The sequence below is a fragment of the Chionomys nivalis genome, chromosome 2, assembly GCF_950005125.1.
Source record: "Chionomys nivalis chromosome 2, mChiNiv1.1, whole genome shotgun sequence".
In the NCBI taxonomy this organism is placed as follows: domain Eukaryota; kingdom Metazoa; phylum Chordata; class Mammalia; order Rodentia; family Cricetidae; genus Chionomys; species Chionomys nivalis.
In genome coordinates this window covers 7,310,481-7,598,838 of record NC_080087.1, presented here as the reverse complement: position 1 = coordinate 7,598,838, position 288,358 = coordinate 7,310,481, and the positions used below count along the sequence as shown (strand labels likewise).

The following is a 288,358-nucleotide window of genomic DNA, read 5'->3' as shown; positions in this document are numbered from 1 at the left end:
GTGCTAAGCAGAGTGTCCTGCCAAGGAATGCGAATCTTGTTCTTGGTTTTGTGAAATCTCCCAGCGTATCCTGGCAGCTTTGCTTCCGAGGCTCCACTACACCTGAGCAGGCATCTCCAAGGGAACCTGACATAGAGTTCTGGTCAGATATTATCATAGTGTTCTTCACCACAGAGTTCTATGAGAAAAATATTTAGTTTCTTTTTTCCTTGGAACGGGAAAATGTAAACTGCTGCCTCACACCTTAGCGTCGTGGTCCGTCCATTCTAGAGTGCCACTTCCAAGTAATGCAGCATCTTATGTCAGTCGGAAAATGGATTCTGACATCCTATTTTCCACACTGGAAATGCTATGACAGAAGAGAAAATTAACTGTGAGGATATAGAGCAGGGGCAAGGGGGAATGGAGGGGGTTCCTCTAGAGCGGGAATGTCGGACTAAGACTTCAGATCATTTCTCTTTGACCTTGATCCAGCATCTCTTGGCTACACCCTCTGTGGAGTGTAGACTTCAGATCTCTATTTCACATGTCCTTTCTCATTCCTTCCCTCTCCCCCCCCCACCCACCTAGGATCTCAAGCAGCCCAGGCTGACCTTAGCCTAATATGAAACTTCCGATCTTCCCATCTGCCTGTCTTGTAAGTTCTGGGATGACTAGCTTCACTCTTGGGCAAACCCTTTACCAGTTGAGTGATATCAGCTCTGACTGTTAGGGACCTGTAGTACAGCAGCAATATAAGAGACCCCAGTTTTCTGAGGTATCCCAAGAAGACTGTGAGCTAGATGAGACTTGAAATATTCAGTTGTGAGGTCAGAGGACAACACATGGTCACTGTCGTGTAACATTAGCACACCCGATGACTAAAGGGTTTGTTTTCCTCTGGTGCACCCTTTGGATAGGCTAGCTGGGAGCATGGGAATGAGCTCCAACATTGTCTGCACTAATTCACTTTTCATGATGAATACAACTTGGAACAGGTTCCTGTGGACAAGAAAGGTGACAGGGGTGGGTAACTCTGCTTCCCAGGGACAGATGTCAGGCCACAGCAATTCTTGGGAGAGGGATGTAGAAAGGTCTAACTCAGTTGCACTCTTCCTCTGTGTCCTATTTTGAAATATATTAAATTATGCATCTAGAGGATGCTCATCTGAGGGCTGATAGTCTAAGGATAATACATGGGAAAGAGAGGGAGAGCCCACAGTCTGCCTGTTACACATTCATTTATAAATAAAGCTTTGCGAATTCCTCCAAAACTTCCCAAACCACTGAAAACCCAACTTTTACATCCTCAAACTGAAAGGATGAGAGTGTAGATGATGCCCACTGGAAACAGAGACGGCAAATGACTGAGACTTACCTCTTCAACAACGCTACAAAAAGCAACCCTTATTGGCTCCGGAAACGTAATGGTAGTTTTCAAGTTAATAATGCAATTTCGGGTGTAAGAATTTTTAGAATATTCTTTGTGACATTAGAAGTAGAAAATCACTCTACCTGCTGAATCGCTAATGGTCCTTGGTCGCCAAACTTCAAATGCAAATGTCATGCCTGTATTCCAATTGTGAAGCTAATTAGAAGCTGTAGGGTTCTGGTGTTCAGAATCTGAAGGTTCAGAGAACTAACTCTCTTCTACAGAAGCTGGTTCAATGTAGCCCTTCAAAGAAAAAGAGAGACTGCTATAAATATTAAATAAAATGCATTTCAAGGCAATGTAAACTAGCTAACACATAAGTAAAAACTAAGAGAATGACTGTGCAGTTATTTAGCAGAAAATAAATCTATTACATTTGTTTATTGTGGAGGGGAGTTTGTGTGCTCCATGATATATCTGTGAGGTCAGAGGTCACCTTGTAAGCAATCTGTTCTCTCTACCTGTGAATCCAGGGATCATCTAGCTTGCTGACATACGCCTTTACTCGTCAAACCATCTTCTAGTCCCCAAACCTATTTATTAGATAATTAGTTTTAAAAGATGTATCTAGGGTCTGGAGAGAAGGCTCAGCCATTAAGAACATTGAGACATCTTCCAGCAGATCCTGGTTCTATTCCTGGCACCCACAACATGGATCATAACCTCCGGTTGCACCAGTCAAAGGTGATCTAACACCCTCTTCTGGCCTCCGAGGCCACTACATGAACATGGTGCAGAAATATATGCATGTAAAACACCCATACATATCTATAAATAGTTTTAAAAATTAAAAAAAATATGGTTGTACTTCTTTTATATATGCGTACATATAATATTACATGTGTTTTCTTCTTTGGTTTGGCACATAGAAAAATCCCACCGTTTTCATTCTCTTACACTTTTAGACAATGATGAAGCATTAAATAACTACTGACATTCCTGACTATGATTTGTATAGTAATAAAATATTACAAAATAAAAACCTCACGTTCCTGTAGTAAACAATGGTTCTCTACTACTCTATTTTTGTTATTGTGGGCAGATATACAACTTAAAACAGCTAGTGGTGGCATGCAAGGGCAGCTTAATTATAACAGAATATAAAAGAGGAAAACTGTACTGTCTGTGTTGATGAATAATCATGATATTAATTCCTTAAGTGGCTACCTAATAAGTAATTATTTTTGATCAGCTATTTTCTTTTAATTTTTTAAAAAGACTATCAGCAAGACAAAGTCACACAGCAAATTAGCTGTTAGTTCAGTTTTCCAGAATAACTGCTGAAACCTAGAGCATTTTATACATAGAAAACACAAAGGAGACAGGATGTGTGAATATACAGTGTTTAAATATTTGCATTCATATTTTACAATGAGTTACAGATGTGAAAGAAGTTCTACTCAATCATGCCCTGGGCAACCCTTGAAGGAGCATCTGCCTGTGTGCATGCAGAGCCACGTATGAAGACGCCTGGTGTAAACAGGACGTTGCGTTGGTGGACTAAATAATGAGAGATTCATTTTCTTTTTCTCCCTCTATTTTACAAACACCCCCACACACTGTAGCATTCATCTTTGTTAGACATACCATTTTCCAGGTGAGTGGGACTGTGGCACAGAACACTTGGCCACTGATGCTATTATTGCTGGGGTACAAGCAATTATTTCTGCAAAGCAATTTTGTGACATACTGTGAGATTGATAAAAATATTGAATGTTTGACCAGTACTTTTCCTACTGTAGAACTAATTGTACCATGGGGATTATTACATGCCTGCAACTTAATGTAACATTTAAAGAAATTCCAATTAGCAGATATGTTCCTGGAAATAATTCACAAATTTTAATCAGAATTTTTAATATGTGCCTAGTTACTTCCCTGCTTGCTGATTTGCAGACATTTATCCAGAGCAAAAATAGTACACATGCATCAAGATGCTAGATATAAAGATGCTTACAGTAGAGAAACATAAATAACAAATTATATTTCTGTAATATTTTCAAAGTAGGTTTATATTAATTTTTAAAAATCAACCTCTTCTAGCTGATTGAAAAAAATATTTTTGCTGACATCAAGTGGTTATAACCTACTATAGAAGTTTGTGAATATTAAGAGTTGAAGAATATTCTATTTAGTTGAAATGTTCTATAATATATTTTGGTTTTAAAAGTAGTTTATGGTACCTTTCTCCATTGTTTCTCTTGTTAAATGGGTATAAAATGAATAAGAATAGGAACTTGGTATGGGAGAATGGTCTGTATTCTGTCAATTATATTTTAAATAAACACCGATTGGCCAGTAGCCAGGCAGGAAGTATAGGCAGGACAGCCAGACAGGAATTAGAGGCAGGTCAATGAGGACAGGAGAATTCTGGGAAGGAGGAAGCCCATTCCTCCATAGCCCTGTCCAGCCACAAAAGAAGCAAGATGTTTTTGTCCCACTGAAAAAGGTACTGAGCCATGTGGCTAACATAGACAAAAATAATGGGCTAATATAAGTTATAAGAGTTATTAAGAAGCCTGAGATAATAGGCCAAACAGTTTACAGTCAATATAGACCTCTGTGTGATATCTTTGGGACTTAACTATCGCAGTAACCAGGCAGGACAGAAACCCCGACAACAGGAACTAAATCTAAACATAAAATGATTGGTTACATCCTAGTATTTGCTCCATTTGAGGAAGTAGATGTGTGGTTTTGCAAATGTGGCCGGGAACCCATGGTTGGGGGCCTCACAGGTTCCCAGAGGGGAACCTACTGCTGTTTGTCTGCTAAATGGATAACTATATCTTTATACCATTTATATCCAACTGCCCTCTGTTTTTTATCTCTCCACACTCATTAATTAGTGCAGCTCTCAGACCTCACCTGTGAAGCATCTCTGAGCAGTGAACAGTGGTTGACACAGAAACTCAAAACCCGTGGAGTGCTCAGCCCAACCAGGCTCACAGACCATCATGGCTTGAAAAGATTGCAGGAACCAGAGGTCAGAGGTCATGAGAACAAAACCCTATCTTCTGCAAGTGTCAGGACCACTCTAGAGTACATAACCAATGCCCAGAAGTGAATAGATCACACAAATTAGAATTGGTGAATTCTTAAATTTAAGAAATAAAAAGAGCACAAAATTTAGGTGATTGGATAGAGGGTGGAGGTGGATCTTGGAGGAGTAAGAGCTGTAGTTGGGGTTCAGTGTGATCAAATATATATTGTGTGAAATTATGAAAGAGTTAATGAAAATAGTTCTATTAAAAATCACAAAAATGAGTATAGGTACTAATATTCTCCATTACAATCACCTTGTTTCTTTTCCTAAATACCAATGTACCTTTCATAGCTGGCTCTCTCCACAAGTGAGTTTATAATGCAACAAACCATGCAGGTTTTCCTACCCCAGAGTTTTGACTTTCTCTGCAATGCAATACTAGTATTGCATTGTTTCTAATCAGTGGGAAATGCTAAAGGCATTTCTATTTTTAATTTTCTGCATGGCAAACAGAAGCATATAACAATTTAAATTGAGATCTCAGCATCTAAACCAGGGGTTTTCACCCCTCCTAATGCTACAACCCTTTAAATAGTTCCTATTGTTGTAGTGACCCCAACCACAAAATTATTTTTGTTTCTACTTCATAACTGTAATTTTGTTATTGTCGTGAACTGTAACATAAATATCTGTGCTTTCTAATGGTCTTAGGAAACCCCTGTAGAATGGTCATTTGATACCCAAAGGGGTTGAAACCAACCGGGTAAGAACACTTGAATTTTAATCTAACAAGCTGTGGCAGACCCTTGCCTCGTATGAAAGGGGGAATTAGAGTGTGTGCAGCATTTAACACAGCAGATCGTGTAAACCTGTGCCTTTGCTGACCACAGTGCATTATCCCTGAAGGGTCACAACTCAGCATGACCCCTCCCCTTGCATGAACATGGCAGTCCCAATGAAGTAGAGATATAGTAAAGAAGACTGACACCCTCAGGGGATCCTGCATAGATGATAAATTGATACTAAACTGTCTTCCAACAGCAAAATGCAGCCTGGAAAACTGATGGAAGTATTTATTTATCACAAGATCTTGAATTTGTGTGTACATGCACATACATTATATACATACATGTAGATGTATATATGCAGGAAAGATGACACAAATTATGGTTTCTATGGAAAGGAACAGCTATGACTGGAGGGTGCTTTCTCTGGAGCACAGGACTGTATTCCACTTGGACTAGGGCTAGAAGCCATACTGGCACTGCTCTCTGGCAAAAACTCATCATACAATAGTTAGAAATCAAAGCTGTTTAGTTAAGACATTTAAGACGTTTATTTACATCTTCCTTCAGTTTAGACAAACATCATGGTGGAATGTTTAAACATACTCTCTGCCAATACTATGTTACTGTTTATTCAAATATGAATGGGCCTTCAAGAGGCTCCTGATGACATCTCCTTCACAGATGGCCCATTCCTCTCTCCACCCATGTAATATGGTCAACCCCAAAGCACCATGTGGCATCTGGAGTGAAGTCAGACTCATGCCATGGCCCAGTCCAGTCTTGTTCATGCAGTCATTGCTGCTGTGTCGAACATCTCCTATGTCAACTGTGTCTCTGACACAGTCCATGACTTTGGGTTCTTGCTCCAGCTGCTCAGTGACAGTCACAACTAAGAAGCCACTACCTTGGTAGCTACCTGGACCTACAGAACTCTAAGTCCACGGACTCTGGTGCTAGAGGTGCTACTGTATTCCATGTGTGCCTCCAGGGTAGTATGTTGCCATGGTTTGGTTTTGTCCCTGGAAGTCAGCCCATGTCTGACATAGCTAGTAGTGCTAATGATAGTTTTCACAAACCCATGATATATCTGCCCCAGGAGGACATATTTCTATTGCCCACAAAAATAAACAGTGTACCGGAAGTCTGTTGAATCATGATATGACATACTATTTTTGCTTCATGGCATTTAACATAGCTCAACATTCCCAGAAACTTGCCCCTGTCTTCTTAATCTCATACACATTATTCTAGTCACTTAAATGTAAGCTGTCATTTCCAAAACTTTCTGGCTTGAGATTTCTTTATTCTTTTATACCAGTATTGATGGTTTCAAAGAGCATTTGTGTTCTTGTGTTCTGAGTTGTTGCTATAACGATTGCCATATGGAGAACATGCAATGTGCAAACATATACTCCATTAATCTTTGAAGTGATGTCATACTATCTGCTCACACAGCTTATGAAGAAGCTCCTGTAACTAGGGTAGGTCCTTCTCTGGACCCTTAACTGTGGGCTTTAGATGTCTGATTATAGCCACATACGATAATGCATCAGTTGTGTTTGAGCTGGATAGTTCATTATCACGGCAAACCAATGCTCTTCTAACTATCCTTCCACACTTCAGTTGTTCCTAGACTCCATCTTCATGATGCAACTAGGGAGTGACTAACATCTTCTGTCACTGTGCCCTTCCCAGTTTGAGCTTTCCAGTGTTCCTATTGTCCTTGAAAACAAGCCTAGTCCTGCCCTCGCTAGTTACTGTCTGTGTTATTGCTTGTGTGGACATGGCCAGCCTTCCCACAGTTCTTTCCTGCCACTTCCCAGTCATACAGGATTCTCATCTCTCCAATGGCTCCTTTACCCTTTCTGTGTTCTCTTACCACACTTTGTCTTTTTAGCCCAATTTGTCCTTCCTGTCTCACTCCTCATCCTCTGAGTGATCTCCGTTGTCTTGAGTCACCCACTTCAACTCAGTCCCTACTCTTCCCACCTTCAACTCTTTAAAGATATCACAGGGCTACAATTCACCTGTAGACTTAATTCTTGCTTTTTACTTTCCGTTACTGGTTTCTGGCAGTTGCTACTGCATGCAAGCGCAAGAGGAGCAAGCCTTGCTTTGGCTCTGCTCAGCATTACAGTCACAGGATCTAGAACAATTGAGTTTCAGAAGAGATGCTCAATAAAGCTCTTCAGACATAAATAAGGGCAGCATGCATTCTGCTAACTCTCCTGGAAGAGTGAAACAAAACAAAACTATCAGCATCCTCCTCCAGCCAGTCATCTCCATGCTTACTGATTTAGGCTGTGTGTTCAAGCTACATGAAGCAAGATCAAGCAGACCCATGTCGTCTGTTTCCAGCCATTCCCCTTTGTCTCCTAGCTATGACAGGGATGTTGACTTCCCATGTCTTCAGGACACACCATGGTATTGTACATTCTGCAAGCATGGACCCCTCCCGCTGCAGTCTTGCACAGCAGGATTTTGGGGCACAACCTCCCAGCTTGCTGTGCACCACAGCAGAATATTTTATTTTCCAATCTTATTCTCTTTAAATGATTCCCAGATGAGAATGAGATTTTCTGAAGAGAGCTCATTGGTGAGTTCACCAGATCACATGGTCTGAGTACCTTTAACCCATTCCATACCAGGAGTAAAATTCTGGTAACTCCATTGCTGCTGATATGCCATATTATTCTTTGAGACCAGACAACTTAAACATCCTGAGAGTCACACACATACGCTTGCTCCATTTCCCACCTGCCTCCCTTGGTCTGCACTCATCACAGTCAGAAGTGGTTCAGATAAACTTCCACCAATTCAGAAAATACAGTCCCAATAAAACTCTCCTGCCACCCACCCCACAGCAAAGGGCATTCTTCATTCCCAGGCAGAGCATTTTGTAAGTTGGAATCATATCAGTGACAATTATCAAGGAATGGTTTCTAAAATGCTTTCCCTCCTGCACAGCTTGGCAATCCTTCTTTTAAGAAGACATTAACCAAAAGCAATGCTCTGGAAATGTCACTTGGAGCAAGCAATTGAATTAATTTATTTGTTTTATGATATTTTACAGTTAGTCAAGTCAGAGACTTTCATTTTAATTTTTTGTCTGCTCATTTAGATAACGTTCTAACTGCTATAAATTCCAGGGAGACTGAATACAATATCTTCTAAATATACCCTGCTAATAGCAGCTGGGCTAACTACTCATTGCGTGTTTCATCCAGGCACTTGGCTTCCACTCCAAGGGTAATGTTTTTGCCAGGTAGAGCTAGCAATGTGCAATTAATATGAAAGTGAGAAACAGAAGAAGCTAGTGTGAATTAGAACGAGGAAGGTGAGAGGTGAATTGCTCCTTGGTAGGGCATTGGTAGGATGGAGAGATTGTAAATGAAATGGCCTGTATCTTTTTTTTGGGGGGGGGCTCTTCTAACTTCTTGATTTATTTATTTTTGACAAAATAAAATAAGATAAAACAAAAACAATCGCATCAAAGCTGGACAAGGCAAAACAAGAGAAGGAAAAGAGCCTCAAGAGAAGGCACGAGAGTTGGCATCCCACTCATTCACAACTCAGGAGTCCCACAAAATATTAAACTCCAAGCTATAACACATACACAGAGGACCTGGTGTGCACCCATACTGGCCCTGTGCTTGCTACTTCAGTCTCTAGTAGTTCATATGAGCTTTGCTCAGTTGAGGTTCTCATTCTCCTGGTGTCCTCCATCCACTCCGACTCTTCCACTTTACCTCCACTTCCGCTGAGTTCCCTGAGCTCTGAAGGGATTTGATAGAGACATCTCATTTAGAACCGCTTGCTCCAAGGTCTCTCTCTCTCTCTCTCTCTCTCTCTCTCTCTCTCTCTCTCTCTCTGAATAAAGCCTAGTTCTGAATCTCTTTATTTATTCCCATCTGATGCAGGAGGAAGCTTCTTAGATGTCTGAACAAAGCATTGCTCTATGATTACAACAGAGTATCATTAGGAGTCATTTCCTTGTTCCTTTTTTTAAACTAAAAGGATTTGGTTTTACCTTAGGTCTCTGGGTTATCTAGTCTCTGGTTCTCTGTCACCCAAGCAGTGTCTAGTACTGGTTTCATCTCATGGGTGAGTCTTAAGTCAAATCAGACACTGGTTGTTTACTTTCACAAAGCCTAGCACATTTTTCAGGCAGGACTGATTGTATGACGAAGGTTTTGTGGTTGGGTGGGTGTTTATGTTTCTCTTTTGGTAGTCTGATGAATACCTTCCTATACCAAAGACATTAGAACATAGGGGTGAAGATTCTATACAGGCACCAGTTCAACTTCTCCATATTCAGTGAGTCGTGTGGGTGTTGTCTTCAGCAATGAGGCCCTGATGGCCATTTGTGGAGATCAACCCATTTTTCTTGGCAACATTCTGGGTTGCTTGGGGATTTCCATGGAACCCCTTTGACCAACAGCTCAACTGGACATAACCTAGTCTTGGTACTGGAAGCTTTGTTTGGTGACAAGAAATGGACAGTTGGGACTCCATCTCCAGTCTCTCTTTTTGTTTAGAGTCTTCACTAGGATTGCCCTCATGTACTTTAGGAAGTTTCCACTGCACTAGGTTTTCATACCACCCCTCAAATGCCCATCAGTTCTAACTTGTTGGGAACAGTGAGACCCCAGATCCTGAATTTCTCTTAATCCCCTGATCTGAGTGCCTACAGCTGCTCTGAGCACAAGACCTTCAGGAGTTCCTGATGGCAGGAGAGTGGTTTCTGGTGGGTTTGGCTGGGTCGTGGCTATCTCTATATAATCTGTCCCTGAACACAATAAAGGGGGCATTCTTGGGGAATTCAAGGATTACCTGTGTCGCTGTCTCTCTGTCTGTGTGTGTCTGTGTATTTTAACCTCCAGCCCTCTTGCCCGAAGCTTGCGAACTGGGTGCCAGCGCACAGTGTGCAGCAATTGGAGATCTCCACTGAGATAGTGGCAATTGGAGGTCCCAGCCGAGATATCAGGAACTAAGGAACATTGAGAAGTCGCCTTCAGAAGGTGAGGGTGCTCTGGGGTATATGTGTTAATCCTGACGTCCTTCGCTCGGTTTGGCAGCAAGTGGAAGTCAACAGAGAAAGAGGGGTAAACGAACAGGGTTGTCCCCAGCTGGGGAGGACGTATGTATTGGGAAAAGATAGAATGTATACAGCTTAAAAAGATAAATGTGTACAGATGTATGATATGTTGATTGTGTTGTCTTTTGTCTAACTGCCTTTCCCCACATTCCCTCCCTCAACTTTATCTCCCCTCCTCCTGACCTGATCCTTCCATTCCCATACCCCTGCCCCCATTCCACCAATAAAGTCTATTCTATTTCCTGCTCCTGGGGATATCCATGTGTTCCCATTGGCCTCTTTCTCTATAACTAACCTCTCTAGGTCTTTGCATTGTAGCTTGGTTATCATTTATTTAAAAGCTAACATTCACATTTAAGTGATTACATACTATATCTTTCTGGGTCTAGGTTAACTCACTTAGGATGTTTAAGGTCTTTTTCCTGTCCTCCAGCTGTGTCGGAATGTTGAGGGTCTGCAGTGGTAGGGTTGCTATGCCCTTTCGGAGACATACTGCTCCAACTATTAGTAATTGCATTTTCACACTAGTGTCTAAACATCTGGAATCGGAATGAAGATGGGCCTAGATACTGATTTCTGTTTTTTTGTTTTGTTTTGTTTTGTTTTCTCTCTGTTGTTGGGTGTTTAGTTCCTCAGTTTCTGTTTCCTCTCTGGATTTTAGGAGAGCAGGATGGCTGTGTTGTCTGGTTGGACATTTTCTGTGGATCTGACACTTATGATCACTGGGGATTCCAGGTAAAATGTGTTTTGGGTATTGAGAGATGACATTTAGGAATAGGGATAGGCTAGGGTTCTGTGGTAGTTCACAGGAGGGAGGAGTGCAGAATGTTCAACCAAAATCTACTTAGTCTTTTTGGAATAGTGGTAGACTGTGAAGAAGGTCCCCCCAGAAGATCTACTGTAGTACTGGGGATGAGACTGGAGGATTATATCTGTTCCTCTGGTCTGCTCAACTTGTGTGTTCTCAGAGGATGCTTATTGGTTTTAGAGGCTGGGAGAATGGATGAGTTGGGGGAAGGAAGTTTGGAGGAGAAGGTCTTTGGAGATGAGGTCAGAGAAGAAAGGGAGACCTCAGCAGATAATATCTAGTCAATGTCTTAAATACTGCTGGCTACTGGGGATGAGTGGGTGAAGTCACCGTGAGTCTTGTTCACAATGCCTTTATTCTTGGGTCAGGGAGACTCTAAATACATGTTTAACCATACTTTGCTCTGCAATAAGAATGTTCTATGTCCAAGATGCTCAACTCCATCCCATGCTTTTGTTAGAAATAATAGTTTTAAGATTATTCTATGGCAGTGTTTGAAGCTGTTTTAGTAAATGTTTACATGTTTAACAAAACAAATTTAGTGGACATTGGCAACTCCCACACTGGATCTTGTAACCTAGAACACTCAGATACCTATGGATACCCATGAAATGAACATTCATAAACCATTAATGTAAACATTTTTCTACTTGATGGAGGCTGTCATGTACTCATCCATAAAGCAGTGGTCAGGGCTCCATCAGGCTTGTCCTGTGATGTGGAAGGGTCTTCTGTTTGTGTTGATTTCATTGGTTAATAAAGAAACTGCCTTGGCCCATTTGATAGGCCAGCCCTTAGGTGGGTGGGGTGGACAGAACAGAATTCTGGGAAGAAGGGAAGTGAGGTCAGATGCCATGGAGCCAGACAAGATGAAGCTCCAGCCCAAGATGGATGTACACTAGAATCTTCCTGGTAAGCCACCACCTCATGGTGCTACACAGATTATTAGATATGGGTTAAAGCAAGATATGAGAGTTAGCCAGTAGGAGACTAGAGCTAATGGTTAAGCAGTGTTTAAATGAATACAATTTGTGTGTTGTTATTTCGGATTTCGGGGCATAAGCTAGCCAGGCGGCCGGGAGCTGGGTGGCAGGAACGCAGCCCGCAGCTCCTTCTACAGTCCTGTGCTGAACAGTGAAGAAAGACTTATTAAAAATTCACCATACACTGCTAAGAAGATCAGTCCCACAGGTTCCACCATAGTCAGGGCCTTCTTTTTTTGTCACACTGTGTGACACTTAAGATCACGAACTTGGGCCACTTTTACATTCCTTTATGAGTTGACCAGAGACCAGTCAGCTGACTGCTGCATTTTAACACCTGCACTGCTACATACCAACAACACCCACTTCTGCATCCTCCCTGCACTGCTGCATCCCAACACCAGTCAGTCACTTCCGCAATCTCCCTGAACATATCTGCTCCTTCTCTCCATGGCCTGTGTTCACACATTGACTTCAATCCACAGATACTGGCCGAGTGGCTCTTTTTCCAAGTCTCTCCATCTTTATCCTTCCCCAGAAGCTCCCATGTAGGATTCCCTGGTTCCTTAAAAAGTGGTCCTGAAATGCTGGTGGAAGCAGCATCATCGGGTGTGAAATTAATTTGGAGGAAGGTGACATTTTAAAATCCACCATCTCATTTTTAGTTTAAATCTTTTATGACCCTCTATAAAGGGTCTTTTGTGTATTTGTTGGTTATTATACATTTTACTGTATATTCCACAAATGACATTTAATTTTCTAGTGTTTAAGAATAAATGCACCTTTATCTTATAAAACAAATGAAATTTAATATGTGTTTTAGAACTTTGTGCACTTGACTTTTAGGAGTAAGGTTCCTCTTCTTCTCCACAATGAAATCAATAGATAAAGTCAAATACATTTAATTTCTTTATGAAACCTAGAACTCCAGAAACCATCCCAGAGCCATCAGTTTTCAGTATTATTTTCAGTTTGACCAGTGTTCATATTACTGTGAATCAGATTAAGCACCCATTCATCTCTGACATGTTTGCCTAGGTTTTCTGTTTATATCAGTTGTCTCTGAGTATGTTTTTATGTCTTCACATTAGATAAAGTAACCCATATCTCCTACCTATTTAGGCCCTGAATTATACTCATAGTGTTCCAGGAAGATTGAAAATTATCATATTCTTTTTCAGTTCATTAACCTTCAAATTTTATAAAGTCAAACCTTCTAATTTTTCTGCTTTGCATTTGTTTATAATTTTGTATTTTGAAATAGTGTGGAAAAACATAAGTCTTGGTGTTTCTTAAACAGTTCAGGCTTTACCAACTTTTGAATAAACTATAGTTTTACTTTATTAAGGACAAGCTTGGTCTTACATTTTTCAAGCATCAAGCCAGTGCTCTCATATAAGCTAGTTTATCAGACATAACTCTTCCACTCACATAGGTAGTCTGCATCTCCTTGTGTCTGAGCCATGCTGAACCATAGGATGAGTGAATGCACAGGATGAGTGTTTGTGCAACTGTATAATGAGTTGTCTGGACTGTGGAATTGTCCTGCCAATGAGGCTCTGTGGTCTCAGTAGGTTCAGTTGAGCCAGAAAGCTCCCCTTCTGTGTTCTAAAGGCTTTACATTATGCACTTGAACACTGCCCCGCTCCTAAGCATGTTGATGTGTACGTCATATGAAGTGTCACCATGAGAACTAGGGGCAGTTTGGGTTAGCTCTTATGGGTCTTTTTTTTTTTTTGTAGTAACTCAAAATTGTCTACTCCTTTAGCCCCACTACTCATACTCAGATAAGTCACCTCATCTGAGGTAGTGTCTTAAATGTGTTGGGGAAGCCACAGCATGCTGGGTAAACATCTCAGACAGTGATACTGTCTGTGGCATCATTTGAAAAAGTACTTTCCCATTGCCCTTTCTGATCTTTGTGTCCCATGAACAGAAAGGGGTTAACAGTGTCTTCCTGCTGCTCATGTTCAAGGCTCTGAAAGTCCTGATGCCTCATTAATATCCAAAATGCCCCTCATCTTCACAAAACTTATGTCAGTATTCCCCAAACTATCTTTCCACATGAACCCACACACTCCTTTTCTTAGCACTTTAGGACATTCCTTGATGCCAGCTCCTATCCCCTCCTTCTCCAAGTTTCCTTCCCCTCCAAATATGCACCCCATGCACACACACTCCCATGCACACATACTCCTCATGTACACATATTCCCCATGTGTACACACTCCTCATATACACATATTCCCCATACACACACGCATTCCCCATGCACACACACTCTGCATGTACACACACTCCCCATGCACACACACTCCCATGTATACACACTCCTCAGGTACACATATTCCCCATGCACACACACTCCCATGCACACATACTCCCATGCATACACACTCCCATGCACACACACACATGCACACACTCCCATGCACACACACACATGCACACACACTTCCATGCACACACACATGCACACACACTCCCATGCACACACACACACATTCCCCATGCACCACACACTCCCCATGTTACCACTCCCTTTGGCATCACATTTGTGAAAATTTTCTGAACACCCTGCCTCATCTCTTTTTACCCATTGGTTCATGACATATTGCTTGGCAATAGTAAGCTCCAGTGAAAAGGTTCCCTTAATGTCACAACCTGGTGACAGCAAGGCCACACTGCCCAAAACAAAATACAAACAACAAAGAAAAAAAAAACATCTCTCGTAGCATCTACTAAAAGGAAATGGCATTGTTCATTTTCCTTGAGGATTACATGGGTAATTCATGTAAAGTGATTAGAACGAGCCAACATGTGACTCTGCCACATGCTTGAATAATTCTGTTTCTACTCCATTGTCCAGGCACTGTGTTACTAACACCACAGCCACTTTTCCAAAGTCCAGCCCACATCTTGTTGAATAGTGCAGGCTTACTGAATGAAGTGGGAGCTTCGGGCTGTGTTCATGCCGCCCCAGCTCCCAGTCGCATGGCTAGCTTATGCCCCAAAATAACAACACATAAATTCTATTCATTTAAACACTGCTTGGCCCATTTCTGTTCATGTGTGTAGCACCCCAAGGTGCGCTTACCGGGAAGATTCTAGCCTACGTCCATCCTGGGTCGGAGCTTCATCACGCCTGCTCTGGAGAGGAGAGCATGGCGTCTGTCTTTCAGAGGAGCTGCCCTGCATCTGCCCGGGAGAGGGGAGCATGGCGTCTGCTCCAGAGAGCAGAGCTGTCGAGTCTGAGCTCACTTCCTCTTCCTCCCAGCATTCTGTTCTGTTTACTCCACCCACCTATGTTTTAACCTATGAGGGCCAAGCAGTTTCTTTATTACTTAACCAATGAAATCAACAGATTGATATGACACTCCCACATCAACTGAATCTTTACAACCAAAGAATCACACTAAGGGGTATGATTCCTATTGATGGTATTTTTCATGAGCAGGAGAATATGAGGAATTCTTAGAATGTAACTGAGGAATCGAGTAAATCTCTGGTTGCTACAAATTAAACCCATCCACTATGTCACTTGCTCAAACTAGTTGACTTGGAATGTTTAGCTGTAGTACATGAGTACATGTCTCACTAAGAATTAGTGAGGCCATTAAAAATATTAAAATTATCTGTGTTTACACCAACATCACAATTCAAAACCCTAGCTCTTTGCTTCAACTACAGCTAATTTCTATAGTATATTCTGTTTGTTAGTAAACATATCTCTCAATATTTTAGGGCTAGAATGATTTAGTAAATAAAAATTTACCCTACTGTGCTCAAACTTCCCATTAACCTAGTAAAACAGAATTTGTGAATATATTGATAATTTCGTTAATTGTTTTGATGGATAATAATTATGTAGGTTTAAATTTGGTTGTTTATCTGAACTTTCTGCATTATTTTTTAAAATCATGTCAACTTGTATAAGTAGAGATATTTACAAGCATTGTTCTTAATTACATCTACTATACAAACAAACTTCCAAATAATTACAAATAGTTTGGCATATTGATAAACACATTTTCTGATGATCTAAATAAAGGCATTACTACACAGCCAAAGAAAAGTTTGACTTGAGTTTCTTGTTAATGGTGAGAGAGTAATCTTTGAGATTAGAAAGGCAAGATGCCTGCTTTGGATTTCCAACATTTCAAAAGCTTTTCTGGATATAATCACACTATGAAACAAGTGACATGTTTCTAATGATGTACTTATTGTCTTGATATATTCCTATGTAAAATAACCCAGTTCTCAAAGCAAGAAAGAAATACAAGTTGGCAATGTTTTAAATTGGGTTTACTTTTATGTCAAAGTATCAAAAAGTGCTAGTAAATGGACTGCTCCAATGATCATTCCCTAAAGTTTGATAAAACTAAACCCACCTGCTTGTCATTTTAGGAGTAAAAAAAGAAAAAAAAAAGAAAAGAAAAAAGAAATTTCCAAAGTCCAAGTTTTAGAATATAGTTAAATCATTCTATTTAAGATGGGTGTTTGTTCCTCTTCTAGGAAGTAATAACTTTTGTCCTTGTTGGGTTTTGCTGCTGTGGTAAAACACTGGAAGGGAGGATAAAGGATAAAGCAAGGTAAGGTAGTAAGGACTGTGTCTGGCTTACATGTACTGATCATAGTCGATCATTGAGAGGAGACAGGGCAGGAATTCAACCAGGAGCAGAGCAGAGGTTGTAACCACGGAGGAATGTTGCCTACTGGTTCACTCTCATGGCTTGCTTAGTTTGTTTCCTTACACAACCAAGAACCTCTGTGCAGGTTCACCTGCCTACTCTGATGGAGGTGATTCCCTCAGCTGACAGTCTCTCTTCCCAGGTGACTCTAGCTCGTGTCAACTTGACATATACTAACCAGCCTCACTTTCAACCTTTGAAAAATGTCAAAGCATGTGACTGCTCCCCCCACATCCTGTGACTGTTCCCTGCAGAACTGAGCGCTAGGATGTTTCCATCACTTTTTGATGACTTAATAGGTTTCAAAAGAGCTAATTTTTGCACTCTTCAGAATGGCATTAATTGTAGAAAGCAGAGCTGCTTTGATGAATGTCAAGTCTTAAAAATCACCTAAAAATGTCCCAGGTGCTTAGTGACAATCAAAACAGCAAAACTAACAAAGCACAAATGCAATTTACCTTACAGCCAGAGACGCCAACTTTACACTCAGACCTAGGTGGATACTTGCATATCTAATGTACACATTTGGTTTGGTTTGGTTTGGTTTTGACATGGGGTCTCATGTTGCCCAGGCTGGTCTTGAACTCTGGATCTTTTTATTTCCACTTTCCCAAAACTGGATGACAGCTGCATCACACACCTGGTACTCACACATACCGTTGGTCCATCTTACCTAGGCAGTGTGGAACTAAATGCCCAACAACGCTCAATCATGGAACAAACATTGTTGCAATTTTTCTGTTCCTGCCTCTTAAATAGTCGTGTTTTATGATCTTCTGCATCCTGGGCACTGTATGGTTCCTTACCGTGGGTAGGTAAAGCACTTTAAAATTACTTCCCAGGCTCTATGCTGTTAGGCAGTCTTCTGAAAGCAACTTTACTTTTTTTCAATTCTGTGAACAAATTTCTGCAGGTTTCCAGAACTGATGGAAACTATTGCAATTCCTGATTTTAGTGGTTGCTATAAGTTAAATTTAATAATGCACACGCAATCACAAAAGTGCCCTACGAGTAAAGGGTCTCACACACCTGAACTCAGTGCCAAGAAGGAGCAAGCCTCTGCATGTGTAATCCAAAACACTTGGTTAAACGAAGCTCCTAAACCCACAAGACTCAAGACTCTCTCTTCTGCAGATCTGTCCTTCCTTCAAGGCAGCTGTCAGCATTCACTGCCCATGGCCAACCTTGTGGGGCTCACTTAGTAAGAGAAGAATCATCCCAGCAGCCAGTTGCCCACTTTTCTAGGAGGCAAAGGAAAAGCCAGAGAAGCAATTTGCTGATGATGGAAGTCAGGGTAATGGTTGGCTTGACTAATCTTACCAGCAGGCAATTCATTTCCAAAAGAGAACAAAAGTCCTTGGAGACTTGTCAGGTTTAGGGGTAGTGCCTTTGCACCTCCATCTCCTCTCCTTTTCTCATGTATATGTAGGGTATATGTACCGGGAAGATTGTCTATCCATGTACATACGTGTACACGTGTATGTGAGTGTATATGGGCATGTGGGAGACAGAGACTTACAACAGGAATCTGCTCTCCAACAGGGTTGACCTTTATGTCTACACAAGCAACTTCCTCTAGAGATGGCCTCCCTTGCCTTCTGAAGCTGGAACGACAGGCATGCCAGCACACCCACTTGAGGCTCAAAGGATCATAACTCTGGTCCTCTTGCTCACCTGGCAAGCACCAAGCCATCTCTCCTGCTCTCTTGGGTACCATTAGTGGCAATGTGGTGAAGTCTCAACATCTTGGCTCACTCGCTTGAGGGAAAGAGAGAGTCACACAATAGTAAGCAGTCAGGTCAAAGTGACACATGGTACATATAAAAACAAAGAACTAAGAAACTATGTGGGTTTGTGTTGTGCACATTATTTCAGCTGCTTTCAAAACCACACTGCTGTGGGACAAAGGTCTGTACCCTGTCAATTGCATTTTAATAAAATGCTGATTGGCCAGTAGCCAGGCAGGAAGTAGAGGCGGGGCAATGAGAATAGGATAATTCTGGGAAGACAATTATCCTATCCTCAGTCTGCAATCATCACCCACACATAGAGGAAGCCAGACAAAGAGCAAGCAAGATGAGACTGCTTTGCCAAAAATCATATCAAGCCACATGGCTAACACAGACAAGTATTATGCTCACCTTCCTAGACCTGGATGGAGGGGCGAGGACCTTGGACTGCTCACAGGGCAGGGAACCCTGACTGCTCTTTGGACTGGAGAGGGATGGGGAGGAGAGTAGGGCATGGGGAGTGGGGGGAGGGGGAGGAAAAAGGGAGGCGGGGAGGAGGCGGAAATTTTTAATAAAAAAAATTTAATAAAAAAACAATTAATAAGAAGCCTGACCTAATACGCCAACCACTTTATAATTAATGTAGGCCTCTGTGTGTTTATTTGGGACTGAATGACTGCAGGAACTGGGAAGTGTTGTAATATGAGCGGCGGGTCTGTGTCCCCGGCACCCGGCTGCCTGCATGGCTTTACCCAAAATAATTTCACGGAAACTGTATTCTTTTAATCACTGCCTGGCCCATTAGTTCCAGCCTCTTATTGGCTAGCTCTTACATATTGATCTAACCCATTTTTAATATTCTGTGTAGTACCATGAGCTGGCTTACCAGGAAAGATTTTAACCTGCGTCTGTGTCCGGTGGGTGAATCATGGTGGCTCACTGACTCGGCTTCTTTCTCCCAACATTCTGTTCTGTTTACTCCACCCACCTAAGGGTTGGCCTATCAAATGGGCCTAGGCAGTTTCTTTATTAATTAACCAATGAAAGCAACATATTAATACAAGACCCACCTCCATCAGGGAAGAAGAGAAGCCTCAGTCAACACTATACCATTCCATGATACATGTCATTGCCCTGTTTGGATGATAAGAAAAACGACCTTGCTTTCCAGAGGAAGTAACTTCCTTTCCTTGGCATGAAAACTGAAAGCCCCTCCGTGACCTCTGCATTACCTCCTTCCTCCAAGTCCCTGCCCTGGTTGAGTTCTGTCCTGTCTTCCTTTGATCAGGAACTACAGTGCAGAAATGTAAGGCAAATGAGCCCTTTACTCACCAGCTTGTTCTTTGGTCATGATGTTTTATTCTATTGCAGCAATGGTAACCCTAGTTAAGGCACCCGGCATCCTAACTTTTCATGTGTGCTTAGTGAAATAAAACCAACAAGAAGGGCTGCACTGTCCCTGTGGAGCTTCTGCCATCTCCGTCCCCGCAGATTCCCCGGCTTCACGCAGTAGTCTCTACCATCCTGTTTGGAGGGAAGCTAACTGCCTCTCTGCTGAAAAGAGTCGTTTGTCTTGGGGTCTGCATCAGTTTGGGGTGGGAATGCTACTCTCTTCACTGATCGCATTTGTCTTGATGACCCCTTCCTCCTTCCCATTAATGGCCTGGAGGAACTCAGTCTAGGAGAGCAACTGAAAACATTTGGTGTTCTAGCTCTGGGAAATCTCCATGAACATTTTCATCCTTAGGCTCAACCTACTGAAAGTAAAGCCTCCTGGGAAAGTAGTTTTAGAAAGATGGATCCTCAAATTTTAGCTTTTCTGTAGCCTTTGTTCATTTGCTGTGGCTGCTGCTTCAAACTCCTTTTTTTTTTTTTTTGACATCGATTGTTTGAAATCTAGTCATGTTGGTGTCAGTTTTAGCATGGTTAAATGTCCCGTATGTAGTGGTTTAGCATGGTTAAATTCCCGTATGTAGTGGTTTAGCATGGTTAAATGTCCCGTATGTAGTTTGAGCCTGCTTGCTCCTTATCCCACTTACACCAAACCCAGCCTAACACCATACCAGCACCCTGTACCTACTTTTGCTAGTGCCCACACAGGCCAGAGATACTGGATTCCCCCACAGCTGGAATTACAGGTAGTTGTTAGATACCCCTCTGTTGGCACTGGGAACCAAACTTAAGTTCTTTGCAAGAGCATTGCACTAAACTGCTGAGTCATCTCTCTGGCCCCACTCACGTTTTCTTGCAACGCTACAGGGAAACCTACGGGCATTGCCGGTGAACCTCAGCAGAGCCATAGTTCCACATGTCTCTCTTGTCCTCCACACACTGAGCCACTGAGGAAGCTACTTGCCTCCCCAGAAGGTTCTGCTGTCTCTCTGACATCTGGACCTCTCCAGCAAGTGAGTAATAAACAGAGCCACACTCTATGCTGAGGTTCCTGGCCCTATTCATGCTTTCAGCTAAGAGGCAATCATGACGTGTGTGTGTGTGTGTGTGTGTGTGTGAGAGAGAGAGAGAGAGAGAGAGACAGAGACAGAGAGAGAGAGAGAGGAGAGGGGGGGGTAACAGACAGACAGGGGACAGACAGACAGAGATTAGAAGAGCATCCTGCTAGAGATAAGAATAACAATCCCCCATCCCCCAAATGATGAATGAAGCCCCCGAGCCTAAGTGTTCAGTTCCCTCCTGTTTCTAGTCTCCGAGCTGGAGCCTGAGTCTCGAGTCTGCAATGAAATGTGTCACAGGATGGCGAGTGTGCCAGGGGCATGATGTAAACGTTTTCTTCCTGGAATGACCGATCCATTCCCAGCAGACTTTAAATCATGCTCACCGTCCCTTCTCCCCGCTCCCTTGATAATGTATCCTCTCTTTCTTCTGTCCATTAATATTTTTCTGTCCTATTATTTATCATTGTAGTCTAGGGCTGTTGTTTAACTTTCTGGGGCTATTTATGCCATCCACGTGAGTAATGCCGTATAAAGCAAAGAAGCAAGCTCTACACCATAGATTAAGGAAGCCTTCTTTATAATCTATGATTAATTGTAAGTGAGGACTCCTTCGATAATAAATTAATACAGAATGTGCTTCGTCCTGTGTTGTGGAGACGTGTAACTCATCAATAGTTCCCTATACTTCGCCCTAATCAGCATTTTCTAAGTTGCTTTACTGTCTGTGACACGCTTTCAAATTTTTCCTTGGCAAGATCATAAAAGTCTTTCTTCATGGAAAACAATTTAGTATTTTAATCTTAAATATCACATCTAAGTGGCAGTAAATAAGAGTTAATAGAAATTTTCTAATTATTTTGGTCATCTCTAGGCCAGCCATTTTGTTTTGTAAATCAAATTGTATTTTTAATTAGGAAAAAGTTGATGTGAACTATTACACAAAAAGACAGATTTACAAAGTTTAAAGCCTAAACTTGAATTCTAATTTTAATGGAACATGCATCAGAAGTTCCTCACTTGCATGTGTTGGTGTAGTGGCAGTTTGTTTGTATTTTAATAAATAAGGCTTGCCCGAGGTTCAGAAAAGTAAAGCAGCCACACTGGCCAGCCTTACAGACCAGGCAGCAATGACACACACCTTTAATCCCCGTAGCCACACTAGTTTGCCATAGAAATCAGGTGGTGCATACCTTAATCTCAGTGGTGCACACACACCATTCATCCCAGAACTAGAGAGGATTATAAGATGGGAGGAGACAGCTCTCAGTCTCAGTCTCATTCTGAGATTCCTGGAAGCAGGATCGCCATTTTAGACTGAGGTAGAGGTAAGAGCCGGTGACTGACTGTATTGCTTTTCTGACCTTCAGGTTGAACCCCAATTTCTGTCTCTGAGATTTTATTAATTGTGCTTCATGTTGGTGCTTTTGTGGAATGAGAGGAACTGCACAAGCCGTCTGTGTGCCTCAGGGCTGTGTAAGCAGCAGTGTGGTTCAGACCTTGGGAACACACTGCACACTCACGCACACAAGCAGGGTGCAATGGAAATTTACACAGTCTGAGACTGTGTACGTTCATTTGTTGTAAGGAGGGAGGCTTGTTTGTTCCTGGCCCACCTGGCTAGCTTACACCCGAAGTAACCACACAGAAATTGTATTAATTAAATTACTTTTTGGCCCATTAGCTCTAGCCTCTTATTGGCTAACTCTCACATCTTGATTTAACCCATTTCTATTAATCTGTATTTCACTATGAGGTCATGGACTACCAGAAAAGTTTCAGCATGTCTACCTCCGGCCGTAGATCCATGGCATCTCTCTGACTCTGCCTTTCTTTCTCCCAGAATTCCATTTCATTTTCCCTGCCTACCTAAGTTCTGCCCTATCAAGGGCCCAAAGCAACCAATGAGAGCAACACAAAGACAGAAGGACCTCCTACACCATTCATTAGCACCTTTCTCCAAATGTTGTCAGCAAGCTTGAGCTTGGCTATTGCCCTCTTCAATAGCTAAACAACTGGACTGCTGTTGTTGGGGTTTCTGTCCTGCCCAGTTCCCACAATTGTTAGGTCCCAAAGAAATCACACAGGTCTACATTAACTATAAACTGATTGACCCATTAGCTCGGGCTTTTTATTAACTCTTATAATGGTCCGTTATTCTTGTCTATGTTAGCCACATGGCTCGGTAACTTTTTCAGCAAGGCAGTTACATCTTGCTTCTTCTGTGACTGGGCCGGAACTTCAGAAGAATGGGCCATCTTCCCAGAATTCTCCTGTTCTCATTGACCCACCTATATTTTCTGCCTGTCTACTGGCCAATCAGCATTTATTTAAAATATAATTGACAGAATACAGACAATTGTCCCACACCAGACCAAACTTGAGCAGAATCCTCTGCTGACCAGGATCTGTCTAAGTACAGGGCAAGCAGAAGTCTCTTGTGTTTGGGATATTGAAAGAATGCTGTGAGTGCCAATCAAGAGCACCCTGTGCTGTGATCTTTTGAGAGCCCCTCCCTGATATTTTAGAATGCATCCTCAAACTTGGGGCCAGATAGGACTGTGCCCGCACCGGCGTTGTACATGTATAGTTTTCAGTTTTCTTAATGGGGACCTTCTACACTTTGAAACTGTGAGGTTCTGACTCTGAAATGGTGAAACTTAAATAAAAAGATAAGTTTAGCTAAGTTAAAAGCGAGCAGGACTTACCGGAAGACTCGTGGTAATGAATGTTCAGTAGCATTCCCGACAAGGCTCTGGCAGCAGATGGTCATTAGCTGTTCAGATTGCTGCATGGAGATGTCTTTAAGGGCTTTGTTTTCTCCTGAATTTCAAGTATAAAAGCCTAAACCCAGAACTATGGTGATTTTTAATTTTCTTATTATATTGGTAAAGTGGACAGTTTTTTTTCCAATTCTAAATGGTATCCATTTCCACACTTAGCAAAGGTTACTGGCGAGTAGGTAACTGTTCATAGAAACTGAGCCTCCAGCAGAACAGAGAACCACAAAGCAGGGCAGGGGCAGGCATCCGAGACGGGGCAGCCCAGACCAGCAGCCGAGGGGAGGAGCAAGCTGACCAGCAGTGAGGATTTGAGCCTTGAATGGTATTGATTCTCTCCTTTTATTCTTATGCACGCTCAAGCTTTAAAAATTAATGCTTTTAATTTTCTTTTTACATTTAAACTTTTAATGGCCATATAAAATAGTGCAGATTGCAAATACAATATGGAGACAGCTTAATGGGAACATTTTAAAGCATTTTCTTTTTTTTTTTCCAAAATAAAATGCCATGAAACTGGGAGAGACTGAAGTGCTGGTATTGACAGCGAGTTCAGCCTACGAGGTTCTTAATACTGAAAGATCTTTCCAGGCAGGTGGGGGCAGCCTCTTGGAAGCTGCACATTGATCTATGCCAGGACAATCTTCCGGGCTACTAAACAGTATTTTAATTAATATTCAGTTTTAGAATTATCATACAAATAGCTACCTGCTTATCTGACGAAATACCTCCCTTAACAAAAATCTTCTGTGCTTTGTGATTTTCCAAGAGCAATGTGAGCCTCCTAGCCCCTTGTCAAGCACTTGGCAGCCTGGGATCCCACCTCCAACACATCCTCACCCACTGGCTTGTACTTGTTCACTGAAGGATGGAGACATGAAGGACTGAAGGATGTCTGGACGTGTGTGTGTGTGTGTGTGTGTGTGTGGGTGTGTGTATACCTACTCAGTAAAGCCAGGCAGGGAGGCCTAGATGTCCACTACAGGGTACAACTCAGGCACAGCAATATGATGAAAAAGGTCCATGTAGGTCCCTTTAATGATCTCTTTGCTCTGAGAATTTAAAAAATTCAAAACCACATTTGCTTTTCTACAAAGCCTTCACCCGTGGCATCCTCCTGTAATGTAGAAGGTTGACTGTGGCTGGCAGAGCATATTCAGCCGCGAACACTAATGCCTTCTGGTAGTTTCTTTGTGCTCATTTAGGATATCATTTAAGCACTTCAGATACTAAGTAAAGTTTGGAATTAAGGTTCTTTTATATAACTGCCATGTACAAAGTCTGACAGATGTTCTCAGTGCTTCGCATGCAGTAATTTATCTATTTCTTAAAACAGATCCTATAGCGGACATTGTTCCCATTTTATACAGGAGGAAGCTGAAACACAGCGACTGAGGAGGAAAGCTGAGATCGTGTCACTGTGCACATCTGAAGTCAGTGGTAATAACATTATCATTCAGGGTTCTTCAGAGAGACTGGACAATTTGGAGTGAGGGAGAAGGAGGGAAGTAGAGAGAGAGAGGGAATAGGCAGATAGATTTCAGAAGGTAGATGAGAGACATACATACATACATACATACATATATCATACATACATATATACACACATACATACATATATACATATATGCATAGAAATTTAAAGATTTAAATAGTTGGGGAATGGAGTAATACTATCCTGGGAGAAGACCACAGCAGACCAGCTTCAGTCTCGGGGACTCAATAACGCTGGTAGTGTGGATAAGTCCACCACAGAAGCCAATGGGATAATCTGAAAACCTGGGGGAACATTTAGATGTGTTTAAAGATAAAATAATCTTGACTTTTGGTGTCAATAGATGGGAGAGGAGAGTAACAACCGAAGACAAGAGGGAACACAGTACTTGTGTGTCAAGCTTATAGGACAATAGAGTGGAAAGCTAGGAAGAACACAGAGTTAAAGCCCTTCTGGGGATGGTGTTCTCTGAATATTTCTCTGTTGTGTATTTTTCATCTTCTCATAAACTAATAAGCCACTTACCAAATGCCTGACCTCATGGGAACAAGGGCCAAGGCTGCTAAGTAGCCTTGCTTACTGGGTAGCTGGATCCTCAGTTCTTCTAGGGTGAAATCAGGACACCCCCATTGAGTCTCTGGATCTTCCTGCCAGCCAGCTTCCTGTTTCATGGAATTCATTCTTCATTTGAAGCATGGAGATCTCAGTTTCTCGTTGACTATCTGTCTCAGATGGTTTTCATCTTTGCAAAGTGCCTGTCTCCATATCTACTTTATCTTTTATCATAACTAAGGAAAACTATAACTATAAATTCTTCAACTCCATCAAAGACTCCAGAAAAATACGTTATTACTTAAATTAACAGGAAGTGCATTGTAAGTAACTTTCAAAACTCTAGAATTAACAGAGACATCTTGCTGCCTGGACAGTTACACAAAGTTCTTCTGTATCACTGGGGCCTACAAACCCATAGTGTCCAGCAGACTTTTCCATGAAGCAGCAAATTTCAAAGACAATTCCACCTATATTGGCAATTTGTTAGTCACATTCTTCTGTGTCCTACAGAATGTCTAGCAGACTCTTTCAGTCATTTTTCTTTGGGTCCTGCATGTTCAGTTCTTACAGCATACCACAGAGCAGTCCAGGCATGAGCAGTTTCTTGCCCGAATGGCTAGACAACTCCATAAGGAGCCTCTTCGATGCCCATCTTCCTCTTGAAGTAATTGGTCAGGAGTAGATGTGTCCCATGTCATGAAAAGTCCTACGCTCCTAAAAATTTTAAATACCATATTGTGAAGGTCTCTGAAAGATTTGAAGAATATCTATCTAATTAAAATATATCTCTATATATCTAGAAAATCTAACTAATATGTCTATGAGCTTGACTGTTATAGATGATTCTCTATTAACCTATATTACTTAATTATATATTGCATTTTTTAAATGAGCTGCACAAACACTATACCTTAATCAAGAGCAGAAATATACATACAACAAAATTGACCTTAAATTTATATCAATAAATCAATATCCATACCAATGCAGAGTATTCATATCTATATCATATCCCCCTTTGAATGTAATCAAACATTTACAAACAATATTTGGAGAATTTGGGTGTCATTCTCTCCAAACTGCTTCTGGCTTTTTGTTGGGCAAAGTATATTTGGGGGTGTTCATGGTGACCTTTTGGGGAGTCTTGGTCCATCAAACCACATTAGTCTGTAAGCAATCCACAGGTTCTCATCCTCTGTGGAAACAAGAGAAGAACCTCTTTTCCAAAGCAACATATCCTTAGACAAAAATTTTGAAGACAAGATACCTTGTAACATATGTTGGTTTAGCTTAGCAATTCCCAAAATCAAATGTCTCACTGCAGTCAAAAAATTCAAAGAAAACATAATAAAATATATAATCCAGACTCTCTGTGTATTTTCCATCTTTATGTGACTTATTTTTATTACTTTTTCTATAAGTTTACTCTGTCTCTTTAAATACTTTGCTTTATTTTTTAAAAAACAATTTTTTTCTTTTTTATAGCTTTCTATACTCTTTTTCTTCTTTCTCCCAAGCCTACATACATTTATCTAACACTGTGACCCATTTAGAGATCATTTCCATCTGAATTTGTCTTTATCGTGTATCTGTAATCCTTTTCTAACCAGGACTGCCTCTTAAAATGCTAAGTGTGTCTTAAAAACCTAAGCTGCAGCATTGTTAGAGCAAATACAGCCCTGTCTGATTGCTTTGCCCAGTGTAACATGCCGGGCAGGAGCCATCCTCACCACCTCAACTCTGGTGACCAGTTGGCCCATTCTGCCACCAAGTAATTTGCAGCCCGCTGCCCACAAACCCCATTTAAGTGCTCAGCCTCCTGAAAGAGCCAGAGTGTATGTTGGCAGCATGGCACAGAAAGCCACAGTTTCAAAACTGTATGACTTTTTTTTCTGCTACCACTGAATCAGGAAGATTTCTCTTAAAGGAGCTCCCGCCCAAAAAATGTGGCTAAACTTTGTTTTTCTGTGTCTAGAATTCTTTCCAAGCTTTCTCAGGTTGTATGTGGATTTAGTTGGCCATGTGGCATGCCAGTTTGTTGTAGGTGGCTTCTTGTTCATTCCAGCCACCCAGAACGGAAATAACCACACAGAAACTGTATTAATTAAATCACTGCTTAGCCCATTAGTTCTAACTTCTTATCAACTAACTCTTACATCTTGATTTAACCCATTTCTATTAATCCGTGAATCGCCTTACCTGGCTTACCATGTAAAGTTCTAGCATCTGTCTCTGGTGGGGCTATGTGGTTTCTCTCTGACTCTACCCTTTCTCCCCTCCCAAGCTATATTTTTTGGTGTACACATTGAGGTTCAAGGAGATTAAGTAACTCACTTCAGTTTAGATTTGAACTTGACTATGTTGGCTATAGAGTTAGAAATCTTACATTGATTGTCACTCTGCTCATTGATTCAGTTTTCTCATCTAAAAAATAATTGCTAATGATCCTACGTGCACAAGGGTATCCTGGGCATGAATTGGAGGATGTCAGTGTCAGAGACATGCAGTAATTGCAAAACAGCGCTTGTCATATCCAATCTGTCATAGCTTCTCTCTAAAGCACATTTTGCCCAGGAAAAGGGTATGAGATTTCATAAATAGTACAATCTGTGTTAATGAAGATCCCGTGGGAGCAGGAAATCAATATATGACATGCTTTTTTCATTATGGGATGATGCTTCTATTTGTGATATTTCATGGTGGACAGTTCAGTGCTTATCAGAGATATTGGAAAGGCCCTGTGGGACTGTTAATGCTTACGACTCTTCATTAACTGGTAGAGAAAAATCTGCCACTGGGATCTAAACATGCGTCTAAACACTGAGAGGAAGACGTCTATTCCACTCATCAAATAGAAAGACATGCTGTCACATGCCCAACGGTGTCTCAGAAAAATTAAAAAGCTCAATGTATTACCATCTGAGCATCACCACATCCCTCGACAAGCTTTTTAGAGGCCTCCAGTCATCCTCAGGAAAATAATCCTCTCCCTAAACCAGTTTCCTCTGCAGATTCTGTCATAGCTAATATTGTTAACCATGAGCTTACCCAGCCATCTTGTTACTGGGGTTTCTTTCTTTTATTTATTTTTTAACCTCATCTGCAATGCTAGCCACAAAGCCTGCACACTTCATTTTCTAAGCAGCCCTCAAGTCCAGTTAATCTTCTAAGTCCATATCATCACTGTCTTGAGTCAGGGTCTCATTCATCGCCGTAGTGACTGAAAGGATTGCCTTATTGATCAGCTTGCCTTGGGTTTGACCCTTAGATTCAACTTCCATCCACTTCTAGTGAGTGTTATTTAAGGGATTCTTCTGAAATACAGATGGCCACAGTACTTCACTGATAGGCTGCTTCAATGCCTGCAGCAGATCCACTGGCATAAATTTAAAAAAAAATGTTCAATAATGCATTGAAGGCATGAAGATGGGGAACCTTTCTGCTCTGTGGATGCTCAAGGCCAAGTTCACTGCGGGAAACAAAGAAATTCAGAAAACTCAAGGGTGGAGATCTAGGCTTGTTATTACTCATTCGTGGGGAGAATTCACAGTCACCACCATGAAGTTGAAGGCTGAAGAAGGCAAAGTGTCTCCGTTAAGAACAACTACTAAGTGGCAAAGTACTCATTAATTGATTCTGAGATACCATATTATAAACTTGTAAGTTTAGTTTTATATTCATAAGTAAATCACACATGTATCAACTCATTTGACTATTCCCTTATAAACTAGTGCATATTCTGAAACAACTAATGAGTTGTATAGGAGCTCATTATGAGTAAGTGATGGAATCTAGACTTGCTTTCTGATGGGAAGAAGTGATATAGTTTTGTAGACTGATATTGTTTTTGTGAATGCCATAGATGTTGCCTTTTCCACCATCTGGTCATTTAGAAGATCAGCACCATTCCTGTCAATGTTTACGTATATGTATGTATAGTACCAATATGCCTTGACTCTGTTCTCCTGGACTTTGAGTGCAAAATGTGCACAACAAAATATAAAACATTTGTTGCATGTCATAATAAAAGTTTGGATAAGAGACTTCAGAGCCTTGAAAGGAAGCAGTGTTGATAATAGAGGAAACAGCATAGAAGAAAGAACAGCGGACTGTACATTTGAAGAGATCACAGAGTCCTGCTTCTCTTACGTTCATTGTTCATTTAACAGGTGCTTTCTGAGCAACTGTAGTGAAGCTGATTTTCTAGGTCCTGGCAACATGGAATGTAAATGATTATTGATATAAATATACTCTTAAGTCACTTAGAGGTTACCATGTAGAAGAGAATGAAATGTCAGATGAGAATAATTTCTCAATAATTATAAGTACTAAAATAAAAGGTAGTCAAGGGAATAAGGCAAGAGCTGGGGAAAGTACACATTCAGTTATACCAACTTTCCAAAGGTCTCACTGAAAACAGAGCTTTTCCACAAATATCCTATGTATTAGTTTTTCATTGCTGAGCTAATGAGTGATCAGAACTATTTTGCTCTAAAACAGTATAGATTGGTTATCTGACTGCTGTAAGGGGCAAAACTTCCAAATGAGTTTTATTAGGCTAACAATTCAGTATCCTGGATGAAATTCATGCTTTCATCTTGCCAGGGGGGACTTCATGCCTTTGTCACTTTGCCCAGCTTTCATGGGAGACTGCATCCCCTGCTTTGTACCCCTTCCTCCATCTATATGCAGAATTTTACACAGTTGAACTCACAGAAGTAGATAGAAGTAGATAGGCTGATTGGTGGCTACCTGTGGATGAAGAGATGAGGGGCGTAGGAACTGGAGTTTGTCCATCAAAGTATAAGGTTTCTTATAAGCAAGAGGAGTGCTCTGGGCTTATGGTACAGCCAGTGACTACAGTTAATAGCACCATTGTATACTTCAAAACAACCAAGAAAGTACATTTCAAAAGTTTCCCTAAAAATTACAGGTTATCAAGATGATGGATATGTTAATTAGTTTGATTTAATCATTCCGTATTGCACACATATATCAAAACATCATGACATCCTATAATGTATGTAATTTATGATGTGTCAAAAATAATGTAGGCATCTCTGCATCCAGAGGAGATTGGTTCTAGGAGCCCCTCTGGGTACCTACATCTGTAGGTGCCAAGGCCTGGCTATGAAATGGAAGACCATTTGCACATAGTATTACATCTTACCTTTTCAGGTGACCCTATCTCATGCAAGTGCTGTGGAACAGTTGTCAGGCTGAGTACATGGACTCAAAGGACTGTGTATGTTCATCCATCCAGTCACAATATTCTTAAAATACATTTGACTTGTGGGGGGTCACATCTGTGGATGTGGAACTCATAGATGTGGAGGAACAACCATTTTGAAGAGTTTAACGCCAAAGGGGATAAGAAAGAGAACAGTGTTTTTAAAATGGTAATAGGAATCAAGTGAGGCTTAGATTGCATTTCCTTTCGAACTGTAAGAGGATGCACCTTGGAAACATGCTGACCTTGGGCCAATTTATCATGCAAGAAGAGCTGACAAGGGAAGCAGAAATGATGGTAGTGAATAGGCAAGGGGATTAGAACTTAGGGTTCAAGGAGGATTCCTGCCCACACCCAGGAAAACAGTGAGACCTCAGTGAGTAGAAGGTGAACGAGTAGGGAAACTGAGGACATCTTGGTCTTGAGTACTAGAAGACCTTTTCTTATCTCTCTCCCTCTAACCCACACACATAAATTAGGAAAGCAAGAGAATGAGCAAGACAATGGGCTTGTATCTCAGCAGCTATTGGCTGAAGGAGCAAAAGGAGCTCCCGCAACAGGGCTGGAGACACAGACAGAGACAGCAACACGGGTCATCCTTGAATTCCCCAAGAATGCCCCCTTTTTTGTTTTCAGGGGCAGATTATATAGAGATAGCCACGCCCCAGCCAAACCCACCAGAAACTACTCTCCTGCCATCAGGAACTCCTGCAGGTCTCATGATCAGAGCAGCTGAAGACATTCAGATCGGGGATTACAAGAAATTCAGGATCTGGGGTCTCATTGCTCCCAACATGGTGGCTCAGCATACACAGTGCAGCATGATCAACACAGAGCCCCTGCATAAAACAAAGTGGTAGGAAAAATGGACACCCACAGCTGTCTTGTGATTGCCACGTAGCTGCTGTGGCCTTGCTCACCCATGCGCACCTGCAGATTTCTACCTGTTTAATATAAATAAATGATAAAATAAAACTTATAATGCTTCTTTAAAATAAGTAGCATGTTTTTCATCAGAAATATTCACTTCTGGGGCTGGAGAGATGACTTAACATTTAGCAGGCCTTGTTGTTCTCACAGAAGACCTGGGTTTGATTCTAAGCACCCACAGGGTGTCTCTCAGCCATCCATAACTCCAGTTCCAAAGGAACTGAAGCCATCTTCTTACTTCTTTGGACACTGGTCATATACATGATACACATACATACAAGTATGCACAAATAAAAAATATAAAGGAGCATTCACTGTCTTTGAAAGTTGCCTTGAGTTGGTTATTTTTAGGCATATGTCAGTTTGGTAAAATCACTCCAGTCATCCATGAGAGATGTACTCTACCTTATAATGTTAAACTAAAGATGGAGTTATTCCATGTAAAATGTAGGGCAGTTTCTCTATCCAGACCCTGCTCTTCCCACAGAGGAGTGTGTGTCTCAGGTCCCTCCCGTTCAGCGTCTGTGTGCCCTCCTTCAGACAGCTTGGCTCTATGACTTCTCACATGCTTGCTGCAGGAAGTCATCCTTCCCAAGAGTCTAAGGACCTAACTTGGATTTTGAAACTAAACAAAGCTTAAAAGTAGTAGACACTCCTACTTTCTATAAATATTGATCAAACCAAACATAAGCAGGAAGCAGGTAGAGTGAGCTCCCCCAACACAAAAACGTTTGACTCCAATACAACAGAAAGAAACTAGCCCTAAATTTTAACACGCAATTTGATTATATCTTGCTGTATTAAAGTAGATAGATCTATCTGCCCACAGCATCATATATATTTAAATTTAAATTCCAACGAAAGTATTAGGTCTTTAACTAAAACACTCATGTGAAGTTGAGTGGTTCTTCCACAGTGGGTTGTGGCAGAATGGAGATTCAACATGCCCATTGGTTAGCTACACAAGTATCCCTAAAACCTTTTATAGAATGTACACATTACTCTTGCAACTGTTTTCCTAGAGATAAAATGGGTGTCCACATTTGTTCCACTGCCTTATAACCTCATTTGCTTTCAGTCCTCTGAAAAACAATGGGAAGGGAAGCTTCTGGTTAGGACCAGATATGTGCAATACTCTCTGTAATGTTCTACACGTGTACATCTGGGTGGATGAACAACCTGTCAGTGCTTTGGGTATGGAACTAACTCAGAGGAAGGTGGATCATGTGGAGGACAGTGAATGACACAGGAAGAAAAGGGAGCATTTGCCTCTTCTTCTCTGGTCTCCACCAGCAGTCACTGCCTTGTGTTGTGTATTGTATGAGGGTCCTGAAAAGACAGGTTTTCCAGGTATGGCCCAGGTGAGGCTCAGGGTGTGCCCTAGGCAATGAGATCATTACAGAGAGCCCTGCAGAGAGAAGTGACAAGCCAGCAATGGAGGGCCATGCCTCATGCATTCACATCACAGGCAGGGAGGGAGTTCTCTTTTCCTCTCATGTGACTGATTTATCACCAAGAGAAGCAACCTCCTGGGTGAGGGAATTGATACCAGGTTGTTCCACAGCTCCCAGAGATACAAGAATCTTGTCACAGAAGTCAGGAGCAAAGGGGACTGTCTGACAATTGCGGGTGGTAGAACTGGGCTTGCTCTGTGCTTGGGCATGCAGAAAGCATTTGCCTGGGGAGCTCTGGCATAAATTCAAAATACAGCGTGCCTGGTAATTTCAATTTTTAACAACCAACTCCTTAAAGAGAAGCAGGCCTGGACTCAAGAAAGAGAAGGTAAATTTCAGATGCAAATGACATCCAGCTGGGGACACATAGTCTGGGGATAGCATATTAAGATGAAAGCACCCTCCTGCAGAGGAATTTATAGGGGGTCATTTAGGGCTGTTCTGTGGTCAGGGAGAACTCTCCACACAGACCTTGGGAGCGGTGGCATAGTCTGGTTGTCAGTAAAGGGTGTCTAGTATTCTCTTTCCAGAATTCACATCGTTAACCCTCATTTCATTGTTCTCACAAAAAGTGCAGCTGTTGGTTCAGGACACCAGAAGATGCTTAGAGTCGGAGCTAATCAGCCAAATTATGAATCCTGGGATGCTCGATAACAAGGATGCAAGAAGCTGAAACACAGCCCCCGAGGTGGGAGTAGCCATGTCCTCTGCAGGCTGGAGCATGGCCTTGCTCAGAGCCTTGTCTCCCGCAGACCACCCAGCCCGCTGACTTTTCCATCATTATATAGAAGGACTTTCAGATAAGATTCGGGAACCCCAAAGCAAGGCAAAGCAGGAGGGGCCTCAAAAAACTCATTTCCTTTGAGTTGAGGCTACGGTGGAGGAAACCAACCACGGAGTGGGTATTCAGAAACCTTAAATGTAATGTCAGCGTGTGGTCAGCAAAACAACGCCCCTCATAGAGGAAAATGGAGTTCTACCCAAATCACACCAGGAACAATATCAAGCAAGAAAGATGGGAAATGAACCTGGCTTGACGTTGAAGTAGTTGGCAATAAACCATATAACTCAGCAAAATATTCAGTGCATATTATAACTGAGCTCGAAGCTGAAGGAACTGGGAGGTGAGTGCAAAGACTGGAAGAAGTCGTTAGTTATGAAACTGACAGTGTCCTCTGTCCATCAGACTGGAATGTAAATGTTAAGTAAAGGAAACAGCTCTGACCCTTGATAGTCAGATGTCCCGATAGAACCTGAGCCTGTAGCAGCTGCCGGCACTGAGAAGGATGATGGGAAAACTAAGAGATCCCTCCTGGTCCCTAAACCCAGATCAGGACACAGTTCTCAGAGTTACAGGAAAGAACACACCTGGGAAGCATTTCAGAGGTAGAATCATTGAGCCAGATCACAGGGTGATGAGACAGAGAGAGAGAGCCAGAGAGAGAGAGAGAGAGAGAGAGAGAGAGAGAGAGAGAGAGAGAGAGAGAGAGAGAGAAAGTCAAGGTAGCATTGGTGCTTGATGTCTGATGTAGAAGGCAAAGCCCCACGTCTGCTGTGAATGAAGCCTACCAGTGCGGGAAAACAGATTTGAGAGAGACCAATGGTCGGTATTTTGGATTTTTAACAGGCTAGTTTCAAGTGCCTCTGGGACCACTGGATGTGGTGGCAGGCATCTGTTAACCCAGCACTGAGGGTAAACAGGCAGGGGGATCACAGGGCCCGTATGAGACAAGATTGGACTACCCAGGAAGACCCTGACTCAAAACACAAAATAGATGAAATAAAGCAAAGTGTGGCTGAGCCGTGAAATGGATGTGCTTGGTAAGAAGTTGAACTACATGGTACAGAGGGCCATAGAAAGTAAGATGGAAGACAAAGAGCGGAATGAGGACGCAGAAGGCATTTCCTCTACGGATCAGGCACTGTTCTGGGCAGACAGATCTGCCTCAGCTCCCCCACTTATCTGGGGAATTGTATCCTCCATTCCTGGTACTCGAGGGAAGGATAACTCCCTGGTGATGGCTTCCCACACATCCTTCCCACAGACTGAATCGGTGCGCACTACATTTCTCAGGAACACCGATGGTCCTCGAGGCCTGGCGCTGCATCGCTCCCCTCCCCACTGCCCCGTTTCTCCGCTCTGAAACCGGAAGATCAGAGTAATTACTTAGGAGGATTGCTGTGGGCATCTATCGAGACCATTCATCGGGGGCTTCCAATAATGCCTGAAACACGAAGAAGGCTAATAGTGGGCTTTAAAAAACAAAAGAGAACAGCTCTAGCTATACTTACTGTACCACCCAAGGTCATGTGCAGCACAATAGGTCAATACAGACCTCTTGGTTAAATACAATGGGAGAGAAGCCCGGGATTGATATTGCTATTGATGTTACAGCAGTGGGGTCCTCACAATTAATTTATCTTTTTGTAAGAAGAGCGCCTTTTAAATTTATAAATTCCGTGTGAGAGTTGAGAGGATAGTCTTTTATATTGGTGAGCAGATTCAGCACAGAGAACCGGTGGGTGGAACCCTGGCTCTGCGAGAAGCCGCTCAGAATAAACCTGTGTAACTGTGGCCCCGCAGGGTGCATCTCAGATTAAGAGTATTTCACAACCAGGCAGTGCTGGCACACGCCTTTAATCCCAGCATTCAGGAGGCAGAGGCTGGTGGATCCCTGTGAGTTTGAGGCCAGCCTGGTCTACAAGAGCTAACTGCAGGGCAGGCTCCAAAGCTGTGGAGAATCCCTGTCTTGAAAAAAAAAAAAAAAAATTTCCCCGAGAAGGTTTATCTGGAACTTTACGGATCATCTACTACAGAGATTATGTGGGGGATTTTCAAACATTTGTGTCTTCCAGACAGGAATATCTTAGAAAAGTTGGGTAGCACAGCATTAAAGAGGAGGCTATGCATTGATGTTTGTGATGTTATTGGGTTTTGTTTGGAGCTTTGTGGTGCTGAACGTCTGGTACTGGTGCAAATTTGGGATGTAAAGCAAAGCGCTCCCTTCCTGTAAACAAGCAAACCAAACAGCTGCGTATTTCCCTGAAACACCCCTGTGTTTCCCTGAAACACCTGCATACTTCCCTGAAACACCCTCATGCTTCCCTAATGTTTCCTTAGGACACATTACAAAATATACTATGCATTTATTACTCAAGTTTTTGACTCCAGACACTAAAATTTCATCTTTTCCATGTGACTTTCACATGCTTGATAAATGATAAAGATTTTTGCTTTTTAAAAATAATGATATATCTCTAGATATTGTAAATTACATACAATATACAAACATACACACACACACACACACATATATATATTTGTATTCTGTTCTTCTGCCATGGAAAATCATCGCATACCAGTCAACCTTCCTAATGCTGTGACCCATTAATGTAGTTCCTCATGTTGTGGTTGTCCAAAACCATAAGATTATTTCATTGCTACTTCATAACTATAATTTTCCTACTGTTATGTATTATAATATGAATAAACACCTGATATGTAAGATATTTGACAGCTCTGAAAGTGTCCTTCAACTCTCAAAGGGGTCACAACCCACAGATTGAGAACCCCTGACATACACATAAAATGTTCTGTCTTCACAATTCATGTGCTTCTTTAATTCCAATTCTTCATGAATACATTAATACAAGAATGTACCAAGTTTAGTTTTCAAATCCTCTTTTATCTATTTTTTAATTTTTAGGCAGTAAAATGCATTCTCACCCTCTTATCAATTTGCCTTATATATTTAATCTTCTAATTTAGGTTTATCTTATTTTATTTTTGTAGACAAGAGTCTCACTGTATGGCTCTGGCTGCCCAAGAAATCACTACATAGACCAGACTGGTTGTGGATTAACAGCGATTCCCCTGACTCTGCCCCCTGAGTGCTGATATTAAAGGCTTTTAGTTTTTATTTTGTATGTAAAATACTCAGCAGGCTTTGGTTTTGTATCATTCATCACAGAAATGATCAGCTGTCCTCCCAAAAGTTATACCATATGGGCTTCCCCACACATGTGGAAGATTCTCTTCTCTGACAGAAAAGCAAAGGAAAAGAATGAAGAAAAGGGGACAGAGGCAGGAGTAGAGGAGAGAGGGGGAGAAGAAGAGAGAGGGTTAGCAAGCCTAAATGTGCCATGGAAGCTAGCAAATTTTCTTGTTGCTTTTCTATGGGCCATCAAAGGTCATGCAAGTTTCCTCTCTTCCTCACTTGACATGGAATTTCCCTTTGTATGTTCTGAATATGCTTTATTGTCATTGGTAAATAAAGAGGAGGCTTTTGGTCAATGGTGTAACAGAACATAACCAGGCTGGAAGAGATACAGAGAGAGAGTAGGCGGAGTCAGAGAGACATCATGTAGCCATCAGAGGAGAAAGACGTGAGCCTCCCATTGGGAACCTTACCCGTAAACCACGAGCCTTGTGGTAAAATATAAAATAGTAGAAATGGGTTAATAAGTATAAGAGCTGTCTAGCAATACACTTAAGTGATTGGCCAAGCAGTGTTTTAATTAATACAGTTTATGTGTGATTATTTTGGGTCTTGGTGGCCGGGAAGTGAATGAGCAGCCTCTGCCTACACTCACCCTAAATGTCTCTTCCTGCATCAAACACAGCTTGGAGTCTAATAGCAGAGTCTGGGTCCATCTCCTGTGCTCTGGGTCTGTAGCAGCACCCTCCTCACTACCACCTCTCTCTTGGCTGACTTCAGTTATGTGTTAGCCAAGGCCACTGTGGCTGCCAGGCTCCAATCCTGCACTTTTAGCAATTATAGCTTCCACCACCATGTTGTTTAGAGACCCATGCTTCATGGAAACGAGTATTTCCCACATGGCAGAAGCAGATATAAACTGTCGCGAGGAAACTCAGATTCCTAACAAATTTTCAGATGTATTTCTATGAAGTTCCATTTGCCTTAGGTTAGGTTTTACTGCTTTGGACATTGAATGCTCATTAGCAAAGAATAGAACGAGCTTTTCCCTACCAACTACTCTCAGAAGATGCCTCCTCTTTCCCTTTCAAACAATGACCTTGGGAGGACCCCTCCTTTCTGCAGATTCCTCCACAGAGACACAGTTCCTTCCTTCCAGTCCCCACCTCCCATGCATGCCCTGCTATTGGTTCAGGGCACAGCAGCACCATTACAGAAAAATTGCTAAAGAATTAAACCAGACTTTACAATGTCCAATCATGGAACAGACATGAAAAAGAATCCTGTAAAATTTCAAGTAAGACGTATAAAGTGTTCTAAATAAATCACACAGGAAGAAAGTTTAAAATTTATCATTTTACACATTCCCCTACTCTACCGGTCTAACTATGGTTAATAAGGAGTTATAGAACAAAGTTCATTTAGTTTTAGTTGGTAAATGTTTTAAATGTGAATGCTTCTTGACTGATGATAGAGTTATGAGTTAAAGAAGTGTTGAGGATACCCGCCCTACCAAATGTCACAGCTCTGGGGTACAGCCACTCTAGGGCACTGACTTTTGTCCTTCTGATCATGTAATAGACTAGAAGACATACTTCACCACTGCTGCCCAGGAGTGTGAAAGCATCCCTTACCACGTATGGCCTGGGAAAAGAGCAAACTGCATAGGTCAGAGTTTGGTGTCTACTGAATGCACTGCCATTTTTACACCAAGTTAATACAAAAGAAAAAAAAACAAGTAGAACCTGAGACCAGAGTGAAGTCAGAGTCCATTGGTATAGCTTCCTCATTTAAACAAAGCTAAATCTTTGCAAATCAAATCATCGTGTCACCCGTCTAGGGATGTTTTGATGTCATCTTTTCAGTTCCATGTCTACAGAGCAATCATTTGGAAGAATGGCTGTTCATTTCAAGAGGTTTTGTCACTTGTGATTATGACAGCGTGCATCAGGCACCACTCTAACACCGCGAGGGCAGTGACTGCCAGTGAATACACTCCTTTGTTGAGGGGAGAGGCATTGGAGACACACACAGCAAGAACAGGAATGCTTGAGAATATTGGTATGTGCATACCTGGAAGCCACATGCAGATGGCTGGTGGAAAGGAAAGCTTGAAAATCACCTAGTTTAAGGGTCAGGGCCGGATCACAGGTGGGGGAGATTCAGTGATAATTTGAAATGACTGTAGAGTGTGCTTTACTGAATGAATATGGGGACTTGGCAAGGAAATTAAGGATGGTCTCACAAAAGTTGTGTGTCTTCCTACTACAACAGCTTTAGTAGTGAACAACAATCAAGAATACTGCTCTGCTTAGCATGCACTACATCTTGGGTAAGGGTCTTATATGACCTTTATTGAGCTTAACATTAAATTGGAATATGTCCATACAACACCAAATGGTGGTCACTATAACTTCTGTATCAAAACAAAAACCCAGTCAACAGAATCAAACCCCACTATGTCAGAACCTATAGTCTTAACCATATTTAAGTGGTACCAGGGCTTCAAAGAAGTCTTAACCATGGTTAAGGCTCTAAGGCAGAAATCTGGTCAGTTTAATTAAGCCCCCAACTTGCTCAAATCAATTTACAAAAGGGCAAATCTGTGTTTTTCATAGAAATGCAGTCCTCTGGAACCAACACCAGAGAACTGTTAAGATTGTTGTCTTGAGGTAGCAAGCACTCCAGGCACCCAAACAGAGATCTGTGGCTGAGTGGGATGGCACCACTGGCAGCAAGTGTCCTCCATCATCCAAAGCCAGTTGTGAGTGGCAGGGTCAGTAACTTTGCCCTGAAGTCTGCTGATGCATTCTGTGATGAGCTACTCCAGAATGGTGGCATGGGCACAGCAGCAGTCATGTCCACATGGCGGTGGCTGGGAACTGCCTTTGTCCTGGCTTTTCCAGAGTCTTTCCTGACCTTACCACCCACCATCTCAGGCCACATGAAGCTCCGTCAAACAGGCAGAGATAAACTCAGGCTCATGGCGAGATCCTAGCACCCACTCCTTCCCACACCATGAATCAACCTACTCAATTCATCTCTCTATACTTGTAAAATCGTCTGAGTCTTACTCTTAATGCTTTTTTCTGTTTCTGTTGAATGATTTCTTAGGGTTGGTTTTTTGTTGTTGCTATTGTTTTGTGTTGATGTTTCTTCCATATGTATTGATATTTGTTTGTGTGCTGTCTTTACTATGGGCTCCAGCCTCATCTTGGGGTAAATACTAGAACTGATGATGATGAGTAGGCTGGCTCTAGCCATCAGGATCCAGGAATGATGGGAAGATGGTATGGACCTCATCATCTTCCTTCCCAAGTGCCACACCCCATCCTGTGTTGCAGGGTCAGGTCTTGCCCTCTGTTCTATTGCTTCACTCAAATCAGACGTATGAAACCTCTGACCAAAGCCATCAAAAAGCAAGATAAGAGAGGAAATATTTGTTCTGGCTCATGTGTTAGGTTACAGTCCATCCTCATATCTCAGTAGACAGGGAAGGAGGGCTGGAAAGTACAGGCTGGATTTTTCCTCTCTGTATTCAGTCTGGAACTGAGGCCCATGGGACAATGCCAAATACCTTTATTGAGGTTTTCTCTGCTCACTTCACCCCCTCTGAAATCTCTTCACAGACAAACAGCAGGGTATTGCAATCCAATTAATCAACATCGAAATGAATGGTTACACCAGAGAAAGGGTTAGGGTGAGCACCAATGATGAACATTCCACTTCCTTATCTTCCTGGGATGTGATCTTTTGATCTGGGGCCAACCCTCCCTTGTCCATGCTCTAGCTCTTGGTTCTATGTTCAGTCCATACACTTAAGCTCTTGTGTTGTAAGAATGCCTCAAAGTTCCTAATTCTTGGGTATTTTAGCCCATGGTTTTTCCATCCAAGATTCTAGAAGAGGACTGTCCCTTTTCCAATGCCAAATTTCTGATGACCTTTAGCATTTTAGGTGATTCATGGAAGCAACACTTCAATCTCTGCTCCTACTTCAGTATGCCCTTCTCTTTTGTGCTATGCAATAATATTCTTGCACCTTGTAAAGGTCTGTCACTAATAATGGTTTAATAAAATACTGAGTGGCCAGTAGTCAGCCAGGAAGTATAGGCAGGGTGACCAGCTAGGAAAATTCTGGGAAGACAGAAGGCAGAGCAGCAGTCACCACCCAGATACAGAGGAAGCAAGATGAGAATGCAGGACTGAGAAAAGGTACCAAGCCATGTGGCTAAACATAGATAAGAATTATAGGTTAATTTAAGTTGTAAGAGCTAGTTAATAATAAGCCTGAGCTAATAGGACAAACCGTTTATAATTAATATAAACTTCTGTGTGCTTCTTTGGGATTGAACGACTGTGGTACCAGGTGGGACAGAAACTTTCGTCCACAAATAATGCCCAGCATGGAGCCTGAATCCAATATCCTGAGATTAAGAGTTCCATGCTCTATTGGCTGAGGTAAATGTTTGTCTCATCTACTTGAGACTGTATATTATAAGGGACCTCCATATGCATGGTCTCTACCAGCCATGAGTCAAAACGCTGATCATATTTGTATTGAGTATTGCAAACTTCTTTTCTGTAGCTACTTATGCTGTAACAACTATTTCTACTGCACTTACATTGCATCAGGCATTCTATGCAATCTGGGAATGATTCAAAATAGATGAGTGATTTGAGCATGTGCCAGCAACATATGCAAATAGCATCAGCTTTGAATTCCACTTCAACATCCTCCAGTCGAAAGAGGTATCACCCACTGTGTCAAGGAAACCATGCACCAGGAATATGAAGTAGTGATTATATTGTGTCCACAAGTAGGAGGCTAAGAGACGACAGGACATGGGGCTAGGGTATTAAATCCCAAAGCCCAACCCCAGTGATGCGTTTTATCCACCAAACCTCCACCTCCTAAAACATGCAGACTTCCAAAACAATACCCCAAGCTGGGACCAAGTGTTCAAGCTTGCTGACCTGTGCGGGGCATTTCCCATTCACACCACACAGGTACAGTAATCAGTATGGCCCCAAGAAATGGAAAAGACAAATCATGTAAGAAAGTATGCGTCCAAAAATATTTTTTCTATCACCAATAGATTGTTTAAAGAAGCTGGATTAACTTTTACAATGATATTTTATGTGTGATATATTACTAAGAAAAATCAGTATTATATAGCTAATTATATACATGCAATCAATAACCCTCTTAATATTTTTCTGCCCAATAGTTAACATATTCAATAATCTCCAATTATTAGGCTGTTTTTCTTCCCAAACTTAAAACAATTTATACATTTACCTAAATGGAAAACAGAGTATCATCCAATAATAATTACTTGTATTTTTTTATACATATACAAGAAGAGCTTTATTGATTTGTAGGCAATGGTGTGGCAAAAATCACTTCTCTGCGGTATTTTCCGACATCTCATCACAGCCAAAGGGGATGGTGGCACCCTAGCACTCTGAAAGAGTGCCTTGCCTCCTTCTCACTCCTAAACTGCTGTTTGTTCTCAGACTCATCTCAGCTGATCCTGTGGAAACATTTCCCATCAGCATGACTTTTGTTCAGCATAATCTGTGACATTTTCCCAGCATGCAACAACCTTTGAAGAGGGTCATTTCCTACCCACACATGATGAGCCGTGGTTCTTTTACAGCAGGACACTCCCTCCCCAGATTGCATCATCTCTACATGCCAACTGCCAAGTGACAACAATTCTCCTCTGTATTAAAGTAGTGATTTGGAGAATTGTTTGATTTTATACTTTCCCAAAATGGGTCTTGACTGTTGATAATTAAACAGAAATGATCTTTTATTACTGTGCTTCTAGAGAAGTATAAAATGAATTTATTCTCTAATCCAGAATTTTATTCCAGATGTTTTTGCTAAAGAGCTTTTCAGTCTAGTGAACAAAAATAGCACTCAGCATTTGAATCATAAAGAATAATTTAGTCAGATCAACAATGATGCCTAATACACTAAAAACCTTAGAACCTTAAAGGCTGGGACTCTATTTCCTCAAGTGAAGTCCCCATGGGAAAAAGAATGATATCTCTTGGTGAGTATAAGCCTGTATTCAGTAGTCTATTCTCAAAGGGATGGATAGTTTTTACACTACCAACTCAGCCCATCCTCCTCACCCATGGGGCCAGACAATGAAGTTAACCTGAATGTAAAATGTAGGTAAATTGGAAAAATGTCTAGTCAACAATTCTATTGTCTACTATCACTGTGCCTAGAGCTTTCTTGTTATGTTAAAAAGATGACAGCTATCAAAACAGTTATCAACAAAGGTCAGTCAAACGATTTATCTATATCCAGACCTGAAATCCCATATTTACTGTCTAAGATGATTTCAGTCCTAACTCAGACAGAAAATATTCCCACATGTCTCTGGCAGAACAAAGCAGTGTTGGCTGTAGAGCTGTTGGTTCTCATTCAATTATGCTTTTAAGTATAGACACATAATTCATAAAAATAATCATTGAAAGAATGTAGACCTGTGGCTGCTGTCAAGAAAGGAATATCTATTTAGATAAGAATATTACTTTATTATTTTACTAAACATTTTAAAAATATTCTTATTTTCTCTAAAAAAATCAGTATATATTATTATTATAAGCAAATACTCCATTCTAGCCTAGATGGCCATATGTGTTTTTAAAACAATAGTTTTAATTTTTTGAGAAATCCATACACTGGATTTTGATCATATTCAGCCCTTTCTCCCAATTCCTCCCATATCAGTTCTCTACTCTCCACCAAACTTTGAGTTTTCTTCATTCTTTCTCCCCTATCAGGAGTGATTTGTACTGCCCAACTACTCTTGAGAGTTGAACATGCCCTAGTGTGTGGTTAACCTATTAGGAGTCAAGTCATTACAGAAATGTACTCTCCCAGCCGCTATAAAATGCCAGCAGTGGGATTCTCCTCCCACCTTCCCTGCAAAATGTGAAAGACCCACTGATTTTTCTATCCATATTTGCATTATAAATAGCTTGTAATCAGTTATTCTTTAATAGATCTTTCTACTGACATATATAATGTGGTCTTACTATTCAGAATGAATGACGTTGGCCTCAACCATCTTTACGATCATCTCTTACTTCTGCTTGGCAGAACCTGGGCTTGTGGAATATACTAAGCAATAGTTGGTGTGAAAGAAAAATTAATTTGAATAGTCCACTCTTCATGAACAATAATGCCTGCTATAACTGCATAAATATGTAACTCCTCTCACTGCACACAGAGAACAAAAGAAAAAAGACCCTGGAGACAGAAAATTTTAGTTTTCTGGCCTGTGCTTGCCTGAGGACAGTCCTTTAGCTGGTGCCCAGTCACCCTTGGTGTTCCTCAAGGATACATGAACAGATATGGCTCTGACTTCAAAAGGATTCCCAGGAGAGACCCACAGACTGTCTCTGGAGGTCTGAGCGGCACCTGGCAGTACAAAGTTTGAGAGTTTGAGAAATGACAGAGGGTCTGGAGATCAAACAGGTTTTCCTCACATTGGATGAAATTACCAATTAGTGTCATGGAATTCCTCTGGGACTCTACAGAAGTCTGATTTAGGAGCAAGAGCCTCACTCCAGAGTAAGGTCTAGCCAGCAGTCTGAAAGACCACAGGGAGTGTCTGTAGGCACAGAAGAGGCTGAGGAGCAATACATTCTTTCCTAGGTCCTTCTCAATAGTGAGTAGGATGGCTTGCCCAGTTCAAAGTGATCAATAAACAACTTAACTGCATATTAAACATCATGCATATGTATCATACCATATTCATAATTCATGATTAATATATATGCAATTCATGCTTAATAGTATATATGTCTAGTACCCTATGCTTTATTATGTAAAGTATATACTGCCTTTTTTATATAACACATAATAATATATTCTTAATGAAGGGTATCAGAGGAAAAAAATTAAAATTAACCATGACATTACCTCAGTGTTATCCTTATTAGGTAAAAACTATAAAATAACCATTACACACTTCAAATAATTAAAAGGAGATACAATCTTAGAGAATAAATAGAACTATCATTAGGCACATGGAAATTTTCAATAGAATCAAATGGAAAAGTTAGAAGCTCAATGTTCAAAAGCTGTCAGGACAATGGCCTGATAGCTTTAGTCCCAGACTGACTGAAAAATACCATTAATGGAACATCTATCGATTTATAGAGAGTTTTAAAATGGCAGGAGAGAGGATAAAATAGATGGAGGGAAGCTAACAGAGCTACAGACTTTGGACATAATATCAACACCTCATTATATGTACAATTTGGATTCCAGAAGAGTGCAAGCATAAGACTCATCATTAAAAATATAACAGACATTTCCCAAAACTGGTTAGAAAAAAAATCGTTAATCTAAAGTGGCAGAAATTCAGTAACCAGAAGCAGGAGAAGAAGTGAATAAAACTACTTATGTGGCTTATGTAAAATTAAAACCAGATCATTGGTTAAGAGCAAAAACCCCTTTCCCAAATGACTCAGTTTTGGTTCCAAAACCCATGTCAGGTGACTCACAATCACCTATAACTCCAGCTCCATGGAATCTGATGTCCTCTTGTGGCCCTTAAGGGTACCAGCAAACATGTGATAAATACTGCCCTCCCCTACACACCACTGAAACACATCTTTAAAAGTACATACATACCTAGTTATTAAACTCATTAGGTGAGCCATAAGTGCATCCAAAGGGGTGGAGAAATGTATACAGCATCTGTGATGATGAAGGCAGCCATTTTTTCCTGTTTTCACTAAGTTATGAAGCTGCCTTGGTCCTTATGGTTGCTGTTGATTTCAGACAGCTAACCTTTACTGTGGCTTAGAAATATGTTTCGGTCTCCACGTTAGAAAACACATTTTTTTAAATTTCTTTTCTAAATGAAACCAGAAAAGTTAAACCAGCAGACACACAAATCACAACAGAGACATGAAGCAACAAGGCAATGGAGAACTCTTAAGTAATCAGAAACCCTCTATTACTGAATCAAGAAACATCCAAACAGCTGAAATTCTAAACAAAGAATTCTAAAAGTGTAAATGAATAACGACTTCACACAGAAAGCACATGACCAGAAAAGTGAAGTAAAAAATCAATTTAGTACAGGAGATAGAAAGTCCACATTATAGAAAGAAAAAGTAATAAATGGATGGAAAATTCAACATGAAAATTGAGACTTTTTTTTTTTAGATATATGAACATGAATGGTGATGCACTCAGTTTGCTAAAATAGACACTACTGTAAGTGAATCAAACAGCTGTTCTGGAAAGAACAAAAATGCATGATTTTAATAATTCTCATCATATCTTCACAGAAACAATAGAGAAACTTCGGAATTAAACGGCATCAAAGATCAAATGAACTTCACAGACACCTACAGAATATTCCATCTAAAACAAAGTCATACACAATCTTTAAGCAGCCTGTGTGAATCTTTTTCTGAAATAAGTTCCACTTTAGGAAATGAAGCAAATCTTAACAAATACAAAATAATGAAAACATTTTATTGAATGCTACCATGTCATAGTGGAATTAAACTATGTCAACAGCAAAAGAAACTACAGATATTAGATGAATATATGGAGACTTATCAAACACTTGAGAGATCAGTGGGACATTGGAAGAATCAGAGGTAAATCTAAAATTTGATAGAGTCAAATAAAACTAAAAGCACAGCTTATCAGGACCTTTGGTAGACAGCAAGGCATTTCTAAAATAGAAGCTTCTATATGTGTGAATTTATATTAAAACATCATAAAAATGAAAAGACTGGAGCTGCAGAGATAGCTCAGAGGTTAAAAGCATTGGCTACTAGAACCCACATGGTGGCTCCCAACCATCTAACTGGAATTTCAGGGGATCTGATGCCCTCTTCTGACCTCCATGGGCAAAAGGAATACTTACAGTACAATACAACCAAAATAATCATCACATAACATTTTTTAATTCATCAGGAATAAAAAATAACTTAATGATGTACTTCAGTTTCTGAGAAAAGCAATGATAAGTCATACCAAAATCAGCATATAGAAAGAAACAATAAACTAAAGAGCAGAAGTTAATGGGATAGCAATTAAACTGATTAGATAAAGATTCAACAGCACAAAGTTGGCTCTTTGAGAAGACAAATGAGATCATCATAGTTATAACCAAGGTAACAAGTGGGAGAAACTGCAAGACTTATATTAATGAAATTATGTATGAGAAATGAATTTTTACATGTACCAACGAACTCAGAAAAACACTAGGGATTGTTTGGAGACATATATTTCTCTTTTTTAAAAAAATAGTAATAAGCCTCTATGTGTATTTATTTAAGACCCAAACATTCAAAATCCAAAAGAGTAAAAAAGTAAGCCAGAAACCAAACTATTACAATAGATATATAAAACTGACCAATATCACTAGTCTTCAAAGCAATGTAAATCAAAACTACAAAGAAATATCATTCGTGGCAGGAATATTATCACAAAAGACAATGAGTGCTGAAAACATGTGAAGAAAATACAATGCATAGACAACCACTATATGCTCAATTGATGGTAGAATTTTAAAAAGCTTATCTCATAGAAATTGAGAGCAGAGTCCTTGTTACCAGGCAGTAGGGAATTGTAGGAAAGTGCAAGAGATAGGGGTGGACCAGTGAGCACCATTAGTGAGAAGAGGAAGGGATTCTATAGGATAAAGAGTATCATGCATACTGCATCTCAAAAGTAGAACAAAGAAATGAATTTCACTTAACAATAAGAAATGGTGCAAACACAAATCAGTGAGTCAGTATTGCCAGGTTGATCGCTACCTCGGAGCAGAAAGTAGATAGAAATAAAAGTTCCATATGACAAACACTGAATGAATAAAAACTGAAAGTATTTCCCACAAAGTCAACAATGAGACTTGCGCATCCACCATAGCCATCCTTATTTAGTATTTTGGTGAAATCTTGGCTACAGCTATAAGCCAAGAGAAAAAATGAAAAGGTTTACGAGTCATGAAAGAAGAATTCAAATTATTCCCATTTGGACCTGACACAAAAATGACCCTAAGATCTCTTCCAGGAACACTTAGACCTGAAAATAAATTCAGGAAAAAAATCAGGATGCATAAACAACATTCCAAACCTACAGGTTTTCTGTCTAACAATAATGGATGACCGAGAAACAAATTGAGCAAAGTCCCATTCATAATATCCTTCCAAAGTATCTGGGATTAATAGTGCTCTCAGCTTGGGCCAGGAAAGCTCCTGTTAGTGGATGGTGGTTAGCACAGAGGCTCGCAATTGGCCACATTGCTTAGAATAAGTGACTAATGTATGATCAGTTCTGCACAGGACATCCGTGCCATACCTGCTCTAAGATGTAGGGAGCAGTGTAGAAAGGATGGAAGAGCCAGAGGAAGCCATGAAACACTGTCTTCCTACACATGATAAAGTTGCTGTATCCATGAATCTACAACAGCAACAGCAGCCACCTAGGCAGGATCTATACTCACCTGGGCCCATCAGGATTCCACCATGGAGTGGAGGACGGAACTTAATAAGATCCCACCCTTCTTTGATGTGTAAGGGTGGAGGAGTCATATTCCTCAGTGGTGTGGCCACTAGAAAATCTCCCTTGCTCAAGTAAATAATTCCACCCAAGCTCCTGCAAGTGATAAGTTTCTGTGTGCATTCAATGGGCTCATATTATTTTGTTTTACATTTTGGTTGGGGGTGGAGTATCAAATTCAAGACAAAGGAATAGTTGAGCATTGCAAAAATATATAGAAGATATTTTGGTTTAATAATGAAGACAAGCTTTGGTGGTCATGTAGAAAAGTAAAGAAAAAAAGAAAGGGAGCAGGAGCAAAGGCAGAGACGGGTTTTAAAAACATAATGGAGTCCAGGACACATGCCAGAAGAGAACAGATTAAGAATCTTACAGAGAAAAGCGCTTTGTTTGCATTTTAAGTTGATTCAATTGTGATGTAAGCCCTCAGAGCCCTACACCCTAACATTCAGAGGGACATTCCTGCTTCACTCGGACAAGAGTTTTGGCTTGCTGGTATATATTCGTGTGAGGATGGGCAGCAGTGACAGTCTGAAGCTAGCCTAACATGAGAAGAATAAGATAGGCACCCAGAGGACCTGAGAAAATTCACACTCAGCAACCTGAAGAGTAGAGAGCAGGCCCAGGGTGCCCAAGTGGTTGCTGATAAACATGAGTGACAGGATAGGCCACCTTCCTGTGGGGTGGGAAGCTGGGCATGCAGTCCCTGACAGCCTCTGGGGACAGAAGCAAACTTAGATCACAAGTAAACAACAGACACACATACTTTAGAGTACACATACTTTAGAGCACAAAGAATCTGGTCTTGTCTTTCAATTTTATGGAAATACCAAGTTCGTCACATGCTAATTCTATAAAGTACAGATGTCCACACACTCTGTCACTATAAATATTGTGAAGTGTAAAGCGCAGTAAGAATAAGGGCAGTGCGGTTTCATATATTTAAAAATGTATCAAAAACTGTAGCTTGGAACTTGGGGTAATTTCTGTCAGTGCATTTTTCCCTCCACAGTGAAGATAAAAACTCACTTGAATTGTAAATGAACCCCACAGACACCTTTTCCTAATCGTCTGAATGTTAATGATGCTAATGTAACTCTTTCAGAGAACGGAAAATTCAAATCTATGAAAATCAAAAAAGCAAAAGCACATTTTAATTATTCATGAGCTGCGTTTATTTATATTGTGAGATTGCACATGTTTCCTCCCACAGATCTGTTATTTTAAATGGCTTTTTGTTATATCAATATTTTCAGTTAAAAGTTAAGAAACAGTTTTAAAAAAATATGTGAGATGGTCTTTATCCAAAAATATTACCCACATCTGTTTCTCCAAGTCACTCACGTATTTTAATCTCCTATCCTGTGTAATAAAGAGAGACAAAGCCACAGACGATGCCTTTTGCCTGCCATAGAGATACAGCTCACAGGAACGTCTTGTCAGGCTGTCTGGTTTACAAAGTACATGGTAAAGGCTAGCAGGTCTTTCTGGGGCTCTACCACTGTAGCTGGAGGCTGCTTGTTCATTTCCTGGCCACCCAGAGTCCCAAAATAACTACACAGAAGCTGTATTAATTAAATCACTGCTTGGCCAATCACTATAGCATATTCCTAGCAAGCTCTTACATATTAAATGAACCCATTTCCATTATTTTATAATTTACCACAAGGCTCTTGGCCTATGGGCAAGTTTCTGGCTGGTAGCTTGTATCTTTCTCCTCTACCAGCTCCATGGCTTCTCCCTGACTGCCTTCTTTCTCCCAGCATTCACTTTAGTTTTCCCCGCCTAGCTAAGTTCTGCCCTGCTATAGGTCCGAGGCAGTTTTTTTCTTAATCAATAGTAATCAGAGCATACAGAGGGGAATCCCACATCATACCACTTCCTGGCTTTGCTATGAGACAGAGACTGCCAATTACCCATAAAAATCCACTGTTCCTTCTTTGATAGCCAATTGTACTAATGTGCAAGAAGTGGGGGGTTTATTATTGCCCAGATGAAAAGGTTATTAAGAATGGAGCATTCTGAGGAAAGGTTTATAACACTTAGAGGTGATAATAGTGGTGGCATCGAAGAATATACTTGTGAATCTCCATTGTCTACTTTATATAATATCTTCATTTTAAGGAAAATGATTGACTCATGCAGACTCATGCTTAAAGCCAGACAGGAGGATGATGTCATGCAGCTTGAGAGGGCTGGGGGCTGCGGGGCTGCTGGCCTGTGTCTGCATGCACTGTACTGTAGGTCACAGGCACTTGGGGTGCAGCAGTGCTTACACACCTGTTCAAGCACAGGCAATTACAGATGAGAGCCAAGAACTGCATTAGCATGTCAATGAGAAGAGGCATCCAGGAAGGAGGTGATGATGATCTGTGAGGGCCCTGATGACAGGAGCCAGAATGGGTACCACCAACAGAGCTTGTGGAATGAAAGCTGTGAACAGACAAAGGATAAAGCAGCGTGTTGACTCCTGCTGGACCAAGAAAGGAAAGGGCGGAAGGGAACTGGGGAGTTAGTTGGACAACGGAGAGTGTGGGGCCCGTGCCCAGCACGGTGATCAGAGTCTATTTGTAGGGCAGAATTTTAAGTGCGATATTATTAAATCCCCCACTGTTCTCCGGGTGCTCTTCCCACCCTCTCACAGTCCGAAGGGCAAAATGGATTAGCGAATCAATTCCCCATGGTCTGGCAGCATAGAATAAAGCTGTAAAATAAACACGAGCAATTAGACAACAGTCTCCTCCCTGCCAAAGCAAGAAAGACCACCAAGATTCGGCAGAGAGGAGACAGACTTTCTCCTAGAATCCATCTGGGGAAGCCCAGGGCTGAAGGTAATAGATGTATTATCATCCCAAAGCCTGCAGTCATATTAAAGGAATTTAACGGCAACTGCAAACAACTCTCATTGCATGTGCAACTAATCATCCCGTTTTAAACCTCTGGGTACCACTGATTTTTTGGGGAGCATACACTTTGATGGTCCCTCATTGCCCCCCCTCCTAGAGAAGAAGAGCTTTTCGCTAGAATGTTTTGTATTGTGTAAGAAGGCAACTAATCGCCGGGCGGTGGTGGCGCACGCCTTTAATCCCAGCACTTGGGAGGCAGAGGCAGGCGGATCTCTGTGAGTTCGAGACCAGCCTGGTCTACAAGAGCTAGTTCCAGGACAGGCTCCAAAACCACAGAGAAACCCTGTCTCGAAAAACCGAAAAAAAAAAAAAAAAGAAGGCAACTAATCATCCCGTTTTAAACCTCTGGGTACCACTGATTTTTTGGGGAGCATACACTTTGATGGTCCCTCATTGCCCCCCCTCCTAGAGAAGAAGAGCTTTTCGCTAGAATGTTTTGTATTCTGTAAGAAGTTCCTGGAAGCAACCACACAATGTTTTAGGCTGAAATCATCTGGGCTGGCAGAGGAACGCTCTGAAGCCACAGTCACCTGAGTGTGGTAGGAGGGGTCTCCCTGCAGCCACAGCCAAGGTAGAGACTTATAACTCTACATTCACAGAGAAAGTGCTCTTAGCCAGGAGCAGCAGCAACAGAGGCCAAAGCCTGGCAACAGCAATGGAAGAATCACAGCACCTCGGGCCATTTTCGATTTCTGCGCCTCTGAGAATCTTCATTTTCTGTGTCTCTGTAAAGACTCCTGCAGAGGGATTCTGGACTATTCTAATCAAGCAGCTGCTGCCTCACAGGCAGGAGGCTTCAAGAGGCAGCCCTGGCAGAAGGAGGCAACCATCTCTGCTATGTAGGCTATTAACTACGCCTGCAAGTGAGTTAGCTCCCTCGGGCCTTCCACAGAAAAGTCCCATCTCCAAAGCAGGGCTTACCAGAGTGGCTTTTGCATTACTGGGCTCCTCTGTGTGGTTTAACTCTACATATTGCCACTAAACCGCAGGTCACATTTGATAACTCAGAGGATTCTCTTATCTTAGGTCTTTATATGTCTGCATATATCCTAATGTTACTGTCTACAAATATCCTAATGAATTCAGATCAAAATGTCTGAGCCAAGGTTCCTATGTTGGGTACCAAGCACTAGAACTAATCACATTGGTGGTGTGCATCTCTTGGCTATCATGAGGACTCAAGACTACATGAAATATTGCTGCTGATAATCTGTGTATTTTAAAACAATAAGAATCCTACTTAGTCATTTCCATATCTGAAATTTTAGTGTTTGCATAATCTTTTCCAAAATTGAATTAATTATATTTGTTTATCATTTTGGGAAGCTGGAAGACAGAGTATTATTATTTCAGTCTCATCTATACATCCATCATTCACCATTATCCATCGTCCATCTATCCATCATTCAAATCCTTCATCTATCTATCCATCATCAGTCCATCCATCTATCTACCATCCATCATCAGCCATACATCCACCTGTCTATCCTTCCATCCAATCCAAAATATTCCAAGTGCTATCTCTAAACTTGGGAACCACCTCTCTCCTCCCCAGCCTGTCTGTTCCAGGTGATCCTATTTCTCATCAGCAGGTGTTATCAATGCTGCCCTATCAACTGGTCTTAGACGCAGCAGCTGTATATAACTCTCTCCCATGTCCCTGCAACTGAGATTCAGAGGCCATGGGTCAAGACCTCTGCCTGAGACCAACCCTCAAGAGTGCATAGATTTGCAGGCATCAAACTTTTCACACTAAGTTTTCTGATGATAACAGGGCTCATGATTCTTGTGAACTGCAGTTCTGGCATTGGTGTCTCCTGGTTCAGATTTTTCACAGATTTCCACTTGCCTCTGAACATAATATAGTATGTTCCTTTTAATCACTGGAGTTCTTTCTAAGATACCGTCCCAACACACACACACATGCACACACACACACACCAATGAAGACTTGAAACTGCAGATCACCTAGCTTCCAGAACACACTAGTGGGAAAGCCTCTGACACGTTCAACTTTCTAAGTCTGTATGCTAGTCCACTCCTGGCATTTGCCAGCTCTTTAATAAATTTCTCAGCTGTATTCTCCTTACCAACTGGTGTGTTTCTGGCATGGATCCCCTATGCATCCATTGCCATAAGTAAACCTATGTGCCTATCTTCTGCTGCAACCAGCACCTCTGCCTTGCCTTTCATTGTTAAATATGGAAAATGCAACCTCCTGTGTGGTTGAAGCAAGTGTGTGATATCATGGGTTTGAACTTTTGTCTCTTGGGATTGTTAGACAGACATTCTTCCCAATTTACCAATTCTTGAGAATAAGCAGAATTGCCTTCTTTAAGGGTTCCCAAGATAAAGGTTGGAAAACAAGACTTGTACTTGTTTGCTGTTAATTATGTTTAAGTTAGTATATTCCTAGCTGGATAATCTTCTGAAGAACCTTTCGAAGGCCATTGGTACCTTGTCTGTGATTTTCCACTGTACCTGGCAACATGCTCACAGGATTTTAATAAGAATAAATTAGAAATTGCTAGGAACATAATTGTTTGACTGGAACCTCCAACTCATTAGTTCTTGATCCAGAAAGGCCCCATTTTTTCTTTTTTTCTTTCTCCAAACCCTACCCACTCAAAACAAAACAAAACAAACCACTCCAACAAAGAAAAAGTGCCAAGAAGCCCAGGTCTGCATTCTTGGCAGCAGCAATGGTTCTTTCCTTGAAGATGCCAGCAGTCCAGTGTTATAGGAGGCCACTTGTTCATTTCCCCGCGGCCCAGACTCCTGAAATAATCACTCAGAAACTATATTAATTAAAACACTGCTTGGCTAATAATTTAAGCGTATTGCTAGCTAGCTCTTACATCTAGAATTAACCCATTTTTATTATTTTATATTTTACCATGAGGCTTGTGGCCTACTTGCAAGGTTCCAGCTGGCAGCTCCTGTCTTTCCCCTCTGGCTGCTACAAGGCATCTTCTGACTCTGCCTTCTTTCTCTCAGCATTCAGTTTAGTTTTTCTGCCTAGCTCTGTTCTGTCCTGCTATAGGCTCAAAGCAGTTTCTTTATTCATTAACCAATAAAAGCAGCACATAGACAGACGGACTTCCCACACCAGCCCAAGTCCCAGCCTAAAGCTGTACTGCAAGTTTGGCTTGTATTCAATTTATATATTTATTTTGTAGAACTTAGGACCAAACGCAGCGCCTCCTGTGTGCCGGGAGAGTGCTCCACCATTGAGCTACATCCACCTCCAGCAGGCTTTTCAGTCACACTCAGCTTCTCTCCCTGCTTTGCTTCTGTTGGACAAAGAAGCTAAGTTGTATGCATGTGCAGCAAACAATAAAAACTAAACACCCCAACATCACATCTCACACCTTCTCTGGAATCTGTGAGAGTTTCCTGCATTTGGGGTCTTCATTTTCCTCAGGTGAGCATTTTCCCAGGTATGATTTAATTTCTAGCCGTTCCTCCTCCTCTTGGATGGCACTTTGGTTGTTATTTAAATTAGACCGACACAGAAATTATCCTGTTGTCAGCGTTTTCCCTGCTGTGGTGGGGAGGTGCGGAGCGGAAGAGCGGCCCCGCAGCTGGTTAGCAGAGAGTGTTCCATTCACTCGTTGTCGGAATCTAAAACCTTCCACTCGAAACACCCCATTGACACTTACACTCTGGAAATAGACGCAGCGGTGGCAGGCATCAGAGGGATTAATTGTAATTGCTAACTTCTTTTGAGTACATTTAACCAACGACCAGCCGCACACTGCTTCTCCTGTGAGTCCCCGTGCCTGCAAGCACGCACTGTTATAATACTCCTGGGTGGGATGAACTCGTGAGAGTTGCAGGAACAGCTCATGTAGAAAAAATTACCATTTTATATTTATTACTTTGGCTAGCTGAAGTGCCATAGGAATCGACTCTCTAATGCATTAAAGAGCAATTCCCTAACAATTCAATTCTGTTGTTCAGTAAACTATTTCTAGGGACCATCTCAGTGGGCTTTTAAAGACACATGCCACTCCAGTTTCAAAGATTATTTTAGTGCTTTGTGAAAATGATATGAATAACTGACATTCTCTCTTCGGATCTGAGAATTATAGGACATTCTGCAATGAAATTTGTATCCCTGGAAAACAGAAAAGCCAGGTTTTCCTGCTTGGTGTTTTTCACTGCTGAGCTCTCCTGCAATTTCACATCTCTGATACGATGCTAATCTCAGGGTTTAGTTTTGCTCAGTTGCATAATCAGATAATAGGATTTTCTTAAAGCCACAACTTGGAAGATAGCCTGCACTTATCTTTGGCAGAGTTCTAGGTACCAAGCAAATTTTGTCGCACGGATGCACTGCCAGGTCAGCTGCCTTCAGAAGGCCAGAGTCATATTAAATATGAAACGTGGCGAGTGTTTTCATCTCGACCTTCCCTGGGTCGACTGAGTGTGAAATGGCTCCAATTTCATGTCTCACATATCTTGCACGTGACTATATAGAAATTTCATTTGTATAACCGGCCAAAGAAGCAACAAACGACCATTGCAGGATGCTTTACCCAACACATATTCCTGGAGGGAAGAACTCGAATTTCAGAATATTTTGCATACTGAACCCACAGAGGAGGGTTCGGGTAGTACAGGGTCTCTTTGATGGTTAAGAGAGTATGTCATCCTCAAGAAAGCCCGCCACTGTCTTTGTCGTTTGTATCACTTGAAGTCCTTGTCTCTGGTGAACTAATTATGTGAAGTTCACCGTAATGTGAAATCAACTAAGCCAGGAAGTTTCCTTCAATTCTTCTTATGCTTGCAAGATGTATGGCCTTTTAAAAATGTATTCAAATAAATATATTCACTCGAGCACAGAATTAATGTGGTTCTGGAGGCTGCCTTGGTGATTAATTCTACTCTCTTTCTCAGAATAAATGGCCTGGATATTTAATGTTGTTCATTAATCTATAACTATTACATAACATTGCCACGATGTTTACCATGGTCTCTGCATTACTGGATCTCGAATGGTAACTTTTTCTAAACATGTTAGATTGAGAAGTCAGCTGTAAATTCAAATGGCAGCCAAGTTAGACTTGACTGTGGGACTGGCTGGAGTGAGGCTCATCCCTTGGAAAGTACAGAGAGCACAGTTCTTGTCACTTAAGAAATTCAAAGGGATTGAAGGGACCAGAGGCTATAAAGAGCTCTTAGTGCCCTAGCAGAGGACCAGTTCGGGGCCCAGCACTTACGTGGTGGCTCAAAACTACCTATGACTAAAGTTCCACGGGATCCGCTGCCTTTTTCTGACCATCTCAGGCACTGCATGCCCTTGGTGTACATATATACCTGCAGGTCAACACTCATACATATAAAATTATGAAACAAAATAAATATAATATTCAAAAAAACTAAATATACCTTAGCTGTTGACTGCTTATTTTTGAAAGCAGCGCCTTTATTTATCTTTGAAAGAACTTGCTATTGCAATTAACTCATACTCAGTGTTTCGTAAATTAATTAGTAGGTAAGTGGTGAATGATTAGGACAAATGATGTACTTTCATAGTTATAAAAATTACTGTAAACATTAATGCATACACAATACACAGACACTGTAAGGTTTTTTTCTAAACAGGCTTTAAAATATTTCTTAAAGTTTCTTATTTATACTATATATCATCTTTAACTGATAAAATATACATGCATTAAATAAATAATCCCAACTAAACTTTACTATTGTAAGTTCAAAACCAAAAATTATTATCAAGTGTCATAGGTCAGTGAAGTTTGGACCCTCTTTCCTTCCATGCGTGCAATCATAGGAGGCTTCTCTTCTTTCTTTCTCTCTGTCCCCTTCTCCTGTGTGGAGGAGTGTACATGTGTACACACATGTGTGCAGTCCAGAAGTCAACCTATGATGGTATTCCTAGGAGCTCTCTCTCTCAGTCCTTTAGGCAGAGATCTGTTGTTGGAGGCTGCTTATTCATTCCCGGCTGCCCAGACTTGAAATAACCACAGAGAAACTATATTATTTAAATCACAGCTTGATCAATCACTTAAATGTATTGCTAGCTAGCTCTTATATCTTTGGTTAACCCATTTCCATTATTTTACATTTTACCATGAGGTTTGTGGCCTACCGGCAAGGTTGCTCCTTTCTCCTCTGGCAGCTCCATGGCTTCTCCCTGACTCTGCCTACTCTCTCTACTCTCTCTCTCTCTATACACACACACACACACACACACACACACACACACACACACACACATATATTGTTCCAGCCTGGATATATTGTTAAGCCATTGGCTGAAAGTAGCTTCTTTATTAACCAATAAAAGCAACACATATGCAGAAGAACTTCCCACACCAGAGTCTGAGGACATGGGCCTTGCCAGTTAGGCTACTCAGGCTGGCTATCAGATCTTCCTATCCCTGCATCCTCCACTCAGGAATGATGGGTGCATACCACCTTGCCTACCTCACATAAAGATTGAGAAATCAAACTCAGGTGCTTATGCAGCAACCACTTAACTGACTGAACCATCTACCAGCCTGCAGGGATTTCCTTAAATACACAATGTATGCTGAATATTCTTAATTACCAATTTCATTCAAAAAGTCCAAAACTGTAGCAATCCTAATACAACTATCTAACATAGTAGCGTGTACATCACAAAGTGTATTTGAGATTTGGTTGGAAGACAAGCCTTGAAATAAATACTGGTATCAGACAAGGCAAGTTCTGCTCAGGTATTCAAAAATGGCTGGGCATCTGCTTCTCCACTGCTTGGAGCGACCTTGAAGGAGTCCGAAGAAATGATGGTAATATACAACCTTGTCTAGCCAAAACACATGGGATCCAGTTTGGATATTTTTTTCTGAAATACGTGAGAAAGATGTGTCTCCAGAGACATAGAACAGAGCTGAGTTCACCCCAGTCGTAACTGGGTTCAGTTGTAACACCTAACCAAAAGTTTCTTATAAGACTTAATAACCTTCGAAGCCCAACACATGTCACATAGACAGCACTCAGTGAACCGAGCTGAATGCCATGTCAATTTTCAGGTTGCTTGCCTCTTATTATCTTGTCACAGGAATTAGGGAAGTGATAGCTATCTTGCTCTCCTGTGGACTATTTATTAAAAACCCAGGATGAAGATCCTCTGTCATTGTCCCTTGTCTCGTGGTAAATAAAGGCAGTGCCCCGATAGTCTCCCAATGAGCTTTGTACACCAACACATTAATAAATCAATCACCCCAGGCCTCCTCTGCAGTAGAGTACTGTTACTTCTCCTCCACGGGAGACATGCTGAAATAATGGAGAAGCTACCATTGTTTTTGACAAAGTCTAACATTGTTTTAATAGTCTGTGTCCATAAACAGACACAGCAAATGGACAGTACTTGTTCATTTACAATGTACCCAGTGGATTTTTATACTCAAGTGACATTCTAATAAGAAAAATTCCATCTGAATTGACTTGATAATCAATTGAAATCTACAAATGCCCTCACTCTCAAACTGTATAGCTTGTTTCTCTGGGAAACTTTGGTGTTCCTGTCGCCATTTTCTGCTTTGAGTTATAAAAGCTCTTTATTCCGAGTCAGTTCATTGTTCAACTCCCACTCACTTGATCTTCTTACTGTGCGGTATCAATGCTTTCTTCCCCTGCCCAGTGAGCCTGACTTCCCCACTCTCTCGTTGCACATGCTGTTCCCAAATGTGTGAGAACAACTGACAGCAGATGTGAGTGACACAAGGATTGTTTCTGCTTGTTGTCTGCTGCCACACCAGAACACCACAGCTTGGGTCACTGAAAATGATGACTCTCGCAAATTCGCAGTCTGAGATCCAAAAGCAAGGTGGCAGCCCTTGGGTGAGGACCCTTTGCATTGCTTCATCTCTTGGTGTAGGACACCAAATAGCTGGGGACAGCAAAGGCACCAGTTCAGATGCCTTGTCCTCATCTTTTAAAGTCACAGATGCCATCGAGGTGGCCGCAGTTTGATGACCTCACCTAACCTTAACATCTCTACCATGTGATCTTCGGTGCTTTCAATATCTGAATCTGAGGAAAATGGGTTGATTTTAAAAGATATAAAGACACGTCCCGCTGCACTGGCCATGGTGACCCCCAGAGAAGGAGCATTAAGGATTATGTGAGTGAAATCCCGTCTCTCCTCTCGCTACCCTCTCTCCCCCATCTCCACTTCCTGTTCAGTTGATATTTTAATCCATGTCTTTATGCTGTCTTAATCTTCCCCTTGCTTGAGTGATTTAGTCAACGGCCTTATGCATATTTTTATACTTGTCTTCTCACATCGTTATAACAAAAGCCACCCCATGGACATTGAGAGTGACTCGTGAATGACTCTGTAGAATGACTTCCCGGAAACTCTTTTGTGAGCCTAAATTAAAGTTTCCATGCACTATTCGCACTGTGTTCATGGTCATGGTGTCACTCAGTAAACCAAAGCAGGCAGAAATAAAGAGATGCATTTTGTTTCAATCTAGTCTACTAATGCTTCGGTTGAAGTGGCTCCTTAGTCTCAGGATCCCACCATGATTCAACCACACAGAAATGTGGTGTGTGAGACAGGGTCCATTTTCAGATTTCTTTTAAAGATGTCACTGAGGTTCCCCTAAGGAAGGGCACTGTTCCTTCTCTGAGCTGTGAGGTCATCTACGTCTCTACCAGGATGTCTAAGAATTCCCCACAGACGAGCCAGACTTCAACCAAGTGCCTTTCAGACCACAGGCTCCTGACTTCTCTTTTAAAACTGTTTTTATTCTAGAAATTTTGCCACTGTCAATTCTTCTGTCTCTTGGCCTTGTGAATATTTCTGTTTCTCCCCCAGACAAAATGGGGAGAAACTGGGAGAAGTAGAGGAAGGGAACTGTAATCATTTATATATATATTTATTTATATATAGATATATATACACATACACGTATATATACATTTTATATATATACGTATATATAATAAAAACTATTTTCAATAAGAGGAACAGTAAACATTAAAGAAAATGAAAACTCTTAAGCACATGTTTTGTTTGAGCAGGGGAAAATAAAAAGAAAGTGGCTATTGAGAGAAACACTGCCTCCAAGTTCCCGTCCCTGTGGGGGGGTTTGCTTGAAAAGCAGACATAGCAAACACAGATGATCTCAACACACTGGTCCATCTCTCCCTACATTCCCCTACATTCCCCCCCATTCCGCTCTGTCTTCAATGGCGGTAGACTTGAACGCATAACTCCCCCTTCATATTTAACCTCTCTGTGTAGTTTTTGTGTACAATCTTGGTGTTAAAAGATGTTATTACCCATGAGTCTTCATGATTCAGGTCATGGGGAGCCTGGAGGCTATATAGACAGTGCTCAATGGAAAACTCCCATGGAAGTTTTGTGTTTTTTTAAATAAAAAAAGCCAGGGGCTGGAGAGATGGCTCAGAGGTTAAGAGCAGTGGCTGTTCTTTCAGAGGTCCTGAGTTCAATTCCCAGCAACCAGATGGTGGTTTACAACCATCTGTAATGAGATTTGGCACCCACTTCTGGCCTGCAGACATACATGCAGGGAGAACACTGTATACATACTAAGTAAATATGAAAAAAAGAAAAGCTTCAAAAAATAAAAATAAAAGCCCCAAGCATCTCCTGTGATATCAAAACAGATACAAATAGCCAGACTCTGTCATGCTCTTCTGAAGTGATAAGCTCAGAGCATAAGTGGGGACAGAATCTGGACCCAGCATCAGAGATGACAGATGGCAGCACTTTCACACCATCTTAGAGAGCTGGTGTGCAGGAAGCTAGAGTCTGACCTGCTGAATGCCAAGCGTCTCACAGAGTCAGCGCTAAATGCTGATGCAGCCTTTACCACTAGACAGCAAGGAGTCTCTCATCCTTCTTCATGTCCTCCGAGTTATTACACATTGTCTCTGGTGGTAAAACCTTGAGGTCTCAAAGAGAGAGACCAGAGTGTGACTTCCACCCAATGGGCCCAGAGAGAGAGAGAGAGAGAGAGAGAGAGATAGAGTCATAGGGCCTGGTCTATGGCCCCCAAGTAAATCAGAGAATTACAAGAGTGGCTGGGGAAGGAGTGAAGGCGCAAGTCATAAACAATCCCACACCAGTTTGGAATTGTGATTAATAGGGTGGTATTTATTTAAAGGGGAATAAACTTACAGATCACCGTCCCAGACAACAGCCCTCTGCGCACACAATTAGGAAGAAGTCTAGTCGCCCGAACCGGAGCAGGAAGTAAAGAGAGAGAGGAGGGAAGTGGCCGCTTTTTTTAAAGGGAAAGATACCACGCCCCAATGAGCTGGTATCTTGGCGGCTATTGGCTGGAGGAGCAGAAGGACCTCCCGCAACAAAGGAGGGCTTATTAGACAGGGATAATTTTTTATTGTGTCTTCATATAGGGTTCAGATAAAAACAGGGGGCAAAACTGGTCACACAGTGCAGTGATCCCAAAGCTGCATCTCTGAGTTCCTCACCGGAGGCCAGGAATGCTGAAAGAGAGTTCTGGCCCTTGGTCCCTTGCCATGTCTGACCATGCTGTGAGTGGGGCACCTGGACACCCCAAATCAGCCCCCATGCTTCACCCCACTTCCTACCACAGTGCTTTAAAAGGTTGCTGGCCTCATAGTTCAATAGTAGCCCATCCTGCAGATTTACCCTGTTATTATTTTTTTATGCGGGGGTGTTGTTGTTCGGGAGGGGGAGACACGAGACGCGCGGGGTTGGGGAAGGAGAGACAAGACACGCGGGGTCCCACGTGGGTAAACTTTAATGGGGGAGGGTAACATACAAGGAACGGGAGTGAAGAGACGAAAGGAAAAGAGGAGGGGAGAGCGAGAGGGGAGAGAGAGAGAGAGAGAGAGAGGGTTGGAACGCCCATTTTTAAAGGGCTCTGGGCATTTTGGGGTTTGTAGTCCACTTGGAGACTGTATTTTCTGCGCATGTGTGGCCTTGTCTCCAAAGGAACAACATTCCACCCTTTTGGTTTTATTAAAAAAAAATTGAGGGGGGGGGTTGAGGGTCTTAACGGGTAGGGAATAGGGGCGTAGCCCGGTCTCTCATGACTGCTTCCTGCTGACTTTGGGCGTCGAGGGGTCCGGGGAGCGTCCTATTGTCCTGATGATGTCATATCGATGTTTTGTCCGCTGGCATCAAGTGGCTGATTGAAGAAATCGCATCTGTCTGGAGATTGTATCTGTCTGGCTCTTGAGTAGCTGGGTCACCGTTAGGATGCTGGAAAACAAAAGTTGCATTAGTAGAAAGAAAAAAAAGTTAGAGGGGAGATTTGGGGTGGAGGGGGTGGGCTTTAGGAGGCCAGGGGTTAAGAATAAGAATAAAAAAGGTAAATGATACTTATTCCGTTTTGCTTGTGTCTGGTTTGTCCAGGTGGGTCCGGCTGGTGTCTTGGAGCTTAAAGAAAATGTCTCAAAAGAAATAGATTTTAATCATATATTCCTTAACATTTTAGGGGTCACTGCTGCAGTCAGTGACAAACCTGTTATGTCAGGAACTTGGTTAAGCATTTGCTTATCACCTGAACCTCTTGGCTCTGTGTTTGATGATGATTCCTGTAGAGACAACTGGATGGTTATTTAGGAATTTAGCACAGGAGTAAAAAATGAAAAATGAGACCATTGTTTTCCTTAGGCTGGAGTAGAGGGGGTTGGACTTGTTGTCCTTTGGAACTTGAGGGAACATGGTCCCGTCTGAGTTACCGTGTAAGGAGGATTGTTCTGAGCTGTAGGGATGAACGGTTTCAGATGTGACAGGTGAATCCAGTGAGGAATTCCCTCGAGCTTGGCAGCTGTGGGAGTTAGAAGGATTACCCTGAGAGGACCCTGCCATTTAGGGGAAAGGGGTGAGGGACGTTGACCTGGAGGTGAGAATAAAACCTTATCTCCTATTTTAACCGGTGGTGGACATGTGTTAGCACATGGTTGAGGTAGTGAGTGATCCGTGAAGTCCCACAGCAGTGAACGTAGGTGGAAAAGGAGGGGAGTGAGCAGGTGATCAGGAAGGGGAGAGGTTCCCGATGGGAGGCCAGGGGTTAAAACTGGCCGCCCATACATGAGTTCAAAGGGTGAAATGAAAAGAGGGCCCTTTGGGAGAGCCCGAAGCCTGAGAAGGGCTAGAGGCAAAAGCCTTACCCAGTCGAGGTGAAGTTCTTGTGACATCTTAACGAGGGCATCCTTTAAAGAGCGGTTAGTCCGTTCTACCTTACCTGAAGACTGGGGGTGGTATGGTATATGAAAATTCCAGGGGATTCCAAGTGCCCTAGACAGATTCTGAGAAATCTGGGAAGTAAACTCTGGGCCGTTATCTGACTGAAGAGAAGTTGGGAGCCCGAACCGCGGAACAATTTCTCGGAGGAGGATATCAGAAACTGTCTGGGCTCTCTTGTTAGAGGTGGGGAAAGCTTCAACCCACCCAGACATTGTATCCACCAACACCAGGAGATATTTAATTTTTTTTAACTGTGGGCATGTGAGTAAAATCCAGCTGCCAGTCAGTTCCCGGAAGGGAGCCCCTGGCTTGGTGAGTAGGGAAAGGAAAGCTACGATATTTGGTCCTGGGATCTGACTTTTGGCAGATCTCACAGGAGGCAGTGGTAGCCTTTAGGAACCTGATATCCTCAGGGAGTGAGCGAGGCGGCGGGCGGGAGTGGAGCCCAGAGGTGCTTTGGAAGGTCGCGGCCGAGGGACGGGGCGGGAGGGGGATGGGGAAGAATCCGAAGACGTTTTAGACTGTCTGCATGTCCTGCGGTGGGGGCGGGTGGAAGCCTCCACCCCCCCCCCTGCGACCTGCGGTGGGGGTGGGGAGAATTTTCCAGCCGCTCCCCTGATGGGCGGGGGCGGGTGGAAGCCTCCTCGGAGGAACTGGGCGAAATCCCTGTAGATCCAGAACGGGAGCTTGTTGGGGAACTAGACGGAGAACGGTTAGGTGACCTGGAGGAGGATTTTCTGTGCCTAAAAGAAACTTTGGAGGAAAGGGGAATGGAAGAACCATCGTTAGATCTGGCAGAACGGGAAGGAGTAGCCCCGCGAGGCCGGGGAGGTGGAGGTTCGTCCGCGGGGTCCATAGCAGGAGCAGAAGGTTCCGGGTGGGGCGGCATTGCTAAGAACATGTGAGCAGGTGAGCACTGAGAGACAGTAGAAGGATCTGTTTTTAAAGCCATGTAAAAGAATGCCATAATATACATCATTTCTTTCCATTTAGCAGAACGGTGGCAAAAGTTAGCTAGTTCCCGTAGAATATCGGGGTCAAAAGACCCGCAAGATGGCCATTTAAAGTTCCCCTGTAGGCCGTAGGAAGGCCACCTCTTAGAGCAAAGGCGGATGAGTGTAGATAATTTAACAGAAGGAATTAAGGCGTGGGGCTGTAGAGCTTCCAACAGCTGTCCCAGAGGAGAGGAAGGGGGAATTGGTTTTGAAGACTTAGCGCCCATGGCTAGAACCGTGAAAATATCCGCAGAAGGCACCCGAAGATGCTCCGAACACAGTTGCTCTGGACACAGGCGTCAGAGTACCCAGGGGACCGTGCTATGGGCTAGCTGACCCAGTCCTAGTTTTCGACGGGAGACGGGGGTCTCGGCTAGGAGGGGACAGTTAAGCCCGAAGGCTGCCCGTTGCAGCCGAAATGAACACCCAGGCCCTGTGAAAAGGCGTCCGATTTCACAGGGGGGGTGGTAGGACCTTGGCTGAGCCGAATTCAGCCAAGGTCGGGCCGCACCGTAGTGGCGGGCCGCACCGTAGCGGCGGTCACGATGAAGAGAAGAAAGAAAAGGAATGAAACAGATGACAGAGAACCAAAAGTATCGGACTTTTGGGCGCGGATAAAAACAGGTCTAGCCTAGGGCGGAAGGTCGGGGGAAGAGGCGGGGTTAGCAACCACACCCAGGACACGCCAGAGGAAGCCGGGAGCTCGGCCGGCCTCCTCCAGGTGAGAGGGGATGGTTAGCCAGCCCAGGTAAACTCACGAATTAGCCGCTGACGGTTGGAGAGGGAGGGCCGTGTCGAGATGGCTGGAACACGTGGAGTGGTCGCAGGTCGTCCGGTTCTGACCTTGTCCCGGGGGAGGCCCCGAGCTCCAGGAGGCGCCAAAACCCAGAGCCGAGGCCTCAGGTGAGGGCCCCGGGGCGCGAAGGTCCCCGAGCAGACGGCACCAATGTTATTATTTTTTTATGTGGGGGGTGTTGTTGTTCGGGAGGGGGAGACACGAGACGCGCGGGGTTGGGGAAGGAGAGACAAGACACGCGGGGTCCCACGTGGGTAAACTTTAATGGGGGAGGGTAACATACAAGGAACGGGAGTGAAGAGACGAAAGGAAAAGAGGAGGGGAGAGCGAGAGGGGAGAGAGAGAGAGAGAGAGAGGGTTGGAACGCCCATTTTTAAAGGGCTCTGGGCATTTTGGGGTTTGTAGTCCACTTGGAGACTGTATTTTCTGCGCATGTGTGGCCTTGTCTCCAAAGGAACAACATACCCCACATGCAGGACTCTGCTTTCTCTCCTACCTGTGATTCGAGAATAAACCTCTCTCTAAGACACACCCTTTGTGGTCTGTGACCTTCACTTTAGGCTCCTGGGTAGTGAATCTGAAAAGTAAAATTCACAGCCCACATTCCCTAGCAGGTGACAGCTCTATAGGAGCCATCCTTACTCTCAACAAGGTCTGTTAAAATTAGCTGCCATAGTTCAACATCCTTAGTCATTAGAGAAATGCAAATCAAAACAACTGAGATTCCATCTTACACCTGTAAGAATGGCCAAGATCAAAAACACCGATGACAACATATGCTGGAGAGGTTTTGGGGTAAAGGGAACACTTCTGCATTGCTGGTGGGAATGCAAGCTGGTACAGCCCCTTTGGATTTCTCAAAAAATTAGGAAATGATCTTTCTCAAGATCCAGCAATACCACTTTTGGGTATATATCCAAAGGATGCTCAATCATGCCACAAGGACACGTGCTCAATTATGTTTATAGCAGCATTGTTTGTCATATCCAAAACCTGGAAACAACCTAAATGTCCTTTGAACAAAGAATGGATACAGAAAATGTGGTACATTTACACAATGAAGTACTACACAGCAGAAAAAAATAACGACATCTTGAATTTTGCAGAAAAATGGATGGAACTAGAAAACAACATTTTGAGTGAGGTAACCCAGATCCAGAAAGACAAATATCACATGTACTCACGCATAAGTGTTTTTTAAACATAAAGCAAAGAAAACCAACACACAAATCATAATCCCAGAGAACCTAGACAACAATGAGGACCCTAACAGAGACACACATGGATCTAATCTACATGAGAAGTAGAAAAAAACAAGATCTCCTGAGTAAATTGGGAGCATGGGGACCTTGGGAGAGGGAAAAAGGGGAAAAAAGAGACAGGGGTGGGAGCAGAGAAAAATGTGGAGCTCAATAAAAATCTTTTTTTTTTTTTTTTTTTTTTTTTTTTTTGGTTTTTCGAGACAGGGTTTCTCTGTAGCTTTGGTGCCCGTCCCGGAACTAGCTCTTGTAGACCAGGCTGCCCTCAAACTTCCAGAGATCCGCCTGCCTCTGCCTCCTGAGTGCTGGGATTAAAGGCGTGTGCCACCACCACCCGACTAAAAATCACTTAAAAAAGAAGCAAGATTAGTAGAGGGGGCAATGGTGCCTTGCACACCTTCCTCAGGGAAGCGGGTTTCAGGAGCCAGCTGGAACCAGCTCACACTAGCCTTGTCTCCCCAGAGCCCTGTCTTTCTCCTATCTGCTCACCTTGGTCATCTCACACCCAGCTGCAAGCCCTCATATTTACCTTCCCCAGTTTTCCTGACCTCATCATTCTAACCCCAATGTTCCTGTTAATCCTAACTCCTGTGCTTGCAGGTCGTGTGGTGGCCTTTGTAGCACAGACCTCCAGGGGTGTCACCTCCAGCCAAGCACAGTCTGGAACTTGTCCTCCATATGTTTGTCTGTCACATTCAATAGAGCTTTGAATCAGAGCATTCTAGAGTATGTAGATCCCAAAACCCTGTTCTCCAAACCAGAACCTTGTGTCTGGGTGGAGAGTGTTCTAGCAGGGGTCACACTGTATCTTCTGCACTTTGGCACAGCCCATCCTAACTCTGTACTGTACCAGACAGTGTGGGAAGGGCACAGGGGACAGGCCCTGTTTGTGTCTACGGGCATTGACGTAGTCACATGATGCAATCAAAGTCTGAGTCTGGAGGGCCGGCCTGGTGGTCAGCAGTACTTGCTGCTCTTGTGTAGGACCCAGCTACAGTCCTCAGCAGCTGCATGTTCGCATACAACCTGAAACTTTAGCTCCAGGAGATCCAACGCCTTCTGCCTTCAATGGGCACTCCGTGCATATAAAGCACATACATACAAACAGGCAAAACAGTCATATACACAAGATAAAATAAATATCTAAAAATATAAACCAAAGTCCAATTATTCTTAGAGCACTGAATTCTCCTTTGCTTATTTGATTTCAAGACAATTTCATAAAAGATTTTCTGAGAGGGTTCCTCAGGATAGCCCTGGTTGTCCTGCACCTCACTTTATAGAACAGGCTGGTCTTGAACTCACAGGCCTGCCTCTGCCTCCCAAGTGTTGGGATTAAAGACCAGCCCCTCCACACTTGGCTAAAATACATTTTAAAGTCTACAAAATCCTAGGAAACATTCATATATATACATACATAAATATTCTGCCTTTAATTTTCTACGATTTCATAATGTTTTAAATATCAGAGTAAGAACAGTGACGTATGCGAGCAAGGCACCACCACAGACAATCTGGCCTTCTTAGGGAGAAAGCTGGCAATATGGAGCTTTGAGTTTCAGCAGCTTTCTGTTTGAAATGTGCTGTCAACAGCCCACAGCCTACCCAGGATTCATCCCCAGTGTGGGCCCTTTTGAAAATGCGATCTTGACAGAAGCCAGTGACACCACAGAATAAAGACAGGGCCATGGTATCTAATTAACTCCTAGGAATTTTCCTCAGAAAGGACATTGTTTAGGAGCAGCAATTACAAGCCGTTCCTGCCTCCTCATTCACTCCAGTGTTTCTGATGGTCTCACTGGGGTTTAAGAAGGAGACAATTAGACTTGGAAAATAGCAATGGTACGGGCCTTGCACTCCATGGCTAGGCCAAGCGTCCAAGTCCATATCACTGTGGTCCTGGAAACAAAGAGAACTGAGATGGAGATTTCATTGTGTTCTTTCTATTGCAATTGGAGATTTATCTTTGACCCACGTCTGCCTGATTTTAACTCAAAATATCATCTCAAAGGCAAAGTTTTTCTCCATATCACTGCAGGTCATGATAAAAAATAACTCTGGAAAGCCCCCAGAGAAGGTGAAGGCACCGTGGCCCTCACTGTTGAACTCTGAGGGAAAACTCTGCATGAGTCCAGGCAAGTGCTTCTGATGTCACCTCCTGCCCATCAAACTGACGCTCTCTTGCCTAATGTCTGCCTCCTGCAGCTGCTGTCCCTGTGTAAATGGTGCCTTCTGCCTCAGCTACCTCCTTGGGCATGATGTAATCACACCATTTCCAGCTGTTGGCTACATTAGACCTGAATACTCAACAATTTCCAGTGCCATCTGCCTAGGCTACCTCCTTGGGCATGATGTAATCACATCATTTCCAGCTGCTGCTTATCTAAGACCTGAATACTCAACAATTTCTGTCTATTTTGTCATTGCTTGTGTTTCATAAAATCAATTCTCCCCCTGATTTCCACATAAAGATATTCTGGATCATTGCACAAAGCCCCATCAAGTGGCTCTTTAAGAGTTGCCGTGTTGATCCCAATCCAAATCTTCACCCTAAGTAACTAAAAGGGTCAGGATAGTTTTAAATTTTTTTCTAAATATCAATAATCTCAATTATAGATGTAAAATGTAGGCATAAATACTAATCTCCCAAAGTTGATAAGGCTGAGGATGGCTTTTCTTTAAAAAATATACTGCCAAACTCTCAGCAATTTCTGCCACAGAGCAGGTGCAGTCAGTATGGGTAGTGATCATTCTTGCTCCACCAGCCCTTAGAAAGCACAGGCTTTGGACTGCTTCATGTTAGTCACAGAAAATGAAAGAATCTGTAGGTTTAATAGTTGTGAATTCTCAAATATGCACCCCATATAAACAAGAAGAAGGTCTTAGCTACTAGCAAGCAAAATCTACTGCCTTTTCCTTGTGTAAAGAAACTCTCTCATTCTGGACACAATATCTGCTCTCTGCAGCTCTCAGGACCCACAGGAAGCCGAGGATGACTCATGCAGCTCCAGAGGAATGGAGATAGGATTAGGAACAATCACCCATAATTTAACGCAGTAGCCAGGACAAAAGTAGAATAGATGGGTTGTACAAGTCACAGTAGTAGAATTACAGAATACAGCCAAATGCCTAGATTACCCGAGAGAGATGAATACCGCTCTTTTTCAAATTAACTTTTTTATCCTTGTGGGGTTTTTTTTTTGTTGTTGTTGTTGTTGTTTATAAAGTAAAGTGAGTCTCTATCAACAGGAGAAGAGTGTGAAGAAACTGTTCAGGGCTGACTCAGCTTAGAGGACTTGATAAAGGCTGATTAAATGAGAAACAGGTTGGCACAGGCAGTGCATTCTGTGGCCATGTGGCTACTCTGAGATCCTTCGGGTCATTTTAAACAATGGTTGTCTTCCTTTTTTCCTTTCCTTCCTTCAGTCCTCCCTTCCTACCTCCCTCCTTCCCTCCCTTCCTCCCTTCTTTCCTTCCTTTCCTTCTTTGTTTTGTTCTTCCTTCCTTCTCCTTCTTCATCTTCCTTCCTTCCTTCCTTCCTTTCTTTCTTTCTTTCTTTCTTTCTTTCTTTCTTTCTTTCTTTCTTTCTTTCCTTCCTTCCTTCCTTCCTTCCTTCTTTCCTTCCTTCCTCCCCTCCATCCTTCTTTCCTTCCTTTCATTGTTTTGTTCTTCCTTCCTTCTCCTTCCTTTTTCTTTCTTTCTTTCTTTCTTTCTTTCTTTCTTTCTTTCTTTCTTTTCTTCCTTCTTTCTTTCCTTCTTTCCTTCCTTCCCTCCCTCTTTGAGAGACAGTATTGTATCTGTGTCCAGTTATATAGCCTAGGATACCTTATAACTTGAATGTATAGTTTAAATTGGCTTTGAACTTGTGATGCTCAGCTTCCCCCACAAGTGTTGGGATAAATTCACAATGCCTTAACTTTACTGCTCACATTCTTAGAGAAGAAAACAAAAGATGCTTAGAGCAAAATTTGGGTGGTGTGATAAATGCAGCATCTTTGCTTTTGTCCTTCATTGTGAAGTAGTCTTAAACTAATGCTTAAAACTTAAAACTTCAGCTTGCAGGGTGTATAGGCCATAGTTCAGAGAAGTAAAGGACAGGACCAGGGTCCCAAAGCTGTGATATGACAGTGGGAGGGTGGAGCAGCTTCCTGGCTTCCTGTATGTGTTCTTCCTGCTCTGCCTCTGCTTCTAGTGGGGAACACAGAGAAGCAGCCATTCCAGTGTGGCCAGCAGACACCAAGGTGACCTCATGAAAGGCTCAGTAGAACATGACAGATTCAAACACAAATAAGAGATACCTTCCTGCCATTCAGACAGCACTGACTGTTGTACCACATAGCTAAGAAGACCTTTACCATTTCCTTCTAAAGGGTGAAATAGCATCTTTTGGTGTTGAGTTGTCAAATATCAAAGAAGAAAGTGACTGCAAATATCAGACATGTATGTACCCTGAACTTGACTGTGTCCACTCAATAATGCAAATAAAGTGAATAGGGTCAACTGGAGTGTGGAGGGAATAACACAAGGAGAGGTCAGCTACCAAGAGCAAACTCCAGGTGTGACTCTGTGGCAGTGGTACAGAGATCCGAAGCCTCATCCAAAGTTAATCCTTGTGGTTGTGGTGGAAAAGGCTAGCATTTCCACCCGTAGGGCAAGGCCAGCACCCTCACAAACCTCAAGTCATTAGAAGACCTCCTTTCGCATGAGCCAATCAGGATGGAACCTGTCACCCCACACCCTGCTAATGTAACTTTTCTGGGTTTTGACTTTAAATAATTCCCTCTAGAAGGGCAGGGGACCTCCTCTTGCCCCTGCTGTGCCAGTTGCTTTGACAAGGTCCCTGCCAGCTTGTATTGAGCACACAATAAACCTTGCTTTTTGCATTCTGCTGAAAAAAAAAGACCTCCTTTTAAGATTCCTCCAATCTTAGTAAACTCTAGCCAGCACCATCTCCACAGGGAACCTATTGTTCAAAACCAAGCTATGGTAATCTGATGATAAAGGATCCCAACTCAGGAAACCTAGGTTCAACTTCAACAGTCAGTGTTGTGGAGAGGAAATGTCTAAGAAATGAAGGCACAGGGAAGGAGAGAATAGGACACTATGTGCTAAAATGTTCCAGGCTCAGGGGTCATTATGAAGAGACCCAGAAAGAATTTAAGGGTCAGAAGCAGTAAATGACTACATCAAAGTAGCATTTTCCAGATACCACAGTACAATCACATGTGTGAACTCAACAGCACACATGTGACATAACATGCACAAAAACTGCACAGGAACAAGACAGATAAAAATCCAAGTATGAAAGGGAAAGGAGGCCATAGAGTCCCAATCAATGGACTATTGGCAATTGATGGTTGCTGGAAGAGAAAGAATAAATTTTCTATAAAAGCATGGCCTCCATTGGTTGACCATGCTTCAGTGGATCACACCCACACCTGGAAGTATATGGACAGTACAAAGTGGACCCCTTGGGTTTAACAAAATGAAGACATGTAGTTGGGAGGTTATAGTATGTTATGGTACTAAAATGACAATAGATATACACCCATAGACAAATAGAACTGGATCTCAATATATCATCTTATATAATAATCAATTCAAACTGGATCCAAGTCCTTAATGTGTTGGAGATGCTAGTTCACATCTGTAATTCCAGTGTTTAATAGGCTGAGATATGAGGATTAATGTAAGTTCTAGGACAGCCTCAGCAATACTCTAAGACCTTTTGTCAAAAACCCAAGGAACTGGTGTGGGATGCCCTTCTGTATACTGTGAATGTATTTTATTACCATTGGTTAGTAAAGAAACTGATTTGGCCAATAGCCAGGCAGAACAGAGTGAGATGGGAAATCCATCAAAGAAACAGAGAAAAAGAAGGCAGAGTCTTGGAAATGCCTGCAGCCACTGGTGAAGCAAGATGTGAGGTGACAAGCCATGAACCTTGTAATAAAATACAGAATAACAGAAATGGATTACTTTAAGTTCTAAGAGCTAGTTAATAATAAACCTGAGCTAATAGGTCAAAGAGTTTGAAGTTAATATTAAACATCCAAGTGGTTATTCAGGTGAGAGAGAAACTTCCAGTTACAGTAACAGATGACTTTACTTTAAAATCTAAAACTCTGAAATTAATCTCTCTGAGGCAATGATAATGACACACTTGGGAATATCAGCAAAGCCAATACTCTGCAGAGACCAGCAGCTTAGAAAATCATAGTAGAAAGTGACAACTGAACTTACATAAAATTAAAATTCTCATACCAATACAGGGAAAAAATTAGAGATACAGAGACTTTTTAATGGAAAAAGTTCTTGCCATTTCTTTTTCTAATGGGAAGGTTAATAATGTCTGGGAACTATAAATACCTCAAAAACTTAAACACAAATAATTTCCTAAATTAGCAAATTTATTAAAATTAATTGAACAGACAGTTCTTAAAAGAGGAAACACAAATTATCAAGAAATATATGTAAAAAAAATGTTGTCTCAGGTCCTTAGCCAATGGGAAAAATGCAAATAAAACTCCATGGAGATTCCCTCTCATTTTATTCTGAATAATTGCTCAAGAAAACAAATATCAATAAATGCTGGTGAGGGCGTGGCATGGAAGGAACCCTTATACACAGGTGGTTAGACTGTAACCTGGTTGGGCATTAGGAAGATCAGTATGGCACTTCCCCAACCTAGAACTTCTGGTCCAGTTATACACATCTGGGCACTGGTTCGAAGAGAAATAAGTTCTTACACCACAGAGATACATGGACATCCATGTTCACTGTAGCATTAATCACAGCTCTCATGCTATGGAACCAGTATAGATGTCATCAATGGGTAGATGGATAAAGGCAGTGTCCTGAGAACACTCAGCTGAGCTTAGCCAGTTTTGAAGAACTTTGGCATTAGGAGTTGTACAGAAAAAAAAAAATGGATAGAGCTGGAGGTCACTATGTTAAGCGAAACAAACCAGACTCACTTAGACCCACACCACATGCTTTTCTCTTATGCAGAATCCACTTTCGAATGTGTGTGCATGTGTTCATATGAGTGTTCACATATGTGACTAGGACATGCATGCTTAGTGGGAGCTGTGTAGGGAAAGAAGGGATAAAAAAGGAAGAAGACCGGAGTGGTGGGAAAATCAAGATGATTGTCAATTATCAAGTTTTTCTCTGAGCTGAATACAGATCTAAAACCTATTAATCATCTATCAATCTATAATCTATGTCATGAAAGGTGAAACTGATTTTTGTGGTATGAAGGTGTGCATGTGCAGCGTGCACGCAGAAGGGGAAGAAGTGACGACCATGGTGGGGGTAAATAGTCACAAAGTGATGCATACACGAACACGGGATGATATACTAATTTACTTTAGCACTAATTAAAATGTCATTTAGAAACTATAAAAATAAAAGGTAAAGACAGGCTACAGAAGCGGTGGCACAGGCTGGCGGATATTTTTCTAGCCACCTCAGAGGTCCTATCTTGTTGACACATGAATTCCCTATGGCCCTCCAGCCAGTGGCTACCTGCTCTGGTCTCATTTTCTGCCTCTCTTGCAAATGAAACTGTGGCGGAGCAAATGAATGTAGACAGATTCTATAGATATATACAGCTTTAATAAGGAAATAGACTTACAGGACCACAGGTTCCCGCGGCGGAGCAAAAGACAAAAAAAGGGCTGCTGGGCTCACGCCCGGCAGATTTATCCGTAAACATTAGCCCGAGGCGAACACGCCCCCAATGGGTGGGGCTATGTCCCTACATCTCCCCCTTTTGTCTAAATAAGATAGAACCAAACCAAATACAACTATATACAATAATAACAAATAATAAATATAACAAACAATATTGAGAACAAAACTTTTGTTAAACATTTTATCTCAAGGAGTCTAAATAACATAGAGAGTAACTACAATTATATAATCTTCAACTCCGTTAATGTGTGTGCATGTGTTCATATGAGTGTTCACATATGTGACTAGGACATGCATGCTTAGTGGGAGCTGTGTAGGGAAAGAAGGGATAAAAAAGGAAGAAGACCGGAGTGGTGGGAAAATCAAGATGATTGTCAATTATCAAGTTTTTCTCTGAGCTGAATACAGATCTAAAACCTATTAATCATCTATCAATCTATAATCTATGTCATGAAAGGTGAAACTGATTTTTGTGGTATGAAGGTGTGCATGTGCAGCGTGCACGCAGAAGGGGAAGAAGTGACGACCATGGTGGGGGTAAATAGTCACAAAGTGATGCATACACGAACACGGGATGATATACTAATTTACTTTAGCACTAATTAAAATGTCATTTAGAAACTATAAAAATAAAAGGTAAAGACAGGCTACAGAAGCGGTGGCACAGGCTGGCGGATATTTTTCTAGCCACCTCAGAGGTCCTATCTTGTTGACACATGAATTCCCTATGGCCCTCCAGCCAGTGGCTACCTGCTCTGGTCTCATTTTCTGCCTCTCTTGCAAATGAAACTGCTAGGGACAATGTATGGACCTGGATGCAGAAAGTGTTATGAATTCAAGCCCCCGAGAATTGTTGTCCCAGCAGCCCCTGGAAGGACTTTCATTTCGAGAGTATTACTTAAATGACTTCATTTATGCCAAGCAAATGTAAGCCAATGTCAGTATTTTTCTCTCTAAAATCCTCCCTGCTTGTCCAATGCATGAAAATAGTAAACATAAGAACAGGTAAGCTGCCCTATAAAGATATTTTCAACAACACAGCCTCTTCCCTGAGGCCCCAGGCAGTGGTGAACATTTACTCTGCTCCCTCTGAGTTATACTTAGCCCTCCCTTTGGTGTAATAATTTAGATGATGAGCCCTAGTTCTCTTGCTAGTGAGACTACAGAACACCCGGTGTTCTTGCACAGTTTTGAATGTTTATTTATATATTTTATTTGTAGGTTGTGCCTTTAGTCAGTGCCAAAAGGAAAGCAGTGATTAGAGCTGTTTTCTCTCAGAACATTGCTCTGGGGTACACCGCCACTTCTTTACTTTATCATTAGAATAAAGCTGAACAAGACTTAATTCCAATATTCCTCATTAGATGACTTCAAATCCTCTGGATAGTGCAGAGAAACTATGAATGACTGACCTGGACAGTGTCAATCAGAAAGATCTGACAAGATACTCTTCACCGTCTAGTGTGATGGTGGCTTCTCAATGCTGAGGAAACACAACAGAGTGGATAGGGCTTCTGGTCTTATCAGAGAATTCCTGAACAACTTTCTGTATCTAAGTTCATCCAACTTTTTGTTATGCAGACAAGCTGATCAAAAAACAGAGAGATATCTGAGTAGAGAAGTACAATAGTCTTCTCTGTACAGAAAGTATGAAAGAGAGAGAGACAGAGACAGAAAAACAGAGAGAGACATAGAAGGAACATGTATTTCATTGGAGTGTTTTTAAAAATATGCCTATTATATATGACTATTAATCATTATACACACCATATATCATATATATATATATGGTATGCATATCATATGTATATAATTTGTTCACACGCACAGAGGCCAGAGCCCTTCTCTATTATTCTTCATCTTTTCCCCCTTATGCAGTCTCTCTCACTAAACCAAGAAAGGCTGGTAGCCAGCAAGCCCAAGGATTCTCATGTCTCTGCCCCTAACAACTCTAGGGTTTCAGGCATGGACATTGCTACCCCTGGTTTTTATGTGAGTGTTGCTATCCAGATTTTCCCCACTGAGACATCTCTCCAGACCTCTTGCTGGAATGGAACAGAGGTGGCACAGACTACAGACAAACAGCTGCCTTGTAGAGGGGAAATCTCTTCACCCAGCATCAACCATTATGTCTGTAAAAATTAATCCTGAATCAAGTCAGATTCCTCTTGGGAGGGGGCCCCATTTTGTCGTTCACACCAAAATGCTGCAACATTTGCTGTTGGAGATTTCTGGTGGTCTCAAAGCTCATTTCAAGTGCTTGCTAAATTGATACTTTATAGCATTGCCCCAGCAAAAGAAATCAACCTATATCTTGCCCTTCCCAACTCAGCTTCCTGGTGGGAAGAGCCACCTTGAAGCACACATACTTAGAGAAATGTCCTGGAAGTTGGACTCGCTGGCCCTTCATACTAGAGAAGTCCTTTCCTTCTCCCCATATCTCTGAGAGGCACCTAGGCAGTCAACCATGCATAGCTCTTCTACAGAGGATAATGGGGAACATGAATGCTGTATCTACCCTATTGTTGCCAGAAAATCAGCCACATGCCATCTGTGGAAGGTTGGGCTCAAGGAGGCCACACAGAATTAGGCATACTCTCTTTCAGTTCCAAAAAACAGACTTGACAGTCTATTCTCAAGAGTTAATCCTTCCAAGGCCCAGAAGAACATCTGAGTGGTTATGTTTGTCTATCCAGGAGGTGATTAAAAAGCTCATCATCAGTTGGAGCCGCTAACACAGCACATGGACACTGACTTACTGTTCTCACTGATTGAAACTCGACATCTGACTGACAGATACTATGACCTGCTTCCAAGCATCCTGTATCACACCCATCTGAACCCACTACAGTAGTCTATCATTTCACAGTTCCTGGAATCTGCATCTCATCCAAGTTAACCCACCAGGGAAAGTTGCCTCAAATGAGTTATGTGTTGGCAGAGGCTACTTGTTCGTTTCCTGGCCACCCGGACCAGAAATAATCACACAGAAACTGTAGTATTACAACTCTGCTTAGCCTATTAGCTCATGCTTCTTATTAACTAGCTCGTATATCTTAAATTAACCCATTTCTATTAATCTGTGTATCGCCACAAGGTTCCATCCGGCAGCCAGTGTCTGTCTCCTGTTGTAGCTGCATGGCTTCTCTCTCACTTCATCTTTTTTCCTCCTCTATCTGCTTGGAATTCCTGACTTGCCCTATTCTGCCCTGCAATAGGCCCAAAGCAGCTTTATTCATTAACCAACAGTATTCACAGCCTACAGAGGAGACTCCCACATCAGTTATGGAAGATGATTGGAACTCTGCATGCACATGCTGAACAATGTCCTGTATCATAGAAATTCTTCTCTCTTCTAAAAAGCTACATACCAGTATCACAAACCTAGAACCCAGGGTACAGACATATGCAATTTTGAGGGTAGAATTATTGCTGAGGCAGCTACAACAACAATACACTAACGTAATAAAAATACATTATTTTTAATCTTCATTTTAAATAAATAAGCAAATCACCTGAGGGGAAAATTAAAATGATTGTATCAAAATTTAATGTGATACAAGAGAGTCTGAGCAATTTAACAAGATCAGTGGTATAAGTGAAATTCACTGAATATCATGAAAAAGATTTGAGATAGGAGAGCTACAGAACACCATAAAGGACTTTAAGAATGCAATTGAGAGCAGGAGTAAAAAGGAGAGAGCCAAGTGGACATAAGCATTTGCTGTTCTCTGTGTCCTGACTAAGGATGGGATGTGACCAGCTGCCTCCCTCCTGCTGCCATGATGTCCATGATAGACTGAACCCCTGAACTATGAGCCAAGATAATCCCCCCTTTAAGCTGCTTCTTGTTCAGCACAGCAACAAGATGAATAACTAACATAGATGGAGAGAATCCAACAAATCCAAACCCTCAGAGAAATATGTACATTTCCAGATATGTAAAACAAATGAAATTAGACTACACAGGATAGAAAACCTGAACTGACCATTAAAAATAATAATAATAAAAAAAAACAGCAATAATAAAATTCTCTTTACAACAACAGCCAAAGTCCAGGGTCACATAGCAATCGTGATGTTTGTCATCAACTTAAAGAGTTAACAGCATTGTTTGCAAAGACTTTCAAATAACTAAGGAGAACTAAAGTCATTCTCAAATGTCAGCACTGTTTTGATCTTCACACTAGACAGGAGTATAACAAGGAACATCAAACAAGGAGCACACAGCACGTGTGATGACTCACGAAAGCTGAAGCTTGGAGTTCTCTGCTGGTAGCTTGACCATCAGAGTCTCCTTCTCCTCAATAACCTTTCCAGATTCTTATAGGTTTTGTTGCTGTGAAGAGACTCCATGACCTCAGCAACTTTTATAAAGGAAAACATTTAACTGAGGTGGTGTCTTACAGTTCAGAGGTTCAGTCCATTATCATCATGGCAGAGATCATGGTGATGTGCAGGCAGACATGGTGCTGGAGGAGTAGTTGAAAGTCCTGCATCTTGTAGGCAACAGGAGGTCAACTGAGACATTGGGTGGTATCCTGAGCATAAGAAACCTCAAAGCTCTCCCCTACAGTGACACACTTCCTCCAACAAGGCTATGCCCACTCCAACAAAGCCACACCTTCTAATACTGCCATTCCTTATGAGATTATGAAGGACAATTACATTCAAACTATCACACAGTCAATACAAACTTGAAGAGAGAGGATCTTGTGTAACAGAGGTTTCTCTGTCCTGACCTGTCCGATAGCTGCTTTTAAATAATCACTCAGAGGCTTAAAATTAATTAGAAAACTTTTGGCTGAACAGTTCAGGCTTATTACTAACTAGCTTTTACTTCTAAATTAACCCACTTTTATTAATCTGTATTTTGCCCACATTTCATGACTTTTCCTGTGCTCTAATACATCTTGTTCCTCTGGCTGGCCTCTCTCTCCACTCCTCCCTTCTTTCTCCCTGTATTTAGTTTGGCTTTTTCACACATTTATATTCTGCCCTCAGAGTAGTTCTTTTATTATCAACCAGTGAAAGCAACATGTATTCGTAGCATACAAAAGATTTATCAAATAGCAGCCTTGGGATCTTATTAGTTTCAGGAACCTCCTGAGACTTGTGAGTTGTTTACTTTCTAAGTTTTAATTATAGCCACCAGGATGGACATATTTTAAATTAGAAGGTATTACTACACAATTGTGGAAATTCATTTTTATACCAATACTTATCCCACCCTTTACAGTTGTGAGACCCCAACTCAAATAAGACCCCAACTCAAAAAGCCTGCTTGCAGCTGCTTTTAGCACATGCTCTAGAAAGATGGCAATCAGCAATGGAAAAGTATAAAACTTGCAAAACAGCCCTGACTGCCACCCGCACCCTAACCACAGTACCCTGCACCACCAGCCTGCCAGGAAACTTGCACCCTGACCACAGTATCCTACCACCAGCCTGCTAAGAGACACCTAGCACCCATGATAGAGCTTGGGGACTTTCCAGGACAAGGTTTGGGGTTTTTATGGTATTTCTGGGAAATAGAAGGAACAAATAGCTATGGCCTAAAACTGATCCAAAATGCTAAATGTTGTATCTCATTGTTCTGTACTTTATATCCATTATTATGATGTTGTGGTTTTTGCCTATAAAAGTTGCTGGAATTGCTGTTCGGGGTGCTCTACCCTTTGGAGACTAGAGACACCTGGTGGCGCTATCGTAATAAAGCCTCTTGCTTCTTGCATCTGCTGGACTGGTTAATTGAGTCGTGGGGCTTCTCCCTCTTGGGCCTGCACCCAAGTGGGTGAGGGTTTTTCACAGTAATATACAGAGTCAATCCCACCTCCTCAGCTGGCATACAACAAAAGCCTTCCGTGGCTTTCCCCTTTCTTTGATTATTGTCTTTCCCCTCCTTCTCTTCTGTCAAGCTATAAAATACTCAACACTTACTTTTTTCTGAATACATCACCATTTAGAGCCTACTCTTTCTCTTCTTCTAAAATCACTTTTACTCTCTTCACAAGTATTCTGATAATTAATTAGTAATTGTTGTTTCTTCATCCTTTTCCTTTAGTTTATGGCATTTGAAATTAATTTCTACTTATGTTTTTAAAATGCTTATCTTCTCGGTGTTCAGCAACAGTCTCATCTCTGACATTTCTTTTTCGTGCTCTATTTATACATTAACTGTAATGAATGGTTTAGATTCTTTTCTCTGTTGTTTCAGTGGGTTTGTCAAGTATTAACAGGAAAGAATCTCTGATATGTGTGAGATTAAAAGAAGTCTACTTATTGCACATACCTCCTTCAAGTATAGAACCTGAACCCTTCAGGAATTTACTCTGTTGGTCTTCAGGGAACATGATATGCATCAACCATTGAATCAGGAGCCAGTGAGTCAAGACAACTAGAACAGTGAGGATTCCTGCAGGAGGGACCAGTTAGAAGAATCCCCCGAAGAAAGCATTTGTGGCAGGGGGGAGAAATGGCAGTATTATTATGAATCCTAAGATCATTGATAAGATGAATGGAGCATCTCCTGTCTGGGGCTGGAGATAGAATAAACAAAAGGATAAAAAAGGATAAAAAGATCAACATAGTAAATTCAGGTAGTGAAAGAGACTAAAAATCTGAAACATAAAGATAAAGATACGTGATAAATATAACAAGTATGTCTGTGGGAATGTGTTAACTAAAGACAGATATTACCAAGCCTAGAGATTACACTGGGTCAGAACAACAAAAGAATGGATGAGAGAATGTAAGGTAAAGGGCCAGTCATAGAAAGCAACCCTGACCCTGAACCCAGAGTCATTGAAAGAAATATACCCTGGCCCTGAACCCAGATCCAGTGAAAGAAATGCTTTGGTCTTGGAACCACACCCTGATCCTGAAACCAGAGCCAAAGAAATATGCTTTGACCCTGGAACCAGAGCAAAAAAGAAGAAATCTACCCGGTCTGTGAAACTAGAGAAAAAAAGACTAAAAAGGGTTCAGCGAAAGAAACACACTTTGGCCCTGAAATGAGAGCCAACTCTGCTCCAAATCAACTAAATCAACCAATCCCTGAGCAAGAAAAGCAACCAATCCCTGAGCAGGGAAAGCAACCAATTCCTGAGCAGGAAATCTTGCCAGTCCTAGCTTGCCCAAGCTCAAGGGGATCAAAATTCCTTTCCTGAAAATCTTATTCCTGGAAAAAACTCCACCTCTAAGAAGCCCTATATAAGCCCCTCTACCTGTTCAGTTAGCAGCTGTCTTTCTCCACCCTGGCAGAGGCAGCCGCTCTCCTGGACTCCTCCTTCCCAAATAAATCTCCTTATTGAAAGCATTTTGGGTGAAGATTGTCTTTCATCAGCCAGGAGCAGATTCTCTGCTGGGAATCTCCCTTGGGAACAGAGCAGATCAGAAAAAGTAATGGATACTTCTGCTGGGAAGCACCCTTAGGGGGAACACAGCAGATGTAACAACTTTTTGCCAGAGTAGATTGCTACATTTCTGCAGGGGTTTCCCCTTTAGCAGAGCAAAGCAAAAGTAACATCTTGGCCAGAACTGAGAAGAAATGGATATTTCTGCTGGAACCTTCCACTAGGAGTGCAGAGCAGCAGAGGAAATGGATACATCTCCTGGGAAACTCCCTTGGGTGGGCAGAGCAGAGTTCAGATGTAACTGTTCTATCTCCAAGAGATACAGGATTTGTAAATCCTGGAGGGAGACCATCCCCTCTGAATCCCAGCTTCAGGTATAGCCTGACTTCCCTACAAGTCAGGATGCCGTTCTCCTCACATCTGTAGGTATTGAGGATACCTTCCCTTCACAGGTGTAGGTAACCTCCAGAGATGTAGGTATCCAGGATACCTTTCCTTCACAGCGTCAGGAAGAGCCTGACTTTCTAACAAGTCAGTATGCCTTTCCCTCCAGAGCTGTAACACTTGAAGGTATAGCCTGACTTCCTGACAAGTCAGGATACCTTAAGATCTGGAGCTGTAACTCTTGGAAGTATAGTCTAACTTCCCGACAAGTCAGGATACCTTTCTCTCTGGAACTGTAACAGTTGTTTACAATGATAATGCTTCATAAGGAGTTGGAAGAGACTCAAAGAAGGGGAATAGTGTGTTTATGGAAATGCCTTAACTAAAGCCACATATCACCAAGCCTAGAGATTACCCTGTGTCAGAGCAATAAAAGAATGGATTACAGACAATGGAAATATTTCATAAGGAGTAGGAGGAGACTCAATGAAGGGGAACAATAATTCTAAGGCCCTAACATGGGGGTGTGCTCACAAAGAAGATATTGGGCATGGGTACAGTGGGCAGGGACAAGGGCAGGTAACAGGAGGACTTGGGGTTGGGTTTTATGTGCTACTCCAACAGTTGCACATCTTTGGTTGGGATAGATACTTGAGAATATTACTCTCCATCCTGCATGGAAAAGAAATTATCAGAATAACTGTAAACAAAGGAGCTAAGTGGCCGAGGCTTGGGTGGTTTGCACTAGTAGACTATGAGATGGGATTTTACTCTAGAAACATCCACAAAGAGCTGATGAAATTTGACTGAGAGCCTATGGGTGTGACTTCAGAATTTTGGACCTTAATTAACAGAAATGTTGTGAGTGACAGGACGAAGCTTCTGAAATGGGAGCATGGTGGAGAGCAGTGCAAAGATGGATTTGGTTGTGGACATGGTTGTCTGACTGTACCTGGACATCACAAGCAGCAGCAGAGGTTGAGCATGCGCTACGGTAGTGACTGAGAAGGAATTTAATCTCGACAGTCACCAGGCACTGAACCGTTATACAGGATGGATTTAAGACAGGCGACTTAGTCACTGAGAGTCTGGATTGCAAGGAAAAGAAAAACCGTGTCTGGAACACAAGGAGTCATGCGAATGAAATATTTGAAAATGTGATAACCACTACACTACGGAAACCTGCCTTTAATCCCAGCACTCGGGAGGTAGAGGCAGGCGGATCTCTGTGAGTTCGAGACCAGCCTGGTCTACAGAGTTAGTTCCAGGACAGGCTCCAGAGCCACAGAGAAACCCTGTCTCGAAAAACCAAATTGAAAACAGGAAGAGTCACGGAGCAGTGTCACAGAATTCACTGCCGGATGTGGAAGGATGCAGGTTGTTGGTGTCCTTGACACCAGGATATTGATGGGACAGCTGAGCTCACAAGCAGAAGTGGAAGTAAGGGAGATGAGAAAACAAAGGCAAGAAATGAGAGGGAACCCTCCCCCCAGAAGGAACGGCCGGGAGAGGAGGGAAGGCCTGCCCATTGCTATGTTTGTTTCACTCAAAAGGTCATGCGTATTTGCTGAATGTGATCTCATGTAGCGACAAAGTAATGACTCTGGAGGGAGGAGGGATAATTACAAAAACAGAGCCCCAGGGAAGGTGGGGGGGGGGGTTCTGAGCAAAAATAGTGTGATTTGAATGCCCGAGAGTCATTCATCTATTCTCAAAAGGATTGTGGGGCAGCACAGGAGCCACAGGGTGGGGCTGAGACTTTTCATGTAACTTCTATTTATACAGAGGGAAGGAGAAAGGGAGGGAGGGAGAGAGGGAGGGAGAGGGGGAGGGAGGGAGGCAGGGGGAGAGAGAGAGAGAGAGAGAGAGAGAGAGAGAGAGAGAGAGAGAGAGAGAGAGAGAGAGAGAGAGAGAATAGTGAGGTAGAAGCAGGAATATTGGACATTTGAGGGGGAAAAGAAAATGTAGACATGTCAGAGAATAAGATTGTAATTTAACTGCAGAAATTTATAGGGCTGCCAAGCCTGGGAACTATGGCAATAAATATAAAGAGCAGCTGGTTGACATGGTGACAGGGCCACTCTTGGCTGGAGCAGAGACTATGATTACTTTTCCTATGTAACTCCTGAGGTTTCCACAGGAGGTAACCAGTGTCTGGGAGGAGAGGCAACACTGCGGATTAGAAAGCGCTTTGTTTGTAAATATGCCTCCTCATTTATTTAAAAACAACAGGCATAACCCAGTCACCAGATCCTTCTACTTGGCCCTCAGTCGTCTTACTTGGCAAATCCAAAGCAGTTTACGCGGTAAAGTCTTCAGTGTGTTCCCTTGTAAAGAGCTTTGCTCTGTAAGGCCCTGGTGAAAGCGGTGGCTGCGTTTTCAGGCTCTGCATCAGGGAAACAACACGGGTGTGCTTCACATGGGAATCCTGTACGGGGTGCTTATTAGCTGTGCAAACTAAAATATATGACCCAAACTCCATCTCCCTCTGATTCTATCTGTAAAATAAAAATATCAGTGTGTATCTCATATGCCAAGTTTAAAGGGAGTAAGTATTTAGGGCGGGCTCCCTACTTTGCAATAATGTGTGGCTGTCATCAAAGAACAAAGGCTATCACAGGCTAGAAGGCTATGGCAGAGTGATTGACAGCAGAACCACATGACCAGCTGTGGAGCAGGGCACAGACCTAAGAAGATATTGTCTCAGATGTGAGACAGTGCAAATGATGTCATCCCTGTGATGTTTTAAAATCTTGACTCCATGGTTAGGATGAGGGGAGAGACATTTGTCTTTTCCTGTCAACTCAAGTTCAACTTTTCCTGCTCATTTTGGTTTTGCTATCACCACAGAATTCCATTTCCTTCTGCCCCCATCTTTCCACAGTGTTTTGGTCACATAGCACAAGGCTTTAGAGTTAGATTTTAAGTATATCTAAGAATGGCCCCACCTTCCTTGTGCTGCAACCATTTCCATCATTTTGTGATCAGCAAGGATAAATGTCCCCTGGTCTTCACACCTCATGGGTACCATTTCCCATTCCCGTGTGATGCTATGGTGTTGGTTGGAATTGCCCTTAAGTTAGAGAATAAATTTGGAAGCTACACAACATAAAGTGACATTTGTTTCTCGGTGTATTTTTCTCTGATTTTGCTTGGCTTTAAGTAAGCTAATGCCACTTTTATTGTCAGAACTCAGAAAAGCCGCTTGTTTCCTGCTGTGAAAGAAGAATTCATCTGTACCTTTGCAAGCATGCAGAATCTATTCTTATGTATTCGGTGGTCTAAAAATAACACAGAACCCTGCCAGTCTTAGTCATTATTATAAAAGGCAAAAATAAAAATAAACAAGGTTGACTTTGAGTTCGCGATTTTGCATTTGCAGAAAGCAGTAATGTTGGCTCCGAGGATAACAATTTCAGTTCTTAAAGGTGATCAAGTTTACCTTCACACATGTTTGCACACAGGTGTGGGTGCACACACACTCATGGATACACATTCAGACATGGGTAGTAGCATATTATGTAATATACTACGAAAGAAAATAGGTATTAAAAGTTTCCCATAAAATAATAAACAATATAACCGATGCAAGTGATTAGTAAAGCAAGCAGTATGCATTCCATCACTTGGTTTATGAAATTTTTCATGCTGTTATGTGTCATTAACAATTCATCCACCAGATTATATGGCTTCTGGAACGCTGTCCTCATGAGGTGAAGAGATTGTGCAAGGGGGCTGGGAAATGACTCAGTGGGTAAGAGCACTTTCTCTGCAAGCATGAGACCCTGAGATCAGATCCCCATTTCCCAGGTAAAAAGTCAGGCATATCCAGCAAGTGGCTTTAATCTCAGTGACTGACTGGGCAGAGAAAGGAGAAAACTGCAGGGGTTTGCTGACTGCCAGTCTGTTCAGACCATAGTGAGCCCAAGTTCAGTGAGAGCCCTTCTCTCAAGGGAGTAAAGTGGAGCATAGTAGCATGAGATGCCCATTGACTTCCTTCGGACACTGCATATGCACACAGGAACGCAAATCTACTCGTGTATACACATATGCACACAGGAACACAAATCTACAGGTGTACACATATACACACGGGGATGCAAGTCTACACGTGTATACACATATGCACACAGGAATACAAATCTACACGTGTGTACACATATGCACACAGGAATGCAAATCTACACATGTATACACAGGAACACAAATCTACACGTGTACACATATGCACACTGGGATGCAAATCTACACGTGTGTACACATATGCATATAACACAAAATTTAAAAATAGATTATGTAAGAATATTTAACTCTGAACAATATACTGAAGAGCCAAGTTTAATTTGCCTCACACATGGAAGGACAATCCTGAGACTGAACAGACTCTCTGTCACTACCAATAACTCTGAGCCATTAGTAAGAAGAATGCCTCAGGCACCATACAGGCAGTTCACACAATGATTAAGGAAGGAATATGCGATTATCATGGGTTCAAAATGTGAAATTCAGCTTTTTGGAAAATGAAATAGAAGCCTCACCACACAAAACACTGTGTCTAACTCATCAAATTCCTGGAAGGTGAAGAACTAAAGACAGACTTTCTAAGGATCTCAAAACACAAGTTTGATCAAGAGTTTCATGCATTTTTTTTGCTTCAAGTAAGTACTAGAGTTGGAGATGAAGAGTCAGAAACTCAAAACTTTTATGTGTAAAACAAGCCCTGGGAGACTTTTATTCTTTGAATGATAAAAATCAAAAAACAGAAACTCAGAGTCACCTAAGAAAATCAGAAAGTTTAGAAGTCCTGGCTTCTTTACTACAGACAAATGACATCAAGCAACTCATGGCTTCAGCAGTGCCCACAAACGCAGGCCAAGAGAGGAGCTTGGGGCTATGTTCATCCCACAATATAAATGAACGAGGCCAAACATTCGAAAATCTCCTCTAACTCACATCTGCATGAGGTAGATAGTCCCCAAGGCTATTGAGGAGACTTATTACCACTGTTAATCCTTCCCAGAAGGGTTAACTTGTTATCACTGTTAATCCTTCCAGTCCTGGGCAATTCCACAGGAATACACCACCAAATGTCCTAAGCACAGACAGCATAGATCTGCACAGCCTCTTCCAGGCATGAGAGGAGGAGCACTGGCAACTCCACAGCTAACGGTGGCCTGATAAAACTCAAAGATGGCACAAAAGAGAAGATAATGGATGAACAAGTTTCACAAATACAGACAAGGATCACCAGTGAAATATCAACGATAGCATTCTACAAAATCCAAAAGAATAATGAACTGTGAACAAGTAAAGTTTATTCCAGGCCTGCAAGGCTGGTAAGATATTTGAAATTCAACCAGCATACTTCTCAGAGTAGACTAAAGAAGGAAAATTAAATGAACACAATAATGGATGCAGAAAACCATCACACAAACTGCAACAGATTCACAGTGAGAAACTCCAAAACAGGAACAAAGGGAAACTTCAACTTCTATATACACCCACAGAAATCTGTCTTCCCAGATCCTAGCTACAGCCAGTGTTTTCTCTTGATACAGAGAAGCCAAAGGTGCGTTTTCTGGTTGGGCACTGCAACACAGTCAGAAATGATTGACCACGAGTAAAGTGAGGGAAGGAGATGAGAAAGCCCACCGCCTGAGAGACTGCAGATGCTGCGGCTGTTTAGGTTGTTCCTAGACTACTCGATAGTAGAAGTCTTACATCTAGTCTTTTAGGTTTCCATTGCTGTGAAAAGCCACCATGGCCACAGCAACTCCTACAAAGAAAAACATTTAACTGTGGTAGTTTTCTTTGCAGTTCAGAAGTTCAATCCACTATCATTATAGCAGGAAGCATGGTGGCATGCAGGCAGACATGGTGCTGGAGAAGGAGCTGAGAGTTCTACATCTTGACTCACAGGCAACAGGAAGTGGTCTGTCTCATTGTACATGGCTTGAACACATATGAGACCTCAAAGCCCATCTATACAGTGGCACACTTCCTCCAACAAGGCCACACCTACTCCAACAAGGGCACACCTCCTAATATTGTCTTTCCCTTTAGCAACCATGTTGTTTCAAAGCACCACATCTAGTAAGGAAATTTAGCAAGAATTTAAGATGAATACAAGCATTTAAAGTAATCTGTATTTCTCTCTTTTCTTTCAATAAACATTCTCACTGAAATAAAAAATAAAATGCTACTCAGTAAAACCCAAAAGGTTATACGAAAGAGCAAACCTTTGAAAAGCAGATGTATACTCTATGAGGCACGTGCATGATGCTTGTGAACATGGATTCAAACTCATGAGAAGACATCTCATGCTCACAGATTAGAAAACTACAGAGAGATGTCAACTCTACTAAAACTGATATGCAAGCTTAATAAAGTTAATATTGAGCTCTTCAAAAACATTTATAGATGTAGGCACCAATACTCTCAAAACTTACATGGGGGATAAAAGGACCTTGAATATCTAAAGTAAATTTGAAAATGTAGAAAAAGATAAAAGGAAGTTGTCTAATATAATTTTGATGTTTACTACTATAGCTAACTTAACTAAGAGTGCACAGATGTACAGGGTGACACACAGGAAAACACTGGAGCTCACGTGGACCAATGGAGCCATATGGAGAACTTAGAAGTAGACTCTGATCGGTCTCTCTGACCATGACTGAGATGGAAGTGACTGGTGATGGACCAGCGGTGCTTGTGCCATCAAACATCTACACACAACATGAGAAAAGCACAGTGTGGGGAAAAATGAAGTCACATATTATAAAAAATAAAGCCTCAAATGGGTCATATATTAAACACAAAGATAAAATTTTGGAGAAAAATATAATGAGTTAAAATTTCCGGATCTAAGCCTGCAAAGATTGCACAGAATTTTCATTGAAAGTGCCCTATGCGATGAAAGGAGACAGAGACAGAGACCCATATTGGAGCACCGGACTGAAATCTCAAGTTCCAAATGAGGAGCAGAAGGAGAGAGAGCACGAGCAAGGAACTCAGGACCGCCAAGGGTGCACCCACACACTGAGACAATGGGGATGATCTTTCACGAACTCATCAAGGCCAGCTGGCCTGGGTCTGAAAAAGCATGGGATTAAACTGGACTTGCGGAACATAGCAGACAATGAGGACTAGTGAGAACTCAAGAACAATGGCAATGGGTTTTTGATCCTGCTGCATGTACTGGCTTTGTGGGAGCCTAGGCAGTTTGGATGCTCACCTTACTAGACCTGGATGGAGGTGGGTGGTCCTTGGACTTCCCACAGGACAGGGAACCCTGATTGCTCTTTGGGCTGATGAGGGAGGGGGACTTGATCGGGGGAGGGGGAGGGAAATGGGAGGTGGTGGTGGGGAGGAGGCAGAAATCTTTAATAAATAAATAAATAAATTTAATAAAAGAAAAAGAAAGTGCCCTATGATAAGAGGAAAAGAATAAGAAATTTTACAAAATCCTTTCCCCAGGTCTTTTCTTCTAAAGCCAAAAGAAAATGAAGGTAACAGTCTAGTTGCAGGTACAATCTGATACCATCGACCACCACCAGGGAAGTTGAGTGTCAAACACACTTCCCCACTTGTGTCTTGGGGGGTGAGCAACCAGACAGACAGGCGAGAGGATACACAGATTACAAAGTCTGTCAACCAACTCATGCCTGTTCCTTGAGATGGACATGCCCAGTGGTTTAGGAAGAGGCTTCACTTCTGAAAGAGGAATTGCCACAGAGCTGTTAGAAGGGTCGAGTGTAAAAAGAAAAACACTGATACCAGACTGGACAGCCAGCGTTAACAAGCCCTTAGTACACAGAGCCTGAAGTGAGAGAAGACTCCCCTGTGTTCGAATGGGCGTTTCCCACAGATCTGTGTGAACAAATAAGAAGTGTTCAGAGGAACATGACCACAATCTAGTCACCCCACTTAACTGGGTTACACAGCACTAAATACACTGCCAGTCCTTTGTAACAGCGATAGACACGTAATGATGGCTCACCCTCAGGACACGGCAGATGAAGTTCAGCCTTCCATATCACAACTCAAATAGACGATCAAAATTATAACAAAACAGAAAAATAAAAGGAGGAACTGAGAAAAGTGATATCAACCTCTGAGCCTCAGACATTAGACGTGTGGTTCCTCGCACCTCTACGACAGAGAATGAGAAAGTGCACCACCTACAGTCAACCTTTCAAAAGTAGTCCTAACTTAATTAAAAAACAAAGAGCTAATTATATTCATTATAAACATTGCTTTTATAGTAGAGTAAAAATATAATAGAAAGTGTGAAAATGTCTTTTAATAAAAAGGAAAATTGACCAAGTTTTAGATAAAATCTTAATTTGGAGCTGCTATGCAAAGTATTTTTAAAGTCAGTTATGACAAACACTAGATGATTTCATGGTCTTAAGTATGCAAATACTTAAACTAGCCAGCCAAAAATGTTAAAATATTAGATATTGAATTATTCTAAAAGTGAGAAATCCATAAAAACATTCCAAAGAACAGAGAAACAGTAATAGACAGAGGCAGAGGTAATTTATCTGTAAACGTAATGTTCCACCTAATTAAAAAATAAATGTGACTTAGGTATTTCTTGTTAAAGCAAGGTGTCAGTAGAGCAGGGATTAGGATTAGCTGTCATGATCAAATGCAGGAGTGTGTACTTCAAATACTGAACCAAAGTACAGGATGCAGAGATTTATATACAGATACTGAATGCATCAATAAATTATCTTCAAACTTGTTTGGAAAGGTAGGTGAAATAGAATACTTTCTGGAAAAATACAAGCTAACTGTAGTGGCATTTCATTTGTATTTTAATAAATAAAGCTTGCCTCCAGATCAGAGAGTAAAAAAGCCCCACTGGTCAGCCTTACAGACCAGGCAGTGGTAACACACACCTTTAATCCCAGTAGCCACACTAGTTGCCGTAAAAACCAAATGGTGCACACCTTTAATCGCAGCCCTAGAGAGGATTATAAAATGGGAGGAAACAGCTCTCAGACACAGTCTCATTCTGAGATTCCTGGGGGCAGGATCGCCATTTCAGACTGAGGTAGAGGTAAGAGCCAGTGACTGGCTGTTTTGCTTTCAGATCTTCAAGTTGAACCCCAACTTCTCTCTCTTAGTTATATGAATCGTTCAGCACCTAACAAAAGACATTGCCTACTGGGAAGGAAATCTGAATTTACCGGTTACTACAGAGGAATTTTAGAAGATGGTGTGTACCCTGTTTCACAAGTAATCAGGGAACAATAAGCCACTAAGCTTCTTTTGTGGAAAAACAACCCTCCCATCAACCCAGGAAACAGTAACCAAAAAGGGAGTGAAAGCTGGCTACCTAAGACCTGGTGTCCCGCAGAAGTTCATAGACAACCCCATCTGCTCCGAATTGTTTTAATGGCCCAAATATAGTGTCAATCTCACTTACAAATAAACAATAAAAAAACAGTGGAGAACCTTGAAAAGTTCTAGAATGAGTTCAAACCTTTAGACAGTGTTCTTTATTGATAGTCCTCCAGGAAGCATTGATCATGGAGATACCAAAAATTTAAAACACATTATCTACTGGCTCCGAATCCCACTCTTAAGGGTCTGCCAACTGACATGTGTGGATATGGGGAGAAAACATTTCTGAAAATGTTAACTGTATAGCAAATGCTAGAAGTCAGTCAAAAGCCATTTTAAATGCAATGTGGCAAATCTGCAGTGGGGCTCTCTACAGATGCCTGAAGGAAAAGGATAATCTCACAGTTGCCTGCCTCATCCCCAGAGATCCCCTCAAAGCCCTTGACAGACGGCTGGGACCTTAGAAAGCACCGCTTTCTATGTACTGGATTTTTTTGTGTGTGTCTGCATATGAACCTATGACATACAAGTTATGAATTAGTTGTAGTAAGACATTAACAATGAAAACTAATAATAACATAAAATATTATAATGTACCATAAAACAAAACAAAACAAACAAACAAACAAAAAAAACAGTTCTGTAGTTCTGTGCTTGAGTTTTGGTCTCCTTTACTCCTGTGAATCAAAACATTGCTTTGCCCTGTCTGCTTGTGTCACAGTTGACCAGAGCAAACTGAAACAGGAGAAAGATAAAATGTATCTAAGAGTATCTTCTGGATCAACTTGAAGATCTGCAGGATGAATAAGAGAATGCCCCCAAGAGATATAGGAGCAAAACAGCTGCTCAAGAGTGTGCAACCAACACCCGTTCTCTTCTAAAGTATCATCTAGGCCTGGTGTGACACTCCTTTAATGTTAGCACTTGGGAGGCAGAGGCAGGAGGATCTCTGGGACATCAAGGCCAGCCTGGTTCTACATAGCAAGTTCCAGAAACAACCAGGACTACATAGACACTGTATCAAAAAACTAAACCAAGCAAATATAATATCTATATATGAAATCTCAAACACGTGTATGTGTGTGTATATATATATATGAAATATTCATATTTACTATGTCTGAATATATGCAAATGTCTGAATCTTCAAAAAATATACAAGAAACGAAATAGATTTCCTCCAGCACTCGGGAGGCAGAGGCAGGCAGATCTCTGTGAGTTCGAGACCAGCCTGGTCTACAAGAGCTAGTTCCAGGACAGTCTCCAAAACTCCAAAACCACAGAGAAACCCTGTCTCGAAAAACCAAAAAAAAAAAAAAAAAACTAAAAAAAAATTAAAAATGGTTTATGAAAATGTTGACAGGTATACATTATTACATAAAAATTATTATATATGTGCTTGTTTATTTAATTATATATATAATTATAAAATTTATTAGAGAGTGTAAAGAAAAGGTCTGCATGGTACTTGGCAAATGATCCAGGCTATCAGTTGGGTATCAATGAAATACATACCAGAGTGACCCGAAGTACTTCTCATACTGTAGTTAGAAAGACTGTGACCCTTTAGACCTCTCAGAAGGGAGACATCTAATCCATCAGGCCCCAGTGCTTGTGGATATTATGACATTATTAACTAAGGGCTAATGGTTGCAGCATGGACAGGTTCTGCCATTGAGCCTCACAACTCCTAGCTGAGTTGCGTTGGCAAAATGCTCACACCAAGAGGGAACACTACAGGGCGGTTGAATATAGTAATGGGTAAATCCAACCAGACTGTGCAGCGGTGTGTGTATGAGGGCGGGGGCTGTAATGGGTAAATCCAACCAGACTGTGCAGCGGGGTGTGTGTGTGTGGGGGGGGGAGCTGTCAATTTCACCTCCAGTAGATTTCTTACCACACGAGCCATCTGTGTCCTAAGGTGGCCCACAGTCATCCCTGGGAAACAGTGGAGTAAGTGGGTACCTGAATCTGAATTATGTCACATTATCAGCTGGGATGGACAAGTGACAATGAAAAGCTAGAAAATTACAAACACTTTCCTAATCAATTTTTAAACAGGATTTCATGAGGGCCAGGCTGGCTTCAAATTCAGCTAAGGATGCCTGGACTCTGGCTGTCGAATGCTGCCATTCCAGGCATGAATCGCACCTTTCAAAATTCAACTTACTATTAGGAAGTGGATGCTCATTTTGTCATTATTAAGACGCTTCTTGAATATTTTACCTTCTTCTGCTTCAATCATATATTTCATAACAAAACGAAAAGAATAACCAGGAAGAATGTGATTTATCAAAAATCATTCCAAAGTGAAAATAAAACTGGGATGTTTTAATTTTTATTTTAATTTTATTTCAATTTTAATTTTAAAAAGTGTGATGTAAATGAGAAGAACATAATTAATGTAATTCTTTGATCTCTTTTTGATAATAAAAATTAATTTGGGAGATGAGAATGTTAGCCAGCATTAGAAGACTTTTCTAGAATAGTCAAGATCTTGACTGCAAATTGCAGTCATAAAACACATGCTAATAAGATGAATAAAAAGTGATTCAAACATATCATATTTCAACTTTAAAATAACCATAAGCATGCATGTACACATAGTAATATCAAATAATAATGATATTCAACTAATACTAATTGTTGATATCTAACACAAAATTTTTGTAATGGGAATGTAGTATCTTAAGCTTTTAATCGTCATAAACAGTATTTTGGGAATTATGAGTCAGACTTTAAAAATGTTCATTTTCAGAATCGTCATAGCCATTTCTGGGTGAGGAAAGATGATTTTTTTTAGTCTGTCTTATTTGTTATCATTTTGTGTATTTTAAGAGCTCTATTGAGGAGTCTTTTATACAGCTCCACAGTTTCTTTCTGGAACATTAATGTCCTACTAAAACACACCTTCAACATTGCGGTTAGCATCTGCTACATAAACAAGTCAAGCCAACCAGTCACTTTTCCACGTCTATATTGTATATTTTATATGTACTTCACATAGCATTCCCTTTTTCCTGGCTTTTAGCATGTAGCACGTTTGAGGGTGCTCCAGAGCATGCTATAGTCTGCATCAACAATCTTTCCTTTTTGTTGATAAATAGACACCTTCCAGTGGCTATGCCAAATCTTATCTTCCTTCTGTCATGCGTGGCTTCAGGTCCTTCCCACAGGTGATGGGTACATATATGATCTCAATCTTTCCCACAGCTGATGGGCACATGCGTGGCTTCAGGTCCTTCCCACAGGTGATGGTACTATATGATCTCAATCTTTCCCTCAGCTGATGGGCACATGCGTGGCTTCAGGTCCTTCCCACAGGTGATGGGCACATGCGCAGCTCTCTGGTCTGAGTTATTAGAAAGGATACTGCCACCATTCTTTATGTAAACATTTTGTTTTCGTTTTCCTTATGTTCAGAGAAGCAAAATTGTTTCGGTTTTTATGATGATTTACATATAACATGTTATGTGTCTGTGTGTGTTCACACATTAACATGTGTGTCTGTATGTACACTAAAGTGTGGGTTGACTGTGGAGTCCACAGGAGGCAGTGGATTCCCCTGGAGTTACTGGAGGTTGTACCAACCCTGTATGGGTGTTTGAAACTGAACTCTGACCCTCTGTAAGGACAGCGATGCTCTTCGTCCCAAGCCATCTTTCCCGCCCCGTGTTTAAGAAAACACCACACTATTTTCCAAATCAGACCTAACAGTTCTTATTCCATGTAGAATTCAGGGCAGAGTTCACCTCCTCTTTATGCTTGTCAGCACGGTGTCTGCCATTTCCAGCACAGCCATTCCAGTTGATTTGAGGCAATATTTCTGCAGCAGCTGGTGATACTGAAAAGGTTTTTAAGATATTATTGATGAATATTCTTAGGTTCTCAGTGAAGTATTCATTTAAATTGTTTCCTCATCCTGACTATGGTACAGTGTTTATATTACTGATTATATTCTTTGTACGATCTATTATACAAGCTATTAGTCAAGTGCTTAGCAATTATTGCTACCAATCCTCCTCATATTCTTAACAATATTGTTACGAGTGAAATGCTTTAAATTTTCATAAATCCTCAGTTTGCTTTCTTTTCCTTTATGGATCACAGTTTTGGTCTTGTATCTAATTCTCAGTGAACATAGTCATGAAAACTTTCATAAAAGTTTTCCAGCAATGTTTTCTTCGCTAGGAGACACTATTATCATCTCTAATTTTAAAATGGGGCTGAAAGATTTTAAACGCGAGCCCACATCACACAGTACGTGACTGGCAGAGCCAGGACATTGACACTGCCCTTCTGACATCAGCGTCTGCAGTATGAAGGACGCGGGGGAGGGGGGAGGCACTGCATTGTTTCAGTGTTGGTCTGTTAGGTCCACACCGAAGCCTCCTGGAGCTTTACCAAGTGAGAATAATCATCCAGGTGTGTAGATTAAATACCAGTCCAGAAGGCACCCAACAAGATGATCCTGACCCTGAGCTGTAGATTGACTGTGGTTTGTGTAGAATGAACATTCCTCTACTTGAGCGTGGCCTGCTTTCTGTGCCTTCCCGCCCACTGTTCTCAGCCTTTCCCACCATACAGCTCTGAGACAGTTTTATTTTATATGCTTCTATTTTGTTACACAAGTCTGCTGTTCTTTTGTACAGTTCTAGCACCGATATCCTGAAATGTGCACCGTAGATTACCAGGAGAATTGGTTGCAAGTTTAATAGTCAGAAACTAGAGTCGCAGATTACCATCCAGCCATGGCCAAGTCCAAGAACCACACCACACACAGCCAGTCCTGGAAATGTCACAGAAACGGCATCAAGAAACTCCGGTCACAAAGATACGAATCTCTCAAGGGGGTTGACCCCAAGTTCCTGAGGAACATGCGCTTTGCCAAGAAGCACAACAAGAAAGGCCTGAAGAAGATGCAGGCAAATAATGCAAAGGCCATGAGCGCACGTGCGGAGGCCATCAAGGCCCTGGTGAAGCCCCAGGTGGTGAAGCCCAAGGTGCTAAAGGGCCCCAGCTGCAAACTCACCCGTCTGGCTTTAATTGCTCACCCCAAGCTTGGGAAGCGGATTAGAAGCTACATGGCCAGGGGTCTTAGGCTCCAAAAAACAAAGCCCAAGGTCCAAGCCAAGGCAGAGGCCTCAGCTGCAGCTCAGGCTCCCAAAGGTGCCCAGGCCCCTGTGAAGGCCCCATAAAAAAGGTCTCAGTCTGCCAATGTGAAGACAGATGGACTGGTGTGAACACCTACACAGTATTTGCAGATGTTCAGGACCTTATGCTGTTTTTACAAATAAACTTGAGGCAAGTTCTGTTAAAAGAAAAATAGTCAGAAACTATAATCTAGTAGAGAGGGGATGTGGGATTCCCTTCTGTATGCTGTGGTTACCATTAATGAATAAAAATAATAAAAAAAAAAAAAAACCTGGCTTGATCTGATAGGGTAGAGCAGAGCTAGGTAGAGAAAATTAAACTGAAAGCTGGAAGGAAGAAGGCAGAATCAGAGAGAAGCCATGGAGCCTCGCCGGAGACAGACACCAGGGACACGGGGACAGAACTTTACCCTTAGGCCAAAGTCATATGGCGATACATAGATTACCAGAAATGGGTTAAATTAAGATATAAGAGGTTAACAGAAATTACACTTAAGCTATTGGCCAAACAATATTGCAAATAATATAGTTTCTGAGTGATTTTTTTGGGGCTGAGCAGCAGGGAACTAACTAGTGGCCTTCTTACTGCAGAGAGGGGAGATGTTGCTGTAATAAATCTCATGCTTCTAGTCATCATTTTATGCTGTCTTCCCAGATCTAACATGTGATTATAAAACATGACCTATAATAAAAATACAATATGCAGACTGAAGAAATTGAAGTAGAAAGCCCCCAAAGACCTTTTTGAGGAGACATTTGGACTTTGGCAGGCACTTGGAGCCTCCCCAGTTACTGTTCAGGTCCATTTCCAGCTGAAGACCTTGAAAATGTTTAAAGCACATCACTGAGCAGACCCATGATGCTTCCCCGTGGCCTGCCTTCCTTCCCTTCCAGGTAGGTAACTAGATTAATGGCTTGATGGATCACTGCATTTTAGTGATAAATAATAATAAAGTGCAGGAGATGCGCTGGCTTTGACTCATATGGGCATCTTTACTTTAGGCTCCTCTTTTCCTTCCACTCAAGGTAAAGGCCAAGTCAGTGAAAGGTCAGACTGACTGGTGTGGGTTATGATAATATTGCTCTTGGCCTGTCCGGAGATCAATAGCAAGTGTCACCATCCATTTTCCTGAAACATAGATGCTAACTTCATTATCCCTATGCAGGGAAGACGGCAGAGCCCGAAGCTACATCCGGTCATTGCTTCTCAAGCTACCATTTGAACTGAAAAACCTGAACAGCAGGATGCTTGCCAGGGGCTCTTCTTTGGAGCCTTGGGAGGACAGAGGAGCCAAGCCTCCAGGTGCCTCAGGTGGGTATGTGAATTTCACACATTTAGCTGTGAAAGAAAAGGGAAAACCACTGTGCCTCACAAACTCTAGAGAAACAGAAATGCTACAAGAGATTCCATTCCAAGGATCTCGGTTTAACATAAAGATCCCAGCATCAGCATCATCCTACTGTGACTAGGTGTGCCCGCAGACAGATGCTGTCCTGGCTATGGGTCCCAGAGTTCTCCAGCTCATCACAGATAAGCAACATTGGTAGACAGGATAAATGAGAAGATACAAACAGTATGAAGCACCTAACCCGTGGCAATCTGCAGTCACAGTGGACGGCTGCAAGCTTTACTAGTTCTACAGTAAGGCTAATACCTGAACATCTCTAAAACCTTAGCATGTCCTTGTAAGGCTGCATCTGACCCAGCTGTCACTGGAGCCTTTTAAAGAATACCCAGGGTAAACAAACCTGTTTACGTGCCTGGACAGCACATGTTCGTACAGTTTAGGTTTCCTGCTTGAATTACACCTGATCCTGATCATCTTAGCAACTACGGAATGAAAGCAGTGTGCAAATAATGCTGTAGTATTTCATTTACTAAAACAGTCTGTGTTTGAAAGAATAAAATGTTTTTAAAATAAGCCAAAGCTCAATAGGCCGTAACATATGTTCAAGGTGCTTTTCCCTTGAAAGTAGAATTCCAGCTTTCATTATCAAATTACACACACACACACACACACATGCACACACACATTGCTGAGAGTGCAAAACTGTAACACAATACCAACATTAAATCACATGGAAACCTTAACACAACAAAATACAATTAACCTTCACCTAAAAATGAACCTCAGAACTGTGGATGGCCGCAGTGATTAACCTTCAGTGATTAACTGCCTTATAAAATAATGTGTCTGTGTTTATCATGATTGTAACTTCTTGTTACTAGGCTTAGTGACCCTTGTTTCTATAATATAAGCATTGCATACAAATTTGCAAGTTTCAAATGAATGAATTAATTAATTAAGGAGGAAATGAATCTCAGAAACAGTACGCATTAAAGAAGGTGATGTATATAGAAAATTAAATCTTTTCCCCTGTGATTACTAATTTTGAGAGAGAGAGAGATCTAACAATGGAGGTGAAGAATCATAGGCTCATGGAGAGGTTTTAAAAGGAGCTTGCAAAGATTTTCCTGCAAGTGCTGGCATTACACACTTTAACATGAAGATAAAAAAATCAGAACACATTTGGAATACAGCAATGATGAAGCCACTTGAGTTTATGGAAAGCCATTTAAATGTTTCATTTGATAAAAATAGATGACTTTGGGAAATATGAAATATGGTTTATATAATAGTACAATCCTCTACTGACTCCTGCAGGGCCAGCCCCTTATTGATTAGAATTAGAAAGAGTCACCGTCTATTAGAAAGCACAGACTTCAGATACACAGCTTGCTGTGGGGGAGAAGATGTGTTATATCAACTTCTGGTACTAAGGAGAGTGGACATTGTTTTTAAAATATGGGGCTGGGAGACACCTCAGTGGCTAAAGTGCCATCCGTGCCAGCTGAGAGCCTCGTTCAGATACCTGCATTCATACACAACACAGGGTGATGACATCCATCCACCACCTCACCACTAGAAGGCCAGAGTGGGCAGATGCCCAAAACCCACCAGCCAGTCAATCTAACCAGGATGGCAGGGGTTCAGTGAGAGTTCATCTGGAAGAAATATGGGTGAACTTCAAAGAAGGTATGCAATGAGATACCCAAGGTTAACCTCTGGACTTCATATGCACACCTGCACCTGCACACCCATGCCTGCACACCCACACACCTGCACATGCACACCTGATGGAGGAAGGTCATTGGTTAATTAATAAAGAAACTGCTTGCCCTGATAGGTTAGAACATAGGTGGGTGGAGTAAACAGAACAGAATGCTGGGAGGAAGAGAAAGTGAGGTAAGACGCCTCAGAAAGATGCCTTTTCCTCTCTTCTCTGGGGCAGACGAGATGAAGCTAGAATGTTCCTGGTAAGCACACCTTGTGGTGCTACACACATTAATAGAAATGGGCCAAGCAGTGTTTATACAAATACAGTTTGTGTGTTGTTATTTCGGGTAAAGCTAGCCAGGTGGCTGGGAGCTGGGTAGCATGAATGCAGCCCGCAGCTCCTTCAACACACACCCACACCTGCACACCTGCACATGCACACCCATACATGCATAGTCAAATATGCACATCCATACATGAATACCCCCACATACCCACACATGTACATTCATATATGCACACCCATATATGTACACCTACACATACATATACATACATGCACACACACAGGCATGCACACACATACACATACACACACATACACATGTAAAATACAGATAGAACTATAAGCCTTCATGGAGTATAGAATTTTTGCCAATCCATAGCCCTGTTAATCTGTGATTATAAGAATGGAGTATTTTAATTTTCTGGTCCCCAGCAAACACCTTGAAAATGAGTGTTAATAAAGTACATTTACCAAAGGAGAGGTGAGGGAATGAGGCAAGAAGTCACTCTCCACAGCACCCCCTTCAGTTCTCTTCCAAGTGCTCCAAAAGACCTTACCAATTCCAGCATGCCTGTGCTGAACTGAGCTGGGGAGCTGAACTGAGCTGGGGTGCTGTGCTGAGCTGCACTAGGGTGCTGTGCTGAGCTGGGATGCACTAGGGTGCTGTGCTGAGCTGGGGTGCTGAGCTGCACTGGGGTGCTGTGGTGCACTAGGGTGCTGTGCTGAGCTGGAGTGATGAGCTGCACTGAGGTGCTGTGCTGTGCTGGGGTGCACTAGGGTGCTGTGCTGAACTTGGGTGTTGAGCTCCACTGGGGTGCTGTGCTGTGCTGAGGTGCACTAGGGGCTGTGCTGAGCTGGGGTGCTGAGCTGCACTGAGGTGCTGAGTGTCTCCTGCCTGTCTATTTGTAGATGTAGAGCTTCCACAGGAGAGCTTTTTTCACTTTCACAAAGGTGGAAAGAAAATAAAATAAACCTGTAACTGACACATTCTCTTAGTTGGCAAAGGAACTGGAGATTCTGTGATGTAACCAGTAACTTCCAGATTCCACGTTTTAAAAGAGGCAAACTCCCAATGAGGGTGTCCTTGATAATGTCTCAGAGGAAATAGTGCCATTTAAGGGTCACTCACAATCTTTCTCCTTGATTGTCTTTAGAGGTTCCTCGTAACAGGACTGACCAACACCTCACTTCACTGAGAGTTCTGTCAGGTCTGAACTGTGAGGTTTGTTAAGAAGGAGTTCAAACTCTGCGCTAATTAATCCCATTGGCTCAGCTCTGGAGAAAGTGCACAACCTGATGCTTTCTTTCCATTGATCTTGTATTATCATTGTCTGGGCTTTTTCTTAAAAATATTTTTTTTATTGATTCTTTGGAAATTTCATATCATGCGCCACAATTTTCACTAGCCTCCTTGATGTGGGGTCCCCCCTGTATGTTATGAAAATGTTTTATTGCCATTGGCTAATAAAGAATCTGCCTTCGACCAGTGGCTTAACAGAATATAGCCAGGCTAGAAGAAATAAATATATAGAGAGTAAATGAGTCAATGAGATGCCATGTAGCCACTGCAGGAGACAGATGCTTAAACTTTGCCAGTAAATCACGAGCCTCATGGTAAAATATAAAATAATTTTATAAGGTTAATTTAAGATGTAAAAGCTAGCTAGGAATATGCTAGACTCATTGGCCAAGCAGTGTTACAATTAATATAGCTTCTGTGTGGTTATTTCAGGTTTGGGTGGCTGGGAAATGAATGAGCAGTCTCTCTCTGGCAGCATGAATTCTGACTATTTCAGGAGGTGGAGTACTTAAATGGGGTTTGTGAACAGCATGCTACTAGTTGCTTAATGGTGTTATAGACCTTCTGCGACCCTGAAGCTGGTGCAATGTGCATGGCTCTCAGATGCAACAAACATTCCTCCACCATGTTGGACTGGGCAGAGCCAACAGGCAGGACCATGGAGTTGGTTCTAGCCATGCCCACTCAGCATTTTTTAAATAAAAGTGCTCTTTGTCAAAAAAATAATTACAGAGATGCATGCAATAAAGACAAATCCAGAGGAAAAGACCTCTAAATGGTTCATAGTATTGGAAAAATGTGCATAGGCTTGGGAGAGAGAAGAAAAAAAAAGTATAACGAGTTATAAAAAGAAGTAAATGGCCTTAACAAAAATAAAAAAAGTCTTTAAAGAGACAGAGTACAGACAGTCATAGATTAAAGAAGTAAATAAAAATAAGCCAAGCAAAGATGAAAATATACAGAGTCTGGATTATGTATATTATTGTGTTTTCTTTGAATTTTTTGACTGTGAAGGAGCTAAGTACAGAGAGACATTTCATTGTAGCTAAACCAACATATATATTTTAAAGGTATCATGAGTTCAAAATTTTGTCTAAGGCTATATTGCTTTGGAAAAAAGGTCCTGATTTTGTTTTCACAGAAGATGAAAGCCTATGGATTCCTTCCAGGCTAATGTGATTTGATGATCAAGATCACGCTAAAGTTCTCTGTGAACACCCTGAAATTATTTCTTGCAACAAAAAGCAGGAAAGTTTAGAGAGACCTACACTGAAATTCCAAAATATTGTTTATAAATGTTTATTTACTTTTTTTTTTTTTTTTTTTTTTTGGTTTTTCAAGACAGGGTTTCTCTGTGGTTTTGGAGCCCGTCCTGGAACTAGCTCTTGTAGACCAGGCTAGACTCAAACTCACGGAGATCCGCCTGCCTCTGTCTCCCAAGTGCTGGGATTAAAGGGGGATAGGTTATAGAGATGAATGCTTTGCATTGGTATGGATCTTGGTCTATTGATACAAATTTAAGGTCAATTTTGTTATATGTATAATTCTGCCTTTGATTAAGGTATTGTGTTTGTGCAGCTTCATGTCATGCCTTTTAAGTTAAGACATTAGCTAAAGACCAATATTATTGATGGTGGATTTTTAAATTTTTATGGTACTTTTTTTCACTTACTAATGAATAAGACTAATCTTGGGGAATGGACTCTCCTTAGTGCTGTGGGACAATGGTCTCTATTCTGTCAATTGTATTTTAATAAAATGCTGATTGACCAGTAGCCAGGCAGGAAGTATAGGCAGGGCAATGAGACAGGAAGTAGAGGTGGGTCAAGGAGAACAGGAGAATTCTGGTAAGAAGGAAGCCCATTCCTTAGCAGTACTGGCCCAGCCACAGAGTATGCAAGATGTGACTGCCTCACTGAAAAAGGTACTGAGCCATGTGGCTAACACAGATAAGAATAATGGGCTAATATACATTATAAGACTTAATAAGAAGCCTGAGCTAATGGCCCAATCAGTTTATAACTAATGTAGACCTCTGTGTGATTTCTTGGGGTCTTAACGATTGCAGAAACTGGGCATACAGAAAACTCAGTCAACATCTCTCAAGACAATAACCTTAACAGGGTCTTGATCTTGTACTTCTTGGACCTGGCAACTGTAAGAGAGAGACACCTGTTCTTCATAAAGCACTCAACTTCAGGCACTTTGAAACAGCACCTGCAAACTGAACTGTCCCCTCAAAACACTGTGTGTCTAGTGAACCCCTGAGGTTTATTCTTCTATTTACTTAACTCTTATTTTCTATTGTTAAATGTCTTGTTTGCAACATAAAATTTATACAAATATTTTGTGAGATTTATCACTCACTTTTTGATGCTTCTACCAACAGCAGCTTAAATGTTTAATTTATACTTATTGCAATATACAGAAACTGTATTAAGTTAACTTGTGTTAAGTATTAACTTTGCATCGTATGTCTTACTATGTTCACTATTTTTCTCCTAATCAACTTTTAGTGTTGTCTGTAGGATTCTTAGCCTTTACCTGACAACATGAGCCCTCCAGTAAAATGAGCAAAGGCAATTGGAGGGGAAGATGGGGCAACAGTAAGAGCAGAGATTTCTGAAGTGGGAAACTGAAACAATGGAACATAGCAAAGACTGGACTAATATGAAGAATTGATGTTGACAGTAAGTAGCCAAGCTGCTGAAGTGGACACATTCTCTGAAAGAGGAACTGCCACCATGCACTCAGCCGCTACAGACAGCCACAAAGTATCCTTAGCTGTTTGTGTCACCCCCAAACCATGCGAGCAATCCCCAGGCAACAACATTAAGAAGTGGAGGCTTAACTCTGTGGACTAGAGGAACAGAGAGGCTCTGTGCTGTGAATGGGGCTTGAGAGGGACTGTGTCCACCCCTCCTCCCATCCTCTCTGCTAAGGACAAACTCTTCCCTTATTTAGAGGACAGTGACACTGTTATCTGAGAAGTAGAGATGGGATCTTGAGACCTGGAGCCTGTGGCCCTGGCCCTGGACTCTTAGATTCAGGCTGACCATGAAAACATTTTTGTTCTTTACCAGTTACCTAGTATCCAATACTGTGTTGTTTCTACACAAACAGACACAGCCGGATGTGCTTTGATGTTTTCTGTTGATCAAATAATGTTAAATCCAGGCTCAGGATGGATGCATATAAATCCGGGTGATTCAGAATACTGATTAGACAGAATTTACCTAAAGACACCTTCATCTTCTTCCCACATGGTCCCTTCCTTAGCTATTTTATGCAGTGTTCTTCCACAAATATCAGATTCCTTGGTTAATTTGAACCTTGTATTTATTGGGAACTAAACTCTTTTCATATGACCCATGTGTCCTGGACAGCCACTCACATTCTTTGTTACATACGGGTCATATCACAGAGAGTGACCGTGTCATTACCTCAGTTGCTCTGTTCTGATTGAAGTTAATGGAATGCATCTCCCCCAAAACTAGAAACTTTTAATCCCTTAGATTACCTAAGATATGGGAAAACTGATTTATTGTTAATGAAAATTGATTTTTTAATAATAGAAATTATAATATTTTCACGCGTAGCTGTGTTGTGAGTGGGCTGTTCCTTGCTACCTTCAAGGAAATACCACAAAGCTTGATGCTGCAAATCGAGCATTAAAAGCCGGGTTCTGTAGTGCAGCTTCAAAATGATCTGGGTGAACACGCCTCGGTGTGCAGACCTGCACAATTTCCAGGGCTTACACCAAGGATTACTCTTTCTTCCTGGTTGACTTGTAATTTAAATGCTGTCAATGGGCAGAAACAAACATACCTAAATACCACAGACTATATATTTTCCCCTTTGAATTCACATTTTGTTAACTTGGCGAGATGTGCTGACTTGGTGGAATCACCGAACAATGCGTAAATGATGCATGAAAATGAGATGAGGGTCCAGGGCTTAGGACCAGAAGCAATCACATCCACGCTTCCCTGTGCTGTGAGTCTCCGCATCACTGAGAGCAAACATGGCGGCCGAATGCCTTCTTATTCAGAGAAACCCACAGATGAATTATAAAGATGTCCTAGAGACATTCCAGTCATCGACATGACTTCAGATGTCAGTAGGGCAATCAAAGCCACAGCAGGAGCAGAGATGAGGCACACAAAACTATTTCTGTTTCTATCTGGTTTTGTTTTTGTCTTTCTGAGACAGGGTCTCGTGTCACACAAGCTGACTTTGAACTCACCATGAAGCAAAGGTCATCTGTGAATTCGTTTTCCTGCCTTTCCCTTCTGAATGCAGGGATTACAGAAGTGTGGCACCACATCTGGCCTGTATTTCTGTATGTAAAGTACTGCTCTCTATTCTGAAAGGAAGCATTTGTTAAAGACAGCTAAATTTCACCATCTGTAGACTTTTAGAATTTTCCCTCCAAAAACAGAAAAATCTTGAATACAGTTCATGACAAAAGTCATCATTGTTGATGTAGTTCCTTGGGAATTCCTATTAATACAGAGTTCGGAATCAAGTTCAGAAAAGGCATACAGGAAAGTCTCATACAGATGTCCAAAGAGTAGGCTGCAGAGGGCAAATAGGAGGTAATGAGTAGCTGACGTATGGTAGAATTATAGGAAAGACTCACAGGATAGATTTTTATTTATTTATTTATTTTGTTGTTGTTGAAAAAATTTCCGCCTCCTCCCCGTTTCCCATTTCCCTCCCACTCCTCTCCCCCTCCCCCCACTCCATTCCCCCTCCTTCTCGAGACTGATGAGCAGTCCAGATTCCCTGCCCTGCGGGAGGTCCATGGTCCTCCCACTTCTATCCAGGTCCAGGAAGGTGAGCATCCAAACAGGCTAGGCTCCCACAAAGCCAGTTCATGCAGTAGGGTCGAAACCTAGTGCCATTGTCCTTGGCTTCTCATCAGCCTTCATTGTCTGCCATGTTCAGAGAGTCCAGTTTCATCCCATGCTTATTCAGTCCCAGTCCAGCTGGCCTTGGTGAGCTCCCAATAGATCAGCTCCACTGTCACAGTGGGTGGGTGCACCCCTCGCGGTCCTGACTTCCTTGCTCATGTTCTCCCTCCTTCTGCTCCTCATTTGTACCTTGGGAGCTCAGTCCAGTGTTCCAATGTGGGTCTCTGTCTCTATCTCCATCCATCGCCAGATGAAGGTTCTAAGGTGATATGCAAGATATTCATCAGTATGGCTATAGGATAGGGTCATTTCAGGTTCCCTCTCCTCATTTGCCCAAGGTACTAGCTGGGGACATCTCCCTGAACACCTGCAAGCCCCTCTAGAGTCAAGTCTCTTACCAACCCTAAGATGGCTCCCTTAATTAGGATATATACTTCTCTGCTCCCATATCCACCCTTCCTTTATCCCAACCATTCCACATTCCCCCAAGCTCCCCCCATCCTCCCCTTCTCACATTTCTCACCCCATATCCCCTTACCCCATCCCACCTCTCCCCTAAGTTCCCAGTTTTTGCCTGGCAATCTTGTCTACTTCCCATATCCAGGAGGATAATAGATGTCCTTCCAAGGAAGAATGGATGAAGAAAGTGTGGAATATATACATATTAGTGTACTACTCAGCCGTAAAAAACAATGACGTCGTGAATTTTGCATGCAAATGGATGGAAATAGAAAACACTATCCTGAGTGAGGTAAGCCAGACCCAAAAAGAGGAACATGGGATGTACTCACTCATAATTGGTTTCTAGCCATAAATAAAGGACATTGAGCCTATAATTTGTGATCCTAGAGAAGCTAAATAAGAAGGTGAACACAAAGAAAAACACAGGATAGATTTTTGATTAAAAAGTGAAAATATTACTTTTAGAACATAGCAAAACATAGGATTTGGAAATGAAAACAAAATCTCAAAGTTATTGAATAAACCTAAGCCTTCAAATACATAATTTGATTCCTTCAGATCCTATAGTGAAGGTGAAAACCAATCCTTTGTGGGTAGAATTGTTTAAACTTTTTCTAGCATGCTTTTGTCTTTTAGAAGAAAAAAATTGTTGGAATTGATTTTTCTGAAAACTAAGCTTCAGCTGGACAGAGACCGTTTCCTCTCCTTGGGTAACACATTGTTCTTATAATATCTGTAACTTGAGTTTAAATGTATTTCCCTTGCTCGCTTGACTGCCAGGATCTTTCCCTGAGTCAGGAGGATGTGAGCCTGTCACAAGAGCTGACTTACAATGTAGATTTTAACAGTTGATTTTTACTGTGTTATCTTTCTATCCACAAGATCAGTTGTAGAGTAAATAAAATATTTGATGTCCTTATGTCTGTTATAGTGAAGAAGGTCAGTTTGTATAGAAAAAGAATAAAAATATTATGTTTATAGAAACTGACAACAACCTAGATGCCCTTCAATGGAAGAATGGATGAAGAAAGTATGGAATATATACACATTAGAGTACTACTCAGCAGTAAAAAACAATGACTTCTTGAATTTTGCATGCAAATGGATGGAAATAGAAAACACTATCCTGAGTGAGGTAAGCCAGACCCAAAAAGAGGAACATGGGATGTACTCACTAATATTTGGTTTCTAGCCATAAATAAAGGACATTGAGTCTATAATTCGTGATTCTAGAGAAGCTAAATAAGAAGGTGAACCCAAAGAAAAACATATAGCATCCTCCTGAATATTAACCTTCATCAGGTGATGAAAGGAGACAGAGACAGAGACCCACATTGGAGCACTGGACTGAAATCTCAAGGTCCAAATCAGGAGCAAAAGGAGAGAGAGCACGAGCAAGAAACTCAGGACCGCGAGGGGTGCACCCACACACTGAGACAATGGGGATGTTCTATCGGGAACTCACCAAGGCCAGCTGGCCTGGGTCTGAAAGAGCATGGGATAAAACCGGACTTGCTGAACATAGCGGACAATGAGAACTACTGAGAACTCAAGAACAATGGCAATGGGTTTTTGATCCTACTGCACATACTGACTTTGTGGGAGCCTAGGCAGTTTGGATGCTCACCTTACTAGACCTGGATGGAGGTGGGGGGGTCCTTGGACTTCCCACAGGGCAGGGAACCCTGATTGCTCTTAGGGCTGATGAGGGAGGGGGACTTGATTGGGGGAGGGGGAGGGAAATGCGAGGCGATGGCAGGAAGGAGACAGAAATCTTTAATAAATAAATAAATTTAAAAAAAAAAGAAACTGAGGAGAGAACTCAGCAGTCAAGAATGCTATCTTCTCTTGCAGATAACCTGGGTTCTATTCCCAGCAACCACATGGCAGCTCACACCTGAAGGCAACTCCAGTGCCACGGGAACTGATGCCCTCTCCTGGCCTCTAGGGCACCAGGCTTGTGGTACAAATAAATACATACATACATACAAACATAATTAAGTCTTAAAGAAAATAATTGGGGTTCTGTTTCAAGTATCCATGTAGTTCAGCATTGGGCAGATGGTGATGGTTTGTTTACCATCATGGAGAGGAGAGAGGGGGTGGCTTTCATTAGCTATCTTCCTCTTGAGATGCACAGCATGGCTGAATAGGAGTGTTTTAATATATTGAGGTCTTGCTCTATGCCATTTCAAATTTTCATAACTTCCCACCATCACAGAACAATACAAATGCCAAAATGAGAAAAAATATGATGTTGGAAGATTGGATAACCGAACTGAACGTGAACAGGTTAAGCCAACCATATTCTACTCTGGCCATCCTCAAAAATACAGGAGACATTTGGAATGTGTGATTATATTAATTCTTGTTTGTCATAATCATTTAAAGCTTTTGGAACATAAGCAGAAAGGTATTCAAGCTTTTACTTCTTCTGAATCCTTCCTTGAAGCTCTTTCAAGGAACCCATCCTGTAATAAAAGACTGTTTGGCATGCCACCCACCTTACCTCCCACCATGATTACTAATGAGAAACATCCTGGGCACTGGAACTTACACCTGCATATGCGTGTGGTCACATTCTGCCCTGACACTGCTTATGTATTTTTCCCTGATATCAGGACTGTGGTTAGTTCCTAGAAGGTTTTGGTGACAGCTCAGGACAGAGAAGTTTTCCTCAGGCAAGCACACCCACACTTCCCCTAATGTCTGTTTTAGATAGCCCGAGAAAGAAATGCTCTTTAGATACAGACATGGTCATTTACAGCATTTGTGTGACTGGGGTTTCCAGGATCCCTTCCCTTTACCTGCCTTAGTAATGTAGTTTCAGAAAGCAGCGCCATATTCTTCTGGCTGAGGTTTCCCACAAAAGCATTGTCTGGAATTGGGAAGCTTCCCCACTGGGAGATGTTGTCTTCCTCTCTTGATCTTCCCTGTACCCCAGATTTAATGCATTTCCAGGCCAGTTCCCACAGAACTGTGAAACCAAGCCGCTTGCTTAGGAAGCCCTGCCTCTGTCTAGGCGCTTCATCCTCACTTGAAAAGTTTGAAGGCTAGCATGTAAACACGACTTTGTCTATGAAAGTACAAACTGTTCATTTGTTAACTTACCAGAATGCCTCCAGGAAGTCAAACAATGATGTGCTAAATCCTTTGTGCCTCTTTCAGCTTCTTCTTCAAATATATTCTGGTCAGTTTTCCAAGTAAGATAAAAATGGTTATCTTCGATGGCATTTCACAAATGACCTAAAGCCACTATACAGCAAAAACAAGAATACGAGACAAAACGGAGAGAGGAGTGAACTGGAATGGTTTTAGGGAGGATGTTGGGTCTCCTCAGGAATGCACACTCATGGCTGTGAATGCGTTTGTGGGAGAATTCTGTTTCTTATCCCATCATGCCCAGTCTCATCTCATGGTATCTGCTTGCCAATGCTCTTCTCTGATAACTGGATACACTTGAATGATGACTCCAACAAGCCGGGTGGGATGGAGAGTGAACAACCAAGGCTCAGGAGTTACTTCCTCTCTGTTAAATCAGGCAATTGGCCACACTATGTTTTTTCTTGGCATCTGTTAGTAAACATTATGGGGTCCATTATGAGCAGAAACATGGGTGTATAGGAAAGATAAATACCATCCCTTCTCTTACATAGTCCTTTCCCAATTATTTACAATTGTGATTCTTTGAATAATATTGATGAACTTGTCATGGGCACTCAGAAAATATTTTAATTACAGATTAAAATATATTTAGGAAACAATTGATTATAACCAGGAATTGAGGAAAATGGTGAAAAATGCTGTCTTTGGGGTGTTTCTTCCCTCCGTCTCTGCCAAACTGTGGCAGGGTTCTACTCTGCCTGCTGGCTTGGGACTGAGAGAATGTATGGAGCAGGCAGGGTTTTGTGCACACAGCCATCCGATGCCCACATGCCCTGAATCTGACCAAACACTGTCGCCTCTGAACTGGCTAATTAGGCTAGGGACTGGACAGAAGGAAGAAGGACAGAGGATGGTGAGGTATGGAGACTTCTCGGTGGAGCTTTGTATACATTCCTTCAGGGCGGATGGAAATCTACCCCTCCTCTTCATCTGTTACAAGTTGCTATCTCTTAGCTGTCCAGTGAATGCATGAGCACCACTGAATCATCAGAGAAAAATGGAAACCACATAAGACGATGCAGAGGAGGAAAGGATTGAAGCCAAGTGCAGCCTGCAAGACACAGCTGCTGGAAGAAACTCTATTAGCCAGGGCCCACCACCGAAATAGAAACAGTTGGACGTGTAAATATTTGGGGAAGGATTTGTTATTGAGGAATTGGGTCACAGTATAATAGTGACTGGCAAACCCAAGCTGTGGCATGGGCAAGACTAGCAGGCTGGAGACCTGGAGAGAGGCCCTTGCTCAGAGGAGGTGAGGTTCTGGCTCCATTCAGACCTTTAATTGACTGAACGAGACCCACGAATGATACTGAAGGCAATCTGCTTTACTCTGTCTACCAATTCAAACCTTTACCTCATCCAGAATTGCAGGCAGAGAAACATCCAGCTGCCCATTTGGCGACATAGCTGGATACTGACTGTGACCCAAACAACTTGGCATGCAAAACTAACCATTACAGGACCAATCAGTTCAACACATACAGACACAGAGAAAAATGGGATTAAAATGTCTCTAAAAGACACGATGGGATTAAAAGGAAACAAACATGGAGTCACTAAGAGGGTGGAGGCCAAGGATGGTTATTTTGTGATCTGCTGTCATGGCTTAGAAGTTCACATGAAATTAGAAGTTCATAGAAAGAGTAAAAAAGAATAGTGATGAAGAACAATTGATAAAACCTCAGAGACAGATATTGGGGTTCAACCTGAAGATACAAAAAGCAAAACAGCCAGCCACTGGCTCTTACTTGGACCTCAGTCTGAAATGGTGATCCTGCCCCCCAAAACCCCCACAATGAGACTGAAAGCTGCCTCCTCTGTCTTATAATCCTCTCTAGTTCTGGGATTTAGGATGTGTACCACTACTGCCTGGTTTCTATGGCAAGCTAGTGCGGCTTCTGGGATTAAAGGTGTGTGTCATTGCCACCTGATCTGTAAGGCTGGCCAGTAAGTCTGTTTTACTTTTCTGATTTGCAGGAAAGCTTTGTTTATTAAAATACAAATGAAAAGCCACTACACAGTGGTGTTATCCTGAGGTCGTTAATCAGAAGATTATAGACAATAGAATTCTTGGAAGAGAAACGACACATGAAGATAGACCATGCTTATACAGAAAGCACAGAGAAGAACCCGTAAGTCAGGTAAATATTTTCATTTATAAATTTAATGGATTATTCAAACTCAATTGAATTAATGAGATGAAGTATAAATTTTGACTCACATCAATTTAAAAATCCAGGATTCTATGTAGAAAGTGCAAGTTTCCTTCAAAAACAAGAAAAAAATGTTACATTGACATCATACATCATAAAAATGTCAAATATTTCAATAGTACTCATACATCCTTCATGGATCAAGGCTGAAACCAAGATAGCCATCTCAGGGCTAGGAAGAGAATATGAAGCAGTTATTAGCATGCAATATCTATGTCTTTACCCAAATGGAAATATAAAAGATAATAGTTGACAGGGGCTTCTGTTTTGCCCAGTCTTGCAGTGGTTCAGTGTAATGGGAGCTGCTGGCTGTGTTCCTGCCACCCCAGCTCCTGGTCGCCTGGCTAGCTTATGCCCCGAAACAACAACACACAAATTGTATTCTTTTAAACACTGCTTGGACCATTAGCTCTAGCCCTTACTGGCTAATTCTCATATCCCGATCAACCCATCTCTAATAATCTGAGTAGCACCAGTCTTACCGGGAAAGATTCAGCATGTCTGACCTGGCGGCTTGCTTCATCGTGTCTGCCTCTGAGAGGAGCTGCCCTGCATCTGAGCTCACTTCCTCTTCCTCCCAGCATTCTGTTCTGTTTACTCCACCCACCTATGTTCTAACCAATCAGGGCCAAGCAGTTTCTTTATTAATTAACCAATGACCTTCCTCCATCAGTTCAGTCCCAAAGAAACAGACAGAGGTCTACATTAATCATAAACTGATTGGCCTTTTAGCTTAGGCTTCTTATAACTCTTAGAATTTATTTTAGCTCATAATTCTTGTCTGTATTAGCCATGTGCCTTGGCACCTTTTATTAGTGAGGTATTCTCATCTTGCTTCCTCTATGTCTGGGTGACGACTGCAGACTGTGTCTTTTCTCTTCCCAGAATTCTCCTGTTCTAATTGTCCCACCTCTACTTCCTGCCTGGCTACTGGCCCATCTGTGTTTTATTAAAAATAATACAAGTGACAGGATAAAAGACCATTGTCCCACAGCATATCATCCAGAGTAGGAGAGCACTAATGAAGTCTCAAAGCAATAAATTCATATCACAAAACAAAATCAAATAAGTGTTTAAATCTATTACAGGCTTAGAACTAGCTGGGTGGTGGTGGGACACACCTTTAATCCCACCACTCACGAGGGAGAAGTGCCAAATTCTCAGTGGAGAGCTCCAATTGCCACGCACCACGCCCCCGTGTCTGTGCTCTGTGAGCTGACACCCAGTTTGCGAGCTTCGGGCAAGGGGGCTGGAGGTTAAAATATACAGACACACACAGACAGAGAGACAGCGACACGGGTCATCCTTGAATTCTTCAAGAATGCCCCCTTTATTGTGTTCAGGGGCAGATTATATAGAGATAGCCACGCCACAGCCAAACCCACCAAAAACCACTCTCCTGCCATCAGGAACTCCTGAAGGTCTCGTGCTCAGAGCAGCTGTAGGCACTCAGATCAGGGGATTACAAGAAATTCAGGATCTGGGGTCTCACTGCTCCCAACAGAGAAGCAGATAGCTCCTCTGAGTTAAAGTTCAGCCTGGTCTACAAATGAGTTCTGGTCAATCTGAAGTCCATTCTCAGCAGCTTCTCCTCCATGACCAACCCTGAGGTAGCCCCCATGTGGTGGCTTGGATGGCTGAGCTGGCAGTGTCCAGTCCCTCTTCCTGTGAAGCACAGCTTTGTCCAGCTGGTGAGACACTTTTCTTTTCTACTTTACTATGAAATGGAAACTACTCTAAGATTACGTTGGCCTTTGGAAAGGTGGAGAAGTATCAACTACTACCTCCACCACCTTCCTTACAAAATTATTGTATGTATGCTTCGCTCTTTTACAACTGCCTACTACTAATTTTCCGTTCTGGTCCCTTTATCAATTTTCTTTATATTTCTTTGATTTTCCAAGTTGCTATTCACTCCACATTTTATATAAGATTGATCATATTTCTTATGATTTTTTCCTCTTTTTCCTGCTACCCCTCAACAGAGAAACCCTGTCTCAGGCGACCCCCCCACACACCTAAAAGGCCAGAAATGAGTTAAGACAAATAAAAAGGAAGACTGTCAAAGTCAAAGCAAACTACAGAACCATGAGACAAGCCGCTGAGATTTCATGGCAGAAGGGAGAGTGCTCTGATACTAGAGAAGAAGTCTCTCCCAAACTATGCCTGATGGGTAGTGAGGTGGAATTCATACACAAATGAGAAACAACAGAATAAAGGTAGAGTTTAATTAAAAAAAATATTATTATTTGGAAAAATAAACTCATTAAGAGATGTAAAATTACACGAAAAGAAAAATGGCAGAAACTCTAAACTATTTCAGGCTATCTAAGGAAGACACAAAAGGACGATCTGACATGAAAGGACAACATGACCCATAATACTCACCTATAGGATTTCTATAGGAGAGAATAAAAGATCAACATGATTTCTACAGGGAACAATAAATTAGAAGGAGCACAGAGCACATTAACATAAAAGTTATTAACAGCGACAGACACTGAAAAGGAGAGAAAGGCTGAAACACTTGAATGCAATCAAGGGATCAAATTAGATTGAAGAATAAAGAGTACGCAAGGAGCTTCCACCACATTGCCACAGCCTGTGAACTGTGGGAGTCCCCGAGGATGAAGACTCATCAAGGGAAAGGTGGAGAAAGGAGCCAAGGAATCCTCCCTTCAATGTGGTTTTCACATAGCTGAAATGGAGATATGAAAACAGATATTGTACTTAATAATATCAGTAGAGAATGGTCAACACAATGATGTGCTCAATGACATTGCCTCCAGACGCAAAAAAAGAAAAAAGCTGATGAAGATGCTTCATGTTTCTAGGCAAAAGTGCTACATGACACAGAGAAATAAAATTCTAACATCCTTGCGAACACTGTGTTCCAGTAAAGAATTCATGACCAATAGAAAATGGAATGTATAGGGCAAAGTTAAGGTATGGTCATATTCCCTACTGCTCTGGTCATTGTGACTCTCCTGGGCTTCTTCCAAAAGACCAGGTGAAGAACTCACTGAAAAAAAAACAAAAAACAAAAAACAAACAAAAAGAAACAAAGGGAGTAGGGAATCAGCCATATATGTCTACACTCAACATTGAATGTAAAATTACTTACAGATTTAAGATAAAATGGAGAAAAAATTAGGAGATTGGAGTGGGTTGTATGTACGTAATCTAAAATGTAGATTGAACATTAATATCAAAACAAGATCAAATACATAGGAGACAAACTATTCAATTGTCATAACCAGTGATGTCATATTGGTATAGTTTTATTAAGATAGTCCCTGTAGAGGATTTTAGTCTTGTCATCTTCACTGACCCCCAACAAGTAGGATTTGCAGTGTCAAAGGAAGGGGGCAGGGTTATCAATGGTTAAAAAGAAAAGGATCTATGTGGTCAATTAGAAACATAAGCATAAACCAACAAGTCATGAACTATGTATGCATATGAGATGTTTGGTTTTTTTTTTTTCTTACATTTATTGGGAATTATGATGTTTCATGGACAGAGTCCAGGATTCCCCTAGTAGCCACCAGGTCTTCGTATAATCCCCACCACTTGGCTACGGGCTAGACCTCTGCTCTGCTGTTAGCCAACAGAATGTGACAGGTGAGACTGACCTTCACCTATTCTGGTAAAACTGTTATTACATTTAGGCTTGTTAAAACTGCATTATATTTAGGGACCTGAGAGATGGTTCAATGGTTAAGAGAATTTGCTGCTTTTACAGAGAACCTGGGTTTGGTTCCCAAAACCTACACATCTGCTCACAACTGTCTACAGCTCCAGTTTCATGGGACATAAAGCCTCTTTCTGACCTTTGTGGATACCTGGTATGTGCCATAGTTACACCTATGTAGATGGTGACAAATGTCTATGCATATTAAATAAAAAAACAAATCTTTTTGAAACTGCATTACCTGGGTCTCCAGCTAACCAGCAGGTCCATGCTGACAACTTTCCCACGGAATCTTGAAGACATCCATATAAGACTGGCATGTTGGAGGAAGGTCGGAGCTTCATCGTGTCTGCCTCAGAGAGGAGAGCTATAGCGTCTGAGCTCACTTCCTCTTCCTCCCAGCATTCTGTTCTGTCTACTCCACCTACCTAATTTTCTGTCCTATCAGGGCCAAGGCAGTTTCTTTATTTAACCAATGACCTTCCTCCATCACTGGCATGACAAGTGATTCTGGGCCATCTAGTAGTTGATGTGACCCAGCAATAAGAGTTTCAACCCCACAGCTAAGGTACCTAAATTCTGCCAAGTTCTAGCATGAGTGGCAACCAGAGGCTCTGGATCAATATATCTAAGCAGGTTAAAATGACCATGGATCAGATGTGGAAATGTTTATTTGTTGGTGGGAAATGTGAGGAATATTACTATTGGATGTGGCATTTGTCTGTCAAGAAGTAGATGCTGACTAGCGATGTGTGTTGCCTTAAGAGTAGGCATCCTACCAGGGAGCCATCAACCTGTAGGGCTGGCTCTCTAAGGGCTGGCTCTTACTGTGTCACGCAGGTCCAAGGTCTGACCCAACTACCACATGCAAACTTCAGGCTATGATTGTTTCAAAATGCTGGCCAGTGTGCCCAAAACTGAGTGATGTATAAGATGGTACAATCAAAACTATTTACTAACAGAATAAAAGGTTTGTTCAATATTTTAAATTGCAGAAAAACAAATGGCCAAATGAACTTATACAAATACAGAGAAAAATAGAGTGTGGGGACAGACTAGGAAAAATGTGACATCTTAAGTTTATATCCCTCCCTGACTGGATGAAGTATCAGGAAGCAAAAGTTTAAAACATAATAATAGATAGTTTCTTTTAACTTTAAATTTTGTTTTGATGTTTATGGATGTTTTGCCTGCATGCATATCTGTGAACCATGTATGTGCAGTGTTCGTGGAACCCAGATGAGGGTGCTGAATCTCTTGGAACTGGAGTTACAGGTGGGTATAAGACTTTAAGTGAGTGCTGGGAATAGAAGAGCAGACTGTGCCTTTGACTGCTAAATCATCTCTCCACCGCCTCTCAGTATTAGTAAGAATACTAAGAATATTTTACACCATTTACCCTCCTCTGCTTAATCTCTTTTCCTCGTACACCTCGAATAGAACAGAAACAGCCCTGGAGTAATGCTGGCGCGTAATATGGAGATAGAGAAAGAAAAACTGCTCATTAATCTGACCGTGTGTTGGGATAAGAGGCTTCATGGAGATTGACACAGTGACGCGGGCATTTGAAAGCAGTGATGATCAGTAGCAGGAGAAACACTTAACTTTCTCTTCACTCTGGGCCGCGTATCTGTCCATTTTTCTCTCTCCTTTCCTCCCATGCAGGGAGAAGGTCACCGTGACACGATGGAAGAACAGAAATCAATGGCAGTTGGCTCCTCGGTGATAGGAGTCGATCCGTCAGCAGGATTGGTGGCAGTCACTCACCCTGCACAACCCCCCACCCTACACAGTAGCAGATGTCATTTTTGGAGCTCATTTGCATGGTTGGGGAGCACTCCCTGTTGAGCTCTGCTGAGCATGTATGCAGGGAGGGAGCTTGAAACAGAGAAGCAAGCACAGCTCTGTGAGGGCTTGTCTGTACTTTCCTATGCTTGACCTGGGAGTCGCCCTAGGAAGGCCGCATCCTGTAAAGGGGACACAAAACAGTGTAGCTCGAAGCATTGGAGGCATTAGTCCATGCCTCGAATTTCCAAATCAGCATCCCTAGGCTGTAATTTGGGCCTCACCTAGGAATATATGTACCCGCCTTGCTTCATTAACTGGAAAGAACGGTGCCATCAGGTTCATTAGCAGAGGCATCTCCTCCGACTCTCGGGAAAACAAAGTCAGAAGTAACTTTATAGAAGCTTGGCAATATGGCAAGTGTTCCTTTTAAATTCTATCTTGGAAAATATTTGTTTGCGCTTATTTTTGCTTCTTTTTATCTCTCCCCCTTTCTCTTCCTATTTCTCTTTCATCTCTCCATTTGCTTTGTCTCAAGGACTGACTGGAGTCTCCTCTGCTCTATTCAAATGGAAGTCACGGGTTCTCGAGGGGGGGGGGAGCTCACACTGATGGACATGCATTCCAGAGGCCCAGTAGCTGGATTCCAGGTTCAGAGGTGTAGGGCTCTAGATTCCAAGAAGTAGAGACTCATAGCTCCAAGCTTTTGAAAATGAAGGCATGCAGTCAAATGTGGCCAAGGATAAGGACAGCTGATTGGGTTTAGAGTATTCCTATCTGTTGGCTGTAGGATTGCCCCAAGCTTCAGAAGCTGAAACCTTCCACTCTTGGAACCTTCCAACAACCAGATTTGCAATTCTTGCAGCCTGGGCCCCCACCTTCTGCTCTGTCTATCACAGCCTCAACTTCACTGCCATTTCCTGCCTTCTCAATCCTAACGTCATCATTACCTCTGGAGAATTGCCCTGCCCTGCCCTGCCTTAAAAGTCTTCAGTGGGGTCAATTCCACAACTAGGCAGAGTACAAGTCAGGAGAAACTTTTAGAATGACCTCGTTTTGCAGCCTTGGACTTGTGTGGGAAGTGGTGGGGATGATGACTCACCAAAAGGGGAGGCATACACAGGACAGAAGCCACACCTGACTGGACTAAAACGTAGCTGCCCTAAAGCTAGAGATGGGATATGGCCGGATGTGCTGGGATTGTAATCCCATCTCTCTGAATGGTCTCTGGTCCCACCAGTCACAGGCAGTCTCTTAAGGACCAATCACAAGCCTCACACAAGCACAGCCATTTTCCATCATTCGTAAGTGTTTGGCTGAGTCATCAGGGAGGTGTTCTTCCTGATTTCTTGCTGTAACTGGGTCCCTCTGGCTGCTGCAGTACAGTCATCTGGTGACTCTGTAGGGTCCAGCCATGACAGGCTCAACAGAGACTACCCAGGCACCACCCAGGAACAGAGCATCCAAGGGCAAAGTACTTAACCTTCCAACCATTAAAGATAAGATCACCTGACGTCTCTTAGCCCAGCACACACCATCTCCTTTTCACCTGGGCACCCCTAGACAAATGTCAGCCAATCAAGGATTTTGAACCTTAAAAATTCCTCACCCCAGTCTCTGTTATTATAAAAATTTCACCCCAATTATGCTCAGGGCTCTCTGATTTTATCATGCTAATACATTAGACACATGTAGAGTCTGAATAAGAATAAAGACTCTTTGCTTTTACATACAGGACTTGGTCTACTTGTTGGTTTTGAGGATCTGGGCATTACAGTGCCCTGACTTACACCGCTGAAGTGAAGGACTGAGCCTTGTTTGAGGCCAGCTGAAGTCATTGGGACTGGAGCAAGGGCTCCTGACTCAACGCTATTTCAGCTGCAGTCATGCTGGACATGTTTCCAGCTTCTTCCGGGTAGCTGCTCAGTGGAGTGTTCAAGCGACCACAGTGCCAGGAGGGCTGTCCAGACATTGTCAACAGGTGGTCATTTCGTAGGTAGCAGGATTAACAGGCAGTCCGATGTACTCAAAGACTCAAACCCACCCAACCCCCAAAGGTAAATTAACATTAGAGGGGACTCACAGTAAAAGTCCATAATTTGAATTATCGAACTCCTAGCTGAATACTCTTGGAGACAGTCAGGTTCCTCTGATGTGCCCTATACCTGCTCCTACAGCCAGCTATAGCAACATTGGTGACACATCACCATGACTTCTGGCTGATTTCTCCTTAGCTAAATTCTGTCTGTCTGTCTGTCTGTCTGTCTGTCTGTCTGCCTATCTATCTGAGAACAAGTACTAATAAACAGGGCTGGATGCCTAATCAAATGTTTTCTTAGTTTTAAAATTGCCTGTCTGTATAGATTTTTTGTACTTCATGAATTTTTAATTTATTTATTTTTAAATGATTTTATTGAGCTCTACATTTTTCTCTGCTCCCCTTTCTGCATCTCCCCTTCTCGTCAACCCTCTCTCATGGTCCCCATGCTCCCAATTTACTCAGGAGATCTTGTCTTTTTCTACTTCCCATGTAGATTAGATCTATATATCTTAGAGTCCTCATTGTCGTCTAGGTTCTCTGGGATTGTGATTTGTGGGCTGTTTTTCTTTGCTTTATGTTTAAAAATCACTTATGAGTGAATACATGTGATAATTGCCTGCAAATTTCAAGATGTCGTTATGTTTTTCTTCTGTGTAGTATTCCATTGTGTAAATGTACCACATTTTCCTTATCCATTCTTCAGTCGAGGGGCATTTAGGTTGTTTCCAGGTTCTGGCTATGACAAACAATGCTGCTATGAACATAGTTGAGCAACAGGCATGACTGAGCGACCTTTGGTTATTACCCAAAAGTGATATTGCTGGGTCTTGAGAAAGGTTGTTTTCTAATTTTTTGAGAAATTGCCATACTGATATCCAAAAGGGGTGTACCTGCTTGCACTCCCACCAGCAATGCAGTCTGTATAGATCTTAATTCCATCATTTATTGGTTTGTCAGATGTGTATGCAGCCTTTTCTCATGTATCCTGGTAAAATGCAGGTGACCTTCATGGCCCTAGCTACTTCCTTTGTGAGTTCGTTTCCCAGTCACCAATGCTTGTGGCCAGAGTCTCACTATGTTGCTCAAAGTGTCCTTGAATTTCTGGACTCAAGTGCTCCTGGGCTCTCAGCCTTCCATTGCTAGAATTACAAGTGATTGCCATGTACCTCTCTCTCTTGCTTTCTGTTTTCTTTTGAATATGATGAGATCATTTCCATCCTCATCACGTGCCAGGTAGACACCAGAGATCTCTGGCTATTATTTCGGATCTTTCAATTGTTAAGACTTGTTTTACTCTTATCATATGGCCCACCGTGGTGACCACATAGACTTGAGAAGAATGCATTCCTAAGTTGTGCGGGGAGAAATATTTTCTCTGTTGATTGAGAAGTTTGTTCACTAATCCAGTAGCACATATCTTTGCATTGAATGCCATTGTCTGTTTCTATCCATGGCTGGAAATCATTCCAAAAAAGTGAAAACCGATTATATATTCATCTACATATCTCTTTAACTTTCATGATTTTTTTTCTTTAAAAATTTTAATGATTAGGTATACACATGGACAAGAGTGACACATTTCTTTGGCACATCAGTGGCTGGATTTGTTCTTAGGATTACAAACCAGCCTTCTTTAATTTTGTTGGTTTTTGATCGACTTATATTGGGTATTTAGTTTATCTACTCCAATCTTCTTGAACTGAAAACATATCAGACATGTTTATTTTAAACCTAACATAGTATGTTTGAATAATTATTATTAAAAATGATATGTATTGCATGCTTGTACGGCTCTTTGGTTTGATTTTTCCTTTCCTATCCAGGCTATAAAGATTCTGCACTTTGCTTAGACTTAGTCATTAAGAGTTTAGTATAGCTGTTAGCTATATTATCTACCCTATATATGCAGAATCATTTTGTTATCATTCCTATTACTTATTAGCTATATTTTAATAATTGTTAGAGAGATTATATATCTTGTATGTATTGTAACATATATTCCAATTGTTACCTGCATCTAACTCTCTTTTAGCAGAGAATGTGATCTTATTGATGTGTATTAAAATTTCATATACATCTCAAAAGCATGATATATTGCTGTTTTACATAATCAATGGGCATATTTCCACACATAGCTATGTGTGTGTATGTGTGTGTGAGAGAGAGGGTATATGCCTTTACACACATGTACACATGTGTATAAAATCTGCATCTTAATGGGGCCACAGGTAAAGAAGTTCTACATATATTTGGCAAAATTAAAATTAAAACAGCAGACTTAAGGTATGCACTTTGAACACACAGAGCTTCAAACATGAATATCAATCAGTAAGTGAATGTACATCTAATTTACTTCACTAATACTTAGTATTTGTTTAATATAATCTGCTCAAGTAGAAACAAAGTTGTATGGGTGCACATGAGCTCACACACAAGTGCATGTACAGTTTCTAACTTGTCATGACTGGCATCGATCTGCTTCTCTTCTGGCATCTCCTCCTGGCTCTGTGAAGTACATCATCATCTACATCATCATCACATACAACACTATCCATCTTCAGACAGTATTTCTCAGTGTTTTTCTGTCTGCAATTATCTTGCTCTAAACTTTCATTTGTCAAAGTATGTATTTCCAAATTTCCTTGTTTTTATTTTTACGGTTTTACATTTTATATTTCTTGCTGTCATTTTGTCATCTCATGGTGTTAAAGATTTTTCTTTGTGTGTTTTTTATTAGTTTGTGTGTGGTGTCTTTAGTTTTCATAATGCTTTGTGTTTTGCTCACTTGTTTGTACTGCTAAGGGTTCACTATATTTAGAACTGCGGGTTGTGGGTTGTTTGACTTTTGGGGAGTTCTCTTTCCTATATCGATTTCTGCTCTATTCTCCTCTCTAATTACAAGTGTGTCCGATATCTGATTTTACTCTCAAACCTCAAATGCTCTGCCTTTTTGTTTTTACCTCAGTCAATTTTTACCGATGATTCTTCCTACCACCCTTCCACTGCTCTGCTTCCTGCTCAGGATCCCCTCGGACATGGAGACTTAATGGCCATCATATTCACTAGAACGTCTTTTCTATATCCCATCCCTTGAGATAAACTACCTACCTTCCCAGACACATGCCTCCTTTCTTCCCACATTAACCAGTGTGCCATCATTACTTAAGAGGCTATTTCACAGCTCTTTTGCAGTCCTGAAATATGCATAGTTTAATGTCTAATGACAGTGTGGTCCTCTTAGTGAACTGGGCTCTGGTTCCAAGATGCTTAAGGGCCCTACATAAAGTGCTACAATACACGCATGAGCCTGTCGTCTTCCACGGCCTCATGGAGATGTTCAATCATCTCCAGTTACTTAGAATAGCTAATGCAACCTACAGGCAGTGCAAACAGATTTGATTCTGTATGTTTAGGGAATAATGACCAAGAAAATTTGATGCAAATGTTCAGAACAGAGTCATTTGAAAACACATTTTAAGTCCACGCTTGGCTGAACTTGAGATGCAGAGACGTGAAGGGCCAACTGTCAATCACCGTCCAGAAGCTGTCCGTGTTAGTGTTCACTCACATGGCTCCCTTTTCACTTTCTTTCTCTCTTGCATTTATAACAGGGTGTCGTGTAGCCCAGGCTACCAGGGCTATCCTTAAACTCCTGATCCTTCTGTCTACATCTTCCAAATGCTGGGATTGCCGATGTGTACCACCCTGGCCAGCTTAATATTTTTTAATATTGGTGGCAGTTAACTTGGTTGTACTTCTGAGTGCAGATGACATCAAATACCATGTATGCATGCTTATACCTCTAACTGTAAAGAATGTATTCTCAGCACTCAGAACAAACCTGAGGCAGTCTTAAAGATGTCCCACTGACTTGGGCTCCTGTCCTAAAATTGTAAGTCATGGCTATTTGCAACATATAACCTTTCTTTTGCATTCTTCTTTGCATGTTAATCTATTTTACTATTATTTTCCCTATATGTTGGCAGAGGTTTCTGTCTCACCCGGACCCTGCAGTCATTCAGTCCCAAAGAAACACACAAAGGTCTACATTAATCATAAACTGGTTGGTCTATTAGCTCAGGCTTCTTATTAACTTTTTTTTTTTTTTTTTTTTTTTTTGGCTTTTCGAGACAGGGTTTCTCTGTGGTTTTGGAGCCTTCCTGAAACTAGCTCTTGTAGACCAGGCTGGTCTCGAACTCACAGAGATCCACCTGCCTCTGCCTCCCAAGTGCTGGGATTAAAGGCGTGCGCCACCACCGCCCGGCATTATTAACTCTTATAACTTATATTAGCCCATAATTCTTGTCTGTATTAGCCACATGGCTTGGTACCTTTATCAGTGAGGCATTCACATCTTGCTTCCTCTGCATCTGCGTGACAGCTGCAGGCTGACTCCTCTTCTCAGACTTCTCCTACTCACAGTGCCCCACCTCTACTTCCTGCCTGGCTACTGGCCAATCAATGTTTATTAAAAATAATACAAGTGACAGGATAAAAGACTATTGTCCCACAGCACCTATATACAAAGGCTGGTGTCTCTTAAATTATGAAAATTTCTCACTATTGACTTTTGGAACACAACCATTCTTACATTCTCTACCCTCACCTAGACTTGAGTCTTTTCCTTATGTTTTGTTCTAACACTCTGTCTTTCTTTTGAACTTAATTCCCTTTCTACAGTGTCTAATCTCTTGACATATTTGGGCATTTATTTTTCAGAACTTTTTTGTTTTGAGATTAAATGTTAGAAAATCATGGAAACACTCTACTGGCCTCTATGAATGTATTCTTGCCACAATGGCTACATTATTGTGCACACTACACCCTCACAGACAGGATGTGGTTACCAGTATAACCGACTGACTCCATTCAGAGTTCCCAGGTGTAGATCTATCCTTGCGTGTGGAAGAATACTTCTAGGCAGCTCATTGTTAGTTAAGAATTAATGACCGCCTCCACAATCAAACACAATTTCAGCAAAGAACTCTCTTTTCTCCCTCTTTCTCCTTCCTTCCCTCCCCCTCCCACAGGTTCAACTTTCTCACTCTCAGAGATGCAGCAAAAATGTTCTCCTCCTTTCCACAGCCGAATTCGGGTCATCATCCAGGACTATATTTTCGTTTCTAAAATCAATCTAGCTTTTCCATCAGAAAAGGGAGCTAAAAGCACTCATGGCACTGGAGCTTTATTGATTTGAATAAAGTTAGGCATATGGGGTTTGTGTGTGTGTGTGTCCATCTGTCTGACTGTCCGTCTGTCTGTGACACAGGACAGAGAGAGGGAGAAACAGCTGGAGAGGCTATTGCATATACAAATATGCAATTCGCTTATTTCTGCTTTCAAGACTAATCCTGGCTGAAAGCTTCACTCTCCCTGCATTGCCCCAGCTACTAATGCTGAGACTGTTGACTTATTTCCATACGAATACCCTGTTTCCATTTCCAGGTTATTTTAGCTAGGTGTTTTCCTAATTTATAGGTCTTCTCAAACTAGAATCCAATGGATTGTTATAAAACCATTCTTCTTTATCATCTAATTTTTGGGGGTAAATAGCATGTCTTTATTCTAATAATATTTTTACTTACTAATCAAAAAGTTTATCTCTGTGTACTATTTGATTATAGCCACAGCCCACTTTTCCTATTTTCCTCAAGACCAACTCAACATATTTGCTTCCCAATTTTATATCTTTTTAAAATTGATTTTATTCATATTTTTCCTTTTTTATGAAGATTTTTGTTTTGAATACAATTTTTTTTTCATTTTACATAGCTATCTCCTTTCCCCCTCCTTCTTCTCCACCCCTTCCACCCTTCCTCCACCCTATCCCCCATCCACTCCTCAGAAAAGGGTGAGGGTTCCCATGGGGAGTCAACAAAGTCTGACATATCACTTTGAGGCAGGACCAAGGGCCTCCTCCCATATCTAGGCTGAGCAAGGTATCCCTCTAAAGAGAATTTGCTCCTAAATGCCAGTTCAAGCACAAGGAATATACCTTGGTCCCACTGCCCAAGCTTCTCAACCATTCCCCACATTCAGTGGACCTAGTTTGGTTCTCCCGCTATCAGTACACAGTGAGCTCTCACTAGCTGAGGTCAGCTGTTTCTGTGGGTATCCCATCATGGTCTTGACATCTTTGCTCATATTATCACTCCACCCTCTCTTGGACTGATCTCCCATAGCTCAGCCCAGTGCTTCTCTGTAGAACCCTGTATCTGCTTCCATCAGTTGCTGGTTGTCATCAACAAAAGAAGAAGGAGGAGGAGGAGGAGGAGGAGGAGGAGGAGGAGGAGGAGGAGGAGGAGGAGAAGAAGAAGAAGAAGAAGAAGAAGAAGAAGAAGAAGAAGAAGAAGAAGAAGAAGAAGAAGAAGAAGAAGAAGAAGAAGAATTAGTGCCACTCATATGCTCTGTTCTGGGTAAGGTGTCATCTACTTGTTCATTGACAACCTCCTATCACCAATCAAATAAAAGTGACTCTCCATCCTGCAGCCAAAACCTGCCGATAGCTCCTCAGTCAAGGGTGAGACCTCATGAACTCCTGCTCACTCCATGCTAGAATTTTTAATTGGCTCATTCTTATGCAGGTCTTGTGCACATGAGCATAGCTTCTTTGAGCCCATGTGTGCAGCAGCCTTACCATGTCCAAAACACAATATTTCATAGAATTCCTTCTATTCTGGCTCTTACTTTCTCTCCACCCCTTCTTCTGCGATGTTCCACAGGGTTCATCTAAAATTCAAAGTGTGTGATCTGCCACAGTAAATCTGCAGATATGGGGACATTTGAGGCCACAATCTATTTATCTCTTTTTCTTACCTACTTTCATATTATTTTCTGAAATAATTACAAACCCTCCTTTTATTTATCCAGAGGGGTTTCACTATGAGCCAGTCCTTAAATGGTGCATTGTTCATTTTATACATGTGAAATCCTGAAATTAATACTTGTGTCTACTTTGTTCCTAAACTGTAGGATTTTGCATGTTTTCCTACAGTATCCACCAATAGTTAAATGTTATCATTATCTATGACTTATCTGCATTGTAATTTGATCCTACATGTTAAATATTAGTGCCATGGTCTGCAAGTCAATACTAATTTAGATTTATTCATCATTCATATTTCATATAATCACATACAATTTATAGTATATAATAATATATTTATTCTTTCTAATATACATAGTTATATATTTATCATAAATAATATTTATTATTTATGTATAATTGTATACACATATTATATAATATATAACTGTATCATATGTAATTTACATGTATTTATATGTTATGCTTATGACATATAACACATATATGTTATATTATATTTATATGCAACATATAAATATATTTATATGCTGTTTTTATATTTTATATTATATATGATGTCTACATTAATATATTATATATGATAATATAATTATGTTAAATTAAAGTATATTATACACAATACATTCATATTAATATTTTATTTCCTCGTTTCCCACTTCCTCATACATTTATTCTGTGACCGTACCCTGATTTTTCAACTGAAAGCCAGAATGGAGAAAATGATTTTAATTGTGCTTGCCTGCGATTTGTCCTTTTCCCAAAGATATATTTTCTTTACGAAAAAGGTTGAGATTAGTTGCACTCTTCTGGGTCACTGGGGTCACCAGCCTTTGTGTTTACCTTCTGTAGTGGGTGTTGCGACCATAGCAGTTAGCGAGTTATGTACCCCTGCTAGGCGATGTGGCTTTCTTAGCAGCTTATCTGATTTTTATTGTATTTAATGCTCCATGATGTTGCTCAGACAGTCTTGCATGAATATTTAGAACGTTCTGGCTGAAACTCAGTGGGTTCCCTCAGTGTATACATTGGTATTGTTCAATTTACGACACCCTCTGAGTTTTCCTCTGCATCCTGTTCTTCATTCCTCTTGGGAGTTTGATGGGGGTTGTTTCTGTCCTTCCTACAGGGCACTGTGCATCTCCTCAGGCTCCTGTAGAGCGCACTTAGTCACCCAGTCAGTGAGTTTTCTGTGTCTTCTTCACATCATCTATGCCATTTAGACCTATCACAGGTTCACTGGCTGATTATTCTCATTTTGGCATTTAGCCATTTAATTTCTATTATGATCTTCACTTTTAGAGTTTGTGTTGGATCCAATACATGGATTTACTGTAATGTATTCTGACGTCTGTTTATACCAGTTTAATTTTATGGGGTATATCAGATGTAGTTGCTGGTTATACTGTATGTAAACGTTACAATAACTTGTGATTTTTTTTGAATAATTTATCAAAAATTTATTAAAATATTTGTGGAACCATTTCTTATTTTAGAGATTTGGTGTGTCAGGCTTTTTTTTAAAGAAAATATTAAGAACTAAAAACTAGAAACAAAGTGTTTGTTCTGAGTTTCTTCTCTTTCACACACACACATGATTTTGCTGTTCAGATGTTTTGTTTTTTCAGGTTGGTGTACAGCCAAGGTATTTCCTGTTTTATGCTAGATGTATCCCCTGTTAGAGGGTCCTCTTTAAGGACAGTGTCCTCAGTCTGGTTCTTCATGTTCCATAGGAACTTGGATCCACCTTTTGTCTCCTGCACTTGTTTCAGAGATCCATTTGAAACCACGAGAAACCGATAGACACCCGGGTAAACAGCAGCCTCTAAGCTTCCTTAGCCTGCAGATTCGTGACTGAGTAAGCGAGTTCTGTGCATGGAGAAGATGTGACATAAGAGCCTTTGAGCCACGCCTGGTATCTTGACTCCCCAGAGATTAATGTAGTTCATCATTCTTATCATTTAACATTTTAGCCGTTTTTATGGATCAGAAAACAGATGTATAAGAATACATGTAATAAAATCACCTTTATATTTCATATAAATATTTAAAGTTCACTACTCCAGCACAGGGATTTTATATTAACATTGCTAGTTACAAGATATTTCATAAAGACTTTAAGTATTTCAAATATTGAAATGAGGCATGTGTATTGCAAGTTTTATTACCATACTTCTGGGCTTAGTGACACAGGGTAAAACTAATAAACTGTATAAATATGAATATTTATGAGCACACATAGTCATACATATTTAAATGTGGTGCTTCTGATTGTCGTAGTGAATGGCAATGCCATCCCATAATGAGGGTCTTAGCTGTTTATGGAACCCGTGGTAGAATTCTCTACCCTATTTGTGAAAACACTCAGGAGGGCACCTCTGTGTCAAGGGTTTCATACTCACCACTTACACAGCCGCTGTGTTCAACGAACGCTATTTCTTTAGAGCAGCATTGAAAAGGGTGCTCTTGGGAAATACAAAAGCCAGGGGACAAAGTCCAAGGGATATTGCTTGAAGAAGTTATGGAAACAAAGGCTTCATTCTGTCACCGTGTGCTGAGCTGGAAGCTTAGTGTAGTCCTTCGTTGGCAAGCACGGACGGAGCTTGCTTAAGTTTGAGTGACAACTAGAAACGATTTGACTCTAGACAGAGAGAGGAGGCAACAGCAGACTCCAGACACAGAAGCCTCAGGGGTCCATCTGAGCGGTCAGCTGTGTCTGCGCGGATGCCTGCCCCTGCCAGGCCACACAGCCCAGCCCCACAGCTATTCCAACTCTGATTCCCTCAGGAAAGTGTGTGGTCATGCCAAGGAAGGAGCCCAGGAAGCCAGCTGTCCGTGGAGAGGACAGAGGGCAAGGAAATATACCCACTCTTTGGAAGATGAGGATTTCTGATAGAGATACTTTATAGATGTTAAACTCAACACATAATTAAATTCAAACACTATATCATCAACCTTACCTTTTGTTTTCTTTGAAATCTATGGATTGTCTGTTTTACTACATATTACATCATAGAGGGTTATCTGCATTCGTTAGATCTGGTCAGTTTTAGATTTTCCTCTCTGGTGGAGAAGGTCCCAGCATAGAGCACAGGGTTTCTCCTCCCTGGAAACTAAGATCACGAGTAGTCTCCCCTCCCAGGCGAGGCAGGTACTGCAACCTGGATTCTCTACACCTCTTCATGCTGATCCACACTGCGATCTATCAACCTGTGACCTGTGGCCTTGGGGATCGTGTCCGCAAGTGCCTGTCTCTGTAAGTTCCGGAACTGATGATAGGATTGATTCTACCATCTATCATGGGCAGCAGGTGTTTGGACAGCGACATCTGTCCATCCTCAGCTGTGATACCTCAGTGGACTGCCATTTCTATCTGTATGCTTTCGGAAGCTTGTTCTCTGGGTTTCCAGGGTTTTTGTGAGTGAGTTGGTATCCTTCTAATCTATTTTACAGGTTAAATTATTCATCATTCATTTCTGTTGCATTCAAATAAATTTCTAATGTGCAAAGTGATAGGTATCATTGTGTTGTTTAGTATTGGTATTGAGAATATCAGACCACATCTACATTTGTTAACAATGGATAACTTGAGTGTGGAGCATCATTATTTTAGCTAACTCGAGACTAATCACAAGTTATAAGTTTATGCTAAGGGATTTATGAATGGCGCTTTATATGATGTCCAAAGTATCTTGACAAGACAGAGGCCCTGACACTCTTTATTTTCAAGATACAGAAATCTATGTGATGACAGACTTGATAATTTGGCCAAACCTACATTGCTGGACATAGTAGGATTTCCTCATTGTCCATAATCAGCCTCAGACTCACTGGTCAGATAAAGCCAGAACTCACATAGATAAGCCATGGTAAGGCTGTATGGAAGTGTTGCCTCGTCACACTTAGACCAAGGCTTTTTCGCATGTTATATACCAACTGCTCTGATTAACACTAAAAATATTAAATGTAACAAATTAGATTTCTTTATTTTATTCATCCCTAAGGCTAAAATTAATGTTATTTAGTATTCATTGTACGTTATGATCTGAGATAGAAAGCATGATGTGAGATAAAGAAACGATTTCTGTTTTGAGGACCAGAAAAGCAAGACAGCAGAGCAGAGAAAAAGAGAACCAGTCCTGAGGCACATGCCATGCTCACCCTGGGCCAATCCATTAGTGTGGTCTGGAAAGTGAAAGGCTGGGACAAGACCTGGCCATCCTTGTATCCGCACAATCTCCCAGAATCTCCTCTATGGTGCTGCGAATGCACATTTGTCTTCAGTGATGAAAGTCTCAAGGTGAGAAAAAGACAACACTTGGTGTCGACTCTGTGAGACCTTGGTGCGATCTTTAGAAAAGAAACTGTACGAGCTAACACTAGGCATTGTTGAGCTGACTGCCAGAAACTTTAATTACGTGGATAATTAAATATCATCCTCCAGTCTCAGATAAAGCAATTCTGTCAATAGAAGTCACTTCTGCTTATGTAGTGAAATGGCCTTGTGAGCAAACAAGTCAGTGACAAGTCCGTCCCGTCACCCCCAGCGCGCTGGAGATGTGAAACTTCTATTGAGAACAGATCGGGTAGAGCCTGCATCCGTTTTCTGTGGTTAGTAACATCAATTATACAAACTTGGTAGATTAAAAAGATACTGGTTCTTTATCTACCAGTTCTAGATGTCTGAACTCCACAGTGGATTTCACAAGGTCAAGGCAGTGGCAGGTCTGCCTGCTTTTGGAAGGTTCTTAGGGAGAAGTTACCATTGTATTCCAGCTTCTAAGGGCAGACATCAACCTTGGCTCCAAGCCTCTACATTTCAAATCAGTTAATATCATCCTTCTGGCTTTGCAGCTTCTGTACCCTTTTCCCTGATACTGTGACCTTTGGGGGCAGGACTCCTGCCTGCCCACATCACCGGCTGCATTGTGGCTCAGACCCTGGCATTTCTGGCTCCTGACCACTGGGAATTTCATATTTGTCCGCTCCACGTGCTAGGCTTGACTCTGATCAAGACATCTTTTCTCCAAACCCAGCCCCAAATTCATGTCTGGAGAAACACACAAGGGAAACAGAAATGTGCTAAGATATTTGCTGACTTCGCTTCCTTTTCATGAACCCTGATGTTCTGTTTTCTTTTATGGATATGAGAGAGGAGCAGGATTATAATGCCTGGTATAACTTTTGGTGACTGAAGAACAATCAACAATTTATATACAATCTACCATGTGCAACACAGGAGCCAAAATGTTACCTTGATGCACTCATATCTCAAAATATTATCATATCATGCTGCTTTTACCTCGGTCTAGTCTTAGAACAACACCATCTCCTCAAAATATTCCCATTTAACTATTTCCAAAAGTATTTGTGATACCATTCCTGCCCCAGGCCACCTGATGTTCCTCTAACTTACTTAAAAGTCTCAGCTTTTCTGAAGGTCCTTGTATTTAACACAGCATCTCTGGGATTCCGCTCTGTCTTTGGCACGGTGGTAGTCATCTCTCTCTCCTGGTGAATTGTATGCTACTGTGTGGCTATACCAAAATAAGTTTCCCCGTTTACCAACTGATAGGTATTAAATTCCATATTTTGACAAAGCTCCTGCTTACCAAGAGAGCCATCTTTTAAAACTAACTTTTCATTGGGTGTTCACTAAAATTAAAATTATTTTTTACCATTGAAAGACTTGTAAAAATGGAAAGGCTAGAGAGAGGAGGAAAAATATATGAAAAGTTACAAATATGAATATCATTTCCATAAAGTACAGAGAACTTTTTAAAATGTAGATGTAAAACTAAAAAATGAACAGTCAGGGACTGAGGGTACTTCACCCCAGCCAAGAGGCTGTGTCACCCTAGGTACACATCAGGAGATGAAGCTCCATAGTTCATCGTGGAATGAGATCCACAAGGAGATATCAGCACATGCATAAAAGATAAGAAAACATGGAAATTTTGTACTGAAATTTTCAAATTTCCTGGGGGTGGAATATGGTGAAAATGCCAGTATACTGAAGTCAGCTTGACAAATGCCAATGACTCATACAACCTGATGGGCAGCCATAACTCAGAAATTACACTTCTGCTATTCATAACCAGGAGATGGAAGCCTCCTTGCACAACAGCCTAGAGCCCAGTGCTCAGGAAGATGTGGACTCACGTGCTAAACAGATAACCACTGACCAGTTTGCTTGCTGCTGACCACACAGAAACCTGAACACAATTGTTCATACCAGGAGTTTTCCTAACAATGAGATAATAGACACATCCTAATTTATACCAAATGAAGTAAAGGGGCACACCGTGAGATGGAATATCACTCAGCAATCGGAGGAATAGAGTTATGAGATATGTTAACATAGAAGAACCCTAAAAACACTGTGTTAAAGAATTTTGTTCACATGGAGGAAATGTGTAGAACAGAAGGCTCTATAGTGGTGGGAGCTATTGACAACTTTGTGAAGCATGATTAATTAAAAACTCTGAGACAGATATTGGGGTTCCATCTGAGGACCAGAAAAGCAAAGAAGCCGGCCACTGGCTCTTACCTAGACCTCAATCTGAAAATGATGATTCTGCCTGAAAAAACCTTAGAATGAAACTGAGAGCTGTCTTTTCATGTTTTATAATCCTCTCTAGTTCTGGGATTAAGGGTATGCACCACTACTGCCTGGTTTCTATGGCAACTAGTGTGGCTACAGGGATTAAAGGTGTGTGTCATTGAGACTACTGGAATTAATGGTATGTGCCATTGCTACCTGGTCTGTAAGACTGGCCAGTCTGGCTGTTTTACTTTTCCTGATCTTCATGCAAGGTTTATTAAAATACAAATGAAGCCAGGAGGTGGTGGCACATGCCTTTAATTGTAGCCCTTGGGAGGCAGGGGCAGGCGGATCTCTGTGAGTTCAAGGCCAGCCTGGTCTACAAGAGCTAGTTCCAAGACAAGCTCTAAAGCTACAGAAAAACCCTGTTTCGAAAAACAAAATAAGTAAGTAAATAAATAAATAAATAAAATGCAAATGAAATATCACTATAACATCCAGCTTGAAAACTTTTTGAGTGAGGATTGGGAAGTCACTGTGTAAGAGTAAAATATTTCTTTTTGGAGAAAGAAGATTTCTAAAATATATAGATTATCTAAAATTCAATGGTGCTGGCAAGTGCCCAGCTCTATGAATATGTTAATATCTACTATTTCTTTTGAAGTCTGACCATGCTTTTATTTGATGGAGACAATTGATAAAGGTCTTCAGAATCACAAGACAAACAGGAACATGTTCTTCTGTAATCAAAGTCACCTTTTCCAGAGTCTTGTGGGACACCCTACATGAGTCAGACCAGGGGTCCAAAATGACAGCAAGAGATTCATTCAATCATTTAGTGTAAAATGGTCATATAGAGAATAGAAAATAATGAACCTCAAACACAGAGGATAATGAAATCTTGGGAATATAAAATCGCATGGGATTAGTGAGGAAATACAGGAAAAAGAGGAAGAGAAGAAGGCATCTGGGCTGACAGTGAACTGGGAATCAGATTTTAATATTTCACTGTGGCAAGAAAGATTGGAGAGACACCAGGCAGACTGGAGGTGAGGGGACGGAAATGACGACAGTGAGGACAGACACAAAGTTCTGGTTTCTGTAATCACTGAGCAACAGCAAATGGGGTGCACATGTAAAGGGGGTGTCTGAAGATGGGAGATAGAGAGAGAAGCAACCCAGGAGGTGATGGAACAGCTAGCACTCTTTGATCACTCTTGAATGCCTATGACTAAAACCCAAATTCATTTTTCTATGCCAGAGTGGAGGAAAGAAATGGGGAAGGGAGGGGAGAACACACTGGCACAGGAGAGGTGCAGAGAATGATGGAGAACCCTTCTCTCCCATTGCAAAGAAGAGATGGTATTCCTTGGCTGGATGGGACTCTAGGATACCAACACGCCTGTTTCAATCATCAGAGCTATTCTGCCCCAAAGCAAATCCCTCTTCCATTTACTTGGCTCATGGTAAGTAGGCAAGGTAACTTCAGATCACCCGATATTTTTCCATCAAGTTTCATCCCTGAAAGAGGGAGAGGTTTCTCCCATGCTAACTCTGAGCTTGAGTACCTCTCTCTAGCTTAATGTGTGTAGGTCTCACACTGAATCAGCAGTGAGATCCTAGCAACCAGGACAGACCATTTCTTTTCCTTTCGCCACCATTCCCCGGGAAAGGAAAGGCTGTCTGGACCAGGGCAGAGTACATTTAAGAGTGTCTTGATAATGTGCAAGGAAATTCCCTCCAGAACCTTCCCTGAGAGAGCCATCTTCCTCACACCCAGGAGTTGATAATGAATTAGCTGGAAGATTAGAATTAAACACCCCACACTGAAGAAATGAGGTCTTGATGGTTAGGAAGGCTCAAGGGCGCACAGGAAACCGGAAGATCTTGGACAGGAGGAAGTGGAAGAAGGGGTTGCCTAGGTTGAGAACGGTCCAGGCCCATGAGTATTTCCCATCTCCACGGGCGACTTACAGACCATGAGTAGACAATCTGAAATGGCAATTAAGATAATGGCGGGTGGAGAGCCAAACCCCATAGAAGCCAGAGGAAGAGGGCAGGAGCAGGGCAGGGCAAAGAGAGACCAAACTCCCAAAACAGCAACAAGAAACCATTTAAGCTGGGGAAACAGGCGGCAGCTACAGGTACTGTTTATGCTCCATCCGAGTTGATTTTTCTTATTTCCAGATCCCAGCAAACACTGGGCTAGCAGGATGTGCTTCCTCAATGGAAATGGGATGGAAGATAAAGCCAGAGAAGACCATCTGGGAGCAATTTCTAATACAAGCCACGGAATTGCCTAAAGTGGGGCAGAGTTTTACACGCACAACTCAAACAAGAACGCACAAAATCTTCTATCCGTACTTGGTCCATCTAGCTCCCTTCCCCACGGCAGTATTTAAGTAGCACCTGTGTCTCCCCAGCTCCTACCCCCAGCTGCCAACACCATAGCTTGTTCAGAAAGTCTTCTCCAGAGACTTTGGGACTGGATTGGCTGTGGCCACATTCTGGCTCTGGATGCCTGAACAGCAGCAGATCAATGATGGAGCTACATGCAGCTATTTTTAAAACTTTCCTCCTATGTGGATCAAATAGGCCCTGGCATAAAGAGGGGGGTTGACTACACAGGATTTCACACCTCCCCTCCATGGGAGGCTTTTTCTGTGTCAATGGATGAGGAGAAGAGCTTTCCATGTACTCCTGACAAGACTCTCCTCTGGTCTATAAAGAACGGAAAGACTCAGAAGGCATTCTTCTAATTCTGTGGGCTGCAGGCTACCCAGCTGGCATGCCATCTTGCTTGCAACTGTAAGTACAGATGCATGCTTCGCCCTTTCAGTCAGAGCATTAGCTTTTTGGCTTACGGAATTAACCTCTGCCCTCCATGCATCTCCTGCTTCTTTGCTGTTGCTATTTTAAGCACCGAATCTGCTCGGCACTTTTATCATACTCTCCATGTCTCTCTGTGTGTATTTCATGCTCTGCCTCTCTGTCTGTCTCGTTCTCTGTGTCTGTGCCTGCCTATGTCTCTGTGTGTCTTACCCTTTGTGTCTCTCTCTCTGTCCCTGTCTCTTCTTGTCTCTGTCTCTCTTTGTATGTCTCACCTTCTGTGTTTCTGTCTCTCTGTCTTTGTCTCAGGAGACTAAAGGATGTCTGACTGCTCTGAGCCCTCAGTGTTTTCTGGCTGAACATTTCTTTAAAGGTTGAAGTAATGTTCTCTCAAGCTGAACACTCTGAGGCTCCAACAGATCGATGTGTGGACACAGCTGAACCAATGTGCCTTAAGTGCGACAGGCAGAGACCACAGGGGAGCAAGCCAGTGTTTCCTCACCTGGTCTTTTGTCATTCAGAGTCTTAAAAAATGTTTTAATTTGAAGCAGTTAAAAGCCAGAGGCAGTTGCCAAAAGACTGACATTTCACCATACCATCGATCCAGCTTCCCTCTGGGTACATCTTACTCAAACTGCACCCTGGACGTTGGTTTCCTGTCAAGGTATTAATTGATCAACCTGGACACAGCAAGTTGCACACCCCCAGGGAGGGAGACCGCACACAGTGCTCCTGAGCCCAAACCTTGTTGCACGTAGAATGTTCTCCACTATTACAATGTCCACATTTGAAGAATTTCTACAATATTCAATAATTTTTCTAAACTTTTTGAAGGCATTATTGAGGTATGGTTTGCTTGACTCAGCAGATTGCAAGAGAGGTGATGGAAGGAAGAGGAAGGGGGAAGCCAGGGCAGGGTACCTGCATGTGGGTGGGGTGTGTGTAGGGGTCTGCCTTGCTTTCTCTCTTCTATGAACCATCTGTCATGTTGTTTTAAACGGAAGGGGTGAGTTCACTCTGGTACTTTACTCATTAGAAACAGACTGACTTATCGCCAGTCCTTTTCTTTATCTATGATCATGTGAGATTGCAAAAGAGGGAGAGAGTCAAGCGCGTCATCCGCTGGGGCTGCCAATGTAGTGGTATCCTTGACAGTTACCCGACAGAACAAGCGTTGTGTCAGGACAGCCGTGACAGGCCAAGTGAGCGTATTGACAGGACACCATGGCAGCATCTGGCGGGTTGTTCCAGATGAATGCTGTCCTAGCCTTGTCAATGTGATGGTGGGAGACACATTTCACAGACTGGCTTGGCTCCTCGGAGCTCCCCTGAGGGGAAGGTGTGCTGGGCAGAGCCACCCACAGGCTTTTGGCTCGCTGGTCACAAAAACTATAGGTGGCATCGGACACTGACAAGAGGACATTCGAGTTATACCCCAAATTGTTGGTCAAAAGAACTTGTCAGTACTTCATGCTGTGGGCAAGCTGCATGGAACATTTGCTGTGGTGTGGGTCTCTCGGGTGTGTACTATTTGAAAGCTGGGTCTATTTTTGGAGGAGTCTTATGAATAAATTCTATTCCTGCATTAGGGGAATGGATTTTTGACCTTAGTCATGTCTATGTGTTATTCATCGGTCAGTTTATTACTGTCCCAGGACTACCCTTTCGGCCAGATCCCAGGTGGCATCACACACAGCCCTAAACTACTGGACTGTTCATTGTAGGGCAGCCTTAAGATGAGAAACAGGCTGTGGTACGTATTATATTTTTCCTTATTAGTATTGTTCTCTAATAGTCTGCATTGCTAATATCTATCTTACAATGTAGTATAGAGTTATCAGTATGTTTTGGTAGTAGATAATCTGTCAATAGGGGACCAATTACATAGATTGTGGTATAGTCACAGAATTAGATGGCCCTAAAATCAGTTGGATATGCACATACTGATACAGAAAATTGGCAAATGATTGTTTGAGCATACACATCCTTCCAAGTTTTTTAGGAACTTGCCACAAGCAATGCAAACATCAGTTGAGCCTAGGATCCAAATATGTGGCAACTGGAGGGTAGACGCCTTCATTTCCATCCCTCCCTTCTGTGATGGTTTAAAGATGTCAGCTGTACATGGCTGTGCTCTCTGATACCTACTGAGATTTGTTATAACCAAGAAAAAGAATGGGTGCTTGTTTCACCTCATGTATTATCCATCCTAAAGTCCCACGACCAACAGCACTAACATCAGACCCACATGCCTGCGACTACCACAGGTTTGTTTCCTCCTGTGTTGTCAACAGCAGGAGCATTCGGATGATAAACGACCTTCTAGTAAGAGATCGGCAAAAATCAGTTGGTGCATCTGAAGGCAGCATTCAAGCCGAAGGAACAAAACCATCTCCATATCACTAGACATGATGCTTTCCAGAAAACTGGCTTGCTCCAGCATATCTTCTCTGTCTGGTGAGAAGTTGTGACATGTATTTTTTTAAACATTGCCTGTGCTCATGACCAAACTGGAAGTGCAAAACACAAGCCATGTCTCTCCCTGTATAGGAACTCTTTACTAGTTGCTATGCCTAGTTCAATTAAAAACAATGATAGGCATACACATCCAAATCACTAAACTTGAAATTATCACCTGAGTATAATTATAAACAGGAGTTCACAGAGTTGACAAAACTGAACTTAAAGAGATACTTAGAGGGCCCCACTGAGACATTTCCTGCATGAATGATGTGAGACATCACCCCAGCAATGGGTGGCAAGAAGCATCCAGTTCTGGTGAAGGAAACCAGGACACATGAAGAGCTCCCTTGCCTGTGTTCCCTATTACCAAGGGCAACAGGACTGGAACCGGATATGACCTGATTTGGCCATAATTCTCACCATTTCCTTTCTCTTGTGGACAGATGTCTGCTGCTGCCTGATTGAATATCTGAAAATGAGTTTTTATTATATTGTTTGATATCTTGTACCCAACCTTTAAGATTTCAGCATGGCCAGGTTTAAAATACATAGCACTTTCCTCTGAATCTTGATGATACTCTTAAATATTTTATTGAAGCAGAACCCTAGTTTTGCTGTCAAATAGCCTACATTATAACAATTTTTCATGGGATGAAAATGTCCAACTTAACTTGTCTCTTCTAGGGCCCTGAGAAATCACAGTACAGCTGTGCTACAGACTATGTCTTCTCTCTTAAAGGGACCCTGGGGTCTGGGTGACATTCAGAGAAGAACATAGGAACTTTAGGCACAGTGTCTCTCATGTGATGAGACCTTGGGTCCTACGGTTCTCTAACACATGAGGCAATCCACTGGCTTGTCCTGTACATGTCAGTGTTGCCTACACATGGGGAATTCATCCAGGAGAACCTGCCTGTGTCTGTCATTTTATGTCACCATAAAACCACATCTGACTTCTCTGTAAGATCCGACTCGAAGGTTTGGAGAGAAAACATGCCAGAACAAATATCTCTTCTGTCCTGTAGCCCCATGTACTGGAAATAGATGTGTTTTAAGAAACTGAAAGCTGCTGTCAGAGAAGAAAGAAAAAAATATTCAAAATTCAATTTTTAAATAAGAATGTATTATCTATACAGAGAGAGAAATACACAGATTCCAGCAAGAGTTAAAGATTTGTTTTTCTTTAAGACAGAGTTTTGCCATGTAACCCAGGCTGGCATGGATCTGGATGGTCTTGAACTCATTGGAATACATTAGCTCAGTTTTCCAAGTACTGAGATTTCAGGCACGAGTCACCATACCTGGTTCTAATGATAGATTTTGATTTTAAAAATAATTAACAAATATTCTTGTAACTTCACCTATATGCCTGTTATATAGGAGGGATGTAATTATTTATAATATATTATAATTACATGCCCTGGGTTTGGTTTGTTTCATTAAATGTCACAGGACAAAGAGAAATAGGTCACTGAATATTTTAAAACAAGTGTGTATAAAATATATATTACCAGGTTCTATGTGTTGTTGGTGTACCCTGGTAACTTTGTTATTTAGGAGCCCAAGGACATAGGATCCTAGGTTCTAGGTCAGCTCATATGACATAGTGAGAGCTCATGTCAAAGAAACAAAAAATACACAGGTAGAGATAGATAGATAGATAGATAGATAGATAGATAGATAGATAGATAGATGATAGATGCATACATAGATGATATAGATAGATAGATAGATAGATAAATAGACAGGTAGATTATATGCCATAAATATATGATAGTTGGATTTTTGGATAAATAATAGACAAATAGATGAAAGATAGATGATTTATCAATGTATGATTGGCAGTAGATTACAGATATATGTGATGAATAGCTGACAGATTAGTAGCACATTCATGGATACATAGATTATTATAGATTGTATCCAGGTAGATTATTGATAGGTGGATAGATGTATGGATAATATACAATTGATAGAATGAATGAATAGATGATAAGTAAGTAGTAGATAGTTAGGTAGGTAGATAGAAGAGATAGATGGGTAGACAGACAGACAGACAGATATAAGGATGTGGGGCCAGGAAGGCCATTTCTCCTCTGCCCTCTCATAGTCAGCTAAAGCCTAGACTGTAGTATGCAGAGACAGAATGGAAATAAGTGGGTTCTCCAAGACCAACCGCTACTCTGTCAAAAAATACTGTTTGTTCTGAGAGATACACATAGTTGACCTATCATTTATTTTTATTTCCTGAGCACCTATTAATTGGCTCAAAATTGTGATTTTTTCCAGATACATTATTATCTTTATTATTTCCATTATTATTTTGAGTTTGGTAGACATATTATATAGCTTTGGTTGGTCTAGAACTCATTATATAGACAAGGCTGTTCTTGAATTCATAGAGATCTTGGATTAATATTTTGTCAAAATATTCATTTTTTATTTACAGCAACAAAATGGATGTCTAGGAAGGATAAGGGACCTAGCTACAATGGCTTTTCTGGAATCAGAAAAACCTGATTACAGTTTGCTTAGTCCTGTGCTTTCAGATTCAGCCAGTTCAAGTATATCATCTCCTGAGGTTGCTACTGATACAGTGTAGTAGGCGTACAGGAGCTCCATCCATGATGGACATATTTGGACTCTCAAGTGAGTGTCCTTACTTGCCAAAGAATGCAGTAGAATAACTATTTATACCGAATTTTTACTCGATAGTAAGATCTGCAGAACTCAGAAGGACTGCGTGTGTGATGTGCAAATACCCATTTTATTTAAAGAACCTGAGAGGTCAAGTTTTGGGTGTCTGCTGGGGGCCAGTGTCTTAGTACCATCTTCTATTATAGGTTGAGGGATGTCTCTAACTGAATCAGTACCTCAATTCCATATGCTTTTTGTTAGCTCTGTTGAGAACCAGCAGATCTCAGAGGTAAGCACTTTATTATATGTGAAGTTTATGTACACCACGGCTTGTGCTGTTCTTACAGCAATGCTCTGCTGTGAAAGCTAGTTATGCTCACTGCTGCCTCCCCATACATGGATGGTATATTTCTCACATCAGATACTTGTTGTTTTCTATATATTATATGTCAGTGAAGGAAGCAGTGTCTAGAATTTAGCCTGGAGGGCTGCATGAAGACCATGAGTAAGGGTATCCCTTTGACAATGACTGAAAAGGCACTGGTGGCAAAGAGAGCACCCTGAACTACTCGTGGGCCTTTTGAAAGAGCAATTGCTAGCAATGCTGAAGACCATCCTTAGGATGGACCATGCATCAACAATCTAGAGGGCAAACTGTGCTATCAATCCAAACAATTCTAAGTAATCAATTTATCTGCACAAGGCAGGGAGATGGGTGATTGTGGAAAAATAAACAAATATTTTCAAATTACCCTGCAAAAACTTGTATGTGTACTCATCTCTGAGGGCTGTGGACATAGAACACTGGGAGCTTCCAAGGATTCCAAATGCTGGCTGGGAATGGGGCCCGTCAGTAACCCCAACTCTTAAGAAGGTTCAAGAACAAGCCAGCTGGCTAGGTAGATTGGCCAAATAGGTGAGATCTAGGTTTAAATGAGAGGCTCTGTCTAGGTAGATAAGAAGAGAGTGTTGGCAGGTTTCTGTCTCGCCCAGTCCCACAGCCGTTCAGTCCCAAAGAAACACACAGAGGTCTACATTCATCATAAACTGGTTAGCCTAGTAGCTCATGCTTCTTATTTAACTCTTACATCTTAAATTAGCCCATAATTCTTATCTGTGTTAGCCATGTGACTTGGTACCTTTTATCAGTGAGGCATTATCATCTTGCTTCTTCTGTGTCTGGGTGATGACTGCAGACTGAGTCTTTCCTCTTACCAGAATTTTCTTATTCTGGTCACCCTGCCTATACTTCCTGCCTGCTCACCAGGCCTATACTTCTTGCCTGGCTACTGGCCAATCAGCACTTTATTAAACCATACAAGTGACAGGGTACAGACCATTGTCCCACAGCAAGAGAGCAACCAAGGAAAATACCCAGCATCAACTTCAGACTTCCACATACATTGAACACACACACACAGATGATGTACACACTCAGACAGACACATGCACATGCACATGTGAACACATGCACACACACACATGTATGCTGCCTTGCTCCAGAATTTGTTCATTAATCTGTTTTACGATATTCAAAACAATTAACTTTTTATCTGATATAATCAGAATTAAATTCATTTAAGTACATATACATCATGAAGTATTTATATGTATATATACAGACACAGACACACAGACACACAGACACACAGACACACACACACACACATATATATATATATATGTTTGTTCTCTACAGAAAGACAAATTAGTAATGAGTTTCTGATGGAGGAAGGTCATTTGTCAATAAACAAACTGCCTTGGCCCATTTGATAGGCCATCCCTTAGGTGGGTGGAGTAGACAGAATAGAATGCTGGGAGGAAGAGGAAGTGAGCTCAGATGCAGGGAAGCTCCTCTGAGAGACAGACGCCATGCTCTCCTCTCCAGAGCAGGTGCGATGAAGCTCCAACCCAGGATGGACGTAGGCTAGAATCTTCCCGGTAAGCGCACCTTGGGGTGCTACACACATGAACAGAAATGGGCCAAGCAGTGTTTAAAAGAATACAGCTTGTGTGTTGTTATTTCGGGGCATAAGCTAGCCAGGCAGCCATGAGCCGGGCTGTGGGAAGAGGCCCACAGCTCCTACTACAAGTTTCCCTAATAATAATGATGGATTCTATTGTGTCCCCTACATTTCTGTGGCATGTCACTTTTGTAATCTTTAATGTTTACCAAATAGAAAGATTAGAAATACATGTGCCAACTTTCATTAATTTTTTTAACTAAGAAATTAACTGAATTATACAGGGACCAAAACCTCCACTCACCCTTATAATCATTACACAAATGTTGAGACTACCTGACCCAGAGAACAAAGGGAGATACCCTGCAGGAGATACCCATGGAGCGACTGGTTTGTTAAGTGTATTCTTAGGGTTTCTAGTAACAAATTATAGAAATGATCCCTGAAAGTATAGTCTATTGCAATAAAAAAAAACCACCATGACACAAAGCAACTTAGGGAGGAAAGGGTTTGTATCAGCTTCCATGACCCTATCCCAGACTTTCATGAAGGGAAGTCAAAGCAGAAACTGATCAAGACCATGGAGGAATGCTGCCTACTGGTTTTCCCATTAGTGACATTCTTAGTCTGCTTTCTTAGACTACCCTAGACCACCTTCCCAGGAATGGTGCCACCTGCAGTGGTCTGGACCCTCCCACATCAATCATCAATCAAGCAAATGCCCTATAGATTTGCCTAGAGACCAAGCCTACAGAAGAATTTTCTCAATGAATATTCCTTCTTCTCAGATGACACTAAGTTGTGTAATGTTGACATAAATCTAGCCAGCACAAGTAATATTCAGACTACAACATCTTGTGAAAAATCGCACAGCAACAGGCATAGTTGTCTATCCCAATGGTCCCAATTTATAGACAAAGCTAATGTAATAGTTTTCTCTTACCCAGAGGCTGAGCACTGAGAACTACATCATCCACAGACAAAATAAACACCACACATGTAGTAAGAATGCAGTCTCAGACCAAAGCAGGATAGTCTGAATTTCAAGCTCACTTTCTACCCCTGCATTCCATAGTAGAGAAAGAGTAACTAGGCTGGACAGGTCTCCTGCACTGTTATTCAAAAATTAGTTAATACAAATAAATGATTTTAAGTATAAAACTAAGTGCAATAATAGAGATTGTTATACCGACTGTCTTTTCTCTTGCATACTGTTACCAAAGAGTGACATCTTAACTTCAGAAACAGAAAAAAGATCTATATCATGCCAAATATATAGAGTGATGGCTTGGGTTACCAAAAGATAACAAAGAAGCATACATGTAGATACAGCACATGTAGAAACAAGAACAAGAAAGGGCAAACACTGGCTAATGAGGAAGGACTGATGCAGGCAATGAACACAGGAGTCGTGAAAGAGAATATACAGTTAATTGTTTTCATAATTTCAGCACTGTCGTGGGTTTTATAGATGTATGTCTATGTGTAGTAACATATAAGTGTATTAAAATATTTGAGTGAAAATGTAAAATCTAACTGGAAGCGCCATCGCTTCATATATGTGTATTATATATACATGCATGCAAAGATATAGATATATACTTTTGGTCTGGCTAACTTTGCTGTGTGATGATTTTTACTTGCAAGCTATCTACATTGGAGTCATAATTATAAAAATTAAAACATAATTACTTTTTATGTTTAGGACAGCATTGGTTCTTGGCATTTTCTAATTTATAACAATTTTAGACTTTAACTTCCATGAGAAAAAGTGACAACGAATTTAAATCTCTGGATCGTTTGGAGTAGCATAGCCATTTTCACACTGTTAATTCATTCTGTTGGGAGTCTTGCACCATCCAGTCCCTTCTTAAACATTTTCAATATTTGAAACGTTTTTGTGTCATGTTCCCCTGCCTTCTTCAGCAGGTTATTCCCAGACAACTTCAAGCTATTCTGAATGCTAGTTTTTCATCATTTCTTTCCATAAAGTTTATTTGTGTATAAAGAAGTTAATAACTTTTGCATGCTTCATTGTATTCTATTTCCTGAAAGTGCTCCTCAGAGCTAGGAATTTTCTGAGGAAGTATTGACAGTTTTTCAAGAATAGGATCAGATCGTCTCCAAAGGGTAGATGTTGAGTGAGGAATACTGTGCCCTTGTTCCTTCCTGTTGTATCTTTCTTATTTATTTCTCTTTTCTTATTGCTATGGCTAAGAATTGAGGCTTCTTATGGAACAGGTGGGAAGAAAGCAGACTCCGTTCCACATTCCCAACTTTGGAATAAATGCTTTCAGTTTATCTCCAGGGAATGCAATGCCGGCTATAGGTTTGTTAAATGTAGCCTTACTATGTTTCATGACTTCGGGTCTTGTTTGGATTTTTGGCATAGTCATATCTGATGGGAACAGCAAAATTTATAAAGCCAGCACAGCTGCTTGACAAAGATCCACCAAAGCTGAGCCACATGATAGCCACAATGCCACCTTTGTTTTTGATCTCATGTTGCATGCTTGGGGACTTTTAATGTTTGTATAATTTGAGGATATTGGATCGCCAGAAATTTTTTTATGAATCATTTATGCCTTCTCCCCCAGGAGTACTGCTTGTAAGCTTCTCCAGGAAAGTCCTGAGCATACTACCCCACCCACTTTTAGGGAGATAACCTTATTTACATGAAGGTCTTCCTTATGCATTTGAGGTTGTGACACACATAAAGAAGTCACAGGTCTCTTTATGAAGCTATGACACATTCTTCAAATATCTGTCCCTGTACTTACTCAGGAACAAGATAATTGAAACAAAGTAATTTAAAAGGGTCAATGAGATTCAGTGGGCTAGAGGAGTTGGCCACAGATCAGACGACAAGATTCTTCCTACTCTATCCTCAGGCGAGTACATGAAATACACAACAGAACACTCAGGTTAGCTGATCACCTCTGCCTTACACAGGGACTTACACCGATGGGCAAAGAGTGGTGTAGGAAGATGACAGAAGAATGAGGTGCCGACCTCCTTTCTCAGAAAAGGTAGCTCGGGCAGGGCCAGTGTGGAATCTTATGACCAAGGAACAAAAGAACGCCAGCATCAGTGTTTAAGCTTCTAAACACTTATAAATAAATACATTAATATAAAATAAATTCTATAAAGATATAAAATATAAACATTATCTTATGTCAGAATTTGGATAATAATTGCAACAGTTTGGGCCTGAGGACTTTTTGTGCACTCTAGGCACTAAGAATTAAGAATTAATAATACCATTAAGAATTAACAATACACTTCTTGGGAATTTGGCTTGAAAATTTTTTTTCTGTCTAGTGTCCTTGAAACCATAAGAACTACCAGCTTGAGAACAGGCTGTCATATACCTTTAGATTTTTACAATTTGGGTTATAGAGTTGATAAATAAAAAAGACTACAAAAGATAACTCTGTTGACTAAACTTAAAGGAAAATGGTTGCAAAAGAAAACTCTGTTCTGTGACAGATTCAGTGATGACTAATCTTATGACCCCAGCTGTGCAAAAAGTTATACCCATGTCGGAAAACAAAAAAAATGATATGATCTCTGTTTTGGAACAATATGAATCTATCCCTGCGTACTGAATTCTGTATAAAGAAAGAAGCACTCTGGCTGCTAGTCAATCAGGCTGCAAGATTCTCTGGACCTTTATACCCGACTCATCCTTCCCTCACCAACTCCTTCCCTCTTTTCTGGAACCTGGCCACCACCACCATCAGGACAGGCCCCCAGTTGTGTTTCTTTCTCTTATCAAGAAGGGATGTTGAAGCCGGGCGGTGGTGGTGCACGCCTTTAATCCCAGTACTTGGGAGGCAGAGGCAGGTGGATCTCTGGGAGTTCGAGGCCGGCCTGGTCTACAAGAGCTAGTTCCGGGACAGACACCAAAGCTACAGAGAAACCCTGTCTCGAAAAACAAAAAAAAAGAAAAAAAAGGGGGGGGGGGATGTTGAACCTTGTCAAAACCTTTTCTGTTTCTGTTGAAACTATGTAATTTCTGTCCCCTCATTTACTTACATATTGTAATACATTCATTCATTCATTCACATTCATACACTGAACCATCCCTGCCCTCTTGAAGTAACATTAATTTGCCCATGGTGCATGGCTTTTTACAGCGTCTTATTAAGTTCACAGGTATTTAACTGAGGATGCCTGTGTCTGTGTTCATTGAGAAAAAAGGTTTTTATTTTACTTTTGGTATCAGAGTAACATTGGCTTCATGGAAGGAACCTGATAGACTTGATGACTAATATGAACCATCAACCTGACAGCATTGAGAATCACCATGGAAACAAGCCTTTGGGCATGCCTGGGAAGCATTATCTAGATTAATCTTTGACGGAAGACAAGCCCTAACCATGGTGTTATCATTCTGTGTCCTGGAGTCACAGACGGCATAGGAAGAAAGGTGGCTGAGCAAAAGCAATCGTCTCTTGCTGTCTTGAATGTAAATGCAATGTGACCATCTGGTTCAAACTACCACTGCTGTGACGTCCCACCACAAAATTGGAGCCAAAGTAAATCTTCTTTAAGTGGCTTTTGCCAAGTCTCTTCTTCTAGCAATGAGAAAAGCGACTGACATACTATGGTCTTTCCCTTCCTGCTCAGAGGAAGCAAGAAGAGCATACATGTCTGATAGGATTGAGCAGAGGATCTGTCTTACCCCAGGCTTTCCCCCTTGGGAAACTCTATTACCTCTTCAGTCATCTTTGCCTCTCTACACAGGTTTGCACTGTATCTTCTTAATTTAATTCTGGCATCTCTGTCTAGAAGTGTATCCTTTCTCCTGGCTCTCCAGCTTTTTGAAAGGTAGGCTTTCAAAGCATCCCCTAATGATCTGGTTTTCATGAATGTCTGTTGCAGATGTTCCCTGTTTATCTCTTCCTTCACTCATGCCTTATTTTCTTTCTCATTCTTTTGCTTAGTTGGGCTGAGAAATTTTTGCTCATATGTTTTCAAACAATCATATTTTTGTTTCATTGGTTGTTTGCAATTTTCTCTTGGTTTCTTAATGTCTTCCTTGATATTTACTATTTGGTTTTTTCTTTCTTTTTTCTCTTATATTTACTTTATATGCATTTTTTTTCTGGCATGTATATCTGTGTGAGAGTTTCAGGTCTCCTAGAACTAGAGTTACAGAGAGTTGTGAGCTGCCATGTTGGTGCTGGGAATTGAACCAAGGTCCTCTGGAAGAGCACTCAGTGCTCTCAACTGATAAGACATCTCTCCATCTCCTACTATTTGTTTTTATCTACTCATTTTGTATTTAACTTATTCTTCCTCTCCTAAGACCGTGAGGTATATGAATGAGTTATGTGAAAGGTCTCTTATGTTTCTTCCAATGTAAATGCCCAAGCATCATCTCTGCTAGACCCCCAAAGTCCCAAGGGGCTGTGCTTTGATTTTTCACTCAATGTTAGTAGCTTTTAGATTTCATCTTCATTTCTTCAGTGACTTCATGCTCATTAAAGAAGTGTCTCATGAAATTTCCAAATACTGAATATTGTTATAGGTTTGCTTCCTGTGATCTATAAAGACACAGGGAAGTTTTACAACTCTGTTTGTGAAGGATTGTTTTGGCCTACAATTTGACCTACTTTAGAGACAGTTTCACAGACTGCTAAGAGGGAACATGTATTTCCTTCCCATAGCATGGAACACTATACAGATAGTTGTAAAGTACATTTAATCTAGGGTCTACTTTACCTCTGAAGTATCTTTGTTGCTTTTTTCTGGATAATATATCTATTGGGAGGCAAGTGTTAAAGCCACCAATCACTACTCTATCTGAACCTATCTACACTTTTTTCCAAATTAATGTCTGTTTTATAAAATTGGGTGTCACTGTGCTGAGTGTTATATGTTCAAAGTTACGATTAATGGTTCTTAGTTATTAATATATAGCATAGAATCTTCGGGCATTTTGATTAATTTTTGCTTGAAACCTAGTTTATGAAGTAATAATAAATACTTCTATTTAAATCTGGCTCCTATTTTCTTAAAATATTGACTTCTTTCCTATCACTTGGAGTCTGCATGTCTTTGACAGTGAGGTGTGTTTCCTGTTGAAAATAAATGGTTGGATCTTATTTTGTCATAATTGTTATATTTGATGATTTGAAATTTATTTACTCATGTATTTATTATTCAGGACAAATGTACAACCTGCAGTAATCTGTTTTCTCCTATCATGTGGGTTCAGAGGATGAATTAGTAGCTCCTAGGTCATCATTTTTAATCTTTTTAGACTTGACCATTTACACTGAGAGCTTAAAACAAGGGTCCAATGAGTCCTGTGATTTTGTTGTTTGCTCTGAGTACTGCTCCAATTCCTCTCACCTGATGTAATCTTTTCTGTGTGCTTGTGATTGACATCGTCTTCTGTCTTCCTCTGAGTATAGGATCCTTCTCACTATCTTCAGCAATGCACACTTGGTGGTCACGGATATTACTGATTTATATTTATTTATCTATGGAAAAAAGATACATTTTCTGGACACAGTAATGTTGGCTGGCAGTTACTTCCTTTGAAGGACATCATCCAGTGCCTGTCTTGCCTGCCCCACGTCCACGGGAAGATCTTCTGTTAATGTTCACAGTTAGCATCTGCTGCCGAGTTGGTGTTTTTTCTCACAGAGTTATTACTGTTTTTTCTCAAATATTAGCATTCTGACTGTAACATGCTGTAGTATTCTCTGGCCATATCTATTGGGGATTTCAAATGCCTTTTATTTGGCTTTATGCTACTTTCCATTTTTCTATATGTTACTTTGATCTGAAGATATTTCTGTTGTAAATTTTATCAACTATATATTCTACTAGTTACTTACGTATTACAATGATAAGATAACAGATAACAGCAGTTTAAGAAAGTAAGCATTTATTTTAGTCCATGATTTGATGATACAGTTTATTACTATTGAAGTCATGGAAGTGGGAACTTGAGCCATCTGGTCACATTGCATCTGCAATCTAGTATCAGAAAGAGATGAATGCATAGATCCCATTCTCTTTTCATGTAGCCTGGAACTCAGGGGATAATGTTGTTCATGTTTAGGATGTATCTCCCCACCTTTATTAACCTGATCTAGATACTCCTGCGCAGACATTACAGAGATTTGTTTCATGGTGATTCTAAATTCCATCAACTTTACAATCAAGATTAATCATTGCATGGATCCTGTGTGGTTATTTCCACTTCTTCTGCCTCATGGGGTGCAGTTTTGTTTCCTTGGTCATGTCCTAGAGTAAATAAAAGTGTTAACCATGCATATTTATGTTTTTAAACCATTTAAGTCACAAAAGAATATTTATTCAGTCTTGCCTTCCATTCCAAATACTTTTTCTTTTGTTTGATATTATCTGTTCATAAAGTGAGGGTACACCTTCCATGGTGAAGACAGAGGCCGGAGGACAACCTTGAAGTCTATTTTTCTACCTTTATATGAATTCTAGGGATAGAATTAAGGTCATCAGGCTTATGAAGCAAGCATCTTGACTCTCTAAGACATCTTGTAAGACTCCCTCATTTTCTTTTGATTAGCTTTCTTATTCAACATGTTTATCAATAGTTCATTTTCATTGCTTAATTTTCTATCCAGATCATTGAATTCCTATTTAATGATTATTTATTGAATTAATTTCTTCTCCTCATTTATTTTATCCTAGTTGAAATCATTGATCATTTTTGGAAGGAGACATCAACCCATGATCTAGGAACTGAAACCCTTTCAGTACTTTTGGCTCAGAGTCTGAGATGTGGCAATCGTCCAGCAGAGTTGTGCTGTCATGATTGCTCATGGTTCTCAGTTTGGTTTCTCTGCTTTGATGTACATCCTGTTAGTTTGGAATGGCATGCCCTCCAGTTTAATTTAAGGCTACACATAAGTCCTTAACCCTCTATCACTGAGAGGGTAGAAACAAAGCAAATTTAAGCAGGTCTAGAACTCAGACTAACCCAGTATTCAGTATCTGTGAGAGCAGTCTTCCCTTTTGATATTCCTGTCATTTCATTACAGGAAAATTCCTAGATCCCTCCAGGCCTAGTGTCCTATGAATATGGCATATCCCTCATTTCAATGACTTTTCCTTCCTACACCTGCAGGCATCCATTGTTCAAGGGAAGTAGTAACTCCTGAGGGCATGGGTGAGTTGGAAAGCAAAATTCTGAAGTCCTATAGAGTTCTGGTGTACTGTGGTAAAAGTCTTTTCAGCATTAGATGTTCCACAAAAACAATTTTACTACAGAAATAAAGTGATTGCTGGGGACTTGAGAGTTCTTGGTTCTGTATAGTGGACTGTATGGTCCACAGGTAGCTCCAGAGTTTGGGCCACCAATTGGCTATAGCATTACCCTGTCTGATTGTTCATTTGTCCTAAGGCTATAATGTGGTTAGATCTTGCCCACAAAACATGGGTCTACCAAACATCATATTTTTAATTGTACAATACAAGGTTTCTATGCTCTGAATTTTTCATCATGTCCATGGTGTCCATCTCTGTATCCATGCATTCCCCTGATGCAACACTGTCTCTGGTTATGGCAGGCTGTTTCTCTTCATGAGTTTTCATCAGTCTTTTTGATCATGTTCCAAAAGTAGCCGAGTCTTAATGAGTTTCCTTTCAAGTTGGTGCCTTCAAAGACCTGGGAAGAGACGAAGTCAACATCTTCTTGAATGCTGATCCAACATACAAGATGAGTTAAAGTCACACAAAAGCTACCAACTGTTGTTGAGACTTGGGAGGAAATGTAGGCCTGTCAAGTAGTCAGGACCACCAGTCTCTTTCACTAAGTCACCTTCTGGAAGAGGCCTCTGTTGAAGCTCCATGATGGCAAATGGTGTGGGATTTCCCTGTATGTTGTGAATACCATTGTATAATAAAGAAACTGCCTTGGTCTGTTGATAGGGCCGAACATAGGTAGGCAGGGAAAACTAAACTGAATGCTTGGATAAAGGAGGCAGAGTAAGGGAGAAGCCATGGAGCCTCTGCCAGAGACAGACATGCTAAAACTTTGCTGATAGGCCACAACCTCATGATCATGCACAAATTAATGGAAATGGATTAAATTTATATGTAAGAGTTAGCCAATAAGATGCTAGAGCAAATGGACCAAGCACTGATTTAATTAGTACAGTTTCTGGGTAGTTATTTTGTGGCTGAGCTGCCAGGCAGCAGGAAACAAACAAACACCTTTTTTACAACAAATTGGCACCCAACGTGACCAACTAAAATCTACATAAAACCTGAGAAAGCTTGAAAAGGAATTCTAGATACTAAAAAACAAAATTTAGCCACATTTATTTTCACAAATGGGCTTTGCTTGTAGGTAGCATGCTGTGGCTCCTTTAAGAGAGGTTTTCCTGATTCAGCAGTAGGAAAAAAACAGCAGTGGTTTTGAATTGTCAGCTTTCTGGGCTGTACTGCTAGTGAAACTGCTGGCTCTTTCAGGAGGTCGAGCATTTAAATGGGTTTTGTGGGCAGACTTCTACAACTTGTTTAATGGCAACATAGACTGGTTGTGTGCCTAAAAATGGGGCTGTGAGCATGGCTCTCAGAGGCTGTGAACAACTCTGTCATGCTGGTTAAAGGGGGGTCAATCAGGCAGTGCCATGTTTCTCCTAGCAATGGTGTTGCCTGAGTTCATAAGAAGGGCTTAGCATTTTAAGAAGTATTCCTGGTCAGAAAATAATTACAAATATACAATAAAGACAAATTCAGATGGAAAAATACCTCTAAATGGGTCGCAGTGTTGGATAAATGTGCATAGACTGGGAGAAAGAAGAAAAAGAATATAGACTGTTATAAAAAAAGGAAATGGTTTTTTTAAATGTCTTTAAAGAGACAGAGTACAGACAGTCATAGATTAAAAGGGCTAAAGAAAAATAAGCCATGTAAAGATGGAAAATTGACAGAGAGTCTGGATTATGTATATTACTGTGTTTTATTTGAATTTTTTGACTGCGAAGGAGTTAAGTACAGAGAGACATTTCATTGTATGGACTGCTAAGTTAAACCAACATAAAGGTATCTTGAGTTTAAAATTTGAGTCTAAGGATATGTTGCTTTGGAAAAGAGATTCTTTTGCTTCCACAGAGGATGAGGACCTATGGAATACTGCCAGACTGATGCAATTTGATGGACCAAGGTTCCCTGAAAGGTTGCCATGAACACCCCCCAAAAATTACTTCACCCAATTGCTGATTGAGATGAATGTAGCACACAGGATACACCATGAAAAACGTGATTAAGATTGACCTCAATCAGCAGGACATAGTCTAGAGAACTATGTCCAAATTCCCAAATATTGTTTATAAATGCTTGTTTAATATTTAAAGGGGATATGCTATAGAGATTTTCATTGGTATAGATCTTGGTTTATTGATATAAATTTAAAGTCAATTTTGTTATAATTTATAATTAAGACATATAGGTTAATAAATAATCATTGATAATAGTCAAGCTTATAGTCATGTTATTTAGATTTTCTAGATGTACAGAGATGTATTTCAGATGGATAGGAGTTCTTCAAATCTTTCAAAGACAACAGAATATGGCATTTAAAATGTTTTAAGAACTTGGGACTTTTCATGACAGTGAGACACAGCATCTCCTGGCAGCACCAATCGACTTTAGGAGGAAGATGGGCATTGAAGGGGCTCCTCCTGGAGTTGGTTAGCCATTTGGGCAAGAAGCTGCTCTTTTCTGAACTGCTTGATGAACTAGACATGCAAGACCCACAGAGAAATGACTGCTGAACTTGCCTAAAGGTGAGACAGTCCTTTGGGGTTTCTGCTTCATGAAGGAGTCTGTGGGACATTATGCAGGACACAGAAGAAAGTGACTGACAAACTGCCAACATTGACAGAACTGTCTTTGAAATTTCCTGCTTCATGGAAAGTCTGCTGGATATTATGGGCCCATAGGCTGAAGATGGATGCCCCAATGGTAAAAAAAGAATGTTGGGTGACTGTCTAGGCAGCGAGATGTCTCTGTTATTTCTAGAGTTTTGGAAGTTGCTTATAATGAACTTATTGTTCACTTAGGTAATATTATATCCTTTGGAGTCTTTGATGGAGTTGAAGAATTTATAGTTATAGCTATAGGTTTCTTTAGTTATGATAAAAGATAAAGTAGAAACAAATACTGTAACTATAATTCTTGCTTGATAATAGTTTTGTTATATGTAATTTTACTATGTTAAAGTTAAAACCCTCCTTTTTTATTTAAACAGAAAAGGGGAGGTGATGTGGGATTCCTGTCTTTATGCTATGAATACCATTGGTTAATAAAGAAACTGCCTTGGCCTGTTGATAGGGAAGAACTTAGGTAGGCAGGGAAAACAGTAAACTGAATGCAGGGAAAAAGGAGGTAAAGTAAGGGAGAAGCCATGGACTTGCTGGAAACAGATGTGCTGAAACTTTGCTGGTAGGCCATAACCTTACAGTGATGCATAGATTAATGGAGATGGGTTAAATTAATATGTATGAATTAGTCAATAAGAAGCTAGAGCTAATGGGCCAACCAGTGATTTAATTAATACAGTTTCCAAGTGATTATTTTGGGGCTGAGCTGCTGGACACCAGGAGACAAACTAACAGCCTCCTTACAACAAACTGCAGATAAAGCTGAATGGTGTCCACTCCTTTTGATACATTGCTCTTCTATTTCTCATCATTTTTGGCCATTCTTTCAATCCTTTTGAGTCTTAAGATGTCTTTCTGATCATTCTATATTTATAATAACCCATGTCCTTCATCACCATACTTCACACTTAAGAGCTCATTACCTAACACCTTACATCAGGAATTGACAAAAACTCAGTATTTTAAAATACTATGCAAATTCACCTCCAAATAGCAGATTAATTGTAAAATTATATCGTGAGGAGACAAGTTAGGCTAACGATAGCAATTTTGATGATAAATAAAGTTGAAAGAATTATACTAGTGGATTTAAGAGTTACATTAAAAATAATCAAAACAATTTGATTTTGTCAAGGCAGCAGAATACAGAATCAAACTGTGTCTATGCCATTCCTTACTACTGGACAAGGGCACTAGAAAAATCTAATGTGGAAAAAAATTGATGTTGAATAAATGCTGATGAAACATTATGACATGATGGGTACTCTTGTGAAAATAATTGAAACTTGTGGGGATAAATGGTTGGCTTAATCTTGGGGGGCTTACTGCCATGCCTGATGGCCTGAGTTTGATCCTGGAAACCAACATAATAGAATAAAGCCAGTTTCCCCAAATTATGCTCTTGCTTTCACAAGCACATCATGAATGCACACACATGTGTGCACAATAAAGAGTAAATGTAATTAAAAATAGAAACTTGACCAGGTGTGATGATTGATGCCTATTATTACCATTGAGAGAATGAGGCAGGAGAATTGCCTAGTTGTAGTGGAAGGCTGCTGGTTCGTTCCCAGCTGCCCAGATCCAAAATAACAACACAGAAACTATATTAATTAAAACACTGTTTGGCCAAACACTTCAGTATGCTGTGAGCTAGCTCTTATATCTTAAATTAACCCATTTCTATCAATCTGTGTATCACCACATGGCTGTGGCCTACCGGAAAGGTTCTGTCCAGCATCTGGCATCTGTCTCCTGTGGCAATTACATGACTTTTCTTTTTCTCCACCTACTCTCTCCTCTACTATCTACTTGGAACTCCTGCCTTGCTGTATTCTGTGCTGCAAGAGGCCCAAAGCAAATTCTTTATTAACCAATGGTATGCACAGCATATGGAGGGGAATCCCACATCACCTAGAGATCCACTTTTGTTTATATTTCAGCATCCTATGTGTTCTTCATCACACGGGGTGCTGTAAAGGTGATCACACTGATAAAAATCTATCAGGATATATAGGCCATTTTGATTGCTACTCCAGTTATGACTTCTATAGTCTGATTTCACTCATTTGACATAGGTTTTTTATAAAATGTTTCCTCTGTTCAGTTATCTCCAGTTTCATTTTCAGATACAAGTATCATCTTCTGGGCTTAAAAATCACTAAGTGATGTTTGGCAAGAAGTCCCATCGAGTATAGGTTCCTGTCACCAATCCCAAAGTCTTAAATTAAGGACCCAAGTAGTAGAAAGAACTGACTTGCAAAAGTTGTGCCTTGATACACACACACACACACACACACACCACATCCTTATTTTCAGTAGCTATATGGTGTGGGTTCCCACCCAGGTCTCTACTGGATCCCACAGTCCCTCTGAAGAGCAGATCACATTCTTACTTCCACTGTACGTCTCTCCTGCTGCATTCTGATGTTATTTTACCTTCCAGAAATGGCCTATATAATTTTAGGCCTACTAACAGCACTTTTGTTTCCCTTTGTGTTTAGATTTATCCTTCTAGAGGTCTTCCTCCTATATCTAGATACTGTGCATCTGAGAAACTTACAAATTAATGACCTCTCTCAGCCACTGTGATCATCCACATGTTATGTGTTATGGAAAACATTAACTTCACACCACCATTTAAAATGTTACAACCCAGATATTATTTTCATAATCTATTTTCCCCAGGCAATGAACTCAATCAAATATCAAACACACCGGGAACATTTTTAGTTTAAAAGAAGAGTAGAGGCACTTAAATAGGAAAGAAAGAAGTCAAATTATATTCTGGAAAAGAATGGGCTATTGGTGCCTAAGTTTGATATGAAGGGTATTGTATTGCTGTATCATTATGCTGTTTGTCCAATCTAATCCCATGGACTTAATAAACAACAATTTAACCAATGAGAAAACCAGACTGAAAAGACTGACCCATGTGCTAATCTTGAAAGAACATTGTTTGTATTCTCTTTCTAACTGTTGCCATTAGTTCATTAGACATTTATCTTGACTTTGTTGTCTCTGCCTTAAATCAATATTAATCACAAGAAGAATGTTAATCACCCTCATCTTTCAATTAATTAAAATATCTCCCTGTTTGCATCTAGGGCAGTGTAGCCCATCTGAGTATTAAACCTGAGAGGGGGGCTAGAGACCTCTATTGCAGACTGCTGGAGAGCAGATATTCACTGCCCATCCCCCAGAAACCAAGGGAGTCTCAGCTCCCTGAAGTGGAGTCTGGGCTTACTATCGCTTTGGCTGATAGTTTTTTCTTTCTGGTTTTTCAAGGCAGGGTTTCTCTGTAACTTTGGGGAACTCACTCTGTAGACCCGGCAGTTCTCAAACTCGGGATCTGCCTGTGCCACTACCACCTGTCATTGAACTAATAATTATGTATTGATTAAGCATATGCTTTGTTCTAGGCACTGCCCTAGAGTCTCCCTGTATCTTTTCTCTGTAATTGCTTTACTATTCTTGTCTTGGATCTATCTGGATCTTAGCTCTGTCTCTCTCTTCTTTCTGTGTGTGTCTTACAAACATACATATGTAAATCATACATATATGTACGTAAACCATACATTTATGCATAATCTAAGTCATACTCAGCTGCTAAGGAATATTTTAATTTTATCTGCTCGTTCTTGGAAATTAAAGGCTGACAACATTGTCACATTTTTATTTTCAGCAATTATTGACTTTCAGTGCAGTTTTTCAGAGTGATGTCTTTGTTTTTCTCATTGTTGCAAATTTCTCCTCCCATGCTATAAGTCACTCCAGTACTTTATTCATTAACTAATAAAAGCCACACATAGACAGAAGGACCTCCCACACCATTAGGTTCTATGAACTTAGCAGATAACTGTGACTTACTCCCCAAAGCTAAGGATGTAGGCAGATAGCACCTGGAGTCTACAGGAGAGGTCCCCATGCTGTACTGCAAATGATACATGTTGGTGCTATGAAGTGCTTCGCTGCAGTGAAAGGAGAACCATTCTCACACAGCTATTGTAATGCCAGAGAGGACGGCATCTGTGTCAGTAATTGTCAAAAAATACAGAGAAAGGAACAGAGCTTGGAACCATGGGTTAAGCACTCAAGTTTTAGGTAATTTTGTGCAATGATATAGCTGACACCCACATTTGTCCCCAAATGAACCAAGTAAATGATAATAAATTGAATACCTTAAGTCATGGTCAGTTTGCTATTTTGGGCCAAATGTCATGATTTTAGAACAGCTCTGACTGCTGCCAAACTCCTGCTTCATTTCTTCCATTCAGCATTCTCTCATCTGGCTTCCAGAAAGTGGGGGACGTCCCAGGATGCTAATGAGGACTTTCCTTGCCGATTTTCTTTATAGACTGTTATGATTGCATATATGTTGTTTGCAGCATGTGTCTTGACAAGGGACACATTTGTATGGAGCCTGCTGCTCTCGCTGAGGGATGCTGTGAGGGGGACCCCTCTGTCATTAAGAGAGAGGGTGTCCTTAGGTTCTTATCACTCCTCAGTGAGCACTGCGAACAAAGTGCCCTGGAAAGACTGTGTCAGAGATCAAGGTCCTGAAGGCTGACCAGAACTTCTTATCGTGGAGGGTTGGATGTTATAGATAAAGAATCAGAATTATCTCAGACTATCCATAATTCCCCACATAGCCATTTATTACTGGCCTCTGCCTCTAATGTAATGTCTTTGTGATGATTAGGTAAAGTTTTAGGATGTAGGAAGAGGGCCTGCTTCTTCATCCTGACCACCTGGCTAGCTTAGACCTGAAATAATCACACAGAAAGTGCATTAATTAAAATACTGTTTGGCCCATTAGTTCTAGCTTCTTATAACCCATTTCTTTTAATCTGTATATCACCACAAGGTCATGGCCTACCAGGAAAGTTTTAGCACGTCTATCTCTGGTGGCAGCTCTATGGCATCCCTCTGTCTCTGCCTTCCTCCTCCCATGCTATAGGTCAAGCCAGTTCTTTATTCATTAACCAATAAAAGCCACACATAGACAGAAGGACCTCCCACACCTTTAGGTTATATGAACTTAGCAGATAACTGTGACTTACTCCCCAAAGCTAAGGATGTAGGCAGATAGCACCTCAAGCCTGTAGGAGAGGTTCCCATGCTGTGCCATCACGTGCCTACCTGATGTTCTCACTGATGGATTTGGTAGTTGTGATGATTTCCATATTTTTCCTCTGTGATTCTGAGAGTCCATGCAACCTTTTCACAGTAGGACGTACCATTCAGGCAACACTCATCTATTTGTCCAGGCCACTCACACTAATATTTTGTTCATATTAAACTCTTGTGGAGTTCAGGATTCTTCTCTCCTCCCATGTCTCTTTCCCTTCCTGTGACTGTCTTCCTTCTTAACTTCACAGGGCCCAAGCACATTAAAAAATAATCAAGCCAAAACAATGGCCATCTATTTTAACTGAAGATTTTAGGGCTTTTTCTTCATTTCTCCAATCATCCCTCAGGAAGAACGTTAGTATTTTCCTTCTCTCACATCTGCACCAGACTGAACAGATCCTTCTGGCACTGGTAGAGTGAGTGTCCACACCTGGAAGTATCATCAGAATGGACTTCCAATATAAAAATGCATAGGCTCAGAAATCAAAACTGGCAGGGTGAAGGCGATGTCAGGATCAGCAAGGACTGAGCACGGTGGTGGCCTCAAGGTATCATCATTTGTTGTTGAGAATAAAAGTGTTCAGAGTTCAGGATGACTCTGCAGGAGGAGCAATAAATGGTCCCTCTTAATATTTCTATACACAGAACTCCAGAAGGTCCCCCTGGTAAAGAAGCCAAGTAGCTAGGAGGGAGATGGGGAGCATGGGAGAGGGGATGAACTAATTACATAATTATTGGGGAATATTAAAGCAAACAGCAATCTGAGGGGGTGAGCTATCCGCAGGAATGAGGTCTCACAGGATGGCACCCAACAATAAAGGAGAGCCTGCTTGCATGCAGCAGGGAACTAAATATTTCATGTTTCATCGCCAAGTTCATTTAAATCCACTCCTCTGAATAATTTTAAAGCTCCGGGAGTTTTAAAAGTAAGATTTCAATTGCAGGATTTGAGAGTATAAATATGAGGAGTATATTTTTCTCTCTCTGCCTCATCCTCTCAGAAGGTGGGGCCAGGGTCACTGTGTGAGAAGCCAGAGTGTCCGTTCTGAGCTTAGAATGATTGTGTTTTCCTTCCTGAGAATCAGATGTGTCGGTTGTTAAGATTAAAGTCTCGCTCACGATGTGGGCTGACATGCTTGTTTTCATTAAATCGCTGCCTCTCAGCAGGAACCCAGACCAACTGGAGGGCTGTGTGGCTCTGTGTGACTTTCTGTAGGAAGCGTCCATAGAAGAGGGTGGGATTGTGAATGAGCCTCTTAGAAGAAAAATGAAGGCTCCCATTGTGTGAGACAAGAAAAGAGACCAGTGTTTGCGAGCAGGCTGCTAATCTTTGGCTAAATTGTGGGAGCAAAAGGCATGGATCCAACTCAGAAACACAGCTGCATCTTCTAAGCTCAGTGCCTGCATAGAGCGTTGTCAAGGTTCTGTCACTGAGGAAAACCACAGTCCTACGATGTTTGTGATTAAAATTAATTACTTCAATTTTATAAAATATGTATCGTGGTGTAAGTCACCTTGAACCCAGCCACCCTTCGCCAAAGACTCAAATGAAAGAAACTGTTCACTGACTAGAAGCTATGATTTCTGACACTCTGTCTCCTGCTTGGGCATGCATCCATGGCTCCCCACACTACTCACTCATGAGCATGCCGTATTCTGTAAGCTAGTTTTATAGCCACTACACACCCAACCCAGACCTCTGCTTCAGTCTCTGGGGAATCAAATGGCAAGTACCAAATACATCATACTCAGGAATGATTGACAGCTCAGTTTCCCATGATTCCTTGCCATCCTGGCCACCTCTGTAGCTTGTGTTTTCCTCCTGTGCCAAGCTCTCCCATTGGGTTCAGGACTAACTATGTTATAAGGTTTCACTGCTCCCAGCCACATGACTCCATATTTCCTTGGCCACTCTAAGCTCAGCTCTGTCTTGGCCTCTACACACAAGCAGGGCCTTCAGTTATTCAGTTACACAGCCCCCCACCCTTTTTTTGCATGGAATCAAAGCCCATTCTTCGTCATTTGACAGTGTACAATTCTAGAAGTCATATGTCCAGTTAGAGGTTTGATGGAGGAAGGTCATTGGTTAAATAATAAAGAAACTGCCTTGGCCCATTTATAGGCCAGCCCTTAGGTGGGTGGAGTAAACAGAGAGAATGTTGGGAGAAAGAAGCCGAGTCAGTGAGTCGCCATGATTCTCCCTCTCCAGACAGACGCAGGTTAAGATCTTTCCTGGTAAGCCAGCTCGTGGTACTACACAGAATATTAGAAATGGGTTAGATCAATATGTAAGAGCTAGCCAATAAGAGGATAGAGCTAATGGGCCAGGCAGTGATTAAAAGAATACAGTTTCCGTGTAATTATTTCGGGGCCTAAGCTAGCCATGCGGGCGGCCGGGTGCCGGGGACGCAGCCCCGCCGCTCCTATTACAACAGAGGTTATAGACACTTTCTTAGCTTATAAGGCCAGCAACAGACACTTAAATGGTTAAAGTTCTTTTTATGGGCAGTAATCTCAAATATTAGAACTAAATATATTAATAAATCCCTGCTAGATTGGTAGGCTGTCTTTTCAATGGATTAATTATTACTGACAGGGATGAACCATATTTTACACTCTGTTGCCTTCATACTTTGACAGAAGCATTGCAGTCTGGACATTTAATATACGGCATATGAACAAATAAACAAGAATTTGTTCAGACAATTCCAGTATCGGTCAACCAATGACATCTTTGTCAAGCACCTACACTGTTGGGAAACACTAACTGGGTTGCCCTGATGCCTAGGACATAACCAGCAACTTTCAGAAAATCTAGAATCCCTCCAAACCATCACCTCGAAGTCTTCTCCTACAGAGACAGAGGAAGATGTGGAGAAACAAAACTACAGACAGAAATTTACACAACAGGAAGTAATCTTCGGGGATCTCCTTGCAAACTGACATCCAGCATGGTTATAAAGCCAGCTGAATGATTTCATTATGACTAGTGGCCATGAGAAATCATGAAGATAGTTACCAGAATAAAGATGCCACTGTGGGTAGACAGCAACATGTCTTCAGCCCCTCATGTGGAAAGAGTTGTCCAAGTTAGAGCCTGATGATCACAAACACTGACCATAGAACTAGAAAAGCTCCTATGTGTCTTAAAAAAAGAACAAAACAGCAACAACAACTACCGCAAACTGTCCTTAGAGGTAAAGCTAACTGTGACCAAGTGCACAGTGATTGCTGAAACCCTTGGAGACAGTAGATTCCCCTGGCTGCATTTATTAAAACATACAATAGTAACAATAATATTCACTTAAACTTTTTCATCTTTACTTCACAGATGTATACTTTATTGTACACTCTAACTATTTTAATGGGCAGTCTCTGGGGCTGACAGTGGCTTAGTGTGTAAGAACACAGGCTGTATGAGAATGAGGACTTGAGAGCAAATTCCCAGCACCCAGATGAAAAATAAAACTGGGTGTGGCCATGCATGCCTCTTATTTTAGTAGGGGATAGAAATGGGTGATGAGCACTGTGTTCTGTTAACATTCAGTACAGCAGAAACGGTGAGTTTATGCTTCAGAAAGACCCTGCATCACAGCAATAAGACAGAAACCAAAGAACAGGACACCATTGCTTCTCCTCTGGCCTCTGCCTGCACATGCCTGGGAGCTTGGACCTGTGTGTGTTCTATCTAACTATCCTTCCTTCCTATCTATCTATCTATCTATCTATCTATCTATCTATCTATCTATCTATCATCTATCTATCATCTATTATCTATCTTATCTATTTATCTATCGCCTATCTAGTTATCTATCTTATCTATCATCTATTATCTACCTTATCTGTTTATCTATCATCTATATATCATCTATCTATCTATCTATCTATCTATCTATCTATCTATCTATCATCTATTATCTATCTTATCTATTTATCTATCGCCTATCTAGTTATCTATCTTATCTATCATCTATTATCTACCTTATCTGTTTATCTATCATCTATCTATCATCTATCTATCTATCTATCTATCTATCTATCATCTATCTATCACTTATCTATCTCTATCTCCTGAAACTGTGCCAGCATTTTAAGGCCCAATATCCAATCTCTTTTCCAGGGGAGTCAGCAAAGTTCTCAGAGCTGACAACAAGAGGTCTGTACCCTGCCCCTAGTTTCCCCTCACTGGGATGGAAATGTCCATAGCTGATTTGAATCGCTATACCTATTATCTCCCAAGAAATCAAGGGTTATTGTTTATACCACTCTCTACAATCCACTCACATTTCTTATTAGTCTCTTTTTAGTCGTCACATTTAAATTATAGTTTATTAATCTCATAACAAATTGTAGCTTCTAAAGCAGTCTGTACTAATTATTTCCTAACAGCCTCATACAGTGGCTCCAATGTCATGGCATTCTGGGAAGACAGAAACTATCCAGTCAGTTAGAAGAATCCACGTTTCCAGGGGCATATCAAATGCAGGAATGGCGAGATAGAGCCATGAGGAGTTTGAGGACAGTAGAACCTTTCTGCTAGAAACTAGTGGGGTGGCTGTGCCCTTACAAACCCCTCCAAACACAGAAAGTGTACACACCGAGGTGATTACACCACTCCCACGCTGGTTCCTCTTGGATTTGATTATTGGGTACATCTTTTAAACTATTTCTTTCACCTCATTCATGCCATTAAATTTAAAGCGTTTTGTAGAGAGCATAAACCCAAAAGAGTTTTTTAAATTCATTCTGACAGACTTTGCCCGTGGTGAGCACTAGGCATCTCACCTACACTTCACCTGAGCACCAGCAATGCGTTCACACTCTGCACATTACATCTTCCCCCACTTGTCTTCTCCTGCCCTTGTTCTTTGTTAAATGGATGTTTTCTATTATATCATTTTACTACACATTTTTATTATATTTTGAGCTGTTTTCTGGGTGATCTTTGTAGTCTATAACTGATATCACATTTTTGCCTATGCAATTTGCTTTGGACTTCTACAGTTAACTTTTCACCCCAATTATTATACCTTTTATCTACATGATAACTAGTGAGTGTTAAAATGATTTTTGTCATAAAAAATTTTTTTTTTTGCAGAGACTTCCTTCTCATCCTGCTCTTAACGGGTTCCTTTGGTGTCTGAAACTACTTTAGAGAAATGACATAAAATTATTTGTGTACAAAAGCAAGATTTGGGATGTTTTAGGGATACTTTCTATTGATTCCTTTTCCTATTTATAGACCAAATTCCATCATTTATTCATTTTGAAGGCTGGACATTTTTCATGACAGCACGGCAACTCTAGGAATCATGTTCCTTTGTCCTTGGAGTTTGTTTACTTGATCATTATTTTTCTTGCTGCTGATCATTTTCACCAATTCTATAATATGAATTCTTGCCATGTGCAGCCGCAAGATTTCTCTTCTGTTAGTTTAGCATTTGATACTTAAGACATATATATATTCCATAAATTCCTGGAATATCATTTTACTCAGGATCCCTGTGCACCTATTTGGCACACCCTAAATGCACAGGCACGTGAATTAAATTAGGTCATGTATGACTTTATTCTGGAACAAAACTCCAGAGTCAGTCAGAGATAAACGCTTAAAGCTCTTTTGGGCTATGTCTGGGAATTTATACAATTCACATGAGCGCGTGCACGCACGAGCACACACACACACATACCAGGGTTTGTATATTCAAGCTTAGCATCTGCTTAACACTAACATAAGAACAGTATGTATTTCAAGGCTGGAGACAGTGTTCCATGTAGTACTACAGCAGCATCACATGAACCATCAAAAATTAGGGTCACAGACTCAGAGTGTGGACCAGAGTCCACTGCACTCAGAAGAGCTTTCAGGAAAACAAGGTTAAACAAGAGACATCTTCCAGCATTCTGATGGCTGGGAAGTCAGAACTAAACTTAACCAGTAGGAGTCTGTGCCCGCTGGTTTTGTTGATTTGGCACAAACTAGAGTCATCTGTGCAAAGGAAACCTTAATTGAGAAAGTGCCTTCATCAGACTGCTTCTAGGCAAACATGGGGGACATTTTCTAAACCAACAACTGACGGGAGAGGGCCCAACAGCAGCGGGTGGCACCAGCACTCTAGTTCTGGGTCAGCTACCATCTCAGACCGAGCAAGCCCTGGAGAGGGAGCCATCAAGCAGCGCTGCCCCTGACCTCTGCTGCAGGTCCTTCCCTGACTTTCTTTCATGGCTGACTACAAGGTATAAGCCAAATAATTCTTTTCTCTAAAGTTTCCTTTGGCCATGGTCTTTACCACAGAAAACAAACTAGGACCATCATAGTGTCAGAGCACACCCAAGTTAATCTCCACCCTGCAGTGATGTCGGCCATTTGCTTTGTCACACTCAAGGAGCTAAGCAACACATTTGCATATGGTGTGGTATTGTTTTGTGTCCATACAGTCACAAACAATCTGAGTTATTACAATTAATAAATGAAATAATCAAACCTGTTATATAAATTAATATGTAAACCTTACATACATTTCTATAACATATCAAAATATTAAATTCTTAAGAAAAATTCAAAAACAATTCAAAACCTTTATAAAAGCATTAAAACAGAATTGTAAATTATTATTGAGAGTTACTAAAAAATAAACCTGGTCTATTTATAGACATTAGAAAATTTGATATTAGCTGGGCAGTGGTGGCACATGACTTTAATCCCATTATTCAGGAGGCAGAAGCAGGCAGATCTCTGTGAGTTTGAGGCCAGCCTGGTCTATAGAGTGAGTTCCAGGACAGACTCTAAAGCTACAGAGAAACCTTGTCTCAGAAAACCAAAATAAATAAACAAATAAATAAATAAAAATTAAATAAATAAAATTTGATATGGTGAAAAATGTATGCTCTTTAGCTAATCTGTAGTTTGTGATCATTGGTTAAATTTCAATAAAGTTTTTATTTAAAAAAAAACTATAATTTGATGAGTTCATTCTAAAAATTATATAGAAATTAAGTATGTTCCCAAAGAATCATGATTATATTAAATTAGAACAAAAATTAACACAAGGGTCAGAGAAATTTTTATAGTAAGACAATATAAGACAATAAAAATTAAGAACATATAGGTTTGATACAAGAATAAAAAGTCTAGAACATATATAAAGATACACACCCAGCTGCCAAGTTTGTGATAAAAATAAGAGTGTCTGATAGTTTGGAGAGATGATCACTTCAATGAACAGTTCTGGGTTAATTGGATATTTACAGATATTACAACATATCCCTGTCTCATACCTTAAGCAAACAAATTAATCTCAAGTTGCTCATAGATCTTAATGAGAACCAAAACAATACAGGGTATGAGGAAAATATTCTGCACTATTAAAACAAATGAAGACTTCTTACATGGAATGTCAAAAGCAAAACAGTCAGTTCAGGCTGCCCTAGTAGTGGCTATGTATGTACCACAGAGAGATCCTGTTCCAAAGTGTAAGGGATGTTTCTGTGGGACAAATGTCTGTACCCTGTCACTTGTATTAATTTAATAAAATGCTGATTGGCCAGTATCCAGGCAGGAAGAATAGGCGGGGCAACCAGGCAGGAAAGAGAGGCGGGGCAACGAGAACAGGAGAATTCTGGGAGGAGGAAAGAGTCAGTCTGTAGTTGTCGCACAGACACAGAGGTAGCAAGATATAACTGCCTCGCTGATGAAGGTACCAAGCCATGTAGCTAACACAAAGAATTATGGGCTGATATAAGTTATAAAAGTTAATAAGAAGCCTGAGTTAATAGGCCAATTAGTTTATAATTAATGTAGACTTCTGTGTGTTTCTTTGGGGCTGAATGGCTGTGGGACCAAGTGGGACAGAAACCAGTTAACAGTATGTTGCTCCTAAGGAATAACATTTGAGATCTGGGGTTGGTCTCTAGCCTCCACATGCATGCATGCATGCATACATGTGAACAATACACACACACGTACTCACATACATAAATACATATGCATGCACAGAGATGCACACACACGGACTCATATATTGCACACACACAGACACAGGCACACACATACACACACAAATGTACAAATGAAAATAATAATAATGAAAACTATTTTCTCCAGATCTGCAGTTAAAGTGGATGTGCATGGCAGGACCCTGTTAAGGACCCTTCTGGGTTGCCAACAGCTACTTCCTTGCTGAATCTTAGCATAGCAGAGAGACGAAGAGCGATCCCATGTCGCTTTTTGAAAAGGCCCCAATTTAGCACAGAAAACTCCCATGACCTTATCCAACCTGAAGCAACCCCTACTCCTGAGTTTAGAGTGTTGGTTGGTGGGTCTGGGGAATGGGTATCAAATCACCAAAGTATAAATTTTACTGAGCTTTGACTAATGATATACCAAGAAGTATGTCAAGTAGCGGAGCCCACAGCTGGGAGAAGATACCTTCAGGAGACATATGAGACAAACTAATATCCAAGATGAAGAAATAATCTTCCTAGTCACAAAAGGAAAGGAAGACTAAAAGTGGAAAAATATGGGCCAAAAGCTACTTCTAAATAGCAGATACATATCTGAAATGTATCATTAATTGCTCATTAATGGGGAAATATGTATCAAACTTGAAATGTACTCGCCTGATGAGACGCTTGGAAGTTTTCAAACACAGCAGGGCAGTTGGACATATGAACACACAGCAACTGTAACAGCATGCACAGACCTGTGCAAGACTGTCCTGGCTAGTTTAATGTCAAATGACACAAGATAGACACATTAGAGAAGAGGGAGCCCCAACTGAGAAAATGCCTCTAAAAGATCAGGCTGTGGGCAAGCCTCTAGGGCATTTTTCTTAATTAGAGATTACTGTGTGAGGGCCCATCCTATTGTGGGTGGAGCCATCTCTAGGCTGGTGTTCCTGGGTTCTATAAGAAAGCAGGCTGAGTAGGCCATGAGGAGCAAGCCAAGAAGAAACCCCACTTGGCCATGGCCTCTGCATCAGTTTCTGCTTCCAGGTTTCTACCCTGTTCTGACTTCCTTCACTAATGGACTGTGATGTGACGGTGTGAGTCAAATAAACCTTTTCCTCCCCAACTTGTTTTTGGTTATGGTGTTTCATCATAGTAATGGAAACCCTAAGACGAAAGTCAAGGAGAGTGTGCTTTCTTTGAGGGAAAGGGACCTGAGAGACTCTCCGTGCTCCAGGTGGTGGTCCTGTAATCATGCATGTAAGTGAACTTAGTGGAAAACAGGAACACATAAAGTTGGAAGAGAACACTGGCAGAGGAAAAAGATTGGGGGGAAATGGGGTGGACTTGATCAAAGCACATTGTGTGTGTGCTACATTTTCCAAACTGTTTAAAAATTGAAAACGGAAGTGAAGATAGCAAAGATCTGCTATACTCTGGACATTAAATCTCCCCAAAGTCTGTATGTTTAAGGTTTGGTCTCCAACTTGTGCTACTTATTAGGAGACAGAATGTTAATGAAATGCTAATAAAAGACAGTAAGGTTACTCAGAGGCTATGTAAAGGACTTGGTGACATCCCAACACACTTTCTTGTTTTTCCTCTCTCTATTCCTCACTACCACAAGGCAAACACCCTTAACCCTGACGTGAGTTAACCCTGTCCTCCAGGCATATGCCACTACCATCCAGCTGTTATGGTCTGCAGGAGGTCCTTACAAGGCTGGACCCTTAGCACTCTCTTGCGGCTCTCAGGACACAGAGTGTAGTGCACAAGAGTCTTGAGAGTGGCTCATGAGGTAGTGCATGAGGCCCCGTACCTCTGTGATAATATGTAAGTGGCTAATTGTAAACGGAGACTGCGCATTCATTCCAGTCACCCAGACCTGAATAACCACACAGAAACTGTATTAATTACAACATTGCTTCGCTGATGGCTCAGGCATATCTCTAGCTAGCTCTTACATCTTAAATTAACCCATTTCTATTAATTGTGTATCAGCATCAGGCTGTGGCTTACCAATAAGGTTCTGGCATCTTTCTCCTTCGGCAGCTACAAGGCATCTCTTTGACTCTGTCTACTCTATGTATCTCTGTTCAAATTTCCCACCTGGATTTTTTTGCCCTACCATAGGCCAAAACAGCTTTTTTATTAGCCAATGGTAATAAAACATATTCACAGCATACAGAGGGGAATCCCACATCAGCTAATTATTGCTAAGGGAAGGGATGCTTTTGACAGTAGAGCAACAGCCTGCGAGCTGCTCCCTTCCTGTATCTAGATAATCCTTTGATCAGTGTTCCTCTGAGTAGTCCCCAATAAATTCAATGGTTCACCAAGCTACACCTGGTTAATATATTAACTACTTTTCTTTTTTTTTTTTTTTTTTTTTTTTTCGAGACAGGGTCTCTCTGTAGCTTTGGTGCCTGTCCCGGAACTAGCTCTTGTAGATCAGGCTGTATTAACTACTTTTCTGTTGCTGTGAAAAGGCCCTGACAAAAAGCAACTAGGGGAGGAAAGGGTGTATTGGACTTACACTTCTACATTAGAGCCCATCATCCAAAGAAGTGAGGGCAGGAATTCAAGCAGGAACCTGGAAGAAGGAACCAAAGTAGAGCCCATAGAATAACACTGCTCACTGGTTCATTCCCATGGTTTACCCACCTTGCTTTCTTATACAACCTAGGACCACCTGACCAGTGTTGACACCACCCACAGTAAGCTGGACCCTCCCAATTCTATCACTAATTAAGAAAATGGCCCACAGAATTGACTACAGATACATACATATGTTTGTGTCAAGCTGACAAAAACCAAACAGCCTGGCAATTTAGAGTTCTGTAGAGTTGAGAGTCCATTGCAACAGGAAACCAGTGCAGCAGGAAGACAGGGTGGCAGAAACATGAAGCTGAGAAATGTCATCACAACCCACAACAAAGAGGGCAACCAGAAGTGGGGTAAAGCAACATTCTCTCAAAGCCCACCCTCAGTGTCATGGTTCTTCCAGTGAGGCCACACTTTCCCAACTCCCTAAACAGCACCACTATGGGGACAAAGTTTCCAATGTCTAAGCTTATGGAGGACACTTCTAACCAACAGAGATGGGGTTCATTAGCCAGTCATTTGTGCCCCATCTGGGGCAAATCCATGTTTGTTCATGTTTGTCCAGGAAAAGTAAACATGACATCTTCACCATGACCTCCCTGCCTGCCCAGAAACAGTGCCATATCTGAGGACCAAAGGCCAAGGGAATAAGGAATCAAAGACTGAAAGCTTTGCAACTGTGAACCAAAATCAACTGCTCCTCTTTACATGCTGGCTAGCAGAGACGCATGCACCTTTTAACTTCTGTCCAGGTCTTTGTCTGGCCCCTTCTGCTTTTCACGGCCCCTCCGTCTTCTTGCCTAGTGTATCCTGTCACTCTGTGTATCTGTTACTCCTTTCATCTTGTTGTTCTTTAAAACTGGAGATCCTATTACAACTATAATATCTCAGAAAAGTCAGTTATGTGTACCCATCAGTCAGGTAGTAGATGCTGGGCCTTAACCCCCAAAGAGTCAGACCCCACAGGGAATCAGGGAGTGTCTTTCCCAGAAGTATTTTATACCACAGAGGAGGATAAGCATGCTACTTTCAGTATGCTCTTATTGTTTGTATGTGGAGAATGTACTGCCTACTGAAGCCACGGCTTGTAACACCTTCCAGGATGCTGTCTGTCACAGTTGATGTCTTTCATTCTATGCAATCTGTAGGATGATGTACTTCCAAAGCTACAGCCTAGAGCTGAGCCCCACTGGAATACCCTAGCTCCATATTCTCTTGTCTGCTTAGGCTTCTTCTTGTCCTTCAGTGCTCTCTGGCAGACTCTCTTTGATTTATGTATGTTTACTTCTGGTTGGAATAGGAAGTGTCTGGAAGGCCGTGCTTGTTTTATTCAACGCAATAATCCTAAAGTTAGGAACACCCTGTTTCAACCATGTCCTCTGTGAATATTTGTGACAGCCTCCATTACACTGAGGCATAGTTCTCTAGAACAGGGAAGATTCAAGCCCTCTCATTCACCATAAACCCTAATTATAGTCCACAAGGTCTGCACATAGTCTACAGCTTCTGGGGATCACCATGTGTGCCCAGGGCTTCTTTTCTTTTACCCAACAGCATGACATATACTGCTTTACACCTAAACTAACTACTGACCTGCTAGCAGTGCACCAAGATAACATTTTATATAGCAAGCCACACAGGATAAAGGTCTCTTTTACAAAAGCCTTCACAGCGCTCACACTCTGTATTAGATACTATTGCCTGCATTTAAAGAAACAAAGTTTCTTTTAGAGCTCTGAAAATCAAAAAGTGGGAGCAGGTCCATCTGGGCCAATGTAGAGACACAATGGAGGCAGAATCACAGGGCACATTGGAAGAGTGGCCCATGCTTCTAGGAGTGATGGTAGGAGAAAGGGGTGGGGTCAGGAGCAGATCTCCACAGAAACACAGTGGTCAGCAGGCCATGTTGCTCTTCAGAAGAAACTGTGCCTGATCCTGAATCACAAAACCTACTGATCCCTAAGCTCTCTGCCTGCAGTGTCCTGAGCAGAAGGATATCCTGTTCTTCCTTGGTTTCCCACTCTGTCTTCCCTGCCCACACACAATGAGTCCCACCCACCCTTAAACAGCTCCCTCTGTATTTCCTTCTGCACCCAGGTGCCATACCCTAGAAATCTCCTGGACAGGCTTAGTGGGTAAAATAGTCCTCAACAGACCAGGGGTGACTTTCCCTCATGACGTTACGATAAGGACACAGAAGCAGGGGACTGTTAAAATTGGAAAATAATTTTTCATTGGAAATGAGTTGCTAAAGTTAGGAAGGATTATTTGAGGCCAGAGGAAAACTGCTTAGCACTCCTAAAATTATACCAAGAAGCAGCTGCTTTCTGCGTGCTTGAGAAGATTGGTGTCATGTGTCTGTGACACTAGGTACAGAAAGCCTGACCTGCCCATCCCAGGCACACAGCGGTGACGGTTGCTTCTCCGGCGTCTGGCAAAGGTCACCCATGGCCCTTGACCCAACAACCTCGGGGTGTGCTAGGTTTATCTTAGGACAGAAGTTTCCTCATCGAGAATGGCAACGAGCTAAGAGAAACTAATTTCTCCCTCCTCTGTAATTGATAACACATGGCCTCAATTACAGACGCTCCTGGGTGCTTTCTTAAAATTCACATAGCTTTCTGCAGGAAAATGAATGGTCCATTGAGTCAGGAGATCTGCGCATGGCTATCGTTGGTGCCAGATGTCATGGAAGAAAATAAAATCCCCCATGATACCCCTAACCATAAAACCCTTGCATGGGGAGAAATCCTTCCTGACCCCGTGTGGAGACCAATCACAAGCCCACAAGCGAAAGGACCATTACCGTTGGCAAATTTTTCTGCGGATTGGGGAGGCTTCAAACACTACGGTTTCTTACAAATTAAGCTAAATGCCTTATGAACAGTTGGCGACTATTAACAGTTACTACACTTCTCGACAGTCTTTAACAATTTCCCCAACTCTTCCTATGTTAATGATGTGTTAATCACTGCCTAAACAAGGCGGATAATGAGACATCTCTGTGTGTCACTGCAGACAGAGAAATGGGAATATTCAAAACAGTGACAAAATAACCAGTCGAAAAGAGATGTTTCCTCAGATGCGGCAATAATGAGAGTCTCAGGATGCTCGGGGGGAAGTCATGACAAGCGTACAATATGGAAGAGATGCATGTGGAAATGAATCCATGTGCCACGCATCAGCCCATAGCAAGCAGGAAGCGGGGATGAGGGTGGGTCAGCAAAATGAAACACATCTTTCTGTGAGACCGATGCCACTGCATCCACTAAATGAACATAAGTAAGCATATATTGTTGGGGTCGTGGACCCCCAGACCCTGAATTTCCTGTAAAAACTTGTTATGCTTGGAGCTGCTTTGAGCAAAACAACTTGTTTTTTTTTTTTTTTTCTGTTTATAGCTGCTCTCAGCACAAGACCTTCAAGAGTTCCTGATGGCAGGGGAGTGGTTTCTGGTGGGTTTGGCTGGGGCGTGGCTATCAGTTGAGGATCCCTATATAAGCTGCCCTGGACCACAATAAAGGAGGCATTCTTGGGGAATTCAAGGATGATCTCTCTCTCTCTCTCTCTCTCTCTCTCTCTCTCTCTCTCTCTCTCTCTGTGTGTGTGTGTGTGTGTGTGCCTGAGACTCACAAACCATCTCGTAGTACAGGTGCTACAGTCCCATAGTGTTATATATGAGAAAAAGGATACCAAAATGTGGAAGAGGACCCAGTCTGTATTAGCAGGTTGCTCGTGTTTACAAGCTTGTGCACACAACCACCTACACAAGACCCTTGGAACATATCACCATGCTAACAGAGTCTCCTGGAATGGAAACATTACCTATCATGATTTCTTTTGGCTAGTTTTCCTTGCTTACAAAAGATGTAATAATTTGTAGTCTTGAAAACTCAAGTTATTTTCCAAAAATAAAATACCAATGCTACATAGCCTAAAACAAACAGCCGCTTCCTAGAAGGCTTCTTTAAGAGTTCCTTTACTTAGCTGAGACAGGTTAGAATTTTCCAAGAGATCTTTAACACACTCAGAAAGAGAATAAAAAGGAGATGGCAAAGGAAAGACAGGAAACATGAAAACAGCCAGGCTTTGAAAGTACAGGTCCCAGGGCCTGTAATAAGCACTTCTAGCTCCCAGGCTGCTTTGCCATCACCCCACCCCTGTGATCCTGAGACTGAACAACTTCTCCAGCAGCAGGCTGGGATCTGTACACTGCTGGCTGCAAGCAAAGACTCCCTTATTTCAAACACAAGGGAAGGGCTGTCTTCAGGTCACATTGCTTTGCCTCCTCATCCAATACACGAGCACCAAGTTTAGGCAAAGGGCTATTAGTTCTCCCGAGTTCTGTTTTGTGAGACATTAAATGTTTGCAGTCAACTGAGAAGCCATTTGGAAATGAAAACGTAAATGAATTCTCCATTCAAGCAAGCATACTGAGTTTTGAGGCTTATTGTGTTTTGTTTTCCCGGATCTCAACGTTTTCAGTACTGCAAGTACTGCAGGGGATAGAACAGTTCAGTCAAGTTCAATGTTACCTTCTCATCCTGGAGCTAGATTTTCTGATTTCACACTATTTCTAAGACACGATGAACACATAAGGAAATACTGGAGGCCATTCCCTTAAGTGATCTCTCTCTCTCTCTCTCTCTCTCTCTCTCTCTCTCTCTCTCTCTCTCTCTCTCTCTCTCTGTGTGTGTGTGTGTGTGTGTGTGTGTGAGTGCGTGTGTGTGTGTGTGTGTGTTATGGAGAATTGAACTCAGAGCCTCACATGCTGGGCAAGCCCTAGTCCTACCACTCCGCCACACACCCACTCCACCCCGAATTCGCTTCCGTGCAATACTAGTGCTCTGGCACTTTGTTCTTGTCTTGTTTACCATCTTACTTGCACACCAGCATTGCTTGTTTCTATTTTGAGAATTGAGCATTTCCTTCACCTCACTTTTCCATTGCACAAATGAATTGCTGTGCCACTCAGGTCTCCGCCACACAACATTCCAGTTGGGATTTGGAGTCTTGAGTTTCTGGTCTCCCATCTCTGCCCCATTTGCTGTGAACTCCTGTACAGCATCTACTTATTCTTATTCTCTGCTTCGTCTGAAAGATGAAAATAACAGTCCTTTCTTTGACAACTTTTGGAGCCTTATCCCCAGTTAATAATGCCTACTAACTGTTTCCCACTGTGACCAGCTGTGGAGTAATGGGGCGCACTGTGGCATTTGCAGCAGGCAAAGTTTGTGGGACTTTTATCAGTGAAACTTTTCAAAGATGGCGGCCGCCTTGGCGAGTGGGGACCCCCAATAGGTTTGATAGCAGTTGCTGTTGAGCAAGGAAGCTGGGGGAGAGCCAGCTCTGTATCCTTCTCTAGGGTAAACACTGAGAAGTGAGAATGCCTACGGGCAGTGTGGGTTGCTGATCATGCTTCCTGCAGCAGGCAGCTGAATTAGACCTGTGACTATATAAAGCGGTGCTAGGAACAGACAATTGATTCTGGGAAAACAGAGTAGTAACCGATTCTGCATGAAAAGCCCTCGAAAGTCCAACTAAGTCCTCCATGTCCCCCTTCACCTCCGCCAGGCCAGGTTGGGTGAAGATGAAAGCAGATTGGTGTCTTTCCTGCCACCTTCATCGTCTTTCTCTATAAGCAGTTTGGAGAGCTTCCCAGGTTCTATCTGCATGCCCTCCCAAGCCCTCCGAGGCTGAAGGAAATAGGGATGTTGGAGACAAGTTGGATTTGTTAGCAGGGGCAGGCTTTCCTGGCTCCCTAGTATGGTGGAGTTGTCTGTGTTAAAAAAAAAAAAAATGGGAGCAAGCTCTTGCCTGTTAACTTTTCATCTCTCTCACGCACACAAATGCACATATATGCACACGTGTGCCCCCCCAGACAAAGAAACAGACAGGCATAGGCACACAGACGTAGACACACACAAACAAACACAGACAGACATACACACACACACATACCACTAGCATGTCTTATCTGTATCCAGACGTGCAAATCTGAGTGTGTGCTTCAGAGGACACAGCTGTCCTTGAAGCCTGCCCACAGCAGGCACTGCCTAGAAGTAGGATTCATTACTGACACTTGGAATGTTGTTGTGTGGAAAAGCAGTGCTTTTTCTGCAGCGGCTGTTCCTGTTTTCCTCATCACCAGATGTTTCCTTAGCACCACGTGTGTGAGCTATTGGTTGGGTTAGCTGCTCTGGAAGAGGGAGAGGCAGTATGTCATCCCCATGTGCTGGGAACTTCTATTTTAGAACATGAGGAGGCCAGAGAGTGGGAGAGGCTGCATGCTCTCTGTGATAATGGGGATGCAGGAAGACACAGCTAACTGAAAACCCCTCTGCCCCTTGAGCATCATCCCAAGCATGACAGTAAAACCTTTCTTTCGGGTGGGAAGAGTAAAAAGGGAAAACTGGACTCACACAACTGGAATTCTGTCAGGAGAAAAATTTGGGCATGCTCTGAGTAAGTGGTGTTTGTTTCTTTGTGTGTTTCTGAATTAGGATCTCTGACAGGTTAAATATTGTCACCTATAAACCCAGGGACTGATGGTGAATGAGACCTTGTATGGAAGTAAGAGCAGATTCCATAGATTCAAGCTGAGGCTGAACGTGTGAGCTCCTTTTGTCACCTCATCACTGTGGTAAAATACCCAAGAAAAGCCACTAAGGAAGGGAGGGGTTATTTTGGACCAAGACAGCACACGAAGGAAAGGTGACAGGGAAGTTTGTTATAACAGCCCTTAGAATCATTTAGGTGCTGGGGAAATGACAGGAAACAATACCATTTCCCAAAAGAAAAAGGGTCCTTAGCTACTGAATGCTAGAACAAGGTTTGGCAGGTGTTGAAAAGGAGAGAATGGGGCCGAAGGAATGGCGCAGGAGTTAAGAATACTTCCTGTGCTTGCAGAGCAAGGCTGCTCACAATAGTCTTTAACTGCAATTCTGGGGGATCTGACACCCTCTGCTGGCCTTCACAGGTACTACATGCACGGGGTACACATACATACATGCAGGGAAACACTCATACACTTAGGACAAAAGTAAATAACATTTAAAAACAAAAAGAGAGTGGGAGAGAGAGAGACCGGAACTGTTGCATTGAGGTTGTTTTATTCAACTCTTACAGGTTTGTTGAATCATATATTTGGCTATTTTCTTTTTACCAGATCTTAAGATTGAACCTAAGGCCTCACACATGCCAAGGCAAGGAGACAAGTCTTTTGCCACCGCGCTGTGTTTCATCCCAGGATCATGACATTTTGGAGTGGGAATAGATCAGGAGACTATCTACAGGGTTAGAGCATGGAATTGGGCTTCTGACACGCTGCACGCTCTCCACCAGTTGGCCTTCCACACCCTTGACTCTCTGTGAGAACAGTGTTCCTGTGGCCTTCTGTATACACACAGATAGTCACTGTCCCTGTGGTCTGCTGTGTACACACAGATGGTCACCTTTTTAACACAGTCACTTTGAGTTAGATCATTTAACAAGCCAGGGCTATTCTGGTCTGTGATATGGGAGGTCCTTCTGTATATGTGTTGCTCTTATTGGTTGATAAATAAAGAAGCTGCTTTGGTTTATAGCAGGACAGAATAAAGATATGTCAGAAATCTGAACAGAGATATAGGGAGAGAGTAGGCAGAGGCAGGGAGATGCCATGTAGCTGCCGAAAGAGAACGATGCTACTGGAACCTTACCAGTAGGCCACAGCCTCATGGTGATACACAGATTAATAGAAATGTGTTAATTTAAGATGTAAGAGCTAGCTAAGAATATGCCTGAGTCATGTGTGATTATTCGGGTCTGGGCAGCCAGGAAAGGAATGAACAGTCTCTGTTTACAGATCTGTGCCCTGGAGAACTGTCATTTCCTGAGTGTGGGTGGGAATCACTGATTTGTCTCCTGTGCCCTGCACAAACAGAATGCCACTTTGCCCTCAGCATCCTTGGTCCCTGAGGCCTTTGTTTCGTTAAAAGCAGAACAGGACCCTGAAGGATTTAAGCATATATGTGTATGCATACATACAAATATATTTAAGCATAGATAGAGGATATATATATATATATATATATATATATACATGTGTATATGCATACATATATAAACATACAAACATATATATGAATTCGTTGAAGGTAACTTATCGGCAAGTTTTCAAATCCTAAGAAAGATGGGTCAAGAGACGGCTAGTATCCTCCACCTCTATAATCCTGCCCCTATTATCCTGGACACCTTATTCATCACATGTTCTGCAGCCAGGATGTGTCTGGCCAGCGGTGCAGCCTTCACTCACAAGCATAGTCTATGAGTAGCGCTGTCTAGAGCTAAGCTTGGCCCAGCAGAGCCTGGGGCAGAACACAGTACAATATGTCCCGGGTTAGGGAAGGAGGCTGAGATACTCCCTGCTATACTTGACATGACGGAATCAGAATTTAGACACACATGATCTCATTCTCTGAGTCACGACCAGATGCCTATGTCACCATGTCACATAAAACCCCAAATTAATTTTTAAAACCCAAGGGACCTGTGCAGTCAGTCCAGACTATGTCATAGAAAAGCCCTGGAGGTGCAGAGTGACCCACTCAAGGTTAGGGAACTCACTAGTGCTAATCCAAAATCAGCCAGAATTCCCCTCTCTTCCCCAGCCCTATCAAGTCATCCACCTGTGCTGAGGGGCCAGAGTGGGGGGCCTACCCTCAGGAGGAGACCCACACACCAAGTCACCTACTGACACACTCATTTGTGTGTGTGCATGCACACACACACACACACACACACATGCACGCACACTGGAAACTGTGAAACCACTGGGGGAACAGTTAAGAGGAACGACAGCCATGGAGAGCCAGAGAGCTGCCAACCCGAAACACAACCAGCTAAAAAGATGTACAAATGAAAAAACTCCCTCAGGTCACAACAGAGGGGTTAGTCTGCTGAAATTTGGTGCCAGTTTGTCTCCCTAAACACTAAAGCAGACACGAAAGCGGCATCTAGGACATGGTCACATTTCCTGATTGTGGCTCTTCCAAACCCTTGTTAGAAAGCACCTGAAGGCCTGGCCTCAGAGAGCTGGAAGCAGGAAACACAGATGGAAAAACACTGAGTTCTGGGGATCACAGCCCAAGGAAGCCCCACAGTGTTCCAGAGAACACAGGGTAAGCCTCAAGATAAATTCTAAAAAGGGGAATGTCTTTAGGCAGGGAACAGCATAGAAGTTTATTTTTAAGTAACACCCATGCTTTGCCTGTGAACATAAGTGGTGTTCCCCCACCCAAAACATTCATCCAGTTACCAGGCAAGGATGAATCCAAATAATACTCTCATTTCTGTTGGTCATAGCAAGCATTACAAAGCCCCCAGAGCACCAGGACACACAGCAATTGCCCTAGTCAAAGGCAGAGATAACAACATAATCTTAGCTGTCACTGTCTCTTTAATTTGTTCTAGAATAAGCCTAATGCTTACTTGTAACCTTTAAATATGTTTAGTATCCTCTGGGTAGTTTTTCAGTTTAAAATACTTAAAGACTACAATTTGTTAGATTCACATATTAGTAATCTATACTGCAATGTTTACCTTTAAAAGAAATGTTACCCTGTGTCTTAAGGTTATTTGTTGTTGAAAAGCAACCATGACCAAAAGCAACTTGGGGAGGAAGAAGTTTGATTTACTCTTCCACATCATAATCCATCATTGAGCGAAGTCAGTACAGAAGCTCAAACATGTCCAGAACCTGGAGGAAGAAGCTGATGCAGAGGCCATGGACGGGTGCTGCTTACTGGCTTGCTACTCATGATTTGCTTATCCTGTTTTCTTATAGGATCCAGGACACCTGTCCAGGAATGGCACCACCCACAATGTGCTGGGCCCACCCCCATAAATCACTAGTTAAGAAAATATCGTACAGGCTTGCCTGATCTTATGGAGGAATTTTCTTCACTGAGGTACCCTTTTCTCTGATGACCCTACCTAGTATCTAGTAAACAAAGCTGGTCAGCACAACTGCCCATTGCCAACTTGACACACAAATATATCCCTGTTCAGCCACAACGTTTCCTTTCTTGCTCATCCCCAAGGTCATACATTAATATAAACACTACAATATAAAATATTTTGCAAACTTATAATGTCCTACAGTCATACAAATTCAAACACTTTAAAAGTTTAGTCTCTTTTATAATCCAAAGTCTCTTTTACAATCAAAGGTCCCTCAACTGTGGGATCCTATAATGTCAAAAAATAAGTTAAATACTTTGTTTCAAGAGGAGAGAATCAGAGCACAGTCCTAATCAGATCAAAGCAAAACCCAACCCCAACAGTGTCCAATCATTCAATGTCCAATATCCAGAATTCATTCACAATCTTTCACTCTTCTTCTTCAGGCTCCGCCCTCTTCAGCACACACAGTTTGTCTTTTAGATCCAGGCGGGCTCCACTCTATGGCCACTGCTAGCAGTGACAGTTATCCCAGGGTACTGGCATCTCCAAAATGCTGGGGTCTTCTACAGCAATTGAACTGCTCTTTCACCAGTGGCCTCTCCTGGCCTCTCACAGTACCAAGCTTCATCTGCTCTCCGTGACCCCTTTACGCCTACAGAACCAATACCACCTGGGAGACTCTTACACGTGACCAAGTTCAGGGGCCAGCACAAGGTACAATCTTGGTCACCTGTAGAACACAGAGTCTGTGTGCTGATCCCTAGGAAACACTGTGAGGAAGATTTCACATCTATGAAGCTAGTCTCGTCTTAATCACCACAGAGTTCTCGGCTTCAGCTATCTAGCATTGATAGTCACAGTAAAGTAATTCTTTCACTTCAGGGACTCTGGTCTCTTGTCAATCATGGCTGACTCTCTAGCTCCAGCAGACCAGGACCACAGAGTCCTAATTCAGAATAGCAAAGGGCCCCAATATAGTTTTCAGCTGTCTCTGTGGACTTCACAGGCCAGGCCTCCATCATCTGCACTGCTCTTGGTTTTGCCTTCCAAGTTCGCACAGGGCAGCTCACCAAGCTCTTAACAGTAGTAGTGTTTCTAGTACAAACTTCCACCGTCCTCCCTCCGTCCTCCTACTGTCCTTCCACCGTCCTCCCACAGTCCTCCCACCATCCTCCCACTGTCCTCCCACCATCCTCCCACCGTCCTCCCACTGTCCTCCCACCATCCTCCCACCATCCTCCCACCGTCCTCCCACCATCCTCCCACCATCCTCCCACTGTCCTCCCACCATCCTCCCACCATCCTCCCACTGTCCTCCCACCATCCTCCCACCATCCTCCCACCGTCCTCCCACCATCCTCCCACCATCCTCCCACTGTCCTCCCACCATCCTCCCACAGTTCTCCCACCATCCTCCCACCATCCTCCCACAGTCCTCCCACCATCCTCCCACTGTCCTCCCACCATCCTCCCACCATCCTCCCACAGTCCTCCCACCATCCTCCCACTGTCCTCCCACCATCCTCCCACCATCCTCCCACAGTCCTCCCACCATCCTCCCACAGTTCTCCCACCATCCTCCCACCATCCTCCCACCATCCTCCCACAGTCCTCCCACCATCCTCCCACAGTTCTCCCACCATCCTCCCACCATCCTCCCACAGTCCTCCCACCATCCTCCCACCATCCTCCCACAGTTCTCCCACCATCCTCCCGCCATCCTCCTACAGTCCTCCCACCATCCTCTCACCTTCCTCCCTCCATCCTCCCACTGTCCTTCCACCGTCCTCCCACAGTCCTCCCACCGTCCTCCCACCATCCTCCCATTGTCCTACCTCCATCCTCCCACCGTCTTCCCACCATCACCCCATAGTCCTCCCACAGTCCTCCCCCAGACAACATGACAGATCTGTCACAGCAAAGCTCCACACTTCTGGCATCAATTTTTGTCTTAGGGTTATCACTGACCAGATAAAACCAATGACCAAAAGCAACTTTGGGGGAAAAAGGATTTATTTGACTTACACTTCCACATCACAGTCCATCACTGAAGAGAGTCAGGACAGTGCGGTAGGAAATCCTTCAGCCAGTAGCCTTTAAATTACCTGCCCACTTGACCTTTTATACTATAAATGCTGATGTAAACTCTCTCTCTCTCTCTCTCTCTCTCTCTCTCTCTCTCTCTCTCTCTCTCTCTCTCTCTCTCTCTCTCTCTCTCTCTCTCTCTCCCTCTGCCCCTGCTGCTGTTCTCTGTTAGATCAGAGGACTGTGATCTGTGAGTCTACCCCTAAATAAATAACCCTTTGTTATACTCAATTCTGAGCTAGTGTGGGATTTCTTTTTAACTTCTGTCTTCAGGACAGGAACTCAAACAAGACAGGAACTGGAGGTAGGACCCGATGCAGAAGCCACAGAGAGGTACTCCTTACAAGGTTGCATGCTATAGCTTGCTCAGTCTGCTTTCCTTTAGAACCTAGGACCATCAGCCCAGGGATGGCTCCGCCCACAATGGACTGGGCCCTCCTCCACTGATCACTAATTAAGAAAATGCCCTACAGGCTTGCCCACAGCCTGATCTTGTGGGGGCATTTTCCCAATTGAGGCTCCCTCCTCCCTGGTGGCTCTAGCTTGTGACAAGTTGACATAAATCTGGCCAGACACCTGTGCTCTGGTTTGTCTTCTGTTGTTGCAATACACACGAAAACCAAAAAGCTTAGGGGAAAGGGTTTATTTAGCTTACACTCCCGGGTCACAGTCCATCATTCCGGAAATCAGGCAGGAACTCTAGCAGACACCGTGGAGGAATGCTATTTAACGGTTTGTCCCCCAGCTTTTGTTCAGTCGGCTTTCTTATACATCCCAGCATCCCTTGTCTAGGCACGACATCACCCACCGTGGGTTGGTCCACTTATGTCAACCAGAAAATTACCCCACTGGCATGCCCATGGGTCAGTCTGATGCAGGCCATGCACCCACTGAGACTATCCAATAACCGCAAGCTCTATCAAACTGACAGCTGAACCTGCCTAAGAGATTTATGTTTGGGGAAATGTCTTAAAAACATGTTAGGAGTCATCAGTGGTATAAGTAATATGTAATTGTGTGCAGGAAATGAAACTTTGTAATGTTTCAAAATATTTTCATAACTTCTTATGCTAAAAACCAGTAATCATTATTCCTCTCCAGGTGCAGCACTGAACGATTCAACCTAGAATAACCACCTGTTCTAAAGAACAAGCTGAATTCAAAATAAAGTCAGAATCATCGAGATATCTAGTTACTGCTCTTCTTCCAGAGGTTGGCAATGGTCCCAGCCTGCCTTTCCCTCCTCAGGGCACAGAGACAGTAGCCTATGCGCAGTCCTCGCCTGGGGCACCTTGACCCCAAGGCCTCACAGGATACAGTGGGGATGGGCAAAGTTGCAGGGGAGACTCCAAGCTGCTGTCCTCACTGTGTGAGCATGCTCTCCTAATAAGCATTCCCCTGCCTCCGCTCCTTTTTCACTTCTACTGTAGGATGCCAGATGAAGGCAGTGTCCTTTTTAGGTCTTCCTCTGCCAGCTGTTATTCCTAGATGCTGAGCTGCCTACAACGTCCCCAGTTTAAACACCAACATGGGGTTCTAAGTGCCTCTGCCCTTTAGGAGAGTCAGGCCATGCACCCTGAGAGGAACAGACTTTTCTGCAAAAAGTTCCCAACACCTGGACAACTTACATATCCTTGTCATAAGAGCCTTCCACCAGCTGTCCCCAAGTCCAGTCTGTCTAGGAACTCACTTGTGAACAACGCCAAAAGCAACACCTCCTGGTTGACTGGAATTTATCCAGGAAACCCATCACCGCTTTTGCTTTTGTCCAGACCTGTCCAGTTCAGTTTAGCTCCTTGAGCATGCTCTGTGGAACACCTACCAAATGAGGTCCCCTGGCCTCCATGTGCCCTCGCCAGCTTTACCTCCGTGGTAATGCAGGGGATTAAAAAGATTGAAAGTAGCTTGAAGAAATTTTAAATTCTGCTATTGTAAACATTCTGGTAGGTTTTGTAAGTAAGTGTGTAATCCCATATTAAAAAGTGTGTCAAATGGACCCCCCCCCGAGGGTCTACTGGCAGGCAACAGTTGCTGGGTGGGCTCTCATTTTCTTCAGTGACGTGGCCATTGGTCAGTACCCATGTTCCAGTAAATAACCTCCACCCATGCTCCTGTGAACAACTATAATTTAACTTTAATTAGACAGACAAACAGAACACATAAAAGTCACACATGGCTAAAAGTCACTTGTGAGTGAGTATATATGATATTTGTCTTTCTGGGTCTGGATCACCTCATTCAATATGTTGTTTTGTAGATTCATCCATTTGTCTGCAAATTTCAAGATGTAATTTTTTTCCTGCTGTGTAGTACTCCACTGTATAAAGGCATCACCTTTTCCTTATCCATTTTTCAGTAGATAAAATGAATAAAAAATTTAAAAAGCCACACATTGTCTTATAAGGGGCATTTGCAAGGGAAGGGATGAAAGAGAGAGGTGGGGGTAAAAGTGATTAAGATTCATTATATGTATGTAAGAAACAGTCAAGGACTAAATACAGTGTCAAGAGCAGTAACATTTGGGGCTAAGCTTGTTAGTCTGCCTTTAAGAGCCCTCCCTGAGTCCTCCTACAGACTAGGAGAACTTGCAGAACTCCACCCTCACACCCCTGAATCTTGCTGCCTCCCCCAAATGTCAGAGGAAAATAAAAGACAGTATAGATGGGGCCCAGCGAGATGGCTCAGTAGATAGTGTCTTATCGTCCTTGCAGAGGATTCAGGTTCAGTTCCCAGGACTCACACAGTGGTTCACGACTATCTCAAATTCCAGTTCCAGGGCACCAGACAACTTCTTCTGCCCTCCTGGGGGTACCAGGCATTTATGTGATGCCTATAAATCCAGAAAAAAAATCATACACTGAAAATAAAAATAAATAAAATCTTGTTTGAGAACACATAAAAAATCGCAGGAAGTTTATGAAACCTTGTGTGATAGTTTAATAATGCCATCATTCTAAAATGTGAAGAAAAGGTAAAAGTGTAAAATTCTGTATGAGAAATGAGATCGGAGATAATGTGGGATTTAATACTGCTGGTAACCTTCCCCTCCCCGCGCCAGCTGCACGATGAGCTCAGAACATAAATCTGGCCAAAAGGATCTGAAAATACCACACTCTCTGACGAGGACATTCCTTACAAACAACCTTCAGGATTAGAATAGTAAACGGGCATTAGTAACCCATAGCTGAGGAAATTAATGCCTGCATCTTCAGCCAGCGGTTCAGCTAGGATGCCATCATCTACCTGGGACTGACCCACTGATGGATCGCTTGTCACGACAACGTGTGGACCGAGTTCATCAAAATAGCCACATGTTTGGTAGATATAAGCCACCAGGGACAGTTTTATTTCGCCTTCTTCACTATGCGGATGTATATTTCTTTCTCATGCCTCTTTAGATAATAACCCAACAGAAAGCAGGTCTGGAGACAAGAGCAGAAAATGGTCTAAGGACTGTGTGAGTCTCTGAAGCTAGAAAAATGACTCCATCATGCACAAGACCTAGGACACAGCCCAAAGATAAATCACCAGACAGTGAAATCTTCCTGTCTCTTGCTCAGCATCCTGTGGCCACAAATGTGCCGTGTGTCTGATGGATATATTCATGGGGACTTTTTGGGATAAAGAGAATGGAGTAAGTTAGCACATTGCTGGCAGAAATACGATCAAGGGTGTGCCTGCTGGCATCCTTTTGTCTCTGGGTATAGCTCATGCCCAGGTCCCTGGAGGGCACACACAGCCCTGAGGGTTTTGCTTCGGGGCCCTTGGCGCTCTTGAGAAGTTACTTTAGTGAGACAAATGGCTAATTCTCCCCAGCCAAATGCTGCACATTTCATGATTAAAGACAAGCTTCCCTACACCGGGCCTCGTCTATTTCCCCAGCAGTGAAATATGTGTGGATTTATATTTCTTTTCTTTCCTTCATAAACACGAGCAGTTGGTAAAATGCTGCAGGAACCGTCTACGTTAAATCTCCCCCCCATGATGAAAGGAATCTCCCCGCTGTTGCTTCTTCCTTTAAAAAAATAAAAGAAATGAGGCGTGGGCCACTGTCTAATGATTTCATGACAGAATCTATTCAGTTGTGCTGTCTGCCACATGAAATGAGTAGAGTTTAGCACACCCCCTTGATCTCGCTGGAGTACAGTTCACGTTGGCTGGGAGGTAAGGACATGGTAAACACATGCATTATAATCATCCCACGCTGCTCATCCGAACACGGTGGCTTGCAGCCAGTGTCCAACCTGTAGCTGTCCCAAATCATGTAAATCTACTATGTACTATAGAGGATATGGGACACTTCATCTTCCTCACCCATTTTACCAGTGTCTACCACTGGTGTGTAATATCCATGAGATAGAAATGCAGTAGAAGGGGCAGGGGACACCGGTGCCAGGGATGGCTGTGATAACAGCCACACTGCAATGGACACACACTTGGCTGACCTCCTCTAACACACAAAGCACACAGAAGGCTTTTCTGGCTGCTTAGAGTTTGGCAGCAATTATGGGCTGTAAGGAATGGCACTTTTGAGAGTCTGGTTACCAGGGCACTGTGGCTTTTTTCTTGGGTGCCCTGCCTTACTCTCTCACACCTGGCTCTCATAGGGTGCCTGCTATGCTGTGAATTGCCTGAGAAAGGCCCACATGGCAGAAGCAATGCTTTAGCAGAGAACTATCAGGAACTTCAGGGACCGAGAGTCCAATGACTGCCTGGAAATACAACTCAAAATACCCTAGGTGAGAGGAGGTGCCCGCTCCCTGGGCCTGCCTCTTCCTCACACCCTGATGAAGACTACCAGCCGGAGGTTCTCACCAATGCTCAAGCCAGATTCCTTCCTGACCACAGTCACTGTGAAGCAGTTGGATACAGAGTAAGAGGTACCACATACTTCTACCTGGTGGCATAATCAGACGATGGACAAGTGGAAATCTGCATGAGATGGTTGTTGTGACGGCCAGCTGCCTGCATGCCTGGAAGAGCTTCTTCATCAGACAGTGGAGCAACTAAAACCTTCAAAGACAACCTTCCAGCCACTAGACTGGGGGAAATAAATTCTCGTGTAGGCCGCCTAGCCTGGGATATTTTGCTATGGCAGCGAGTAAGGACCACTCCTCTTTCTCCTCCTCCTTCCCCACTGCTGTGAAGCCTTCACCAGAAAGCGTTGTTCCTGCCATGTACACGGTACAGTTTCCATGTGCAGTAAAGACAGGGGAGAGCTGGAGCAGTGGGACAGACAGCTCCCCAACAGTGCTGACCTGTGAGGGCAACACGGGCAAGCACAGAGTCTTCAACTCAGACACATGCTCAAACACACATATGCAAATACACACATACACACACACAAGCACATACACACATACACAGACACACAGAAACACACAAATACACACACATACACAAACACACACACAAACACACAACACACACATACACACACCTGGGCCAGAAGTACTTGGCTCTTACTAAAAGCATCAGACATTTTATTAAGGAACTTTCCAGGCAAATATAGGAGGAACATCATAGATATAACTATTCCTTGCCTCAAATGTCAGAGGATAGAGGTGAAGTTAAGGAATTATTGATCAAAACATAACCAGAACTTGAAGATCAGGATAATTTTCAGTTTATTCTTATATATACATACGTGTGTGTATGTACAATATGCGTGCATGCAAGAAACATATAGATCATGTGAGTGAGAAGTCTTTGCAGATCATTAACAATTTGCCAGTTAATGGTTCCTTACAAGAGTGGCCATTTCCAGTCTTGTGAGGAGCTGGCATAGCTACTAGACTTTCTTCTTTAGATATCTGTTTTTTTAACAAGTTACTCGATTATCTACATGCATTCAATTTATTTCTGTCACCACAATGTATTTGGAGATTAGAAAGAAACATGCCATTTTGACAGCTACTGATTGTGCTTCTGTAGTTTTATATAGATTTCTGCATTGAGCTCAGAGAAGAAAACATCCTTCAGTTTTAAGGCAGAGGCTGTAAAGATGGCTGGGTGCCTTCTATAAAGTATTTCTCTGAGATCCTTGCTGCTTCTGCTTTCAGACAGGAAAGGAAAGAATGCTAAATATATGTAGCATGACGCTTCCCTTATTGTCTGTCTTCACATAGATTTTTTTCCTGAAGAACAACAGAGAAGGCTCCCACCACCATGGGACAGTGGACAGATTCAGCCCTTGGTCATAGAACAGCAGGGAACTGCCACAGTTGCCTAGAAGGATATAGGTAATCCTTGTGTTTTTCTTCCTCTAGACTCAATGGACAACTATAACACTTAATCTGATCGGGACCTTTATAAGAGAGGAAGAGTCAAATGATCGGGCTCTAACATAGAGCACCAGACATTTCCCGCACACTGTACTGGAGTGGTAGGAGATGTGGTTTGCTATCAAGTGGAGCAGGACATGTGACAACAGGAAATATGAGAGTAGTTGATGGGAGCCAGTCCCCTGCCTCAGTTACTTGAGCAGTTGTGCTGTGTACGCAGCCTCTGTTGAAGCTTGCAACAAGAAAGCAGCCCACCCTCCACCCTATGATGACATCTCAAGTCCACAGAAACAGAAGTTTTAGGTGAGCGGGGTTGACCTCTGGCTAACATTGCATAGTTAAGTTTCTCTCTTGATATTAAACCTCCAGATTAATCCTACTGTAATTTGGTAAGAAAGGATCCCCAAAGAAAGGAAGATACTGGTATATTCTTCAACAGTAAAAGCCTTCTTAAAGTTTGATTAGAAGACAAGCAAAGGAGAAAGAAGCCTTAGGGAACAGCATGCAAGATCTAGATGGCATAATTAGATCCAGGCTCATTCTAGCTTCATCCCATCTGGTGAAGATAGATCCCATCCCAGTCGAAGACAGGCAGTTCGTGGAGCTCTTCTTGATTCATTTCACAAGAAATTTTGGACCACTTGTAAAAGAGAAAGTCTCTTTTGATGATGAGGGTCAAAGAAGTGTCAAGATACACAACCATTTGGCACTGGAAAAAAATTCCCTGCAAAGTAAATGAACTATGGAAAGCCACCGGGCTTCCAGAAACTCCCTGTGGCCCTGTTGATATAATCCCCACCCACAGGTCCTGGCAGTTTTGGTATGTCAGCACTGACTGCAGGGGCAGCTGTCTGTGAAGGCCCTGCTGCCACACAGCCCATCTGAAACGTGCTTTCAATCTGATATCCAGAAGGTGGCAGCTCGAAAGCAGAATCAAAGTCAGTGTTTCTGTGACTTCCTGGGGAATGGCGCCTGGGAAAAGGGCCATGGGGCAAGAGGGCAGGGCCGTGCAGCAAGGGAGTAGGGCCACAGAATGCTTGTGTAAGACGAGCTTACCTGAGGAAGCAGTGTTCCTGTGTGTGAGCAACCATCTGGTCTATGGCTTAGAAAGTCACCCAGACCTTAGTAGTTCATAAGGTCACTGTTCCTGCTGGCCGTGGTGGGCCTGATGCTGTGACTGCCTCAGCTGGTTGTGAAGATGGGTGTGGCATTGGGGTGGCCTCACAGGAACTGTTAGGGCTTGTTTTGGACTGCAACCTCTCAGCCTCTTCTCTCTTCCTCTACCACTTTCCTTCTTCACTCCTCCTCCTACATCTGTCTGTCTGTCTATCAAACTATCTGTCTATCTATCTTTCTGTCTTTCTATCATTCTATCTATTTATCTATCATTCTGTCTGTCTATCATTCTATCTATTGATCATTTATATGTCTATCTGTCTGTCTGTCTGTCTATCTCACAATTTCTTCTCCCACCCCTGTTTCTCCTGTGCCCTTCTTCCTCTATAATCCACCTGTCTATCTTGCCTTCTTCTATGGCAGTACAAGACAGAAGCTTCCAACTCTTTAGTAAATGCTCACAAAGTCAATTCTGTCATGACACCTTCATTGGAGAAATCACAAGCCTATATCTAATGGACCCTGCAGACTCGTCCCCTTAATAGACTCAGACAAATGTGAAGGTCATGTTTGCTGCAATCGTGCATATTTAATACACAATGTATGATATATTTAATCCATTACACAGTTATATATATATATATTATACATGCATATTATATATAATATATAACTATAAATTACATGCATATATATTACATATAACGCATAACTATATATTACATACATATTATATATAATATATAACTATATATATATTAACCTCTGCTGACTAAGAGATGATTGGAAAATGTCATTAAAGCCCGGCATAGAAAGATAGAATGAAAAATTATTTATCATGTTGAAATAATTTAAAATGTAAAAAAAAGCTGTAAGAATGGCATTTGGAACCTGCTCTTGCATCTGGAGCAATGGCTTGTGATTAAGAGCATTTTCTCCTTTTCCAGCTGACCTGACCTAAGTCCCTAGCATCCAGGCTAAGTGTTGCACAAGCACCCTAACTCCTGCTCCAGGGCAGCTGATGTCCTCTTCTGGCCCCTGCAGATGGCTGTCCTCCTGTACACATACCCACACACAGATACACATATACATACTTAAAAATAAAACTAAAAGGACTTCCTTGTGCCATTAATTTAGTCATCTTGACTATAAAAAATTTACCACATTTGTCTCGCCCTTAGAACAAAGATGAAAACAGCATCTAAATTCAGAAAAATGGTTCTTTTTGACTCTGGAGTTTGAAGAGAAAGAGACTAGTAATAGATAGAGGACAGAATCTTGGGAGGCACTCAATAGAATATGGTCAGAATGACCAACTCAGTGATGTCCCAAAACACTAAAATCTACAATTTCTATGAGTACAATCGTGTGTCACAAAATTGCCTGCGAGCTATTCCCTGAGAGCACTGGGTGAACAACTTTCATGACGGATGAAATTACATTAAGGGCTGTGGCCTCCCTTCGTACCAGGAATCTGTTGAAAATGCCACTTAAACAGAATACCCGGGTATCTAAAACCAAACAAGGGCATCTGAGCTCTGCTGTGTGAAGTTGGTGCTTGATTGCAACTCAGTTCTCTGAGTGTCTTTGAGCTAAGACATCAGTTGAATTCAAACACTTCCAAGGGCCAAGTGATTTGTGTGAATGCTTGGCATCTGCCTACTGTGTACAGACAGCCGGCTTGGCATCTCCCTACTGTGTGCAGGCAGCTGGCTTGGCATCTGCCTACTGTGTGCAGACAGCTGGCTTGGCATCTGCCTACTGTGTGCAGACAGCTGGCTTGGCATCTGCCTACTGTGTGCAGTCAGCTGGCTTGGCATCTCCTACTGTGTGCAGACAGCTGACTTGGCATCTCCCTACTGTGTGGAGGCAGCCAGCTTGTCATCTCCCTACTATGTGCAGACAAAGGCACTGATAGGCAGGACCCCTGTTGGGCTGCAGGCTGTGGAGCTCTACAAACGTAGGTACACACATAGCAATGTAAGGAACAACAAATCAGGAGTGGCAGTTTGGGCCAGTTTAGCTGTGTGTGATGGGTAATAGCACAGTGGGGTTTGTATATGTGTGCACTGCACCTCAGCAGGTAAGGAAAGCAGGGCTGGGCAAAGCTCGCTGAGCGGCACTCTCTACAACCTACTTGCTCGTTCAGCCCCCGTTTCTCAGGTGAGACTGGTTTTCTTTATTTGAAATGTGCTAGCATCTGCATTTTTACATCAAGTGGTATTAAGTTTTATTGTATTCAGAAAATTATTAGTATAAATAACATTAGCAGCAAGACAAAAACTGGCATCTTTTGGAAGGCTTTGAGGAAATTTTGAGAAAGATCTTGATTGCTACCACAGCCATACATATTCTACACATTACGTTATTGAAATGGCAAGAAATAGAAATAAATTATTGGTCGTTTCCATTTTGTAATGCTATTATTTAATCAATTTATATTTCTTCAGAACATGCTGCCATGCTATCCTAGGTAATTAAAATGTGTGTACATGCATGTCTGCAGGTGTCCACATGTGTATGTGCATTTGTACATGTGTTCTGTGTATGTGTGCACATGTGTATGTGCATTTGTACATGTGTTCTGTGTATGTGTGCACATCTGTATGTGAATTTGTTCATGTGTTCTGTGTATGTGTGCACATGTGTATGTGCACATGTGGGCAGGTGCCTTTGTGCTTCCGCTTGTTCACATGCATGTGTGTCTATGTGTGTATGTTCACATGTGTCTGTATGCACGTATGTATTCACATATATGCATGTAAGCAGTGTGTGTGTGTGTGTGTGTGGTGGAGTTGTTGGTTGAATGAAACCTTCTAATTGAGTCTCGAATAGCATTGTTTCAGAACCCCTCATAAAATCACAGGGCTGGGAACCTGAGGAGGGGAGTAGAGTCCAACTCCCAGTTGACCCTTCCTTGACCTCACCCAGTGTTTCTGTGGTATGACCCCCAAGTGTCCACATATCTATAGGTTGAAAATGGGACAGACAGAAGCAGGAATGGGTGAGATTCTGATGGAAGTTATTTGCTGGGGCTTCTGCGGGCAAGCACTCACAGAGTGGATGAGTGTGCTAGATCCAGTTTTCATCCCCATAGAGACAGGAGAAACCCTACTCCAAAGAGAAACCTACTCGAAGGAGATGGCAACTCTGAGAAAAGAAGAATGGACCCAGTCTTTTGTCCTTAGCTTGCCACAGTTAAATGGAATTGTTTCCTTATGAGTACACAATCGCCCTCACATTCAGACCAAGGAAGTCACCAAAGCCTTTAAGTTCTATTCCAGTGTAAGTCACAAAATTATTAATTAAAAATCTATCATTCAAACTCCATCCTTTTCCTTAGCAAGTATATCAAACACAGACAAAAATGGATTGCCAATGTTTCGTCAGGTGTCTGGAAGGAGCGTAGCTGTATGATGTAGTGGACAATTGCCTTTCTACAGCGTGTGCTCCATCTCCTCACCACCCACCTTGTCCTTCTCCCTCCCTCCCTCCTCCTCTGGCTAAGTTTCAGAGCCATCTCTCTGTGATGCTAACACAAGAAGCTCTGTCTTCAACTGCTTCAAACATCGTTACACAGAGCATATCAAAGCAAACAATTATAGCTCAATTTTAATAACATTTTTGCTTCACCCAATTATAAAAGACATGCAATGGCTGCTTTAAAATCAAACTGAAAAATCTTACATGGCATCTTAGCATTCATGAGTAATTGAAAGGAACTTTGGCTCAGTGGGTTGGGTTATGAGAGCTAAGATGTCAAAAAAAGTTTCGGTTTATAAAAATGAAGTCTATTTTCAAATTAGGGAATATGGAGCAGACTGAAGACGGGGGAGAATCAGAAATCACTGTGAATCACTGTGACACGAGAGTTGGAGTGCAGACACTTGACACGCAATGACTAGAAACATTCCCCAAAAGGACTCAGTAAAGTTAAATACAAAATAAACTAACATTTCATTACATCTATGAAAACAGTATATTTATTTTACAAAATGAAATAAATTATTATGTTTCTAGTACTCACTTTAAGATTTGTTATCAAGGGGCTGGAGGGGTGGCTCAGCAGTTAAGAGCACTTGCTGCTCTCATAGATGATACGGGTTCAATTCCCAGCTCACATGGCTCACAGCACTGGTAATGCCAGTCCCTGGGCACCTGATACCCTTTCCTGACATCTGGTCAGGTATGTGGTTCACAGACACACATGCAGACAAAACACTCAAACACATACAAATAAATAATCTTTCAAAAATAACTTTAGATGTCAAATTATTTATTCTTCTGTTGTGGCAAATGAAGTGTCGTGGTCTTCCTCCTCCGCCGCCCCATCAACTTCTCATTTCTTCTTCACAGTGATCCAGCCAGCGAGGCCTTGTCTAGCATGGCAGGGAAACAGTGAAGAATGAGAGAGAAGGTGTCCTCCTTCCCTGTTACACATCACGAGTGGCGAATCTGGGATGGCAATTCACACCTGGAGTTCATCTTGATGTCTCAGGGCTGTCTCTGTCCATGTCCACAGCTCCCACTTTCCTGATCTCTGGGAGACAGCATTGCAATGTACTGAGCATAGAAAGAATTTTGGTTTCGGTACTCTGACCCATGCGAAGTAAAGTGTCTTGATTTACCCAGCACACTCAGGAGGAAAGCCTGTGTTGTAAAAACCTTTACATCTCAGTCCTTCTCCCAAGCATGTCCTCACTTCTGAAGCCCAGCACTGGTGGAACCATTCCACAGGACAACGGCTATCCCCTGCACGGTGGGTACCATCGCTACCATGTGTGTACAGTGCTGCTATGCATTGGAGACCATGGGCCCTCTCTACTTCTACCCCGCTCTTCCTTGGTCTGACTGGCAGTGTTGCTGCCCACGGAGGAGTGCAGTTGCCCTTCTATGCCCTATATCCTGCTGCCTCCATATACTTCTATGAATTCAGTTCTAGTCTTCATCTCCTGAATAGTCCAGTGTCATCTCAACTTTGGTCTTTTGGGGACAGTATCCATTCTTCTCCACTTCCCTTTTAACAGCCAGAAATGCAGCGACAGCTTCTTCATTAGCAGACAGTCTTCCTCCATCACTTTATAAACACTTTCTTCTATCCCCTAGACAGTTTCTACAGAACTTCCATCTTTATCCTGTACCACGTTTGTTAATTGAGTGTATCTCACGATATAGGAAATCTAAATTTTTTTTTTACTGTAATCATAACATCAGGAAAACTGGTGAAATTGACTTATACAATGCAATGCATAGTAAAAACACCAATTGAGAAACAGTTTCCTTGACTGTTTAACCCACTTTTAATCAGATTTTTTAACTCTAGTTATCAATTTCTGGAAAAGCAGAGTAAAACTTTACATGTTCAGAAGTGACATTGGCTTCTGAACTGGTATCAACAGTTCGGACAGTGAGTCTTGATTGTCAGTTCAATGGGGCATAGAATGACCGTGAAGATCAATCTGTGCATAACTCTGCGGGATTATCCATGTCAGGTTTGCTGCAGTAGGAAGGACTCAGTCTTAACGTGGGTGCTAACACTCTAGGGCCTGGGGGACAAGACTGAATAAGAAGAGAGAGTTGAGCACTAGCATCCATCTCCCTGGGATTGTGGTCACAATGTGACCAGCTCTGTCAAAATGGAGCTGTGTCTCCAGAGAGCATGTGAGCTGATACAAATCCTCTCCCTTTAAGATACTGTTGTTGGTTACTTGTTAGTATAAGGACACAGAATAACCAGGACAGGGTTAATAGAGAGAACACCTGATGTAGACAGAAGAGACCTAATGGAAACATCAATCAAAGGCAGTGGATAAAGTTATTTGGATATTGTTTCATATTCATCAACTATAAAAGAATAAAATTTGAGAAATTTTGATAAATTTCTCTAAGATATTTTGATAACTTAATCTGAGAAGCAAATCTAGTTGGATGCTTTTGCTGGGTGTTTTTTAAATTATTGTAAGAATATGAACATGTGTGTGTGCGCGCGCACATGTGCACAAGTGAGAACATTCTGAGTACATCTATTAAGACTTATACTGGTATGATTTTGTGCTGACTACTTAGATAACCCATCAACACTTGTCCCCCTCAGCAGACACTAATTGCCTGTACTTCTTTATCCATGGTTGGGGCCTTGTGAGATTTCTCCTGCCCCTGTTGGCATGTCAAGCTGTGTTATCATTGCGCAGGTCCTTTTTAGGGCATACTGTTGAGATCCATGTGTGGAGTTTCCATGTCATATGATCAGGGCTTTGGAGCAGATGTTTGGTTGGTTTTCTGTTTATATGTTATCGCAGCGACAGGAGCAGCACCAAAGGAAGCACCTGAAACAAATGTCACCAGAGTCCACTCTGAAGGTGTCCTCTCTATAAAGTTGAGATTTGTAAAACCTAAGCTCTTCCTTTAACCCTTATGTTTGCATAACGTGACACGAGAAAGGATTCGCCTGAGCGAAGGCGCTCTCATCACAGCTGTATCTAGTTACGGTGTTTGATCTCGAAGTCAGCAAGCCCTCAAGTCAACATTTGACTAACAACAGGGCCAATGTTTGAGAACACAGAAGTGACCTTTCTTCCCCTTCACTAATCCTTCTGTAAAGGGTAAACGACTGTTTTCTGAGAGCACAATCGTGGACCATCACAGCATCGGAAAAACCCAAAGGCTTTAGCTCAAGCATTTTGTGTGGAGCAAAGAGAGAGAAGCTATGTCTTTGAGAAGGAAACCAATGAAGCTGGCCTCTGATGAAGAACAACTTACAGTGCCTCATGTATTCCGAAGCCAATCACCGTACTCCCTGTTCCATGAGGATGAATGAAACACCCAACTCCCACGCACACCACAAACTGTTTTCTCTATGGGCATAAAACAAGAGCATCAAAGGTTGTTCCGACCACTAATGACCAAGGCTTTGATACTGGGTCAAATTTGGAAGGGAAGATATTTAGATAAATCTTTATGCTACCCTTTCTGGGTGTTTCTCTTCATCTTATGACAGACACTGAGGAACTTCTGATAAAAAGCCTGACTCCTCCAGCACATTGGATTCTGCTGCCTGCATTCATGGTGAGTCAACCGTCCCATGTAAAAACCTTTATGGAAAGGCCTTAAGAAACCCTCCCAGAGGTGTGTCTCCTAGGTAATTTCAAATTCCAAGTAACTTGCAGAGGAAAGGGGTTATTTCTCTCACAGTTCCATATGCCACTTCATATTCAAAAGCAGTCAGGGCAGTACCTCAAGCAGGGCAGGATCCTGGAGGCAGGAGCTGATACAGAGGCCATGGAGAGGTGCTGCTTACTGGTTTGCTACTCATGGTTAGCTCATGCTTTCCCATGTAACCCAGGAGCACCAGCCCAGGTCTATCCTCACGCATAGCTGTCCAGACTCTCCTCCTCCACCAATCACTAATTAAGAAGATGCCCTGCAGGCTTGCTGACTGCCTGATCTTATGGAGGCAATTCCTCAACTCAAGCTCCTTCCTCTCCGATGACTCTAGCTTGTGTCAAATTGACATAAAAACCCCAGTGCAGCTGCTGGAGCACGGGTGACTATCTCCTGAGAACCAGCCTGCCCCTGAGCGATGACTTTTGTACCCTTTGGAGAAGCAGAGCTGAGTCAGGTATCCAACTAACCCTTCCATTTTCAGAATTGCGCAGCTCCACAGAGCTCCTGTTCTTCTGTGTCTGTCCCTCCTTCATTTGAACTCAACGCTCAGGTTAGAACCTGGAAGACAGACGTGGAATCTGTGCCCTTTGTTGGCTCTTCTTTCCCTTATTCAATACTCAACCCCTGTTTTGCCTTTCAGCATTACTGACCTATTAGTCAGGATGAGCAGCCAAGTCCAGAATACTGGGATTCCTAGAGTCCACACTTTCCCCTAAGACATTGGATAGTAATCCTACTCCTCATACTTTTTTGCAACTTTTTACACTACCCCTCCCTTCCAAATTCATTACATCTTCATTTTTGCTACACACTCACACACACACAACCTACTAAGTCCGTTTAGCGTTCCCTGCCTATACATGTGTCCAAGGCTGACCATTCGGTATTGGACAATCTAGATTGGAGCTCATCCCAGAAGAACAGTGATTCTCCTCTCTCATTGACTATTAACCCCCTTCCATGTTTCTTCTAAGTGTATATCCTTGTGGAATTTCCTCTGCTCAGGTTCATAACTGTTGATGCTGTCATTATTCTAGTCTTGTTCTGGTAGCCATATTATTGAGAGTTCATAATACTATCTCTCTTTTGACTTGAGGAAATGCCGTGGCCTTTTCAAAAAGTGGTCTCAGCATTATTGATAGGCAATTATCACAATTTTTCTAATGTTAAATTATTTTTCTGAACACTAAAAGTTCAAGAATCAGTGTTTTATCAACTATTGGCATGTAATCCAGCCACTGCGAATACTTAAGCCATTTTAGAATTCATTTTATTTAACTATTTCACAATATTTCTCTGAGGCCTGCTAACTCGAGTCAGAGGGGAAATCAGGGCTGTACTCCTGTTCCAAATGCTAAACCACAAGGAGGAGCCCTGATTCTGTATCCAGAATGGGGAGAAGGTATAAAAACAGATCCATGTGTGTAGTGTTTCAGTTCCCCATGGCTAGTAACAAGGGAACATGCAATCCTACCCAGTTAATGTTTCTCAGAGCCCTCATAGCCTGAAGGGAGACATCCCTTGACCCTCACTTCCAGTAAAGGCAGATAAGGGTGTAATGGAATCTGCATTCACTTTCAAATATTTTCCACAAATATGAGAACTATGAAAGTCTTCTGTATTTTTCTCACAATGCTAAGTCAACATAAAAATGTGTCATTAAAAGACATCTATACTAAAATCACAGAGTGTGAATTAGATTTCATCCATTTATCTAGGCCTCAGTCTATAGGACTAAAACCTAAGCGATTTTATAAAGTGTGTGTGTGTGTGTGTGTGTGTGTGTGAGAGAGAGAGAGAGAGAGAGAAGGGGGGGCAAAAAACACTAATGGGAGATTGGAGAAAAGCTCAGAGATTAAAAGCATTTACTGCTCATGTAAAGGGCTAGAGTTCAGTTGAGTGGCTTTCAACTGCCTATAACTCCAGCCCACTTCCCAAGAATCAAGTGTCTTCTTCTGGGCACCAAAAGTATCTGTACATATATGTGCATTCTTGTGCACACACACATATGCACACACATACATAAGCAATTAAAAATAAAATAAGACTTAAAACCTAGTAATTTTCTAAATGTATTCTTGATTCTTCATCTGCTAGCAACCACTCAAGGTTCAGATCCAGGTCCAGGAGGACCAAGCCATCATCCAGCGTGAACTGATTGGAGGTGTTATCTACTTACCTAATATCTAAACTGAGAATAATTTAACAGAACTGGTGCTTTATGTTTCTACTGCATGCACATATATGACGGGACTATGACAAACATATTAACACTCCTCATTTAATATGATTGTATTTAACTGCTATGTTAAATTTAGATGATTTTACTTCTACTGCTTCATCCCAAACTGTCTCTTTTGGTGTATTGTGCTTCCAATGTCGTTCTTTCAAATATTTGCCAGCATATATATGGGCAGAGAATGAGATAGATAGATAGATAGATAGATAGATAGATAGATAGATAGATAGACTAAAACAAAACATTATATCCATAATTTGATAAGAATTACTATATCCACTTATTCCATAAATAGTCAATGCACAGAACACACCACACATGTAAGTTAAAGATGTTTACCCTCCCTTAATGATTCTAGGAAGCTTCAGAGAGTGACAAATTCAGGTCAAAATGGAACTGGATGGCCAGCACACTCCTCTGACCCAAGTGCTTAGAGAAGAAGGCCAACTTTAAAGACAGCTTGAGCTACATGGCAAGACTCCACCTTTTAATCAGCAAGCAACAATAAAAAATTAAATTTTTAAAAAGGGTCACTGTATAAACTGAATGATATTGGGTTTTTTCAGTGAGATGGGAGGCACCTAACAGTGCTGGCCAGATGGATTCACACACATGGGAAATCTGTGGTATTTACATACATAGAAAGTCTGTGGTATATCATACACATGGGAAGTATGTGGTGTTTCACATACATGGGAAGTCTATGGTATTTACATACACGGGAATTCTGTGGTATATCACACAATGGGAAGTCTGTGGTATTTACATACATGGGAAGTCTGTGATATATCACATCCATGGGAAGTCTGTAGTATTTTACATCCATGGGAAGTCTGTGGTATTTACATACTTGAGAAGTCTGTGGTATTTTACAAACATGGAAAGAAGTTTGTGGTATTTGGGGTAGAAAAATTCACATTTTTATCTTGAGCAAAATATCCAACATATTGTCCGTAATGCCCCTCTTTGAAGATGACCTCATCATTCCCTCCAAACATTTGCACAATATAAACTACATTTATAAGAGCAAATTCTGACCAAGGATTTTTCAGATATCTCTAGAAGATTCTTTCCAACTGCCCTCTGTCCCTACGTTATGTCAGGCGAGCTCTCTGCATGTAGTTCCTAATCCATCGAGAAGTTCCATGCTGAGGATAAGCGAGATTTTGACTAAGTTGTAAGGTCAGAGGATACTTAATGAGCCCTTCTAATTTTCCAAGTAATAAAAGTCACAGTAGAGAGCTTGCAAAAGTTTGCAAGTATGTGCGCCATGAGCGTGTTCTCCCATCTTCTCGCTCTTCAGCAATGTCTGTAGAGTCCCAGCTTCTAAAGTAATGTCAGGATCATGCACACAGTCTCTGTGACCATGTCTGCACAGATCCTGTGTCTCCATGTGGCCCTCATCCCTTGTGCCATTTGCATTTTCCCAAGACCTTTGGAAGGATCTCTCCTGGGTTTGGTCTATCTAACATGTCACCTAATCCCCGTGCTGCCACGCCCACATGGTGACAGCATCTCCCCCCATCATGCTATTCGTCATTTTACCGTTTTCAGAAGAGAGATTGCTCCTCAGCTCTGTGCATGGGAATGCCCTGTGTCTTTAGGTTGTTGTTTCTTTTGCAGTAAATATCTCTCTCAAATTTCAGTAACTAAGTTGCGAACAACCTGTCTGATGAAACCCATCAACACTCTCTCCTAGATTTGACTGATATTCTCAAGTAAGTGATACTCTGAAACCATTTTTATGCACTTCAAAGAAAACAAAATATAGCATTTGGATCTCTCATGCCTGTTTTAGAGGTCACTTATCTAAACATTCCTAGGATATCTTAATTTAAAGAATTGGTAAAAATCTTGCGCTATATTTTATTTATGCCTATCACAGCTCCCATGCTGTCAAATTTGCACCATTGTAGTGTTTTGTATATTTAATACTGAATCCCATCACAGCATTATGTATCTCCTACCATTTTTTCTAATATAACTAGGACATAGTAGTTTAAAATGTAAGAAATGCTTAGACATGTCCCCTCGATCATGTCACGCCTGTCATCCCCGCCATGCCCTCAGCAACAAAACAAATAGATAAATCACTGTTATGTACAGAGTTGACACGGAAATGAGTTTGCATGTGTCTATTTGGTGACAGTTTGCATTCCTGCCCAGTGCAGACAGAGTCCCCCATCTGTCACACCCTGCTTGGTACCAATCCCAGGGGCCACGGCATCAGCAGGGAACAGATGTGAAGAGGAGGACAGGGGCAGATGACTCTCCTGTACGGAGGAGGGGAAGAACAGGAATGGGTGGAGGAGAAGACAGGACGGAACTGTAAAATCCAATCTAAGAAGACATAAAACAAGCTGCTGCACCGTAGCAAACAAGAGCCCATGAAGAGTAAGCCTGAGACACACAGCAGAGGTCCCGACCCCAGAACAGCCCGAGGGAAGACATTGAGGATACCTGAGAGGCCATGGGTTTGGGAACAAAATCTTAAGAACAAAGTGAAGACATGGAACCTAAAAGACTCTGAAGCAGAGGGTGACTGGCAAAGGAGATGAAGAACTCGCTAGCTGAGGGTGAGCCTGGCTGTGCTGGTCTCTGAAGCACAGAAAAGCTGAAGTACACACCCATCAGCTCATGTTTTTGTGATGAGGCTATTCTAGGGCAGGAGGCCCAAGGAGGTACAAACTTGCTGGTTCTTGAACTGAAGAAGAGGTTCCAATAGGAAACGACTGACAGGGACACAGAGTCAGATGGAGAATTCCTGAGTCTGAACATGACTGGATTCCATGATCATAGAATTGTCTCTTGAACAGACACCGAAGATAGGCAGGTAATGACGACCTTAGAAGTCATGGGTTTTAGATCAATGTCTTTCCTATGAGCATCTGACACTTCCCTAAGAACTATCAGCTGGGAAAATCTCAGAGACCCCTAATCTTACAGGGTATGGAATTGCCCTTGGTTGCCAATGAGAACTAGATGATAAAGCCCTAATGCTAACTGCACCGCCACCTTCTGCAGCACTGGAGCTGAACTGGAAGATTTTCTGCTGGGAGACATAACGGCACTGGAAGTTGCTGCGTAAGAGAGAAGCCTTCTCTGACCTTTCATACATTTGGGTCTTGAATTCTACAGCAGTAGCTTCCAGGCAAAAAATATTTACTGTAGTGGCATAGATATGATGGGATAACACCCTGTTTTCTGATTGCATCAGAATCTTATACCCTAGGGGAAACTTGTTGCTCATTATTGTAGACCTGGCCAAAGGTCCATAGCTGGGGAGGTCAAAACTAGAGCTGAAACTACCAGCGTTGTTTTGTAAGTGGAAATGTTGCCACACTGCCTCCCAAATACTTCCTCCCAGTAGGTTAGCATGACCCTCAGCCTCGATCAGAGAAGCTTCCCTTTGCTGAGCACGGCAGTCAATGCCAAGATGAATAGTTGGTCAAAGTTCTAGGAAGAAATAACTGTGGGATGTGCAGCCTTAAATGTTCATTCTTAACCCTTCCTTCCATATTCAGGAAAAGTCATGAGGGAAGAAGCATGAAATCATGTAAGCACTGGACAATAGAGACAAGAGTCATGAAACAATGCTTTGGGCAAGTCATCGCCATGGCACGTGTGAAGCAAAGTAGATGGGTCTCTCACGTCTAGGTCCAGCATAAGACTCAGCCTATGAGCATTCAGTCATAGGTGGAGGAGGGGCTCCTAAGGCCCTACCACACCAAAAGGAGCTAATGGCAATTCAGGAGGCAAGTCACTGATTGTCTTCAGCGCTGTAGCCATTGGTGAGTTACGCTCTAAAGTGGACAGCATCATGCCCATGCCCACATGTGTGGCCCTAATTAAAAGCAGCAGTTCACAAACAAAAAGACATGAAAGTGAGACAGAGATTTGATGGAAGTAGATGGGTAGAGCTGGTGTGGGTAAGAAGAGGGAAAGAAAGGGTGGAGATGGGTTTGGCCAGAACGTACATGCAGGAAGCTGTTGAAAATGTTAAAAATCATAAAGTATAGCATCACACTATAGGCTGGCTATAGCTTGGTAGTTATAAAAAGCAGCATTAATGTTACAGTGGAGAGCTGTCTGAGAGTTAATGAAGAAAAATGAGAGGGTGCAATGAAAAGGTCACTCACCTAGTCAATATGGAACTGACAGGACTTGGAAGTGTACAGAGAAACCTAAGGGTGCAGTGAGGTCAGCTGTTCTCTAGAGGGACAGAACTCACAGAAGAAACAGATAATGTGGGAGGGATCAGCATCCATGATTCTGGCTGGCTGGTCCATGCTGGTGGCTTCCCAGTCCATTGGCCTGAATGCCTCAGCATTCCCAGTCCTGATTCTCAAGATTGCTAGACACCTGTTGGTAGGACTGAGAATCTGGGTTCTAAAGACAATGGCGGATGATGGCCGAAGCAGCAGCAGCGAGAATGGAATAGCCACACTCAAAAGCAAGAAGCAAAGGCAGGCAGGCAGAGCCCTGCTTTCCCTTGACTTCTATGTATCTGGACCTCCACTGGCTGGTGCTGTTTCCTCTGGGTAAGAAGCTTCCCCCCTCAGTAATCCCCTCCTGGGCACGCGCTCTCAGACCTGCCCACTGGCTGCCTCTGGGGTGTTTCAGGAGACAGTCTAGCTGACAATGTTTACCATCAGAACAATAAAGAGAGCAGTTGCCTGCTGGAGTCTGTGGAGTGCAGGGACTCTCGGCACAGAGCTAGAGATATTGTGAGGTCCTCTGCTTGAGAAGTCGGGGCTCTGGGGGATCCCAGACACGGGAGACTGAGGAGTAGCAGACCTGAAGGCTAGGAAACTACAGTTGTTCTTAACCTGTGCCTCTGAGAGGTCACCTAATTTCCACAAAGCCCCCTTCTGTTTTCAACCTTGTAATCTTACTTCAAATGTCCCTAATGAATCCCCATGTCCCTCCTGCTTGTTGTGTTCTGATACGGTATCTAAGAACCTGGGCTGGGCAGTGGGACAGCTAGTGTTCATTTTCAATTTAATAGACTCTAGAATCATATAGGAAATCTAGGGCCTCTGGTCAGGCTGCAGGGGATGATTTTTGCTTTGTACTTTGTTTTCAGAACATCTTTTATTTGCTCTTGGACCATTCCACACTGATACAATGTATCTTGATCACATCACCATTAAAGGAAAGACCTCGCTTGTGCTCATCTCAGTGGGAGACCTGCCCAGTGTGGAAAACCCTGCCGTCTGGCTAGGATGTTGGCATGGAGAGCTGAGCTGAGAGGCAACACACGTTCATCTCTCCCTGCTTCCTGACTGCAGATGTGACATGAACAGCTGCGCCCTGAGCTCCCGCCACAGGACTGCTCTACCAGGTCGGCTTGGGAGCCAGGACAACCCACTCTTCCCGTATGTTTCCTTGGACAGGGTATTTAGTTCATCATAGTCACAGGAAAAGGAACAAAGGCAGGAAGACTTGGAAAACAGGGTGTAAAATATTCTTTGAAGAACTTTGAATCTAAAAGTAATCTAAAGAAGGTATCAATCATACACAAAAATGAAGGATGTTGAGTTTAACTCACTTCAACCTAAGCTTTGAGGAATGTTTCTTACTGCGTGGTCTTTTGCACCAGCCTTGATGAAATGGAGGCAATATTGGATAGAATCTGAACTCCGAAATAGGAACCTAAGCACTAGGAATATTATCGTGCCATGCACCTGCTCTGTACCCAGAACCTCACAGCAACTGGGCCACACTGGTCCCATTTCTGTCCATCTCCATGGAAGCTTTTAGCACTATGGTCAGTACTCAGGGGAGAAAGAGAAACCACAGGTCACAGTATTAAGTCATTAAACCACTGTTTAAAATGAGGCTATTTTCTCCCTCTGTCTTCCAGCTGCTTTTCAGAACAAGAAGACTATCTTTATCCTCCCGTGTGAGTGCTGCTTCAGGAAATCTGAAGCTGCACGAGAAAGCTGAGGAAAATGTGAACTGGCTAAGGTTCCTGGCACTGCGAGCACACGCCAAGGGTCTAGATAACCCAGGCATGGGCTCCTAGAGTGTGAGGCAGCAGCCGGAAGAGGCCAAGACCACCTCCTCACTGCTCAGCGAGCCACCTTCCTGGATACACCAGTTTCCTCCTCAAAAACAGTTTCTTTTAACACCACCCTCTCTGGCTTCGAAGGTGAATACGACCTGCCTCTGCTGAGCGGTGTGAAAGTGTGAACAATCACGAGTCTGCCCGTGGAGGCTGCTCTCAGAGCTCCCCAATAATGCTCCTTCCGCTCGCTCCGCCATTCCTTTCTTTAAACTGGAATTCTTCCCCTCCACTATTTTCTGTCAAAGCTACTTAACCTTCACTTTGTCTCCCGAAATGCGTGCTGCTCGGTGGAGCTTTCAGGCTGCTCTGTGGCTTTTTCTCCTTCCCTGACATTAGAGTTTGACAGAAATTGGGGGACAGACTTAAAACTGACAGGCCAGACCCAGACACACCATATTTCTTTGTTATTTGTGCTTAATACATTGTTGGCAGCCCATCTATTTCAGTTCTTGGCAGTATTTGGGCTCTTGCCCCTTGGCACTATTCCCTGCTTTTGGAACACTCAGGGAATTTATTTAGGGAGTTTTTAAAGAGTCCATTTTTAGACCAGCGGAGGCAATACTCACCAGCCAACTCTGCTCCATCACACAGCAACAAATGCATCTTTATTGTCATTAGCAATCTCTGGAACACACAGGGATTTCAAATAAAGGAAACAAAGCACATTTGCATCTTTTAAGGTTCCAGAAGGCACTTTCGTGAGCGTGCAGAATCTTACTGTGAAGTGCTGGGTGGGGCCTCTGGAGAAGCATGGCTTGCAGACCCCAGAGATGAGGCCTATACAAGCCTACTCTTGCATTTGCTAAATTTTGTTTCACCTCACTGAAAAGAACTGCTTTCCAGCATGCATGGGAAGTGGGTGTCCAGCTTCTTAGGAGAGAGACCAAGGCTACAGGCACATTGTTCAGCATACAGGCCCCTAGTGTCACCCCACCGAGCTGAGCTTCGCTAACACTGTGTGCCCATGCGAGGACCTGGACTACATGATGCATGTAAGGTGTAAATCCGGAAGCTTTGGAAGAACCAGGTGTGGTGAGGGAGACTTTGATTACCACTTTTGAGGCAATAAAGCTGACATGAATCCAAGATCAGCCTGAGCTGCATAGTGAGACCCTGTCTCCGAAAACAGAATCCAGAATTATACAGTGGTAAACAAGAAAGCATCTTCAACAAATGGTGCTGGTTTAGCTGGATGTCAGCATATAGAAGAATGCATATAGATCCATACTTATCACCCTGCACAAAACTCAAGTCCAAGCAGATCATAGACCTCAACATAAATCCAGATACACTGAACCTGATAGCAGAGAAGGTGGGGGATAACTTTGAGTGCATGGACACAGGAAACAACTTCCTGAACCGGACACCAATAGTGCAGACACTAAGATCAACAATTAAGAAACGGGGCATCCTGAGACTGAAAGCTTCTGTAAGGTGGAGGACGCCATCAATAGGACAAAATGAGAAAAAATCTTCACCAATCCCTACATCTGACAGAGGGCTGATTTCCAAAATATATAAAGAACTCAAGAAACTAGACATCAAAATCACAAATAATCCAATTTAAAAAAAATGAAGTACAGATCTAGACAGAATTCTCAGCAGAAGAATCTCAAATGACTGAGAAATACTTAAATATTAACATTCTTAGCCATCAGGGAAATACAAATCAAAACGACTCTAAAATTTTACCTTACACCTGTCAGAATGGCTGAGATCAAAAGCACAAGTGGCAGCTCATGCTGGAAAGGAGGTAGAACAAGGAGAACACTCCCCCACTGCTGGAGGGAGTGCAAACTTGTACAACCACTTTGGGAATCAATATGGTGGTTTCTCAGCAAATTGGGAATCAATGTACCTGAAGACCCAGTGATACTACTCTTGGGCATATAACCAAAGGATGCTTAATCACAGCACAAGGACACTTGCTCAGCTATGTTCATAACAGCATTATCTGTAAAAGCCAGAACCTTGAAATGACCTAGATGCCCCTCAACTGAAGAGTGGATGAAGAAAGTGTGGTGCGTTTACACAATGGAGCATTACTCAGCTGTTAAAAATAATGACATCATGAAATTTTCAGGCAAATGGCTGGAACTAGAAAAAAATTATCCTGAGTATGCTAACCCAGACCCAGAAAGACAAACATGGTATGGCCTCACTTATAAGCAGATATTAGCCATAAAGTAAAAGATAACCATGACATATAAAGGGCTTTAGGGGAGATGCCTGGATCTCCCTGGGAAGGGGAAATAGAATAGATTTTCATGGATAACTCTAGCTAAGACTGCTAGCAATAAGGGGTACATAGTCTGAAGTGACCATCTCCTGTGACTTGGCAAGACTCAAAAGAGGGATTCGGACACCGACCCAGCCACATAACTTTCTACCTACAGCCTGTCCTGCCTGTGGGATGTGCTGAGACAAGGATGGCACAGAGGTTGTGGGGGAGACCAACCTGGAGTGCCAGGACCTACAGGCTGGGTGACACAGAGAGCTACGTTATTAACAAACATAACTGGCAAGCAAAATAAAAAGAGCCAATGTAATGATGACTAGCAATATTCTGTCATACTCATAGACTGGTGCCTAGCCAAATTGTCACCAGAGAGGCTTCATCCAGCAACTTACAGAAACAGAGCCAGACACCCAGAGCCAAACATTAGGCCGAGCTCAGAGAATCCTGCAGAAGAGGAGAAGGGAGGTTATAGAAGTCAGTGGGGTCCAGAAAACCCACAGAACTAACTAACCTGGACCTCTAGGGGCTCACAGAAACTGAAGCAACAACCAGGGAGCCTGCATGGGACTGACCTATCACTCTGCACATATGTTACAACTGTATAGCTTGGTTTTCTGTGTGACTCCTAAGAGTGGGAGCAGGTACTGCCTCTGGTTTTGCAAGCTTTTCGGACCCTATTCCCCATACTGGGTTACACTGTCCAGCCTTGATACAAGGGAAGGAGCTATGTTTTACTGAGACTGGATATGCCATGTTTTGGTGATATCCATGGGAAGCCTGCCCTCTTCAGAATAAAAAGAGAAGAGTGGATGGGGTGGGGCAGAAAGAAGGTAGGAGAAGGGAAAGGGAGGAGAGGGGAGAGGGGAAACTGTGGTTGGGATATAAAAATATAAAGTAAAACAATAAAACTTAAACAAACAAAAATGCTTTGAAAGTATTTTGTACCTTTCTCCATATATAAGTGTAACAGATTACTACCAAAAATTAAAATTAGTTCTGTGTGAAATTAATTCCCTAACAGTCGAGTAAAGGTTTAATTAAATCCTTAGGTGTCATGATTGAAGGAATACTTAGCAAGCATCTCACGGGTATATTGCAAAATCCCCACTCCAACATTTCAGTAGATTTCTGTAAGTCAAATATTGGTGAACTCTAGACTGTGGGCCAAAAGGGGTCCTATCCTTTTAAAGACTGAGGAGCAAATTTTGTTTCTTACACTTTTAGATAGATATACATAAAATATAACTAGCCAGGGCTAGGGAGGTGGTTCAACAGATAAGTGCTGGTCATGAAAGTATGAGGACCAGAGTTCAGATCCCCAGGACCCAAACACATGCCAGGTGGGAATGGTATAAGCATGCAAAAGCATGCAACACCAGTCTGGGAAAGTAGAGACAGAGACAGGGCATCTTCAAAGCACAGTGAGACTAGTCACAGCAGGAGCTCTGAGTGTGACTGAAAGACCCTGCCTCAAGGAATACAATTAAATAGCAGGGAATGATGATTTCTGAAATCAACATCAGTCTTGGCAGGTGTACACACCCACACACATGTGTGCCCCCACACATGAACACATGCACACACACATAAAAATGAGAAAACACTAAACAAATCATGGTATGAGATAATACTCTTACACACTGTGAAGATTTGTCACTTATATTGGTTTAATAAAACACTGATTGGCGAGTAGCCTGGCAGGGAAACCAGACTAAGAGAAATCTGGAAGAAAAGAGGCAGAGATGCACTCATCAGCCTGACACAGAGGAAGCAAGATGAGAATGCCTTACTGAGAAAAGGTACATGGCTAATCCAATATACATAGTCTGGAAGGAGGAAAGCTTGGGTAATAGTCTGGAGGAAGCGCCTTTGATTCCTTAAATGACTAGATGATAATATGTGGTATATCTCTAGCTAAACCATAATTTTAACAATAAATATATAGCCTCCCAACTCTCTGGAAGAAACTTTCATGCCATAGCTGGATGTGGTTCAGGCCGTTTTCAACTGGAACAAGATACAAAGCTGGCTACATGTTGTCCAGAGTAGAGTGGGTTTCACAAAGCCCAATTTCACTGTGGGAAGTTTTGCTCATGTTATACACCACTTCTATCTGCTGATAAAGTCATGTTATATTTAGGAGTGTGGCATAGCAGCCCCATAATTTGTGGTATGGTGTCTCTTGAACCAGCTGTGGTAGGGAATGCTGACTGTGATGTTCACACCTGTCTCTAGAAATCTTTAAGATAAGGGGAGGAAGGACATGTTATCAAGGAGACACAATGTTCTTTGTCCAAAGGAGAAGAAGTAAAGCATGCCATTGTTTAAGCATCCGAATTAGTTGCACTTCTGTGATGAGACACATGAACAAGGCAACTTATAGAAGTTTATTTGGCCTTATAGTTAAAGAGTCTAAGATGTTGGGCAGAGACATGAGGACTGGTGCTGGAGCAGAGTGCTCACATCTTGAATGACAAGCACAAAGCAGACAGACCAAACTGGGAATGGTGTGTGGACCATCAAAGTCCACCCCTAGTGATATATTAAATCTGACAAGGTCACACCTCCTAAGTCTCCCAAACAGCACCACCTACTGGGGACCAATTAGTCAAACACCTGAGCCTATGGGGCTATGGGGATGCTTTCATTCAAACCCACACCGCACAGCTTTTCCTTAGCCACAAGAATTGTCCAGCACACCCACAAAGTTGCTAAGTGCTACAAGTCTTATACCTTTCCAGTGTCAGTGTTTCAGAGAAGAGAGCACTGAGATATGTGTGGGATGGTGCTCCACAGGCACAGGAGCCCAGGCAGGATGCACTCTCATCCTTGGGGTGTTGTGCAGCCTCAGGTGCAGAGGAGCACAGGGACCTGTCCATGTGGAGCAGCAGGCAACTCTGGGGTACAGGATCTAGCCCAAGAAGACTCCTTTCACCCTATGTCTGGGCAGACCATTCTCCCTGTTCCCTAGATCTTGCTCATGGCATAACTGGAGTCAGTGTGAGCTTTATGTTTACACATGCTGACATCTAGAAAGGGCAGGATATCATTGACAAACAGGGGCCTGTTCGTGTTATCAGAGACTTAATTCTGTGAGGTAGGTTTCAAAAAGTCACCTGCCAGAAAAAAAAGCAATAAACTCTGAAACATCCTCTTTGCTTAGAATCTGAGCAGACAAGATTTGAAATACTCAACTCTCCAATTAGTTGTTCTTGTTGCTTCCCTAAATGTCTCAGATATCCCAGTTTCTTAGTTAGGGTTTCTACTGCTGCGAAGAGACACCATGGCCATGGTAACTCTTATAGAAGAAAGCATTTAATAGGGGTGGCTCGCTTACAGCTCAGAGATTTAGTTCATTATTGTCATGGAAGGAAGCAAGGCAGCATGCAGCAGACATGGTGCTGGAGCTGAGAGTCCTTCCATCTTGATTCAAAGACAACAGGAAGGGAACTGTCTCACTGGGCATGGCTTGAGCATAAATGAGACCCCAAAACTTGCTTTCATAGTGACACACTTCCTCCAACAATACCACACCTATTCTAATAAAAACTCAGAGACAGATATTTGGATTCAAGCTGAAGATCAGAAAAACAAAGCAGCCAGTCACTGGCTCCTATCTCCACCTCAGACTAAAATGGGTGATCCTACCTCCATGAGTTCTCAGATTGAGACTGAGTGTGAGACCTGTTTCCTCTTGTTTTATAATCCTCTCTAGTTCTAAGATTAAAGGCAAGCACCACTACCGTCCAGCCTCTATAGGTAATTAGTGTAGCTGCTTGGATTAAAGGAGTGTGCCACCATTCCCTGACCTGTACGGCTGACTAGTGTGGCTGTTTTGCACTCTGATCTTCAAGCAAGCTTTATTTATTAAAACACAAACAATATACCACTCTATTTCTTCTTTTTGTCTAAAACAAAAAAAAGACACCTATAACTAATATATGAAAAACATATACAATAACTATGATAACTATATACAATATATACAGGCAATAAGTACATCAACAATGTCTAGTCTATTTGCATTTGACAAATTTAGAGAAAATACTCTATATCTATTCTGTCTTGATGAATCCAAAAGGTTGTACCTAGTTCACATTCTAGTCTAATTTGCATTATAAAATTTATATTTTAATGTCTCTCAACCTATTACACTTTACACCTCTTTAGTGAGTTTCTTTTCTGAGTCCAGTATACAAGGAAAACCATAACTATAACTATCTAGTACTCAACTACCTCAGAGTCCCAAGAAGGAAATAATATTAATTGAGTAAGCAGGAAGTGCAAGCAAGTGACTTCAAAAAAAATAGTGAGTAATGACAGAAACATCTGGCTGCCTGTACAGTCACCCAAAGTTTCTCTACAATGTTGGGGCATCTATCTTTGGCCTTCAGACCTAGAATATTCAAAAGCTTTTCTGCGAAGCAGGATAGTATGAAGGGCTGCCGCACCTTGTTGTAACAATGTTTGGCAGTCACTCTCTTTTGTGTCCTGCTTGTACATTAGGACAGCATACTGTCAGTAGTCCAGGCAAGGGCATTCTCTTAATTTTGCTGCAAAGAAAGTAAAATCCACGTGGAGTTTCTTTCATGCCCATTATCTTCTCTGAAGTAGATTGATTCTGTCAGGAGCAGACACATCTTGTCATAAAAAAATTATGTTATTAAAACATCTTAAATGCCATATTCTGTAGATCTCTGAAGTGTTTTAAGATGACCTCTCTATTTAAAATTTATCTCTGTTTGACCTTGAAAACATACCTAATATGACTACAAGTTTAATTTGCTAGCCTGCATTATTAGTCTAAACAATTGGTAATAATAACTTTCAAGAACTAAAAATTTACATTACATTGTTAAATGAGATGTATAGGTACAAAACCCTGACCAAGATTAAACACATATGTATTTTTTTTAACATAAGTATTTTTTTTAACAAAATTGATCTCAAATTTGTAACAACATACAAAATTTGTATACAATATAAGAAATTCCAATCCAATGTAAAACATTTAAAAATGTAGTTGCTTTTTAAAAGTAGATTTAATAATCTACATTTTTATTTTTATTGTATATATATTCTCCCTTTTATCTTTTTCAGGATAGATTCAATAATCTACCCTACCTTTTATCCTATCATATCTAATCTCCCTTTTTCCTTTTCCAAACAAGCATTCTGAATCTAAGATTCTTTGTTTAACTTTCCTCCTGAATATAACCAATACAAATTTGTAACCAAGCCTCTCTAAACAATGACAAATATACATAACCCATTGAATGACCAAAAACCACCTATGCTGCCTCTTGGGAATGTGGGCATTGTATTCTTAAATTCATTTCCTGCTGTCTGGGAGTGGCAGCATCTTTAGGCAATCCCGAAAAGAAAATTTTGGGTTAATTGTCAAGTCCTGGGAGAAATAGCTGTATTTTGGCCTGTCTATGCGTAATGGGAAAGTGTGGGGCTTTTCTCATGTCCTGGCTAGAGTAGTCTGTGAGACCGGATCATCTTAGATAGCCACCTCAAAATGGTTCTGAGCAGTTTGTAGGCCAAAGCCTATCCTTAGGTGATGTTTTCCAGTTTAGTGGTGTTATTATAGCCCTGGAGGAATCGTCACTGTGAGGCCCCATCCTCCTTTTGGAGACTTCAAAGGTTGCTGTTGGGCATGCTCAGGGTTCACTGCAGAAAACTGAGACTCAAACGTGAAATCATGTACAGAAGGGTAGATGAAACCTTTTTCTAGAATTAGCTAGTACTCTATATGACTATTGATATTATGACAAAAGTTTAGAATATATATAAGTATATATAAATATACATATTTATTAGTCTTCTGAATTTTGAGATAATATGCATATCTTGAGAAAAACTGTTAAAGAGTCAATATAAAAACCAAAAGATTATGAGATTAGTGGAAATAAAATAGTCCTAAATATTTGTTTTTCTTTTGTTTTTATATCAGGTGGCTCTTGTGACATAAGACAGAGATTTTGGAATTCTCTTTAATAAGCATGCTGTGTTTAGAGAAGGAGAGAGCCACACTCCAAGGCCAGCTTTAATCTTTAACTGGACTAGGATTACAGAAAGACCATTTGTATGTCTGTAGAGAAGAGCAGAAACAAACGTTTGGGAAGATTTATGAAATTTTACCATTTTGGAATAATGTGGTGTACCAATAGGCCAGTTTACCAACAGAAAGATTTGTCCTTTCTTCAGATATCTCATTTGTCCAGTGGCCTCATGTCACATGTGAGCCTCGTGCTCTTGGAGGCTAGATACAGGGCCCTCTGGAAGAGCAGCAAGGGCTCTTACCCAGTGACCCATCTCTACAGACCCACCTCTTATTAATATTTTAAGAGTCCATGCCAGTATGCTCATGAAATCAGTGTGGGCGTAAGCTATATAGATTTTGCTAAAGGATTTTCTAGATAACATTTATCTTATCTTTCCTGGTTAAATGCTGTCAGAATTGACATTAGCATTTCCAGATGTGATTCTTAGTTTTTCTGTGTTTGTTTTTTTAGCATTTTTCCTTTTACACCTTCATCCTGACCATCCCCATAATCACTAAATTGGATTATAAGTCATGTTCTTACCCTTTCTATCCCAATCTTCAGTTTCAAATATCATCTCCCAAGTACTTTATTACAGTGGATTTCTAAAATAAAATAATTCAGCAAGCCAGGAATTGGAAAATGGGAGTAATTACAATGTGAGACAGTGGCAGGGGAAATAAGCTTTGAAAAGAAAAAAATCTGATGGTATCTATGCTATATGAAAATATCGTCATTCTGTGTCCGTGAATACGGCCTTACACTGGCCTTTTTGATTTACTTAAGGACTAAATAGGACGATGTATCTAGGCTGCTCAACACACTCACAGGCTCCAAGTAAAACCTGCTGCTGCTCAGAGCTTGGCAGCATGATTTTTCTTCAGCTTAGGAGACTAGAGAAAGAGTAGTCAACAGCTTCTCACCAAAACCCAGACCCCTCTGCCTCAGGATGTCTGAGATGTGTAGTGTACTCCATCAGCTTGAAGGCAGATATAGGAACTTGTCTGGCTGTACAGGAAGTGGGAAATTCTGAGCTACTCACAGGCACCCACCCATCCATGCTCTCTGCCACCACCAGTCACTGAAATACTTACCAAAGTGCCTTCCCTGCATCCACATTTAATCAACTTAGAAGATCTAGTTATTTCAATAGATAGCTGCCCTGGGTGTTCATACTAAGGTAGAATGGACCATCTCTAAGAAAACAGGCATTTTGTAGCTAATTCACCAAGACGCTGTTGTTAAAGAATAACAGACATTTTTGGGCTTGTATGCTTGCATCCAGATAAAACTCAACCACTCATTATAATCAAGACTGTATTGTTTGAATGTTCAAGCATTTCAGCGCCACTTACGTTCCCCACTTCTCATGTCCAGCCCTGACTGTGGCACGTTCAAGGAAAAGGCTGGATAAACACTCATTTGGTAAAAGGCAGAATTTCTTCTTGTCCTTTGTAACTCCTATCAAACAGGTGTAAAAGCCGCCTTGTGCTAGTGTACAATCAAAATCAAGCCATCAATTTTGCAGGCAAATTTCCATGCACAGTGGTCTGCTCGCACTGAGTGATCTCTGCAGAATGCATATTGGCAAATGTCTGATTCACTCCGGTGCTGACAAACAGGGCAGACTGCCATAACAAACAGCTGTCTCCAGGAGCTGACTCTGAGAAGAGAAGGCACAAGAGGGAGGATGTGGAAGACCTTTGAGCTTCCAGCTTATGATAAGTGGCGATCGATGCAAGTTATTTAAAGGGATTTGTATCACACAAGCTATAATTCTGTCCACACTCATGCCATCTTGGCATTAACTACCTTTTTTTTCTTAAAGACAGCAACAATGTTGCCTTTCCTCTCTCTCCCTCATATTTCTACATGCTTGGTGTTTCTAGAGAAATCATAAAAACCAATTAAAATCTGAGCAAAGGAAAGAATAACTCCGTAGCAACGTCTTACACTGTAGTTTTATCCGGATGGGAAATTTTATTTGAATATCTATTATGACAGTTATGCTGTCTCGGGTTATTTCATCATCTCGCTGGCAATATAGTGTTTCTGTTTCACTTGGAAAATGGAATTAACTCTGAAAACATATAGAATAATTCAGAGTAAATGCTAGCTAGTGCTTAACTATATATTTAAAGACATTTAAATATATTTTATCAAACCCTAAACGAAAACTCTATTAATTTCAATGTTTGTTGCTGGTGGTTTCCACTGAGCTCACAGATATGGAGTCCTGTCTCTGCAGTCAGAGCTGTCCCCAAACCACAGCAGTGTCATGGACAGAAGCCGCTTCTGCCAGACCCACCATCAGGAGGCTTCCCCGCTCTTGTTATAACTTTTTTCCCTTCTGGTTCTGAGGCCACTGTCATGATGATTCCACTCTCTTGTTCTGGATCATATGCCTCTTATTATTTTAACTCCATTCTGGGGCTTCCTAACTCCAGGGAATATCATTTCTAATATTACATTTTCAATCTATTTGTATTTTTCTGTTGCATTTTACTTATAGATATAATTGAACGGACCTTTCCAAATTCACCACGATAATCCAATTATATTGAATTGGGTTATTCAATCTATATATTTAGTATCATTATTGATATAAGTATTGTAATCCCAGAAATTTTATTGGGTTAATCAATCTATATATGTAATATCATTACTGACAGACATATTGGCAGGCATGCCATTTTATTATTTTTCTCTTCTTTTTATTTCCTGTATCTCCTTTCATTTTCTAATGTGAATTTTAGAATTGCATTTTATTTAGTATATTGAATGTTATCTATATTTCTTTGGATAATTTTAGAGCTTTTTGATTATGGTACACATCTTTAACTTATCATAGCAAATGATTTGCTTAATAACTTCTGGGAAACAGTAACTCTCAAATATTTTTATACTTTATGCTCATCCCTATGTCACAGATTTATGGAACAGTAACACTGTTTTGGCTTTAAACGTTCACGTATATTAAATCATATGGATAAGGTTATAGGTATCTGATAGATGACTGATAGATAATAGACAAATAGATGATAAGTCATTCAATAAACAACTGTCTAGGCATATGAATAAATGATAGATAAATAGATATGATTCTGACGATTGGTAGGTGATTAAGACGTGGAGATTATTTGCTAGGCCATAGATAGATACATAAAGAGATAGATGATCAACAGGGACTACTAATGGGCTTAGTAAGACAAGTATTAGTTTAGATTATAACTTCCATGCCTACAAACATTGGGGCTAATAAGGCAAGTTTACTTTAGAAGAATATAATAGTTGCATTTGCAAGAGGCTCTTCAGGCAGACACAGGCTGCCCTCTGAAGAAGACCAGGAGACCAGCAGGTCTTCAGGTCCTCCCTGGAATGATCTGGCAGAGGTTGTGGTCTCCTACTCATGTTTAGAAGCATGAATTGCTTGGACCACCTCCATTAGGGCCTGGTTGGGAACTGTGATACCTTGTGTGCCGCTATGCTGGGGTTTAGAAATAAAAACATGTCTCAAGGGAAAGATACTCATTATGTGGTGGAAGCACAGTTGATAGCCAAGGTGTCATCTGCTCTCCTCGCTCCTAAAGTCTGTTGGATGGCAGGTGGCCATCTTTCCCATGTTCAGCACATGGTCTTCCTCTATGCACATCTATGTTTTTCCCTTATTACAGGAAGGGATTCTTGTAAGGAACCAGCCCTATTGAGCTCTTTAAGACCCCAACCCAAATCAGGTCACATCCTTAAGGCCTGGGATGAAACATTTAGCAGGGATACTTAGAATGGCTTTCCCATTAGATGCCCCTCTTCTGCTACATAGGCAAGGCATGCAATCTTGCTATAGAATTAGCACCATTGGTGGAGGGCCCTGTCAATCTGCCTGGATCACTCTATATAACCAACCCCACACAGAAATCACTCCACATGGCCTCTTACCCATAACCACAAACCACTATATTAATTCAGATTCAGTGAATTTAGCTGCCATTCACCACTCAGGTAAATCACTTATTTAAACAAATATGGTATCCTTATCCTGGAGTTTAGTGGTGTGTGTGTGTGTGTGTGTGTGTGTGTGTGTGTGTTGTGGTGGTGCAGGCCAGTAGGATTTGCCTGGGAGACAGAGACAGATGGATCTCTGTGAGTTCAAGGACAGCATGGTCTATAGAGTTATTCCAGGACAAAGATATACAGAGAACCTGTCTTAAAAAGGAAAAGTAAAAATAAAAGAAATAGAGGTTAAAATAAAGCCATGTAAAGATGGAAAATATACAGAAGATCTTGATACTATATGTTATTATGCTGTCTTTAAATTGTTTAAAGAGGAAGTAGCAACAGCTGCTAAAAGATATTTACTTTTAAATGCTGCTGAATTAATCCAAGGTAGGTATTTTGAAATACCTTGACTTCAAAATTGAAGTCAAAAGGTATGTTACTTTGGAGAAGAGATTTTGCTTTTGTTTCCACAGAAAATGAGACAATCTGGATTTATTCAGAGTTAAGAAAAATCAACTTTGATCAAGGAAGACCACCTGAGAAATCTCCGGCAGGAATAGATGGACCAGATTCTGAGTTCTTCATCCAGAACAGGTTCAAGACTGTTGCCTGAGATGATCAAGACTCACAGGATACTTCAGTCAGGACTTGATGATAACTCTAAATTTTCTTTAGGTTCCTATAAGATTATCAGTGCCCCCCAACCAGCTGGAAGTAGCCTGGAATACTACGCCCACATTCCCCAAAAAAATGGACTATGGATATTTTCCTTTAAAAAAAAGAGGGGGAAGTGGTGCAGGAGAATTGTCTGTATTCTGTCAATCATATTTTAAGTAAACGCTGACTGTCCAGGCAAAAAAACCAGACAGGAAATAGAAATGATGTAATGAGAACAGGAAAATTCTGGGAAGGAGGAAGCTGATTCCTCCCACTCCTGCCCAGACCACCAAAGCAGCAGGATATGATCTGCCCCACTGAAAAAGGTACTGAGCCACATGGCTAAAATAGATAAGAATAATGGGTTAATATAAGCTACAAGAGCTAATAAGTAGCCTGACCTAATGGGCCAATCAGCACTTTTAATTAAGAGACCTCTGTGTGATTTTCTTTGGGGCTTGCTGGCTGTGGGGAACCTGGGCAGGACAAAAAAACCCAACAAGCAGGCCCCTTCATGTTACATGTGTGTATGCATTCATACATGTGTGTTGAAGGCTATATCTGTTTATATATATATATATAAACATGCTGTGGTGGTTTGAATGAGAAAAGGTACCATGAACTCATATGTTTGAATGCTTAGTCACCAAGGAGTGGTACTATTTGAAAGGATTAGAAGGATCAAGAACTGTGGTCTTGTTGAAAAGGTGGGCTATGATGTTTCAAAAGTCTATGGTAATTCCAGTCTTTCTCTCTCTACCTATGATCAGGATGTTGTTCTTAGTCACTGCTCCAGAGCCTACCTGCATGCCCCCATGCTTCCTGCTATGATGATAATGGACTGAACTTCTGAAACTGTAAGCAAGATTCCAGTTAAATGCTCTGTCTTATAATAATAGTTGTCTTGGTCATGGTGTTTCTTCACAGCAATAGAACAGTGACTAAGACATGTGGTGTTATGTCTGCTCCTATATTCACCACCCAACTCCTCTTCATCCTTTATGTAGACTAGACTTAGTATCTAGGATCACCTTAGAAAACCAGAACTGCTTCAGAAGCAAGACAATTGGGTTTATCTTATATTAAAAATAACTTTCTATGTCTTCTTGAAAGGGAAGTTTAAATACAAAGAGAATACTTAATTACAAGAGCTTTGAGTTTTGTTCTATTTACATATAAATTCCTCAATAATTTTATACAATCTCTTTTGGCTATATTAACCCTTACCTCCTAAGCTTCCCAACTTCATGTCCTCTTTTTAAAAACTCATCAAGTACAATTTGTGTTGCCCATATCCTCCTGGATGTGGGGCTGTCTACTGGAGCATTGTGGATCTTTCAGTGCCCACATGCTTAAAGTGCTCTGTCTCTGTCTCTCTCTCTCTCTCTCTCTCTCTCTCTCTCTCTCTCTCTCTCTGCCATTATTAACTACCAGTAGATCCTCAATTAGTGGTAGGGCCTTGTGATGACCTCCCTTCTCCTGGTTGTTTGTCTTGCTTGAGACTACGCAGGTCTTGTGTGTGCTGTCATAACCACTGTGGACACGTTTGTGCTGCAATCACCCTGCTGCAATGAGAAAAGACTGTTCCCCTGAAGTCATCCAGCACTTCTATCCCTACCAGTCCTTCCTCTCCCCTTCCACACTGACCTCTGAGCCTTGGAAGAAGGGAGTAGAATATTGATGTTCCGTTTAGGGCTGAGCATTCCACAGTATCCTATTCTGTATACATTGACCAGTTGTAGGTCTTTGTGCTAATCACTTTCTATGGCAGAAAGCAGTTTCTCTGATGAGTGCTGAGAGCTGCACTAATCCATGGGAATAGCAACACGTCATGAAGAATCAGTTGAAAACTATGCCTGTCTAGCAGAGTGTAGTAGTAGGCTCTTCCTAGGCTCTGTGTCCTGTCTAGTGATAAGTTCTTCATCCTAGTGACATTGTGGAGTATGGGTCCCAGCTCCGGGAGATGGCCTTACATCCAACCACTAAGTTGTTGCATACTCCCATGTTGTTCACGCCAGTATCACATCCATGGTCATTACCTTTTCACGCTAGTCTAGGATTCTATGAGCTTCATTTTTTTTTCTAAACTGAGGATTTAGAGATACATATATCCTCATTGCAATTATTGCAGTATTTTCCCTTTCGCATTTTTCATGATAGTTTTTACTTAAAAGTTGACCTGAGTGCTTCAGAGACTCTTTCTGAGTCTCTTGCTCGGAATTTTGTGGTACTCTCCATATTCCCCTTTCATCGTGAATCTTTCTGCTGATTGTTTTAGCAAAATAATTATGAAAATTATCAAACATGGTAACTCTCCATTTTCTATATTTTATTTTTCTGTCAGATTCCCTACCTATTGTCTCACAAAGATGATCTAATTTAATTCTTTGACTGTATTTAAAATAGCTGCCTAGATGATTTCTTTCACTAAGCCATGCTCCTCCACCTGGGCAATGACTGCCTGCTGGTGTGAGGTGAAGGCACACATCTCTCCTTTGAATTTGCAATGGCCTCACTTAGAACAGAGCTTGTATGTGGTCCCTTGTGCAATTTCTGAACCTTGATTCTTTGAATATTTGTCTAGGCATTTTGTTTCAATATGGCTAGATTTTGCTCAGATTAAAACTGAAATTTTTGTTGACTTGGGTAGCAGGACATCCCAGGTCTCAGTCACAGCCTCTGAGTGTTGTGGTTGCCCTCTGCTGCTTTGAGGTCTCCTGAAACTTACACATCTGTGTTTGACCTAGGAATCTCTAACAAGATTTGCCCCGCTCCTTTAATGCCTCACCAGTTCTCTTGTCCTTCTGCTTCACTCTGCATGCCCGCCCTGTTTGTTGGGAGCCTGCCCTGCCCTGAGCCTCCCTCTTTGTGGTAAGTGGACAAAGCAGAGGATTTTATCTCTGTGGTTGTGGAACCCCAGGTGTGCTCTCAAGAATTCTGATTTTTTACTTAGCAGGGTTTTAATCTTTATAAGTGAGGTCTTCTGGAGATTTGCAATGTTTCCTAGTCCCCTTGCATATTGAGGGAAAGAAAAGGGGTGGGGCTCCTGTCCTTTGTGGGATAATTCCTCTAAATCTTCACCCTCCCTTAACAGAAGTTTCTGGATGTTTCATGTGATTGGCTTCCTAGGTTCAGTGAAGAGATAAAAACCAAGTCTATCAAGATGGATTTTCCAAAAGGAAACACACAAGTGAAAGTAGGGTCACAGCCAGGCCCTCCAGCAGGGATCAATCTCATTTTTATCAAATTCTCCTGGTCCTTCTTCCCCAGTGGCTACAAGGAAAGTCACTTAGGTTGGTCAGGAGAACATACACATGTGCACACACACACACACACACACACATCCATAAAGTAAAAAAGAATTTGCAGCCAGAGGCCTGCCACTACAGCCCCATTTAAGTAACAAGGGTCCAAAACAACATAGCCATTAATTTAGAGTGGTTCCAATTTGAGAGGACTAAAGGCACTAAGGAGAGAAAATATCTCCCAAATGAAAACACTCCTGTCCTCTATGTTAAATTAATCCCACAAATAACTAGTCAAGAAATATTAGCAATTATAATAAAAATCTCAAACCACACCAGGAATCAAGATACCGTGACCAAAAAGGGGAAGAAAAGGTTGTTTTAAAATGGAATTTGAAATTCACCCCATGTACAACTGTCATACACACATGGCAACTCTTTGGCTTTGGTTAAAGAAACATAAATTAAGAAAAAAAAACCTTAAAAACAGGGACTTCTTAGAGATATTTGTCCTAGTTTTATTTCTGTTGCTTTAATAAAATATTCTGACAAAAAGCAACTTGGGGAGTGGGGTGTTTGTTACAGCTCATGGTAGGGAAGTCACACTGAGGGGAGTGTAACACTGCTCCATCGATGGTCAGGAGCAGAGAGAAGTGAACGAATGGCTCGCTCGCTCGCTCACTCACTCACCTGCTGTTCTCAGTACAGCTTCTCCACACTGGCATACATTTAAGAACCCTGATTGTGTAAGCCCCTCAAGCCACACACATGGCCAGGCCCCTCCCCAAGGACCTCTAACTGCCAGACTCCACCCACAGAACACTCTAACTGCCCTGATTGCTGGACCCAGCCTCGCACCCTACAAAGTCAAAAGCCCAATCCCGGATGTGAAATTCCACCACCCTGAAAAGTTTCATCCTGAAAAGCTGAAACTGTACAAGTCCCACCTTCCGCTCATTTCCCTGCTGTTTTTTGCCCAAGCAGAGGCTGCCAGTCTCCTGGTGTTTTTCCCTCCCAATAAACCCTTTGTGCTAGGTTTGTTGTTCGGTGTGACTTTGTGGTATTCTTTGGCTCCTGGATGTCAGGATCCCTTTACATCCAAGCTGTCATGCTTACAGATTGTAGGAATCCAGCTGACAAAGTTAATTATCACGATAACACAACAGACTTGCAAAAGTTGTAAGCAGAATTCCTACAACGAAAAACACTAAGAATCATATAAAACCAAATTCACGCTCCTTGTTTTAGCAGGAGAAAAAACTAGTGGCTAGAAAAAGTAGCCCCAAAATAAATTATTCTTAATGCAATGGAGATAGAAAGCAGAGGTAGAAAACAATAAATAATAAAATATATGAAAGGTAAAATAAGGTCAAGCATGGTATGTCTGGATTACAGAAGAAAGTCAATGTCAGAACACATAATAGATGTGATACTGTAAGAGACAGGTTCAGCCACTATAGACCAAGTGCAGGAGGGCATAAGTCAATCTCATTCAGCTTCATTTGATATTTGAAATGGGTAAACACCATAAAAAAAGTGCACTATGTATGCTCATTAGTTATATACTTACATATAAAATTTCAAAATCAAACAATAAGACACTTTGATGATGCATCAGTGACAAATCAATCCGTCCACCGTGAGACTTTCACAAACAATCCATATTGTTGAACACAATTATTCAGCTTCTTCCTCACCACCTCAAAGTGGCTGTGTGACTTGATTTGACCAATGATATATGAAGATGAAAATGTTTCCAGAAATACATGTCTCAAGAATCTGCCTCGAGGAGGAACAAAGACAAATACTTCTTCCTTCATTTGCTGTAAACTGCAAAGGGAAACCTGGGACCAGAGAGTGTGTCACCACGCCCCTCTGAATAGCTACATCAGGCTGGCAGCACGAGGAGCAGACAGTGGCATTCGAGTGTTAGCAACTCAGAATGAGCTAACCAACTGCACCGAAACATGAAATTAAAGAAATAAATCAGGGAAACAGAGTGGGTGACAGTATGTAGAAGCAGGCATTAGCATAATGTAATCATAAATCAACGGGTGGGTTAATGAAAGGCGCTGCCGTAACTGCCTGTCTGTCTTGAAGACGAACACCGCTCTCACACAAGCCTCACACATATGTTACAGTCGATTTTAGATGGATGAAGGTTGCTGGATGTTGAAAGAGAAAAGAGCTAATGATTACAGAAATATTAATAGACTGGAAATAAGAGTCAAGGATATCCCTATTTTAACCACAGTTTGAAGCCCCGACATAGTTAAAAGAGGCACATTAAGTTACAGGAAAATATAAACCTTTATATAGCAAAAGTCACTATGAAAAATGTCAACATGAAAACATGTGAGCTGGAAAAGTGGCTGAACAGATAGCAATATCTTATTAGGTGTAATGTACAATAGTGACTATAAATTTTCAGTGCATAAGAATAATACAAAGAAACTGAAGTGCAGTGATTAACCCAAGCACAAACACTAAAGCCACAGATCTCTGAAATGGACAAATTCATTTGTAGTCAGATAAATGTAAATCAAATAAAGAACAATAGGTCACTCCAATCTGACAGACTGTAAGTGCAGAGGACACAGTTTACCTTTTAATGGATGGATGTGGGGAAGAAATGTTCACTCATTTATGATAAAATTGAGAAACGACGCTCTCATTTCTAATGAAACTAATCTGGTAAGATCTAGCAAAATGATGAGCAGAGAAACACAAATTTTTATACAGAAATGTCACTTCTCAATTTGGTCCATATCAATTTAAGTACTAAGGTTCAAGGAAGTCCTCCCAGCTTAATGTGAGGTACATCAAGTCTAAACAGCACAAAGAAATGTACACATGCACTCTTCTATAGCCTCCCATGTGTGCTTAAAAGTTGTCTTTGCATATATTTACATAAAGAGAGAATGTGGCAGCAAGAAGGAGAGCTGGAGAGGGAGGCTTATTCAGACGGAGCATAGCAAATAGATCACCATGAAACACAGACAACAACAATGGGAAGTGTCTGCTGCTGCATAGTCCATGTTCATACAACACGCCAGATTCTGGAACCTCATGTCTCTGTCATCTCACTTCAGCCAGACCCTGGGATAAGACCTGCATTGCTCCCCTTCTGTGGAAGGCATCTCCCTGAGCAGGTAGCAGAGTTAGGAGCAGAAACCCCAGTGCAGCCTGGGATATCATGACCGGGTCTGCTCTAGGGATATTTGCATGAGGCTCATCACGCTTTCTTTAGAGTGACAGATGAGATACTCAGCTCTAGAAGGAATGCTTAGCCTTGGTTCGCAGGCGTGGAAAGCTCGGTTTGTGATTGGGGAGTCCAATGTTTTGGGGACTGTTGTGTTACTGGGCATCATAGGATGTTGTAATAAGAGCGGCAGGGCTGTGTCCCCGGCACCCGGCCGCCCGCATGGCTTATGCCCCAAAATAATTACACGGAAACTGTATACTTTTAATCACTGCATGGCCCATTAGTTCCAGTCTCTTATTGGCTAGCTCTTACATATTGATCTAACCCATTTCTAATATTCTGTGTAGTACCACAAGCTGGCTTACCAGGAAAGATCTTAACCTGTGTCTGTCTGGAGTGGGAGAATCATGGCGACTCCTTGACTCAGCTTCTATCTCCCAGCATTCTCTCTGTTTACTCCACCCACCTAAGGGCTGGCCTATAAATGGGCTAAGGCAGTTTTCTTTATTAGTTAACCAATGAAAGCAACAGATAAAATACAAGAACCACCTCCATCATTTCGGTAGAGCATGAGACTCTTAATCTCAGGGTCGTGGGTTAGAGCCCCACGTTGGGCGCCAAATGTGGTGGCGCAAATGAATGTAGACAGATTATATAGATATATACAGCTTTAATAAGGAAATAGACTTACAGGACCACAGGTTCCCGCGGAGTACTGGAAAAGCGGAGCAAAAGAAAAGGGGCTGCTGGGCTCACGCCCGGCAGATTTATCCGTAAACATTAGCCCGAGGCGAACACGCCCCCAGTGGGTGGGGCTATGTCCCTACAATAGGAGGCTTAACAGAACATATCTCATGGCAGCTGAACAGGAAAGACAGAAGGGATGGCCCAGGGTCCCTCCAGCTGCCAGATCTCCCACTTGTTCCACCGTTTCAGGTGTCTTCCGCCTCCACACAACTTCTAGCCTATGGGTCTTAGGAAACACTCCAGATCCAAACCAAGGTAGCACCCAGTCTACAAAAATGCCATCAGCATCTCTCTGGCTCCATCCACCCTCACATGGTCGAGTACTGCCTCTCCTTCCAATTACATCCGTCCGTGTTACAGTATTCTATCAGTGTGGTAAGGGGAAGGGGGAGAGGAGAAAACACACAATCTGCTTTGTTGATATTGGTCTGCAAAGTCTGCTAAGGAGATCAGAGAGAACCAGGTATAAGAGGAAAGAAGTAAGACTGACTCCATTAAACTGAAATGCATGCACATGCAAGCATGCACACATGAACATGTGTGTGCACACACGCATGCACACATGCATGTACACATGCGTGCACACACACCCTTTTACTTATTGCTGTGTACTTCTTACAAATCTGGGTATATAACAATTTTAAGTAGAGCATACTTAGAATTCTCCCCAAATAGTTCCTAAACTGTAAAAAAATAATAAACATATAGTTTATCTAACCATCATTTAAATCATTTTGTTAATAAACACGAGTTTTGATTTGTATCAATAGATTTACAAAGTTTTAATAGTTCATCATATTGAATGAATGATAATAAATACAATAAAATTATTAAAATGTTATTGTTAAGAAAAAATAATTTTAAAAGGTGCATAATGAAATACAGATGTAGTTTTTAATATCAGGAACCAAGAACGTGGTGGTAAGGAATCCCACCAGATATATAAGCTTTATAGTATGTATGATTATTCCTGAAAATGAGACCATATTGTAAATAGTTTTCTATAACCTTCTTTACTCTATGTCGGTGACTTGTTTTCCTTTTATCAAAATACCTGTCAACTGAAGTTACCACACACTCTCTGCAAGATAAACCCTATGGAATTGGGCACCTACCTCACCCATGCTTTGCTTGTTCATTAATACCTAGAAGAATCTCCCATATAAGGCATATGATGGATTAAACACAACTTATGAAAGAATATTCCTGCCTGATCTTAATGGATGGGAGGTCCTGGGGATTGCAGGTGTTCAAGTCTGCTCCCCCACAGACTCCACACTTGGTGCCCACTCCCTTAATGTTCAGAGATGATGGAAGCTCAGCCAGGGAAATAGGCTACTGGGCAGAAAGGCCTCTAAAGAAATTAAGGCCCTTCTTCCTCAGCATGAGAAGCAGTCATCATAAAAGAGAGCCTGCAGCTGGATCCCTCCTGGATTGTTATACGGCCATGTGATGTCTTCATTGTGAGTTTCCCTGCTTGGCACAATGGTGCCTTCCTCTACATCCTCATCTGTCTGCAAAACTTCACAGAGACCAGTGACATTTATCTTTAGTTCTTTGAACTAAATAAAGCTCTTGTCTTTCTGAACTACCCAGGCCAAGGCATTTTGTTTGGGCCGACACAGAAGACACACCATACTAAAAAAGTACAATATATCTGATTTCTAACTATTGCATACATTTGTTTTAACTTTGCTTTACTGGGCCGCATTGTGGATTTCTATAGATAAATGGGCACACAATCTCCCTTACTTTCTTGATACAATTCTCTAGATATTTGGGCAATGGGGCAAGGGTTATGTGCATGTTAAATAATGTCATATACTATGGTACATGAAGAGCCATCATTGTTTGGATTCTCTACCCCCTTTATGTGGGGAATTAATTTTTATTAGCAGTTATGTTAATAGTCAACATTAACAATTTCAAAGGCAAAATGGTTGTGTATTTCATAGGTTATTAATAGGTATACTCTATCACAGTAATTACTTTTTGGGCCTCCTTCCATGGTCCTATCTTGAAGATTTTCAATAAAAGCAATTATCATCTATTTGCTTGTTGTGTTATCTTCCTAGCTTGTAAGCTGTCTTTTATAATTCTCTAGTGATCTTCAAACTTATCTTTTGAATTCCAAACACTTCAGCACACCTTGCCCAGAAACAAGTTTTTAAAAATAACTGCCCCTGCCCCTTTAACCGATATTTTTCTTTTTTTTAATGGTATTTTTCTTTTTCTTTTTTTTACCATGGCAGAAAAATATAGAAAAAGTAAAGGTCTTCTTTAATATTATACAATGTGTTATAACAGGGCCAGGACACACAGAAAATACCATCATCTAGTCAGAATTATCATCCGATATATAACTCAGTGATGGGTGAACTACGTTGAACCCTTACTAAAAATACTGATTCTAACCACTGTGAAAATACTTATGACAAAGTTATGACTATAAAATAGTGTAATTATTATGAAAAGAAAATCGTCTATACCTCTCCTTAATAGAAAGCAGGCTTCAGGCTTCAACCATCAGCAATTATATCTAGCTTGGATTTTAGTAACACTTTACTTTCAGTCATAATCAAGTCTTGAAAATGATTGTATAACAACGTCGGTGTTATAGATCTATTGCTTGGGACTGGGCTCCATGAATATGCATTTTGAATGACATAGTTTTCTGTAATAATTTCTGTCTGTTGCAAAACCAAATTTTCTTGATGAGGGTTGAAGACTACACTTACCTGTTAGTATAAGGACAAATGTTTATAATGTAGCTTGGGATTATGCTGCTTTAGTGCAGGGGTAGCTTCAGGTTTGCCTCAAAGATCCACAGCTTCACTGTTCCTGGCTGGTTTACTAAATGCCTACTACCAGGCATGATGTCCCTCTTGCTGACCAGGTCTTACATCCTGATCTATAGAGCTTTTGTTTACTACCAAAATACACCTGCCAGTGCTGCACCCTAAAGTTACTGTGATGTGGTGCCTGTTGCGGTGGTTCATCAGTGTCATTTTCAAACTGCCTTCTTTCAAAAATATGCTTCACATTTGTGGTCTTCTACAAAGTATTAAAAATAGTTTATATTACATATGCTTCTGTGAACATAAGAGGAACAGACTGATAAATGCGTTGAGAACTCATTGCTGCTTGAGTCCTATGTGGTGACTAACAGATCTTCATCTCAGAGGCAAGACACTGTTAGCCTTTCATGCACACTTCCTCTAGCTGAGATGAAGACATGTGTATAAATTCTTCATGCAATCCCAAACTAAAGAAGGCACCTTATTCACGTGATAACTGGATTTCAAAGAATTTTCACCAAGAGATAACATTTTATAAATTACTTGTTAATAAAATGACAGCATGATTCAGTTTTCACTCAGCTCTGCTAAAACTGGTTGACAATGGGTACATTTCCCTCCTTGTTCCAAAATGAGATGCAAAGTTTCACACTGAAATTAGGAAGCATTTCTATTCAGTTCTTACTGTTTTCTGTATTGAGGTTACATGAGGTAGGAATGAGACCACAGAAGGAGCATTTTTAAAGGACTAATCCCTTCTTACTCTCACTGTCTGAAGGAAACCATCAGGAGGACATCATGTGTCTATTGAATTTGACTGTTTGGAATAATGGCGACCAAAAGTGGTCACTAATTTTGAGCCAAGTGAGCGTATTGTGTCCTAAATCTTGTTCAGGTAAAAAGGTAGAAATATGATCTCCATGGTAGATAGACCACAAGCACACTGAGGGTACAGCCTCAAGCTGCATGGGGGGGGAGCTAGGTGAATAGTCCCCATAAAACTCACAAATGAACAAGAAAAATGAGGCAGTTGCCTGTGCATACCTAGAGCTGGTTTCTTGCCTCTGAGTACCTCACCTTTCAAAATAATATTGGCAAAGAAGCAAAATAAGTTAATTTATTAAATCTCAATGCTATCATTCCATATATGCATATCACTGGTGAGGTGGGATGCACACAAACTTCTGATGCCGGCTTCAGGCAAGGCACTTTTAGAAGCAGTGCAGAGGCAAACCAAACAGAAAGTAATAATCCACTGACTGTATTTACTACCTGTGGGGGGCGTGCATGCCACCATGCCTTTGTGTGGTGCTCAGAGGACAATTTCGTGTAGTAGGTTCTCTCCTTCACCCTTACACAGGTTCCAGGGGTTGAACTCAGGTTGTCAGGCTTCATGGCAAGCCCTGTCACCCACTGAGCCACCTCACTAGCCCATGGACCCCAGACTGATTGTAAGTATTCAAATCTGACTATCTGCCTGCCATTTTCTATAGACTAATCTTTATAGCTCTTCTTTAAAAAAAGTAACTGACTATACTTATTTCTAACAATGAAAAATTAACATTCAAGGGAAATTCAGAAATTTTTAAAACAAGGATCAACTGACATGAGCTTAGCTGCTTCTCAGTATTTCTGGGATGTGTGGCGAGACTACGGTGTTTCTTAATAAATGCCATTTCCAGCAATGTCTAATGAATGTCATGAACTCTAGAGATAGGCAAAACTCAAACTTTTCCAAATGACCACAGATGAACATGGGCCCAAGATCTATTCAAAGTCTAAGATGGACAAATACAGATGGGACAGCAGAATAAGACCTTGTTGATATTGTCTGAGACTTTATGAGGTAAGCTACAAGAAGCTGCTGTTGTTGAGTTCTGGTGTAATATGTAAGAAAAATATTCAAAGAAGAAATGAACCAGAGAATGGGGTTGGACTTGTTCAAAACATGTATGATATTTTCAATTAAAAATTCAAATATTTATTATTATTTAACAGGGCTGAAATAAAACCACCTTTTCTGGTTATGTATATAAGTGAGAGCAGATTTACCTTAGAATGTCAACCGCAGCTGCATACATGATGGACTGAGACGACATCCAGCTCCAGAGAAGCCAGTGTCACTCCTCCAACAGCTTCGACTTCTGAAAACAAACCACAAATTCTCAGTCTGTGGTGATATTAACAGAAAGTTACTTAATTATTTTTCCTTTAAAATATGTTAATAAACAAGTTTTATTTTTATTTTAGATCTTAACTTTCTTAATATTCTTCATAACTTTCTTTCAAAGATCTACTTTTATTATTTCTAATTGTGTAACTCTGAGTTCAGGTGCCTATGGAGGCCAGAAAAGGGCATGACTGTTGTAATATGAGCGGCAGGGCTGCATCTCTGGCATCCAGCCGCCCGCATGGCTTATGCCCCAAAATAATTACACTGGTCGTGGGTTCATGCCCCACGTTGGGCGCCAAAATGTAATGACGTAAATGAATGTAGACAGATTATAAAAATATATACAGCTTTAATGGAGAAATAGACTTACAGGACCACAGGTTCCCACGGAGAACAGGAAAGCAGAGAAAAAAGGGCTGCTGGGATCACGCCCGGCAGATTTATCAGTAAACATTAGCCCGAGGCGAACACACCCCCAATGGGTGGGGCTTATCCCTACACATGACTTCCCCTAGAGCAGGGGTTAGAGGAGGCTGTGAGGTGCTGGAAACTGGATGTGGTCCTCCATGAGAGAGGAGTGTGCTCTTCACCACCTAGCTATCTCTGTAGGACACACAATACCTAATTTAATTCTTAATATGGATTATCTTCCAGAAACTGTCCTCAACCTCCTCCAAATGGCTACTTTGCTTTGTTATTCAAACTGAACTCTTACCATTGCCCTACAAAGTTATCCTCACCTTCCTCCTCCTTAAATGCCTGAAGTCAGTCATCTTCTTGAGCATGTCAAACTAAACCCTGGTGCTCATTATAACATGCTCTAACTATTGCAGAATTTGTCCATTTCTCCCAGGGTGTACAGAAGTCCACTATTGTTGTCTTCAGCTTCTGCAACAGGAATTAGATGCTCTCCATCTTACCACACGGCCAATGCCAGCCGCAGTCCTAGAATATGGCGTGTTCTGAAACTTACTGTGTAATGGATGAATCTAACTACTGTAAAATTTCCAGTGTTTCAAAATGTTGATGAATGTGTTAGCAAGTTTATGCCATCTTCTTGTCACAGTTCTAACTCTCAGGGAAATAGGTGCTTTATGACATATTTTGAATGTTATTTATGGGACTGAACATTGTGGAGATGGCCCAGGGTTGGTGTCTTTGTACCTGTGCAAATAGTTATCACTTTTCTCTAATACACTGTAAAATGCAATCTTATTCTGTCAGTATCTCCATGGTACTACCCGCAAACCCAGTCCCTAAAGACCCTTCTCACACCAACATGTACAACACTGTCCCTCTGCCTTTTCATTGTCCTCATCCACAACTTATTTTCCTTGTTTTTCCCCACAACATATCATTGGGGTCGATGATATTATACATCCTTCATGGTTATTAGATTTCAATTTTTAAGAACTTAATACATGAGCACTGTGTCTACCAAACAACCCCCTCACTCCAACCCACTGAGGGTGGCTTCCCCTCACAGATTCTTGACCTCTTCAGTTATTACTTATACATACATACATACATACATACACACACACACACACACACACACACACACAGAGACCATTTAGTATGGCCCATATGTACATGCATTCAGGCATGACCACCTGAGATTGGGCAGCCTATATGGAAGCTCCCCAAAAGAAACTGATTCTAGATAATTCTTTAATAAGTAAGTTTATTTAGAATGAAAGCTTAGCAGAGCTTCAGTATTGAAAAAAGCTTGGTATTGGCATAAAAACAGAGAAGTCGATCAATGGAACCGAGTAGAAGACCCTGATTTTTACCCACAAACATATGAACACCTGATTTTTGATAAAGGAGCTAAAAGTATTCAATGGAAAAAAGAGAGCATCTTCAACAAATGGTGCTGGCAGAACTGGTTGTCAACCTGTAGAAGAATGAAAATAGATCCATATCTACCGCCATGCACAAAACTCAAGTCCAAATGAATTAAAGACCTGAATATCAGTCTGAACACACTGCACCTGATAGAAGAAAAAGTGGGAAGTACTCTACAACATATGGGTACAGGAGATCACTTCCTACGTATATCCCCAGCAGCATAGACATTAAGGACAACATTGAATAAATGGGACCTCCTGAAACTGAGAAGCTTCTGTAAAGCAAAGGACACCGTCACTAAGACAAAAAGGCAACCCACTGACTGGGAGAAGATCTTCACCAACCCTGCAACTGACAAAGGTCTGATCTCCAAAATATATAAAGAACTCAAGAAACTTGATGTTAAAATGCTAATTAACCCAATTAAAAAATGGGGCACTGAACTGAACAGAGAATTCTCAAGAGAAGAAATTCAAATGGCCAAAAAACACTTAAGGTCATGCTCAACCTCCTTAGCGATAAGGGAAATGCAAATTAAAACAACTTTGAGATACCATCTTACACCTGTCAGAATGGCTAAAATCAAAAACACCAATGATAGCCTTTGCTGGAGAGGTTGTGGAGTAAGGGACACACTCATCCATTGCTGGTGGGAATGCAAACTTGTGCAACCACTATGGAAATCAGTGTGGCGATTTCTCAGGAAATTTGGGATCAACTTACCCCAAGATCCAGTAATACCACTCTTGGGAATATACCCAAGAGATGCCCTATCATATGACAAAAGTATCTGTTCAACTATGTTCATAGCAGCATTGTTTGTAATAGCCAGAACCTGGAAACAACCTAGATGCCCTTCAATGGAGGAATGGATGAAGAAAGTGTGGAATATATACATATTAGAGTACTACTCAGTGGTAAAAAACAACAACTTCTCGAATTTTGCATACAAATGGATGGAAATAGAAAACACTATCCTGAGTGAGGTATCCCAGACCCAAAAAGAGGAACATGGAATGTACTCACTCATAATTGGTTTCTAGCCATAAATAAAGGACATTGAGCATATAATTTGTGATCCTAGAGAAGCTAAATAAGAAAGTGAACCCAAGAAAAACGTATAGTCATCTGCCTGGAGAGGGGAAGTAGACAAGATTGCCGGGCAAAAACTGGGAACTTGCAGGTGAGGTGGCATGGGGCTAAGGGGAAATGGGGTGAGAAACGTGAGAAAGAGAGGATGGGAGGAGCTTGGGGGAATGGGATGGTTGGGATATAGGAAGGGTGGATACGGGAGCAGCGAAGTATATATCCTAACAAAGGGAGCCATCTTAGGGTTGGCAAGAGACTTGACTCTAGAGGGGCTCGCAGGTGTCCAGGAAGATGTCCCCAGCTGGTACCTTGGGCAACTGAGGAGAGGGAACCTGAAATGGCCCTATCCTATACTGATGAATATCTTGCATATCACCTTAGAACCTTCATCTGGCGATGGATCGAGACAGAGACAGAGACCCAATTTGGAGCAACGGTCTGAGCTCTTAAGGTCCAAATGAGGAGCAGAAGGAGGGAGAACTTGAGCAAGGATGTCAGGACCACGAGGGGTGCACCCACCCGCTGTGACAGTGGAACTGATCTATTGGGAGCCCACCAAGGCCAGCTGGACTGGGACTGAATAAGCATGGGTCGAAACTGGACTCTCTGAACATGGCGGACAATGAAGGCTGATGAGAAGCCAAGGACAATGGCACTAGGTTTCGATCCTAATACATGAACTGGCTTTTTGGAAGCTTATCCTGTTTGGATGCTCACCTTCCTGGACCTAGATAGAAGTGGGAGGACCTTGGTCTTCCCGCAGGGCAGGGAATTTGGACTGCACTTCAGTATCGAGGGGGGGGGGATGGAGTGGGGGGAGGAGAAGAGGAATGGGGATGGGGGAGGGGAGTGGGGTGAGGAGCAATATGTGGGAGGAGGGGGAGGGAAATGGGAAACGGGGAGCAGGTGGAAATTTTAATTAAAAAATAATAAAAATAAATAAATAAAAAATATTAAAAAAAATAAGTAAGTTTATTCTGTCCTGTCTGTGTTAGTCCTGAATACTTGCTGGGGTCAAGAAATGAAGAAAGAACAGACACAAAGAAGCACATACTGGAAAGCTGGGGTGGGTAGACTGTACTCACTTGGACGAATCAATATCAACTACACAATCTAACCCAAAACCCCAGTGCTTTTATTATGTACTTCACCGGGGAGTGATTAGCTCATCTAAGTCCAGGAAAAGGAAGCTGGGGTTGCTAGTTCTCATACACACTGGTCAATAGTTCATCAACACTGACACTACACACATTGTCAACATTCACACTTGGGCCAGGAGAAGACAGCCATTTTTGAGCCTGACCCATATGGCCACTTCAACCTTACACACTCTACACACTCATTCACAGTTTCTTACACACTCTACACTCACTCATTCACAGTTTCTTACACACTCTACACACTCATTTACAGTTTCTTACATACTCTACACACTCATTCAGTTTCTTACACACTCATTCACAGTTTCTTACACACTCTACACACTCATTCACAGTTTCTTTAGTTCTCCATGTAAGTTATTCTTGATGAATCTGATGGTGGCCTTAACTGTTCATCATATTAACAGCCACCCAGAGACCCCATACCAAAGAGGCTATTCTTCATGGAATCTTTTCCAAAATGTCACATCTGACCTTTCTGCAAAGCAACTGTTACAATAAAGACATGTTGCCGTGGTCATGTCTCTTGAATGGTGACTTTTCCTCCACAACGTGGGCCACCCACTCTGACAGAAATATGGATGACTGGTGTGTGATACAGCTTCAACATTTGAGGACACGATTGCCCATGTCACCTATCATCTCTGTAACTTATACTGTCTGATCTGGCTCTCTCACGATGCTCAGGACTGCTCAACTTCCGGCCTGTCAGTCATCCTATAGTAAGGACTGCATCAAGTTGCCAGCATCAGCGCTTTAGGGGCCCCTCATTACTGATCTCCCTTTGTGGCTGGCCGAGTGTACACTAAGTTCTGGTAAAACCCAGGAAGCCAATGTCCACACCAAGACCAAGCCAAGTCACAAAGGCTAAAGACCCACTTGTCTCAAAAAACCTGGATGGTCTTTGTAAGCTTAGCTCCTAAAGGATGGTGGCATTTTTGTAGTATGTTTTTTACTGCTCAAACATTTGTTGTCAAAAATGAAGGAAAAATTAGAGTACACAATTTTCAATTGCTTTGAAACCATCGTGCCAGCTGTCAGCCACAGAAGAAAGATCATCTTGACTTCATCCTTCTATGGGAAAGACTTTTATGAGTTAACTCTTATTCATGATTTGTCATGTTCTTGAACAATTTGGAGTTTTCACATTATTACTCAAAATGTAGTTGTGGATATACAGAGTCAAAATTTTAAGAATATTTTATCCTCTTAAACACCTCTGGGTGTTTATTTGATTGTGTATCTGTGCACCATTTTGGTGCCTGTTGCCTTGGAGGTTAGAAGTGGGCACCAGACACCCCTGAAACTGGAGCTATAGACAGTTGCAAGATGCCATGTGGATACTGGGATTTGAACCAAGGTCAGTGTTCTTAACTGTTGAGCCATCTCTTTAGTCCTGACAATAAAGTTCCATGAGTTATTTTAAAGTGCTTCTTCAGTAACACTGTTACATTTGGTCCTTGATATTTATGATCTATTCGCATCTTCTGAGCCTCAAGTGAATTCCTGTTCAATTCTATTGATGCAGATAGGGGGATTCTGTGTAAAGGTGACAATGACTGATGAGATAAAACAGGAAGCATTGTCCTCTGTCTCATGACAGCTGTTAAAATGTCTTGTTAAAATGTCTGAGCGTTTGCATGGAACATGGAACTAATATAGCCATATCCTTCTTAAAAACCTTAGTTTTGCTTTTAAACCATCTGCCTATGAAGGTATCTAATTATATAAATTATATCATTAGCTATAGTATAATGAGACACTAATGTTGAGTTCAAGCCCAAGTCACATTTACTACTTGGCTCAAACAGTACTCACAAGACGTGATAGCACTTCTGGGACTTGATTAATGTATTTTAGTGTTGTTTCTAGAAAAGTCCACAGCACAATCAATAGAAAGACCCAATGTAACCCCTAAATGTGCTTTTGAGTGTTGAAATGAACGCAACGAGTGAGGCAGAAAATTGCATTTTCATAACCCTGGGAAAGAGGATTCTGCAGGTCTGTGAAGCACAGGCTAAGCTCACTCGTAAGCTCCACAGAGCTGCCTCAGTGTGACCTCGAGATACACGCAAATCCAACAAGTATCGATTTCAGAATTCCCAAATGGAAGTTCTCTCTTCTTCAATTAAATATATGCAAAGGCCGCATTCTAAAAGCCACTTGTAAATACCAATTATTAACTGAAACTGCCAGAAGTGTCCTTGCTGCGCCATCTGATATCCCTCCTATGGCTAGCTTTCATGAAAAGAGTCCATCAGTGCCACAGTGCCTTCCTCCCAAACTGCAATTTTAATAGCCTTGTTCCATGAATACTCAGATTCCATAAGTCTCAAGTTACCAGTAGTGGAAAGTTGGCCATGACTTTTTCCTAAGATTACCTGACTCCAACAATTTCCCCTGTAAATCTTTCCAGTAACTAGAGAACAGACATACCTCACCTTTTTCTCAACTCATTTTTTAACCTTTTGATTCTAACTGTTCCTTCAAGAACAAAGACAAGGAGACAGAACTCGTGGTATTTTAAAAATATGCATAACTGGAAAGGAAACAGAGGCAAGGGACCCAAGCCTGCAGGACACAGCAGACAACAGTGTGGTGTCTGGGAGAGACAGGAAGGAGCTGCCATCAGTCTGGGTCTAACATTTTGGGTTAGAGGTCTTTTGGCCGTAGGCAAGGACACGAAGGATCCTGGAGAAAGATTCTGATGTCAGAGCATTCTGGTTTCAGTCCAGGGCTTCCGAGAATAGAAAAAAGGATGCAGGGAAAGATAGAAGAGAATGAACCAAGGATGGAGTGGGGAAGAGTAGCTGGATGTGTCTGAGTCTAAGGGCAAAGCAACACTATTTCCAGCTTGGACAAAGTCTACTTCTGGGCACCCTGGTGTTGAAGATTGTAGCCATCAGGACGAGCAACCCTAATGACCAGGAGAAGGCAGATAGTGCCCTGACACAGTCCCACCCAACACTAACTTGAAGTTGACTTCCCAGATTCAATTCCTCAGAGGTTAGGTTGTGTTTGTATGAGTTAATGATGAAGCAACAAAGATGTGTTTGATATCAGAATCAGAACAAAATACTATTATCTGTTTTACCTGGAATAAATCTCCATATTGGCTTTATATATATATATACTTCAAGGCTGGCCATGTCAATGTCCCAATAAATTCAGCCCCATCATCTGTTCAGAGTCTGACTCAGTCAGCCACTCAGCTGATCTCACTGCAAGTGAGCATCCTGAGGGACGGTGCCATTCTGTCCTCACTGCTGTAGCAGAGAGCCGTGACCCTGTGGCCTCTAAGCTCCAGCATGTTATTTCTCACGGCTCCAGAGTCAGTGGCTTTCCTCATAGATGCTGTCATTTCTCTTCCTTCACATCTGGGGGAGAGGCACACAAGCCCAGCCATCTAATGGACACTTACCCCTTTCAAAGGCTTCACCCTCATTGTCCAACACCTTCCTCTAGAAGAAAATCTCTTGGGCTTAAGGACATGGCTCAGTCTTGGTAAAGTGTTTGCTGAGGACCCGAGTTTGATAGTGCCCATGGGAAAAGCCAGCACTGTGCTGTAGCCCATACCCATAATTCCAAAATTGGGAAGGTACAGGTCAGAGTATCCCTCAGGCTGATGGCCAGGATAGCGAGCCTAGTCTCCAGATGAAATAAGAGATTTTGTCTCAAAGAAAAAGGTGGGGAGTGACTGAGGGAGATACAAATGTCAGTCTCTACATGTAACACACAGAAAGAGAGAGAGAGGTGTACAGTGCATAAACACACATATAAACACAAGCACACATACAAATGCAGTCATACACACTCATACAGACATACATATAAACATACATACACACAGGCAAAGAAGTAAAGTACTTACTTATGTTTCCTATGTATGTTCTAAGGCCTCAATACAGGAAGTACATGGATAAATGGGAGATAAACTGTGGAAGCAGGTAACTTCCATGGTGTTCCAAAAGTGAAGTAGTGTTGAGGTGGCATGTGTGACTTGGGACACACAGGTGACCTGAACACAAAGAGAAACCCCTCCAGCTGTTTTCTCCAGCTGAGACTCTGGCCCAGCTCCACACCCCATCCCACCAGCTCTTCTGGTAGGAGCATGCGCCAGCCTCTGTTGCAATCATCTACATAGCTGTCTCCTTTGATTGCTGATTAACTTCTTGAGAACTCAAGTGAAGCTTAACTATTGTCTCATAGTCTCTCACTGCAAGCAGCTCCTAAACCATGCTTGGGCTATGAGAGTCCAAAGCCAAGGGCACGAGCTGACCTTGGATCCCTTTTGTTAATCCTGTGTGCCGGTAAAGCATTTTTCTTCAAAACTCCCCTTCTCAATTTTGTTGTTCCTTTGATAGACACAAGACACAGTGATTGACATAAAACCTCAGACAAAGGTTGCCTTACCTAGACACAATTCACAATGTCTTCTTAGCAGAGCCCTCAACTCACTTGATGCATGGAGTCATTTGACTGTAGTCCTTGTTATATAAGGCATCAGACACAGATAGAATTTACCATGTGATGGAAACAGACTCACATGGTCTCTTCTCACCCATCACTGCTGCTCAACCAACCTACTCACTGCCCTGTATCAGGGAGAAAGCTAAGTTGTCAGCACCCCTTACTCCCTCTCGTTATCCTCGTAAAAAGTCATATGAACTGCAGCGTGGAGCAATGTGGAGTTACGATCACCTGGTCTTGGAGGTTATAGGGATGGAGTCCCTTTAGGGCCACTTACCTCTCAGGAGACTAGGAGTCAACCCTACCTCTTGCCTTCTCCAGTTTTGAAATGAATGAGCATAGTTTGCTCAGGACCACTTTCCATCTTTGGGCACCCGTGATGGTGAACTGAGGTTCTTTCTCCAAGCTTTCCACTGGTAAGGTGTTGGGAACCATGGAGCAGGCCTGGCCGAGCGGTCCTGAGAGGTATACATCATCAGCTTTTCAGGTTAGAGTCCACGGCTCCGGGGGCGCAAGGTCCCTTCCAGTTCCTGAGAGACCAATCAATGAGCTCCCAGCGAAGCATTCAGGTCACTTTGTGCATCTCTCTCTGTTCTTTAGTAGTCAATGAAGCATGGAAACTTAACAGGACTATTGGTCTTAGACATCCATTTATCTTGTGTACCCTGTATGGCTTGTAAACTTTGCTGCATCCTGGCAACTACAGCTGTATCAATTCTGACCATGGCAATTATATTCTCTTTCTGATAAACATTTAAAAAGTCGGATTGCTCTCAATAAAATTCTCATAGCCTCTGTTGTTCTGTGATCCCTCCAGGCTGATTTCATTCTTGGTGGCCATATCAGATGATGTTGACCTGGACACTTACAATAAGGGCCTCTCCCCACCCCAGAAGAGCCTATTGGGATGTTGGTTCCATTGGCAGCCTCCATTGCAACAGGCCTTCTTTGGGACCCCGACCAGCTCCCAAATCATGAAACCGACACTTATTATTAGTTATGAATGCTCAGCCTTAGCTTAGGCTTATTTCGTGCTAGCTCTTATAACTTAATTCAACCTGTTTCTCTTAACCTGTTTAGCTTCAGGGTTTTTAACCTTTCTTTCATTCTACACATCCTACTCCATGCGTTTCTGCCTGGTGCCTGCCTCCCTAGCTGCCCCAGGTGTCCATCTTTCTCCCTCATTCACATCTCTCTTTTCTCTCGAGCCTAGAGTCCTCCTCCTATTTATTTTCTCTGCCCACCAACCCAACCTGTTCTACTGCCTAGCTATTGGCCGTTCAGCTTTTGACTAATTGGGTGCTTTAGGCAGGCAAAGCAACACATCTTTACATCATTGAACAACTGCAGTATAAACAGATGCAACACATCTTTGCATTGTTGAACAAATGCAGCATAAACAAATGTAACAACCTTTACATAGTTAAAGTAATACTCCACAGCACTCCCTTGCCTTTTTCAACACAACGAACAGATGATTCAGGGGGCAGGGGTCTTGATGTGGATAGGGCAGGGAGCTGCTCCCGCCCACCACCCCCTTTCGGGGCCTGGCTGAGGGTGTATCATCACAAAAGCCACCCTGCCAGCCCTCATCAGTAGCTGAACACCAGCTGTGTCATCAAGCTGTAAACAAAGGGACAGATAATCCTAGCTGTGCCTAGAAGATGGCCAGTTTTCAGGGACAGAATTTGGTTTTCTTCCATGTTCTTGAGACGGAGTCTCACGCATCTGAGCTTGTTCCACAGCAACCAGCTTAAGCAATTCAGGAGACCAAATACCAACTTTGACACTAAGCAATCTTACCAACTGAGACAATCCCCAGTCGGTGTTCCCTCTCAAATTTTTAAGAGCTTACCTCAAGAGGAAGAGCCATTCCTGCCAAAGTGTGACTCGCTAGTCCTGGATGACTCACAACCCGGATGCTGAGGTGAGGCCAGCACCAAGCAAATGCTGGAACTCGGTGTTTCAGCCGAGACCTCAGGCAACACTAGCCGGTGTTCTGAATTTGCTGCTTCCTTCGGATGCCCTTGGTATGGTCCTGGGTTCCTGCTCGGTTAGCTTCTTGGTTAGCTTCTTAGTCTCCACATTCCTCCACAGTTCTGTTACATTTCTCCCCGGAGCTTCAATCAGAACAAATGTGTCAGCATTTCTAACAGATGGTTGCTTTCCACCGTGAGCAAGGATCCTTAATATATCAGAGAGACTCTGAGCAATGCTGGAAACACATGGGAAAGGCAGGCTGGCTGCACCCAGAAAAACAGGCAGGACAAAAGCTGCTGCTACCCATGAGGCCATGGGGCAGAGGCAGGTGATGACTGTAAGGACAACCTGTACTGCTGAATGGAACCCACGAAATGGAGTCATGCGCGTGAGAGAGAACGTGAGTGCGTGCGTGCGTGCGTGCGTGCGTGCGTGCGTGCGTGTGTGTGTGTGTGTGTGTGAAGAATCTACTCCACGTCAGGGAGGGCTTGGGTTAAATGTCAAACCAACTGTCATAGTAAAAGACACAGCTAAATGAGACCTTTTCCTTACAGTTCTTCAAATGGATTTGTCTTGATGGCACACACTTGAATCTTCTCTAGGTTGTACTCAACCTGCAAAGCAGAGGTGACTGTCTCTTAATGTTTAGACAGAGAATGTTCTCTGGACAAACAAGAAATTGTTAGTGTATTTTACTGTCAAGCATAAAGTCATGAGGTCAAGGCAGTCATTTGAAACGTGGCAGGAATTAGGCAATATTCTCAAAGGGGTGCATGAACATCTCGTGAAAATGTAGGAAGGGATCTTTACTTTGGTGAATCACATTGGTGTGTCCTCATTACAGAAATGTTCACACTCAGCACAGCAGCAGGGATATTCCTTCCTTGCTGGACAATAGATGTCCACTACTGTCAAGGAGGAGGAAGGGTGTTTGAGCCTACACTTGAGGCTTCTTGAAGTAGAGGAGATGTCTTAGGAGAATTTAACATTGTGTGATTGCCCAGAAATACAATCACCAAAGGTTTAATGAAGTATGCACTCTGCTTGATTCATTTACCAAATGCCATTCACTATCTCAGAAAATTATGCCAACAGCCACACCCCTCCTGATGCAGTCAAAGCCAGCTTAGCAAGCCCATAGACTGCATTAGTCTGCACTTACAACTTTAATAAGCTCGTATTATTAACAGGAACAAAAGTCCTTGTTCATCAGTTTCAAATTGTCAATACGAAAACAAGGGGACTGTAATTAAAGTCGCCTTCACTTGTAAACCTAAGTGGTGGCAAGTGTAATTTATTGTAATATAGTTTGCTGCTTATTTGAATATAATTGTTCTCATTCCTTTATGCAGTAAAAGGGATTGGCTTTTCATTATAAATTATTTTCTTTTAGTTTTTTACTTATTTAAAATGAAACTTTTTAAAAATTACTTAAACCGAAGTATGGTTATATTATCCATGCATTTTTGTAGACTGAGGTAGTATAGTCTACATCGGCAACAGACAAAAATAAAACAAAAGGCAGGAAATTGAGAGATGCCCAGGCAGATTTCTTTGGTATTTTCCCATGTTTCCACTTTGTGATTACTGATCTTTGCTTCAGTTCCACTTATAAACTGTGACACTGAATTCTCCAAGGCAACATTTTATCAATTCAATCTCTTGTGTATTTTATTTCAAGCAATAACTTGGTTATTCTTAGTTCTACATCCTTTCGTATAATTTTGAAATATGAGCTGAGAAATAAAGAAAGGACATGGCAGGTGGCTGGTGCTTTCTTAAATGAGACATTGCAAATGATAATGGTTCAGGCATCTTTTAAATATTTACACACATTAATAGCATAATAAAATTAAACTGTATTCTATTTCGGAAATAATATGCTGAATTTGAGTCTCTTGCTGCCTGTCTTTACTAAGTCTTTCTTGAGTTTTTCAGAATTTTTAAAATGTCTCCATTGACCAAATATTTTATACAATGCATTTTTGCTTTTTAACTATTGAAATAGTTATTAATCTTTAGTAGAGAATGTTAAGCAATATGCACATAAAGTTCAAACAAATCTCAGATTCTGGCTTCTCAGTTGTGGTTTATCTAAGTCTCTGGTACACACTTCATGCCTAACTTGTTTAAATGCATCTTGTGGTTGTACTAACTGTGCCACTAGGCAACACATGATGCTTAACTAGCTTTGTCTTAAATTATTCAAAACTAACAATATTAGACAAAAATCTAAGCATCAGGTACACCATACCTCCCCAAGGGTTCTTAGCCAGGATGACCCAGAGGTTGCCAAAACAGCACAAGTTATTGCCATTGCCCCTGGTTCTCTGGGAATCCACCAGAACTCAGCAATAAGACCCGAGAGCTGAAGACACCACAGATTTTGGAGAAAGGGTACAGAGAGGTTAAGTTAGAACTTAACTGGAATCTTCGTCTCTGATGGCTTGTGTTCATAGTGGAGAAAAGTGCTGCGCAGGCCGCCGAGGAAGACAAATCATGAACTTATAAAATATACATAAATATATAAAATAATTCCTTCTTATCTTGTCTTTATTACAGTATATTTCATTCAAAATAACTCTTCACTGGGGTATAGACATATTCATAAATGGTGTGCTTAAAGCTATGTCTACGGTCCATAGTGTTGATATGCCATGTTTAGTCACCTTCTATCCAAAGTATCTCTCCTTTCCCACTGTCTTTTATCTATTACCTCATGAGTTGCTTAAAATGCATGAATTTCCAAACAGTTAGAGATCCTCTATTTACCCACTCTTTGATTTCCAGGTTGATTTTCCTACATCCAGACAAGGACTGGTGGTATTCACTCTTGGACAAAGGGTGGGTTTGATGTCTGACATACGGTTAGTTCACTGTGATACTTCTTATATGCCAATTAGCTCAACTTCTTGCATATATTTTCATTGTCTGGTTTTTAAAATCTTCATTCTATTGAATACTCAGTGTGAGTCAGAGAATCATGTTTTAACTGTTTTTCTTCTTTTCATCTTATATCAATATTTACAATACATTTCAATCTGTGGAACGAGGTGCTTCCATCCCTGCTAGTGCTCTGCCCTCCTGCAGGATGGCACGTGCCCACATCATAAACGCTCTCATCAGGCTCTCTGGACTTCCTTCCCTTTGCAGACATAGTCGAGCTCCATCAGCCTTCTGTGACACGCTGCTTCATCCATTCCTCTTACTTACAAGTTCTACATGATGGTATCTCTTAGAATATTTGTTTGGGAGCATTGAATCCCATCTGGCAATCTACATTTTAATTCTTTGATTTATTTACATTTCTATTCAAGTTACTGATAGTTCACTGGTCTCGGCTCACTTTCTGCCCTCCACTTCCTCTAACATCTTCCTTGCTTCCTGTTGAGTAATAAAGTGTTTACCTCCATTGTATCATATTCTACTCTCTAAATTATTTCATCTGTGAGCTCTTGCATCCTCAAATTAGCAAAGTCTAATATAGAGGGCACTTTTTTCAGCCGCGGGAATGCAGTTTCAGAAAATGTCAAAGAATACTGTGCGTTGTTCTTTAACTCCACGTATGTTGAGCAGGACATGAGACAATTATTGTTTCTTCAGTCAGAAAGTTCAGAAGCACACATCTCAGGTCTTTGTGTCCTGTGGTCTCAGTTCTGTCCCTGCGCTGTGAGAGCTGTCATGGACACTGCCCAGACCAGTGGGTGCCTGGACCAGGAGCCTTGAGCTGCTAAAGCCAATGTGTGGTCAGCTTTGGAAGGGAAAGCTCTTCACAAACTGCTCTGAAGCCTGGAATTCAAATAAGGTTGGTTGGCAGGGGAGACAGAATCAGCTTCTTAGAAATGCACCTACCTGCTCCAAAACCACAGAGAAACCCTGTCTCGAAAAAACAAAACAAAAAAAAAAAAAAAAAAGAAATGCACCTACCCCTGCTTGCATGCACACAGGAGTCAAAAGGACTATTTGGAAAATGGTAAGTGCTATCGTGGTTTTGAACATGGGAAAGACAATAGAGAGCTTTTCTACACTAATTTACCATGTGTGTTCATATGTGTGTACATATGTGTGTGTCTGTGTGTTTGTATATGTATGTATACTAGTATGTGTATATTGCTAGTGTGCATGCATGTCTATGTGATTATGTGCATGTATGCATGTGTACATATTTGTGTGTGCTTGTGTGTGTGTGTACTTGTGTATTGGATGTGCTAGTGTGTGCTTATGGGTGTATGACTACATATCTCTGTGTGATGTGTGTGGGTACACATATGTGTGTACTAAAGTGTGTATATGCATCTGTGTGTGTTTAATGTGCTGACTGTGCTAGTGTGTATGTTTATGTATGTATTCATTTATATATGTGTGCTTGTATGTTTATGGATGATATGTATATATGGGTGTACATATGTGTATAGCAGTGTGTATATATGTGTTATGTGTGTATGCTTGTGAGTTGTATGTGTATATGTATGTGCTAGTATAAGTGTGTGTATCTATGTGTATTAGTGTATGTGTACTAGTGTTTGTGTTTCTTATTTGTTTGTATATGTGTGCATATATATGCATGCATGTACATGTGTACACTTATGTGTGTGATGATTTTCACTGTACTATGTATTGGTGAGTGTATACTGGTATGTATGCTTGTATGTGTTTGTATATTGTGTGTATGTATGTATTGTGTGTATTGCATGCTAGTGTGTGCATGTGTATGTGTGTATTTTTATGTACTTGTATGTATATACATATATGTGTGTAAGTATGCGCACATGTGTATGTATGTGTATATGCTTCTTTGTATGTGTGTCTCTGTGCATTTTTGTGTATTTGAGCATGTATGTGTGTATACTTGTTTGTACATGTTTATGTGTATTTGTATGCATTTGTGTATGCATGCCTGTGTAACGACATAAATGAATGTAGACAGATTGTAAAAATATATACAGCTTTAATGGGGAAATAGACTTACAGAACCACAGGTTCCCGCGGAGAACAGGAAAGCAGAAGAAGGGGCGGCTGGGAGCACATCCGGCAGATTTATATGTAAACATTAGCCCGAGGCGAACACGCCCCCTAACGGGCGGGGCTTATCCCTACATGCCTGTGTATATGTGTCTGTTGTCTTTATGCACTTGTGTGAATGTGTGTGTAGTTGTTTGTATGTATGTTTGTGTGTATGTGCTGTGTATCTCCCTTATTCCATGCTCTCTTTGTACATCACTGTGTAGCCCCCTGCTGCTAGCTCATTCTATTTGTCCTTTTCCCTCTGAAAACTCCACTTGGTTTTCACTGATATGAGTTATTAGGTTGAAACTTTCTGGGCTTGGTTCGATTTTCGCTTTGGCATCTAAACAATTTCTGGCTGACTTCAGGCGTGGAAACTTTCTGATGAGATATCCACAGCCGTTGCATGCTTGGCCTGTGAGCACACCAACTCCGTGGCTTTCAGGGTCTGTTTTCTCCTGGGTATCCCTCAGTTCCACAACAATACATAGGAAGTAGAGCCCCGATTTGACCTGCTAGGAATTTGCTGGGACTCCTGAGCCTGTAAACATTTTTGCCCAAAAAGGTACTTCGGGGACTTTGGACAGTGTCCCTGCCCTGCTCCACACAACATTCTATCCTTCTGATGTTGGGCCATAAGTGTACCTTACATATTTTGCTATTGTTCATCTTTTCTGTTTTCCTATTGTTGATCTTGGGCAGCCTCTGTTCTTCTATCTGTCATATGTATATGACTCGTGGGCTCATTTCTATTTGGTTTTATTTCATTGCTGTGTTGCTGAAGCCTCCTCTATGTTCATTCATGTCAAGGGTGTTTCCTTTACTCATGGCTTCTATAAGTGCCTGTGTTTATCACCTTGGGCTACCATGACACATCGCTGTAGGTGAGACAGCCCATCCCCCATTTCATGACCTCACACCTTCCTTTCCTTCCTAAAAGTTCCTTCACCCTGCACAAACACTGGCAGGCTGGGCATCCAAAACCAGATGTTGAGGCACTGCAAACAAACTCACACTGCTTCACATTCTTCTCCCATCGTTCAAGCCAGGATCCCAGATACAGTGCAGTTGGCTTCAGTTGATTGATTCTCCCACTTGGACAGGATCAATATCCTGTTCTACCCTGGATCAAGCCTGAGCATTGTGCCTCTTGTGCCGTGCAGTGCCTGAGATGATTCCTAACTTCCCAACACGTGGGACTTGGACTTGGTGGGAATCCATGGAAATGTTCCTCAGTCAGTGAACGCCCCTGAAATCTCAGTATTAACTGTCCTCTGGGTCAGGGTATCCCATGGGTCTTTGCATTTGGAGACTTATACAGACTGAGGGACTGTGCCTTGCAGCTGTGCCCCTGTGGGGACTCCCTGGAACCTCACCAGCAGTTACCACCTTCTTCCTCGGAATGACAGGGCAATGCATTTGCAGCCCCATTGCTGGTGAAGCCAAAGGAAATGAAGGGATGGGAGAGTTTAGCCTGATTGTACCCCAAGTGCTGGCTCCTTTGTTCTGACAGTTTTTTTCTCTTCAGATTAGATTCTGCAGTGCTGCAGGTTAGCGACTTACATTTTGAAATCTCTTTTTGTAATCTTTCAAATTCTAGTTTGCTCTTGACTCGATTTTGAAATTTTAGATATGTCATCACCGACCTCTTAACCTCTACTGAAAGGGCCGTTCTACTTTCCCTTGTTACTCTTCACGGGGTGATGTTTGTCTCTCTTGTATCATTTAGGATTTTCCTCTCTAAGCTTGTTAATATCTTATCTGTATTATATAGGTGTCTACTTTTCTGTTTGAGATTTCCAGTTGTCCTAGGGTCTATATCCTAAGGTCTTCTCAGTTTTAGAAAATCTCAGCCATTATCTCACCAAACATTACTAACCCTGCATCTCTAGCTCTATTACGGCCACTGCAAATATTTTGTTCATTTTATGTCTTTTGTTATCTTATTTTAACATATGACATTTTCATGCGTGTATATAAAATGGCTTGGGTATACATTTTATTATTTTTCTTATCCCTTCCCCCTTTCCTTCCACAATTTCCCCTTTAAATGTTTTCCCATGTCTTGTATATCTTTTTAATCTTTTATACTTCAATTCTCTTCTCTTTATGCATCAGGCAGTATATTTTCTGCAGACCATCAATTCTGTCTTCAACTGTGAAGGATTTGCTGGTAAGCAAATGAGATCCTAATTTTGGTTACAACTTCCACTGCTTTATAGATTTCATCTACAGACTGGGTGTAAGGTCTGGGTAAGTAATGTTGTCCTGGCCTCTTTGTGAATATTTAAAGCCTGTGTCTGCTAAGTTCAACATCTCAACTGCTAGTTCATTTTCGTCTGTGTTCTCTGGGTTCTGTCTCGAGTGGTGCTTGTGATTTCATTATTATTGCAAGCTGTTTATTATGCATACAAACAATGCAGAACTTAAGATTCTGGCCTTTTTATAAAGAGGCTTGGCTTATCTCTATGATTAGATGCAGGGGAAACACAGGCATGCCATCAGAACGCAATCTGCCACTCAATAGAGTATGTGACTTCTGGTCCCTTCTGGCTCTAGTCTACTCCTGTGAGCTCCTGTCCACCTCTGTGAGCCCCTGTCCACCTCTGTGAGTTCCAGTCCACCTCTGTGAGCTCATGTTCACCTCTGTGAGCTCCTGTCCACCTCTGTGAGTTCTGGTCTACATCTGTGAGCTCCTTCCACCTCTGTGAGCTCCTTCCACCTCTGTGAGCTCCAGTCCACCTCTGTGAGCTCCTTCCACCTCTGTGAGTTCCTGTCCACCTCTGTCAGCTCCTTCCACCTCTGTGAGCTCCTTCCACCTCTGTCAGCTCCTTCCACCTCTGTGAGCTCCTTCCACCTCTGTGAGCTCCTTCCACCTCTGTGAGTTCCTTCCACCTCTGTGAGCTCCTTCCACCTCTGTGAGTTCCTTCCACCTCTGTGAGCTCCTTCCACCTCTGTGAGTTCTGGTTCACATCTATGAGCTCCTATCCACCTTTGGTTCCAAGTCAGACAGCTGCAGTGCTTCCCCAGGTCCCTCCACACTGGCAGTCACTAAACTCAGTTTTACCTCTACAGATCTATGGGGCGCTGATGACTCTATTCAGGTTGCCCTCCCACGCAGCCACTTTCTGCAAAGCGCTGCTGGCACTAAAGCAAAGCCAATGATTCAGTGCCAACAACAGCTCAGGAAACCTTCCTACTCCTGTGTGCTTCCCTGTCACCTGGAGTTAGGCGTTCCTCTGAGCTTGTCTTGTTTCTCCGTTTAGGCAGGCAGTAAATTGGCAGCTGTATAGAAAGGAAATGATGCCACAGTGCTGGGCCCACATCAATGTGTGCTCCGTCTCGGGGGGATATTGGCTTCTCAAGCCCTAGATGTTTTTGTGGCATTCAGATGCCTTCAAACAGATGTTTTTATTTGCTTCTGTTTTGTGCAGCTTTTCTAAATGACCCCATTGTTTGCATGATCCGCCGCAAGCTTTTTGCTCATAGCCAGATATGGAAATTTGTACTTGAATTCTATATTCATTTTGGCCAAGTACATGCCACCTTTAGATACATGGCTTTTCAACTTTGAAAGAATTGATACATTTGGAGAGGTTATGCATATATAAAGTTCATTTTGAGTGTAAAAAAAGAAACCAGTAGATTAGCCCACGTCATTTTTCCTGATTTTAATAAAGTCGTGCATTTATGGAAGGCACGAGGCATTTTCTGAAGGGCACCTTCAAGTTCTGAGTCTAACTCATCACTGCCAGTATGTGTGTAGTCCCCTTCTGGATATACAAAGGTAACATGCCCAGGACCACAGAATGAATGGATTGCAGACACATGTGCAATCATCACTGAGGTACTGATTGGGAAGCCATGATGAGCCCAGCAACAGGAAGACAAATGAATAATCCTGCCCTCAAGCCACACAAAAATAGTGGCTCAGAATTAACATACTGTAATTCGACATAATAAATATTCCTATAAATGAGAGAACTTCACAGAATGGAAGAGAGTGTTCACCACAGGGAGCCTTGAAAAATCCCTAGGTTCCTAAGGATGAACAGAAGTTTAACGGGCATGGGATATATTTGCCAATTAAGAGGTAAAGAGTCCATGACAGGAAGAGAGAGAAACTTGGGGAGGGAGGTGGAGTTGTTCATATTCCCAGCCAATCATGGCAGCAGAAAGTGAGTACAGCCAGAATGTTCATATGACATCTGTCTAAAATCCATTTTGTCAAACAGCACAAACAAGTCACGTGAAGTGAAAGATACAGCCTACAATCAAGAGCTAGAGACATTGGGACATCCAGCTCTTAGCTGGGGAACAAGCAAATCGGTACAGCATGGGATTTTAAAGTAAAATCACTTAAAAATCTATTGGAAAAATTACAAAGCAAAAGACCATGCATGAGCAAAAGAGAAATGAAAGGTAGGGAACAGATGGGAAGTTAAGTTTTGTGTAAGTAGCAAGCTTCATTGGATAAACGCCATAAATCATAGACACTGGTCATGGCCGTGTATCTATTCAAAGAAACACAAGTGTACCTAAACTGCTGCATTACTGAGTGGGAGACAAATCAATAAGTGGGGTTTTATAGAACTTCTTAATTAAAATATATGATCATCATGTTGAGATAAACAGACTCAGAAAGACAATGACTCAGGGCTTTCTGCTATGTGTAGACATTGGACTTTAGTAGGGAAACATGAATGTTGGTGAGGGACAACAAAGAACAGGAAAAGGAATGTGGGGGTGGGAATAAGACAAGGGAGGCCAAAGCGTGATATGGAACCAAAGTGGAAAGAGGAAACTATCCCCACCTAGACCTGTCGTCTGGTCTCTACACTTGTGTCATGGCATGTGCATGTACACACATACAAATGAATAAATATAATATAGATATAAGAACATACTTGTCATTCATCAGAAACCAGTCTATGGATGACTTAAGGTTAGAGTTGAAAATCAATGTCAACTCTCTGCCCTGTGGCCACTGACAGTACGTGACCACTGGCATCAGTCAAGACTCTATACCAGTCAGCCTTGGGGACATTCACACAGAGACTGGCAACATAGTTACTGCAAACCCTCCTGGGGTGTTTGTTCTAATTCTATTGAAGAAGAAGTGGAAAGTATGGTTGGTTACATTTTACCTACTCGTCAGAGAGGGAAGACCATGTAAGAAGAAGTGTTGGTGACTCAGCATTGGGGCTTGTGTTTACTTAGTCACATTGCAAGCGACATAAAAACACTGGTATGCAGAAGCCTTCCAGTGATACTCAGGCAATTTATGTCATCTGTTGGTTTTCATCACCTATCTTTGTTACTGAAGATCCTTTTAAGAACTGTAATTTCAGTGTTGCATTAGATGGGTAGCCAATCTCAAATTTAACTGCATAAGTAAGCAAACAGTGGTAGGTACACTGCCCTCTTCAAGGTGGTGGGACCCTGGCACCAGGCCCCACAGGACAGAATGTCCATGTGTGCCTGAGGCAGCAGTTTGATGTTCTTCCACTGCTTTTCTTCTTTAAATGGATGAGAAAATGGCATGGCTCTTTTTATTTTAATCTCAGAAATGCTTTCTATAATCTGATTTGTGACTGAGATTTGTGTTGTTCATGGTATAAGTCAAGGAAAAATCAGAATGGCTGTCAATAGTGATTTCCAAATGTCCCACAGTATGGGGCCCAAGGTACAATGTGGAGAACCTATCTGTGTCTCGCTGGAATTCACATACCGAAATCTGATTGAAAGTGAGTGGTGGAGTCAAGTTAGCAAAGGTGGCATCACACAGACAGGATCCTGGGCCCTGAGTTAGCAAAGGTGGCATCTACACAGATAAGATCCTGGGCCCCAAGGAACGCTCTCTCCAATCCTTCTACCACATGAGTTCACAGGGAGAGTTTGTCAACATAGACCAAGAGTCTCCTTTCCACACAGATGTCCTTCTGACATCTGATCTTAGCTTTCAATTCCAAGAGGGAAAAAAAATGTGTCATTTGTGAATCCCCCAGACACTACTATATGGTTAAAATGTCTGAACTAACATAGTAGTCATTGAAAGTTTGACAGAGACAGGGCCTGGGATTTTCCATTTGTGCTTGATGTCTAATGTCCACAATTTGGTCAGTCAAAAATATTTAAGAATTGAAATATTCTCACATGCAAACCAGGGTCACAGGTAAATGTGGAATTTTCTATTCACAGTTTATTGAACAAAATAAAAACTCTCTCGTGGGTTTTATATTCATTTCTCTAGCTATTGACGTCCTCTCTTGCTTTCTTGTCTGTGGAAGGTTAGTTTGGGGGAAACCCAAAGCCCATGTATTGCTAACAACTTATGGGAGATGAAAAGCCATTACATTCCAGCTCACTAAAACATAAGTATAAAGATAATAATAGAAGCAAAGACTGGCAACCCTGATCCATACAGATAATTTGGGGGATGACCTGAACTGTCAGAGTTTAGAAATGGTCTGATACAGGTCTAAAACACAAGTCTCTTAAGTAGCAGCCAACAACAACTGGAAAGTTATGGTGGTAAATACTATTTAAAATAGCAAATAAAAGATAATGTAAACCACGTACCACAGAAGACATCTGGGAATAAAATTAAAAAAAAATCCACCAAGGCAGTAAGGGAATGGTCTGCTGGAATAGAGAGTCAAGATGTGATGGGGGAGTTTGAGAACTGTCCACTGAGACAGAAGGTGGGAGGGGAAGGGAAGAGTCTGGGAGCCACCTGGGAGCACAGAGCAGTTGTGGGCACCATTTCAGCCGGGATTTTCACAGGAACTGACAGAACTGACTAAGGAGATGCACAAAACCACATGTGCACAACAAGAGACATGATAGCTTGACTGGAAGCTGTTGTAAGGAAGGCTGCTTGTTTGTTTCCTGGCTGACCAGCAGCTCAGACCTGAAATAGTCACACAGAAACTATATTATTCGAATAACTGCTTGCCCCATTAGCTCTAGCTTCTAATTGGTTAAATCTTATATCCTAATTTAACCCATTTCTAGTAATCTGCGTATCACCACGAGGCTGTGGCTTACTGGGTAAAGTTCTGGCCTCTGTCTCTGGTGGGCTACATGGCTTCTTATTGACTCTGCCTTCTTCCCCACAGCATTCAGTTTAGTTTTTCCCACCATGCTCTGTTATACCCTATCAGGTCAAGCCAGCATATAGAGACACATCACCTTTCCTTTCTGTTTAAATAAAAAAGGAAGGTTTTAACCTTAACACAGTAAAATCACATATAACAAAACAGGTATCAAGCAAGAATTACAGTAACAATATTTATATCTGTTTTATCTTTTATCATGACTAAGGAAAACTATATCTATCCTTCAACTCCATCAAAGACTCCAGAAGGATATAATATTACCTAAGTAAACAGGAAATGTATTGTCAGCAACTTTAAACACTCTAGAATTGACAGAGACATCTCACTACCTGAACAGTCACCCAAAGTTCTTCTGTACTTTTGGAGCACCCATCTTCAGCCCACAGGCCCATAGTATACAGCAGACTTTTCCATGAAGCAGGAAATTTTAAAGACAGTTCTTCCTATATTGGCAATTTGACAGTCACTTCTTGTCTGTGTCCTGCAGAATGTCTGGCAGACTCTTTCATGAAGCAGAAACCCCAAAGGACTGTCTCACCTTCTTTAGGCAACTTTAGCTGTTACTTTCCCATGGGTCCTGCATGTCCAATTCACATAGCATATCATCATGCAGTCCCAGGCAAGGCCAGTTCCTTGCCCAAATGGCTTTCAAACTACATAAGGAGCCTCTTTAGTGCCCATCTTCCTCTTGAAGTTATTGGTGCTGCCAGGAGCAGATGTGTCACATTGTCAAGAAAAGTCCTAAATCCTTAAAACATTTTAAATGCCATATTCTGTAGTCTTTGAAAGTTTTGGAGAATGCCTATCCATCTGAAATATATCTCTGTACATGTAGAAAATCTAACTAAATGACTACAAGTTTGACTATTATAGATGATCATCAACCTATATTTCTTAATTACACATTATATTTTTAAAAGAGCCACACAAACCCAATACCTTAATCAACAGCAGGTATGTATATATATACATACATACATATGTATGTGTATATATATATATACACATTATAACAAAATTGACCTTAAATTTGTATCAATAAACCAAGAACCATACCAAAGCAAATCTCTATAGCATATCCCCCTTTAAAAGTACATAAACATTTATAGACAATATTTGGGAATATGGGTGTAGTTCTCTCCAAACTGCTTCCTACTGTTTATTAGGTGAAATAATTTTTGAGGTGTGCGCAAGGCAACCTTTCAGGGGCTCTTGGTCCATCAAAACATATTAGTCTGGAAGAATTCCATAGGTTCTCATTCTCTGTGGAAACAAAAGAAGAATCTGTTTTCCAAAGCAGCAAATCCTTAGACCCAAATTCTGAAGTCAAGATACCTTTATGTTGGTTTAGCTTATCAGTCCATACAATTACGTGTCTTTTTGTACTTAGCTCCTTCACAGTCAAGAAATTCAAAGAAAACACAATAATATACATAATCCAGACTCTTTGTGAATTTTCTATCTTTACATGGTTTGGTTTACTCTATTACTTTTTAATATTTATTTTATTATCTTACTCCTTTAATCTATGACTGTCTGTACTCTTTTATATTACATTTAGTGTTTCTTTAGTCTTTCTCTTCTCTCTCCCAAGCCTATATACATTTATTTAACATTGTGGCTCATTTAGAGGACCAGGACTGTTTATTAAAATGCTAAGTGCTTCCTAAAAAGCTAAGCTGCAGCATTGCTAGAACAAATAGGGTCCTGCCTGTTTACCCCACCCAGTCCAACATGGTAGAGCTGTTCACTGCCTTTGAAAGCCATGCTCCCAGGCCCATTTTTAGGTACACAATGGGTCTATGTTTCCATTAAGCAAGTTGTAACACAGTGCTCACAAACCCAGCCAGATTTCTCAAAAGAGCCAGTATTCATGCTGGTACCATAGCCCAGGAAGCCACAGTTTTAAACAGTATGGCTTTTTTCTGCTACTGCTGAATGAGAAAAACCTCTGTTAAAGAAGCCATGCCTCTGCTTGCTTCTAGCAAACAGAGTCGACCCAAGAAAATGCTGCTACCAAACCATGCTTAACTCTGTTCTTTTGTTTTTGAGATTTATTTTTAAGCCATCTCAGGTTTTACATCAATTTAGTTTACCACGTTGGCACATCAGTTTGTTGTAAGGAAGCCACTTATTTGTTTCCTAGCCATACAGCAGCTCAGACCTGAAATAATCACATAGAAACTATATTATTTAAATCACTGCTTGGCCCATTAGCTCTAACTTCTTATTGGCTAATTCTTCTATCTTAATTTAACCATTTCTAGTAATCTGCATATCGCCATGAGGTTGTGGCTTACCAGGGAAAGTTCTGGCATCTGTCTCCGGTGGTGCTACATGGCTTCTTCTTGACTCAACCTTTTTCCTCCCACCTAGTTCTGTTCTATCCTATCAGGCCAAGCTATTTTTCTTTATTAATTAACCAATTATATTCACAGCATACAGAGGGAATCCCACATCAGGAAGGCATTAAGACACATTTTACATTTCAATTACCATACCAGTACGGGACCCTTTATTTAAAATGGGAGAGAGTTGATGGCAGGGAAATGAGTATATACACACAAATCCATGCATGAAGTTGGGCAGGGATGACAGGCCCTGGGAAGTCTTTGCACCACAAAATCTTGCAAAGACAGGTAAAAGTCTTCACCCAAAGTATGAAATGGGGGGGGGGGAAGAGGGGAGAACAAAGAAGTCTACTGCTAGATTATCTCCTAAGAAAGACAAGGGAGCTTTGATTCCTTAACAATGTGACTACCTAAGCAAGACATGAACAATGACAATATTAGACTTGTTAATGTGTGTGTGTATGTGTCTGTGTCGGGGGAACCTCACAGGGCTTATCCCTACACAAAGAACTATAGGTACCTAAAGACTTCTAAGAGAGGGGGAGAATTCATCTTCCCAAGGGAGGAGAATCATATTTGGGCATCCAATACCAAGTGGTCAGCCCCTAAATCATATACACAAAAGCAACACTAAATAGAGCTAAATAGAGTAAGCAGGATGTATTTATATTTGTGTGTATATATATGTGTTTATATATATAAAACACAAAAATAAAGGAAAGAGCTCATGAATTTGAGAAAGAGCAAGACAGAGGATATGGGAGTGGGGGAGGCAGAACAGGGATATAATGATACAATTATATTTCAATTTTTAAAATTGCCAAGAAGTATATATTTCTACAAGTATGAAAAACAGAGTTTGAGGGTAAAAAGGTATTTCCACATATATCCAAGAAAGAATGTTGGTAAACATTAGTGAAAGTTGTAATTTCTTTTCTACCACAAGCCAATAAAATGAAAACAGGAACATATAACAAAGGGAATAAAAAAAACTGAGGAATAAATGAAAACGTTTTGATCCTCACTTGTATTACATCACGTGTAATCTGAAGCAAAGGGGAAATTCATACCTAGTAGACAGGCAGAAATGTACGGCTTTCTGCTGTCATGTTGGTAAATGTGAAGAAAGTATATCTTTACACACTTGGGGTTGGCTGTTACTTAGAATACAGCGGGTGGGATATTATCAGCCTCGAATCCTACACCAGTCCATTAAGTCAGACAGGACACACTTGGGTTGCAAAAATATGACAAGGTCTGAAATTCCAGCAGAGTGTTAGTACATATCATATTTGCTGGAATCTGTGTGGTTTCCCTAAAAGTTAAAAAGAACCATTTCCAGTCAACGTTAATTCTTTTCAGTCTTAGATATGATGTGGTTACCATGGAAACAGGTTTTTAAAGCAATACTTCAAAAGAACACCTGTGTTGATTAGCATGCCTCTAAACTACACAGGCGCTACATTCAACGTACTTATATTTCTGCTGCTAACTCCTATATTCCACCTAGAAAAAGATAAATAATTTGCCTCATAACCATCTCAATTTACTCCAAGATGTCTCCAATTGATGAACAAGCACATTTTTTTTCATGATTTCCAAGGATAGGCAAACAAAAAAAAAAAGTTCAGTATAAAGATGCTCATGAATCCTTACGCTTTTTCTCTCAACACAAAGGAAGCCTTTTAGAAAGAGAGATGCCGCAGTTTGGAGGAAGAAAGGAGGCTGGAATAGAACCTTGAGTAGAGAAAGTGTTCTAGAGGATTAGAATCCACCTGGTGCTCCAATAGCAGAAGATTGAGGACTATACTGTCTTCTTGGTGCTTCCTTTTGGAAATGAAAGGACAGTAACGACTCAGGGCCCATTGCCATGGCAGTCAAGCTTCTACACTCAAAGGCCTCATTACATCTAACACAAATGTAAACGCAATGATCAAGCTGGTGCCAGTCCACTGCTGGCGAGCTTTAGTGACCTGTCATAGTGACATGGCCCCAATGTGCCCACTGGAGGCTCTGCAGGCAAATGTGCCTAACGATTGGGATTTCAGAAAAAAATCTTTATAGAGAAGAAATTAGAAGCCGCTCTAATGCTGCTGGCAGCCAGGAGACAGATCTTCGCAGGGCATGAATGTGATGAAGGAGTGGCCAGTACCATGAGAAATAATTGGCAAAGTAAGGAAGTTGTCGAGTATATAAAGCTATGTCTGTTCACAGATAGCTACTGTCTCTCTTGTACAATCTTCTAGTGATGGTAATTGTGTGTATAAATGTTTCTATGTCTACATGTATGTGTATGTGTGTGTATTTGTACCTATATGTGTGTTTGAGTATTTATATGTGAATATATGTGTATGTATATGTGTGTTTATAACTGTACATGTGTGCAACTGTTTATGTGTATGTGTGAATATTTGTATACATGTATGTGTATATGTGTATTTGCACCAGTACACGTGTGTGTTTATGTGAGTACATGTGTGGTATTTACACAGTAAAGGTATATGTATGTTTGTATGTTTGTACCTGTACGTGTGTGTGTGTACACGCATGCCTGTGTGTTAAAGGAAAGCATGGCTAAGAGTTCAATTCAGACTTCACAGCACAGTAATATCATCAAATAGAAAATGATCATAAAGTACGATTTACATGTGTATTTGACTGAATTTTTCACATACAAAAGTTATCAAGTTGAAAAATCAAGAATTGGAATAGGTAAGACCGGCTGAAATTCTGGAAACACATTTCTGATTTTTCTGCATTATGACATACTCTGCTGTTCTCCTTCAGAAAATATTGCCTTGTGCATGTGTGTGCACACAGGAATGTGTGTCCGTGTGTGTGTGTGTCCCTATTGTTGTTAAGTCAATAGTGTCCTTCAGTACTTAATGTGACACTGTCATCACCCCCCAGCTCAATCCTCACATTAGCCCTGAGTATCCAGAACCACAGAACCGAGAAGAGCTGGTTTTATTTAAGTGACTTGTAAGAAACTGGGTCACACCATTTTGGAGGCTTAGTCTCAGGATGCTCCAGTGTGTTATCTGCAAGTTAGAGACTCAGAAAAATTCCAGCACAAGTGTGAAAGCTGAATTATCATGGTTCTGAATAGGTGTGAGACGTATCCATGCCAATCAAATTCCAGACCCAGGGAATTAGAGAAACTTCCACAGTCCCACCGCAAGTTGTCACCCACCCAAGCTGTTTCATAAACCCGCATTTGAAGGTCTGTGGGCTTGTCCTGAAACTAAGGCTAATCGAGCCTATAAAGTCCTCACACAGACAACTGGAAGAATGCGAACCAGTTATATGGGCACTCCAAGGCTCAGGCTAGTTGTGGTGGGCAATAAAATGTCTCTGCAGGTTTGTGGGTTTGAGCTTGTGGTACATAGCAGGATGGGGCTTTTGAGGGAGGTTGTGAAGTCTTTAGAAGCTTGTGCTAGCTGTCATAATTGGAGGACTGTAGGGGATTGGCATTAAAGGCTATAACTGGGACTTCCAAAGAAATATAGACTATTGATGTTGCCCCTGGTTACTTCCCAGAGGTCAAAGGTAATCCCCTATTGCTGAAGATGCCAAATACTTGGATTCATGGCTTGGGAGATTTGAGTTGGATCTGGGCTGAAAGCCTCTTCTCTGGAGTCTAACTTTCATATCAGCCAAACGTATCATGCAAACATCCAAGAGACCACAATGCTGGCATAAATTCAGATGTTAAAGACAATACAGAAGATCCGATACGAACAAAAAAAAATCATTAGAAATTGGACTGCAGGCCATACATGTTACACTGTAGGCACAACCCAGGCTATGTTCTTCCCAGATCCCCATGCTGACTGTCAAGTCACCGCAACAAGGGATTCAGGACTTCTGTGAGGTGGTGTCTTTATGTATTCCAATGAGATGTCATTAAATCTCTTCCAATTCTTTTTGAACAGCTTTCAAAATCTGAAGAGAAAAAAATGATTTGAATATCCTGAATCACAGCCATTCACTGGGATGAGTGCGCTCTGATTTCATCTTTTATTCTTCTGAAAGTGTAATGCAGAATGTGTAAGGAATGAGTAAGGAAGTTTCTAGGCTTCCCCTCCCCCCGCCCCATGGAAAACATAATGTAGAACCTAGAAGGGTTAAGAAGATGGTTCAGGAAGCAAGCCTCTTTATGAAAAATATGCAGAGAATAACTCGGATTTTAGGATTCTCAGAAAGGAATATGATTTGCTTCCAAAGAGGACTTCAAATAGGTGAACTCTGGAACAGAGACACTTACGCCAGCACGCTCTGCCAGCTGGATGTAAAGACAAACACAGACATCTGAGTTCTGAAACATCTATTGCTAATGAGCAGGATGACTCGGGTGTCCTCATCAAGGACATCGTCTGCTGGTTGCAGAGAGAGCTCACGTCCTTTCTTAGGTCTCTATTTGAATTGTCTCAACTGGCAGCCGCCTCAAGTCTACATCAGAGGCTTTTAATCTGTCAGTCAGTGCTCAGCTCACGTCTGCCACTTCAGTGACCCCAGGAACTGACTTTTAAAAATTAAGTCACAGAGGAAAAAGCTATGCTGCCCATTTACTCACGGGAGCATCAACTGCAGGATGGTTCATCGCCTGGGAGCCACACCTTTAAAGGAAACTGCTCTCCATCCTCCAGAAGCTTTCAACAGTCAGCAGTTCCCTAGCTAGGGACTCCAGAGTCCCTGCTTTCTCCATTCTGGAAATCTGGCTGGCTTCATCTTGTTTACATCTTATGCAGACACCCACAGATGCTGTCCGATCGTACCAGAAGATGCTATTGCACTTCAGTGCTCTCTGTCCTCTGAATACTCAAGCTTCTGTCTACAATGGTCTTGAGCCTTTTGCATGGGGTAATATGGGTATGCCTTAACTGCTTTGGTTGATAGGAGGACCCAGCCGAAAGGTGTGCAGCATTATTCCCTGGTGTGGGGCCCTGGAGTACCTAAAGAGTAGCGAAAGCTAGCTTAGCAGTAAGCATGCATTCATTCTCTGTCTACTCCTGACTGATCTGTGGGACTAGCTGACTCCAGTCCTGTCCCCTTGATTCCCTATAACAGAGGACTAGAACATGGGACTGTAAGATAAAAGAAATTCTGTCTCCTCCAAATTTCTCTTTGCCAGAATATTTATCAGAGCATCGGAAACGGGACGAGGTCAAGTACATCATTAGGAATTTCTTTTTTTTAATTTTTAAAAAATATTTTTATGGTTTATTTAACTTTATTTTATGTGCATTGGTGTGAAGGTATCAAATCCCCTGGAACTGGATTTTCAGACAGTTGTGAGCTGCCATGTGGGTGCTGGGAATTGAACCTGGATCCTCAGGAAGAACAGCCAGTGCTCTTAACTGCTGAGACATCTCTCCAGCCCCTAGGAATTTCTTCTGGGTCAGGCTTGCAACGCACATTGTCCTTGAGGGGAACTCCCTCCCTATGGTTTCTCTCTGGTGGCCTTTGCTCCATTCGCAATCCTCTCCCTATTATTGCTGTTTTTCCACTAACTCTCTCTAAGGACATGCATGTCAGACTATCTGGCGCTATTTAATGGCCTGTGGTTATTCGGTGTTCTTGTGTGAATCCATTTGACCTAGCTTTTCATCTGCTTAGTTTTTCAAAAACAACTATGTCATCTGCTGATAAATAGTCCTCCAACTCTGCCCAACTCTCCTCTCCCTTCTTGTCATTGCTGACATTTCAAGCTATATGATCCTTACAGGTCTTCATTCTCTGTCCAAATTCCCCATGCATACTGGCCACTTTCCTTCATTCATGAATACATTAATCACAGCCATTTTAACCTTTATATTTGGGGAATGGTTATACTCTATTGTCCAAGTACTCATCTTCAATAAACCTACCCCCACACCGGGTATAGCAAGCAGATTGTTCTGAACTTCTTTCTTCTTCCTGGTCAGGGTAACAAAATTTAGCCTGTGTCCTATATCAGAGCAGGTTTCCTCATTCCCACAGTAGAAAGTTAATAGCTCTAGAGATAAAAGGCCGTGAGCACTGTAGAGATACAAGGTGCTTCCATGGGTGGAGAGTGATTTTATCTTTGCTCTAGCGATGATGTTCTGGGTTTGAGAGCATCCGCTATCCTAGCCTCTCCCTGAATGAGACTTTACCCTTTGTAAGACACCCATCTAGGAAGGGTCAGTTTCTAGCCTTCCCACAGACATACCAGCTCCTTCTCTGAGCCTGGACAAGAGAAACTTCCCACGATCTTCTGTCCTACCTCATACTTCCTATGAGCACCAGGTAGAACTCTCTGAAAAAGAGCGTATTACAAGTGGAGAGTCCCGAGTCTAGGACTCTGGGGACTGCGCGGTCGTTCACATTCATGCTCAACCTTTAGCAGCTAGGTAAGAACTGAGCTGACTTTCTAGATGTGTGCCTGGCAGCTGTGCCTCCCCCCCAGGACTCTGCCACAGCTGAGCTGTGTGTATACATGATTCGCCTTCATTTGACAAGGGATGAGGTCGTCTTCCTTCCCTGAGCCTCAGTCCTCGTGCTGAGCTGTGGCCTTAGCTTTCTTATGAGAAGGTATTGCCATGGCCTTTTATTACATCCGTGGTTTTCTTGTGTTTCGTGTGGAAACAGCGCTGCCTGTGACTTTTCCCAGACATTGGTGTGTATCTACACGCTAGCTGCTAGCCATGCTGATGCTGATGACCCAGAGTGTGATGTCAGCAAGAGCCAACGGGGACAGACTGGCTGGCAAAAGTTGAAGGACAAACCACCTGTTGGGAATTCCTTATGTCACTTTAGGCATTCACAGAAAAAAGGACTGCGTACTCTAGCCTCTTTGGGGTGGAGCTTGCTGTCCGCATCCAAAGATCTCCAGGGTCTTGCAATGTGTACTCTGAGTCAGCCGGCTAATACCTGCTGAATTCTGAGAGCTCTCACGATCCAGGCCTGGAAGGGCTTGCTGAACAGAGGCCAATGGTGGTGGACTAGAGAATGGGTTTTTGTTTTTATATTGTTTTTATCAGATTGAAGAGAGCCAAGGAGATTTTGTTACCGTACTTACAGGGAGGATTCTGATGACAACAACATCAGAATCACAAATCTCTTAAATATAACATAAGTATTAATCTGAGTGTGTGTGTGTGTGTGTGTGTGTTCAAAAAGACAGACATTTCCCAAACTCTCTCTAAAGCAATTGTTCTCAACCTCTGAGTCGCGACACTTTTGGTGGGAGGGGTCAAATGACCCTTTCTCAGGCTTTGTCTAAGACTATCAGAATATACAGATATCCACGTTACAATCATAACTAACAAAGTTACAGTTATGAAGTACCAATGAAATTATAGTTTTGGCTCACCATGACATGAGAAATTGTGTTAAAGGGCCGCATCATTAGGAAGGTTGAGAACCTCTGCTCGAAGGTATTAAGGAGAAGTTTCCCATCTATTGCTCATGTCTTCCTGTTGTTTGTTCACTGTTACTTCTCCACAGTAATGATTGCAGGTACTGAAGATGCTCTGACCAAACCCAAGTGCTCCATGGACTCTGGTGAAGTAAATTCCTCTTCCCCACAAGCCTCCTCTCCATCGAGCTCCCTGTGAAAATGCAAGCAAGTGACGGCAGTGACAAAGGCTACAGAGGTAGGATTGCTCAGCTGTAATGTTTAACAAAGCGAAACTCCTCCAGGTCCTGCAGTCAAACGCCAGCTTGCTGGTTTAGACGGAGCGCCGGTACCGAACACTAATGTTTTCTCCTGGTAACTGCCAGCCGCAGATGCACCCTGATGAATGTCAGGAACTCTAAATAATGAGGCAAAGTCCAAGGAATCAGCTAAGCGGCACCCTGAGTGTTGTTTACAAGTTACTCTGCAGCTATTACAGCGGCGGAAATCGATAGCATACAGATCCCGTCTGCCAAGCGGCAGCTCTTTATCTTTCCGGGCTATGAGAGTTTCTGGGAGATTCCGTTTCTCTCAAGCTCATGCTCCAAAATAGCTCCCCCATTTTAACGGAAGACTAGTACAGTAAGAGAAATCTTGTTCAGCCTCAGTCTTCTTCCAGAGACCCGGATGATCAGCATGCCCACACTTTATAATTTGTTGCTTGTAACATTGTTGGTACAAGACACTCTATTGCTATCCCATAGACAGCCACACTAGGGAGAGCTGTGGCTGCAGGCAGAACAAGAGTTTACACATCGAGGCATCAATCTCAGTTATAAGATCTCCATCTTCGTGACTTTAAATAGCTCCCAAGGTCACATCTACTAACATCATCATTGTTGTGTTCCAGAATTAAGAAAAATGGAAAGCAACAATCAGAATCATGCAATACAGGCAACCAAGGGAGATCCAGAGTCCTGAGGGGCAAGGCCCAGTGTGCTCTCATCTCTTGAAGAAAGCCACGCGGCTCAAGTGCCTGCTAAAGGCAAAAGAAGCACAGAGAAGGCGGTGGTGAGAGTTTGTGGTGTTCACCCATGAGACCTGAGGTCCACGCAGAAGACGGGACTGCGGTCATCCTTGGTCTTCTTTAACTTGTTGACAATTTTTTCTCTGGAATGATTGGGACCAGGGAGGATCACACTCTGGAATCCCTTGGATGTTGGCATAATGGCATAATAGCATGATCTTTACAGTTTAAATATTCCTAATCTAAAGGTCTGAGTGCTAAAGTCTTCCAGAATCCAAAGCCACTCTCTAATGTGACATCATTACAACTCTAGAATGTCTCACAACCTAAATACATTTAATTATTCTCTTTTTCCATCCATATCACATATCTGCATCACCCATCACAAGATGTATTTATATTTTATCATAGTGTTAAATATGAGCAAATTTATATGATAACATTCAAGACGATTTTAACTTACTTTTCTAGCAAAGGTGCTATTAATGGTTATTGGTTATTGTTTGGGATTTTTTCCTTGATGTAAAATAATTATCATTTACTATTCATTTTTATCTTTGTTTGGAAATTAAGGGCATCTTATGAAGATTGAGATAGGTGCCATGTTAACAAGAGCAGAGTTTCAACTGCTAATTCCATGTGTAAATGTGATTGGATCACAGGTTGCCCAGATACATGTCTAGACATTGTCAAAGGCTGCGTGTTTTACAAGAATGGTGTTTGACAGTGATGATAGTCCATCATAATTGCTTGTCTCACTACCATGGGAACTATCTGCCAAAGCATCTTCATGAAGGATATGCTTGTGTTGGCTCACAACTTGAGTACATCACAGAAGAGGAGACATGGAACCACAGGGCCTTCGGGCTACACTATATTTGCAGCAATGAGGAGGCAGAGTGAGGGATGCTGGAGGTCAGCTCACTTTCTGCTTCGTATTTAACCCCTGTGTCCGTCCTATCTTCACTCAGAGTGCATCTATAGACCTCAGTTACACCTTTTCTAAAATGACCTGAGACACACAGAACCATGTCGCCTAAGTGAGTCCAAATCCTGTCAAATTGACAATCAATAGTAAGCAAGAACTCAGAAAAACGAGTTTCCCCTGTAGCATGAATGACAGTGCCAGAGCTAAGGAGAGATACGAGAGATAACTGAAGGGAGAATTCTGTTAGCTCTCTGGCTAGTGAGTGAATCACCCATCGTTGATCTTCCTGTGACCTTAGGTTAGGACTGACCAATTACCTCTGCTAAATCTAGGCTTGCAGGTGGAAGGTCATGGCAACCTTCAGCCTCCACAGCTGGATGAACCAATTTTCATAATGAGCCATTTTATACAGGTTCAATCTCCAATTTTGAGTTAAATGCCTTTCTTATTTGTCCTATATGTGCCTGCTTCCTCCTGCTCATATTAGCCATTTATCCAAATGCAGCGTAATTGCCGGGTTGCTTTTCGGTCTGCTGTCCCTGTAATTCTGGAAACGTACATATCTTTCCCTTGTAATTGTGCCTGTGACATCCACCACCCTGCACTGTAAGAAGATGCTCAGAAACTGCCTGCTGCATGTATTTAAGTTTATCTCACATGGCATAATGCCTTAGAGCGGCCGCTCGAATTCCGGCTAGCTCAGAATAGAATAAAATGGTTAGGCAAGGTCGTGTCTTGTTCATGCTTAAATTGGAGTTGGAAGACTGAATTTCACATGAGAAATCTTTCAGTAGTGTTTGGAAAATTAATCAAGCACTGTTTTAAGTAAATGCAAAATGAGAAAACCACATAAATATTTTATAGAGAAATTTAAAGTCTACCTGTGGTTTAGCTGAATAAATCTAACTATCTGTATATACTATTGTTCACAAGTTACAAAATGTGTGTGTATGTAGATAGAAACACACACACACATATAATTGCTGAACATGTCCCAAAATCTTACTAATTTAACAAAATTCATTGCTTGATACATCTTCAATATTTACCCAACCCATCCTTAGTAGAAACGGGTAGATGTCAGACCTTTGATTTTAGGAAGATGAGAAAATAATATTGATATGCCAGCCAGAAGGATGCCTCTAGCTTACATAAAACAAAATAACATGTTTATATTATATTACGAATGCAAACAAAAGTTGATGAGTCCTTAAATGTCTAGAGCTAAGTATAGTAATCACATGTACAATTGCTATATGGGGGAAAAAAGGCAGGTGTACTGCCTCAAGTTCAAGGGCACCCTTAGCCACTGTCTCCAAAAACAGAAACAAAATAAGAAATGTGTGTGGGATATCGCTTTGCTTCTTGAAAGGTAACAAGGTAATTCAAGGATAGACAAACACATTTTCCTACTTTATTGTATCAGAAATGACTCTTGGAATTACCAGTGATGTATTAAAAATAACTTTTCAAAACTGTTGAACCGAGGAGCCAAGAACATAGTGAAGTTCTGTTCATCGGCTTTGATGGGTCCTACAATATGCTTGACAAAACACAAGGAGAGAAACTCAGAGAAAGACAATGATGTCTTCAGGGTGGATTGTTGGACCGGTCTGATGGAGGCAATTTTCCAACTGAGGTCTTGCTTCCCAGTTGACTCCGGTCTGTGTCAAGTTGTCAGTGGATGCTATGACTGATTGTAAACCTGAGCAGGTGTGTGCAAAGTGCTACAGACCACCTGTCTGCAGAGGTATCCAGACCAGCCAGTTATTCTGTGACCACACCCACATCCTTGCACAAAAGCGCAGATAAAACATCCTCGGCCTTCCTAGGGCAAGTTGGTTTGTGAATACAAATCATTAATTAGAAGCCCCATTCATAGACTTGACTCTACTCTCTTCTCTTTTTTCTTCCCTGCCTTTAAATATTCTATTTAATTAAAGGTGACTTTAGTGTTGCACGTAGTTTTAATATGTAGTACAAATAAATTGGAGCACTGCCAATTCAGTTTCCAATTACAGCATCTTGTAGCCAGTATTAACCATTTTTCTGTTACTCTAACAAATGCAACCTAACGGACCAAGGGTTTTGCTGGGTTCTTGTTTTGAGGGAATAATCCATCATCACAGGAAAGTCGAGAAGGTCTTTTCACAGTTGAAACGCAGAGAGAGATGAGCACTCATGTTTAGTTCACTTTCTTTTTCATTTTTATCCAGCCCAGAGCCCCAGCCAATGGAATGCAACCCCTATTCATCTTTCATCTCCAGCTACACCTCTCTGGAAACACTCTCACAGACACCTCCATGGGTGTGTCTCGCAGGTGATTCCAAATTCAGGGTGGTTGACAATGATGAACAGTCACACACCCCTTTTGTACAACACCATGACCAGACTGAGGTCACAGTGAGGCCAACATAAGTTTCCATGGCTATTAGGCCACTCTGAGCTGTCCCTTTCCCATCTAGGACTTCCTGCCAATGTCCGTCCTTTAGGCATCCAGCTCCACATCTGGGAAGTTCGAGGGAAAAGCAGAATTTAAAGAACTCATGACTACATCTTGTCTTTAGTCTTGAGGTATCTGGACCACTTGTTCTTCACATTCCACAATATACTTTTGTTTGCTTTTTTATAGACCTGCCTTGTAGAGCATACTTAGTATAGTGCACAATACACACATATAATATGTCTTAGTAGAGACACACATACGCATATGACTGCTCTACTTTCTCTGGGGCAGAGGGAGGCTTGGCTTTTTCCTTCTCATTTCTAATTTGACTTCATAGCTTGTCACTCATCCATCCTAATGTTCCCATGCATCCATTAAGGACCTTGTTATGGACCTGTATATGCAGCTTTAGACATGAGCTGAGTGCATTCAGAGCATCTTCCACATCACAGCTGAGGGTGACACACATATCAAAGATGGTGCTCTTATGCATGTCATTTATGATAAATATGATAAACTCATTCCTTCTCAGGTGTATGCGGTGGCTGGGGCAGGGTGCTTTGTTAAGGAGAAAGGGGCTACAAGCCTGTGGGTATAGAAATGATGCAAGGGTGGGAAGTCTATGAGGAGTCTAATGGATACCAGGGAGATGCCCAGATTTGTATGAGTGCGTGTGTGTGTGTGTCAAGTTGTTCTTGATTCCTTCATTTATCTGTAGGTCTCAGGAAAGAGTGTGGAACTCACTATGGATGGCATCCAGACATTTTTCTTCTAGAATCATGTGCCTAGTTCTTTCTTGAGTTCCTGTCACTAAAGTCATATTGTCTGCTAAACCTGCCATGGAAGAGCATTCAGCTTGGGTGTTATAAACAATAGAATACTCAGGCCTTGTGGCCTGTAGTCTAGAAGTCTGGCTTTGAACTCACAGAGATCTCCCTGCTTGGACTGCTAGAATTAAAGACACGTACAACCAGCCTGGTTTCCTATTGCCTGTTAAGAACTAAGTTTCCTACTAGGCTAGAACCACATAGAGATAGTGGTCAAGTACAGACTCTATTGAGTTGATTAACTCCATCTTTACAGTGAATCTCTACTAAATAAAAAAGGAAGCTTCTGGAACTCAACGGTATCCACCAAGTTCATGTACTTGTCAGAGGAAGCACAAACACTCTGCTTCCTTCTTTTGCAAACATTTTTCTTCTTTGTTTCTCATGGGTTTCTTTGAGACACATCAGTCAGTAATGATTGAAAGGATGATGTCAGTCTGGGCTAATTTTTAGAATATACTTGTGGGATCTGCTATTCAGGACACCTTCCTTAAAGGTGAATGGAAAAGTTAATACTGTCTATTGCAATCAACTATTACATGGACCAATGTAATATCTCCCAATCCCATGCTTCTAAGCCTGAAAACCACACATACCCACAGTTAGAGAACAAACTTGCTTATTCAATGACATCTTATATTTCTTTGATCAAACATTCCAAAGACAGTAGATCATCTCATGCTTCTTCTAAGTGGCTTTTGATTTCTATCTAGATATGCTGGACATCACTAGTGAGAATGGGTCTTGTCTGCATTCCATGAGGAACGCTGACCTTGCTGTGGACTATCACTCATATTTCAACTGTTTGACAGTCTTCATGATATGCTGCTCCAGGATAGCTACTGGCAAGCCTACAGTCTAGCCATGAATCCACATGTTAGCTTACACAGCTGCCCTGCTCCCATGAGCCAGCCATTCCAGCTGTTCACAGGCTGTCAGAAGCACACACGCTTTCCAGATCTACCATCTCCATACAAATATTATTTGACTTGGCCCCCCTCCTAAGAAATTTACAAAGGTCTGGGGTTAAAATCTAAGTTCAGTGTATATACCTGAACTCTCACTGATGGCAATGGCTATAATCAAAGACAACTCACTTCAGCAACAGGTGCCTCGTTTACCAAGATGTTGGAAACACAGCCTAGGTAATGATATTATTGTTATGACACCAAAACCACACTTCTGTTTATACTTTGTTGCATTGTAAGGATTCAAACATAGCGAAGGAAACACCAGTGTCTTTCTCTCAGATCTACATAAGAAAATGCTTTGGGAAGGATGACAGTCTGAGAATATTAGTTGTCCATGAGACTATCAACATGGGTGAATAAATCCATCCTTGGGAAAGCCAGTTTCCAAAGGAAAAGAAGGATGTCATTTGTAGTCTGTTTTTATGCAATTAGGACAGTGTTTTCATTTGTGCTGCTGTTGTTCCTTTATGTATTTGTTTTTTTCAGAAGAGTAGAAATGTTTTTGAGGCTTGTATTAAAACTCCTACAAAAAATTCAAACAACCAACAAACAAAAGGCACCCAAGATAAATCACTAAGATGAGAGATTTGGGAGAGCTTAGGCAGCTCTGGCTTCCTTCTTGTAAGACTAAATGTAAAACAAGAGTTATGCTAAAATATGCTCAGTGTAACACCTGGTATCTCTGGCCCCTAGAAATGTGTGCATGTCTTCTTCTTTTCTGAAACGAAAGAGAGATTATTACTCTACTATACTCATAGTTTGGTGTCTAGCTCAACTGTCATCAGAGAGGTTTCACCCAGCAACTGATAGAAACAGATGCGGAGACCCACAGCCAACATAAAGCAGAGCTTGGGGAACACCACGGAAGACGTGGAGAGGATTGTAGGAGTCAGTAAGGTCAAGGGTATCACAAGAAAACCCACAGGACCAACTAACCTGGGCTTATAGGGAACCTGAATGGGATTGACATAGGAACTACCTTCTGCACAATGTTATAATTGTATAACTTGGTCTCCTTGTGAGGCCCCTAACAATGAGAGCAGGGGCTGTCTCTGACCCTGCTTCCTCCTTTTGGGACCCATTCCTCCTATCAGATTTTCTCATCTAACTTTAACAGAAGAGGACATGCCTAGTCTCATGGCAACGTGATACGCTGTTGCTGGATATGTCCACCCACATCTGAAAAGAAAGGGAGGAGGAGTGAATGGTGGGGGGTGGGAGGAGAAGAGAGAGGGGAAAATTTGGGTCGGATGTAAAAACAAAAGCAAAAATCTAAAAAAAAAATATTAGAATTACTGTTAATTCTTCACCAATGGTATTTGCCAACAGTCTTAGAGTTTCTCTTGCTGTGGAGACACCATGATCACAGCAACTCTTAGGAAAAGGAAAGCGATGAATTGTGGTGGCAACTTGCAGTTTCAGAGGTGTAGCCCATTATCACCATGGCGGGAGCCTGGCAGCTAGGAGTGTGGCAGTATGTAGGCACACACAGTACTAGGGATTTCTACATCTTGAGCCAAAGGCAATAGGAAGTGAACTGAAACATGGGGCTGTGGCGTGAGCACATATGAGACCTCAAAGTTCACCTCCACAGTGACATACTTTCTCCAACAAGACAACACCTCCTGATAATGCCACCCCCTTCGGGGGTCACTTTCTTTCAAACCACCACACCAGCTGTTTCTTCTCCAGGTGGCATGTGTCCACAGCTAGTGCTTGGCATATACTCTACATCCACACACAGGAGTGTCTTCAAATAATGCATCTACCCTTGGTTGAAGCTAAGAGAAATCCTCAGATTTTCCTACCATTTGATGGTGACTGACCTCCAAAAACCTGTATATTAAAAGCTTGGTCCCCACCTTAGCATGGTTAATAAGTGACAGGAATGTCTTAAGAGGAGGGACCATGCTGGATATATTTCATTAGGGCCAGGTCCTCCAAAAAATGTGTAACTGGCCTCCTTCCCACTCTGTGTGTTTCCATAGGCTCCTGCTGTGTAGAACACACACTTTGCAGACACAAAGCAGTGGGGACAAAGAACAGCAGTCTGGAAATATCAATACCATGAACAAAATAAGCCTTCCTCTTTCAAACATTGATGATAGTCTGCATTTCACCGCTACAGAAACCTGACTTCCATGCATGTCTTCATACAAAAATATGTTCTAAATTGCGTTTTAGCAAGAGTGGTCCCCTAGCCTGAGGAGGGACTGACGGCAGAGGACACAGCTGGGGCAAAGACGATGATTGAAGAGTGACTGCTGTAGAAAATTTTAGGAGAAAAAGATGAAGATTTGAAGCAAGATATTGGAAATAGAAAGCAAGAATAAGGCAAGGATAGACAATGAGAAGCAGAGGAGAAAATTTGTTAGAGTGGGGAAGGATGAAGAAAGGCATGGATGAACTGGATGGGCAGATGGGCAGGCAGACAGACGGATGGGGCAAAAGTCAGACAAGAAAGCAGTTACATCCATTGCTGCACTCGGGGTGGGGCCCTACATCTCTGGTTATCTCTGTGCATAAGTTGCTCCCTTGAGAATTAGCTCCAGATGACAGCCTGCATCATTGAGATTTCTCTGAAAAGCCTCCCAGATTTCCACTCCGGGAAAGAAACTTTCCACTGTCTAAGACAAGAGATGTCTTCTCGGTCTCTGTACAGTACAGTCTCCTAGGGTGTGGTCAGTGCACAGAAGACATGTAATCTATTGCAGGGATGCAGCTGATGGAAGCATGCAGGCCGCATGCATTATGTTCCTGTCTCAGACACTCAGGCCACTTTGGGCTTTCCCACAAAGCCCACCCACTGAGGGTTGATTTACAAAGACTTACACGCAAGCTATTTCTATGTGTAATTAAATAGACTCAAAATTTAGGCCAAAATGCATTGAAGCAAATTCTAAGTCACTTTGTTTCTCCATGGGACATCTGAAACAGGGACACTGAACACAACATAGTAACTGGTGTGTTTTGTCATGTAAAAATAAAATCTATCTGAACTAATGAAAAACGATAAAAATAAATGAAATAAAATCGGGACAAATGTGCCACGGGATTAAAGAGAACAATGCAGGTTCCCCAGGAGCCTATTCACATCTGAGAATCCAATAAAGGCCAGGACGCCAGCTGAGCTTTCACAGACACTTCCTGGATTTACTTCCCAAAGACAAGTCGCCTCCCAGGTGTGAGGGAGACCATCAGTACCTACCCCACCTTGACTCCTAACTACTTTATAAGCTCAGGGTGAACTGGACAGGATGTCCCACCTTTTGCGATTTGAAATCCATTGAACTTGTTAAGGCTCCTGTGACACATTCAAGTGCTTGTGACTGCTGTATTTGCTACAAACAAAGAAAAATCAGAAGCGGGAATCAAATGCTTAGGGTTATAATCCCAGACCAGGGAGTGCACCCAAGGTTCTGATGGTACAAGGAGTGGGGGAGGCAGTGGAGTGGGGAGAGGTCTACGTTGGTAAAACACAGGAACTTTGGAGCTATATTTGAGTAAATGACCACTTTTCCCAGCCTAAAGAAAAACTGACACAATAATTACTTTATTGATTTGAAGCACAGAGATATGGGGGGGGGGGGAATCATCGCTGGTGTTTTAACCTAATGATAGTTTCACCTTAGAAACAACATAGCAATTGTAGAGGTTTGAAAACACTCACGCAAAGCCAAAAAGACAATGTTAAAAATGGTCACAATGAGTCACATAGTCCATAAACAGTTGGCATCTATATTTTAATTTATATATTTTAAAATATGTTGGTGTGTTTGTGCATTGAGCTGATAAATATATATATATATATGTATATATATTCTATTTTTCTTTGCTTGGCATTATTCTGAAAGGGTGCTCTTTTACAAGCCTTGAAAATGTTTAGTTTTATTGTCACCAAGAGCTAAACTAACATTGCATTTAAGTATTTATTCAGATAATGTATTGGGGATGTGAACTCTTTTTACTGTGAACCGCTTTGATAGTCTAAAAACTATAGGTCTAAGCATGCTTAGAAATAATTACTGGGATAGATCTGGGATGACGACCATAGTGTACACCTGAAGAAGCTAAATTACTGGAACGAAAACAGAACAAGCATTTGTTCTGCCGTGACAAAGTGATATAGAGACAAAGCCAAGGCTCTTGGGTAGACAGACCTGGGCCTGGGCTCCGGTTCTGTACACAATGGAAGTGAACGGCTTTCAGTTGTTCTTTATACCTGGAGTTCTCTTTGCTAGTACGGTGGAGGTCAAAATGGTGACGCCTTCTCATTTATTATACCAAGGAATATGAAACATCACTTCTTGGTTTTAAAAAAAGCAATGCACGAAATCAGCACTCAATACTTGCTAGATTTTCATTTTCAAATAAAATTATATCCTGTGTGAAAGGATTTAATTTTTGCCTCACATCTGCGTGCTTAGTTTCACACGAGATTCTGTCTGAGAGCGCAGACTGCCACTGATGTCCAAAGATAAACTGACTTAGGGGGTTTGTTTGGTATGTGTCTACTCTTTAAACTGGCTTAGAGATTGAGACATAAATATGTCACATGGAACATGGTAGAGAACTGCCTTTAGTGCCCTCAAAGACGATGGCCAACAGTGGAGCGCAGTTCACGCATGCTGAGGTCTTGCCTCCCAACTTTTCAGATGCTGCACCAATAAATTCCCAACAGTTCCTTTGTGCTGCAGAGATGAGAGAGTGGTCAGGGTGGGGTACCTTCAAGTCAGTCTTGAGCCATGGACTGAGCCTGGGAACCTGAATCACTCATAGCCCAACTATAGCTGTTTCCAAATATTGCCCAATTTGAGATTGAACGCACTGCCTTGTAGCTCTGTCACCAGGGAGAGGCCCAGAGATGCTCAGTTCCAATAACTTAACCTCCTTGATGCATGGCTATGAAAAATGATCACGTAAAGGTGCATATTTTGACTTACAATATGGTATAAGAATCAATTACCCTTTTATATATTTTACACTTCTTTATTTGGCGGGTATATGCATATGTGCATACTTGGCACAGTATATGTACAAGCTGAAGAAAGAAGAGAATTTCCAGGCATCAGTTCTCTCCTTCCACCACATAAATTCCAGTCTTTGATGTTGAACTTTCAAATGCCTTCACCCTCTGAGGCATCTTGCCGACCCTGCTTTCCTTCACTACTGCGATGTGAACAGACCACAGGTTTCTTTTCCCACATACAGTCTCATATAATCCAGGCTGACCTCACACTGGCTAGATAGGCAAGGATGGCTTTTAGTTTCTGATACTAGCACTGCTGCCTCCCAAAAGACGGGATCATTGGTGTATTGGTGTGAACAAGCACACCTAGGTGGGTTTTACACATTTTTCCAATACCAATATCAGTGGTCCTACTTAATATGCACCAGCCATATTATACATATATATATATATATATATATATATATATATATATATAGAGAGAGAGAGAGAGAGAGAGAGAGAGAAAGAAAGAGAGAGATTTTATCTACAGAAACTGTTGGTTAACACATGTATTAGTTGCTTTTACATTACCGTGACAAAGCACCATGATCAAGGATACTTATAAAAGAAAGTATTTAATTTGGAGCTCTTGGTTTCAGAGTTTGAGTCTGTGACCGTCATGATGGAGAGCATGGAAGCAGGCAGACAGGGCAGTGGAGCAGCAGATGAGAGCTTACATCCTCATCTGGGATCTTGAAACTTCAGAGGCCACCTCCAATGGCATGCCTCCTCCTACAAGGCCACACTTCCTAGTCCTTGCCAACAGTCCACCATCTGGGGACTAAGCATTCAAATATATAAGCCTATAGGGGCCATTTTTTTTAGACAGAGTTTCACTGTGTAGCTTTGTAAGCTGTCATAGAACTCGCTCTGTAGACCAGGCTGTCTTCAAACTCACAAAGATCTGCCTTCCTCTGCCTTCCAAGTACTGGGATTCTTATTTAAACAATACACGAGGCACTGCCAAACCATTCCCAATAATTGCCTTTGAGTTTGAAAGTAAGAGATAAAACAAGGAAGAAAAGAACACACAAACAAGGCTGCCTTCCTACTTCACTTTCACAAGCATCGTGGTCCAAGCACAGAGCTCGGAGAATCAAAGCTCCAGCCCTGAGAGCCTCTGTGCAAGCAGTGTGGCCGCCCGACCTCTGACTGTGTCTGAGAGAGCCGCCCTGCTGTCACGCTTGCACAAAGGCTCTATAGGGTACACATTTGCTCTACTCTGACTAGGGTCTTCAGTGGCTGTCGAGTTCAGCAGATACTCTGGGAGTCCCCTGGCTTCTCAGCTGCACTCATGATTGCTGCCTGCTTCCTTTCTTCTTGAAACACTCTTTCTGTGAGAGCGCCACAAACTACAGCTGTGCCTTTCCCTTACTCCTGTCAAGAAGCTGTCCCCCCTCGTACAACTGACTCAATTTCAGTCCCTTCTTGGAAGCCCTCTGCTCCAGCTTCTGGCTCCGTTCTGGAATTCAAGCTTAGTCCTGATCACCATCTCTTGGGTCACACTGCTATGGATTCTGGTGGTTCTGTATTCAAGATGACACCACAAACATCCAAACCTGGGGTAAGCCTTCCTGCTGACCTCGCAGCCACCCTACAGACCAAGCATCCTATCTCTTGGAGGATCTGGGTTATATCTGCTACATTGATACTGCTTCCAAGAAGAAACCCTTTTAGATTTCTTCCCCTTCCAGAGTTCCCTCAAATTCTAACTGATATCTCTAATGCAGACCTGGCATCCCTCCTGTTAGCAGCTAATAGGACAGGACCTCCTCCCCATACCTAGCAACAGACTGTGTCTGTGGTAGTTTGAATGTAATTGGCCCCCATAATCTCACAGGGAGTGGCACTATTAGGAGGTGTGGCTTTGTTTGAGTGGGTGTGGCCTTGTTGGAGGAAGTGTATCACTGTGGAGGTGGGCTTTGAAGTTTCTTATGCTCAGAATACTGCCCAGTGTTTCAGTCAACTTCCTGCTGCCTTCAAGATATAGGACTCTCAGCTCCAGCACCAGGTCTGCTTGCACGCTGCCATGCTTCCCGCCATGATGACAATGGACTGAACCTCTGTCCTATCAGTCAGTATGCCACTACAACTGAATGTTTTCCTTTATAATAGCTGCCATGGTCATGGTGTCTCTTCACAGCAACAGAAACCCTGATGAAGACTGTGTCCCAGGCAGTTAACTGTCAATGTACTTTTGCCTGTAGATAATTTGCTCTCTGAAAATAGGTTGTTCTCCATAGCACACAAATATAATAAGCAAAAGATGCTTTTTTCAGCCTAAAACCATTGCCATTGGAACATAATCTGAACTTTCACATGTGTTTACATATGTTGTCTCAATGATAAACCTGACTTTGTACTTCCATCGCTGAGTGCTCCTCTGTCTGTCTGTCTCATCTCCCATTCCTTGTTTCCACAGTGCAGCTACTGCTCAGCTTCTGATCTGCTGGACTTGCCTCAGTGGCTTTGCTATTTTGGTTTGTAAATTACCATAATACACTGCCAAACACACTTCTTTCCTAAAATGTCCACGGACACAAATTCCTCCACCAGAAAAGCAACTATTCTCAGCCTTCATTAATTAACTTTACTCTGAATGTAGATGTGCTGTGAAGGGTGCGTGTGCATGTATGTGCATGTGTGTGTGTGTGCATGTGTATGTGTGTGTGTCTATGTGTGTGTGCATGTGTATGTGTGTTTGTGTGTGTGCGTGTGTGTGTCTGCTTCTTGCGCTGCATGTCTCTGTGTATCTGTATATGTATCTGTGTGTCTCTATGTATACAATCATTAAGAATATAGAATAATTTAGAACAGCCATACCTGCAAACACTGTCCTTGGAAGCATTCCCACTTACCACTAAACCTGAGTTCTTTTCTTCATTTAAAACCATGTGCAACGTGCCTGATCCTAGACCCAGGTCCCATGGAGGAAGCAGACTACTTTCTACCATCATTGCTATTGGTTATCCACCTAAAGGACTCCCTTTGTTGGATCCTTTACTTCCCAGGCTTTCCTTATGAGCCACCTGTGGGTGCAAGGACACATGGTGCCTTCGGTGGCCTCAGCAGCTGTGATATCTCCGCAGTGCACCCAGTAGCACTCACGGTGCCTTTATGTGGCCTCAATGGCTGAGAAATCTCTACAGTGCTCCCAGTGGCATTCACAATGCCTTACATGGCCTCAGTGCCTGTGATATCTCTGCAGTGTACCCAGTGGCACTCATGATGCCTTATGTGACCTCAATGGCTGTGATATCTCTGCAGTGCACCCAGGGGCCCTCACAGTGCCTTCTGTGGCCTCGGTGGCATTTTTAATGTCCAGAGGAGGAAAACTAAAGACACATAGCAGTTATAACATCCTCAAAGGACACCTGCTAGGAAGATACCCCCTTGAAAAAAGACAAGCGCCTAGCACACCCCCAGGGCACAAACACAGCTCCATCTTTCTTTAAGGGCCTGCTTCTAAGCTTTCCCCAGGAATAGATGCTCACATTTTGGAACCACACTGAGGACTCCCAGGGGTGATAAATTGGAGGTCCTTCCCCATTCACCTTCTAGGGATGCATTTTCCTAAGTTCCATTCACTGGGGAATTTGGCCACTGACTTTAGTGTTGGCTAGCTACTATCTTCCACTTCTCATAGATTCAGTCCCTGATGAGTGGGGTCTGTGTGTAGGTGTGATGGCCCAGACTCCATAGCAGGGTCTTCTGGCTGGGCCTGAAGGCAGGATGAGTGACAACCCACTTTTTAACCTGATCAGCACAGTAGTTACAAATGCTCAGAGGTCTGGTGTTCAAACCCACAATGAGCAAAGATTTCACTAATGGTCACACAACTTGATCATGTCCCTGGGGTAGGCATCACTTTCCTTCAACCTCCGCATGGGACCCCAGACCAGCTGAACAGAGCACTATGCAACTTGGGGTGTTTCCTCCTTCCCACCAAGAAAAGTCAGATGTGATCTATCAAAAATGCTTCCCATTCTGAGCCCAAGATTCCCCTGACTCCAGTGTCAATCTCTTGGCAAAACTAACTCTTTCAGGTGACCAAATGAATGTTTGTTTATTGTTTCATGAATGCTTGAATTAACAATGCTTGTTTGGAAGAGCAATGCTGGGCCAACGTTTTCCTGTGGTGTCCTCTCAGCACGTGCCAGGCCCTAGGTACTCTCTAAGCTATCAGGAACACCTGCAAGCCTCTACGCTACACAAGTGTTGACTTACTAAGCAGGCTCTGATATCACCCCATAATCACCAAGTAGCCTCTTCACAACTGCAGAATAATGCCATACCTGAAAAAAAAAAATCCTTTTTCTTGTCAGCTATGCTGCCTGAGGAAATCAGTAAAGAGAACTTGTCAGCAAACTTCTAGGTGATAATATAAACACAGTTACCTGAAAATGGACGTGGCTACATGACCATAGCTTTGTAGAATATACCACGAAGAGCTCACAAGTAAAAGTGAAGTGTCTTGATGTCACCAGAGAGACTGATGCTCATGACACCAGAATGATAGGGCTAGCAGTTGCTCTGGCCCTAAGTCAAACTTTTCAGGAATAAAGGGTAGGAGAGCATGAGAGTAGTTCGGTCCTGCAGCTACTGCCCTGGGGGAGAGAAGGTAGCAGAGGGCTGAGTTTGAGGCTAACCTAGGCATCATAGTGAGACTGTCTCAAAAACTGACACAAATGGATGAGGACAAATTAAACCATCTAACCTGGGGAAGAAGGAAGTCAATAGACTACTCAAGTAGAACCCAATCAACTCTAATGGATGAAAGTGCAGTGTGACCCCTGCCACAGACTTCTGGTTAAGTCTAGAAGCAAACCGAACTGTTAGAATGTTCCGTCTGATTTTGATAAGTGCATACTGAGAAGAGGAACTAGAAGAGGCCTATCACAGTGTGGTCCACACATGATTCTAACTATGCAGCTTTGAAGTCTCAGAAGTGGGGACTGGGAAAGCATTGTGCAAATGAAAATCGTGTGCATTGCACATGCAGGATGAGGGGCATCCTTCTTATACACAAGGACTCTTTTATTCTACTTCAGGAAGCCTTAAGTTCCATAAACTTAACCTCTTCGTGAGGGCCAGACCAAGGGGAAATCATAGTGGGGTATTGCTCTCTCAGCTTCACCCAGAGGTGCCCAGAAGGCAAGTTAGCTCCAGACTCTCCTCAATTTACAATGTTCATCACAGCTGTCCAAATGTTCTTTGAGGACCCGACTTTGCAAACTCCATTTTAAAGAAGGGCTTCATCTTAAGCCATATAATGAGCTGGGGGTGGTGGTGATCTCAGCTCCAGAAATGTGCTGCCATAGCAGAAATCAGAACAAATACCCTAAAAATGGCCAATTAAGAAGATAGGGAGCAGGGTCACAAAATTTAGCGAGGTCCAGATGTTCTTGGTAGGCATCCTGTCCTTGAAGATACCTTGTCAGTTATTAATGGCTCTTTGTTAGGTTTTTGTGCCCCAAAACTGACCAATGGGTCCAGAAACTACCTTATCCTATGTCCTCCTTACCCAATCCCAAGACGACAGGATATAAACTCCCCTGATTACAGCATTTCCCCTTTAAAAGTTCTACCCTCCCAGGGCTCCCTGCTAAACTTTCTGCACTTACCATGCTGGAGTGCTGGAAAGGTGTTGGTCCAAACTTAAGTTTGAATATTATTAAAAACCCTTATATAATTTGCATCAGAAATCCAGCTCTTTGAATTTATTTGGGGACCAGATACTTGGACATAACAGTTCCAATAGTGAAGCTATGGATTCCAAGCAGCAGTTTCTGAGGGCTATCTGCAAAGCCAATGTAAGCATCACATTGAGTTTAAGCATCAAGACATTCAGGGGTTGGAGTCTCCGCCCAGGGTTTGGACTCACATGGGGAGATTGGTAGCTTTTGTCACTAAAAGTTATGTGATAGAGAAGGGCTGGGCACAAAGCCTGCAGGACAAAGCCATTGATAATCAAACGCTAACTGTGGGGAATCCTCATCAGGACACTGAACAGAGCCCAGCCCCACCTCCATCAGACACTGGTGAAACCCAGGGTCTGAGCTCAGGAATCAAAATAAAATAAGTAACTAAATCATAATTGTAGAAAATACAATCCCAAGCAGAGCCTGTTTCTCTGGGAACAGAGTGCATAGGCGCCACAGGATTTTGTTGTCAGGCAGTCTGATGGGTGTTTCTGGAACAAGCAGGAAGGCCCAGATATCTTCACTTGCCACATTGGGTAATGCTACTGATGTTCAACCATGGACCATGACTTGATCATCAAGGCAGAGGGCTGGAGGCTGCCCTAGACTTCAGTTCATGACCAGCACTCCTAAGGTACTTTGGTATGTAAAAGCTAGAAGCTGGTCCTTAAAGGTAGAGAAGACAATAGACTCAGTTGCCTCCTTTCCAACAGCATGTTAAGATGCAGTGACAACATCCAAGCATGTCTATAAGGCATTTAAGAAGCCCGAAGTTCAGGTCCATCAGCATTCACGCTTCAGTTCAAGAGCACAGGACCATAAGACTGACCAGTATAATAATATCCATTATATTTCAGCTTCATGACAATGAGTATCAGGGGTTAAAAAGAAAGTACATTCAACAAAGAGTTCAAAGATCATCTTCTAAAATCATAAGAATCTTTTATGTTGGCAGATCAGTTTGCATGCAGATGTTTGGAAAAGCTGTGTGTTCATATTGATGCCATTCGGAAGAGTAAGGAGGTAACACTCTTTCCTCTTGCTGGGACATAGAAAGAAATGTACGTGAATAACAGTAGTAAAAGGTCAGTGTTGTCAAAAAAAAAAAAAAAAGATGGGGCCAGGTTTACTCTGTACTGGTGCTATGCTTGATTTGAAGTGAATTAAGCCAAGAGAGCTATGCCCTTGAGCCATTTATAATCTGAGATAAAAAGGGTGAGGGAGATATTGCCTTTTTTGCCCAAGAAAATAAGAGAGGTTGAATTCTTTGTCACACAGCACATCTGTGACACAGTTTAGGGGGATTTACAAGAAAACAAAGCAAGACTGAACTGCCTTGTGGGGGGGATCAGTAAAAACAGTTGTTACTCCCTCCTCTCTCTCAGAAGGCCACACCTCCCTTGAAATGGCTTAAAAACAAATATTCTCTGTCCACAGCGTATTGGTTACAGTTCGAACATCTTTAGGGGTTATATGAAACACATGTGTGTCCGCCCATGTTTTATTTCTTTATACGTGGTTGGGATGAAACTATCGGGAAATGTGTACAACTAATAGACCATGACACAAATAACAGAAATCTCTGCCACTTTTGCCTACTTATCTACTCCAAACAGCAAAGTGCAAAGGACGTGTTACATTGGTTTTGGTTTTCATTATTAGTGGTGTAACGGCGTAAATGAATGCAGACAGATTGTAAAAATATATACAGCTTTAATGGGGAAATAGACTTACAGAACCACAGGTTCCCTCGGAGAACAGAAAAGCAGAAGAAGGGGCGGTTGGGAGCACACCTGGCAGATTTATATGTAAACATTAGCCCGAGGTGAACACGCCCCCTAATGGGCAGGGCTTATCCCTACACAGTGGTTCTGGGGAGGGGGGATCTTGGAGCAGGTTAACTGTTAAGATGAAGACAGGACACAAATAAGGAAAATGGGGACACAGCTATTCCCAACCTCCGGTCCACTCAGGCAACACCAAACATCAAGCAAAGGTACACACAAGAGAAACACATTAACTTTCACTGAGTGCCTGTGTTTTCCTACATCCGTCTTCAGAACGTGTTATAGAATAGTATTTTCAGGTGTGTGACTTTGTCTATGCTGCATTTGTTTAACTCTGTGAAGCTCTGATTCTTTGCCTGTCTGAAACACCTGATTGGTCTAATAAAGCGCTGAACAGCCAATAGCAAGGCAGGAGCATGGATAGGCAGGGCTGGTAGGTAGAGAGAATAAATAAGAGAAACAGGAAAGAGGAGAAGCGCAAAACCTTCCTGAGGGACAGGAGGAGGAGAGCTAGGAGAACTGCTTGCTAGTCAGCCTCTCTGGAGGCTTTGTTGTTTTTTTTTTTATCTTTTTTATTTTTATTTTATTTTATTTACATACTAATCCCAGTTCCCCCTCCCTCTCCTCCTGCTCCCCACACTGTCCTCTCTCCCCATGCTAGATCTGTTCCTCAGAGAGGGAAAGGCCTCCACCGTCCCCTCTCCCCATGCCAGATCTGTCCCTCAGAGAGGGTAAGGCCTCCCATGGGGAGTCAATGAATTCCATCACCTCTCCATATTGAGGCAGGACCGAGGCTCAGCAAGGTTTCTCTTCATGGGAAATGGGCTCCAAAAAGCCAGATCATTCACTGCCAGTGGCCCCACAAACTGCTCAAGCCACCCCCACTGTCACCTGCTTTCTTTTGGGGGCTAGATTGGTCATATACAGGTTTCCTGATTGTCTTCCACAGTCAGTGAGCTTCCACTAGTTCAGGTAAGCTTTTTCTGTGCATTTCCCCATTCTGGTCTTGACCCCTTTGCTCATCTTGAAAGTTTCAGGCTAATGGACGTAAGTGGGGAAAAAAAACATCTTGAGTGAGGTAAACCACACCCAGAAAGACAAATATAGTATGTACCCACTCATAAGTGAAAATTAAGCACAAAATAGAGGATGAGCAGACTGCAGCCTACAGCCCCAGAAGAGCCAGTCGCCTCGGAAGGGGAACTAGACATGATCTCCTAAAGCCTTCATCCAATCACTGACAGAAGCAGAGGCAGAGAGGTTAGGTGTGGAACGAACCACAAGACAGAGCTCTCACCCAAGAAAGGGAGGAACGATACCTCAACTTTTGAATCTTGAGTTTTCTAGAGGGACAGAGATTTAGATGAGTTCCTTTTGTAGCTTTGAAAGAGTCGGTGCCTGGGGGAACAGGATTTCCCTGACAGCGATGGAGTTGCAGTTGCTGACTAGAAAAGCCTTAGCTTCAATGCAGCAACCATTAAAAAAGAAAACAAGAACAGTTCTAAGAGAGGCCAGCCCAGTGTGTGACAGCCACGCTGCTTTCTAAGATGCTATTTGTGCCCTGGACACTAGCAGCTACAGCAAGCTGGAAGGGCTTCATTAGAAACGGAAAACAACGTCTTAAGGGAAATGACCTGAATAGATTTCATGTGGGCAAGGGACTTGTGGATCTCCTTCTGTCTCTCAAGTCCAGCCTGCATCTGCCTCATTACCCAATATGTCCCTGAGATTTCTCCCCTGACTCCCATAAGAGACTCCCAGTTTAAATGCACAGATTTTAATTTGCTACTTCTGTAAATATTTATTTTCTGTATTAAAAGACCCCAGCCTTGTCGTGCAAATGCTGTTCATATGTCGTCCTACAACCAGGTGCATAATATTCTTCATCTGTCAAATAACTATGACAGAGAGTACCATCACAGTGAGCAACTGGGCCCACTTCCCTTAGACTCATAACGATATGATGTTTACTGAACTAGGTGGACATGAGCTATACTGAATTCCTACCATAACTTGAGGTCTTTATCTCCCCTTTAGGAGAATGCCCTTAGATATGAAGCAATGAGACGTGGTGGAGGTAATTTTTGCCCACCAGCCTCTCAGTGCAGCTGACCCCACTGACAAGGGCACAGGTCTCCCAGATGTTAAATGCTCTGTCTGTGTTTCTTCAAGTTCTTTCAAATGTTTTGTTCCAAGACAGCAACTTATTTTCCATCTTACACCACTGGCGGGAGCTTAACTCTCCTCTCTTTAACAGGAGATTATTTATAATATATATATAATTTGTATTATATATTTATATTACTATAAATTTTGTAAAATTTAGATGTATAATTATACCAGTGCTTTTAGAACTTGTCCTCATTGCTTTTATGATGTTTCGTTGGCTTCTTTCTGGTCTTTCTCTGACTTCTGTTACATTACACACAGTGGTAGGTCTCAAGCGCATGAGACTTCTAATCCCTAAGCCCTGATTGGTCACCTGCTCCCATCAGCTCTGTGTACTGTACTACAAGCACTGATCAGATTCTCTACTTCTATTGATAACTGAAATCTATCGCCTGTGTGATGAATGGAAGGCATTGGGATCCATGTCTCAGTCTGAAGGAGTTTGGTAATTGAAGTACTCCAACAGCCCAGGGCAGGCAGAGCGGGAGCAAACATCCACTGCGCAAGTCATTTCAACTCTATGTCCATCTTGTGTGCTCAGATATGAGTCAGTCATCTCCTAGCTCAGCCTGGGGCTCCTGATGTTCAGATACAGAGATCATGCAAGGGATCTTTAACCCAAAGTAGTCCAGCAATTCTGATCATTAAAAGTATGTATTTCCAAGAAGCTATATTTTTACCTACCATCCGTTAGTGTCATTTTGTGGGTGGCATTCAGATCAAGCCAAGTCCATACAGTGATAGTCCCCAGGGATATAGTTTTTCTCTACCAGGAGAATGGGTTACTGTCCGGTCAAATTGTTCAACGTCCACAGAGGGTGGACTTCTGCGGGAAGCCTGAGAACCATGCTCACTTATATAGCACCGAGGTTGTCATAGGAAAAGAGAATGAAGAACTTCGGATTGCGTTCAGGAAAGTCTATTACAGCACTTAATGTTATGATTAGAGGGACAGTGATTTAAATCTCTGGATTATCAAAGAGAGGAAGAGAGCCCAGGGCCATTGCCACCGCTCTGCGGCTTTGGCTAACAGGATGTGGGAAGGATTCACTCACCTCAACTCTTGGGAAAGGGAGGGAAATCTTTAATCTCATATACATGTATCAGAATTCTCCATCTATTGCAAATGTTTCCATAGAACCATGTAACCACCCCAAAGGTTTTCAGAGAAGCAGAAAGATAACTTGGAATATACAGGGGCTTCATATTTCATACATATTCATATGTATTTCAGAAGGTGTTTGGCTGATGCCTGTTGTTCCATCAATATCTCCTGCACTACCGCCTATTGGTGTTTGACCCAGCCCGTGCACCCCAGCCCGTACACCCCTGCCCGTACACCCCTGCCCGTACACCCCAGCCCCTGAGATCTGCATGCACATGTCACCATTTCTATTTGCAAACACTAGTTTGATTGACTCCTTTGATGTTAATTGCTTCTTTACCTTAATACGAACATGTGTTCTGGCTACTCCATGTGTGAATAAGCATGAAACCATGTAGTTTCTTCATAGCAGTATGAGAGGGGGAACATGAGGTTTGTATTGGGCCCAGAAAATATACTTTTGCTTCATTAATAGGAAGATCCAGAATATCTCAATTGCACAAATTATGTTTTTCTATTTATCAAGACTTTTAAAAGAATTGAGCACCACCACCCAAAAAAAATCTTATTTATTGTAAGATCAAGTGCTTCCAGGAAATGTAGAGACATTTTTGTTTGTTTGTTTGTTTGTTTGTTTTTGGTTTTTCTAGACAGTGTTTCTCTGTAGTTTTGGAGCCTGTTCTGGAACTAGCTCTTGTAGACCAAGCTGGCCTTGAACTCACAGGGATCTGCCTGCCTCTGCCTCCAGAGTGCTGGGATTAAAGGTAAGTGCCACCATCGTGTGGTGGCGTAAATGAATGTAGACAGATTATATAGATATATACAGCTTTAATAAGGAAATAAACTTACAGGACCACAGGTTCCCGCGGTGTACCGGAAAAGCGGAGCAAAAGAAAAAAAAGGGCTGCTGGGCTCACGCCCGGCAGATTTATCCGTAAACATTAGCCCGAGGCGAACACGCCCCCAATGGGTGGGGCTATGTCCCTACATCTCCCCCTTTTGTCTAAATAAGATAGAACCAAACCAAATACAACTATATACAATAATAACAAATAATAAATATAACAAACAATATTGAGAACAAAACTTTTGCTAAACATTTTATCTCAAGGAGTCTAAATAACATAGAGAGTAACTACAATTATATAATCTTCAACTCCGTCAAAGATCTGAGAAGGGAATAAATATCACTTAACAATCGAGAGATATCCAAAATGTGCAACAATTGACAGAGACAACTGACTACCTGGGCAATCACCCAAAGTCTCGTTTGTAATGTTGAGTCAACCAACTTTGGCTAAGGCCTAACATAACTGGCATACCATTATTAAAGGCAAGGAACTTTTTTAGGACTATCCTACCCTGTCTTGGCAAGATAAGACAATCCTGTTTTATCCACTTAGGGATATTTTGTATCTTTGTCAGAAGTTGAGGTATGGGCTTTTCTTAACCCAAAGGCCAGTTCTGCCAAGAAGACAAGCTCCCAGTGGAGTGTCTTTGGTGCTCAACGTTCTCTCCGGAGTAGAGTGGTGTTGCCAGGAGTAATTGTGTCTCTTTGGCATAGAAATTTTAGGTTAGATTAAAAGCCATTTTCTACAGCTCTTTGAAGAGGCTGAAGATCATACTATCTATACTAAATATAATCTCTATGTAACTAAAAGACCTGATAAACTTAAAAATAAATATGACAAACATATAATTCTCAATACCTATCTAACTTTGAAGACTAAAAGAATAAACAACTGTGCAATATATGAAGACAATGATCTTCAACTGTAAACAATGTCATAGTATCAGAGGTAGAAATGTACAATGTAATATGGTAGATGTATCAATACAATATGGACAAAGTTATAAGCATACTCATACAAAAATAGAGGTAGGAACACTCATATTTAATATTTAACATATCAATATACAAGAAACAGTACCAGTACAATTTTCTATAGACAGTAATTCACAAATACCAATCATCCCAAAAAACCAGTTACCCCCTTCTTCTAGACAAAAGGGGGAGATGTAGGGACATAGCCCCACCCATTGGGGGCGTGTTCGCCTCGGGCTAATGTTTACGGATAAATCTGCCGGGCGTGAGCCCAGCAGCCCTTTTTTTCTTTTGCTCCGCTTTTCCGGTACACCGCGGGAACCTGTGGTCCTGTAAGTTTATTTCCTTATTAAAGCTGTATATATCTATATAATCTGTCTACATTCATTTACGCCACCACACCATCGCCCGGCTTAAATGAGACATTTTAATATTAATCATGTGATATCATCCTACTTACAACATGCTTTCAGTAAGACATTAAGGCGCACAGGAAGCTGCCGCAGAGAGCAAACAGCAAACACAGACGGGGAGCGCCTCTGGCTTTCACGGTCTGTGCCCCACAGACCTCATCCTGCTGCAGAGGCTGTGAGAACATTCCTTGGCTGTTGAATGGATGAGTCGATTAATTAGTAATCATTTATATTCTGATGGAAATAGGCAAACTAACCCATAACTGGGGAGAAATTGCTTCATTATCTAACTTAGAGTGGAGAAGTTATCCGAGGGAAACGGAAGAGCGAGCGCTTGGAAAGCTGTCAGCATGCGGGCATATGTTCCCCACTTCATACTCCAGATGGCTCTCCCTTCCAGTCAGTGGGTGAAGGGACCCTTGTGGGAGACCGAGTGCAGCTCCCAGGCTCCACTTGCTTCACTCTTGTTTGTTTTCGCCTGGTATTGTCTCAACTTCATCTTGTTTTTTATGAACTATATTAATTTTCCTGCACCGTATGAATGAGAGCGTGCAGCATTGCAGGACAAATGGAGCGGAAGCCGCCGATGCTCTCTTCTCCGCAGCAACCGCTCACAGCATAGGCTCACCTTGGGGCTCGCCGCCATCTCAGCTTCTCAGAGCCTGGAGTGTGCTCTTAAATGCGCTTTTCGTAGGCAAATACATATTACGAACTTTTAGCCTAAAACAAAATTGAATTGATTGTATAATATCTCATGTATATTCCTTTTGACGATAAAAACATGGCGATCTCATAACACAATTAACAAAATTTTAAAAATGATAATGTCTCTACTTCTTTAGGCTGTCCTTAGCACAGAGTCATCTGGGAAGAATTAATACATATTTATAAATTCTTCCATTACTTTAAATCAGTTTGACAGCTTCCTAATGGTAGTTTATGAACTGTTCCTCAGAGGCCCAGAGCTTTGAAAACCTGGCCCCCTGTGTTCGCAATTGGTAGTGCTATTTGGGGGAGCTCTAGGAGGCGTGGCCTCACTGGAGGAAGCCTGTCACTGGGCACAGGTTTTGAGAGTGTCTAACCTCACCTCACTTCCGGTTATCTATCTGCTTGGCCATCACTATAGACACTGTGAGCTCTCAGCTTCTGGCTCTGGCTGCCATGCTTCCTGCCACGATGGACCCTAACCTTCTGGAACTGTAAACCCAAGTCAACTCTTGCTGCTCTAAGTTCCCTTAGCCCCGGGGCTTTCTCACAGCAAAAGAAATGCATCCCCATCCCAAGGGCCGTCAGAAAGCATTTCACCCCATTGTCTCTCACGATGTGTCTTCTTGTCCGTCAACTTGACTCAACCTGTGTGCTCCATGCGCTTCTCAGACGACTTCTAAGAAAGATTATTTGGCATAGTCTTATTTTCTTTGCTGGAAATTCATCCCTGGAGCCTCGCACATGCTAAGTAAACCTTCCAGTGCTGAGCTACAACCCCTAACCTTGTTTACCGTCTTAGCTTATAGCTCTTAGCAATATATAGTTCTTCTCCTTATGTAATTAGTGAAGAAGATGCTTTAAGAAATTAAATATATTGCTCTATTGCTAGATGTTATTCCAAAGATTCGTTTTATATTTAGGGAATAGATATTTTACCTCCAGGTTCTTACGGCTGATTCCAGGTCAGCACGTTGTCGTGCTGGAGCTTTGCAGTGTTACAGCTCCATGCCCATGGGACTAATGCTAATTAAGATGTCTGCATTATGATGCCAGAGGACAGAAAGCCCATCGAGAAGTGTGAAGTGGCCGTTCGGGGCCATCAGAATGGGTGCTGTGGCAGCAAAAATGACCTGTAAATTTATTTGTGCATTCCTTCTTTCATCTAAGTGTAGTTTCGCCCCTGGTTTGTGCCAGGTCTGTGCCACCACACAAGGAGTATTTGAAATGAGACCCTTACTATGTGGAGCTGACAATCTGCCAAGAACATTCCTGTGGC

The 288,358-nt window shown here is 41.8% G+C and overlaps 1 protein-coding gene and 1 long non-coding RNA gene across 2 annotated transcripts; one reads left to right on the top strand and one right to left on the bottom strand.

Annotated features, from left to right (window-relative positions):
• Positions 1–96,608: 96,608 nt before the first annotated feature.
• LOC130869835 (60S ribosomal protein L29-like) lies at positions 96,609–97,166 on the top strand. Its single transcript, XM_057762291.1, has one exon. It carries the CDS (start codon positions 96,609–96,611, stop codon positions 97,053–97,055), a length of 447 nt encoding a protein of 148 aa, XP_057618274.1. The 3' UTR covers positions 97,056–97,166.
• A 15,177-nt stretch (positions 97,167–112,343) lies between these two features.
• LOC130869836 (uncharacterized) lies at positions 112,344–240,489 on the bottom strand. The gene is made up of 3 exons (XR_009056687.1): positions 240,203–240,489; positions 229,657–229,748; positions 112,344–112,463 (listed from the first exon to the last, which is right to left on the bottom strand). It is a non-coding gene; the product is annotated as an uncharacterized LOC130869836 (long non-coding RNA).
• Between the last annotated feature and the right edge of the window lie 47,869 nt (positions 240,490–288,358).

Excerpts from the sequence above, each read along its gene's own strand:
- LOC130869835 (XM_057762291.1), top strand. The coding sequence starts at position 96,609 with ATGGCCAAGTCCAAGAACCACACCACACACAGCCAGTCCTGGAAATGT.